Genomic DNA, 288,358 nt, shown 5'->3' with positions numbered 1-288,358 from the left:
AAGCAACGTACATTACAAAAAAAACAAACAAAAAAAAAAAGTTTACAAATGGTGATTAAGAGACTACAGATGCACAGGCGTGAGCTACGCTTCAACATACCTGCATGTTTCTGGTTAATACGGCTTGTAAGTGTTTTGATGGCCGCCTCGCCTCGGGGATTTCCCGTAGCCGCTCTGCTGATCTAGAGTTAGGAGCACAAAACACAAACAACGCAGACATCTACGGTTAAACGTGCTGGCACACGGGCGCTCGAGAAAGGCGGAAAACAAAACAACCTCAGCGTTTTGGGTTTTACAGCCAATTTCGTGACACATGCGAGATACTTACGTTAATTGTATTCAAACATTCTTTCAAAATACTGTATTTTTGACAACGAGGTGAGAGACACAGATCTGTGGCGTAAATGAATGTTTGAAAACTGTTTATTATTTGCTAAAAACGACCGCATGGCCTACAGATTTACACGTCCAATGGATTCAAAGGCACTTTGACAGATGTGTTTTGAAGCTAAGACATCCCTTTCTATATTTAGCACCATAGGTATTATAATACATATGTACAGTATAGCTTTGTGCAAGCAAGCCTTCCCTGTAAGACAAAAAGCAACTGCAGCAATGTTCTAGAGATTTCTCTGGAAGCGTATGTATGATACAAGCATGTGCATTCTGCTCAGATAATTTAGTGCACAACTGTCATAGTCCGGGTCGAGTACCGACAATCCACGATACAATATATCCTTAGTTTTTTCATCTGTGCGTTCACAAACAGTATTACATACTGCTGTAGTCACCATATCCGTAGTAGTTGTTGTAACCCGAGTAATCATAGCCGCCGTATCCATCATAGCCTTGATTGTTGTAGCCATAGTTCCCGTAATTTCCATAACCTTGATTCCAGTAATTCCCGTATCCCTGGTTCCAATTCTGATTGGGACCTGCAACAGACGCCGAAGGCACATCACTGTTAACAACGGCTGAGGACGCTGCAAAAAAACACGTACAGTCGGCTAATCTAAGTGGACTGAGGTATCAAAACAAAAACATTTCATTCAGAATTTATGAACACAATTAAAATGCAGTAAATTTAAGGAAACTCCAACGGTTTATAAAGTAATTCCCAGAAATATTAATAATGCCAAGTACACAATTCTTAATTGTACTGAATTATTGTTCATTTTATGAATCGTATTAGAAGAGGGTGCACTAATTTAGTCCGTATATAACCATTTAAAAAGATGTTTTGATATTTCTAGAAATTAATCCTGAAGTTGTGTACATTCTGTGGTGCTCAACAGTAAACTTAATGGATGTGTTTACTGATCTTATTAGAAAAATATGGTTCAGATGATTATAAGTTTCTAATTACATACTAATAACATTATCAAACACATCAGAGTACAAGCAGTCTAAATTAATCATGCAAATGATCTGTTCGCTTAATTTGGAATTTCTCTGTAAATTCTTTTTTCACGTCAACATTCCAAATTCGTAACATTCTGTAGCGGCCCCAGTGCTGCCTGACGCACCTCCTCTGCCCCTGGCTCTGACGGCGTACCCTCCTCTTCCTCCCCACTGCTGCTGCTGATACTGCTCCTTGGACATGGCCACCTTGACCTCGCACTGCACACACAATGACAGCCTCACATTACTATCAGAAACACAACAACATTCACAGTCAGAGCCGGCAGGAGCATTTCACCTGACTACTGATTCTCAGTTCTCACGTCACAGAAAAAAAACATGCTAATAAAACAAAGTACTTTTTATTTAACTGCGTTATACAAAAATATGCATTTCCACATGGTAATTTAACCAAAAAGATTGCGATATGTACCATTAAAGTGATATAAAGCTGTGGCCTAAGAATGAGGGTAAATTGTAAATTGGGGTCATGTGCAGGTCTCCATAGGTTTTAATACAGTTGAACTCCTTTAACTGTCACCCCCCATTTTTTAAAATAGGCATTAAAGTGCACTATCCAAACTTAAATTGTTGTATTTTATGAACACTTTGGAATATAGACCTAAGGTTGGTCTCTTTTTAAAGAAGAAAATTAGCAGATTTTGGCAAAAGTGGAATTTTTTCAAGGAATTAAAGTATCAAAAAGTTTAAATGTACTGTAAATAAAATGCGCTATATTAATTTTATTGTATTTTATTTATTATAAATATTTTACATAACAGGTTTTTACTCTAAAATTGGTATAAAATTAAAGCCTTGTGTCTAAATAAGTTATGTTCCAAATTTGAAGTTGATATGAAAAAAATTGAGGTTCCTGTGAGATTTTATTTGGGGTGTCATTCCACAAACAGCCACCGGGAGCCATCAAAACTACTTTGAATAAAATTTTTCTCTAGATAACCACCAAATATGGAATACTGAGACTCAGACCTTTCCAATGATATGTTTGTTGCCAAGATTATAAAAAGTTTTAATTCTAAAAGACCGTAATGCATTTTGTAATATGACACTTGACTCCGCCCACTAAGGGGGAGGAGACCGCCGTAAGATTTTAAAGTACCATTTCCATGGAATGTCCGATTTCAAAATGGTTTTTACAGGATGACTCTTGGGCTTCTAAGCTTTCATTCTTTCAAATGATATATAATTTATGATGATTACTAAAAGATTTTATAGAGAAAAAGGACAACAAAAAAAAGAGTGCCAAGCGTTCCACAGGTGAGATGGTGACAGTTAAGGGGTTAATACAAAAAAGCAATTTCCTCACATTGTCTTCATGAGGTTTTATAAGTCTTTTTGTTTTGAAATAATGAAAGTATATAACATACGATATAATGCGATGTATCGCCTTCGATAATCAACGCGATATTGCGTTAGCTTCATTATCAGTGATCTACGGCTCTGTCTATTAAATGCCGCTCCATTTGAAAGCAGGTGATGGCGATTTAGCGCTAATCAGGGAACCGGCTTTACATACTACACACACATCAACATACCATTAAATAAATCACCAATCCCTAATAACATTTATGATTCGTGTCGAATGGCAGGATCATTTTAAGACTGTACCTTGCTTAAACCGATGTTGTGGTACTTCTTCTCCATTATTTTCTTTACTGGCTCCTCCTCTTTAAATGTTATAAAACAAAAACCTCGTCTTTTGTTTGTTTTATTCTCCATTGGCAGCTCAATGGATTCCACCTGAGGAAGTATAGAAGTGTAAGTCATGTGGGGTTTTGTCACGTATTACAGATCAGCTTTCCGCTTTCTCTATACCTCGCCGTAGGCGTCGAAGTACTCTCTGATCTTCTCCTCCGGAGTATCTGGGGAGAGACCTCCTACAAACACCTTCTTCACAGGCTCCTTGGACTTCATGGCCTTTGCTTTCTTAGGGTCGATGGCTTTTCCGTTCAGTTTGTGCTCCTTCTGTGAGATCACCTTTAACAAGGAACAGACACGCGTCGAGATTTGATTTAATCAGTCTGCCTCGCCAGCCTCAACACTCAAATGGCACAATTCTAACAAAAAACAAAACACCTTTTCCACGCTCTCAGCAGCTTTAAACAGAACAAATCCGAAGCCCCTGGACCGGCCCGTCAGAGGATCCAGCTTCAAGGTGCAGTCCACCACCTCTCCAAATTTAGAGAAGTAGTCTTTCAGGTCTTTCTTTGTTGTGTCCCAACTCAAGCCTCCGACGAACATTTTCCTAAAACCAAAAAGACTGATGTGAGAACAGATTGTGGGGTTAAGACTTTACAGTGATTTATATCAGGTCAAGTACTACAACACAAAAGACAAACCATAACAGGGCTTCTGCAAGGTTTATGATGGAAAATTATAAGACCACGTAAAGGAAATCTAGGGGAAATATTAAAGGGAATGCACCAATATGTTCTCTCAATGAAAATGTCAACAAGAACACAATGAGCACACTTTACAGCCAATCTCCATTACTTTTTAATTAATAATACCAAAACAAAAAGCTTAACTACTAGAATATGGAATATGTATTTTTGACATGCCTTTTAGTAAAAATATGTCTAAAAACAAAGACTGGTTTTCTGGGAGATTTATCAAAACGAAGAGAATTTATGATTTTAAAAAAAGGACAAAACCCTGCTATTAGGCTCAGTTAGTTAAAAGTGAAAGCAAGTTTTTATTCCCCAGTGACAGGTAGAGTATATCCTAAATTTGCATTTGAAGTAAACATACCTTGTTTTAACGATGTTTAAGTATTTGTTTTGCAAAACGACAAAAATCCTGACAAAGATGTTCATTTTTGCATTACATGGAACATTTAATTCCACGATTTTATGTATTTTGGATACAATTTAAAACCTATTAGGCCTTCGTTTAAAAAAAATTAAATCTTTTTCAGACCTACATTAAAGCCTGGGTTACAATCCTTATTTAATTTTAAAGGGTGATATTTCACACGACGCTTGTAGTCACTGATTTATGATGAACCTACACACCACCACGAGCTACTAAACACATTTAAGAGTTCCTCGCTGGAAAAAGACACAGCTGACATTTGACAAACGCGCATTTGAAAGGCAAATGTGTCTGGAAGCAGCCGCAGCCTTGTGAATATGCGCACGCGACTAATGAATATTCATGAGGTCCAGCGCGCGACTGACAGATTGACGTCATCGACAGTTCGGCCCTTAATTATGTGCTCCATAATGATAAACAGATACGGATTCACAGAAAACAAGTCGGTTTTTGTTTTATTTTCTTTAATCTGAGAGATATACGCGTTACACGAAGTCGAAAAGCCTCTGCAGACGGGGGATATTTGACCTAACTAGTACATGGAAACCGTATAATTTCTTGTTTATCAGCCGAGACTCACCCCTCATCTTCCTCGTTTTTACTGGCGTCTATCTTGGAGCCCTCCGCCTCTCCCGGGCCTCCTTCATCGGCCCCCAGGAGCTCCTCTTCATCCTCCTCCTCCATCTTCATCAGCGGCTCTTCGCCCTGGATCTGCTCCTCCGACATCCTCGATCGGTTCTCGGCGAAAACGCGGGCTACTGCAGGTGTTTTTCCTGAGGAAAGCGTCGGAGGTTAAAACGCGACTGAACCGGCGGTGCGTCGTGTTAAATTAGGCTCACGATCGCGTTTGTTTTAGTCAGCTTTCAGGATGTCGATGGCAACGGCGTCCATTCACAAAATGGCTGCGTAACGGAACTCGAACGTAATGACGTCACTACGCATTTTGGAACCAGCGACGTCGGTCGCGCTTTCCGAAATCATGGCTCTCTTCTGTACAGTGAGCAAATGCGTTGTTATATCACACGTATAACACACACGAATGAGAAAAGGAAAGAAACACAGCACACCAGCGTCATTTCTTTGCAACTTTTAATCCCTTTATGCAAAAACTTTCAGGAAAAGAACTAAAATACAAAATAAAGGACACTTTTTCTATTCAAGACTTAAGAACACATCAGCACAAAACCTACAGGAACAGAGCACGGGATGAGACAAACTTGGAAACAAAACGCCTCGCTATTTACAAGGTTCAGACACTGAATAATGTTTTTAATAGTTGTGTAAGGACAGGAATCCACAAGCTGCCTGCGAGGAGCAACGCCGAAGCCAGCCTGCCGACCTACAAGAGAAGATACGCAAGATGAACAACTCTGATTCAGACACGCTCAACAGAAAAACAACAACAGCACGTCCATGTTTCAGTGTTTAACTTCTCGAGCTGTCCACTTTAAACTAGGAAAACCATCATTAAAGATTAAAGATCATATGTTCGGCGTCTCAGATTGACAAAACAGTAAAAGCTTCAGCTCCGGGCGGCCGGTCGACCCATCGAGGAGCGAGCCAAACCTCTTCCCCTTAAACACGAAAACTGTCATTTGCATTTAGCCCATACGTGAGATCTGTCTAACACAGACTCGTCAGCGTTCAAAGGCTGACTTTACATATGATCTTTAAAGGCTACGCTTAAGAAAAAGCCTCGAGGTGAAGTTCTCTAAAGAAAAAGCAAGCATTATGAGAGAGTTTATGCAATTATGGAGGTGATTGAAACCGAAGAAATAAAAAGAACAAGTCACTGAAGCTCCACAACTGAAACACAAGAGCACTACAATCGAAAAAGAGAAGTTATGAATCACTTTTAGGTTACGTTAATAAACTCCTGGAAAAAACACATTTTGAACTGTTAACCAAAACCAACAACTTAAAGGAAAACGGGGGAATCTCCTTTGTGTTTGTTTTACGCTGGTACAGGAAGTTTGAAGAGACCATACCACAGGACAGCGCTTTCTCGTGCATGCCGTGCTCTCTGCCCGCTATGTGCGACGCCCAGAGAATGTCGTGGTCAGGTGACACACGGCCTGCAATGAAGTCCCCGCTGGCAGGTACAAACAAGGTACAATAATCAGAATTAGGGAAAGAAAGGAAAAATCAGGAGAGGCGCCCTTACTCTGTACCCCTTAGCTGTACTTTACCTGTTAGCAATGCTATCAAGTCTCTAAGTTATTCCATTATGATCACCTGTTAAAGCAGGAGGAGAAGGCAACCCTACAGAAAAACACTTACGTTTCTCTGACACGCTAAAAAGGCAAAATGGCTACACAAACGAGAGTGATTAAAGATCTATAGACAGGTGTTGTTCAACTCTGGTGCAGTGATACGTGTAGGCCTTAGCTTTGTTTAGATAGTGTCTATTGATCTTTAAGATTGAGCTCGGGTGCAGAACGCAGCAGAGATGTGACCTTACCATGAACATGAACGTGTTTAGCCGCTTTATCAATACGGCTGGTAGCTGTTCTGATGGGTGCCGCTTTCCCGAGACGCCTTGCCGTAACTGCTCTGTTGACCTACAAAAATTACAAACATATAAAGCCATTTGTACAGTGTCTTTGCTGCTCCTTGCTTTTCTACAGAACCACTGTAACCTGTACTGTAATGAAGCAGTGCAATTCTCTCTAAATACAGGGTAGCACTATCACAGCGTTCGGAGAAAGCACCTAAATATCACTAAATGTGGATGAAGCCTACACGAAACAGCAGGCTAGGTTGGGAACAAAGCACTGAAACACTTTTGTAAACTTTTTATTTGATTTTTCAATTTGTATTCGGAGCAGTTTCATCACTTTCACGTTTCAGATGTGGAGTATATATATATATATATATACACAGTACAGGTCAAAAGTTTGGAAACATTACTATTTTCAATGTTTTTGAAAGAAGTCTCTTCTGCTCATCAAGCCTGCATTTATTTGATCAAAATACAGAAAAAAACAGTAATATTGTGAAATATTATTACAACTTAAAATAATAGTTTTCTATTTGAATATACTTTAAAAAAAATAATTTATTCCTGTGATGCAAAGCTGAATTTTCAGCATCATTACTCCAGCCTTCAGTGTCACATGTAACATCCAGTCTATCACATGATCATTTAGAAATCATTCTAATATTCTGCTTTATTATGAGTGTTGGAAAACAGTTCTGGCTGTCTATTATATTTGATGAATAAAAGGTTAAAAAGAAACTGCATTTATTCAAAATAAAAAAAATTCTAATAATATATATTCTAATAATATATTTTCTTTACTATCACTTTTTATCAATTTAACACATCCTTGCCGAATAAAAGTATTGATTTTATTTAAAAAAAAAGAAAAAAAAATTACTGACCCCAAATTACTGACCAGTAGTGTATATTGTTATTACAAAATATTTATATTTTAAAAACATAGCTTCTTTTATTCATCACTTTTTTATCCTCAAAAAAAAAGTATCACTGTTCTGAAAAAATATTAAGCAGCAGAACTGTTTCAACTTTGATGATGAATCATCATATTAGAATGATTTCTAAAGGATCATGTGATAATGATCCTAAAAATTCAGCTTTTCATCACAGAAATAAATGATAATTTAAAGTATAAGAAATTTAAAAATAAATAATATTTCACATAATAATATTTCACAATATTACGTTTTTTTTCTGTATTTTTGATCAAATAAATGCAGGCTTGATGAGCAGAAGAAACTTCTTTCAAAAACATTAAAAATAGTAATGTTTCCAAACTTTTGACCTGTACTGTATGTATATATAGTGATATTAAAAATGAATACAAGGTTAAATAATAATTTAAGTACTTAACATTTTGTTATAACTGTGTTCTTACTGTTAATACATTTGTGTGCTTAATTGTACTGGTATCAAACAAAAACAAAAAAATAGTGGTGCAATTTTGCCAAATTATGCCCCAATTTTGTAAATTTTGCCTAAATTGAGTGGAAACAACAATACAGCATGAATATCAAGACGTGGGTCTCTGAAGGTTAAACGTTCAGTAAGAAACTGTGTGTAAAATTACCACTGTAATCATCATAGCCTTGTCCATAGCCATAGTTTGGATAGTTGTATCCTGAATAGTCATAGCCAGAATAGCCATTATAGCCCTGGCTGTATCCGTCGCCGTAGCCTCCGTAGTTCTGGCCGTAGTAGTTGTTGTATCCTTGATTATAGCCCTGGCTCTGTCCTGTTCACAAAGAGTCAGAGGCGCACGTTCAGTCCAGAACTACCGGAATTAAAGTTCGCCAAAGACAGCTGCAATCTCTAGATTTGCAAACCTCTTCCACGGCCCCTGAAGCCTCCTCGTCCTCCTCCGAAGCCTCGGTCCGCTCTGCCCTGCTGCTGTCTGTAAACTTCTTTCGGCTGCGCGACTTTGACTTCACACTGGCAACAAAGATTATCAGCGTTACTCACGTGTAGAGTTAGGCTAAGTATTGATTTACTCACAGTAATAAAAGTGACAGCATAAAACCACCTTTTTAACATAGCCATCAAATCATAGAAAAGAGTAAAGAAACCTTACTGAGTGTAAATATAAGATGCAATAGGACATACCTACTATGAGCCGTTCTATTAATACACACGTGTCTGTCAAACCTAATATCACGATAACATCAACATACCTTCCCTGATCCAATTTGATGGTATCTGTTCTCCAGCAGCTGCGTAACGGGATCCTCTAAAACGTACGTCACGAAGCAGAAACCCCGTCTTTCGTTTGTTTTGGTGTCCATGGGGAGCTCAATGTTTTCAATCTTTGGAGAGAAAAACACGCAGGTGAGTTTAGACGCACCGGTGGGGTACTACTTCCAAAAACTGAGGAGGTACTCACTTCCCCGTAAGCTCCGAAGTACTCGCGGATCTGCTCCTCAGACGTGTCTGGACTCAGGCCGCCGACGAACACCTTCTTGGGCGGCTCCTTGCCCTTCATGGCCTTGGCTCTCTTGGGATCGATCAGCTTCCCGTCCAGCTTGTGCTCCTTCAGCTCTAACACCTGGACACATCAGGAGCTGGCTATGAAATGATGTCATCACTAAACGTACAGACTGACGGGGACGCTCACCTTATCAACGCTCTCAGCGTCTCTGAAGAGCACGAAGCCGAAGCCCCTGGAGCGGCCCGTCATGGGGTCTGTTTTGATGGTGCAGTCAAGGACCTCTCCAAACTTGGACAGGTAGTCAGTGAGGTCTTTCTTGCTGGTGTCCCAACTGAGTCCACCGATGAACATTTTCCTGCACGAAAACAAACCATTCAATTCACTCCACTAAATAACTGATGCACTAACATGACATTATACACACATCTGCTGGTGATGCATGCGAGAAACGCAACAGAATACAATATAAAGCACTGTTTTTGGTAATTAAACCTCACTGGTAGATATTTCTGTTAATGCACGGACTAACTCTTAGCCAGTAGACGCTAATACGCGAGTAACAAACAGATTAACTAACGTTACTAGGTTTCGAGCATCTTGAGCTCGATGTTATGTTATATATTGTGCATGTTAATAACAGAAGCGTCTGGAGGCACATTAAAGCGTCTGATCGATAAGTAGATGTGTGTACATGAGCTGCTGTTGTTGTTGTTGTGTTGTCGCGCGGGCCTCGCGCCGGACTCACCCGTCATCCTGCTGATTTTTACTCGCGTTTATCTTGGAGCCTTCTGGAAACTCGTCGGTGCTGAAGTCGCCTTGCTCTTCGGCCTGCATTTTGGAGTGTATGTAGCTTGATCCGAGGCTTGATACGTAACTGAGTGTATTACTGTGGATTTAAAAGGTGTTATACTTCAACACGAATAAAGTGCCGCGTTGATTAAAATGGCGGACGGAGATCAGTGACGAAATCCGTCTGCACGAGGAGGGGGTGAGGGGCGGGGCTTATACTAATAGCCGCAAATAATACTCATCTACGGGATTATTTCCGAAGAAAAAACACACAAAGAGACATTCTAATCACAATGTGTTTGTTTATTTTTATTTTTTTTGCAATGACTCAGTTATCCTTAATAATAACATGTGCGTTCCTTTAAATAATTTCAATAAATGACACCATTATTAGATAGTGTACTAGCAAAAATAAAAATTCTAGCATTATTTACAGGACTGTTTTCTAGCCTCGGGGCGGGGCCTGATTCGGTTGAAAACAAAAAATCACAATGAGAACAATAAAGCCTGAAAAATTACTTTACTTCCATGAAGGTCAAGACTTATTAAAAAGGTGCATTATTCCTAAATTGATTACCCTGACTAGAAACAAACAATAACATCAACAACAACATTAATAATAACAATTAATAATAACAGCGACAACAACAATATAACAATTACAAATATATAAAAGAAGAAAATATTTAGCATGTCTCTTTAAGGAAATTAATTTCCTTCAATTCTTTATATGAACTGTATTTTCGTTATATAACCAGTTATGCACACACACAAAAACAAACAAACAAACAAAAAAACTATCAAATAAGTACACGAATGAATTAATTTCACACAATGGGTAAAAGTATTTTTATTTATACGCAGCCTTTACTCATCACATTTACTTCCTTACTGAACAGCCTTGCCCAACCGTGTTGCCAGATTTAAATAATAATAATAAATGCTTAAAGGTATACATACGGCTACACGCCTATTAAATTACTAAATAAATAATTTTCTGCACAAAATTTTTTCTTTATTAATTTTAACACCTCAAAAATTGTGTAGAACTAACAATCTAATATTTTATAAACTGTTATTATCGCCTTCTTTTGCCTATTACAATTATATTAATTATAAATGTAAAGCTTGTCCTTACATATTAAAAAAAAAAAAAAAAAAAAAAAAGAGGCAAATACATGAATGAAGTGTAGCAATGTAACGTTAGCATTAATTACACAATTAATTAATTACGCCGATGAAAGAGGGTGGGATTTAGTGCGCAGGATTTGGCAACCCGCAGCGCTCCATGTGTTAGCTCAGCACTAGCCTGCATGCTATTATTGAATCATTTGTCAGAAGCTGAGCTTCTCATCTCATATAATCAAACCAAACACAGGACTTTAACAATCATATATATCGTTTGCCATTGATCGAAATGGCAGCGATTGCGGTACCAGAAAACACCAGAGTCTTTCTCCTGGACATCGAAGGAACCACGACGCCCATCACGTTCGTCAAGGTAAGAGCTCACAGATAATAGAGATGAATTCATCATGAGCGAGGAAAACCAGTCCGATGGTTCATCGTGTTATCTCGTGCACGCAGGACATCTTATTCCCCTACATCAGAGAGAATCTGGAGGAGTATCTGTCTGCTCACTGGGAGGAGGACGAGTGCAAACAAGACGTGCATCTGCTCAAGAAACAGGTCAGCACCTTTCAAAACACACTTTAAACAGGTGCTTATGACACTGTTTCTAAACGTTATTTTCATTTGTACGAGAAAATGGGTGCATGTTTTTCTTATTATTCGCTTTACATTAAGGGAAGTATTATACAAAAGCTTCAAATCTATTTAGTCCGTCTCAAGATATATTGGCAATCTAATTAGGAGGCAGGCCTCAAAAGAATTCTTTTTCTGTAATTATTATAAATCAAACAAAACAGTCACATTTTCTTGTTTAAATAAAAACAAATTACACAATAAAATAATCTTGGTTAAATAAACATTACTTACATTATAAAAGAAAAAGGGTGAAAAAAAAAACAATTATATTTTATAATTTTACATTAACAATGTAATCAATATTCTATTTATACAGGCCATCTATAAATCTCGTCAAGTTTGTGTTTTTAAGCAATTTATATTTATTAAGATAATAACTCAGTGCAGTATAATTTAAACAGTGTATTTTATTTGTGAACTTATGTTCAGCTATTCTTTTTAATAAATACCTTTAAACTATTTTTGAGTTTTTCGGATCGTCAGACAACAAAGCTGGTCACAAACGCTGAGATTTATTTAAAATTTCACAAAGCTGATTACTCACTAAAATCACGTTTTCATGTCATTTTAAATCTTATTTTGACGTATCTATTTGTGTGAGTTGTTTACTTACTTTTTAAATTTCTCTTTCCTTTTAACGGCATTATAATGTTCATTCAGACCGATTCGCGAACATGCACGATAGGTCTGGGAGTCGATTCAGCTGTCCCGATTCGATTCGATTCGATTTGCAAGCCTGTAATTCGATCCAATTCGATTCTTCATTTTTTTTTTTTTTATTACATTAATGCTATTAATACTTCTAAAAAATGAACATTGAACATCAGTTTACAAATGGTGAATTAATAAAAAGAAATTAAGAGCCAATTGTATTTTAAACCTATTCTCTCTTTTTTTAAGGTTGTTTTTAGGTGCGTAGTTTTGTCAAAATATTTCATTATAAACCCGATAGTTCCGGTGCTTGATTCTGATTGGCTGAGCCGCGTTCGAAGCTGTTGTAAATTACTCTACAAACATACACCTTTGTTTACTTCTGTGTGTTGCTCGGCAACCACTTTGTTGGAACCACACCTGTTTCTGAGGAACTACATTGTTTGGTGGAAGAATACTGTTTTTATTAATATCATTACACTTTATTTGCTCTGTTTTATTTTGTGAAACCGTTTTATAAAAGCCGTGGTTTACAGTGAATTTATAACAGTTAAGGGGTTTTAATTTTTTTTTCTCATGCAATATTTTGCCTCCTCGGATGTAACTGCAGTATCCGTGTCCAGTCGTACAGTGTCTGGTGACTGATGACCAACGGAGAGCGCGGTGCAGTTACCGGGACGCAGTTGTTCGGACTGAACCCTGTGTGTGTTTCAGGCTGAAGAAGACCTGCGGCAGAATAAAGCGTGTCACGTTCATGCGGTGGACCAGACGGTGCACACGGACGAGGAGAAGGCCATCCGGGAGGTGGTGGAGGGCGTGCTGTGGCAGATGGCAGCGGACAGAAAGAGCACTGCGCTCAAACAGCTGCAGGGACACATGTGGAGAGCCGCGTACATGACGGGGAGAATCAGAGGCGAGTAAGTAACCGCAGTGTGTTTGAGCGTCTGACCTGGACGCTTCTTATTTATCAATAAATAATCTTTAAATACAGGCTATCAGATTAGGCTGTGGCTGCAGCTGTCAACATTCAGTAGAGAATATCATCTTACTTTTCAGACACATTTTGGGAGCTGCCACTTGAAACAGACCGTGCAGGAGGTTTACAAATATTGGGCAGCACAACTGTTTTCAACACTGATGATAATAAATGTTTCTTGAGCAGCAAATCGGTGTATTAGAGTGATTTCTGAAGATCATGTGACACTGAAGACTGCAGTAATGATGCTGGAAATTCAGCTTTGATTCGATGGAATAAATTAAATTTTTAACACATTCACATAGAAAACAGTTATTTTAAATTGTAATTATATTTCACAATATTTGTGTTTTCTTTATTTATTTTAATCAAATAAATGCAATCTCGGTGAGCAGAAGAGATCAAATCAGAAATGTAATAAATCTTACTGACCACAATCTTGTAATGTTAGTGTACATTTATATCCTGGGCAGCAGGCTCATTATATCACTGTAGGGACTCGATGCAGTAAAAGAGAGTTATGTTGTTGTTTTGCTGTGGTTTGGTGGCAGGGTGTACCAGGATGTGGTTCCAGCCATCAGACGGTGGAGAGGTGACGGTCTGAAGGTCTTCATCTACTCTTCAGGAAGTGTGGAGGCGCAGAAGCTGCTCTTTGGCTATTCAGTCGAAGGCGATCTCTTAGATGTAAGCACTCTCAGATGGGATTCGCTTTCTAAACAACAGGAAGCGGTTTGAGATTCAGATCTCTGTAGTCTCTACAGTCTGGATGTGGGCATTAAGAAGGGTCTTGTGCATCATTTATTAATGTGATTAATTATGTAAGCAGTCATTTCCTTTACTGTGTAAGGCGAGTCATTATTGGCACTATTCAGATGCTGTGTCACTCTGAAGTGGTTTGTTTTGGACTGATGTCCAGCTGATTGTACATTATTACAGTGGTTTTTCTGATTAGCAGAGTCTACTTATTAAATTAATTTCCTTTTTTTAATAAGATGCCAGCAGAAATATTATCTTATTAGTGGTGTTAGACTATTGTAGTATTTATTAATCATTTAAAATGTATATTATTTTTATATTTTTAGTTTTCATTTTAATTTTTAGGGTAAAATTCCAGTTTTCTTGTGGGTTGCATTTGGTATTTATTAATAATATTATAATAAAAAAATAAAAATAAAATGTATATTACAAAATAGTAAAATATTTGAAATACTATTATAGTATTAATATTTTAAATTAACTTTTAGTTCTATATCAGTTTTCATTTTAGAAAAGTATTATTAATATTATTATTATTATTATTATTATTATTTGTTATTAGCTGTAATGTATTTTTATTGCAGTTTTAGCAATTTTAGTGCTTCAACTTATTCATTTCAGTTATTTACCAAGCCTAAGTTTGTTTTTCCATCTAATATTTGTATTATATATATATATATATATATATATAAGATGACAACACTGGTGTGTTCTTTTTCCCATTAGTTTTATTTTTATCTTTTTATTTCTATTTTATATTTTTATTTCTATTTTTCTATATTAAATACTCTATAATAAAGGCTGTATTTCTAATGTTCTTTATTTTTTACATTTAATATTTATATATATTTTTAGTTTTATTTGAATTGATGTAAATGTTTTTTAATAGTTTTAGTTTTTGTAATCACTGGCCAGCAAGTTTTTCTTATCTTTATTTTTATTTTTTTATTATTTCACCAAGATAGTTGGCAAACATAAAAAAAAAATAGCTTTAGTTATGGTATTTCAGTAAAGATCAAAGTAAATAATGCAGAGTGATCCAGAAAGGATTATAAATGACGATCACATGTATGCCTACATGGATGGAATTAAAGCCAAGAAACAGTGATCTGTCCGCAGGGAAAATTAGAAATAAGTGTTTACTTGATACAGACTCACAAGTTTAAATGAGTTGATGTAGATTCCCAGGTTTTGAATTATTACATTTATTCTCTCAGCTGTTTGATGGTCACTTCGACACTAACATTGGTGCCAAAGTAGAAAGTAAGAGCTATGAGAACATCGCGGAGAGGATTGGATGCCAACCGGAGCAAATCATGTTCTTAACCGACGTCACACGAGGTGCGTACACGCATTTCGTTTTCATTACATGCTTGTGCCACAATCACGTGAGGGTTCAGTGTTAATTCAGCTTCATTAAATCTCCCTTACAGAGGCAAAGGCAGCAGAGGAAGCTGGGGTGAGCGTGATCCTGGTCGTTAGACCTGGAAACATGGAGTTAACCGAAGAGGAGAGGAGCCATTATAGAGTCATCACATCTTTCAGCCAGTTAGAACTGAGCGGGAACGTTTGACAGCACAGAACCGGGTGAAAACCAGCGGCTACTGTCTGTTTTATTCTGCTGGACTGAAACGCCAAGCCTCCCAGGTGCTTGTTTTTTACACTGAAACCCATCTATGAATTATCATACACTTACATTCTCTGGGAATGTTTTATGTGCGGTGTTAATGTGTAGCATATGACATACTCATGTCTTTATCCCCCACATGTGCAGTGAGATAGAATATGATCACCTGCCAGCTAGACACAGGTTTAGTGTGACTGTACCTCATGTCTTATAAACCTCAATCTTAAAAGTTGTTGTAAAATTTTATTCCAAGTGGACACATCGAACAAATCACATCTGCAACATTTGGATACACCAGCACCCGAGAACAGATGTCTGTTTAAGTGACAAAATACAGGTTTATGACTGATGTCAGAGATGTCTTACAATCCTTAACATCAAGTATGAAAAACTGCATAAGATTATGCAGGACAGGCTCAAAATTAAATGCGGTTACATGAATACAAAACATCTATGATTCAATTTCAAATGGAATTTCTTCTTGATATTAAAGGTATAGTTTACCCAAAAATTCAGATTGTCATTTACTCACCCTCAATTTGTTACAAACCTGTATGTTCTGTTGAACACAAAAGAAGATATTTTGAAGAATGTTAGTAAGCAAACAGTTGACGGTAGCCATTGACTTCCATTGTATTTATTTTTTTTTTTTTCATACTATGTTTGCTTACCAACATTCTTCAAAATATCTTTATTTATGTTTAACAAAAGAAAGAAACTACAGGTTTGGAACAACTAGAGGGTGAGTAGATGATGACAAAAGTTTTATTTTGGGGTGAACTGTCCCTTTAAATGAAGTTTCCAAAGCTGTATGCCGTGTGAAGAGTCTTCAGAAGCTCTTAGATCTTCCACAGAAGAAAAAAAACAGCATACGGATTAGAAGTGACCAAGAGGGTTAGTAAACAACAACAGAATATAAACAGAATGTTTCTTAATGGATTATCTTGCTAAAAACTGTTCCTGTATTCAGATGTTCTCCTTGGAAGTGTCCTTGTGCTTCGCTCATCTGACACACAAACATGAAACACGTCACAGTGAATCCTTGTGCATTTCATGAATTTGTTGCTTTTGCAAAAGAGTATAGACACGTTCAGTAGACGTACTCGTCCGAAGGTCTTCCTAGAGAGATCACATTCAGCTGACGTGCAGGGCTGGTCACTGGCGCACACTGGAAGATGTACGAGGGTCCACAGCTGTGAAGAGTGAGACTAGAGCTGGTCAGACTGGTACTCGGAGACCTCAGAGAGGCTGAGTGGAGGGTCCTGCTCGTCGCTGCAGACGATCTTGAAATGGTAGTGCCGGAACTCAATGGCGAACGTGGCCAGGTACGTCAGGAAGAACATGACCAGCGCCCACTGAGCGCGGGCCGCGTGCATGTGCAGCCGCTGAGCCATCAGAGCGAAGTCTGAGATCTGCCGTCAAGGCTGGAATATGGGAAAATGTGTAGAAGAAGATTTTGAACAAGTAGGGGATTAAAGGGTTAGCTCAACCAAAAAAATTCTGTCATTAATTTCTCCAAACCCATAAGACCTTCGTTCATCATCAGAACGAGAGCTCTCTGACCCTCCATAAAAACCAAGAGCTCTCTAAACCACCAAAGACAACAAACATCCTTGCATGATCAATTCAGAAACATAGCAAGGACATCGTTAAAATAATCCATGTGTCATCAGGGGTTCAACCCTAATTTTACAAAGCTATGAGAATACTTTTTGTGCACAAAGAAAACAATAATAACGACTTTATTCAACAATTCTTCTCACAGAGTTAACTTCTTCCACCATTTTCAAAAGTAGCCCAGAATGTAATCATTGTAATCAGCGCTGTTTACGTTCAGTAGAGAAGAACTGTTAAAGTCCCCCTAATTTGGGGAATGAGAGGTTTTGGGACATTCATGCAAGGTCAAAAACAGTTTCATCGTCTTACAATATGCATTTATTTTTATCTTACTTGCTCAACGACTTCCAAACGATTCGCTCAACGATTCATTTTTCCAAACCCCTTCTTTGCGTGACGCTAATCTGCGGTGACTGGTTTGATTGGATCATGCCTGTAACGTCTGATAAAGCAGCGTTTGTGAGCGCAGTGCTGCTTTGTGTACAGCGTTTAAAAAAAATATAGCATTTTCATTCAGACCAACGTGAAAAGACCAACAAGTGGGTGGGCATCATGCTAATGTTTCATGAAATGGCTTGGGATTCGTTTTTAAAATGACTCGTTTCAATGATTCAGAGTCGACTCTTTCGTTTGAGAGACAATGACTTTATACACGGTGCACTTTCAGATTTAAGAATTTGCAGGATGTTTTCATTCACTTAGAGCTGTGCTACACACTGCACGAAAGGTAACTTTCAAAAATCCATAATGGGGCACTTTAAATTATTATATTGTTTTCTTTGTGCACAAAAAGTATTCTCGTAGCTTTGTAAAATTACGGTTGAACCTCTGATGACACATGGATTATTTTAACGATGTCCTTGATACGTTTCTGAGCGTTGATCGTGTAAGGGTCCTTGCTGTCTATGGAGGGTCAGAGAGCCCTTGGATTTCATCAAAAATATCTTAATTTGTGTTCTGATGATGAACGGGGTTCTTACAGGTCTGGAACGACACGAGGGTGAGTAATTAATGACAGAATTTTCATTTTCATTACTGCATTGTTGTAAGGAGTAGATTTAGGGTTGGGGTAGGTGTAGACGTTGATAAAACACCATCTAATGGGTAGAAAAATACATTTCATTGTTAGTTTCCGGTGGAAGATGTATGTTAGTTTCCCAAGGTCCTTGAAATCCTTGAAAGTTTGTGAATCTGAAAAGAAAAAAATTCAAGGCCCTGTAAGGTTTTTGTTAAAATTAAACACATTGATACAGGTCCTCGAAAGTGCTTGAATTTATTTTGATGTTTTCTGGAAAAATTCCACATTATTCCCTCCGGTCCGCTAATGTGTCATTCCACCAACAATTCGTGGCCTATGCATACTAGCATGCTTGATTTACGTTAGTTACACGCATTTGCTCGTTACGTTAAGTGTTTCCCGCGTGAGGTTTTTGTGTTGTACGTTGCCATGACATTAGAGTGACCATACATCCTCTTTTTCCTGGACATGTCCTCTTTTTGGACCTTAAATTTATTTCATTTTGGACATTCTCCTGCTGAGAAATAGCTGATAAAAATCTAAGAAAAATTCGAGTGCTCGAAATTTTTCATTTCAGTCTTATTTGACATTCAGTACCTCAGGACAGAAATAAGGTAGGAGGAAAATTATTTTTGATGATGTTCCCCGGCATGTTAGCTGTATCTGTTTCCTTTTGTGGTGATAGCATAAAGTATCCAAAAGTTACAGTATTTTGTAACAAAACAAGCCTTTTTGTTTAGCTCTTGACTCATTGAAGGAATTTTAAAAACTGTTGTTTTCTGTGTGCCATACACAAAAATAACGACTCATAAGACCGTAGCAAGGAAAGTCAAAATCTTTGCATTTGAATATTCTCCTGCTGAGAAATAGGTGATAAAATGTAAGAACAATTATTTTGTCAAAGGGAAATTTTACATATTCTTATTTGATGTTCAACATCTAATTAAACAACATGTGTGCTGGAAAAATTCTTTCTTGGTGATGTTCCCAACATGTGTGCTGTATGTGTATTAAATTTTTGAGTGATATCATGAAGTAATCAATTGTGTGATTCAGCGATTCTTTTGTCATCACTTAGAAATGTTCACGGATATCTTTGCATGGCTTTTTTATATTAAATAAAAATTTTGCGTAAAGGTAAATATTGTATTTTCTTTCTTTGTATCGTTTTGCCTTTGTATGGAAGCTTGTTTCTGCCTCTGAATAAAAGTTAAAAAAAAAAGGTAATAGCAATGTTTTACTTGACAATTCTCACTTATTTTTTTCAAGGAATTTTGTGATGTAATCACGCAATTGTGAGTTATAAAGTCAGAATTGCATGATATAAATTTGCAGTTCTTTATTTCAATTCTTAGGTTCAATTCCTTTTTTACTTGGTGCTGGAAATGTTCTTGGTGAGAAACAAGTGCACTTAAGTTAGTTGCATGCAACATACATACATGAAAGTACACTTATTTTTTGCAAGGGGTGTGTGTATAAAATGGAAATATTTTTTTTTCATGCTGCTTTGTTCAAATGGTGAAACGCCTTTTTCTAAATTTGTGATGTGCGTACATGAGGTTACAGTGGAAGGAAAGAGGATACAAAGCAACATGCAGGAAGTTACAGCTCCGGACAACAGGAAGCGAGGGATTCCTGCTCGCCTGCCTTCATTCCTCAGGTTGACCTTTAGGGTCATGAAAGACTGGACCCAGCAGAACAGTGTTCCTAGACCAAAGGTCATGGACGTACCGATGTTGTGCAACTCCTCATCGTTGGACAGCTAGATCAGCAAAACAAACGAGGTGTTAAGGTGAAAATAATCACTTAAAAAGTAATGCAGTATTCTACAGTACATATTATGAAAAAAAATGTTTCGTTTTGGCATGAAAGAATATCTGTCTGTTAATCTGTTCCAAAAAAGAGCCAAAATAAGTGGTTCAATATTGCGTTTGCAAAAAATTAAAATAAATCGTACCTGGAAATTCCCAACTAAAGTCATACCAAAGCAGGCAAGAGACAAAGCCACCAGACTGCCGATGTTCAGCCAGGGTTTATGTACTCTCGGCTTCAGCTGCAGATATCGCAGCACTCCCAGAATGAAGCCTGGAGCCCAGGAGACCATGAACATTTATTTCAAACACTTCTAGATTCATTCCAAGATGTAGATGAGTTTGTTTCTTCATCAGATTTGGAGAAATGTAGCATTGCATCACTTGCTCACCAATGGATGCTCTGCAGTAAATGGGTGCCGTCAGAATGAGAGTCCAAACATCTGATAAAAACATCACAATAATCCACAAGTAATCCACACCACTCCAGTCCATCAATTAACATTTTGAGAAGAGAAAAGCTGTGTGTTTGTAAGAAACAAACCCATAATTAAGAAGTTTTTAACTTCAAACTGTTGCTTCCAGCTTAGATACAAGTCTTCTAATCATAATATTGCTTCCTCTAGTGAAAAAGTTGTTTGGTCTGAATCAAGAGAGACACCGAACAAACAAAGCACACAAAAAAAAAAAAAAAAAAACAAAAACAGCTCTAATATGTGGGTGGATTTTGATATGAGAGACAACAGTTGATGGACTTTTTCACTGGAGGAAGCGTTTTTATAGATTGTGACTTTTAGCCAGAAGCAACAGTTTAAAGTTTATGATTCTTGCATACAAACACACAGCTTTTCACTTATTGAGACATTAACTGATGGACTGGAGTGCTGTGTATTACTTGTGGATTATTGTGATGTTTTTATCAGCTGTTTGGACTCTCATTCTGACGGCACCCATTCACTGCAGAGCATCCACTGCTAAAACAGTGATGCAATGCTACATTTCTCCAAATCTGATGAAAAAAAAAACACATCATCATTTTGAATGGTCTAAGTAATGTTTGTTTTTTTGGTGAACTATTCCTTACTAAACAGATGTTAATATGATGTTGGTACAATTCAGTCCATATGAAATAATGATTATATTAGTCGTTAGCACTTAGCTCTTTCTGTTTATAAGACCAAGTCCTCTGATAGGATCTGAGCACCATTCATACCTACAAAGGCTGCCATGTTCATGACTTGACTGAACACACAGCTGGCAGGTGGAGCATTGCCTGCAATGCTGAACAGCACAGACGGTGCATAAGAACAGTTATCAACCTCTAAACAAATCATGCAATTCAGAATAAAATTCATATAGATTTACCTGATATATGGAGGAGATTTTGATTCTGACCTGCTATGAAAATCAGTTTGAAGGAGGCATAAATTTTGATATCTCAGATTTAACAATTGGCTTGCAATAAAGGGATATGTCCTTACTTGTACTCTGCACTGAGTGGGGTGATTTTCTCACCCTCCACAGCAATGAAATACCTGTTTAGAATGAAATGATATAACATTTATCTTAACAGCAACTTAAATCATTGACATGGAAACAGGCAAAGCAGGCGTCGGATACTCACACAACCCAGAGACCAGCAGCTGTGAAGAAAGAAAACATTACAGGCAGAAACATCCATGGGCTGCACTTCCTCATGTCTCCGTATGAACGTCAATAAAACAGCCCTGCAATAAAACCAACACCACATTCTAATATCCTACATTCATACTCTAACAAATAAATCACATTAAAAGTGTATAAAGTGCAACAGTGGCTGCCTCATGTTTATGTTTTTAGATATATTTATTTATTTATTTATTTATTTTAGCCCTTAATCCAGATTATTTACAAATGTTAGTCCATTACAGATTACATTATAAAAAATGTATTTAGCAATGTAATCTGGGTTACTCAACATTCTGACTACTTTTTAGATTAATTTTACATGACTTTTACCTAGAACTTGTTTTAAACAAAATAAAATGACCGCATTGATATTAAAAACACAAAGAAAGAAAATATATTTCATTCTTCGATAACATAAAATGCATTTAACATTAAGCTTTTCAAATCTAAACAGTACAACGCAGTATGATTTTTTTGTAAGAAAACTTTAAAAGAGACGAAAAAAAGAAGAATTAGGGAAAATCAGTAAATTATATGTAAATTGCTGCCATTGTGTGAATAATATGAAATCATGTAATCCATAAAAAGTAACTAATCTGATTATGAGTCTTTTAAATGCAATATAATCTAATTACAAGTACTCTAGATTACATGTAATCAGTTACTACTCAGCTCTAGTCATCCAATAATTTTCTTCACATGAATTTAAAAAACATTCTTCAATAAAAAGTTCTTTGCAACTTTAGAACATATGATTATTGACAAAAAATATTATTAAAATATCAACATAATACCAACAGAATACTAATTTTAAGTATGCTTAAGTGTATTTTTAACAAGGGATTTCCATTTCCACAGTAACATCTCTGATTGGTGGATCTCTCTTAAAGGATTATGGGTAGTGAGGTTCCTTATTAGTTAATCAGCCATTACACCACCCAAATTTGGAAAAATGAACAAACACAGAAGCATATATCATGGTTTAACAACTCTTGAGGTCGTAATGGGTAGGAGACTTTTACTTTCAGTGCCCTACTGTTGCACTTTATTGTGAATAAGACAGGAATCAAACCACTGACCAGCCTCGAGATTTCTTGGAGAATGTTTTATGTGTGGACAGGTTCAGTCTACAGAGACAAAAACAAAAAGCGTACTGCATCTGAAAGCGTCTATACAGCATGTATTGTTAACACGACAGCAGGTTTATGGATCAGTGAATGTCCATTCATCGGTTGGGTGCTTGTGGACAGCGCCTTAGTGCTGAAGTAGTGACAGTGACAGATCAGGAGCATCTGCCTGACTGCACGCTCACAGATCCAGCTGCAGAAACAGCAGGATAATAAATGCGCGAACTTAATTATCAACTTGATATGATGGGCTTTATTAGCCTATAGTATCAATGATAAAACTGTACTTCTTAAGACTCAAAATAATAAATTACACCTTAGTTCAGAGGACAAACCCAAATCATGACTATGTTCACTCTGAATCGAAATACACAGTGAGATAGCGCGTCGTTTAATAAAAGGTTTAAATCACTTTACTGTGAACGACGAGTTTAAAACCCATACCTTGTAGACAGCACACTCTTCTGTCGCGTATAAAGCCCGTGTGCTGCTCATCTCAGACACGGTTTGCACGGGGTTGTGTGAGAGAGCCGGTGCACGGGAGAGAAACGCGGTGTCAAGGCTTTACTGCACGGTTTGGGCCGACGGACTCGGTCTGGTACTTCAGACAGACACCGCGCGCCAGGGATCTTACCATAGACTGTATAAAAACAGGGATCTTACGAGTGGTCATGTCCGATTCGCAAGCGAGTCGTTCTTTTGAACCGGTTCTTTTTAAGGATTCATACGAACCGATTCGCAAAGCATTTGGACTTCACCGCGGATACAGCGCTACACCAGGCCACAGGTTAGAATAGAATAGAATAGAATATAATAGAATAGAATAGAATAGAATAGAATAGAATAGAATGGTTTTCTTCAATAAATGAAACCAACTTTATTTAAATACGTTTTACAAGAAAATAGAATTTAGTCTATATACTTAAACTTTCGCGTTTAATGTATTGTTGATTCTTTATAATTATTGGTCAGATTTAGGCTACTAACAATTTCTGAAAAAAGTGAATCCTAAATCTTTTTTTTTATGGTTTGTGAATAAAAACGTAATTATAGCTACATATGCAAAGTGAAACCATTATGAAAAGTAAAAGAACCTGTTTTGTTGCTGTTGTTGTTGTTAGGTTGTCTTATCTTTTGATCATTTAGGCTATTCCACCTTTGTCAAATACACATTTACAGATATCAAGGCTTTTACCATGATATTAAAACTAAAACTAAAACTAAATGCAAGCTTAAAGTAGGCTAACTTTCGAAAGATAAAATCGAAATCACTGATTTAAGCGAAGCTGAAATAAAAAAAAATAAAAAATAAAAAGCTGGTAAAAGTTTTTAATAACCCTGATCTGTTCCATACAGCAAAAAACTGATCAGTGACAGACATGATTTTAATACAATTAACACAAAACTCTGATTAAGAATCTACCATGTAAACAGAGATTTTTGATTACCTTAATCAAACAGAAATCGAATTAAGACGTAGAGTATTCCTATTTTAGTCGCATTATTAAAGTGCAGTATAGACATGTACACACCTTAATCACATTATTACCAGAGAATGTCTAGACGGGCTCTGTTATTACCGTCGTGTAGGACTTTTCACCGCATTTTGCGACAGGAAACACACGGCAGTGCTCAACCGTTTGACGGCAAACAAAAGAACTTCAACACCGCCATCGTCTGTATGCACGTACGAACTGCACCTGAAACGGTCATAAAATTAAAAATGAAACAATCAAAACTGCATGACATCATCAAGAACACGAACTATATGTTTATATGTGAAATTCTGGAGGTGACGTCAGATGGCGTCGCTTGGTGATGGTTTTACTGAGATTTCACCCTTCTTTTGTGACAGTTTGTTAAAGTTAACGTGTTGGTGTGCTTCATCTTGACAAACAATGTTCATTTACCATTAAACAGGAACTGGTCTGGGGCGCGGTTCCGTCATTGCCAATAGAGTTATAGTAGCTATCGAGGTCAGTATTGTCTTACAGCACTGCAGTGGGACCAGTTTAACCAGTGTCACTCAAATAAAGTCACTGTAAGTCTTAATAAAAGCCAAGGTGTCTCAAATGCCATTCTGTAATCTAAATATAGAATTAGGCTATTCAATAATAACTCCATTAATTACAATAGCTAAATATAAAATCCAGATTTTTCCTAGAGTGCATACAAATGTAGCTACAGCTTTAGCTGAAAACCATAGTTGTGTGGAATCACATTTTGGAAATGCAAATACGAGTAAATCAAAAATGTGATTGAGACAATACTGTTTTCTAGTGTGTGTGTGTGTGTGTGTGTGTGTGTGTGTGTGTGATACATGGCTAGAAGAGAGTCCTGTTAGATTACTTTCATGATATGATGGTAAACCCTGACATGCCTGTGATGTTGCTTTCTCTTGTACCCCAATATTACAGTCTCTGCACTGGCTACCTATTAAGTTCCGTATCAGTTACAAAATATTATTAATTACTTATAAGGCCCTTAATGGTTTAGCTCCTGCGTACCTAACTAGTCTTCTACCACGCTACAATCCATCACGCTCCCTAAGGTCACAAAACGCTGGACTTTTGATAGTACCTAGGATAGCAAAGTCCACTAAAGGAGGTAGAGCTTTTTCGCATTTGGCTCCCAAACTCTGGAATAGCCTTCCTGATAATGTTCGGGGTTCAGACACACTTTCTCTGTTTAAATCTAGATTAAAAACACACCTCTTTGGCCAAACATTCAAATAATGCATCTCATAATTTTGGACTGCAGTTATATCTGATCAAATGTGCAATATTATTCTTTAACTTGGGTTAAACTAATTAATTTTACTTAGCTGGAACAGCAGCTACGCTAATTATGTCTCTATTTGTTAGGATTTACACAAGCTCCAGTCTGGATCCAGAACATCTGAGAAGAGATAATGCCAATCCCTCAGAGGACCTCAGATGATGCTAACCCAGAGACAACATACAGAACTACCACATTTTGCTATTAGTTTGATTGCATAATTGCTGTGAATGGTGTTAATGTCTGTTTGTTTACGTCTTTTATTGATTTTCCCGAACATGTCTGCCATATGCAGATAAACTGACAGTCATCACTGATAAGCTAAATATTGTAGAAACTTAATTTTCTGTAAAGTTGATTTGCAATGATTGGTATCGTAAAAAGTGCTATACAAATAAACTTGAATTAAATTGAATAGTTAAATTTTAGTCCTGTGTACTCTCACAGAAAACAAAGTTGTCGATGTTCTCTGTAATTAAATATATCCTTCCCCTTTCGAAGTTTACTCGGTTAGTCAAAATGATCAATTAGACAACAGGCCTACCAACAAAACTCTGCAGCAGACATACACTCGTCTTGGACCAGTTTTTTTTTTTTTCTATATTTCTACTAGATGGCGCAGTTCATCCACAATACAACATGACCGAGACCCATGTAAAGAAAAGCCGTTTAAACACACCTCGACTGTAGCTTGTTTAATCTTACCATTTAACCATTGCAGGCATTCATAACCACGAGTACCAGCACTATATGAACAGACTCGTCTTACCCAGCTCGATTACACCTTCAGTTATCAGTGATATCAGTTACAATCCACATCGCATTAGTTCGGCACAGTGAGAGTACCATTAAGTATTTGTCTTATATTTTATTATATATATTTATTTTTGAGAATATGTTATTTTTAGCACATAATAACGTAATATTTGCCTACTGTTAAACACATTAAGAGAAAGAGTTAGCCTATTGTGTGATTAGACTATTATAACTTAAACCTGTTATAGCAACAATTAGCATATCGATATTATTACTCCAGAACACTTGCATGATGTAAAATAAATATACACGGATCCTCCACACTCACTTTATATGCCAATTTAAACAGATTAACAAATGAAATTTAAAATACTCCTATTTACAATGTAAGCTTCAGATTAATAATATTTTACTCTTGCTGTTGCTCACGTGTTTTCTGATCTAATAACGCTGCACTAAAACAATATATAGAAATAACAAACAGCCCGCTTGAGGTAGATCAAAGTTATGTTACTGTACCAAACAATATGGTTTTTCTTGTCGGATTCTTTCCCGCCATCGCTGTCGGTCATTAGCCCCGCCCTCTGACGTCAAGGCCGCTCTAGAGCCTCCTCTGGTTTAAACTTGTCCACAAACTCCGTCGAGAGGTTTGTTCAGAAGGATATGAGAGCTTCACCGGCCTACAATGACTGCTGGAGACAATCATGGGCGATAATCAGCTACAGACCAGTTTCTCTGTAACTCTGATCTTCCTGAACGAGAACGACTTGAAGAAAGATCTGCCGATTTCCAGTCAACATCAGCAGCTCAGGCTTGAGATCCACAGAGAGGCTGACGACATCTGCCTGACCGTTAATAACGGTAAACAACACAGAGACACACAGTTCATTTAATAGTGGTTTATATTTGTATATATATATATATATATATATATATATATATATATATGTGTGTGTATATATATATATTGAATATATAATTAAAAAGTATTGATATCTCAGACTTTAGTGAAAAAGTGAAGAAAAACAATGGCAGACTTTCGTATTTTGGCAAATATAAGCGATTTTTATTGACATTGTCATTGAGTTTTACAGTGTCATTGAGTTATGTTTATTATTATTATTATTGTTAATATCATTAGACACTTATTTAGGCATATTTTTAGAAATTGTTGAATCTGAATCTACGAGAAGACATAATGAGTTGGCGTTGTTACACTTTGCGTGTATTTCCTATAGTAATAATTATGCATAATTACCATTAAACCAAACACTAACCCTGAACATATCTTTAGTACATGGTGTTACTTAACATTTCACTTATTTGTGCATTTTAAAATGAAGTGTGAACGGAGAAACATCAGACAAGCGAGAGACTGAACTTAGTTGATTGTATTAGCTGAGATATTAATGAGATCTCATTAGTGATTTTTCTTTCCTGAGGATCATTATGCTCTTTTCGGTTACACTTTATTTTAAGGTGTCCTTGTTACAGTGTAATTATATATTTAATTTACTACATGTACTTATTATATGGGTTAGGATTAGTGTTGCTTGCATGTAATTATGTATAATTAATTGTTATTGTAATACATGTAATGTGTAACAAGGACACCTTAAAGTGTTACCCTTTTTCTTCATTTCATTTTTTTATTAAATTTTTTTGTAATTAATTAGTCATTAGTCAATATCATGTAATGCTCATTTTCAGTCTGAATAATCTGAAGCGTTCACACTGTAAATAACATCACATCATGCACATTTCTCCACTGGCTCTTTGTAGTGTCTTGTTTCCTGGTCGAAGGGCAAATGAAGACTCTTTATTCAGGTGTGCCACACATTTTCTGGAGTCTCATTGTGTGGTCTGGCCGCTCTTGACAGAAGGCCAGATTTACGGCTCCGCTGTTCATTCTCCGTGAGCAGCGAGGCTGTTCTGCTGCATCGCCTGCACCGGACTCTGTTTTCTTTGACACGGTACACTGGTCCTGGCCGCCAGCGCTTTCTGCCTCCTGGTGCACAAAATCAGATAGCACCGCTCTGGTGTTTTTCTGTGTCCCGTACCTCACATAGCAGGATACAGTCGTTTCTGATGCCAGCTCATGGCTGAAACACTGATCTGGAACCAACCTGTGATTTCTCTGTAGAGCACGAAAGGAGATGTCTAGCAAAATGTTCATGCTTCTGTTTCCTTTATTGAAAACACTTAGTGACCACAGGCTGCCACAGTCCTTATTCATTGAGAATCTGAATTGAATAATGTATTCATAATCTGAACAGATCTGGAGAAATGTAGCATTGCATCAGTGTCTCAGCAATGGATGCTCTGCAGTGAATGGGTGCCGTCAGAATGAGAGTCCAAACAGCTGATAAAACATCACAATAATCCACAGCACTCCAGTCCATCAGTTAACATCTGGAGAAGACACAAGCTGCATGTTTGTAAGAAACAAATCCATCCTTAAGATGTTTTTAACTTCAAACTGTTGCTTTTTATCAAAATATCCATAATGGCAAAGTAGATGTCCTGATTTCTCTCACATCAAAATCCACTCACAAAGTTATTTAGAGCTGTTTTGGCTTGTTCTGTGCAAATTTCTCTCTTGATTCAGACTTTTTCACTTAATAAAGCGATATGGTGGATTTATAACTTTTTATTTTTAGTTTTGAAGGTAATATATAATTTGCAATGTGATTTCAAAAGGGGAAGAACAGCATTTATTTGAAGCAGAAATCTTTTGTTAAATTATTAATGTCTGTCGCTTTTGATCAGTTTAATCCATCCTCGCTGAATAAAAATAAATTTCTTAAAAAAAAATTATGCCAAAAAAATTGGTTGCCACAAGTTTGAATATGCGGAAGTGCAGATGAGGTTTGAGAGTTGCAAAAGAAAGGATAGCGATGAAATTTTGGATAGTTTAATGAACTATATTTTCGTACTGTTTGGATCTTGTCAGTATAAATCACCATCCACTTTAGTTTTACATAAACATGCATGAACATTTTTCAAACCTTTTCCTTTTGTATTCTCTGTCTAAGGAATGACATGAGGGTGAGTGAATGATGACAGATGTAGGGTCACACAATCCTTTCATTGTTTTATCAGCATTCATATTCGTATGCTTCCAGATGCTGGCGTTTGTGTTTTCAAGTTCTCCATCACGAGGGACACAGAGTGTTGTCGGGTGGCCACCCGCTCATTCCTCATCACTCTGGGCTGTTTCAGTATCATCATGCGCTTCAGCACCCAGTCAGGTCAGTTATCTGCATTATCTAGACCTCTCATCACTCTATACCTCAAAAAAGTCTGATTTCTGCCTGATCGATCTTCCAAAAGGTACGGAATGTTTTGATCTCATTCGACAGTAATGCCCTTCAGCAGAAGCCATGTCAAACGCTCATCGAGACATGCAGTTGTTGCTTTTCAGTTTAATTTGGTTAATATTTTTCTAGTAATACTAATCCAAGATCAAAGTATGGAATATTTCACTCTTTTTCCTCTGAGAAGCATTAAGTTTTTCCAGCACATCTGTTGTACATCTGTATTTAACGGCTCAGGGAGATTTTGGATTCATCTACTGGTAACTGAATCAAACATGATAGAAAAAATCACTAATGGCAAACCCTGTGGAGACACGCTCAACATCACACTGTTTACACAGAAGAAATGACCTAATAGCTCTAAAAGTGTCCATGTTATTAAATATCTAATATTTAGAATGTTTCAATGTAACAAATGTATTTCAACTCGTGTTCTGTTTACATTCGGCAGTGCCACTGCTAAATACTGTTGATACACTGATACTGACAATAACAACTGTTGGTTTCTAGATATACATCTCCATTTTTAACATTTCAAGTTAAATCAGCATTAATATATGTTTTGATCCAACATGTAGTATATTTATAAATTAACATTAACCTTGATTAAACCTGTAAAGCAAGCCGGACAAAAGAAATGATATAAATTGTCTTTTTGAATTTAAACAGTTTATTGAATCTTTAGACAAAATGTACATGTTTTTTGTGGATGCATCAGACTTTTATGGCTCAGACTCAGAGTATGATATAGTGTGAATATGGAGCTCATACTCAAGGAAAAAAAACTATTTTAGTTTTATTAAAGAGGCCCAAACTAAGCAAACATATGGGGCAAATGCTGATTTTTATATGGCAAAAAGTAAAACTAAATTCTGCTTGTAATTAAAATCAATGAGAGTATAGCAGCCTACGAACATAAAATGATATTATTTCAATCGTCACTCTATATCTCTCAATAATGTCTTAGTAAGATGATGTGTAAATGCTTCATTTTATGATTAGGCCATAATATATAATGCAATGCAGTGCAATACAGTGATGATTGAGAGATGAACAAATAAACATCCCTCAAAAGCCTGATGGATAATATTTGATTATTTTAACTCATATTTGAACAGTAAATGTTCATACTGAAATATTACTAACAATATAAAAGTTATTCTCATGTTTCCTTTGTAAATTATTATTATTATTATTAAATATGATACAGTGGGCTTTATGACCATCCTCCATTACTGTGTATTGTCCTTGTATTGTTGATTTCTGCGCAGAGTTTGAGATCTTCCACAGAATGCTGTGCTCATGGCACGAGCTCAGGAGACCTCAGTCTGTGTTTCAGCAGAGGACAGACGATTCTTCTGCACTGCAGTACTTCCAGGTAAAGCGGAGAATTACCTCAGTTCCTGTGTGATGTATTATTAACCTCTGTAAGAAATGTGAGACATTTGTAGTTTCCTCTCAGTTCTATGGCTGTCTGTCCCAGCAGCAGAACATGCTTCAGGACTATCTCAGGACTGCAACCTACCAAAAAGCCATTTTGCTCAATGATGTTGACTTCAGAGATAAAGTATGTGTTTTTATATTTTACCTGGCTAGTTTATTTTGATATACCTGATAACATTACATTATCAAACACTGCAAACTCTATCCTGCTAGTTTTTAAGGGTGTACTCAATTTTTTATTTTTTATGTCTTGTCTGCCAATAGTGGTCTTATACTAACACCTGTCACTAGGGGTGGATGATATTACCAAAATTTCACAATATGAATAATTTTATTTTATGGTAGCAACATGTATATCACAATATAATTGTTATTTATTTGTGTATTTTACAATTGCTATACGACACATTTCTCAATACTTGGGTAATTTTTTTTCTCCTTGCCAATAGCAGTAAATTTCACATGCAGAATGAACTAAAACTACTAAAACACTTTATAGATGTTTTAAAATCAAGTCTTTTGTGACCGTGGACCACAAAACCTGTCATAAGGGTCAGTTTTTTGAAATTGAGATTTATATATCATCTGAAAGCTGAATAAATAAGCTATTAATAAACTATTTGGAAATCTGAGGGTGCAAAAAATCTAAATATTGAGAAAATTAAAGTTGTCTACATGAAGCTCTTAGCAATGCAAATTACTAATCAAAAATTAAGTTTTTGATATATTTATGTTAGAAAATTTACTAAATATTTTCATGGAACATGATCTTTACTTAACATCCTAATGATTTTTGGCATAAAAGAAAAATGGATAATTTTGACCCATACAGTGTATTGTTGTTTGTTGTTACAAATATACCCCAGAAACTTAAGACTGCTTTTGTGCTCCAGGGTCACATTTTTCTGTTACACTACAAAAGTAAAAAGCCTAGATTAAAGGCTTTGTCGAATAAATAAATGTAAAAAAGTTACTGAGTGCACCTTTAATATTTTTAGAAATGAAAGCTCCAGCTTATATAAATATATAATAACTGGTGTGTGTTTATTGTTTGTTTTCTTAATTTTCTTAACTTTCTTCTTATGGTATTTCATGTGTTTGTAGGTGGTTCTTGATGTGGGCTGTGGAACAGGGATATTGTCCTTCTTTGCCGTCCAGGCCGGGGCTAAGAAAGTGTATGCGGTGGAGGGCAGTTCTGTGGCCAGATATGCAGAAGTACACACAATTCTATTCATGACTCATATACTCACCCTTGTCAGTTCAAACACATATGAGTTTCTTGCTGGAACACAAAAGCTGCAGAATCTTTTCCATGCAATGTGTTAGAAGTATTATAAAGAATAATCTGTGTGGCTCATGCACTATAATAGTGCACGTCTTCTGAAGTCATACGATGTCTTTGTGTGTGGAACAGACTGAAATGTAATTCTTGTTTACTACTGTGGCTCTCAGATCTTATTTTCACTTCTGCATATTCACATGAGAGCCATTCGGCAGCATTGATGTGTGACAGATCGTCATGCAAATTTGAATAAACACAAATTAAAGTTAAATCTGAGTGTTTTCCGAGAATAAAGGTTTGGGTTTGGCTTAAATTGGTCTGTTCCTCACACAGTGTTGTTGTAAGCCTTTAGACAAGTTGGATCACACACAGACTACTTTTATGATTTCTTCATGTCTTTTTTTACCGCATTTTTTTCCCATACACTTTATTGTAAGAAAAAGAGTTGAATGAACATTTAGCAGAATGTCTCCTTTTTTGTTTTATGGAAGAATCAAAATCATATGGCTTGGATTGACATGGGGGGAATAAAGACCAGCTTCTATTTTTGGGTGAATTAACTAATTTATCATAATATTGGGAAATCTGATCATCAGAAAATTGCCAGTACCTTTACATTTTTATATGGATTTTTTTGTAGCAATTAAAGGAACAGTTCACCCAACATTTTGCTTAAGATTTATGCACCTGCAGACCATCCAAGATGTAGATGAATTTGTTCAGATCTGGAGAAATGTAGCATTGCATCACTTGCTCACCAGTGGATGCTCTGCAGTGAATGGGTGCCGTCAGAATGAGAGTCCAAACAGCTGATAAAAACATCACAATAATCCACAAGTAATCCACAGCACTCCAGTCCATCAGTTAATGTCTCAAGAAGTGAAAAGCGAAAACAAACCTATTATTAAGACATTTTTAACTGTCATTTTATACCAAAATATGAGTCCAAAATCCATAATAATGCTTCCTCCCGTGAAAAAGGCCATGCCCAAAATCTACCTGTTTGTTGCTGTTTTCACTTGTAAGTGGTGTTTGATCTGTGCAGATGTCTCTCCTGATTCAGACCAGACCACTTTTTTCAATGGAGAAAGCAATATCATGAATAAAGGACTTGAATTTTAGCCAAAAGCAACAACTTTTTAAAAATTAAAAAATTAAATAAATAATCTCTTTATAAAACACACATCTTTTCACATCACAAGACATTAACTGATGGACTGGAGTGCTGTGGATTATTGTGATGTTTTTATCAGTGTTTGGACTCTCATTCTGATGGCACCCATTCACTGCAGAGCATCCATTGGTGAGACAGTGATGTAATGCTACATTTCTCCAGATCTGATGAAGAAACAAACTCCATCTTGGATGATCAGAGGGTGAGGACAATTCTTCTTAGCAAGTTTTCGTGGGTGAACTATTCCTGTTAAATAAATCACAGATTTCCATGGGTAAATCTATTACAAAGAGCTTCCAGTGCACAGTGAGGACATACGTGTTTTTTGGCCAGCTGTTGGATGTGCTTGAATGATAAATCACTTATCACTATCTGTGCTGTCACACCCATTTGGCCTGAAGTTCAGGGCTATGGGTTTTGTGGAAAAATACCCAGGCCGAGACAACTTTTCTGGAACACTTTCACAGGGCAACACCTTCAAGAGTCCTTCAGAAGGATCTTTCCTGCGTGTCTGGAATGCATGACATTCTGGCTGCTAAATGACTTGAAGACAGATTTGGCCGGAAACTTGCGTAGTGGGCAAGGACACGTGTTTTCATGGATAAAGACTGCTTTCTTAACAGCGCTAATAGCGCTCTTTTTCTCATTTAGTGGAAAGCTCTTGTTACTCTTGTAGTATTTTGTAGACTACTTCCACATGTGTTTGAGTTTCTATTGCCACATCAGATTTGTACAACTAAAGTTCCACATATAACACACAAAACCTTTAAGTGATTTCCTTTGTTTAGAAAAGAGATTACAAATGAATTTTTTGTGTAAGTTTGCAAGGGTGATAATCAGACCCGTATTTTTAAACTCTTCCTCAGTGCTTGTAAGGAATTTTTTCATTTAAAGTTTAAAGTTAATGCTGCCTATTTTAAAATGGCAAAATTAAAATTGTGTAATTACAAATATATTTAAAAACATGGCAGTTTTTTAAAAATAGAAATGATTACATTAAAGTTTATTTTAGTTTACTTAGACTTTAGACTTTAAAAATATTTTAAATTTATTTATGAAAGAACATAAAATCATATATGACTTAAATATGTAAAAAAAAGTTCCCATTACTGCATTTTAAAAAGTATAATACATTTTCATTTAATTGCAATTAAGATGTACCTAAGTGCTCGAAAACATTATATTTAGTTCACACACTTTTATTCTTTTAAAGTATATTCTTTCAATAGTAAGTTCTCTAAAAATAAATAAATAAATCACGAGTATGCTAATTTTTTTGTTAGGCACTTAATTACTTTTTTTGTAAGCCATTTAAGTTGTCTTTTTATAGTCACTGCTTTTGTAGGCTGATTTGTAGACTGGCTTTGTGTTACTGACACAATTCCTGTAATCTTAAATGGCTTCTAATATTAAGTTTTGTTTTAACTAAGTTTACAATATAACTTTACACAGTTCATAGTGATGCACTGGTCTCATTAGCATATAATCTTGTGGTTCTACATAAAAAAAGAAGAAGTGTTTTTTGATGTTTATTCTGGTGCAAGATATTGCCCCATAGTATTCCATTATAAATGCATCAGTGTGAAAGAGATGCTGTTGATAAAGCTTAAGTTGTTTTGTCATTCTTGTCTCTTCAGATTCTAGTGAAAAGCAATAACTTGTCCAACAAAATCACAGTTTTGTCAGGAAAGATTGAGGAAGTTTGCTGCCCAGAGAAGGTGGATGTGATCATCTCAGAGCCCATTGGCTACATGCTCCTCAACGAGAGGATGTTAGAGAGCTATCTGCATGCCAAAAAATGGTTAAAACCCAAAGGTCTGTCAATCATCACATTTCCCTGTACACATATATGTTGTGTTCAAATGTTATGGGTTATTAGTTAGAGTACTTCTTCAGGTTTTCTATCACTGTCCAGGCATGATGTTCCCGACTCAGAGTGACATTCATCTGGCTCCTTTCACTGATGAGCAACTCTACATGGAGCATCACGCTCGCTCCCACTTCTGGTAAGAGCAACTCCTGCCTTTTATACTGTAGCAGTTCTCCAACCTGCAATTTTCATTCACAGAAAGAACATCTGGCATCTGGGAAATATAACATCTGCTTTTTAAGTTTTTTTTGCCTATGCATGGTTTGAAGAGAACTAACAGTGCCATATAGAATTGCCATCGAATAAAGATTTTTCTACGTCATTCATTTAATCCATTAGTGAACTAATTGTACATTTATATTAATGTAATAATTTAAACATGTACTAATGGATAAACTAAACCATAATGAGCCTTTTAATATATAGCCTATTCTGCACTCAAGTGCTCACATAAAGCTTGCCGCAAAGCACAGACAAAAGTAATGACTATGAATGTGCGTTGGAAAAAACAGTAAGATGTTTGAATTATTTATTAATAAAATAGTGTTGCAAAAAATGAAAACTTGGCCATCAGTTACTCACCTTTTTTTATGTCTTCCATGTAGGGCTGCAAAACGATTAGTCGCGATTAATCAATTCAAAATAGAAGTTTGTTTACATACTATCTGTGCGTATACTGTTTATATTTATTATGTATATATAAATACACACACACACACGTATATATTAAGGAACAATATGTTAATATGATTAATCGCAATTAATCGCATCCAAAATAAAAGCTTTTGTTTACATAATATATGTGTATATTTATATGTATTTAGATGTATTTACATGTCTATATTTATATTCATATAATTTATATTATAAATAAATATATTTAATATATAAAAGTAACATATTTCTGAAATATATACATGTATGTGTGCGTATTTATATATACATAATAAATATACACAGAAAACATACATATATTATGTAAACAAAAACTTTTATTTTGGATGCGATTAATCACGATTAATCGTTTGACACAACTAATTTATATATAATATAAATTATATACAAGTGTTTACATAAAGACATTAAATATGTATAAATATTTATAAAAATGTATACATAGATGTGTGTGTATTTATATATACAGTGCCTATAAAAAGTATTCATACCCCTTCATTTTTTTTCCCCATTTTACGTTGCAGCCTTAAAAAAAAAACTGCTCTGAATTACTTTTTTCCCACATCAGTCTACACTCCATACACTGTACTGACAAAGCAAAAACAGAATTGTCACAAAAAAACTGAAATGAGTACATTGCATAAGTATCCATACCCTTAACTCAGTACATAGCTGAAGCACCTTTACAGTCTCAAGTCTGATGAGACAAGCTTTGCTCATCAGCATTTGGCAATTATCTGTCATTCTTCTCCTCGCCTGTTCACCTCTCAAGCTCTGCCAGGTTGGATAGGGGCAGATGCACATTTTCAGGTTTCTCCAGAAACATTTGATTAGGTTCAAGCTCAGAGTTGTTTATAAGTAGGGTGACCATATGCGCCGTTCATACGGGACACGTCCCGGCCAGGATTTTAATATTGCCTACAACATCCAAAGCAGTTTGACTAATTACATGCAGGTATTATATATAATCGACCAATCGTGGGGCTGCGCGTGAGAAGATGAGATCTACAGGGAACAATCAAAGTGATGCAAATATGCGCACGTGTTTGTTCATTAGTTTGACTTGAAGCGTCGCTGCTAAAAAAAAAAAAAAGGCAGCAAAGTAGGTGCGAAAGCGATCCGAAAGCATAAGGAGCCGTCTGCTCTCTAGCTCTCATGAATGTCGCACAACGATCGACCTGCAAACAGCCAAAACCTGGATATTTTTTTGGCAATATTAAAATCCTGGCCGGGATGTGTCCCGTATGAACGGCGCATATGGTCACCCTATTTATAAGCTACTCTTGCTGTGTGTTTAGGGTCATTGTCCTGTTGGAAGATGAACCTTCTGCCAAATCTGAGGTTCTGAATGCTCTGGACTTGGTTTTCATTAAGGCTGTCTCTATATTTTGCTGCACTGAGCTTTCCTTCTACTCTGATGAGTCCCTAAGTCCCTGTCCCACAGCATGAGGCAGCTACCAGCACACTTTACTTTTGGGATGGTACTCTGCAGGTGAAGAGCAGAGCTGGTTTTTCTTCAAACATGATGCTTAGAATTGAGGTTCATCAGACCAGAGAATCTTGTTTTTTCAGAGTCTAAGGATCCTTTAGGTGCTTTTTTGCAAATTCCAAGTGTGTCTTCATGTCTTCACTGAAGAGAGGATTGAGTTTGGCCACACCGCCATAAAGACCAGATCGATGGAGTGTTGCAGTGATGTTTGCCCTTCTGTAGGTTTCTCCTATCTCCACATATGATCATGGAGCTCAACTAGAGTGACCATCAGGTTCTTGGTCACCACACTAACCAAAGCCCTTCTCCATCAGTTGCACAGTTTGGCCAGGAGGCCAAACTTCTTTCATTAAGGGTAACGAAGACTACATGTTTTCTGTGAACCTTCAATGCAGCAGAATTTTTTCTGAACTCTTCTACAGATGTGTGGCTTGACGTAAACCTGTTTCTGAGCTCTACAGGCAGTTCTTTTGACCTCAGTGCTTGGTTTTTGCTCTGATATGCATTATTAGCTGTTAGACCTTTTATTAAGACGTATGTGCCATCCCAAATCATGCCCATTGAGTTGAATTTGCCGCAGGTTAACTTCTCTTGAAGTGTAACATCTACAAGCAAAATGAACACTCCTGAGCTAAATTTCAAGTGTCCCAGATAAGGGTATGATCACTTATGCAATGGAATCATTAAAGTTTTTTATTTTTAATAAATTTGCAAAGATGTTAAAAACCTGTTTTTGCTTTGCCATTATGGTGTATGGAGTGTAGATTGATGTTGAAAAAAAGTAATTTAAAGCAGTTTAACATAAGGCAGCAACATAGCAAAATGTGGAAAAATGAAGGGGTATGAATACTTTTTATAGGCACTGTACATAATAAATATACACAGCACACACACATATAGTATGTAAACATAAACTTTTATTTATAATCGATTAATCACGACTAATCATTTTACAGCCCTACTTCCATGCAATTACAATATATGTGGACGATGAAAATAAATAGAAATGATTCATATGGCTCATGCACTAAATGCGATATTGAGAGTGAATCCCACATTAATATGCGGATGTCATTTCTGACACTTTGCAACATGGCCGTTGTTCCTCTTATCAGCTTATAAAATTAATCTTTTGTTCAAATTCGAATGGATTATACAGTATATAGAGCGCTCCCTTTATAATCACTAAAAGCTGTCACTCCACTTCATCACGATCTCACAAAGTTCCATTATAACTGATAAAGCTCTCTAAACTGCACAGTTTGCATCATATCTACACAATGAGAGGATTCGCACGAGTGCACAGAACTCAACATTCAACAAAAACTTTGAGTGGATTTTGACTTAAAAGCTTCTGGCCATTGCATTCAAGAAGTCAACAGATATGTCTGTGTTTCGCTGCATTGTTCAACATTGCAAAAACACGTTGTAAATAGAAACCTTTGACACTCTCCAGAAAGCAAACACAAATACGCATTAGAGCGTTTGACAAAAGTTACTCAAAGTAGCATATCTGCTGATATCTGTGAATCAGAGTCAAGGCAGATGCTTACTGCACACTGAAAAGAGGCCTCAATTACTATTTACGATCGCAACTGATAGATTCTTCTGCACTACTGTTCAAAAGTTTGGGGTCAGTATGTTTTTTAATGGAAATGAATGTTTATTCAGCAAAGATGTTCCTGGTCAAAAGTGACAGTAAAGACATTTCTATTCATCAAATTATTCTGAAAAGGTATTACATTTACACAAAAATATGAAGCAGAACAACAACACTACAACATCACGTGACACTGAAGACTGGAGTAACAATGCTGAAAATTCAGCTTTGTATAACAGGAATAAATTACATTTTACAATACATTCACATAGAAAACAGTTATTTTAAATTGTAACAATATTAAATAATATTACTGTTCTTACTGTATTCTTGATCAAATATATGCAGCCTTGGTGAGCAGTAGAGACTTCTTTCAAAAACATAATAATCTTGTAATCTTGTTGCCCCAAACTTTTGAACAGTGGTATACATTAGAAAAGAGCAAAAGCTTGATAAAATGCCAAAAGTGGCTAAAGGAGGATTAGTGGTGGGGCTTAGCAAAAAGCCTAAAATTTTATAACAAATAACCATGTTCATACAACTAAAAAAAAAAACATGATCTAATATTTACATACAGCATATACTGTACATTTACACATAGCATATAACTCTTTTGGTTTTACAGCTTCACAATAAACTAGATTTTACTGAATAATTAATTTGTTTCATAATTTTAAATGTTTTTAACAAAAGTATGAACTACACCTCTATGTTAGGCCTTCCCAAAAACTGGATCATCTACAAAATAAAACTTAAATAAAATAAAAATCTACGGGAATGGGTGTTTTTCCACTAATGGAACACATTTCTTTAATAATACACATGAACATGCTCAATGCATCACACTGAATGTTTACAGCCTTATCCATGATGGTTTATTTTACAATGGCCCACAGGGGTTGTGGTTTGCTAGCATGGAAAGACAGTAATGGTCCCACCGCCCACATGCCTGCACTGTACTTGCACCGTGCCGTGACCAAACTGAAGCCAAGCAGCTTCCCGCTTCTGTAAAACGCTGCGCTTCACTGGTAAACTCAAACGATTGAGGAGTTTATGATACCTTGTTCTACCCTACTAAACAACAAACAAATGAAAACATCACTATAACTACAAACACAGAAAATCATATAATGTTACCTGGTGTCATGTCAAGTTGAACTCCCAATATTTGTGTTAGAACAGAAAAGGCTCGTGCTTTGCAGTGGGTACATGATGAAATGTTCATCTGTAGAGCTTTGTAACTTTTGCAACTTTTGGCTTAAGTTGGAAAGAGTTTCTGGGAATGACATTAAGGTTTGGCTGGTTATACCAGAACTACACCAATATGTGGGGAAAAAAGATTATGTCTTGATAGCCATTGTATAATATATGGATAGTTGTAGTTTATTTGCATTTAACATTGTTCTTTCCTCCTGTCGAAACCCACTGGTTTCCACAGATAAAACCACTCCTCTAAAACAAGGGTGCTCAGCAAACTTCCAAAAGGGACTCAAGATTTAGAAATAAGACAAGACAAACATTTAAATGAGCTAGAACAACTAAAATATATATTTCTTATTTTAATTAACCCCTCAACAACTGTTTTTCATCTTTGAAGAACCAGGGTTCCTGCAGTCAAGTTCATAGCAGTTGCACTGAAATCTACACCAAAATATGTGGGCCATGATTGCCTGACAGAGGTGGTCTTAGCCCTGATGTGGAGAGAAAGTACTGCAACCCAACAGATCAATGAATCAAGCAGTATCAATTTATAATGGGAAATGTGTTACGTAAAACATAGAAGTGACAGATTCTGTGGGTGAGCACATTAATTATCGCAGTTGAAAACCACGACAGCTATAAAAATGCAAGAAGAATGCAATATTTTAACAATTAAAGTCACTGTTTCAGACCAAAGCAAACAATCTACAAGTCTGAAAACACTATTAATGTACAGAAATGAATTTGAATAATATTAAACACCAGTAAACAAATACTTCAAAAAGCCAATAACTTTAATTCTACACACACTTACTACTAATGGTGTGAACTTGAGTGGGCTTCATTCTTCTGCTGTGGATGAGTTCTTCAAACAGCCAATAGTTGTGAGTCTACATACACTGACTACTACAACATGTACAGCATCCATGAATCTGGTTCTCTGATTGCATCATAATGTTGTCAGAGAAGGTCTTCATGTCTTTGTGTTTCAGGACACATTCGATATGCAGGTTCTCATGGCCAGGTCTGTGAAATACACAATCAACTTTCTGGAGGCAAAAGAAGAAGATTTACACCGGTAATGACAGTTCAAGAATATAGCAGCATGCAGAAATTACAAGCTCAAGTACACCAGTAGCATGCACACTTTTAGGAAAAGTCTATTAAGACATTCACCATTTTAATTTTCAGTAACATATATGTCAGTGCACATCACTGTAAATGTTTTTTTGTATTCTAAGCAGTGCCAAAAATAAGTGCACCTTTGTCAGTATCTAAAACTGCCAAAATACCCTGTGTTTTTAGCAACTTTTCTAGTAAATATGTTAAGATATTTCTGGAGAGTGCTGGTTGATTTCAGGTTAGAAAACTTATGGAATGACTGTTACTAAACTGGTCTTGTACTCTCAGGGAATTGTTACAATGCAAGTATACAGCCTCCCCGTTTGGAATCTTTACTATCAAAATGTTTGAATTTAAAATATATCAACTTTAATGTACGTGTTAACAGGTGAAGAGATGTTTCAGAAATCTTGTAATATTTTTTGACCAGTGTGATCTTAAGATGATTTGTGCCCAATTTAGGTATAATCTGTTACAAAGCCTGTAGGATGCATTAGAGCAGTGTCTTAATATCTGTAGTGGATGTATGTAATTCACAGGTTGGAGATTCCTTTTGTCTTCAAACTGCTGCAGTCAGGGCTGATTCATGGACTTGCTTTTTGGTTTGATGTGGCCTTTGTTGGCTCAAGGTGAGAATCACAATTATGAAAGGAAAGGTGCATGAAGTCAGCATGCTTGAAAGTATTAATGTTTTTTGTACAGGATGACAGTATGGCTGTCCACTGCTCCAAATGAGCCTTTGACGCACTGGTATCAGGTACGCTGTCTTCTACAGACCCCTCTGTTTGCCAAAATGGGACAGACATTATCTGGACGGGTTCACCTAATAGCCAACAAGAGGTACGACTAACTTGGTTCATGCATATGATGAAGGGTGCATAACATTTCTGGGTTTAGAACACAGAAGTAAAATGTAGCAGGGTAAACTACTGGAGATGTTCATGGGAAACCATAACAAATATGTTTTTTGCATTCCATTTTGCTTCAAAAGAATTTCAAGTATCTTAATATCAACTTATTTCTTGTACTCAAGCTGCCAAACAACACACAGACTGGTCTGGAACAGAATTAGGGAAGTTTTAAATAATTCACAAATGTCTTATATTGCAGCTTCTTCAAAGTATCTATCTTTTGAATTAGTTTACAAACTAATTTGAAGCATTAATCAACCTTTAGTCAGGACTATATACAGGTAGTAGTGTGCAACCTTGCTGCAATAACATTTTGTCTAACTGTAAATGTCTTTTACAGACAAAGCTATGACATTCACATCACTGCTGTGGTTGATCAGTCTGGATTTAAATCTGGGAACTCACTGGATTTGAAAAACCCTTTTTTTCGGTAAGCACCACAGGAAATCCAGTTATAAAAGATTATAAAGCCTAGAGTTGTATTCCACACAGTGTCCCACACAGAGAAAACAAGAAAGGCTATTTTTAGTCAAACCAATTAAATATAAATAGTTTGTTATGAGCGGGTCCAGATGGACTGTGCTTTCTTTTAATTCATCTGCAGTGAATTGGGGGAAAATCTGCAGCATTAGGCAGCACAGTGTAGTAGATACACAAAAGACTAAGCATGTGTGCAATGACAGGCTTTCCAATTCTTCAGTGTATTCTGTGGAAATCCCTGGCCTTCTTTACACCTGACAATGAGTAAGTATGAATAGTTCACCCAAAAATGAAAACTTGCTGAAAATGTACTCACCCTCGCACCATCCCAGATGTAGATGAGTTTGTTTCTTCTTAGAAAAAGCATTACATCACTTGCTCAACAATGGATCCTCTGAATGGTTGCCAATGAATGGGAGTCTAAACATCCACCCACCTATCTATTTTCTGCCGCTTATCCAGGACAGGGATCCCAAGGCCTTCCCATGCCAGCCAAGAGATATAGGCTAATCCCTCCAGTTTATACTGGGTCCCATTGTACCCGAATGTCATACTTTTGGTCATTACCTAGAGCTAATGACCATAGGTCAAATCGAGAGCTTATCTCTCTCTTCACCACGACAGTCCGGTACATCAACATTAGTATTTCTGCTGCCGTCGCACCATTCCTCTATTGATCCACCTGTTGATGCTCCAACCTACCTTCACTTGTGAACAAGATCCCGATGTGCTTGAACTCCTTTACTTGAGAAAGCAACTCACGCCCTACCCAATCCAGTCAATCCACCCTTTTCTGGCTAAGAACCATCGCCTCAGATTTGAAGGTGCTGACTGTCATTCCCGCTGCTTCACATTCAGACACAAATCGCCCAAGTAATTGCTGAAGGTCACAGTCTGATGAAGCCATCAGGACATCATCATCCACAAAAAGCAGGGATGCCTGAGACACCCGAACTGGACAAATACCACCCCTGGCTTCGCCTTGAGATCCCATCCATGAATATCACAAACAGGATCAGTGACAAGGAACAGCCCTTGCACTCATGGCTTTAGCCAGGGTTTGAAAATTAGTGAGGTTTCAAGATTCAAGATTTTTATTTGTCACATACATTGTTATATAGTGAATATTTGACCAGCAGTGAAATGTATTTTGTTCTACAGATCTGTGTACTAGATAAAAATGATAACGTTTCTAATAAATAATATAACATTTCTAATATATAATATCGTGATGTTTTTTGTGTTTGCCATAACAAATGTGGGGTCCTGTCAGAAATAACCTGTTCTTGGCTCTTTTGATTACTGGCAGTTTAATTGTTGATATTGCTATAAAAAATAAACCAAAATTATTTTAAATATTTTGCAAATAAGATAGGGATATCACTGACTAAACTGCAACTTCCCACTTTATTAACTTTCTGAAGTGTCAAATTAAGTGGAAAATACAAGTCCATAAACGCCTATAATAGCAGGATCTGGCAACACAGCGGAGGCTGCGCCCTCAAGCCTCGTTTACTCCACCAGCATCTCGCAGTGATCATTTTCATACCACGGACACTTAACATGCAAACTGTCTAAACTGAATTTTACATCCAGACACTCATATGAGGAGTTTTAATCTGCAAACTAGTCATTCAGAGAACAAATGTTTATTTTTGAACATAAAAAAAAATTAAACCTTGGCTGGCTACGGGCCTGCTTGCACTGTCCAGCACTCACTGGGAACAAGCTTGACTGTGCTGAGAACATGAACACAGCTTTTACACTAGTTGTGTAGAGATTGGATATCATGCATTAGTGACCCTGGCACCCCATATTACCGGAGTGTCCCCTAAAAGTGATCCTAGGGAACATGGACATAAACCTTCTCCAAATCCACAGAACACATATAGATTGGATAAACAGACTCCCCATGCCCCCTCCAGGGATTCTTGCCAAGGTAAAAAGCTGGTCCACTGGTCTGAGACAACCGGTCACATTCCCCTTTCCAGCACTATGACACAGGCTTTCCCTTGCAGGCTGAAGAGTGTGATCCCTCTATAACTGGAACACCCCCTGTAGTCCCCTTCTTTAAAAACTGAACCCACCACACCTGTCTGCTAATCACCAGGCACCGATTCCCATGCAATGCTGAACAGGTGTGTCAATCAAGAGAGTCCAAACAGCTGATAAAAACATCACAATAATCCACACCACTCCAGTCCATCAGTTAACATCTTGTCATTTTTTAAAATCTATGTCTTTAATAATTATTTATATTATTTTAAAGAATAATTAACAAATGGTTCACTTACCAAGATGTATTCAGTAAGGACACGTAAATTACAGGAAGGTAATTAACCAAGTAATTTTAGTTATTTTATGGTGGATTTCAGCATGATTTAACAAGTTGAAAAGCTGTGCTGAATATTAAAGTATGATCTATCTCTGTCTTTTACAGGTATGCCTAAATCATCGTTCTCATCATTTATCCGCTCAGCTTAAATGAAGACTGCAGGTCTATCACTCAGCATTGCAGATACAATCTATGAAGGTTCTGTGTGCATGTGATATAGCGATTTATGATATTTGTTAATAAAAGCAAGGTGACTGAATGAAACTGTTTTGTTTTCATAGCTATAATCTTTCATTAATTTGTTTTACTTTAAATTGTTGGTTCACCCAAAACCTTAATTTAGGCTTTAAATCACATATAACATCAACGCACATACATAAAGCACCTCAAATATGGTCAACGGAAGCTCAACCATACTTGCTTGAAGTGCAAGAACAAACCATATGAGATATGAGAACGCATGATACACGTCAGAACAAACCTCATTTGTTCTTGTGTATCAAGCAAGCACGTTTGAACTGTCATTTATCATGTTTGTTAAGCTTTATGTGTGTTATCCTGACATCTGTTGATTGTATGAACACGTCTAATCCAAATATGCTGATTATGGAAATGTGTGTAAATGTGTTTAACAAATAAAAAAAGGTGAAAAATAACTACTTTCTATACATGGTAGTTACCTCTAAATCCTGTAGGATTACAAAGAACATGTCCATAAACACTTTCAATTGAAAAACTGGGATTAAGTCAAATAATTTAGGAGAAAATTTGCGTAATATAATTCATTTTGGGTAAATCTAACAGGCCTGATAGTTTTTGTAACTATTCGTCTATTCCTGTGCTTTTTTCCTGTGGTGTGCCTCAGGGTTTTATTTTAAGTCCTATTTTTATTCTCATTGCATGTTGTATGAAAGAAAAAAAAAATCAGTCTTGTCTTCAGTCTTTTTAGTGGTGATTCTTCTGGGGGATTCTGAGGTCCTCCAGAAATACACACACACACACAAAAGCATTGTGTAAAAAAAGCATTGTCAGAATAGTCCATCTGTCATCAGTGATTCAACTGTAATGTTATGAAGCAACCACTGATGGCAGATGGAGTATTCTGATGATGCTTTTCATGCTTTCCTGGACCTTGACACTGTTATATATTTGGTAGTCTATGGGACAGTCACAAGCCTCCCAGTTTTCATCCAAAATATCTTAAATTGTGTTCTGAAGACGAACAAAGTTTTTATGGGTCTGGAACGACATGGGGGTAAGTGAATAATGACAACATTTTCATTTTGGGGTGAAGTATCCCTTTAAACTTCACACCTGTTCTCTTTCTTTGTTCTACTTTGTAAGATCTCAATTGACAAATTGACCTTTGTAAGTCATTGGTCCAAATGTAATCACTGATCTTGTCCAGATCTCAAGAGCAGGATGAAAATCCAGCTGGTGGCCCAACTGGTCCTCGGGTGCTCTTTTTTTCTAAATTAAACTCTTGAGGGAGGGCTTGAAGCAGCATTAGGTTCATGTCATGGCTGTCACAGAGCTTCCGGTCATTTAAATTATACTATTTTCTTTTTCTGGGATGACCATCATGCAATGGTCAGGCTCCTCCTGCCAGTCCAGAAGCTGGATGATCTCTGGAACCCTGGGGCATTGATTTTCTCAAATTAACAGAGCGACCTCCAGTGGAACGGGATTGGGATAACCGTCCTAGAAGAAAGATGGATAAAGGACCAAACTGTTGACAAGGATAGATTGTCTGTTGAAAAATAATTTATAGACTGTGATTAATGTTAATATGAGATTTGGAAAACAGTGACTAAGAGCAAGAGCAGAAACAGAGAGAACAAAGACTTCTTATGATGCTGACAGATTTTGTGTTCCTGCTGGAGCTGAATTTTCCTGCCACCTGATCATCAAAACAAATTGATTACTTGTGTAAGATTTACAATTCATTTGTGTGCAGAATTCATCTATATTCAATCATTAACTGTGAACATACATGTTCAGTGTTCATACATGTAATCAAAAATCTAAGCATGTTTTAACAAGTCTGACAGGTTAAATGCTCTAAACAGTTCATATATATAACCAAAAACCACAAAACCAGTAATATAAATAAGCTTTCCATTGATGCATAGTTTGTTAGATTAGGAATAATATTTGGCTGAAATACAACTATTTGAAAATCTGGAATCTGAGGAAGCAAAAAATTCAAAATGATTGAGAAAATCGCCTTTAAAGTTGTCCAAATTAAGTTCTTAGTGATGCATATTACTAATAAAAAAATAAATTTTGATATATTAACGGTAAAACATTTTCAAAATAAAACCATAGAACAAAACCTTAGCTGCTTCATCACAAGATTTTTGGCAAAAAAAAAAAAAATCAATCATACCCACAAATAATATTTATTGCTATCTATACAAACAAATATACCCGTGCTACTTATGACTGTTTTTGTGCTCCAGGGTCACAGGATACACTACGATGTTTGTAAATGAGAGCGTGAAACAAGTATAATACTAAAAATTATTAGCTAAAACTGGTTCCTGAAGGCCATCTTTCAAACAGGTCGCTGCATAAACGGTCCCAAAGCCTCCTCTACCCCACCTGAATGCAGAGTTCAATATCAAGCAGTAACCTAAAAATGAGATAAATAAGAAGAATTAACAAAAAAAAACAAACAAAGCAACAAAAAAAAAAATCATGTTACACTAATTGAGCTTTAGTGGTCATAAAAAAATTCAGTGTAAATTATACAGTTTCACCTTAAATTTAAAATCGTATTGAATGTTAAAAATATTTTTATATTATTTAACAACTACCATTAAACAAAGTGCATATTAAACACAGTTTAAAGCATAAACCATGCGTGTGTTTACCAATAATTTTTGTCTTCTTATCCTGCAGCTGGCTGGACTGAGATGAAACTCTGTCCTTTGTCTGACAGACTGCAGCTATAGGGACATCAACATTACAGTCGGGATCAGCACAGCATTCAAACCGTAGGGGCTTCATCACCAGCTTCATCCTCACCGTCCGGATCGGCACAGAATCTGGTCATTAAAACACCAAAGGGTATTTAGAAGTGTTATAATCGAGTTTCTGTGACCTAATCATCATATTGTCATTTGTTGAAGATCATACAAAATTATGCATATTGTCATATGTAGGCCTACATTAATAACAGTATTGTCATAGAAGTACTGTATTGCTGTTTTCACTGTCAAACATAGACTATAGCTTATCTGAATTTGTCCAGATGTATTGACAGACATGTACAGTAAAACAGCTGTAAAACTGTATTAGCAATGATGTAAGAATACATGCAATGTTAATATTAACATATTGTAAGTCATGCACAGGGTATTACAGGTATGAGAAAGGACATAGGGTGAAGTCAGCAAAAATGTCATCAGCTTAAGTGAGACTTATGCTTTTGGTGTTGTGCTCCTCTTTAATAAAAAAAAAAAAAAAAAATATATATATATATACTAGATATTATATAGATATATATATATATATATATATATATATATATATAGATATATAGATATAGATAATAATGGGTGGTCTTGAAATTTCAATTAAATTTGAATATCAACATTTGATTAGTCAAATGTAAATTATATGTGCATGGTTACTACTTAAATGCTGGAAGGTCTGAGGAATACAAGTTAAGTGCCTGTACATAGTTTAAGTCTATTAAAATGGTTAAGATTTAAATTCTAATATAAACCGTATTTCAACCAACAGTATAAATTTGTATTGCATGTGTTCATGTGACCATTTAATTTTATGCAAAGTTTTGCAAGTTTCTTTGTTCTATTTTTTTAATCAAGTTTTGTTACTGTCCCAATTTACCTGAACATGTTAGATAAATTGGGACAGTAGCATTCAGCTAAACTGGGACATCCTATAAATTAAAAGATAATACATTGCTTAACGTGACAAATTGTTTTGTTTTACAAAAATGTCGCAAACTGTAGGCAGAAGACAAGTACACTCATAAAAATAAAGGTGCTTCACGATGCCATAGAAGAACCTTTTTGTCTAAATGGTTCCATAAAGAACCTTTAACTAACATCTGAAGAACCTTTCTGTTTCAGAAAAGGTTCTTTGTGGTGAAAGAAGGTTCTTCAGATGATAAGAGATAGTTCGTTAAAGAACCTTTGACTGAATGGTTCTTTGTGGAACCAAAAATTCTTCTATGGCATCGATGGCACCTTTATTGTAAAGAAAAACAAGAATATAATAAAAATTTGTGAATTTTATGTTTTTTTGTGCATAAAAAGTGCCTGTAAACAAACACATGCCTACTTGATCACCCATATACATACAACATAAACACACATACAGGTGCATCTCAATAAATTAGAATGTCATGGAAAAGTTCATTTATTTCAGTAATTCATCTCAAATTGTGAAACTCGTGTATTAATTAAATTCAGTGCACACAGACTGAAGTAGTTTAAGTCTTTGGTTCTTTTAATTGTGATGATTTTGGCTCACATTTAACAAAAACCCACCAATTCACTATCTATCTATCTATCTATCTATCTATCTATCTATCGCATTTTCTCTCATTTTCCATGTGTTTTCCAGGACTGGAAAAGAGTTATCAATTTTCCAGTTTTCCCGGATGCGTGGGAACCCTGCCTCATTCACAGAAAATACAACAAGTCGTACTGAAACGAAAGTGAGCCTCCAGTCGAAGGATGAAGATGGTGACATTCTACTTTGATACAACAAAAAAAAAAAAAAAAGAAAAAAATAATATTATTTAAAAAAAAGAATTTTATTGACTTCTACACATTTTAATGTACACACACCAAAAATAGTTGTAATGAACACAACAAATGTATATTTAAAATATATATTTTATTTACTTATTTATGTCATATAACATATATATTTATGTTATATTATGGTTGGGGTAAAATGCCCCCCAGTCTGACAAAGCAATTTGCTTTAATCATTTACAGCTAAATCAGAGTACATGCAGTTTTAGCTTAATTTACAAATGGATTACAAAATTATAATAGCCTATTTGAAAAAAATTGTTAGCTGATGCTAACTGGCTAGCTAACTAGCTACTTGATGCTAACTAATTTTTAAATATATAGTCCAAATATTTTGACTCAACCGAGTTAGAATACATTTGATGGAAAAACAAAGGATTTGATGTTGAGAACAGAATAAGTACAGTAATTGCCCCTCACACCCTGGGGGCGGTTTACCCCACTGACTATGTTTGAGAAAAAAATTGTCATTCTGAAAATATAATTAATAACACATACTCCCTATCTACAGGCCCTACTGTTCTCATATCAAATATAACTGTGATGTTCTACAAAACAAGCTTTAAAACCTTTTTTTCTTACTGCTGAAAATGAGATGATTTGTTGTGAAATCATGAAAACTTCTACATCGCTCTGTAAACCAGGTTCCTCAATAGGTGGCCCTACTGAATAATGTTTGTCCCGGGCTAATTTCAAATCAAGTGTCATGAAAAATCAAACGCAGCATCAGAAAGTGACATTAACTTACATCGTGTCTACACCTTAGACTGTATAATAGATTTATTTATATATAGCCTAGGCCTAGGTCAGTGGCCCTGGGCTTGGTATCATTGGAATTCGGCCCCCGGCGAAAACTAATTGAGGAACCCTGGTTTACAGGGGAAAAAATAAAATAATAATAAATAAAAATAAAAAAGGTCTAATATTGGCGTGTATTATGTATTGGCGTGTAAATAAGTTGATGAGATTCAAGAATGAATTATCGCGCACTTTACTGATCGCGAGCGCCTTTAATAAGTGTATCTAAGAGCTTTTAATTAAAGGTTCGTTTAAGCTCTTTGTGTTATAATAGTGTTTCTGTGATCTAATGAGCATATCTAGCTTTATTCGTTGAAGATCATACAAAAACATTGTCATCTGTACATTAATGTCAGTAATAACAGTCAGAGATATTTTAAAGCAGTCTGTATTACCGTTTTCACTGTCAAACAGCACATATCTGAATGTGTCTAGATGTATTGAGAGAAAACAGATGTCAAATTGTATTAGCAATTGTGTGAGACTGCATGCACTGTTTATAACTGTATGAATAACAGATATAGAGTTGTAAAACATAAGTGTGTGTCTGTATACCAACCTAAGCATATATTAGGGGCATAATTGTACCCAGAAGTGGACTGCTTCTGAGAACATCCAGGGACGTCCTCGTTTGACAGGATATAAATGTTATAGTTTTCCTTCATTCATTCATTCATTCAAAGGGTGCAGAAAGTTTTCTGTTAGGGTTAGATTCTAGTATTTGTAATTAGCTTTATAAAAAAAAAAAACAGAAGTCTGTGCAGAGTTCAGTTTATATGAATATGAATATGTATTTGAAGTATATGAATTTAACAAATAAAATAAAGCATTTGTAAAAAGAAACAAACCAGCGGTCTCAATTTGTTTTTAATAAAACTGCAAAACATTCATCAGATTTACAGTACAATCTCAATTACTGAGACAGTACACAGATTGCATAAAAAACCCAACGATGTAGAGCAAGCCTCCAAACTTTTGTGCAGCCATATGCAAAATTGCTCAAAACAGACTTATTAACAGAACAATAGCTGGCTGAGACTGTGATCTGAAAAAAAAAAAAAATTAAAAAAAGATTAAAAAAAAAAAAAAACATTCCCTTTATTGTAGCCTAACCTTCTTTTTTTTTCTCCACACATCGGATCCTGTTTCTTTTGCCCCTTTGTTTCAGAAGTAAGATCTGAAAAGATGTCTAAAACATGTAGTGATGTACTATAAAGACAGGCAGCATTATTATGAAACAAACATAAATCAAGATTTAGTCATAAATTTCTAATTGTACGAATGCCAAATACTAAATCAAATAAACTGCTTAAATAAAAATTCATTTCAAATTCTATCATCATTTTACGAAGTTTCAACATCCGAACTTCATCTGCAGAAATGATGTCATAACGTGAATCAATGAAGATTCCCAGAAAACAAAATGAAATGCAGAGGAGCTGCGATAATCGTAAACGTCTTAAAAATCAAAATAATAATGCCAAATGAATAGCATAAATTAAGAATGACACACGGTGCACTGGAAACAATTAGCTTGCCGCTATTCTTCACTAAAGCATAAATCTCGCATTTCATTTTATGAAGCTAATTTACCATTAAAACTGGAGACATGAAAGGGGAAAGCCCTATTGCACTCTGCAATGCCATGATTACAAATATGTAATAATAGCAACAACATTAAAACACGTGACAGAAAACGAAGAATAAACAGATAAAACAACGCTGTAAACCAGATCGGTTAAGTATATGCACAACTGGTCCTGGAAAGATGGCTTGAGGGGTTGAGAATACTAGTTGGTTTGTGTGTGTTACAGACGGTGGACATCAAACACCCAGTTTGTTGGCTTGTGTCAGCACCACCTTCAGGATGGGCATGAAGGCAGACGTCTCGCTGAAGTTGCTGCTGCTCACGATGTGTGTGTGGATGTTGAGTCCGTCGGTGTAGCAGCGGCACTCGATGCTGCGGGCCATACTGTGCAGACCACCGACTATAGCTGGAGACAGCTGGAGAGGAGAGATTGTGTCGCACTCAAAACATAATATTTAAACACCAGAAGTATTTTAAAGCCTGTGGTTAGGGGTGGGTGATATGGCATAGATATTACCACAATTCTGTCACCTGTCTGCCAATTCTGTCATAGTGTTTTAATTTATGTTAATACAGGTTTGGGATAACATGTGAGTGAGTAAATAATGACAGAAATGTAATTTTAGGGTGAACAATCCCTTTAATGACAGTCGGCAGCATGTTCAGTTCTGTCTAGGGCTGTCAACGTTGCTACGTTGTTCATTCAATACATTGCAGAAAACGAGAGCATCAGTGTGGAGATGATGTTGTTTACGTCAAAACTGAAACCAAGCCGTTCACACAGAACACATATTTATCACATTTTCTAGAGGGACATCTATCACCGTTGCACTCGCGTCTCGGGATGTTTAGAAAGCCATGTGAAATTAATATAAGTTCAACTTTTAAAAAACATGTCAAGGCTTTATGGTGGTTTTTCCCCATCCAACTGTATCTCATGTTTTTAAATGAAAAAAGTAGCCTACTCTTTGTGTTTGGTTTTCGGTCCTTTGTATTAAACTATACATACATGCAGGGTGCTGTTTTTTTTCCTAATTGTTTAAGCAATTTTATTAATTATATATGGTTTATAAACATTATTTTAAACATTATGCACTTTTTTTTCCAAAGATAGTCATGTTATTTTATTACGCTTTGAAGAAACGTGCATTAGTAATATTTTGCGTGATGCGCCCTCTTTTGGCCTCAGGAGACAAGCCAAAACCTTTTTTCCCCCCTAACTGAAATTATGCCTTTTAAATTTGAATATAATTAGAATTTTGATAATATTTTAGAAAATTCGAATGTAGTTTTTCAGTCATTTTGACAGCCCTAGTACGGTCCCTTTAAGAGCTGCACGCATCTAATATACAAGCACAAGTCCGTTTTTCTCTCTTTACTTTCACGTTTACTTTCATTTTAGACAACCAACTAAGTCTATATGCAAACCTTGTGTGTTTTGACAGTATTAGCACAAAAGATAACTTAGTTCAGTAATCAGGTGCTGTTTGACAGGATTATTAGTGCGCACACTTCAGAAAAAGCGCACATCAGAACAACACGTGAATGAAACTTTAAAAGCACATGCAAATAATGTAGTTTTGTGACTGTGACAGTGAAGTGCAGTGTCCTGTGAGAGTAACTCTACCGCTGAATTAACACTGATGTGAATGTATGTGGCGTTGTACAGTATCTTGAGACTGAAGCGCCAGAACTGTAACTGATTGAACGTGTGCTCCACGATCAAAAAATCGTCATATCGCACACCCCTAGTTGTGTTTTAACCACTAGATTACAGTACAGTGAGTGTTCATTCACAGTAAAATACTCACTGTTTGCTCTCTCAGCTTGTCATAGAGATACTCCAGCCTCTTATGAGCATCATCCAGCTTCCTCTTGGTTTGCTGTTAGGATGAAGGGGAAAACTTGTTTACTTGGAATGCTGGGAAATTTGAAACCAGATACAGACAGAAGAACATGCAAACAAACATTTTTTGGTAGTAGTAGTAATAATTAGTATGGGTTGTAACTTGTATGCTGGTCAATATGCTTTTCAGAACGAGTTTGAATAAATACGATTATTTGCTAAAAATGAATCTCAGATGAAATGCATCTTTAGTCAATAGCTAATGTGACATATTTGTAAACAACATCACACATTGTTACATTTACCTCAGGAAAGCCATTCAATGTCCATAGCTTGTATGTTAGTTTAATAAAATATTACTCTAGAGACACATTTTGCTAAATATATGTACTTTATTAAAAAAAAAAATTACATTTAACTTAACCTGATATTTTAATGAATGTACACTTGAATAATTTTATCATGAAAATAAGTTTTTAATAGTTAATATTTAAATGTTTATATTATTATAATGAACTGGAGTAGAAATATTATATCATTAAGAAGTTGATTATTGTATCTTAAAATAAATAGAATTTTAATTTAATAATTCATACTGTTGTAAATTTTAACCTTTATTACAGTAATGTATCAACTGAAAGGATTGCCTGTACTGTTTCTGACAAGTATTGCACTGGATATATATCCAAATGAATCGCTGTAGATGTCAGATCATAATCGAATCAAGAGCTAGTCAATCTGAATTGATTTGTCATGCAGATTGCAATAAAACAAAGATCGACAAACATTATTATTACATTTAGTAGTAAAAATGAAAAAAAAAACAAAAAAAACACCATAAATAAAAGAAAGCAGCATCAAAAAAACACCACAGAAAATATACTGCTCAGAAACTTGGGATCGCCAAGACTTTTTTTTTGCTTTTTTAAAACAATGAATACTTCTATTCAGCAAGGACACTACAAATTTATAAAAAAATAAAATAAAAAAAAACATGTATATCTGATATTTAAAACACTTACTGGTGTGTTTTTAATAAACAGTACTCTCAATAAAGATTCTAAATACAGAGCTGAAGAATTTATTTGGTAAAACCAGGTATCACATCATTATAATATTCAAGGATAAAGCCTTGATCACACCAAGAATGATAACTATAAAGATAACGATATTAGCGTCCACACCAGCGAACGATATCGTCTGTAAGTGCACGCACCTCTGCTGCTTTAAATTCTCCAGCTCATTATAGCAGGATTGCGGATGGATTCGAGACGAGACGATTGGCTGTCAATGTTTTTACTATCATAAATCATCAGCTGGAAAAAAAAAGCTCGTTCTGAAAGTGATTCCAATGATATCGTTTTTTCGTTGAGCTAGCTTTATCGTTTACAGCTGTCTGCCTTTTATCTTATAATACTATTCGTTATTGGATCGCTTGGTGTGAAATGCACATCTATTTTTATTATTTTTTTTGCTTTGTGTTATCTGCTTTCAATACCCAATAATGATATCTCACATTCAAACAAATTATTAATATTTATCTTCCTTAAAAGCGATACCCCAAAAAAGATACCCTACAGTATAAACAAACCATTTCTGAATAATTTTTTTGCTTTGGAAGACCAAGAAATCATGAAACAAGCGATTGCTTTTAATAGTGTCGCTTCAGTGTAAACAAACCGGGTCTGAAGCAGCAGCCAAGCATTTCTGGATCAGTCCCTCAAAAGTGGTCTTCAGAACCAAGTGCTCCTCAGGGATCGGCTTCTTCGTGATCTTCTCAGTCGGTATGGACTGAAGTGGATGAGAAAAGAGTATAATATGGGTAAAACACCAAGTGTACGACCACTAATACGCTTCCGGGTTAGCATTATAGGTTTATTGTACATAAACCAATACCTTTATGACATCTCCAATTGGCGCTCCAGGCGCACCCTCCATGTTGCCCTGAGGCATGCTGGGGTTTCTGCCCGGGGGTCCCAGTGGCTGCTGCTGGATGGGGGTGAAGATGGCTGGGCCCACAGGCTGATCTGGACCCTGCTGTTGTGGTTGAAGGGTCTGCATGGTTTGGCCGGCAGGGACCTGAGGGTCTCCTAGAGGGGCCATGATGGGTGCTGTAATGGGGGCTGGTGGAGTGAAGTGTTCTGGCATCTAGAAACCAAAAGCACAAGATGTTTTTCTGAAAGTCCAATCCACGTAAGTTATGAGCAAGCAGATCTTCAAACTCACCTTCTTCTTTTTGGGAGCTCTGTTGAGTGCAGGAGGATCGTTCCAGCCGTTCTGAGGTCCTGCAGAGGGACAGGAGAGATCATTTCATTTTGGATTTCAATTGGTGGCAATGCATGGTCCAATCTGGGGCTAGTTTAACTCTCAGAATGGAGAGCATAGAGTTAGAATATTATATCATGCTGATTGGTTCTTAATCACAACTATTGCAGGACTCAACAGTTAAAGATTTGTTCTGCATGCACCACTGAACGCAAGAAAACAATCAATTATATTGGACAACTAACAAAATACACCATTTTACAGCCACAGTGACTTTTACCAAACTTACCGTGCAAATGCAGTGCAAAATGACTGCTTATGTCCTTGCATTTATTTACAGCCAATACTTGATTATAATATCATGATCATAAATGAGTGATTAATTCATTTTAGAATTACTTGAGAAAAACAAAAATCACTGTGAAAAATTTTAGTGAATCTTATTTATTAATAATAACCCAAGACGGACAATCACGGTCCTCTGTGTTAGATTGTTATAACTCTCTTTATAAATTCACCTTCCAAAGACCAGGCTGAGTCTTGATTTATTCCTCCTGCAAATACATAAGGTAGCTGACGCATGACATGTCCATCAACTTTTTTAACGCAACAGAGATTTTGGATTAAAACTGAAATAAACTAATGTAACTCATGTAATAAACATGTAATAAACATGTAATAAACAGCACCAGTTCACCACTGGTAATAATTTTCTAACTGTGAGTGTACAACTCGACTGAACACCACTTTTAATCACCTTTTTGTCTTTATTAGTTCAAAAATAGCCCTGATTAGTTTAAGTGAGTCTGCAATCCTACCTTTAACAACTGTGTTAAAGCTATAATGAACGAGAACTACTATCTAATATATATAAAGTCTGAAATAGTTAGGATTTTTTATGTTTTTGAAAGAAGCCTTTTCAAACTCACCAAGGCTATATTTATTTGATCAAAAAAACTACAATATTGTGAAATATCATTACAATTTATATTAACAGTTTTTTATGTGAATGCATGTTAAAATGTAATTTATTCCTGTGATCAAAGCTGAATTTCCAGCATCATTGCTCCAGTCTTCAGTGTCACATGATCCTTCAGGATTCTTTGAAATATATAATGTCTCTATTTCCAATAGATGTTTGTAACATTCATAATAAAACTACAACAAATTAAACAGAAACATAAAAACATAATAAAGTAATTTCTGAATAATCGAATAATGAGAATAAAAATTAAAATACAATCACATAGAAAACAGTTATTTTAAATTGTAATAACATTTCACAGAAGTATTGTTTTTACTGTTTTTTTGTTTGGTGAGCAGAAAAGGCTTTTGACTACAATATGTGTGAAACAGCTGATGATGTTCTTCAGTCACTGCATGTATGTGTTAGATCTGGTGCTGAGTGCAGACCTGTTCTCTGAGAGGCTGGAATCAGTGCGGGTTCAGACTGAGTACCTGGAAATCTGGAGACCGGAGGGGGAAGATAAGCCGTGGGCGACCCCGGCCCACCGTGCTGGAAAGACATGCCAGAAGAGAGAGGAGGAGGAGAGAAAGGCTGGCCCTGAGGAGGCCCGGAGATCACAGGAGGAGCTGAGACAGGGTGCATGAACTGTGGAGGATAGACAGCAGCGGCAGAGGAGGAGGAGGGTGGAGGAGGAAGAGGAGAGGCCATAGAGGAAGAGTACTGAAGAGGCTGATAGATGCCAGGAGTCCCGGCGGCAGGCGTGAACTGCTGAGGACAGTCTGAAGATCATGAGGAGAGGAGACAACAGGCATATGCAGTTAGTCATTCACAGAAATGAGCGTGCAAACATTAATAAACAGCTCTAGTCAAACGATCCTTAACTGTTAACATACATCTGAGTACATACTGAGCAAAAAGTTCATGCAAAGATTTTACAACAGCCAGCATCCGTACAAAACACCATGCATTGCTTAAGTTTACAATGCATCGTGTTGGTGAACTCATTTCTGCACTGTAATTAACCATGGTTTTACTACAAATAAAACAACAACAAAAACACTAAACTATGGTGACCACAAATAAACCATGGTTTCACTACACTAACTATAGTTTAACCATGTAATTGTGGTTATACAAATGGTAATCAATACGCCCAAAACCATGGTTAGGTTACTACACTTACACTATAATAAAACCATGGTTCATTTTCGTAAGGGAAAACCAGATTTTCAGTGAGTGTCACTTGCCTGTGGTTTATTATGAGGTGTTTTAATGGATATCCCAGGGTGATCTAGAACGATGCTTACTGAGACAGTCAAAACAATCCACCTCACAACAGTATTGCAATTTTAAAGTAAAACGAAAACTATTTTTAAAAAAAATTGAAAAGCATAATTATGAAGCGGATAGTTCCGGTGCTTGATTCTGATTGGTTGAGCCGTGTTCGAAGCTGTTGTACATTACTCTACAAACATATTCCTCTTGGTTTCTGCATCTGTGTGTTGCTCAGCAACCACTTTATTGCATCCACAACTGTTTCTGAGGAACTACATCGTTTGGCGGAAGAATAATATTTTTAATAAAATCATTATGTTTTATTCTGTGAAACCTTACTGTTTATATGGAATAACCGTTTTATAAAAGCAATAAGCCGCAAGAAGCCGTGGTTTATAACAGCTAAGGGGCTGGTCACATGATAAAGACACCATGGCAGATGTAGTATAGGAACAGAGTGTTGATTTCTGTGACAGTACACTTACTCTGGTACTGCTGGGAGAACATGAAGGGAGCGGAGGCGGGAACAGACGCACTCACTGGAGACTGAAGGCCGAAGCCTGGAGCGGAGGACTCCACCTGAGGACAGAAGAGACAGAAACCGGTTTAGACTGGTGAGCCTGCTGCCACCAACACGAGGGATGCACTAAACTACTTCTTTTTATACTACAATATCACTCAAACGTCTCTTCTGCTCACCAAGCCTGCATTTATTTGATTAAAAACACGGTAAAAACAGTAATATCGCAAAATATTATCACAATGTAAAATAGCTGGTTTCTGTGTGAATGTATTTACATTTGTGAGTCAAAGCTGAATTTTACATTCAGTGTCACATGATCCTTCAGAAATCATTCTAATATGCTGCTCAAGAAACATTTCTGATTATTATCAATGCTGAAAACAGTTTTTGTGGAAACGGTGATACAGTGGATTCTTTTTTAGGATTCCTTGATGGAAAATTTAAAAAAATAAATCTTTTGTAACATTATAAATGTTTTTACTTCCACTTCTGACAGTTTATTTCTGGCTGAATAACAATAGTAATTACTGACCCCAAACTTTTGAGCAGCAGTGTACATACAACATATTATTACAATATGTTATTATAAAAAACACCCTTTAAATTCCAGTGCATCTGCCAGCTAAATGTCACTTATCACCTATAGCATTTACATAAGGAACCCAAACTAGTGGCTTTTGTTATGAATTAAATGCATTTTTTATACTGTAAGTTGCTTCTGATACACAGATTTTAAACATGTCAGAAGACTAACGTTACGAGCCACCGAGTTAGTCAAAACCGTATACTCTGACATCTGACTACGACTTCATGAAGTACAAAACTAAAGAGCTACAGCACAAGCTTCAGCATTTCTACAATAATCATGTAAATAAATGTGAATGATTGTAATATAGTTGTCCTGGCTTGGGGGAAAACACTTGAGAAGCTGCCCATATCTGCTAATGAAATGCAGTGTACAGTTCAGGACAAAACACAAGCATGCAGGACAGTCTGGAGTTTAAAATGATAATATTTATATTTTTTTCATAGCTGTATTTGACTTTCCCTCACTCCATAACAAACCTTTAAACTTTAACCCTTTAACTGTCACCCCCATTTTTTAAAATAGGCATTAAAGTGCACTATCCAAACTTAAACTGTTGTAATTTATGAACACTTTGGAATATAGACCTAAGGTTGGTCTCTTTTTAAAGAAGAAAATTAGCAGATTTTGGTGAATTTTTTTTCGAAAAATTAAAGTATCAAAAAGTTATATAAGTTTAAATGTACTGTAAATAAAATGCGCTATATTAATTTTATTTTATTTATTATAAATATTTTACATAACAGGTTTTACTCTAAAATTGGTATAAAATTAAAGCCTTGTGTCTAAATAAGTTATGTTCCAAATTTGAAGTTGATATGAAAAAACTGAGGTTCCTGTGAGATTTTATTTAGGGCGTCATACCACAAACAGCCACCGGGAGCCATCAAAACTACTTTGAATTCTGTTTAATGAATTTTTCTCTAGATTTCTCTGTCAATTTTACTTCTATCTCAAAATAACCACCAAATATGGAATCCTGAGACTCAGACCTTTCCAGTGATATGTTTGTTGCCAAGATTATAAAAAGTTTTGATTCTAAAAGACTGTAATGCATTTTGTAACACTACACACAACTCCGCCCACTAAAGGGAGGAGACCGCCATAAGATATTAAAGTACCATTTCCATGGTAACGCAATGTCCGATTTCAAAATGGTTTTCACAGGATGAATCTTGGGCTTCTAAGCTTTCAAATGATAATTTATGATGATTACTAAAAGATTTTATAGAGAAAATGGACAACAAAAAAAGAGCGCCAAGCGTCCCACAGGTGAGACGCTGACAGTTAAAGGGTTCATTCAGAACAGAACAGGAAAGATATATTTTTACAGTGCTTATAATGTTTGTAGATGTTTACCAGTATTTCACACAATTTCTTAATGTAATAATAAAATGTGCTTTATACACTGATGCGACTTAAAAGCAAGTCTGTAAGTTTGGTGCGACTAATTTTCCACAAAATACGGTTGGTGAAAATATTAGATGTTATAACATAAAAACATGGGATATGAAAGAGATTGGTTATTTGTGAGACATTACAAACATCTGCATTAATGTATGAATGAATGAATCAGAAACCTCCACACCTGCAATCTCTGGACTGATGGAGCTCAATAATACAAATAATACTCATTAATACTCTTTAACTTCTTCAGTCAATTCTGATATTAGAATACAACTACATGTTTTCTTTTTAGAAAGTAACGTGGTTTGGAAACAATTCCAACTCTAAAGCATAGGACACCATGAGTTATTTGATTAAAAATACAGGGAAAAAGGCAATATTGTGAAATATTATTGCAATTAAAAATAATGGTTTTCTATTTTAATATATGTTAGAGTGTAGTTTATTCCTGTGATGCAGCACTGTATTTTCAGCATCATTACTCCAGTCTTCAGTGTCACATGGTCTTCAGAAATCATTCTAATATACTGATTTATTTCAGTGTTTAAACTGTTGTGCTGCCTAATATTTTTTTCTAACCTGTGATACTGTTTTCAGGATTTTTTGATGAATATAAAATGTAAAAAAAGAACAGCATTTATTTAAAACAGAAATCTTTTGTGACAATAAAATACACGTCTGTTCAAAAGTTTGGGGACAGTAAATACTTTTCTTATTTTTAATTTGAAAGAAATTAATAATTTTATTCAGCAAGGATGCATTAAATTTAAGTGATAGTAAAGACTTACATTGTTAGGAAAGATTTATATTTTGAATAAATGCTGAACTTTTTATTCATCAAATCCAACATGATTTGAGCACGATTTCAGAATGATTTCTGAAGAGTGAAGTAATGATGCTGAAATTTCAGGAATGAATCTTGTTTCTCAGTTTAGTGTCTAGAGTTAAACACACGTATAATGGAAGTCACTGGAGTAAACTAGAAAAGATACATTACTGTTCAGACCCAATACAGCTCTCATGGAGCAAAGCCCACTAAAGAGAGACGAAAGAAATCAAAAAGCCAAAGTACGGTATTAAATGAGCAGTTTAGAGACCCAGCAGGCTTTGCTGATGCGCTATGTGTCTGTCACAGCTCTGTGGGTCTGTACCTGCGGGTCAGAGGCAGGCACGAGTGGGCGAGGGACACTGGGCAGAGCTGTAGGGGTTTGGTTACTCCAGGACGTGACAGTAGTGGCGGATCTACCCTGAACACAACACAAACACAAGCACACGCTGGTTTCGGCCGCTGGCGGGTCAAACAATGCAGCCGCGTGCTCTACTCGGCGGGTGTGAGCGTGTGTCGTACCTGTGGGTGATACTGCGTGTGTGCGGCGGGCTGCGCGGGGACCTGTGGAGGTTGAGGTTGTGTGTACGTCTGCACTGGGACAGCGGCGGGGAGCGTCTGCCTCACTTCAGACTGCTGCTGCTGACCCAGAGCTCTGCTCAGACGATCACGCAACTGATGCACAGCAACCTACAGACAAACACAAACCATCTGCATTAAACCACTATACATTGCAGTCCCACTTTATATTAGGCAGCCTTAACTACTAAGTTTTTACATCAAAAAATAATACAATGTAGTTATTGTGTTCATATAGTATTGCAAAACACTTCTGCTGCTATTGAGGTGGGATGGGGTAAAGTTAGGGACAGGTTTGGTGGTCGGGTTTGTGGGTGGTTTTAAAGGGGGTTATATATAATATTCAAACTCAAAATGTCATTTACATAGCTAAAATACATATTTTACAGCCACTATTATGCAGACTGATCATAAACAAAGCTAAAATCAATTACAGAAATTAATTACAGATGTAATTATATGCAGGTATTTATTAATTTGCATGTATACACATAGTAGTTAAGTCCTCTTAATATAAAGTGGGACTAAAATTGCGAATAGCAACAGATTTGTGTAGTGTAGTGTTTGTGTAGTGCAAACAGTGCATGAGAGACTTTGTTTATGACACTCCTTTCAATGTTTGACTTAAATAGAACTTTCAGGAATTCTTATTATCATTGTTATTAAAATGAGCAAATTAACAGATGATTAGTAACATTAATATAGCAAAATGCATGCAGAGTACTCAAATCCCTTTGCAGCTGGCCTATTTTTAATTAACTAATTATTAATAATTAATAGCTAATTATTAATACTTGTTTAATGTTTTATTTAAAAAATAAATAAACTTAGGAAATGCACTTGTATTTGGAATTTACCATTTAAACACTTTCAGGCCCAAAATATTTACAAATCTCTCATAACTTGTAAGACAAACATCACAAAATTTACTCAGAAAAACTAATTCTTTAGGAAACTTAATAAACCTCATAAAAGTGCATTCACATCGTGTAAGATAGCTTAATTTTATATTTGTTAATAAAAACTTTGTAACAGATTTTGAATATTTAGTCAGTGCAGTGTTATTTTTGTAATATTGATATGCTATTGTAGTATTAATACTTGAAATTAGCTTTTATTTGTATATTTTAATTTAAATTTTAGTTGAAATTTTATATTTTTATTTCTACCTTTTTTTTTTTAGCTATATAGCTTTGATTTTTATTTTTACTTCAGTTTTAGCTTTTAGTACTTCAACTTCAACTTACTTTATTTCAGTTAATTACCAAGGCAGCACTTCATAAACATTATTCATCTAACATTTTTATATTTCAGCTTATTTAAATGAACAAAAAACTATTTTGTAATAATTCTAATAGTTTAGTAGTTTTAATTAACAATAACAACACTGACCCAAACCAGAAAATGAAAAAATCCTTTTATAAGATCATTCAATAAACACCATTAAAAAACCTTTTATTGATCCCCACCCACTATTATAATTTGATACAGAGCTCTATAGGAAATAATTCAACACATTATTTTTGCAAAAGCAGTATCAGTTCACCATGTGGTAAACTTTCTCTTGTGTGACCATCTACCAACTTAAGGCACGACTTCTGACGGTCACCTGTTGAGTGTTGGTGGGCAGGTAGGATATGGCCGTCTGTAAGCTGCCCTGTGAGGCCAGCAGACTGGCGTACTGATTCATCTTCTCTGCCATCAGTGCACCCATATCAGTAGAAACACCACCCTGAGCTCTCAGCACAGCTCTCTGCAGGACCACCACCTTCTCAACCAGCTCCTACAAACACCAACACAGTCACAAAGATCCATTAGTTCATACCTAAGTGCTCATATTGTGTTCACATACACATAAAATGATTAAAAAAATAAAAGCAGGTCTTGCTGGAGAACACGATGGACTTGGGCCCGTGGGTTTCTGGAGCCTCACCTGCAGTGACAGCGGGCTGCAGGAGTCCTGAGCTTTGGCCCAGTGGGCCACCAGCTGCTCTACTGTGCCTGCGCAGATGTAGCAGAGACAGGCCTGAGCCTGCAGTGCTGTGTCCTCAGCAGCCTCCAGCCTGGAGCCCAGCACACCTGCAGGAGACAACCAAACATTCATGCTAGGGCTGGACGAATTGTCAGATTTTATCAATGAATTTGAATTTCATGTTTTGCCACGATGGTATTTTTTAAAAATCGAGGAATTGCGATCTTGAATAGAAATATGACCAAACGTTAGAATTAGGCACTTTGGCAATATGCCAATCATAATAACAGTAAAGAGAAAAGAACGATCCAAACGCATGTCGCCGCACGTGATTAACCTCGCTCTGCACTTGATGCGCTCTGTGAAGGACCAGAAGTAGAACATATCGCTACGCCACTTACATAGAATGCGCTTTTGTGTTGAGAAAGATGCGACACGGCAGTGGAATCAGAAAAAAATGCAAGAAGATGGGAGTTGAACTTCTTTAAACTTGAGCACTGCGTTTTTAAAATGCTGTTTCATGCATGAGACGCTGCAAGAGACGTGAGCGCAACAGTCAAACACGTCCATGTTTATATAGAAAAACAATGGAAACGCAACGCAAGCGAACAAAAAACCTGTCCCTACTATTGTATGTCTGATATTTCATGTTTGCATCATGGTGACAGGCTGAAAGCTGCTGCTGTTTTACAGAACATTTATAGTGAATAATAGTCTACTGGTGTTATACCTTCAGGCATTCTGAATTTGAATTACCTTGACTTTTGAGATTTAGATTATTTCTGAACATAAAATATGTACAAGACAAGTTTGTATGAGATGTTAAATATCTTTGCAGAAAAGATGCATGAACTACAAGTGATCATGTTGACAACTTCATGTGTGCTGCACTTGGAATAGAGTTTTCTTTAACTAGAGGGTAAATAAAGAAAAAAAGTTACTTGAATCAAGGTGTAGTTACATTTTCAAGTTGACTAGTTAAAAATCATTAAAAAAAATTGAGAATCGGTCAAAAGTTCTGAAAAAAATCTAGATGTAATTTTTTTTGCCAAATCACCCAGCCCTAATTCATGCACATAACTACCTTTGAAAATATTGGAATGGAGTAATCGAAAACAGGGCTGGGCAATGCAGTGAGCAAATATATATTATAGGGGTGTAACAGTACAGGTTTTCGAACCGAAAATGTTTGATTCGATACATGTGTACTGAACAAATACAGCATTGTTTCAACCACTGCACGTGCTTAACTTAATGTAAAACGTAATGTAAATTTTATATATTGTTACTTTCTATAAGAAACGAAGCCTCATCTTTCAAACTGTATCCATTTTGTCAGGAAATTCAGATGATAAATGCCTTTTTGGCAAGTTTTTGATGTGGAGTGTTTCTCTTTACTACTAGTTATAGCATGAAATAAATGTGAATGAACATCTCATGCCTCAAGTAATCACTAAAAACGTCAGTAAAACAGTTTGCAAACGAAAAGTCACATTTCCCTCAGACAAGTCATCAGTGCCCACAGCTCGTTTGTTCGCTAGAGAAGAGCAATTTGCTAAATATCTCCACTACATTAGGTTACATATTCATTATATTATTCTTAAGCTGTTAGTGATGTTTTAATTACGTTTAAATTAATCTGTGACACTGACAGCCATTGTGTAAATGATTACATTTCAAAAACATACAGAAAATGATAAGATTTATAAGTTAACGTAAAAACTGCCTTATGTCCAATTTACACATTTGCATACAATTTTTACTTAAGTGTTGAGTATTATATCTAAATGAATAAAAACTACATTTAATAGTTTGGGCTCAGTTGTAACATTTAATATAACAGTAATCTGCATGAAACAGGGCTCTCTGTATAGGTTAGAGCATTAGCTGAGGTTGATTTTTAATCATAAGATCATTAATTATAACTGAATTCATTTAAAGGCAGAGCAACATTTTGTTCTGTAAACCACTGTTTACTAAAAAGACAAAAGAAGTTATTTTAATATAATAACTAATTTACTGACACGCATCTGATTTCTTTCTGAACTGGTCCCTGGCCATCAGGCAGTCCTTATTACTGAGAACATTAAAATATTCAGTTTCCCTCCAGTATTAATTAAGGTGTTAATACACTCGACTCACCACAGAGCGAGGAGAACTCCTCCGGCTTTGCGTAAGTCATTACTGCAGCCAGAGCTTCCTTCCAGTTCTGCAGGTCACATGTCTCCAAAATATCCAACCAGTCCTTCATCACCACAGCACTAATGAGCTAAAACACATTGAGATCTGACATCAGAGCTACTGGAGTAAACGCCAAGACATGCAATTCAACACAAGTTCTATGTCTTGGAAGTCTGCATATAAATATTTAATTATACCTATAACTATAAAAAAGCAAACTGGGTTGGTTCTTAGTCTTAAGCTAACGGCAACACATTAGAAGCATGTCTACTGTGGTACGACATGATCTCACCTTAGAGATTTTGCTTTGAGTTTTGCTGAAGTATTTCTTCTGAGTCTTTGCCAGAAGCTCGGGACCTCCAGCAATAGCCAGGATGATGCCATCAGCCATTCGGTTATCATGCAGACAGAGGTTAACAGCAGCTTCGTAATCCCCAGTCAGCAGTGCCTGGGTGATCAGCCAATCAATGTCTGAAAGATAAAGCAAGCATGAAGTCTTTAGTAAAAATTTTACTTCCTTAAGAAGAACTTGACCCCCAAATTATATTAGCTCCATCAACGTTCGTTATATCAGGTTATGTGTTGAGCATTCGAATGGAATGGAAACTTGCCCTGGCTAACTTTGAGGTTAACAGTGTCTGAAGTAGGAGCTGGAGTAATGTCTGTGTTGGACGTCTCCTCAGCAGCAGGTTCTTCATCCTCAAAAGGAATCTCGTCTAGGTCCGATGTCTCAGCGGCAGGCGGCTCTTCTTCTTCTTCTTCTACAGTGCTTTTCTTCTCAACCTTGATAAGAAAAATAGATACGTAAATGACAGTGAAAAACACGAGCATTGCTTCCTCTTCCTGGTTATTTTCAACCACTTGATATTCCACACAATTCAAAACATTTTGAATGTCATTTTAAAAGCAAAAAACAAAACAAACACTAAAAACAAAATGTTTTGAACAATGCAAGTTCAAATCCTAGTTGCAAACACTCACAAACAAGAAGTACACCAATAATCACAGTAAGAAAGCGAGTGATTCTTTTATTGTTTAACATTAATGAGACAGACGGCCTATATTAAGACACAGTGTAATGCACGGATCTAATATAATGTTTCACATCCAAACGTTCACTTAAGACTAGTGCTGGGCAACGATTACCATTTTTAATCACGATTAATCACATGATTGTCTGCGATTAATCGCATTTCTATGCACAAAACTAACAATGCATTCAAAAGTAGTGTATTGTCAACTTTTTTTCATTTAAAAGTACTGCTATATGAACAAAAGTGCAACAACATTTGGTTTGCAAACACTTTAAACAAATAAGGTGTTTTTTTACAGCAGTATTCCTTTTACATAGGAGCCTAGCAGTTAAAATATTTTTTGTAAATCTCAACTTATAACATTAATGTAATCAAATTACATATAAAACAAGCTATTTGCCACTGCAAGGACATTAACATTTTTATAGAAAATATTTTATAGTTTGTTATAGAAAAACAAAGTTATTTTCAGAGTCCAGAGCCTCGATCATAGCATTATTAACAGGCGCCTTCCGAGTAGAGACATTCACGATTGCGGGACCCAATGCAGCAGAGTGTAGCGCGGGACAACACTTGATGGGCGGGTAGAGAGTTGTGTGTGCAGGATGTGGAAGAATAAGGGTGTGCTCACATTAGGCAGTCTTAACCATGCCTGAGTGTGTTTGACACCCAAAGCCCAGTTCGTCTGACTAATGTGATCACTCCGTGCCACGTTCGGTCGGAAGAGGTGGGCCAGAGCGCGGTTCAGTTATATATAGATCAGTGAGTGTGAGCGATAACCGCGCCGGAGCACAGATCTTCTGGTACGTGCTGCATGATTGCGTGAACATTTCTGTGCGGCAAAAGCAGTAGATCTGTAAAGCAATAAATGTTGAGATGGCTGTGTGTTGCCAACGTCCCCAACGACTCAATTAACCACAAAGTTAACAAAACGATGCACTCCACTGTGCTCATCATATACAACCTCACTACTACCCCAAAGTGCTATCGGAAACTTCTTGTTTCCCACTTATGAAGCCATGATTATGAGCTCGTTGCATTCTTATCTGTTAAAAAAAAAAAACAGTGGACTGTGGTTTGTGAATGCTGATGGTTAACCTAAATAACACGATAACCCGTTTACTTAACCAGCCCTACTTAAGACATAACAGATTATGTTTGCGTGAATACCTAAATATATTTAGCCAACTGTAATATATATATGTGTATATGTGTATCAGGATAGAGCACTGTCGGTGTCTGTTGTCTTTATGTGTGCGCTTCGGATGAGAGGCAGCGCGAGAAGTGAGTGGAGAAAAGGTACTCCTCTCAGAAAATCTACAAATAAAGATAGTTTTAGATGTTTGATTACTATCTGGAGCACTGGGATCACTACATAAGGGCTTAACGAACTCATTTTAACCTCAAATTTGACCGATCGCTTTTTTTTGCCCGTAGCTCAAAATTATCCCATGCACATTTCGACTCATTTTGCCAGAATGGATCACATTTGTTAGTCAACTACCAGCTGTTTTGGTAAAATCCTGCTGGTTCTATGTTGCGTACACCACAGTTTCTAAGGTGGTAGAAAAAGTGCATGTATTTTACCGCAAGACTACACCTCAAGGCTTGGTTGAAGTTAGTTGCAACACTCAAAAATCTACCACAAAAAAAAGCTACCATTCCAGCATTCCTGTGTGAGATTTCAGAGAGTAGTTTATTTCTCCCTCTGCCTTGTCAAGTTTAATAAATTCAATTCCAATAATATTTTACACAGTTAAGAGGTAATTCTATCACACAGGGATGCAGCAACAGGAGGCTCTAGCAGGAGTAAGGTACCTCCTCCAGTGTTGCTGCCTCGTTTGCCCTGGATTTATTTGGGTCTCCACAACCAGAAACCTCTTCGACATGTAGCACAGGCCGGCAATCACTGGTACTCAGAAGATCAGTCTCAGAAACAGGATGCTGTGTCATCAAATCAAATGTTGGTGCAGGTGGTTGGGAGTCAACTGGAGTTTGCAAGCTCATGGCTTCTTGAGGCAAGATATCTGGAGAAAGGCCAAGAGCGCTACACGGTGGCGTCACATCAGATGCTGGCTGTTGTAAATCAACAGTAGGTTCTTGTAGAGACTCAAGAGGTTCAGCCAACAGCACTGGTCCAGAATGCACTGTGCCAGATGCTTGTTGATTGACTGGCACAGATTGCTGAAACTCAACTGTTTGTGCACATGAAGAAAGAGACTCCTGTGGCACCATCGCAGCAGCAGATTGAGGAGGTAACAGTAGAAGCTGAGATTCAAAGAGTGGCACAGACTGTGACTGCTCTTGAGGTGTGACCATCATTTGACCAAAAGAATCAACCTGTGATGTGGGTGTGGATACAGGTGTCTGGTCAAAGGAGAAGGTGAGATCTGCTGGTGGGGTGAGGTCCACTGAGGGCTGTGACTGAGGTTTCTGGGTTCTGGAACTGGGGACAGTTGTGGGCTCAAGCAAAGGTTCGTTCACAGACTCAACTCAAAGCTCAACTCAAGGATCACATCAATATTATTACTCTAGCTTAAGCTGAGCCTAAACAGAAACAGAAGTGGGTTCAGTTTTAAGGACTGGCTCATGCTTAGAAACAGGGTCAGGCACCGGGTTTGAGACGGGAACAGGAGCGGGATAATAGTGAGGTATGGATGAAGATATGAGTGAAAGCTTCACACACCACAGTCAGGATAAGGTGGAATGCAAGCGGTGAAAAATGAAGCGAACGAGATTATTACATTGAAGAAGTGATGCTAATATGAAAAGCCAATGAAGTCTGTGGCAACCTCTGCCACTGGTTTACAGATTCCTATATGAATGTTTCTGTCATATTAGGACCGTTGCATTGCCCATAGAAATTGTATGCTTAAACTCATCTGCTTGTGAGATGCAATTACTGTAAATTACTGCTTTTCTGAAGCAAGCCAGCCTCAATGATATATTCAGCCGACGAATGCAACCCCTGAAAATAGCAGCCTTCGAAATGAGACACAGCTACAGTGTTGTTAAAGGTGCATTCAGTAGTTCTACCAGTAGCTGAAGACGGCAGATCATTTCTGCTGTACATACTGATTCTCCCGTTGTCTCCACTGGTACATTAATAATTATTGCATAATTATCTAATTAAAAAACAACAACACTATCTACAGAGGCGGCAGCCAATGAGCGTGAGGATTCTCTTTTACGTTTACCAGGTCACATTATTTCAACATTTTCAAACACTTTTTAAAGAAAACTATAATGAGTACAGTCTTCATCTCATGTGAGTGAACACCATTCAGATGACTCTTGAATTTATTTATGAAGCTATTTACTAGCACCAAACTACTGAATGCTCCTTTGATGCTAGTTTTGACAGAACACCATGCAAGTATTTCCTATATTACACGTCATGAATAGTTCAGCCATGAAACTCTACTGGTGTTTAATTGGTTCATTCAATTCAATGTTCCCAGCCAATCAGATTCACATACTCATTACTGTTTACCTATATAACCAGGACATATTCAATGAACGTTATGTCTGCGCTCTATGCATGTCCTCATGTTAGCCCACTACCTCCCCAGCACCACCTGCCTAGATCTGCTCCATGCATGTTTCCTTTTCAATTTATGATCTGAGCATTTAGCAGAAGCAAGTCTACTTGCTCTGCAGCAGCAGCGTAGCAGATCTAGTCCGCCAAGGCCGAACCTATGCACATTCTATTTACATTAATAAAGATTTTATAATTTAATCCCGAAAGTTGTCATGACTGAATTAAGTTTATGTAATTCTTAGAGAGCATATAAAAATGGCAAGGGTCGGCTAAACATGACCAGTTCTGACTGGCTGGCTCCTAAGCAACTGCTAGGGGTCAGGGTGCAGGTTGCAAGCTTTTATCAGTTTGCCGAGTCACATAATGTTGTTCACAAGTTACTAGGCTTCTACAATGATTGTTTTTTTTTGCCAATTATGCACTAAAAGATTTCAGTTAAACAATTCAAGTGTTGATTTTGAGGTACAACTATTTTTTCCACTTTGTTTGGCTTATCAATTAGAAAAAGAATTGAGCTGCTGAAAGTTTTATGCAAGTATCTTCTCCTCGAAAAAAAAAAGTTTCTTTTCACTTCCTCTTTCTTAGAGGGAAGCACATGAGGAGGAGAAAAACAAAAATCTTTGTGTTGCCGTCTTGTTTTGTGTAATTAAAGCACAAGCATCTTTTTGCTTGGTCCTCAAAAAGTCAAATAGGCTCAAACTGAATGCAGAGGTTGCCTGAACGAGTCCAAAATAGAAAGGTTTAACCGTTAGCTAAAACACAATGACTGCTGCACTTACCACATCGGCCTCATCAGATTTGCAGTTCTGTTCTAATGCTGATGTAATCTGAAAACCACAAGCAGAACTAATCAAGACACAAAGAAGCAGATGCAGCTACTTACACTACAAACACTGTGAACACACAAAAATACCTTTAAAGCGAGCTCTTCCTTCTTGTATCCCAAAAGGTCCAAATATTTCCCTCGTGCATCTTCTTCAAAGTTCACCTGAGCACATACATCTATTGGTTACAACTTCGGTAATACAAGTACGACAGCTTATAAACTAATCTAGCGTCCCACCTTCAGAAAAGACCAGACGGTCTTCTCAAATTCACTCTGAGCAGCTTCAGTCTTGCTTTGGCAGTACTCAAGGAAATTTCCTGCAGTGAGCGTCGCCTGAAGTTGGTTCGATCGATCAAGGAAATCGGTTTCGGTCACAACCTGACTGATATGAACCACATGGGCGGCACTCTGCTGGGCCGCTGGCTTGATGTTGTCCAAAGTCACTAGTTTTCCACCAAACTGCTCACAAAAAGACAAAAGCTGATTAGAAACAAGCACACCATTTTTAAGGTGTCTATTAGATCTGTGGCCACTTACAGCGAAAGACGCTCCAACTGGTCTGCGGATCCATTTGGGGGGTTTCTTGAGAGGCGTGACGGTGCTCTGGGACGGGGCGGTCTGAGGCAGCTGTAAAGGAGGCAGCGTCTTGCCCGTACCAAAAGGATCCATATTTCCAAATGAACTACTTAACTGTTGAGACATAGAAACATCAAGAGCAACTGTGAGCAGATCAAGCTCATGAGAAAGTTGGCTTGTATTGAGAGTTCAGTCGCACCTGTTCAGCCTGTAAAGTAGTGGCGTGGTCATTGCTTCCTCCCATGATGGAGTAGATGCTGATATGGCCATCGAAGGCAGCAGCAGACAGCACAGCTGGGTTTCTGGGACACCACTGGATGTCAAAACACCACTGAGTACTGGTGGGCAGCTCATACAGGACCTGATTGAAAAGACATCACAGGTTACACCCCATTAACTTCTGGTGGCACCACAGTATTCATCACACGACTAAACTCTCACCTCGGCCGTGTTGGGGTTCCAGCACAGGATCCGGTTATCTTTCCCACAGCTCAGCAGCAGCTCTGGATCTGCTTCACTCCAGGCTATGGCCAAGACACCTCTGAAAGCACACACAGAGACCGATGAGGACACAGGAAGACTCAAGGAGGGGAAGAGTATCTGCTGATGAGTATATCTACCTTGTGTGGCTCTCCAGCACTTTGAGAGGAGAGGTGGCAAAGCGCAGGTCCCACATTTGGATGACGGGCATCCGGTCATCTTCAGACGCCAGAACCAGCTGAGTGGCCACCTCCGGGTTCCAGGCCAGACCAGAACAATGCATCTGAACCACAACACAAACACCATCAAAATCACATGCATCACGAACACTAACATCAGACAGTAACAACAACAAAATACTACTTCAATACACAAGCATATCTTAGCAGTACTATAGTAATAACTACGGCTGTCAAGCGATTAAAAGTTTTAATCTAATTAATTAGAAATGACCTATTATTGTGCTAAACGAGAAAAGCATCAATCAATCAAAGGCATTACAAAAAGTAGCTTTAGAGAGAAATATTTCATTTGATTCAACAAAGAATTAATCATTGCAAAAACTTTTAGGCAAGTTAGCCTTTATTTGAGAAATGTCATAGTATTTTTTTCCCCCATACAATAAAAGTCAGTGACAACCAACAGTTTGGTTACCAACGTTATTCATATTATCTGCTTTTATGTTTTGAAAAAGTCTGAAACAGCATGCTGGGGGGAACTATTGCTTTAATAGTTTATTAATATGAAACTATGATTTTTTTAAATAAAATCATACTCTAAATAAGAAATTAAAACTGCCAGTAGGTGGCGGTAAATGTCTTGATTAAATCGAGTCATTCGTTCAAACAGCTGATTCATTCAGGGATGAAGTAAAGGGCTCTCTGTATGAATGGGACACTGAATTATTGGATCAACCGATTCAATCAAAACACTGATCTGTTAAGAATTGAACCACCGCTGTGTGCTGCTCAGAATTGCATGACAGTTCTGCTGTGGCTTTATTGTTGAAAATTGAGCCAAATCAGACAATACTGAGCTACCAATCAATTGAATGAAATGTAAGATAACCTGCACAGGTCTGGGGCGGGAGCTTTACATGCATTAATCATTTTTTATGCATTATTTTTCATAACTAATTAATTAATTTTACACATTAATCGACAGCCCTAGTAATAACATGATACTATGTCATTAGTTAAATACACTAACTTTTTATGCATTATTAAAGTTATTATTAGCAAAAGATTAGTAAAATCAAGGCGAAAGGGAATCACTGCACAAACCCTGTTGCTGTGGTCGCTGACTTTGATGATCAGGTCGTTCTTTCTCAGATCCCAGACTGAAGCTTTTCCGCTGGGACTGGCCGAGGCCAGGATGTGCTGCACCTGTTTGTTCCACGCAACACAGCTGATGTCCTCGAGGGGCTAAAAGCAACAACAAAGTCAGCATTAGACAAGGTTGCTTACTGTCCCAGGACAGTCTCAAGTCAATCCCTCTCTAGATATATGGGCTCCTTTTTCAAGTCTGTGGGATTTTTGGGGCAGTTTTTCCATCCACCAGGCAAAAATCTGATTGCTTTAACGCAAAGCTGCTCTCAACCTTTTTCCATCGTATACAACAGTTCAAAGTCCCCCATGTACACTAACAGGATTCCCGTGGGACATCTGCTGTCATGTTTTGTCTTCCAAACTTTTTTCTTTGCTCTTTAATTTACAGAAACTAGTGTCCAGTGATTAAAATAAGTAACTAAATTAATTATAATTGAAAATAAAATAAGCTTCAGAATTCCAGAAGTTTTAAGAACTAAATGTTCTTCAGCGATCCCACTCTTTTTGAAGGATAAATCCACTTCCAGAATAAAACTTTCCTGATAATTTACTCACCCCCATGTCCTTCTTTTTTGAGGATAACCTTCCATATCTTATCTAGGGAAACTACATTTTGACGTTCAAAACCATTGAAGTCCACTATATGGAGAAAAGTCCTGGAATGTTTTCCTCAAAAAACTTAATTTGTTTGTGACTGAAAAAAGACATGAACATCTTGGATGACATGGGGGTGAGCTTGAGTAAAATCAGGAAATTTCTATTCTGGAAGTGAAAGGTGCCACAGGAATGCATTGATTTGCAAATATTTTTTAAATTGTTCTTCTGATATCTACATAGAAGGTATGTGACTTAGCTAACGGCTATTCTCCAGAAATGGTTTTACATGTCCATTACAACCCTAGAATGAAATGGTCTGTTATTACCTTATTTGGAAGGGTTATGAATAATAATGTTGTGCTCTGCTCTGATTGGCTGTTTCACAGCGCGGCTCATTTCAGTAGCTCAGACAGCAAACAGATCTCTGCTGTCTGGCGTGAAGCATGGAGAGATTAGGCATCCAACCTTAGATGTTTGAGCCTGTATCAGACGAAGATACAGATCCAGTGCGGACGCAGCCTCTGTGTTGCCAGATCCATCTATTATAAGTGTTTTTGGACTTGACTTTTTCACATTTTCTGACACTTTAGAAAGTTAATAAAGAAAGACATTGCAGTTTAGGATCAACGTTATCTTTATCTTATCTTAACTGCAAAAGATTTTAAATAATTTTGGTTTATTTCTATTTATTTATCGGTTTTTGTTTGTTTTAAGGGCAATATCTGGCAACACTGCAGATTCAGCTGTGCAGGTCCGGCTGGCCTAGAACATGGGCTGGGATACATGATGAGATGCAAATGTTGGGGGCGTAAACATGAATGATCCTGACTGTAACGTCACAGTCGTGTTATGTTGGGATTCGCCTCTTTTTCAGTGGTCTTTTGCATGCACAAGATTTACATAAGGACGAGGAAACAATGGTGTTTGAGGCTCACGGTATGCCATTTCCATATAAAAAACAAAACAAGAACCTCTTATTATTCAACAATGCCAAGGTAAATAAGGTTTTCCATTCTATGGCACCTTTAACCAATGAATTCATGTGACTTTTACAGTCGTTCATGATTCACTGGATAAGGATTTATGGAAATATTTTTTAGTAGCTTAAAGGTCTGAATTAAAATAAGAAATATCTTGATTTTTAGTGAAGTTTCAGCTTATTTTAAATGATTTTAATTAATCTTGTGCCCCGCTTGAGAGACGCTGCACAAACTACAAACAACAACATTTAATGACATTCATAAACACATTTATCAGAAATCAAGAACAAAACTAGAGCTCCTTCTTGAGTGCACATAAGGTCTGTACCTGTGTTTTGGGTCCTGGCGTCATTGGGGAGCTTAAGTTGTTCAAATCCCAAATGTAGATTTCTGACTCATTTCCCCCGGAGGCCACAAGGTTAGTCTAAAGAAGAAAAAGAGAGAGAGAGAGTCATGTACTGATGCACTTAACTGACATGGAGAAATAATAATTGTTGCACAGAATAAGAACTTGGTTTGGGTAATCACCTGAGACGAGTTGACGTCGAGAGCTCTTACTGGTCCCGTGTGTTTCTCGCTCTGGGAAATGATGACCTCACTGTCTCCAGCAATGATTTTGGAGGCGTCGTACAGGATGATGTTGCCATTCTCCCCTCCAGCGATGAGGACCCCCGATGGCAAACTCTGGTCGTCAATGCCATGTGGACCCCAGACTAGCTTGTGATATCTAGAGACAGAACAGAAAGGGGTTCAACATTAACACTTAAATACAAGATGAGAGCAAAATTGGCTTTGGTAATAGAAATTGCAACATTAAAATCATTAAATTGATTTCTTTCAAAATTAAAAAACTACATTATCATCATATAGCTATTGTAACAAAAAACTAAAGAAAAAAATTAGCACAACTGCTTTCATCATAACTCCAATGATTTCCACAAAAATAAAAAAAAAGAACGAACAACAAAAATTTATACCTATCCAGATAAAAGAACAAAACGGAAGCACTCATGCCCAAAGTGCAGTACCTGTGCGGAGAGGAGAAGGAGCCGCAGGACTTCATGGCTAAAGTGGGATCAGCCAGATCCAGTTCAAAGATCTCCAGAGACGCATTGGTGCTGAAGGTGGCATCGAGCTGCTGGGCCGACGTACCTGAACACACATAACACACATCAGACAAAACACACCTCAGGCAGGGTCACGCCATGTTCAATATCTGACCGTTAGTGCGAGTGAGTTCAGTGACTGAGAGCGGTTACCTGCGGCCAGATAGATGGGGTGCTGCTGCGCCGGGCTCCAGGCCTGGATAGCTGTTCGGTTTATTTCTTTCAGCTTCATCCTATGATTCAAAAAATTATATGCATTGACCATGCTATGATTACTCAGTAAATGTCTCATTGACAGTCAATGTGCAAACTGTTTCGGTAAGTCAAGGTAATAACGTTTTGTTCTGTTTAGTATATCTATAACTCAATAATAAGGTCTACAATTGCCACCTGAAGTTTATTTGAGAATATCTCCGAAATATAATGCAATTATACATGAATTATTCGGTAACACTTTATTTTAAGGTGTCCTTGTTACATGTACTTACTATTACAATAACAATAAATTATGCATAACTACATGCAAGTAGTCCTAAGCCCTAACCAAGTACATGTAGTTAATTAATATAACTCAGTACTTAACAACGACACCTTAAAATAAAGTGTAACCGATTATTCTCATGACAATAAAAACAGAACAGCTGCGACCTTCACTGCAAACAATAAATAATATCTCGCTGCTAAATAATTAATTACATAATACCTACAGATATACAGTTTTTGCAAGATATTGGACAATGAATGTGTAAGATACCTCGAATTAGAAATTCATAATAAAGCACTGTCATACATAAGAAGAGACGTGTTTTAGTGAATGAAAAGTGAACTCTGTACACGAGACGTGCATTTAAACAGACACTAGTGTAGCAGAGAGGCTAATGCAGCGACGCACAGAGGGACTGCGCTAGTTTTAAAGTGTTTACCTTCTCTCGCGGTCGCACACAGACTCATCCACGCGCACACGCGAGCGTTAGAGTGAATTAGCAGGATAACTGTATGAGCCCCGCGGGGTTGTGTGGGGTTTGCCTGCAGATGGACAGAGCTCCACGTCCCCACTGCTGTCCATCAACGTGGCACAACAAGCCCCGCCCATCGACGTGACGACTTCCGGTCGCGACCCCCCCCCCTAGGCGGCTAATTCCGGCGGAAGAGCCCTGTGTTGTCATGTAAGTGTGTGTTGTGGCTTTTGTGGCACCTGTGTATGTACAAATCTCAGTTCGTGATGTTTATCAGTGGATATCAGAACGATACTCGAGGTGCTTTATAGGTGGCATTACAGTACATGTCTGAACATATTTATTTATTTATTTTGTTGTTGCGCAATGCAGAAGTGACCGTATGCTAAGAACTAGCATGAAAAGCATGTGTGTGATGATAGTGAAATATTCTGTTGAACGATAAACGGAACGGGTTTGAATAAGTTGCTTTTGTTCTTCAGTGCCTTCAGAAAGACTCTTTCAAGAATGTTAAGCTTTAGATGTATATCTGAAGGAATAGTTCACCCAAAAATAAAAAGTTAATTGATGGACTGGATGCTCATTTTTTGACTTCAAGACAATATTCAAAGGCCCTCCCATCTAAAGCTCATATTAATTAACTCACAAATATTATGTTTATTGCTGTACAGCTTTCTATATCAAAAGAGAATGTGTTATATTAGGAGACATTCGTGATCAGTCTGTGAAATTGGACAGAATTGTTTATTGTTTCAGATTTCTCCTCGGTTGTGTACCATTTCTTTGTCGAGTACATATGACATATTATACCTTCAGAGACTAAAACAAAATCACTTCTTCTTTCAGAGCACAAGTCAGTTTATTCTCTGGTGATGAACAGAGAGCAGAGGCTGAGTCGAGGAAGATGAGCCGCAGGGTGAGTTCAGACACCTGTGCATCGAAGCATTGATTTGTCATGTGACCAAACGATCCGGAGGAACAGCACATCAAACCCACCTTAAATTAAATAAAAAAAAAAAAAAAAGAAGGAACATTTTATTCATATCATATTTAATTTAAAAAAATGAAATTTTTTTTTTTTTTCATGTCAAAGCAAAAGATTTTCAGCTCTAAAAACTTACAGTGCACTCCAGAAGTCCATAGTTTGAAAAAATGTTAAACAAAGGTTATGACTTAAAAATAATATATGAAGACAGTATTTTAATTTATGTAATAAAAATGTATTAAATAAGAAAAAATGCAAAATAGAAGCATTTTCTGTTAAAGGGATACTCCACCCCAAAATGAATATTTTGTCATTAATCACTTACCCCCATGCCTATACAGAAGAGCACACACAGCATACAGTGACACCGAGAGACACAGAGGAGACCGTTGACAAAGGAATTATTGAATGTTAACAAATCATTATTGAATAAAGTCGTTATTTTTGTTTTCTTTGCTTACAAAAAGTGTTCCCGACAGATTGCACGTCTGATGGCAGATGGAGTATTCTGATGATGTCTTTCATACCTTTTACGGACCTTGACACTGTTATTTTATATCCCTTTAAGATATTTTAATGAAGCCTCCAGGTTTTCATCCAAAATATCCAAAAATTTTCATTCTGGGGTGGAGTATCCCTTTAAGATATTTTAATGTTTTGATGCATAAGACTCTTCAAAAGATATACATATATATGTGACCCTTGGCCACAAAACCAGTAGCAATAGCAGCCAAAAATCATTAGGATATTAAGCAAATATCATGTTCCATGAAGGATATTAAGTGCCAAAAAATCATTAGGATATTAAGTGTTCCATGTTCATGTCCATCATGTTCCACGAAGATATTTTGTTAATGTCCTACCGTAAATTTATCAAAACTTAATTTGTGATTAGTAATGTGCATTGCTGAGAACTTCAATTGGACAACTTTAAAGGTGATTTTTTCACTAATTTTGATTTATTTATTTTTTTTGGCACCCTCAGATTCCAGATTTTCAGATAGTTGTATCTCAGACAAATATTGTCCCCCTAACAAACCATACATCAATGGAAAGATTATTTATTCAGATTATTTATTTATTTATTTGCTGTATAAAAATTTACCCTTATGACTGGTTTTGTGGTCCAGGGTCACGTGTGTGTATGTGTATGTGTGTGTGTGTGTGTGTGTGTGTGTGTGTGATTCTTCACAGCTTGTGCTGTTGTCAAACACCACAGGAAAGCGATCATGCCACGGAACTATATTCGTAAAACAGACTGGGGATCAGTGACCTATGAGGAGCTGGAGAAAGCGTTCGTTGAAGTGAAGTGCGGGAAATCCATCAGAACAGTGGCAAAAGAAAGAAAGATCGGCAGGTCCACCCTGCAGCGCTACATGAAGAAGGCAGAGGAAAAAAGAGAGAAAACGGTCGGCTACAGAGGAACGGCTGAAGCCAGGAGGATCTTATCTGAGGAGTTAGAGGAGGAGCTTGCAGAACACATCCGCATGCTGGCGGAAGGCGTGCACGGCCTCACGCCAAAGAAATGCAGAGAAATCGCTTTTGAATTTGCGCAGAAGAACAACATTCCTGTCCCCAACAACTGGGGAGAGCAGAGGTTAGCAGGTAGGTTTCGTTGGGACACTTTAATTGATTAACTCAGCTGACACTGTCGCTTACTTGATTTTTTTAATTCCTGTAGGTCGAGACTGGCTCAGCAGCTTCATAGCCCGCCACAATCTCTACAGCCACATAACTGAAGCTACATCTTTGGGAAGCTACGGACAGGTGACGGAGCTACTGAAGCGTGTTTGACTGAATCAGTAACTACTGACCTGATTATCAGTCAGAATCAGCTGTAATGGAAATGCACTGGGGGATTTAGAGCTGACATATTTACCTTTCTGCATTTTCTAGATCATCAGTTTCAGTCTCATCAACCAGGACGAAACCAAGAAAGAGGTCAAGGAGGAGCGTGATGTTCCTGTCCCCATTCATCAGACTTCAGAGGAGGACAGAGACCGAGACCTGTTAGATACTGACTTGTTTCTGACGTGATGTTATACGATGAAGCACAACGTAAACAAAAAGACATTTGATGCTTGTTTCCTGTTAGTTTAGGAATATCTTTCACAAAATAAGTACTGCAAACTGATTTAAACTGAGGTCACACATTATTAATCTAAATTCTGTTCATGCTGTTACTTATATAAATCATTCATAATCATGTTTATTTCTCAAGATAATGTTTCAGTTAAAATGTGTATCCGTATGTATTTATTTGTATATTAACTAGTAGAGCAGTGGTTCCCAATCCTGGTCCTGGAGAACCCCTAACACTGCACATTTGAGATGTCTATCTATTCAAACACACTTGATTCAACTCATTAGTGAAGACTCCAAGACCTCGGCTGCATCTGAAAACTTAGGCAGGTGACTTGCTGCCTCGCTGCCGTATCAGGCAATGACTCTTCAGGCAGCGTTTTTGCACGAAGGCACCTCATGGAACTGATTTTGGACAGGCTTCTGAGGCAGAGTAATGGTTTAATGATCTACAGCAAAATATAGAGAGCATTGGTGATATCTAAGTGGAGATTTCATTACTGCAGTATTCATTTCTTGATAGAAATGACAAAAAGTGGAAAAAGTTGATCAAAAACATACATTTACACACAAACTGACCACCGACCGCAACTTTCAGACGGCATCTTTATTTTTTGGCTTAACTGTCACAGAATGGAACGCACAGGATTGTGGGATATCAAAGGCAGCAAAGGATACATCTATGCTGCATTCAAAAATTGTCCTGATGAAGGCATCTCAGGAAACAGGAACTGAAACTAAAATTGAATTCAGACGTGCCTTGGAATGCGTCCTCCGAAGGCAGCGTTTTTCAGTTTTCGGATGCAGCCCTCAAATGTGTGTCAGATAAGAGAGACACCAGAAGCGTGCAGTGTTGGGGGTTCTCCAGGACCAGGACTGGGAACCACTGTTGTAGAGCATGGCACATGCAACGCCAAGGTTATGGAGAAACCTTCAACCCCAAAACAGCTGTCTCTGTTTCTTTAGATCTCTTTTATATCTAAAGGGGAAAACCTTTCAGAAATAATACTGTACATAAAATTGTGTTAGTAAATATTAAATATGGTACTTTCAGAAAGTATTCAGACCTCTTCATTTTATCACAATTTATATTTTTTTTCACGTAAATATACGCTTTTTACTCCTTAATGACGCATCAAAAACCAGGTTTATGATAACTTTTCAATTTATTAATACATTTAAGAGAGAGAGAGGAACTTCTATGCGCTGATCTAATTATGAAACTCATGCAATTATTACATATTCAACTATTTAAAACTACGTTTCACTAATTCAAAACAATGAAGTATTTTTTCAAACTTCTGTTTTGAATAATTTGTGCTGATTAGGAAGTCCAGTGTTTAATTGTTTGTTTATTGCTGGGGTCAGATTGCTCATATAACAGAATGGTGCCCAATTCGTGATAAACTGAGCTGAAGCTTCAATAACACTCCTACTGGAGTTTGAAGGAATTGTTTATTCTGAAAATGTCACCCGTAGGACATCCCAGAGAAATGTAGTATCACATCACTGTCCAAGTTTGGATGGTCTGGAGTGAATGGGTGCCATCAGAATGAGAGCCCAAACAGCTGATAAAAACATCACAATGATCCACACCACTCCAGTCCATCAGTTTACATCTGGAGAAGACAAAAGCTGCATGTTTGTAATAAATCCATCATTAAGACATTTTTAACTTTTAAACCAATGTTTCTGACTAAATATGAGTCCTCTGTCCATAATATTTATTTTTCTAGCGAAAAAGTCATCTCATCTGAATCAGGAGAGAAACCGATCCAAAACAGTTCTAAACAAATACATTGGTGAGTTTTGATATGAAAGCACAACAGGATTATGAATTATGGACTTGTATTTTGACCGGAAGCCACAGTCTAAAGTTAAAACGCCTCAATGGTGTATTCATTTAACATATAAGCAGCTTTTGTCTTCTCAAGACATTAACTGATGGACTGGAGTGCTGTGGATTACTTGTGGATTATTGTGATGTTTTTATGAGCTGTTTGGACTCTCATTCTGATGGCACCCATTCACATCCATTGCTGAGACAGTGATGAAATGCTACATTTCTCCAAATCTGATGAAGAAACAAGCTCATCAACATCTTAGATGAGCTGAGGCGAGTGAATTTTACTTTTTGGGTGAACTATTCCTTTAATGATTCAGTTAAATTTTGGGAAATAATGGATTAAATCCGAATTTACCATTATTAATTTTACTCCAGCACCATTGTGGTGGGCCTGGAGCATGAGGGCTGTATGATCATGTTGTATTGTCCTGTATTGACGCATAGGTGGCGCTGTGTCTTAGTTTTTTGTCCACACAGTGGGAGTGTTCCGCCTCATTCAAGGGGTTTCCTTTCCTTCTCCAGCGCTGCTGTCATTCACAACCAGAAGAGACACAAAGGCAGATCACAGGTGAAGGTGTAAAGCTGGTAGCTAAATGTGTGTTTATCCCGAGGGAGGCTCGTCTGATCTGATGTCTCGCGCAGGTGCATCATTCCCCGCATGATCAGCTGAGCCTCGCAAATCAGCAGCACACGGTAAGACTGCTCTTCATTTACATCATTCTCCTGAATACTGCTGCTCGCATTAATGAACTTCATCATGCGTCTCCGTAAACTCCAGTATTAGCCCAATCACTCCGAATAAGTAGAAACCACTTTTTCATGTAAATTTATTATTTTTATTTTATTTTGAATAATAGTAACTGGTTTCATAAGATGGTAATGCAGCAGATTTTTCAGAATCTTTGAAGGATTGGGGGTTTAATAGCTTACACTATCCTATATTACAAGGTGATATATAAAGACACAGGGTCAGTGTTTTGTCTGTAGTGGGCTGCACAGGCGAGTGCGGGGACATCGTGATCTATAGAGTCACAGTCACTGGTCTATATATGACTATATATATTCTGTGTTATAGATCAGTGGTCACAGTGCATTGTGGCTCAAGACTGAATGCTGTGCGAACTGTTGAATACCAGCACGTTTTAGGAAGTACTTTATATTCATTCCGTTTTGACTTGTCTTTATAAGCCAGGCAACATCAGATGAGTCGCTTATTGTCATGAAAATGTGAAAGTCTTGGCATTGCACTGCATATACTGTACGCGTGTGAAATAGAATTCATAAGATAGTAGTTCCGTTCTTTATTCTGATTTGATGAACCGGTTCGTAAAGCGCACAGTGTGAACGCGCATTTTGTCTTAGTGCGCAGAAGTGTTGTTGCTTGGCAACCATAAACAGCCAATAGTTGATATAGGACTTGGAAGAATTATTATTAATACTTATTTACTGATGTGTTACTATTCATTAATTAAATTATACATTGAACATTGGTGCTTTATATCATATTGCGATTTTTTTTCTTGTTTTCTTTTATTTGATTTTGTACCCAGCTTTGCATATTATTTATTTTACCCATCTTTTTGACCTCATGATTTTTATTCTCTCTGATAATTAATTCTGGACAATTACAAATAACTACTACAATTACAAATAACTATAGCCAAAACTAAAACCATTAAAAAAAAACTTACAAGAAACTAAATTGGGTACAAGAAACTAAATAAACATCTAATATAAAATAAAATATAAAATAATACACATTTTATTTCAGCTTGCTGCCAACATTTCTCGTTTTTGTTTAGATTAATTTGAAGTACTTAAATAATAAAAAACAAATAAACAAAAACAAATGAATAAAATGATATAAACATTTCTATTTTAAAAATAAAAATGACAAAAAAAACACATGACAAAATTACTAAAACTTAACTAAAATTAAAGTGAAAACTGATAATGAAAAAATAAAATCTAATTCAAAATATTAACAAAAACTATACAATAGTGCTGTCAAACGATTAATCGCGATTAATCACATCCAAAATAAAAGTTTTTGTTTATATAATATGTGTGTGTATACTGTGTATATTTATTATGTATATATAAATACACACACATGCATGTATATATTTAGAAAATATTTACATGTATTTACATGTTTATTTATATTCATACATTTACATTGTCATAAATGTAATTTCATATAATATAATATAATATATAATTTCATATAATTTATATGATATATAAACATATTTTCTTAAATATATATATTTTTTATATATATATTTTGTATGATATATAAACATATTTTCTTAAATATATATATTTTTTATATATATATATTTTGTTGATTTTATATACATTACAAATATACACAGTACACACAATTTTATTATGTAAACAAAAACGTTTATTTTAAACGTTTGACAGCACTACTATACAATGTGCTTTCCTCATGACACTGTAACTATATACACATCTGAATGCAAATACCATCTTTCTTCACTGATGGCTGTCCAAAAATGTCTGTGCATTGTGATAAAATATTTTTTTTGCATACATTTAAATATGATATAAATAGCAGTCAGAGACAGGATAGTTTGTGCACACTGCGGATGAAGATGTAGGTCAGGCCTGTCTGTCTGTGATGCAGTTTACAGAAGAGAGAACTGAACTGTACAAAATCAAAGTCATCTCCTGATCTCCTCTGAAGCGTGCACATATTCATGTTGATATTTCAGATTGCAGATCTGTGTACTAGGATTACTTTTTGAATAGACCTATTAATAATGAATAGCAATTTTACATTTCAGAACTGAGATTTTATAATCTCACAGGCTCAATTTAGACAGTAGAACCACATGATTAATAAATTAATGCAAAGTTATACACCGGTGGACTGCTAGTAAAAGTAGTAGTCTTGAATTATTAGTGAATGGAAGAATGAAAAAACATCACCTCCAATTTAAAGATCACTGCAGTTTTAAAGAGAGGTCTTATGATGACTTCACATGCTATCTTCTAACTCCCCACATCTGAAGTTGTAATTATGAGTTTGTCGTGTTCAAGTGCTTTGTTGTTGGAAAGAATAGACATCATAGTGGACAGTCTGTTCATTCTTGCCTGTTTCTTGGGGAAATTTTATTAAAGCCAAAAGGTATAGATTAGAAGCTATTTAGTCAAAATCCAACACGTTTTGAATAAAATTGGTAACAATATAAACATTCACAGCGCTATCTAGATATTCAGCCGGCTGACGTTTCCTAAATTTCAGTCAAATAAATGCTATTTTCACTGTGTTCAATGCATACAATCGTAATGTTTTCGTAGCTTGGCACAAAGCAAATGTTTCTAAGATGGAAGAATGCTGTTTTTTGTAACATGGGAATATGATTTTCAAAAGACAAGTTACTGTCTAATATAACACCCAGATTTTTGACTGTGGAGGAAGTAACAGTACATCCGTCTAATTGCAAATTGTAATCGACAAGATTCTGTGTAATGTTTTTGGTGCAAAGAGAAATATCTCTGTCTTATATGAATTTAATAGGATAAAATTATCGGTCATCCAATCTTTTACATTTTTAACACACTCTGTTAGCTTAGATAATTTAGAAGTTTCACCTGGTCTTGTGAGATCTATAGGTTGAGTATCATCAGCATAAATCAGTGGAAACTAACTAATCCGTATTTTCTAATGATATTACCCAAGGGGCAACATGTATATTGAAAATAGCAGAGGACCTAGGACAGATCCTTGTGGCACTCCATATTTTACTGGTGAGCCAAATGAGATGACTCCCCATTTAAAATAAACAACCTTAGTGGTAGCGATCGGACAGGTAGGATCTAAAACCATCTTAAAGCCTGCCCTTGGATACCTGTATAGTTTTATAATGTCTATCTATGATTATGTCGTGATCTTTGAGGATGGTGTCCTCTATGAACTATCTTTTTTCTTACCTCAGCAGCATTGGCAATGTTTCTAAGATGAATAGCTGTGTTGTAACAGGGGAAATAGATCAAGTAAAACTAGCAATGAGATGCAGCCTTGGTCTGAAGCAAGAAGCAAGTCATTTGTAATTTTAACAAGTGCAGTTTCTGTGCTATGGTGCTTGTTTCTTCTTCTTTTTCTGTTCTTTTCTTGTCTTTTTTTTTTTTAATGCAGAAAGGAGCACAATTGAGCAGGACACAAATATTTCTAAAATTTTAGACATAAACGGAAAGATTTGAAATGGGTCTGTAATTTGCCAGTTCACAAGGATCTAGTTGTGGTTTCTTGATAAAGAAACTACCAGCTTGAATGGTTTTGGGACGTGACCTAAAGGTAACGACGAGTTAATAATATTGAGAAGCGGTTTTTCCTGCTACAGGTAACAACTCTTTCAGTAATTTAGTGGGTACAGGATATAATAAACATGTTGTTGGTTTAGATGCAGTGATAAGTTTATTTAGCTCTTCCTGGTCCTATAGTTGTAAAGCACTGCAGTTTATCTTTGGGTGCGATTATGAGATAAAACTAAAGTATTAGACGCTGTAGAATCTACATTTGTTATTGTATTTCTGATGTTATCTATTTTTATCAGTGAAGAAATTCATAAAGTCATTACTATTTAACTGTGAGGGAATATTTAGATCGGGTGGCGTCTGGTTATTTGTTAATCTAGCCACTGTGCTAAATAAAAAAACCGTGGATTGTTTTTGGTTGTTTTCTATGAGTTTGTGGATATGCTCGGCCCTGGCCAGTTTTTAGAGCCTGTCTATAGCTGGACATACTGTTTTTCCACGCAGTTCTAAAAAACTTCCAAGTTAGTTTTTCTCCATTTGCGCTCAAGACTACGAGTTTCTTTCTTGAGAGCGTGGGTATTACTGTTGTACCCATGGCACAGCACGTTTTTCTCTAACCTTTTTCAATTTGATGTGGGCAACAGCTTCTAATGTATTAGAGAAGATAGTGCCCAATATTGCCAGTCATTTTGTCTAGTTCATGTGTATTTATAGGTACACCGAGCAGTTGAGATAAATCAGGCAGGTTATTTGTGAATCTGTCTTTGGTGGCTGGAACAATAGTTCTGCCCGGACGATAACGCGAAGCCATATAGTTATTATCATCAATACGCAGAATGCACGATACAAGGAAATGGTCAGTAACATCATCACTTTGAGGTACGATATCTATGTCAGTAAGATATAGATATAGATTCCATGCGATATCATTAAATCTAGCGTATGATTAAAACCATGAGTGGTCCTGGTGACATTTTGCTTTACTCCAAAACAGTATATTAAGTCAGTAAACGCAATTCCTAATGCATCATTTTTATTATCAATATGAATGTTAAAATCTCCGAAAATTAGCGCTTTATCAGCGGTAACCAACAGGTCTGAGAGGAAATCTCCAAATTCTTTTAGGAATTCTGTATACGGCCCTGGTGGTCTATACACAGTAGCCAGAGAAAGAGATACCTTATAAAACAACACAAAGCAAAGAAAAACAAACAAAAACATAAAACAACAAACAAAATGTAAGACAAACAAAAAGCAACAAAATGTAACAAACATTTAAATGATTGGTTTTGTTGGGTTGATTCAGCAAAATAAATAAATAAATAAATAAATCATCACAACAAATTTTCATTTTCAGGTAAAACAAAATAGTTTGCTCATATATATCATTTTTAAAAATGTATTTATTTTGTTTTATTTGTGTACTGCTGATAATTTTCTCATTTTGTAGAAGAATGTGACTAAATAGGTTTTAACTGAGAACTGGCATGGTATGTGTTTTTATGTGTGGCATGCCTCATCCAAAAATTATCCAGACTACATTAAAAAAAAAAAAAAATTCACTTGCATTCTGTTGAATCAAGAAGTTTAATTTTTTTTTTAAAAAGTGTAAAAAAAAAAAAAACTGGAAAGTGCTTTTAAAGAACAGGACTCCTGGACTGTTGTACATCTACCAGTCAGTCAGATAACAGTAGCTTCAGGCTTGTTTGATGGCTGCTGCATTTGCATTCGTTCCTTTAAGTGCTTATTGTCAGATCAGCAGATCAGAATATAAAGTCACCATGTTTTTGTAATTTGTAATCATCCCTTTGGTAACAGTGCAGCGGGGGAGGCAGTATCGTCTTGCCCTGCGGCGTGACATGCGAGACACGCAGTCAGGAAAGTAGTTTAGTCAGCAGACACTCATATCACAGCTGGGCAGAAAGAAAGGAAACCACCTTCATCTAAACACCTCTGCAAAACTAAACCCCTAAAATACAAACATAAAAATTCATAAAATAAAGAACCATAAACAACAAAACCGACAAGATTAACTTGCAGGATTTATGTGAGGAGAGTATTTAAATGAAAGCTCTTGGTGATTGCGTTGGTCATTATGGAAATGATCTGCGTCTGTGTTCTTTAATTTGCTCATTGCCAGTAGATCAGCCACAGAACAACCGCTCTCATCAAGACCTTTATGGGATTGCGGTCACATGCTAATTTGCCCTATTTACTAAATCTGGCCCTAAGTCCATAATCATACTGTTCAGTCAATATTATAACTTTATTGACAGTATGTTTATACTGTATAGCCAGAGGAGAGCTGGACCCCTGATGGAGCCTAAGGTTGTTTTTCTTCATTATCCAACATCAAATAGAGTTTTTCATTGCTTGCCACATCCGCCTTTGGTTTGCACACTGGGGGACTAAAGATAAGTCATAAAGCATGATTTTCTATCAGCTTCTTGATGAAACTGCTTAGGGGTGTGTGATATGACCAAAACAGTGATACTCATCACTTAATAGTAATTCTGGCAGAACATGGGTTTGTCACAACACCAGAATATTTCTTAAGTCGACAACTATTACCGTTTTCAACATACTCACATAAAGCAATATATAAGCTACCTTAACTGTATTATCGCCGACTGTAGACTGTAGCCAGCTCTAAACTGCTAAATTGTGCACTATAAGACATTAAAGCACTATAGACCTTAACTTAATAATATTACTTTGTCTTCAAGTCTTCTAGAAACAAGGGTTCAAAGGTTTGGGGTCGGTAAGAAGTTTCTTATGCTCAGGCTGTAAAAACAGTCAACTGTTTTCTATACAAAAAAATATAAAATAACTGTTTTCTAAAATAAAATTAAATGCCATAGAAACAAATATAAATGCTTTCAGCCACAAAAGCCTAAATAATAATCATCAAAACTGTATAAGATTCGTCAAATGTTGTCCTTTTGTGTTCTAGAAAATCTGAGAATCCAGGTTGGTAGAATGGCATAAATAACTGCAAGCTTTTAAAAGAGCATCGTACTGTTTTGCAATCTAGTTCTACATCATATGATCCAACAGCAAAACAAATAGTCTTTATTTGGTGCTAAGCACAGAAATCTGGTCAAGTACCATTGAGTGAGTGATTGCGCCATTGTTATTCAGGACAAAACAAGAGTGCATTCTAGGAAAATGTTAATACCAAGACCTCTGTTTCCTCTCAAACCATTGTATTTTGGTGTGTTACAGCTCGAGTAGAGAATGCTCAGGAACGTCCTAATCTAATCTAGCCTCCATATGTTTCTCTTTAAGAGATCCTCCCGTGCTTTCGTCTGTGCGATGGTCAGAAATTCCTTGCGTAATTGTATCTTGGCACCTGTCCCTGTGTGTTTGTGGCATTGCAGCTTTAATTCACTTTTGGCCTTTGCAGAAGAACCAAACATACTTTAGTTCATTAAGTTATAGAGCAGGGATTGAATTGATGTAAATTATATTAAACAATGTGGAACATTCAGAGGTTGTTTTTCTAAGGTGAGCATCACTTATAGTTCTGTAAGTTTTAAACTTGCTACATGAAAAATGTGCCTCCACCTACATTTTTGCAAAAGTCTCTGCAGTTTCCAGGTGAGATGAACACTCGTGGCAGTAAAACACCAACAGCTTTTCCCTTTTCACACAAATTATGATTACAGAGGCAAATTATCAATTAATATAGATGTATTTTTGCATGGTTTCTTGCACAATGCTATGTTATGAACTCAAAACACTTTTATCACAGTGCATAATTTGTAAACGAATACAGTTTGATGTTTCCATCACATAACCAGCTCCATATGTATGGCTTATCTAAGAAACTAAAATTGCTCGGTAGCGCACCTGGTATGCCGTTGAGTTTGTGATGCAGGGCGTTTGGCTATGAGTCTCGTGAAACATGAGTTGCAATAAAAGAACTGAAATACTTGTAGAAGCAAGATACAATAGCATAGTTCTGTCAGGAAATCTGTTTGTCTCTAACGTTTGCCTTTGTTGTCAAAAATATGATAGAAACTGAGGGCCCTTTTAGTAAGGAAACAGATAGAAACAACTGCACAATAAACTTGCTGTGTGAAGATGCATCGAGCAGTGTCAAGATTTCAGATTTCATTTTTGTGGAATCCATAAGTGAATGTGAACTGTACCAGAAGCCTTTTTCCACATAATATGCCTTCTACAGCTGAGAAACTCTGTAAAGCATATCGCTGGAGTTATTTCAGCCACTTTCATGAAGTGCAGATATTTCCCCTCCTGTTCATAATGAACATATGATGTGTGTGTGTTTTGCATTAGCTCCAGAGAGAGTTTGTGGGCTCAAAGTGGTTCAGACACTCGCGTCTAGAGACCCTCACTCGTCCCTTTGGCAATTAAGAATTTGCAACTTGTCAATCAAATGACTTAAATGTTTACAGTACTTTGCTAATTTGGTCTGTATGCATTGCACTTGGAGTCCAGTGACGTTATTTTGAAGAAAAAGTCAAAATAGTAGTTCAAAGCTTATGCAAAACTCAAATAAAGAGTTTTAAAAAGGTTTGGAATGACATGAGATGAGGTAAATAAATAAATGTCAAATATAGAGTGTCACAAAGGCACTAAAGGCATCTGATCTGAGAATGCTTGTAACTTCCAAATTTAATTGAGTTTTTATTCATTTTTCAAAGCCTTTTAAATTTGCATAAAAGCCACACTAAAAGATGCCTGCTTTGAGATGCCAGCAGAAACAGGATAAGCAAGTACCCTCGTGTCAGAGGCAGCTCAGTGTATTTAGGCTGTATGTAGATGAATCAGAGCGACTGAAACCATGTCATTGTCAATCAGCGTGCATCCTGTTTTCAGTGGCTGTGCAGGAGAACGATCAACTGTCAAGCTTGGTTTCTTTAAGATGTTTTAAAATCAAGCTCATTCTTGGTTTTTGTTCTTGGCCTATTCATTTCTCTGAAGGCCTCTGCACCTCCATACTTTTCAACAACCAGAAAGATTAATAATGAATAAAAAATAGGTGCGAATACTAAAACTTTCTTTGTGGTCAGAGCTGTACCGGACAAAAGTAAGATAAACCTAAAATAGATACAGAAACAGACTGTCCAATTTAAATCTTTCTCACCAACTATTATAATCTCTTGTGGATTTGGCATAGTGTCAGTCACGAGCCAGTTATGATATTGTGATAATCTATTGAATTGCAACACGGCACTTTGTTATATCATATCATGAGATAGTTACTGATACCAAGCTGTGGTGTGGCTGTTAGCTCATCAGAGATCATTTAAGACATATGTGAACATCTTAAATATATACAGTAGTACACTAATAACAGCACTTTTCAGGACATTGCTAAAAAAATAAAAAAAGCTACTTCCCTGATCGGGTATAATGGGTATAATGGTTAGGAAGAATCTGAGAGATTTCTTCACAAGCCAAAAATGTCAAATTGGGCCTAACCAGACAGTGATGGCTTTATTAAGCAACTGGTCGGTCGTCAATAGTATCTGGGTCATTGCTTTAAGGAGAGATGAGACATTGATGTTGCCTTTGCCAGCTGGCTGTAATGGTAGTATAAGGCAGGCTTTGTTACCACTTTCTTTGCAAAGGGAAATGTACCCTCTACCACTGGTGCAGACATGCAAACATATCGTGCCAGACTTGGTGACATTTGTGGTCAAACACATCCTTTCTTGCATGCTGCAAGGTGTACCATTCTGCATCAGATATCTCAAGTCACATGGTTGCATTGAACAACATCTTCAGTTCTCTAGTATAACAAAAACAATGCTTTTAAGGAATATGTTCATCTCAATATGCGCTATATATGTCACTGCTGAGGTCATGCGTTCAAAGCCTAGGGAATGCATGCACTGAATGCAATGTAAATTGCTTTGCCCAATGCATAAATGTATTTATTAATTAACAGTATATTAATAGTAATTTATTTAATTAGTATAATCATGCCAATCTACTGCCAGACCTTTAAAGGCGAAGCACTGCTCTGTTATGCTGCATGAAGCAATGGAAAAATCATGGTCATGCAAATCTTAATGACTGGAAATCTCATAATGTCTGGCAGAATAAAGATAAGAAACCATATGTTTGTTTGAAAGGTTTTTGTGAAACTTAAAGAGGACCAGCTAAGGGGTCTTCAGAGGCCTGTGAGTTTGTGGTCTTGTGATCTGGATCACAAAAGAAGGACTTGTCTACTGGGTACTGAGGAGAAGCATGATGGCATCAGAATGTGCCCCTGGGACAGTGCAGAGAAACATCTGTAAATATTTCAACAAGTTTATTATGAGATCAGACCTGTGTCCTGGGTTCTTATGTGCAAATAAGGGAGGCATGCAAAATGTGCAGATCTGTGGATCCCCAGGACCAGAGTTGAGACTCATCCTCATTTTTCTAACCAAGATCTTCCTGGTGCTGGATAAAAGGATGTCCTCACCTCATATCATGCCTAAAAATAGGTATTTTGACATCTTTATCCATCAATTTGTAATCCCAGGGATCTCAGAAGGCATGATCAAGTGTGTTTTGATCTCAAATAAAAATAAATAAATTACACTTTCAATACAGTTTTCTGATAGTTGTTATCACGCTGATATATGTTCATTTGTTCGTTTTTATGAGAAGTTTGATTTTAGCTAGTAAAACGGGGCGTGTCGTTATGGTTGAATGGGTCTACAGGAGTTTGGCGGGAGATTGATACCGCGGCTCCACCTCATGACACTACTGCGTAGACTCTCGCTCCAAACGAATCTCTACTGCGCAGACTCTTGCTCCAAATGAATCTCTACTGCGCAGACTCCAAACGAATCTCTACTGCGCAGACACTCGTTTCAAACGAATCTCTACTGCGCAGACTCCAAACGAATCTCTACTGTGCAGACTCTTGCTACAAACGAATCTTCCTCACGACCCAACTGCACAGATTCTGGCTCCAAACGAATCTCTACTGCGCACAACTCGCTGCAAACGAATCTCTACTGGCAGACTCCAAAACGAATCTCTACTGCGCAGACACTCGCTTCAAACGAATCTCTACTGCGCAGACTACAAACGAATCTCTACTGTGCAGACTCTAAACGAATCTCTACTGTGCAGACTCTTGCTCCAAACCAATCTCTACTGCACAGGCTCTGGCCCCAAACCAATCTCTACTGTGCAGACTCTTGCTCCAAACGAATCTCTACTGTGCAGCAGACTCTGGCTCCAAACGAATCTATACTGCGCAGACTCTGGCCCCAAACCAATCTCTACTGTGCAGACTCTTGCTCCAAACGAATCTCTACTGTGCAGACTCTTGCTCCAAACGAATCTCTACTGCGCAGACTCCCTCTACTGGGCTTCCAAACCAATCACTACTGTTTCAAACGAATCTCTACTGCGCAGACTCCAAACGAATCTCTACTGTGCAGACTCTTGCTCCAAACCAATCTCTACTGCGCAGACTCCAAAACTGCGCAGACTCTCTCCCACTCTCTCTTTCAAACGAATCTCTACTGTGCAGACTCTTGCTCCAAAACGAATCTCTACTGTGCAGACTCTCTCTCCAAACGAATCTCTACTGCGCAGACTCCAAACGAATTTCTACTGCGCAGACTCTTCACGGAATCCACTGCGCAACTAAAAACGAATCTCTACTGTGCAGACTCTTGCTCCAAACCAATCTCTACTGTGCAGACTCCAAACGAATCTCTACTCCAACACTCGCTTCATCTCTACTGCGCAGACTCCAAACGAATCTCTACTGCACAGACTCTGGCCCAAACCAAACTGCGCAGACTCTCTACTGTGCAGACTCTTGCTCCAAACGAATCTCTACTGCGCAGATCGCCTGGCTTCAAACGAATCTCTACTGCGCAGACACTCTGGCTTCAAACCAATCTCTACTGCGCAGACTCTGCCCCAAACCAATCTCTACTGCGCAGACTCTGGCTCCAACTCCAAACCAATCTCTGCTCCCCTCTGCACAGACTCTGGCAAACGAATCTCTACTGCGCAGACACTCGCTTCAACCAAATCTCTATGGCGCAACTCTCTACTGCACGAACACAACTGTGCAGCACTCTGGCTCCAAACCAATCTCTAGCTCCAAACCAATCAGCACTGCACAGACTCTGGCTCCAAACCAATCTCTACTGCGCAGACAATCTCTACTGTGCAGATTCTGGCTCCAAACCAATCAACACTGCACAGACTCTGGCTCCAAACAAGTCACTACTACGCAGACTCTGGCTCCAAACCAATCTCTACTGCGCAGACTCTGGCCCCAAACCAATCTCTACTGCGCAGACTCTGGCTCCAAACCAATCTCTACTGCGCAGACTCTGGCCCCAAACCAATCTCTACTGCGCAGACTCTGGCCCCAAACCAATCTTACTACTGTGCAGACTCTGTGCTGGCTCCACCTCACTACACAACTGTGCAGACTCTGGCCCCAAAAACCAATCTCTACTGCGCAGACTCTGGCTCCACCTCACGACACAACTGTGCAGACTCTGGCTCCAAAGCAAACACTCGCTTGCAGACTCTGGCTCCTACCTCACGACACAATCTCTGTGCAGACTCTGGCTCCAAAAAATCCAATCTCAGACTCCTGGCTCCACTGCGCAGACTCTGTGCCCCAAAACCAATCCTCTACTGCGCAGACTCTGGCCCCAAAACCAATCTCTACTGCACAGACTCTGGCCCCAAACCAATCTCTACTGTGCAGACTCTGGCTCCACCTCACGACACAACTGTGCAGACTCTGGCTCCAAACCAATCTCTACTGTGCAGACTCTGGCCCCAAACCAATCTCTACTGCACAGACTCTGGCCCCAAACCAATCTCTACTGTGCAGACCAAATGACGTCATTTACTCAAGATGGTAAACACCACACACACAAATGCGCAGACTCTGGCTCCAAATGACGTCATTTACTCAAGATGGTAAATCTCATTTACTGATAATCTCTCATAAATTTTAAAAAAAGTAAAAGGAAATAGATACGCCTCCCACATCTTTTTACAGTACATTCTACTTACCTCACACACACCACCACAACAAAAAAAAATAATCATTTATAAAGTTTGAAAAGGTTGAAGCGAATAACAAGGATGTTCACAGTGGTTCTTCTATGGCATCGCTGTGAAGAACCTTTTAAGCACCTTTATTTTTAAGCGTGAACACAGTATTCTGTAGCTGTCTTAATACATTGATTAGCTTAGGTTCAGGTGTGTTTAATTAGGATTGAAGCTAAACTCTGAAGGTCTTGAGGGCCAGATTTGTCCATTCCTGGTTTTGAGGGTTCAAGATGACAGCAGAGAATGAAAAAAATTCAAGGATTCAAGATAAAGGTCATTTCGCTGACTAAAGAGATCAGTGTTGGGGGTAATACAAGTTAAATAATCAAATGACTTTTTCAAGTAACTGGTACAGTAACACATTACTTTTAAATTTACAATGAAATACCTGAAATGAGTAACACAAGTTTGTAACGGTTCAGAGGTACTTCCTTCAGCCAGAGGCTTATTTATTTCACTTTTGGGGTGAAAGGACCTTTACAGTTGGCAAAAATAGAACTTTTGGATTTTATGTTCATTTATAAAAAAGTAGGCCCAGTCCAGGTGACAGAGTAACACAAAAGTAACATAATGCACTATTTTCCTGGAAAGTGAAAGTGTGCATGTGATACTTCATGTGTCGCTACACTAGACAATAGACAGTGGATATTACAATAAAAAAAATCACAAAAAGTACATTTTATACAGAAAATGATAAACACACAATAAATTATGACAAGAAAAATCATGTGTAATGTACATTTTATACAGAAAATGAAAGATACACATAATGGCTAAAATTCAATTACATTTACAATACGCTATATCCCAAAATTTACTGGAAAAAAAACAGTTTATTATCCATTGAGATGGTTTTTCGTAGAGTTTGGAATTGAGTCTTCATGAAATTACCACTTTTGTTATGCAACCAATAAGAAATGAACACAGTGCCACGTTTCACTCTGAAACCAACAGTGCATATATTTCATTGCCAGCAAAGAGCCAAAATAAAAGATACAGGGATTAGCATGAAAAAATGAAGAAATTAAAACGTTAATATTAATATTGTAATTTTATAGTACTATAAAAATATATATTCTTTATTTTTATTAAATAATGCTTTTTTCCCAGATTATTTTATAGTACAGTAGTATTATTATTGCAATATATTTGATTTTAATAGTAATTACAAAGAAATTTAAATCATAATAAAATATTACTAATATTTCATAGTTATATTGAATGGGTCAAAATGATGCAAATGTATACTATGAAAACTAAAGTGGAAAGAGGCACTGCCTTTTAAATGTAAGATGTTTAAGTTAGTTAAAAAAAAAATAGAAAGTTTTTTCCAAATCGTTCAGTGCTCAAAGGGATTATTTGCACTCAAAGATTCTGGTTTTATTATATTATTTGTAATATTATAACAGTCCTACCCTGTATGGATACGCACTCTAACTGTGACACATTGTGTGTTTATGTATAAATGTAGACTGTGGATTTGGTCATACACACACACACACACACACACACACACACACAGTCCAATGATGGAGGAACTGAAAGCCAGTGTTCAACAACAAGCGAAGCAATTGTCCCGTGTCATGCATTGGTTAATGAGCTTTGAAAAGGGCAGGGGCTTCCCTCTCTGAAAAAACATTTATAATTCCACTTCTCCAATCAAGCCATTTTTGCTGAGTTGCATTTCCTCATGTTACATATCCATCTCATGTTCTGTTCCTGTATGCTGCACCTTCAGATTGGAACTCTCTTCACATTAAACTGCGGCTAAATCAGTTGGTGCTTTCCGTAATTTAAAAAAACTTATGCCAGCAATAGAAAATGATCTAATGAATTCCAAATGCTTTTAATTCTGTACTTTGCACAAAACCAAACACAAATATCACATATATAACCCTGAACAATAAAAAACAATACACAAAAAACAAAAATATATCAAAAACAATAACCAACAATACACTGTATGGGTCAAAATTATCCTTTTTTTTTGTCAAAAATCATTAGGATATTAAGTAAAGAACATGTTTAATAAAGGTATTTTGTACATCTTCTATTGTGAATATATCAAAACGTAATTTCTGATTAGTAATATGCATTGCTAAGAACTTCATTTGGACAACTTTAAATGCGATTTTCTCAATATTTAGATTTTTTTGCATTCTCAGATTACAGTTGTATCTCGGCCATATCGTCCTATCCTAACAAACCATACATCAATGGAAAGCTTATTTAATCAGCTTTCAGATGATGTAAAACCCTTATGACTGGTCACATATGTGTATTTGTATAACTGGGCCGCATATCTTGGCCAGGACACTCCTGTAAAAGAGATTTTTAATCTCAGTGAGGTTCTTTCCTGGTTAAATAAATGCTTAAAAAAAAATCAATAATTAATGCCAGTGTAATGTAATCGAGCACATGAAGACAAGTCCTAATGCTCTTGATGTGGTACAGTGAACAGGATTACGGAGTGTTGTGGTTTTCGTCAATGGTTTTCTTGTAAGCCAGCACATTGCGAGTGTTTCTTCACCCCAGCATTACTTACGTAAGCCGCATTCAGTGGGAGGATGGTGCTTACATAAAAGCCTCCACGGCGGTGGGATGGAGGGGGCGGGGCTTATGCTCAAGAGCGTGCACGAGCCCTGGCCGGTCAGTGATGCAGTGAATGAATGCCACTCGCCCGCTGATCCGTAACTGAGTGCGGGACAAAGGCCTCCTGGAGAGCCCACAGCTCCTCGGCCCGGGATAAACGCTCAGGCTCCTCTCACTTCATCACTGCGGCCGGTCAGCATGGTGAGTAAGATTGTGAACCAGTCGTTTCTTTGGGAGTTGTTGCATTGGTGTATGATTTATACGTTTGGTGGGGCCAGTCTTGATGAGGTCTTGATGATGGTTCTCTGATGAGTTATAATATGCATGCACTTGCATCAATGTAAATAAAGGAAGGCGGTGTGATGAGAATGTTATATTGGCCGGTATTAATTATTTTATATCATAGTAAACTGTGTATACAAAAGTTTGAGGTCGGTAAGATTGTTAAATATTTTTCAGAACTATATACTTTATATATCAGAACTATAGTGAAAACAGTAAACCTGTGCAAATATCATTATTATTATTGAAAACGGTTGTGCTGCTCAGTATTTCTGTGGAAACTGTGATACATTTCAGGATTCTAAAAGAACAAAACTTATTTGAAATCAAAATCTTTTGTAACATAAATGTCTTAACTGTCACTTTTGATCAATCGAATGCTGAATAAAAGTATCAATTTCTTTAAAAAATAAAAATAAGATAAAAATAAAGAAAGAAATCTTGACCACAAAATGTAAATATTTGAATATTTTATTAGACCAGAAATTCAATAGAAATGGTTTATTTATCAAATAAACACACTGAAACACACTCTATTACTAATAAATTTCACAAATAAGTAGAAATATTCAGCAAGTAACACTTTGAATTAAACAACAAATTACTAAGTCAAAAAAATTTTCAATCAAAAAATACATCTATTAATACTTACATATACAAATTAAATAAAAAAAATTAAACTCGATAACTAAAGAAAAACAAGTAAATAAAACAAATTAATCATATTTCTTTATTTTCTCTTTTATTTTAAACTCGATGGCTGCAAACCAAAACATGCGTAACAGTCTAACATCAGTGTAAAAACAGCTTAGTGTTACGTTACGTAACACTAGAGTTCTGAACAAAAGATTGCTATTAATATTATATAATAGACAGTTGGGACTCTAAATTCTGATTGAAGGAGCTACCTTTAAACCTGGTGTAAAATAGCTGTGTAAATAACTCATAGCAGTCCTATTAAACAGCTGTATAGTATGACATGATCTCTCCCATCTGTCATTACGTGGCAGATTCCCTGGGAACAGGTCTTCCTCTGACCCCCCACACAGACACACATACTCCTTCCGACAGCCTACATTCTCCTCACCGCTAACCGCTAATTTAGTGATTCTGTGTGTCATCCTGCCCGGGAACATGGGATTCTTCCCTAGAAAACTCCCTTCTTTTCCTACAGGAGCAAATGGAGATGAGCTTGCTGTAGTTCCTAATAACGTGAAGCATCTTTAAGAATTAAAGTTCCCATTTTCAAGGATTTCTTGGCTGCTTGGTTGAGCTCAAAGTGTCTTTTTCCTAAGAAAGAGCCAATCAGAATTGGACTTATCTGTTTGCTTAGAGGTAATCTACACCCAGGAGTTGACTAAATCAACTATGCTTTAACCACAGCACGTATACAGGTTTAAAATGTAATCATCTTGTGGCGGATAGAGCTCAGTCTGAAATGATCTCATATCCTGTCAACTTTTAGATCTTAACTAAGGCCCCATTTACACTGCATGGTTTCAAGTGACCCAATTCCGATTTTTCACCTCTCAATGTGGCACAGATCGGATATGACCGTGAACCGTGGGTAACAGGAAAAAACCGCCATGGATTCCGATTTTCTCAAGATCGGATTCAGGCCTCATTCCATATGTGGTAATAAATCGAGATATGAATCGGATACGTGCATTTGCGTGTGCCAGTAAGCAGACAAATCGGATATTCCCCCCTAAATGCGAGTCGTTACGTCATTAAAAAAGTGACGTTACTCTAGGTGGACACCACCAACTGAGATCACATGACTTATTATAGCGCGGCGATGGAGGACGAAGGATACCCAACAGTGGAGCAACCTGCCAAGGTTTCATGTCTTTTAAGTCTTTGGGGCGAAGAGAGACAGTGCAGGCAAAAATGCAGGGTTGTTACAGAAATAAATCCGTGTTTAAAGACATTTCACGATATATGGGAGAGGCACGGTTTACAGCGCTTTTTTTCTTTTCTCTCTTCCGCCGCCGTACGAGACCAAAGTTTTTGTTGATTTTTTTGTTGACTTTTCAAAATATTGTGGAAAGCCAAAACACTGTATATATTATTTGCATATGCATCCATTGTATTTCGTGCTGTTTTACTTCCTTTTTTTCCCGCGTCACAGAACGTCTACGTTTGGTAGTTTCACAGTGTATAGTGTAAATGCCAAAATCGGATACGGGTCCCACTTTTAAAAAGATGATGTAAGCGGTATCGTCAAAAAAATCGGAACTAGTCAGAAAACGGATTTGGGCATCAAGACCTGAAATGATCTCATATCCTGTCAACTTTTAGATCTTAGCTTGATGAATCCAGGATGAGTAGAGACTGTGGAGAAACTAGACACTGTGACTTTAAAGGAATCAAAGCGTATTGAAATGCACAGATAATTTTAGCAGCGGAAGACGCTGCACAGAGACCAGCTCTGTTCCCATGTTTATTTCCATAGACATGTGGCCTCATATATTTGTGTTCTCAGCACAGTATGCACCAGCATGGTGTCCACCACCTTGCTACATCATATATACTTCATATGCACATTTTTAGTCAAAGCGCATCCAAGCATGCAGTTACCACAGATTAAAAGCGTAAGACAAGGCTGTGTGAACAAAATTTTAAAAAATTTAACCTGAATTGTTTTAAAACTTTTGTTTAACCTTTGTTTTAACAAATAAAATAACCTTAATAAAAAAAAACAACCTAAAGACCAATCAACTGTTTGGGTACCAGCATTCTTCAAAATATCCTTCTTTTTTGTGTGTAACAGAAGATGGACGCTCCCCCCCCCCAAATGACAGGTTTTGGAACAAGTAAATGATGTACAGTATTTTCATTTGGAAAAAAATCCATTTAATTTGGTAAAAGACAGCAATGTTCAACGCAAACATTTGTTATTAATAATAATTACACATAGATATAACCACAGAGCTTAACAATATAGCCAAAATGTTAGATATTTATATAGATATATTTTATATATATTATATATATAATATATTATATATATCGCATATATATATATATATATATATATATAATATATATATATATATATATTCTTTTAGGATTCATGTTATCATGACGAGATTTCACGGGGGATTATTGCTATATTATACTATATTATCACGGTATACTTATTTTTAAATGGAAACTCATATATGACTTATATTTTAATAAACATGTAGTTTTTGCCTGTTTTAGTAACCATATATAGAAATGTAAACCATATAGAAATGTTTGCTGCCCCCGTTCTCTGGCTGGTCTAGTTTTCTATCCTCTGAAAGCAGTGCTCAACCCGTTTGATGGCCGGTCCGATTTTCACTCTGTTTTCCGTCTTTCCCGCTCCTCTAAACAGCTCGTGCCCCACCGTCCCCGATGCCCCGTCTATTAATATTATGCACCGGTCTGCAAAAGCAAAGTGATTTTTGTGGAACATTTGTAACCCTTCGGGCTCTAACGCAGTCACTCATTGCAATAGAATTCCTTGTCATAGAACAGAGGTTACCTGTCAAATTCTTGCTCACTCGCAGCTGCCTCCCCCGTCTCACTTCTTAAGGAATTAGAATCCGTTTGTGATCACCGCAATCTTGCCCTCCAAACTGTGACTATCGTGAATATTTCTTCGACCATACCGTACAGGTTAGAAATGGTTTACTTTGACAAATAAACACACTGAAAACCACACTCTATTACTAATACATTTCACAAATTAAGTAGAAATTATTCCAGGATCTTTTGAATTAAACATGAAATTTCGAAGTAGAAAGTATTTTCTTGCAAAACATACTATTTTTATTTTATTTACAACTTACTGTAAGAAAATGTTTGTCCACAATATAGAAAACCCAGTAAATAAAACAAATTAATCATATTTTTTTTATTTTCTCTTTTATTTTAAACTCGATGGCTGCAAAACCAAAAACATCGGAACAGTCTAACCTCAGTGTAAAACAGCTTTATGTGTTACTTTGACGTAAACTTGAGTTGCTGAACAAAGATTGCTATTAATATATATAATAGACAGTTGGGACTCTAAAAACTAACTAAATTAAAAACCGTTAAAAAATATCTAAAATAAATAGTCAAATACTCGTAATCAGTCCTATTAAACGCTGTATAGTATGACATGATCTCTCCCATCTGTCATTACGTGGCAGATTCCCTGGGAACAGGTCTTCCTCTGACCCCCCACACAGAGGCCTTTCTTGTGCTGACAGTCTCTTTGTGGCTCACCGCTAATGGAGTGATTTCTGTGTGTCATCCTGCCCGGGAACATGGGATTCTTCCCTAGAAAACTCCCTTCTTCTTTTCCTAGGAGCAAAAGGCAAATGGAGATGAGCTTGCTGTAGTTCCTAATAACGTGAAGCATCTTTAAGAATTAAAGTTCCCATTTGTCAAGGATTTCTTGGCTGCTTGGTTGAGCTCAAAGTGTCTTTTTTTCCTAAGAAAGAGCCAAAGTCAGATATTGGACTTATCTGTTTGCTTAGAGGTAATCTACACCCAGGAGTTGACTAAATCAACTATGCTTTAACCACAGCACGTATACAGGTTTAAAATGTAATCATCTTCTTCCGAGACCGAAGCGTTTATGTTGTGCCGCATTTCTAGTTTGTCTTTTGAGGTGCTTTCAGGCCCCATTTAACTGCATGTTCAAGTGAACCCATTCCGATTTTTTTTCTCTCATTGTGTGCACAGATCGGATAATGACCGGATGAGTGTGTAAGCAGGAAAAAACCGCATGGATTCCGATTTTCTCAGATCGGATTCAGGCCTCATTCATATGTGGTAATAAAGCGGATATAATCGGATACGTGCCATTTGCGTGTGCCATGTAAGCAGACAAATCGGATATTCCCCAGTAAATGCGAGTCGTACGTCATAAAAAAGGTGACGTTAACTCAGGTGGACACCACCCAACTGAGATCACATGAACTTATTGATAGGCGCGATGGAGGACTAAGGATACACACAGTGGAGCAATGCCGCAAGTTTCATGTCTTTTTAAGTCTTTGGGGCGAAGAGACAGTGCAGGCAAACATAATGCAGGGTTGTTACAGAAATAAATCCTGTTTTAACGACATGTTCACGAGATATGGGGAGGCAAACGTTTAAGCGCTTTTTTCTCCGCCCGCGCCGTACGAGACCAAAGTTTTGCTGATTTTTTTATGTTGACTTTTCAAAATATTGTCGAAGCAAAACACTGTATAATATTATTTGCATATGCAGTCCCATGTATTTCGTGCTGTTTTACTTACCTTTTTCCGCGTCAGAGACGTCTACGTTTTGGTACGTTTCAGCAGTGTATAGTGTAAATGCAAAAACTCGGATACGGGTCACTTTTAAAAGATGATGTAAGCGGGTCGTTTCGTCAAAAAAATCGGATATAGTCAGAAAAACGGATTTGGGCATCAATGATCTCATATCCTGTCAACTTTTAGATCTATCTAAATCTTAACTTGATGAATCCAGGGATGAGTAGAGACTGTGGAGAAACTAGACACTGTGACTTTACAGGAATCAAAGCGTATTGAAATGCACAGATAATTTTAGCAGCGGAAGACGCTGCACAGAGACCAGCTCTGTTCCCAGGTTTATTTCCATAGACATGTGGCTCATATATTTGTGTTCTCAGCACAGGATGCACCAGCATGTGTCCACCACCTTGCCTACAATCATATTATTCATATGCACATTTTCAGTCAAAAATATCAAGCATACATTACCAGCATTTTAGTGCTCTGTCCTAATAACTGATTTTTACATCAGAAGCTGATTGGTTTGAGACTGTTGGTTTACCGTTGGTTTTACTAATGAAATGATCGTTAGTAAATAAAACGATCTTAAAAGTTCTTCATGGTATCAACTGTTTGGGTACCAGCATTCTTCAAAATATCTTCTTTTGTGTTTAACAGAAGAATGAAGCTCATACAGGTTTGGAACAAGTAAATGATGACAGTATTTTCATTTTTTGGGGGAAAAAAATCAATTTAATTTGGTAAAAGACAGCAATGTTAAACATTTGTTATTAATAATAATTACACATGATCCAAAAACACATAATTCTTGCAGTATTCTGACCACAGAGCTTAACAATATAGCCAAAATGTTAGATATTTATATAGATATATATATATTGCTTTAGGAGTCATTTTATCATGACAGATGTCACAGGGATTATTGCTATATTATACTATATTATCACGGTCTTTAGGAGTCATTTTATCATGACAGATGTCACAGTGATTATTGCTATATTATACTATATTATCACGGTATACTTATTTTTAAACATACACAAATAAAATTACAAAAAACAAAAAAAACATGCATTTTTTACCAACCATATAAAAATGTTTGTGCCTAGACGCCTGTTGATAATTCAGTTTTAATTGAAAGGCATTTTCACTCATTTTTTGTCTTTTTATTTAAACCTTGATGGAAAAGATGAGATTATTAATAACTGACCTGCAAAAACAAAAGTGAGTTTTATGAACATTTCTAACCTCAGGCACACAGTCACTTGTTTAGAATTCATTAACATTAGAACGAGGTTAAGAACAAACTCTTACGCAGCTGTTGTGAATCTTAGGAAAGAATGTCTGTGATAAATTCTCCTGTGTGTATACGTATGAATAATACATTTGATTATTACTGAATGGCACACAGTAGTATAATATAATACTCACAAACTAATATTATAATTCATCTGTGAATTCTGTTTTCACTGCACTGCATTTCAGCAGATCTATTGTCTCTCTCACTTGGACAAGCTTTAGTGCTTAAGTAACTTAAAAGTTAGGAGCTGATTTGATTTTTTATGTAGAGTTTCTGACCCTGTGTGTCCCTCGTCAAACAAAACACAACATAACAAAAGCTTTAAATGGGATCAAAAAATGCAAAATTCACTTTTACTCAACATCAAGTCGTTTGATTTGAAATGTGTGTTGGCAGTGTGTGTACACAACCACCCTATAATGATAAAAATCCAAATATTTTTGTGTGCTTGCCTTAATAAAATAAAGCAAGAGGTGCTGATTTGAAAGAATGACAGAACATGGTGCACCTGCACGGTGCATAATACTTCACAAAGAGAAGTTTGTTCACAATCACAAAACAATAGATACAGTGTGAAAATGAAAAGAAAAGGAACTACAGCTGTGGTTATTCTACTTCAGTGCTTCACTAAAATCACCATCACGACCGCTGATTAAGAGTGATTGCAAAAATGTCTCAGAAGTACAGAAAACTCATTTGGTTTGAAATTTGACATTCTGACAATTAGTTTTAAATGATCTTAGTATCCAAATACTTTTTGAGAGCAGTGGGTCTGTCTGTAAACAACTATTTTAAAGATTATCCAGCAACAGAGAACAGCCTTCTTGCCTAAAAGTGCATATTAGTGTAATTACAGGCTAATAGACATCAATGCTAATTCATTTCTCACCAGCAACATTGAATCATAATTAATGTGTAATTATAGTTTAGTGTATGATGACAAGTATAGCAAACACTAATTTGCTAGCAGACTATCTTGTTATATACACAGATGACACATCTAATCTAATCTATCCATCCATCCATCCATCCATCCATATATATATATGGCTGGAGAACTTGGCAAAAAAAATTATATTGTTATTGTGATTTGAACCAACGAACACAGAAGTTACTGTATAAATATTGATGTTTTAAATTAAAATGTTACAGAATTTAAATGTAACATGTCAGATCCTGAAGCTGTTATTTTGGTGGAATATTGGTGAAATGCTGTAAACGTCTTTCCACAAAAATGTTGGAAATTATATGATTGTGAATGTAAAACACGCAGCAGAGCTGAATATATAATTCACCTTTATCTTGATATTGTGATATCATGATATATCGCTATTTTGATTTTATTTCAATTACTTGTGCAGCCCCATTTGTTCCCCGTGAGGCAAGTGCTGGTGTAAATGATCTGACAGCGTCTTCTTGTGTCCTGCAGGTCTGAGTGTTTGCTGAGTGGACTGAGCCATAAACAGGCTTCCCATCTGGATCTCTGCCATTGCTCTCTTCCTGCTCTCCGTTCCCTGGATCCTCAGGCTGAAGAACACCATCGTCCCCGATCAGACCTTGAGCCCCGTCCAGAAGCGCCAGAGCCCCTCAGGGCCCACGGGCACAGCGGCACTTTAGGACTGTCTGCGAGTCATGAGTGAATTCTGGTTGTGCTTCAACTGCTGTATCGCCGAGCAGCCACAGCCGGTAAGATTATCATCACCTCCAGCCTCCAAACCACAGAAACCAGGAAGAAATCACTTTCATTAAACCAATTACCGGTCCCTATCATAGTCCTCTACCACACCCCCAGCCCGTCTTACAATGCAGTTATGGTCTGCAGACAGTACATGTTGTTCTGCAGAATTCTTGCCAGATTTACATTATTTTAATTTTATTTAACTACAATTAATATACATTAAAAAAATAAAAATAAGCAACAACAAAAATTTTGACCAGTTTTATGTTATGTGTCTTTAAGTACTATGCATGTACAGTATAGAATTAAGCATTTGCAACAATGCAGTTATGGTCTGCAGACAGTACATGTTGTTCTGCAGAATTCTTGCCAGATTTACATTTGTTGCTATTGAGGTTGTGATATGGATAGGGTTTGATGTGTTTTTCGGTCGGTCAAGTATCGAAAGGTACATTAACCCTGTGAAGCCTTACATATAAAATAATAGTCTTGTTTTTATGCAACAGTTTATAAAACCTTTAGACAAATGTAAAAAAAAAAAAAAGAGTTGGTAACGCTTTAGTTTAGAAACCAATTCTAACTATTAACTAGTTGCATATTAGCTTGAATATTACTAATATATTGACTGTTTATTAGTACTTATAAAGCAATTATAATCCTTAATCATAACTCATACCTAAACTTAACAACTGCCTTGCTAACTATTAATAGGCAGCAAATTAGGAGTCTATTCAGGCAAAAACCATAGTTAATTGTTAGTTAATAGTCAGAATTGGTGCTCAAGCTAAAGTGAAACCAAAAATTTTGTATAGATGTTTTTTCTTGTCTCATATTTGATACTTTAGAATTAGAATTAGCTCATATAGTATGATATAGTGAGAATATGGAATTCATAAAAAAAAAAAATATTAATAATAATACATTTAATTTATTTATTTGTATATCGGTAACACTTTATTTTAGGGTCTCTTAACTAGTTGCTTATTAGCATGCATATTACTAGAATATTAGCCATTTATTAGTACTAATTAAACATATATTAATGCCTTATTCTACATCCCCAATCCAATACCTAAACTTAACAACTACCTTACTAACTATTAATAAGCAACAAATAAGGAATTTATTAAAGGGGACATTTGTATGTAATAGTGAATAAGTGTTCCCTATTCTAAAGTGTTACCTGTATATCTTTACATAACTTTTGAGCAGTTGATATATATGGCCAGAAAGTAAGGTGGAATGTGATAGCTTCTAATGTAAATTAATGAGATCTTTATGACAAGTAAAGCTAAGCTGCTTCAGTACAGTATGAAATATTGAAATATTAAAACAATATCAAAGTATATGTTTTATGTGTCTTTCAGAGCAAAAAGACACATGATGTCTTGAGCTGAAGGTGGACGTTTGCACAATTATACTAAAAGACCTTTTACTTGCTAAAAAGGCTAAACTACCAATCAGATGACAGAAGGCATGGAGTAGATTGTTTGTAACAGGTTTATCAGCACAAGTTTAATCATGTTGATCATTTTAGAAATTTGCATATCAAATATGAAACAGCAAGTTTGATGGAAAGTACAATGTAATGACGTACAGTATGTACACAATAAGTATACTGTATCAAATTTTCTATGCAAGTTAGTAGTAAGGACACCTAATACAAAGTGGGTCCTTCCCCTATTTATTTATAATACATTTATGTCTGTATGGATGTGATGTGGCTAACATTTTTTAATAGTTATAGTTCTGAGGCGAAGGTTTGGCTAGCTAGCATGGTCCAGTTAGCTGCTGCTGGTGGAGTCAAGTCAAGTCACCGCGAGGTGCTAAACTATTCAGGACCTTATAGGTAATTGGTAAGATTTTAAAATCTATATGATGTTTGATAGGGAGCCAGTGCAGTGTTGACAGAACCAGTGTTGATATGGTCATACTTCCTGGTTCTAGTAAGAACTCTAGCTGCTGCATTTTGGACCAGCTGGAGTTTGTTTATTAAGTGTGCAGAACAACCACCTAATAAAGCATTACAATAATCTAACCTTGAGGTCATGAATGCATGAATTAACATTTCTGCATTTGACATTGAGAGCATATGTCACAATTTAGATATATTTTTGAAATGGAAAAGTGCATTTTTACAAATGCCAGAAACGCAAATGCTTCAAAGGAAAGATTACTATCAAATAGCACACCTAGGTTCCTAACTGATGACGAAGAATTGACAGAGCAGCCATCAAGTCTTGGACAGTGTTCTAGGTTATTACATGCAGAGTTTTTTGGTCCTATAATTAACACCTCTGTTGGTATCATCAGCATAACAGTGAAAGCTAACATTCATCCAGTTTTTTACATCAACTATGCATTCCATTATTTTTGTAAATTGGTATGTTTTGTTGGGCCGCGAAGAAATATAGAGCTGGGTATCATCAGCATAACAGTGAAAGCTAACATGTTTCCTAATAATATCTCTCAAGGGTAACATGTAAAGCATGAAAAGTAATGGTCCTAGTGCTGAGCCTTGAGGTACTCCATACTGCACTTGTGATTGATATGATACCTCTTCATTCATTGCCACGAACTGATGGCAGTCAAGTTAAGTACAATCAAAAATTTTGCATAGATGTTTTTTCTTGTCTCATATTTGATACTTTAGGATTTTATGGCTCATATAGAGTGATATAGTGAGAATATGCAGTTCATAAAAATAAAAAAACACATCTGACCTGATGGCAGTCAGATAAGTAAGATTTGAACCATGCCAATGCACTTCCTCTAGAGCTGTCTTTGCTGTTTAGTTTCAGTAGATCATGGTACACAGGGAAGTTAGTTTTGCATTTTGAACATGAAATGTCCTCTTTAACAATAATAAGTCCTTCGCTGAATCTGCACCTGCAGATCTCTGTAAAAAGCTCAGTTAATTTCAGTGAAATCAGTAAGCAAAAGACAAAAAACGATAAGTAACAGTAGTAGTGTGTTTGCATCGTGGTAACAGCACATATTTTAGCACACATCTGATTTATGCTCATCTACAAGCATGTGTGTTTGATGGGTCTGATATCCTTGGCTCTGTGTGGATGTGAATAACTTTGCTCTTTTTGCCCCAGCCATTTTAATCATCACACATTCTGCGAGATGTCGGCTGTCACAACAAATTATGCCAGAATGTGTCTCTGCTCAGTTAACAATGCTGAAGAGATTTATAATAACAAAATCCTTCAGCCCTAACAGGCATACCACGACTTCATTTAACCAAAAAATGATTTACTGATAAGACGGGTGTGAGGAAATCTATTTTGAGACTGTTTGCCAAGTTTAACCTGAGTACATTTTGTATTCAGGGTTTGCAAATGTCTTAACATTTAGGACTATTAGATAAATTCTTGACTTAGGCTTGTTAGTAACAGTTGTGCAGTCTGTTATTTGAAGATCTGGACTAGTAAGCAAAAGGTAACATTATGGTAGTAGCCTATATCAATTGATTTGTTTTCTTGATACAAACATAAAGAAATGGTGGGTTTTTGTTAAATGTGAGCCAAAATCATCACAATTAAAAGAACCAAAGACTTAAACTACTTCAGTCTGTGTGCATTGAATTTATTTAATACACGAGTTTCACAATTTGAGTTGAATTACTGAAATAAATGAACTTTTCCACAACATTCTAATTTTTTGAGATGCACCTGTTTTTGAAAAAGCAACTCAGATAGTTTCGTGTAAATTAAAAAGTAATGCATTACTTTACTAGTTACTTGAAAAAGTAATCTGATTATATAACTCATGTTACTTGTAGTGTGTTACCCCCAACACTGATAGTCAGTAATCGAACAGTTACCCAGGTCTCGGCTCAGGATCAGCTCTAATGATGTTGTGTGAAATAAGCAAATTCCACTGGCAGGGAAAAATAACAGAATCTCTCTCAAAACTGATTTATCAACATGTCCAGTGATATGCATACCAACACTACAAACTTTATTAAGGATTCAAGCCAATGTTAATCATTCAGAGATGTCCCTCTTTGACAAAACACTAATAGCTGGTGTTAAAGAATGTGTGGATGTTGTTATTCAAAGGCGTTTATTGATGCACGACAGAGACTAAAGGCTGACCAGCATGAAATGCAGTGAGGAGGGAAGATTCGTTCGATGAAAGTCAGTGAGGATCTTCTAAAGAGCATGGAACAGCCTGAGGAGGATTTTGTTAAATTGAAATTTTATGTTTTGGTCACATTTTCTCTAAACTTGAAAACTGCTGATAAGTTTAATTGGGTTTGGTTTGACTGAAGCTGTATAAGTTGAGAGATTTGCCACCTTTGGCCTTTCAAAGCTAAAGCACACAAGGAATTTCTGAGACTTGTGATATTACAGGCACTTATGAAATTTACCTGACTGGTGTTTGAAATGTGTGCACACATTGTACACCATAAAAAAAAATCACTGATTGTACAAGTCATTTCAATAAATAATTTTAAGTAATTTCAAGTGTTTTAAACTTGACATTGTACTGAAACTAAAGTAGCTATAGTTATTTTGTTCTGTATGGTGGCATACATCTGAGTAAAACGGATTATCAGAAATGAAAAAAACTGCTGGGTGGAGACGTGGTTCTGTGCATGGCTTGCTGGTTGGATGTTGAGATGTGGGCGTGGCACTCAAAAGTGAAGGTGTATGAACAAGAGCTTACAGGGTCGGGGTTAATGTGGACTAAATGATTGGAGTCCTGCATACATCATTTACACAGGAAGATCTAAATATTACATTCTGATTAAACATTATGAGATCAAAACAATTTGAAAAAATTAAACCTATGAACATATTAACTTCTCATCTGTAACATTATATTGATTAATTTTTCGTTATGAAAACCAATAAAATATTTGTATTTTTTTTTTTTTACATACAATGCAACCACAGATGACTCTATAATTCAGTATTAGATCAAAATATCAAAAGCAGATTTAGAGAAGAATTAGATGCCTAAACAGACCCAGTCCAACAATTGAATTTGGCTAAAATAAAATGTGACCGACTTAATTTTTCAGACACTTGATGGAGCCACTCTCTGTATTTTGCTGTTTTGTGAGTCTAATAGAGTTATTGTCAGTGTTCGCTTTACACAAATGACTAATAACATTAGTGCAAAAGTTTTCTGCAGAACTTGGGAAGTTGCAATAAGGGCGGCTGATCTTAAATCAGTGTGTAATTTAAGAAGATGGGTGCTTATTAAATTAGGTCACACTTTCCCTGGAGCAAAGAGACTGTGTCCTAATTATGAGCTGTCATCTATCCTGTGACGAGTGCTGAAACCTTCCTCCTCTGTGAGGAAAGAGGATCTATAAACACCTCCTGATCAAACAGCACCAACAGCATCACACAAACAGCGCTTCTCACTGGAAACACATAGAGACTCAACACACAGTTTTCACTAGATACTTTTCTTGAATTGCTATTGAATGAATACTATATATACTTTACCATTCAAAAGTTTGGAGTTGTACAGTTTTTTTTTTTTTTAAGAAGTCACACAGAAAACAGCTGTCATATGGCTTCAAACTAAGTTCTCTTTCGTGTCTTATTGCACTTAAACTGTCAAATACACACAAGTTTATTTTAAAAACACAGAGGAGTTACAAAAACGGGTGGAAACTGTGGGTGGAAACATGCAGATTAAGGTCTCCTTTCTACATCACGGGGGGAGTGAAATCTGACACGCTCGTTTTTTTCACAAGCTTGCAGAAAGAGGCTTACCAAAATATTACTGGGTTAATCTTTTTCACATTTTCTGAGTTGGTAGATGCACCAGGGACCTGGTTATAGCACTTAAACACAGGGAAAAAAAGTGAGATTTTCATGATATCTCACCTTTAACAAGAAAATCTGCTCGTAAAGACACATCATGACACACTATTCATGTCTTATGGCATGATGGAGCTCATACTGGGTGAGAAACGCTGTGCCCCAACAACTTCCAGTTTGCATACATCCACAGAAAACAATGTGCTCCGATGCATCCAGATTCTCACCTGCTTTAGAGTCATAGAGTCATTTGGCCTAAAGAAGGTATTTCGGAAAGCCTTCTGCTTTTGGTGCATGTCTATGATGTTTTCAAATGCTGCCTAAGTTGGCAGATCACACTTAATGTGTAGTCTTCATTGTATTTATAAATTAAAAATGTGTCATAAAAAGGGAAGGTGCTTAATCGTTGACCTTCTCTGCTGTGCGTTTCCTCACAGCTCACTGGCCGTTTGGAGCGGTGTTGAAAAATTGCAGTAATAAGAGGTTTTGTCCATTATATTGATTTCTGCTGACAGATCCTGAGGGCCACATGCTGCGCTCCCAACAACTCTCATGATCCCAAAACTATTAGGACAGTAAATACAACCACACACAGATTAACAGTTAATCGAAGACTTGAAAGCCAGGGATTTAGAGTTTTGAACATGTAACAATATAATAAAGGCCACCTGATGTTTTATTTTGAAATATTAAAAATGAGAAATTGTTTCACAGCAAACATGCATGGTTGTTACAGTAACTTTACATTTTACTTTGGAGTCAACTGAATGTTCAGTTCTTGAGTTATTTCAGATAATATCTTGCTACTTTTTGTCAGTCACTGAAGGAAAGTTGCAAAAAAGCCTTCAAAGCCTTTCAATTATATATTATTTTAATATTCAGTGATGGCTGAGGGTGAAAACTGGCCTAGTATTGATAAGACTTTTATAATTAATAAATCTACTGTGGCATGTTATCATTTATTTTCCTGGTATTTAATATCAAAATTCTTCTTTTGAAAAAAAAAAAAAAAGGATTTCATGAGAATATTTAGCTAGCACAGGAAACTGTGCTTTTCTGTGTATTCCTTTTAATATTTACTTGAGAGTAGCATAAACGTGCGTGGAGTATGTTGATGTAAAACAGCTGCAGCTCTACAGGTTTGATGAACGCAGGAGCGGTGAGCTGTGAAAAGCCATCTCCTCTGTCAGTGTCCAGTTGTCATAGCAACTGCAGTCTGTCACGTCTGACTCGATACTGAGAAACAGAAGAGTGAAGGTTTCTGTCGATGTCTGGCACATTAAGAGCATTCATTGACTTCTAATCTGTTTAGTGAATGAGCCACAGCCAAGCAAGGATTCCCCATCAACTTTGTATTGACTGAGAGGTATTTAAACACACAGTTGTGCTCATAAATGTACATGCCCCTTGCAGAATATGCAAAATGTTAATAATTTAATCAAAATAAAAGGGATCATGAAAATGGCATGTTATTAACAGTATTGCTTTGGCGTGGTGTATGATGGATTTATGAAGTGTCCTCAGCTGGGTTTGAGCTTTTTTTAGTCTTAACTCATTTTCTATTTCGTTTTCATTAAAGTTTATGGATTAAACATTGATCATTTTAAGGAATAGGGCTGAAAATGATGTGCTAAAACCAAAAAGATTGCTCTTCCTGAGGCCTTGAAACTAATGGCATAGTACTGGTTTCTTAAAGATTTCTAACGAAATTTGAGAGGTTTCTGTCGCTCCATTGAAAGTCCAGGTAACCAAAACTTTCAAGACATTATAAACCCAATTCATAAGAATCTAACACTTTATTCCAAGTGTTCTGAAGAGATTTAATTTTATGTGTTGATAAAAACTGCTTGTTTGATGCTTAAAATAAAACCAATGAGGTGTTGGTGGAATGAACTTTCATTGGAAAGTCAGAAATCTCTTTATTTGTGTTTCAAAGATGAACGAAAGTCATGGAACGATGTGTGTGAGTAAATGATAACAGTTTTATTTTTGTCTAAACGAACTCTTTAATGTAAAGCTATGAGGGGTAAAGGAACATTGCTGTTGAAATATGTTTAGATATGTATTCATCTATGTTTGTTTCTTATTCTGCAGAAGAGGCGGAGACGTATAGATCGGAGTATGATCGGCGAGCCGACTAATTTTGTCCACACGGCTCACGTAGGCTCTGGAGATATCTTCAGTGGCATGAACTCTGTGAGTACAGCTAATGTTCAGCAGGGTTGGGAATCGAAAAGTAATTCCAGTTCCAGAATCGGATACTTTAGGTCATGAATCGAATACTTGTTGTAAAATTAAACTTTCGATTCCACCCATCAATTCCTGTGTGCACATCTTTTTTTTTTTAAGGAGGCGAAAAGGGGCTGTTAAAAATGTATTTGTCTTTGAATCATTCATTCAAGAGATTCATTCAAAATCACTGATTCTTCCACTAATGAAACATGTAAATCTTGAGTGAGTCATTGAATCGTTACATTAATACTTTTTATTTAGTTGGATAATATTTCTTTCTAATATAGAACTACAACCTCCATTTAAAAAAACAAAAAAGGTCTAAATGTATCCAGAATCGTGCAGCTCTATTTTGCACACAAACAGCTCTTAATCGAGTCCAGTTTTTATGTAACCGGCTGATTTTTGTTCATAGTGTTCAGCAGCAATTAAATGTTTTGAAAAAAGAGACACAGAATAAATATGTTTGATATCTAAATGTTTAACTTCATTTTTAACTGCGTTGGGAATCAATAAGATTCGGAATCGATAAGCAGAATCAGAATCGGACTTGATCAAATTCAAACGATTCATGTTCAGTCATCTCGTTGGATTCACACGTGAAGTCGTCTTTACACTTACAATGCGATTCTGCAGAAAAGTCTCTACAACATCCAGGCTTTAACCCACTTTATGCTCTAGTATTAGAGAAAGGTTTAGTGCAGCTTTGATCTGTAAAACCAGAAACACCGAACAACTCAAGCTCAGAACAAACAAAGAAAGTAAGAAAAGTAGTCCATACAACTCGTGCACTATTCTTCTGAAGCCATGTGCCAGGGGTGTTTAATTTGATAATGTGACTGCGGTTCCCCCACTGAGTGACAAAAGACTGGTTTTCAGCGTGAATGCTGTGACAGAACACACAAAACACATCTAAAATGAGAAAGAGCTTTGTGTTTGACTGCACAAAGAGATCTGACAAGAAATCTGAGGTATGTTTTTACAGACTGTGGAAAGCTACAGAAAAGAGAAGCAAATGGATTGCTACAATTTCAAAGACACAAATTGACTCCAGGCAGCGAAACATGGATTTGCAGTTATCATTTTGTGTTAATATGTTGAATTTTGTGGTAAAATCATACCTTATATGTTGTATTGTTATATGTCGTATAGACAACTCATCGCTGAAATATAAACTGGATGTTTTTAAATAAACACTGACAAGTTTTTGGGCTGGACATATAACAAAAAATAATTAACAATTAAAAAAATTAACAAACAAAATTAAAACCAACCTATTTTGTATTTACAAAATGCGTTCACAGGCATATTTGCTTTATATATTTCCCGGCGTCCAAATCATGCACATATAAACGACTCCTGGATGCATATGGACCACTGGATCTTTAGTAAGTTGTAATGAACACTATATCAAGCCCAACAACCTTTAGCTTAAGCTGATTATAGTTTGTTTTACTGGTGTTTCAGCTTCCCTATTAAATCCAGGCATGCAGCAGCTTTTCTGCGGGGTGTGCTCTTGCAGGAAAGTGACGATAGATTTCAAACTCCGTTTGGGTTGATATTGTGTTAATCCTATGTCCAGGTGAACTCAGTTCAGAACCAGATGCAGTCTAAAGGAGGCTATGGAGGAGAGGCCATGTCTGTTAATGTACAGATGCAGCTGGTGGATACAAAAGCAGGATAGTTTGTGTCGTTGGAAGGGGTGAGTAAACCACTCTTTAGTTTCTACTGTTTGTGGGCTGGAATAACATCATATCTGCTACAATGTAATGCAATTATTGTGTGGTTTAGTGCTTAAGATCTGAACTGGAAGCTAAAAGCTTGTAGGTTTAACCCCTGCATGAATTGATTCATGATCTATGGTATAATCATGACCTTAAGACACTTAAGCTTTCTGTGTCAACTTTTAAATGCATTAATGTCCATTGTTATGAAACATTTGTTTTTTTGAATGTGTTTTTGTTTAAATGCCTGAAATAAGATATTTTTCAAGATATTTTCATGTTAATACCCCACAAGTTAAGCTTTATAGCAATTATGCAAATAAATGAAAGAGAGAACAACTGTATTACAGTAAATGGTGGTTTTGTGCATTTAAGGGATTTTACAGAACTGTTTGCATTAACTGAAGCTCTCGTTTATATGAAAAAGGTCCACAGAAATCAGTGACTCATTCACTAAAGACTTTCATTCAGTTAAGATCACTGGCAAATTATGAGTAATACAAATTTGAGTACAATCAGGTCATTCATACCCATAAATATAAATCATTTTACAAAAGAACAACCCAACTGTTCAGACTCTCAGTCCTAACATCATTGTAAAATAAAACACATATAATCATTAACATCTTTTTGAATGGTAAAAAATATGCACAAACCACTGTCTCCATTAACACTAGGTGCTGCTTTTGGAGCGGTAAAAATATCTGTTTCCCACGAAACGCTGTACAAAAAACAGCACTGCGCTCACAAACGCTGCATGATGAAATTGGTTTCCTTCAGATATACACTAATATAAAAACACTAGTGCCGCGCTTTGATTTTGAAACAGTGCTTATGTTTATTCAACGAAGTCAAATCCTTTTGGAAAATCTATTTGTGGCGGTCAGTTCTGATATTCGTGAAACTTATACGTTTTGTCCTGGAAGATAATCTTCACAAAATACTAAAGATAAAGATATAACTTTTATTAATTTTGAAGCCTAAATACAAGTGCAAGTGTTCAGTGAAAAGGATTTACTCTGTGGGTGAATTTTAATTTCACATTTCATGAACCTTTTCATGGAATAAATACAAAACTACAGCCAAACTAAAACATTAATAATAAATAGTAGGACTAAGTAGTGAATAAATTAAAAAATAAAAACTAAAGCACATATGAAAGCATGTATTTCTGTATATTTCGAAATAAGTCAATACGTCCTTGATTAATATGAATATTTTAATTAAAACTGTGTCTCCGCATAGTATTCAATACAATTTTAGTGTATTTAATCTATTAAATAACAGCAGAGTGAGTGAGTTTTTGGATATGGTGAGATTAAATGTATTTTAGTGAATAAAGTAGCACATTTCGGCCAGGGTGGATACACAAAATGTTATTTTATCCTTGCTTGTAGAAAGTCCTCAATCTAACAGCTTCATGTGGCCATAATCATTTAATTTTAACGTGGCTTTAAGCACCATGCATTGTTAAAGTTTCACCTTCACCGTGACTAAGACGGTAAATGTGGTGTTTACATGCAGTATTTGTTAACCTTATGGTCCGAACCCGAGTCTCTGCTGGGATACATCTGTGGGAAAGTGATAAAACGAGCATCTTCCATCCGAAGACTTGTTGCATTTCGGGGCAAAGCAAAAAAAACATTGTCAAACAACAATATAAAATGCGGGAAACTAATAATTGGTTATTCTACATTTAATTGTTCTACAAATCATACCACAGTTGGAAAATACTGTAAATTGATAAACTGATGACGTTATATCTCTCCGACAGCGCCTGTAGTCACATTTAGCAACTTGTTAGCAATCGTCTTTTTTAAGAAATGTAACAGTTTTAAAAAAATCACAAGTGGGGTGTAACTGGTGTGTTTTATATCGTAGAATAAAATGTGAAAGTATCGTGAGCTTGTGTGAACCACGGACCTTATTTTAGGGGATTTAACCAAAAACCCCATTGACTCTGAGACGATGCAATATTGTGAAGTGCTAAAATGCTATGAATGAAATTCGGGGCGTACTACATCCACCAATTTATTACTGTCACATGACCTGCCATCATCAGTTGTGTCACTGGCATTCATTAATCCTCTCCCGAGGCCTCATGGGATAGTAAAGTGTCCATCGACTGCACACTTCAGAATCCGGGTGGTAGTACTTTTTGGCTACTGTTTTTTGAATACTATGAATTCTGACTTACTACTTGCCTCACATAGTTTATCATATACTATATAGTAGGGAACTATGCGATTTTGGATGTAGCTAACCAGTTTCCTATCTTGCTGATACTGCCTCAGCTCATATCACACACAGACAGCATAACTAGCACCCCCTGGTGGTGGGGGAGAAAATCAGCACAACATTAAAAAGTTGAACAGACACTGTTAAAGGGATAGTTCACCCAAAAATTAAAATTCTGTCATTAATACTCACCTTCATGTCGTTCCAAACCCGTAAGACCTTCATCTTCGGAACACAAATTAAAATATGAAGGGGTCATTTGCAAAAACAGATAACTCTGTTTTTAACAGTTTTCAAAAATCATTTTTTTTCGTTGTGCGCGCAGTGGGTTATTTATTTGATTAGGTAAAAAACACCTAGAAACACAGCTAACTAACACAATAAAGCACAATAAAAACATGATAACATAATAGAAAACATGATTTAAAAAAAAATAATAAATAAAGTTAAAGTTATGTTTTTGCTAATAAAACTCTTCAATATTTGGATGAAATCTGACAGCTTTCTGACCCTCCATAGAGAGCAACTCAACTACTACATACAAAGCTCTGGTGCATAAAGAAGATCTGTGAAGTTGCAAAGACTGAAGTCTGAAATCCAAAGAGTATATATCTTTATAAAACGTTGAACTCGTCCACGCCCCTCTGAACTGGCTCGTTCTAACACGCCCCCACATCTCTAAATAGGGAAGATTTACATAACGCCGCCAAGATGTTCACAAAGAAAGAAGGTGTACCTTTTATTCTCATTGTAGTACTGTTGTTTGCCGCCACTGCCATGTCCGTATAGACGCTGTGTGTTTCACTGTGAAAGCGAAACTACTTTGTTTGGCCTTCAAAAAGAAAACACGACTACAAATCATGTTTATATCACGGTTTAAATGGGTTTTATGTTTCATGTCTCGTCGCTCCGGCTGGACAAGGCATCACAGTATGTTGAGAGGTGTATCATTTCCATCACACGCTTGAGGTTCACAACACACTGGATAGCTGGCCAATCAAAGCACACCTCGCTTTTCAGACTGATGAGCCTTGTGTAAAAATCAACACGTTTCAGGAAGGCTGGACATAGAGGAGAAACAATAATGTTATGTGAAAAACTAATGTGTGTTTTTCAACCTTAAACTGCAATGAACACATTTCATTACACCAAATACACAAAATAATGTTCTTTTTTAGCAGCACCATATGACCCCTTTATGTACCCATTTGGTTACATGAGTACAGATACAAAAATAATATGTTCCAGCACATTGAATGTTTAACCTTTTTTGTATTTTGGCCCAGTTTCACTCTTGTGTAGCTGTTAAAATAGTTGCCTGCTGAAATTGAAAATATATAAAACATCTTCATGACTAGACATGTCTGGCGGTGTACGTGGTCCCCGCCAAATCATTAAACCATATGGCACAAATCCTCCAATAAGATAATTTTAACTTTGATAAAAATAGTTGCGTGCCATTGAACCATATATAAACAGTTCATGACTAGAGTTTTGTCTTTAGGTACCGACATTCTAGTCACTCAAGCGGCAATCCTGTCGATCGTCAATCCTTTGACTGTGAGCGTGTACTGGTCGGCCCAATCTGAAAAGCATTGATGTTTATCACACAAATTAGTGATACATTGATCATTGATTGAATGAATCAATTTATCAGGATTAAAAATTAGTCACACAGAAATAAAGCAGTATGCACCATTATGATCAAACCCCCGGAAGTTATAGAACAACAGTGTCCATATAAACCCTCCTATTATGTGGCCACACTACTGTGTGCTCAGAACACTGTGTAAGCATGGTTTAAAACACTCAGTGTGATAGATAAATCAAAACCAAAGATGTTTTTTAGCAGAGTATTTGAGGAACGAGCTGTAAAGTCACATAATCTGGAAAAGCAGAGCAGCAGCTTGTTAGCAACCGTGTTTCTGCTTCCACTCAAAATAGGCATTTTCAAGAATGATTTGTGGAGTATTTTGAGCTGAAACTTCACAGACAACATAACAGTTTATTAAAAAAAAATATCACAAAGTGGGGTGTTAATGTCTGGTGTGTTTTTTCGTCTATGCATGTCATCTTCATAACAGTGGCTAAAACGTGAAAGTATCTTGAGCTTGTGTGATTAATCACAAAACTTACATCATCATGTCATCTTCATAACAATTACCCCTAAAAAGAGCCCAAAAATCACCACAAAATTTGTCATGTCAACTAAACATCATCCCACCGAACAGGAAAACTCATCACTAATCACGCTTCGATACCAATACACAGCATACGGTGCTAATGAGAAGACAACCGAGGAGACCTGTTGACAGGGTCATTAACATCATCACAGCGCCCTCATCTGCATGTCCGAACAGTGAAAACTCAGATCACATAAACATCATCACGCACTTCACGCTTCTGCAAGCTATTCGAAACTTGAACGTTCCCGCTTGTGGATTTAAACACTGTAAGCTCTGGAAGCTTTACAGCAGTGGTCAACCTCTTTGCATGAAGCTAATCAGTGTGATATTTTCTGCAGGGTCCCGTGATGAGCTTTTTCTGCTCTCTGGTTCCCCTCCAGCAGCTCTCCACGTGCCCCGGCGGCAACTTCTCACCTCATTCTTACCCAGCAAGCACATGGACAGATGTGCAAAGAGGCAGGATCCCACAGTGCTTCAGTGTTGTTTCATCGCATGCCCCTCCAACCTAGAAGTGCAAAGTGTGTCCCTGCTTTCTGTAAACTGTTGCTTTTCATCACACACACCTGTGGGTCTGGAACCAATGCGAACAGTCGTTTTGGGTTGGTTCTCTTTTGTTTGCTCATGAAAAGACTGCTTTTATTTTTGATTCAGTGATCAGCGTGGAGTGGACAACAGTGTTTGTATGAGAAAGTGGCTGCTCACAGTCATGCGGTGCCAGTCTGCTCAGTGCAACGGAAGGACAGGAAGTACTTTGTCTTTAAACATGAGCACATCAAATGACATTTTGAAGGAAATGTGATTGTTACTTTGCTATTTACTTTTTGCATTTCTTGTTTTTTTCTTCTGTTTTCATTGTAGTGATTTTTCAGATTAGCATAATCACTGATGCTGAAAGGCGTGAGTGGTGTTTCTTCTTCTGCTGTCTGCTCTGTCAATGTACATCTGTAACTTGATGTAAAGCAACTGAAGCTATAGATAGTGTACAGAAAAAATTATTTTGATTAGTTCTAGTGCTCTTTATCGTTGTAGCTACGATTACAAGGGCGTTTCATTAAATAAGGTAATGAGAACTGTGAGTAAATTTACTCAGGTAACTTGGCCACAAAACAGCGCCACCTATTGGCCACAGATGACTGGACTCACAATAAGATCATTTTCTGTGTGTAAAAGTATGGAGCTCCTAAGAGGACGTAGTCTTGGAAAGCATAAGATAGGAGGAAAATAATGATCTCATTTGCTTGCAGAAGTTTTGCATTCTCCTAAAAAAAACTTGAATGCATTGAATGCACAGCTGGAAATAATATGAGATTGAAGAAAACTACTTTATTTCAGTGCTTTTTTTGGAAAATGCAATACTTTTGCAAGCAAATGTAAAAGTTTATTGGGAGAGTACAAATGTTTTGTAAAGTGAATGAAACTTTTTGGGGGGGAATGCAGTACTTTTGCGAGCTAATGTTAATTTTCTTTGGGAATGCAAAAGTTTTTCCCTCATCTTGTTACATTACCATGTTCCCTCAGGGGCTCCTTAGTAAAAGACACAACGCCAGCTGAAATGTATTGCTTGCTTGTAGAGGTGTCCACCTGATCCAGCCAAAATATTATGGAAATATAAAATAGGTACCTTATTTACTGAAAGGCCTTTATATTATAAGGTCACAGACTGATTTCTGGGGTCTTTCTGCTCTCTCTTGCCTACTGCTGTAGTTTTATTCAAATATAGTTCTACCACAAATATGTGGTGTTGAATCTCATGAAACCTGTCAAGAACAAGTCCTGATTATATTTACATCCCGAAAAAGAAGAAAAAGCTAAATATTTTGCATATAATAAACAAGCCCATTTTTAAGACCATTAATATTATTGCATTGTGATGTTATGTTCATAATTTAATAGCCTCCGCACACTTCACTTCTCATTACCATAATGCAAAAATATCTTATTTGAATAAAATAATAATAATAAGTGATTGATATTGATATATTGTTAATTACTGTGTGTGTGTGTGTGTGTGTGTGTGTGTGTGTGTGTGTGTGTGTGTGTGTGTGTGTGTTTATATATATATAAAATTTTATATTTTTATGCACGCTTAAGCACATTTTTTTTTGTAATTGAAATCATATATATATATAATTTTGAGGGCAAGTGAACTTGGCCTGGACATGTTTTTGTGGGATTCATCTCTTGACTGTCTTCAAGATTAAGAAGACAGTTTAATTCGATTTTCTGCTTATTTCAGCCGGCTGTGGGTTATTATACAGTGAACGCTCCTATTCTTCACTCAGGTCAAGATGAAAATGCTTCTGAAACCTCTTTAAATCCTGTGTTGCCAATGCTATGACAAAATCCACCTTTTAAATGGTATTTAAATTACAATTACAAAATGTAATTATTTTACAGTATTGTCACACAAACAGTTTAAAACTGTATATTTGGGTATATTAGTTCCCTTAATGTGGTGAAGCTTATGAATTATCATAAAGGTTAAAATCCTTTTAGCTGCTTGGTATTTTCTGTGCTGTTTTAAAAAGGCCTGTTGTGTCATATAGTGAATATTTGCCAGAAGAAAATGTAGAATCTTCAAATATTGGCTTTGAGAAAGTCAAAAGATGCAAGTATATTCCCGTGTCGGTATTAACATGAATGCTAAATGTTTCTGTGCACGTGTCCCTGATAACTGTAGTCTCTTCTCAAGTGCTTTTACTGTATCTGCTCTCTGTCTGCCACAGTACCCCCTTAAATTATTTCCCGTTCTGCTCCTGCTGTGTTTTGTTCTTTGTTTTGCTGGCATGTGGTCAGAGATCTCTGTCAGTGCATTTTTCAGATGTATGGATGTAGAAATGAAATCAGAAGGTATGCAAATGTGACCCGCGTCACATGACCCAATGTTTTAACGTTTGCTGCAGCTCTGTCTTAAATTGACTGTAATTCTGCTTGGTTTTAAACTGAGCCGAGTCTGTTTCACTCTGAGGTCTCTCTGGTGTGTAACCCTAAGCCATCAGCCATTTTGGCATTTTTTAAAGCCATTTAAAGGGACAGTTCATTTACTCACCCTCATGTTGTTCAAACCTGTATGTGTTTCTTCTGCTGAACACAAACGCAGATATACTGAAGAACGTGTGTAACTAAACAGTTGCTGGTCCTCATTGACTTCCAGAGTCAGTGGAGACCAGTAACAGTTTGGTTACATACAGTACATTCTTCAAAATATCTTCTTTTGTGTTCAGCAGAAGGACGAAACAGAATTTTAATTTTTTGGGGTGAACTGTCCCTTTAAGGCCTTGTTCCTGAAAGAAAAGCATAACTGAACTTCTCATGTAAACTGTTCATGTCGTGTGCTGGATTGAAACCCAGCAGAAATCAGAGCGTTAATTAATTTTATTTTAATGCAGTATTACGTAATGTGTGGCCAAAGTGTTGTCAACCAGCCTGAAATACATGACAATAAGCCTTTGTTTTACTACGGATGGATTTCAGCATCAGGGAAACAAGCTCAGCTTTGTTGATGTCATACTCATTGATATTTTACATTGTGTCGGCTGGTCGATTACCCAATGTGTTCTGTCGAAAATAAATATTTTTTACATGTATTATTGCTTGAATGAATTTTTTCTCATTTTTACTAAATATTTGAGAAGCGTGATTAGTTTAGATTGCTGGGAGCCCAAGCCGAGGATGTGATGATGCCTTCACTGAGCTGAGATCATGAACTCATGACAAACATAGCAGTAATAATGACATTAGTCCATGTGTTTACAGCAGGACAAGCTCAGCGCTCACGAGCAGACTGTCATCTGACACAGTTACCTCCTCATTTATTCTGCATCACTTGCTGAAATAAAAGATGGGTGTGAAATATGAATACTGGACATCTTTTTTAGTTGCACTGTGAATGTGTTTGCTTATAAAATGACACATAATGTCCATGCCGTATACTACACATCTAGCTCAGCTTGTGACACTTCAAATGTGAGCCTGGAGCACAGAAGCAGTCATAAGTAGCATGAGTATATTTGTAGCAATAGCCAACAATACACTGTATGGGTCAAAATTATCCATTTCTTTTATGCCAAAAATCATTAGGATATTAAGTAAAGATCATGTCCAATGAAGATATTTTGTACATTTCCTGCTGTAAATATATCGAAACTTAATTTTTGATTAGTAATATGCATTGCTAAGAACTTCATTTGGACAACTTTAAATGTGATTTTCTCAATATTTAGATTTTTTTTTTTTGCACCCTCAGATTCCAGATTTTCATAATAGTTGTATCTCAGCCAAATATTATCTGATCCTAACAAACCATACATCATGGGGAAGATTATTTATTCAGATGATAAGGAAATCTCAATTTTAAAGAATTGCCCCATGACTGGTTTTGTGGTCAGTGTTAGTGTACACTCACAGATAATAAAAAGTCCTCTAGGTGTCAGACTCACACAGAAAGTGACCAGAAAATTTGCTTCGTTTTGTGAAATTGAACGAAGGTATTTTCAAGTGCCAATATTTATTTATTTAAACACATTTATTAATTTGTTAAAAGCTTGCACTGACGCAGACCTTCCACGCGATGGCGCCTCGCTCTAATCCGCGAGACGCGCGCGGTCACGTGACTCAGTGAACATGGCGTCGGGGCAGCAGTGGGTGTTGGTAGAGATGGTGCAAGCTTTTTACGAGGTAACAACAACTTTCCTCTTTTGTTTTTGTAATTTTTCAGTCAGTAGAAATATCGACAGGCTCTGTCAAGTTTATTCGTTTAAACAGCACCGGGCAGTGTGAGTGTATTTGGCTCTGCTTCTCATATAATCTCCTGCTGTAGCTCCAGGAAGTGCACTGTGTTAAACACACAGGTGAGACTCACGCGCATCAGTTCACACTACTGATATTGTGAAGTCGTGATGATTATAAGAGTTCTGCTTTAAAAATCTTCGCTCTTCCCTTCTCTGGCTGATTCCAAGTCCTTGTAGTAACAGCTGTAACAGTATTGTGGTGTAAATGGGTGAGCTGTGTGCTGTTTATTCTTAATGTGTGTTAGGATGGTTGATTAAACTCTCAACAAACCTGTATGATGTATTTTTCCCTTTGAAATGCATATATTTAGAAATAAATCAATAAGCCACGACAAACTTTCCTTCACCATTATAAGACAAGACACTAATGTCAATTAATAGTCAACTTTACTAATTAAACAGAATAAACAATTGTCTCGCGGCAGATCCATGCACACTTTTTAAAGGTATTTAACCCTTTAACTGTCACCCCCCATTTTTTAAAATAGGCATTAAAGTGCACTATCCAAACTTAAATTGTTGTAATTTATGAACACTTTGGAATATAGAACTAAGGTTGGTCTCTTTTTAAAGAAGAAAATTAGCAGATTTTGGCAAAAGTGGAATTAAAAAATAAAAATTAAAGTATAAAAAAATTATAGAAGTTTAAATGTACTGTAAATAAAATGCGCTATATTAATTTTATTTTATTTTATTTATTATAAATATTTTACATAACAGGTTTTACTCTAAAATTGGTATAAAATTAAAGTCTTGTGTCTAAATAAGCTATGTTCCAAATTTGAAGTTGATATGAAAAAAATTGAGGTTCCTGTGAGATTGTATTTAGGGTGTCATACCACAAACAGCCACTGGGAGCATCAAAACTCCTTTGAATTTTGTTTAATGATTTTTTTCTCTAGATTTCTCTGTCAATTTTACTTCTATCTCAAAATAACCACCAAATATGGAATCCTGAGACTCAGACCTTTCCAATGATATGTTTGTTGCCAAGATTGTAAAAAGTTTGGATTCTAAAAGACCGTAATACATTGTGTAATATGACACCTGAATCCACCCACTAAGGGGGAGGAGACCGCCAAAAGATTGTGAAGTATAATTTCTATGTTAACGCAATGTCCGGTTTCAAAATGGTTTTCACAGGATGAATCTTGGGCTTCTAAGCTTTCAAATGATATATAATTCATGATAATTACTAAAAGATTTTATAGAGAAAAAGGACAACAAAAAAAGAGCGCCAAGCGTCCCACAGGTGAGACAGTGACAGTTAAGGGGTTAAATGGTACAGTTTGTCAGCGTTGTATCTACATCTCACGCAATACATCCTCCAGTTATGAACATTGACAGAGAATCAAGTGAATCAGAAGTGTTTATTGAACTGTTTCAGTTTGTGTTTTAATCGTCTTGTAGGCTCCAGCATATCATTTGATTTTAGAAGGGATCCTCATTTTGTGGATTATCAGACTGCTGTTTTCTAAAACATATAAACTTCAGGAGAGATCAGACCTCACAGAAAAGGTAAGAGGCCCATTATGCACATTGCATATCACTTATTAATAATCTAGTTAATTTTTTATAATGTGTGTGTGTTTGGTGATTCAAGCAAGCTTATCGTACAAGTTTGGGGGTCGGTATAATTGTGTAATGTTTTTGAAAGTCTCTTCTGCTCAGCAAGCCTCCTTTTATCTGTTAAGAAGTATAGCAAAACCGTAATATTGTGGAATATTATTACAATTCCCAATAACTGTTTTCCGTTGTTATATATACACTACTGGTCAAAAGTTTGGGATCAGTAAGACTTATAATGTCATTTAAAGAAGTCTCTTCTGCTCATCAAGGCTGCATTTATTTGATCAAAAATACAGGAAAAAAAACAGTAATCTTGTAAAATGTTATTAGAATATAAAAGATTGGCTTCTATTTTAATATCCTTTAAAATGTAATTTATTTCTGTGATGCAAAGCTGAATTTCCATCAGCCATTACTCCAGTATAAAGTGTCACATGATCCTTAAGAAATCATTCTAATATGATGATTTATTATTAGAATTATCAATGTTGACAACAGTTGTACTGCCAGATATTTTTTTGGAAACTGTGATACTTTTTTCAGGATTCTTTGATGAATAAAAAGTTAAAAAGAACAGCATTTATTCAAAATAGAAGTCTTTTCTAACAATATAAATATTTTCTATCACTTCTTAACAATTTAGCACATTGTTGCTGAATAAAAGAAAGAATAAAAATTTACTGACCCCCAAACTTTTGAACGGTAGTGTATATTGTTAGAAAAGATTTCTATTTTAAATAAATGCTCTTCTTTTATTTATCACTCAACTTTTAATTCATCAAAGAATCCTGTAAAAAAGGATCATAGGTTTAAAAAAAAAAAAAAAATATATATATATATATATCTGAAGGATCATGTGACACTGAAGTAATGATGCTGAAAATACAGCTTTGTGTCACAGAAATAAATTAGATTTTAGTGCATATTAAAATAGAAAAACGTTATTTTACGTCATAATAATATTTCACAATATAAATATTTTTCCTGTATTTCTGATCAAATAAATGTAGCACTGACAAGCATATGAAACTTTAAAAAAAACATTAAAAAATTGTTCTTATCTCAAACTTTTGACCAGTAATGTATATTGAAATGTAGATTATTCCTGTGATTTTTGCTGCTCAAGAAACATTTAATTATTATTATTATTATTATTATCAGTGCTCAAAGTGCTATTTTTGTGGAAACGAGGATGCATATTTTTAAGGATTCTTTTTTTAATTAATAAAAAGTTTCAAAGAACAGCGTTTATTTGAAATAGAAATCTTTTGTAGCAGTGCAAATATATCTACTCTCACTTTTAATCAATTCAATCCATCCTTTCTAAATAAACATATTAATTTCTTATTCTTACTGACCTCAGACACTTGAATGTTTAAATATTTGTGTCATATTCTGCACATTTTGTATCCAAGTAAAGCAATAAACGGTCAAGATCTACGCAGCTGTTTTCATTCTCATTAATAAAATGCTGCACATTTATCTTTAAATATGAATGTGCTGTTTGTTAGTTGTTTACCACAGAACTGTAATTGATAATTATTCAGTTAGTTACAATTAACCAAACTTAAATCTGCACAAGACCAATACAAAAAAATAAAAATAATGTATACCTAACAACAATTTAGAAATTTGTAAAAGTAAATCACAATATGATTCCAGAAATCATGGATTGATTGATAAACCCATCATAAATACTGTTTTCAGTGATGCTTCACAGCATAAGGTCCCATTAGTAAACGCCAGTTAATGCATTAACTAAAAGCAATACATTTGTTACAGTATTTATTATTTATTTAATTTTCATAAAGTAATAAAAAATACTGATTAAATAAAATCAACATTAGAAAACAACTATACAATAAAATAAACAATAATATACATCAAAAATAATGCATCAGTAGATGTTGAAATCCTCACTTAATAAGACTAATAAGTGCTTTACAGGTATTTTTCATTGCTCGTTCATGTTCAGCATCTAATCAAGTGTTCTTCGTGTCCTCTGTTGCTGTGTATCTCAGGAGAAAGAGGAGTTGATTGAGGAGTGGCAGCCCGAGCCGCTGGTGCCCCTCGTATCTAAAGACCATCCTTCCCTCAACTATGATGTGGTCACGGGGTACGTCTCTGCTGTTTCTGGACACATTTCTGAAGAAATGAATCTGCGTGTCTCCATCACGTATGGTATGATAATAATGATGATGCTGACTGAAGGCCGTGTTTTTCTTTTACAGGCCTCCAAGCCACAAAATCATTGTAAATGGGAAAGAGTGCGTTAACTTTGCCTCTTTTAACTTCCTGGGGCTGCTGGAGAGTGAGCGCGTAAAGGTTTGTAGCATTATGAGCGCTTTTCCATTCCTCACATTCACACACAGCTGCTGCTTTAACCCCTTAACTGTCACCGTCTCACCTGTGGGACGCTTGGCGCTCTTTTTTGTTGTTGTCCTTTTTCTCTATAAAATCTATTAGTAAACATCATAAATTATATATTATTTGAAAGCTTAGAAGCTTAGAAGCCCAAGATTCATCCTGTGAAAACCATTTTGAAATCGGACATTGCGTTACCAAGGAAATGGTACTTTAAAATATTTTGGCGGTCTCCTCCCCCTTAGTGGGCGGAGTCAAGTGTCATATTACAAAATGCATTACGGTCTTTTAGAATCAAAAACTTTTTATAATCTTGGCAACAAACATATCATTGGAAAGGTCTGAGTCTCAGGATTCCATATTTGGTGGTTATTTTAAGAGAGAAGTAAAATTGACAGAGAACAAAATCATTAAACAAAATTCGAAGTAGTTTTGATGGCTCCCAGTGGCTGTTTGTGGTATGACGCCCTAAATAAAATCTCACAGAAATCTTAATTTTTTTCATATCAACTTCAGATTTGGAACATAACTTATTTAGACATTTTATACCAATTTTAGAGTAAAACCTGTTATGTAAAATATTTATAAAAAATAAAATAAAATTAATATAGCGCATTTTATTTACAGTACATTTAAACTTCTATAACTTCTTGATACTTTAATAACTTTTGCCAAAATCTGCAAATTTTCTTCTTTAAAAAGAGACCAACCTTAGGTCTATATTCCAAAGTGTTCATAAAATACAACAATTTAAATTTGGATAGTGCACTTTAATGCCTATTTTAAAAAATGGGGGGGTGACAGTTAAGGGGTTAAAGCTAAATACAGCTTGATGAATACAAATATCAGTGGTGGATTTGATTTGGAGTTTAAATGGCACTTACACTTACCAGCTGTAAGAGTTTTTATTGTTTTTAAATATTTGCCAGGGCTGCATTAATGTGATTAAAAACAGTAGTATTGTGAAATATTGTTACAATTAAAAAATAACTTTTTTTATTTAAATCTTTGTTATAGTGTAATTTATTCCTGTGATGCAGTGCTGTATTTTCAGCATCATTACTCCAGTCTTCAGTGTCACATGATCTTCAGAAATCACTCTTATATGATGAATTGCTGCTCAAGAAATTTCTAATTATTATAATTGTCTGAATTTACAGTCTTTAGTTACAGTTCAAATGCTTGTACTGTCACTTTTGATCAGTTGAATGCATCTTTGCTTAAAGTAAAATCTTTTTAACTATGAATGGCAGATAAATAAATAAATGTTTTATTTTAAAGCTTTCATCTAATATAACGCAGAAACAAATGAATTATTTCTTCTGTTGAATTAAAAAACAATAACGAAAGGTACAAATGATTGACATCAACTCAGACTTCTCAAGTTAACATTAACTCTAATTTGTCTTTATTTTTTAAAATATAATTCTGACATAGGGATGTAACGATAAACTATGAGCCGGTTGAAAATCAATTAAAATATATGACGATTCAAATTGGTTAGGATGCTAAACAAATCATGATTCATTTAGGGGCAGGAGTTTATATGAATGCATGTCCGAGAGGAACTTACTGTCTTCAGAAAAGTTTAGATGGTATTTTTTCTTTTCATCTTGCCTCTATATAAAGCATATTAAAGTTCATAAGTGCAGCGCTGCTTCGTTTACAGCAGAAACCAAGGAAAAGCTTTAAGCTCCACCTGCTGGCAGAGAGTGAATCTGCGTCTCGTTCAGCTCGTCTGCTGTTTCGGTTTCATGCAGATATTTTTATGTGTAGTTTCACAAAACTGAAGTCAAAACATTCTGTTTTTGCTTCAAAATTTAAAAGTTATACAATCTAATTTAGATTAAAAAAAACTGCTCATGTTGCATGTATTCAACATCTTTGTTTGGATCATGATTAAAATGCAGTGGCTGCCTCTAATTTAAATGGAAAGATGACAGACAAAGCCTTATTTTGTTTATATGAAGAGATTTATTTTATTTGTGTTACTTATTTATTTGATGTGGGGCTTGTTTTAAAATTTCAAAATGTAAAATTTTTAGTTTTGTTATTTGTATTTACATGATATTTGAATTTTATTTACCAGACGCTTTTATCCAAAGCGACTTACAAATGATGACAATAGACGCAATCAAAACCAATAAAAGAATAATAATATGCAAGTGCTACATTATTATATTATTATAGTGTTATATTTCAATTTCACAAAGTAACATGCAGCATTTGTCCCAGCAATAATAAAAGGACACATTTAATTCATAATTTGTCTTAAATCTCATTTTCCAAATCAGCTTAATGTTTTAGTTAGTGCTACTAAACATGGCTCAAGCAATGCCAAGGTTGTGGGTTCAGTTCACAGAGAGTGTATCAACTGTATGCCTTTCGATAAAAGCCTTTGCCAGACAAATGCATAAATATAAATATATAAACTCAGCTCTGCTGTAGAGCACATATACCAGATTCCTTTAAAACAACATCAAAGGCCGTTCACAGTAGTTTTCCCTATTTTACTGCTGTGTTGTGACGTTATTAACATTAAAAACACACGTTTTTATTGGAAGAGTCATGAACATTGTGGTGTGGAACATGTATTAAACAAAGTAAATGATGACAATTGTGATTAACTCGAGGCATGTCAAAGGTGATTAAAGTTCATTATGAAATTCTCTTCCGTATGTTAACAGAAGCATTAATCCACAGAGCCTTACAGTGTTATTCATTTGTTTTCAGCTGAAGGCGTTGTCGTCGCTAAAGAAATACGGCGTGGGAACGTGTGGACCGAGAGGCTTCTATGGGACCTTCGGTCGGTAGATTCATCATCTCAGGTATTTGTCTGCCTCGTGTTGCTCGTCAGTTCACAGCATTGAAATGTTTCACAGATGTTCATCTGGAGTTAGAGGAGCGATTGGCCAAGTTCATGAGAACAGAGGAGGCCATTATCTACTCGTATGGCTTCGCCACCATCGCCAGTGCTATCCCAGCGTACTCCAAGAGAGGAGACATCATCTTTGTGTAAGATCCTGCTGCACCCCGCAGCCTCTCCACAGAGGACGGCCTCCTTTACCCGGGACGTCCTGAGATGAGAATATCATGAGAATGTCTCTGTTGTTTTCTCAGCGACGAGGCGGCGTGTTTCTCCATTCAGAAAGGCCTGCAGGCTTCACGCAGCTTCATCAAATACTTCAAACACAACGATATGGAGGACCTGGAGCGCCTTCTGAAGGAGCAGGAGATCGAAGATCAGAAGGTGAGGACGGAGATGATCAGCTGACACTGAAGAGAAAACAAAACACAAAATTAACCCATACCACATTACCAAACAAAAGCAAGTGGAAGGCCAAATTAGTCAAAATTAAATAAATGTTGAAAAATATAAATTAATCTTTAAACACATAATTAAATAAAAACATAAAGAAATGAATAAATACATATTCATTCATTAATTTATATATTGATTTATTGAATTATTCATTTTTATTTATTTATTTATACATTTATTTATTTCCTCCACATTGCATTTTTTTTTAATGTCGGCATGTCATGAATGAATGTGGAGTGAAATAAATAAATATTTATTTATTTATTCATTTGATTAGCGATTGATATATTTCAACATTTTTTTAATGATTTAATTTTGAGTAATTTGGTCTTCCATAGAAACATAGTGTGCAGTATATAAATATTAAAGTTAATGATACCGAATTAATTTTAAGGTAGCACTTAATTTTACAGTGTCCTTCTTAAATGTTAAATTTACTTACTTTAGTAAATTAAATTATGCATAATTGCAAACAACAAACACTGATCCTAACCCTGTATTTAGTATATTGTGTTAATTAGTATTACTCAGTACTTATTTGTGTACACTGCAACAACAGCACATTATAATAAAGCGTCACCAATGTTAACAATTGGGATTTGACTACAGTGAAAAGTGACTATATCGGGAATGTTTTTATAAGTAGAGAAAATTGTTTATTTTTGATGCAAGATTACAAAAACAGACTTTACTTCTTTAGTAAAGCATGCTGAATAAAGTGCAGTAAGATTTACATTTACATGATCTATCCACACTAACATCCACTCAAATGACTTTAGCAACGTCTAGCATTTGATGTTTGATGTTTCACTATACACTTATACACGCTTGTTCATTCATTCTTATTATTTCTGTGTTTTTCTTTAGAATCCACGCAAGGCCAAAGTAATCCGGCGGTTCATTGTCATTGAGGGACTCTATATCAACACTGCAGATCTCTGTCCACTACCTGAACTGGTAAGACAGCTCTTTAAAAAATGTTTCCTTTTTAATAAATTTAATAAGTTATAATGTGTAAAATAGCTATTTAGGAGTCTTAGATCTTTCCAGTGATATATAGTGTGTCATGATTAGATTAGGATTTATTTGCATAATAGTGAAGTAAACTTAGGCGTCCCACTTTGTGGGTGACAGTTCATAAAGATCATGTTCCATGAAGACATTTTGTAAATTTCCTACCGTAAATATATCAACACTTCATTTCTGATTAGTAATATGCATTGGTAAGAACTTCATTTGGACAACTTTAAAGGTGATTTTCTCAATATTTAGATTCCATATTTTCAAATATTGTCCTATCCTAAAAAACCATGGAATGCAAAACAATGGAAAGCGTATTTATTCCGTTTCATCTAAATTACAAAAATTGGCCCTTATGACTGGTTTTGTGGTCCAGGGTCACATGTGATATGGTGTATAAGCTAAAACAACAAAATGTAAAAAAAAATAAAAAATAAAATCAACTTTCTGAAAGCACTGCTTGTGTCATCTGACTCTGTGGTGTTTGCTAAGGAAAGCATCACTAATACTATACAAAAAAAGAAAATGGTGTTGGATTTACTTTGAAACAAGATTCACTCACAAATTGTGAGTACATTTAAAAAAAAACATCAAAAAAAAACATATAGTTCACCCGAAAAATCAAAAAAAAATGTCGTTCCAAACCCGTTATACTTTTGTTCATCTTTGAAACACAAATGAAGATTTTTTTTTTTCATGAAATCCGAGAGATTTCGGTTCCTCCGTTAGAAATCTATTCACCCAAAACTCTGACGCTTCAGAACATTTGTTAAGAGATTTAAATAAATCCATGTGAATTGAGCTGTTGTCCATGTCCTCTGAGGAGACACATTCACTTTGAATGATGAACAGATTTAATATATGCTTTTATTCACATGTAAATGAGAGTCAAAAGATGAACGAAAGTTGGAATGACATAAGGATGAGTAAACAGTAACAGAATTTTCATTTTTGGGTGAATTGTTCCTTTAAAAGTAAAAAGAGAAAGTAGAAAGTAGATGGTAGAATGGTATTTTCTTGTAAAACAAGAAAAGCTCCAATTATAATTTTTTTTTTTCAATACTGACTTTGAAAAAAAATCTTTTTACAGAGTATTGTTTGTAAGTTTTATGGGATTTGAACAAACGACTAACCCTAAATATAACATCTCATCACAATACTACTACATAATACTTTTCTAAAGGATATAATTTACATCTTTTTGAGAATTGAAACTCAGGCCTCCATTACACTTCATTTCTTTATAACCATCCATTTGCACTTACCTACAATTATAAACAATACCCAAAGTCCATTTGCACGTTCCTTCAATTGTGACCAATATCTGATTCATGTGTTTACACTTGCCATACCTCCTCCGTGTTTCCTGCGTTGTTGTTAGGGATTCTGAGAAAGAGGACTCAAATGCAGAAATTTTGGCAATTTTAATGACGTACAGAATGCAGTGCCTCAGAAAATCTGATCTGCCTGTTTACATGACAGTTGCATCATATCAAATTTATATCTGATTTATTTCCACACATGAATGAGGCATGAAACCGATCTCGAATATCCAAATGCAACAGTTTTTTCCTGTTTACACATCTGATCTGTGTCACATATGAGCAAAAAAAAATCACATTTAACTGACAGTGTAAATGAGGCCTTACATAAGCTATGTTTCCATCCAAAGATTAGAATTAAAGTTATGCGCAAAACTGAAATATCGCATAAACTTTTGCAAATAAAGCACCGTTTCCATCCAACAAGTCAAAGAAAACAAAATCGTCACTTTGTGGTAAACTGGCAATAAATATCACTAAGAAAACTAGAAGAAGCCACTGAATATAATAATTTTCATATATGATAAAAAATGTTGCGCCTCAGAGCGAGCAGACGAAACACAATAAATGCTGTCATTGTTTTCGGAGGTGGATGCTGCTGTTTGTGAGCGCAGTTAAGTAAGACAATTATACAGAAATAATTTAATGACAGACTTTGCTCAGGCTTTCCAGAATGACCAAAACAACATATAGATGCTGTGAACGAGATCGGTCCGCTGCTAGTCAAGTTATCCCGTCTCATAGCGCAGTCACATGACTTTTTCGATGCGCATGGAGGAATTTATTCGGTACATGTGTTTCCATCATAGTTTATGCACATTTTTTCTTATCTGATAAAAAGTTTATCCTACTCATATGTGTGCATACGTTTTTTATGTGCGTTTTTAGAATTTATGCACATCTTGGCATTTCAATCCAGCAATTTTTTTATGCAATATTCCAAAATGCGCATAAAAACAGGTGGATGGAAACTAGAGCCTGACCGATATATCGTTTTGCCGATATGTCGCAGATATATCATATCGGTGAATATGCCACCAATATGAATTATATTTTTTTTTTACACAACATAAAACGCAGATAAAGAGCCCTTCAGCTCGAGGAACCCTCTCGAACACTGAATCGACAATACATCCCTGGGGTTCAGGAGTTACGGGCGGTTAAATTGCGGTCAGGCGCCGACCAATCTGGTGATCCAGGCGCATTCGCGAGTGACACCAGCCAGTACTTTCACTTTAGTAAGGAGGGCTCTTGTTCAGGCAGCAGCATTCAAGCACTGTAAGTGTTCTGCGAAGTGGACTTCACGTGATATTCCACCATGATGCCAAGGGAACGTACACGTTACATTCAAAGGCATTAAAGTGTGCGAGGTGTGAATTTTAAATTTTATTTATTTACAGAGGTATATTATGTCACACGTTCTCTAGTAATTTTTTCGTCTGTGGTGAAGACAGTAGCGCAAATCCGTGAATGGCATGTCCCAAGAAAATAAACTTCAAGCAATTGAATGGAATTTTATTGAATTAAACTGTCAACTTCCTATTCAATTACACTGATGTCATTTTTGCCTTTGTTAAATTCCCTGCCTTCCATTAAAGTATCTCTGTCACGTCATGAAAAGTGTTCGATCACGTCATTTGAGTGATCATTGCACTGTTGATGTATATATAATCGTTTATGTGCCGATATTCTATATACAGTACTAGTCCTAAAGTTTTGCTCACACGAATGTAAAGTGTCCTAACTTTTCCCTGGTGCTGCTAACAAGTTCCTTCTCAAAACCAATTAGCATATTTGAAAAAGTTCATTATTTTTTTGTATGATTTGTTAACTTTCATAAACCTTTTGATATCATTGCACACCAACTGGAAATATTTCAGGTCTTTTATTGTTTTAAATACAGATGATTTTGGCATACAGCTCATGAAACCCCAAAATCCTATCTCAAAAATTAGCATTCATGAACAGGAACCCAATCATCTGAATCAACTAATTAACTCTTAACACCTGCAAAAGATTCCTGGGCTACGAAAACAATTCCCAGCCTGGTTCGAACCGCAATCATCAGGTAAGACTGCCGCTCTCACGTTGACGCGACGAGGGTAAGACACAGAAAGACATTTCTGAACGAATAGGCTGTTCCCCAGAGTGCGTTCAAGGAGCACCTCAGTGGGAAGTCAGTGGGAAGGAAAAAACCGTGGCAAAAAACGCTGCACAACGAGAAGAGGTGACCGGAACCCTGAGGAAGATTGTGGAGAAGGGGACCGATTCCAGACCTTGGGGGACCTGCGGAAGCAGTGGACTGAGTCTGGAGTAGAAACATCCAGACCCACCGGTGCACAGGCGTGTGCTTTTGAACCAGAAACAGCGGCAGAAGCGCCTGACCTGGGCTACCATGGACTGTTGCTCAGTTTCCAAAGTAACTTTTTTTTCGTATAAAGCAATTTTGCATGTCATTCGGAAATCAAAGGTGCCAGAGTTGGAGGAAGACTGAGAGAGAAGGAAATGCCAAAATGCCTGAAGTCCAGTGTCAAGTACCCACAGTCAGTGATGGTCTGGGGTGCCATGTCAAGGGTGGTGTTGGTCCACTGTTTTTATCAAGGGCAGGGTAATGGCAGCTTATCAGGAGATTTTGGAGCACTTCAATCTGATCCAGCCTGAAAAGTTTTGCATGAGGATGAAGATTTCGTTTTTCAGCACGACCTGGCACCTGCTCACAGTGCCAAATCCACTGATATAACATGGTTTTACTGACCATGGTGTACTGTGCTCTCAATTGGCCTGCCAACTCTCCTGACCTGTAACCCCATTTGAGAATCTGTGGGGATATTTGTGAAGCTTCAATAATCTGGAGAAAGTTGAGAGACACAAGACCCAACACTCTGGATGAGCTTAAGGCTGCTATCGAAGCATCCTGGGCCTCCATAACACCTCAGCAGTGCCACAGGCTGATTGCCTCCATGCCACGCCGCATTGAAGCAGGTCATTCTGCAAAAGGATTCCAGACCAAGTATTGAGTGCATAACTGAACATAATTATTTGAAGGTTGACTTTTTTTGCATTAAAAACACTTTTCTTTTATTGGTCGGATAAAATTGTAATTTTTTTGAGATAGGAATTTTGGGTTTTCATGAGCTGTATGCCAAAATCAATCAGTATTAAAACAATAAAAGACCTGAAATATTTCAGTTGGTGTGCAATGAATCTAAAATATATGAAAAGTTTAATTTTTATCATTACATTAATGGGAAAATAATGAACTTTTTCACAATATCGCTATATTTTTGAGAAGGACCTGTATGCTATAATATACACAAAGAATATCGGCCGATATATTGAGATCAGCCTTATTTTACTCCCTAATATCGGTATCGGCCCTTAAAAAACCCATATCGGTCGGGCTGTAATGTAAACAAAGCTCAAGACCTACATCACAACCACCAAGAACACATTTAAAAACAGTCAGAGCACTGTATAATTTATATTTACATTTGAAGTACTGCTATTGCTATATTTCACTGGTTACATTTTCCACATGGACTGATGTTTTTGCTCATGCATCTTCTTTTCCAGGTGAAACTGAAGTACAAATATAAAGTGCGAATCTTCCTGGAGGAGAGCATGTCTTTCGGAGTGCTTGGAGAACACGGAAGAGGAGTCACAGAGCATTTTGGGGTCAACGTACGTAACATAAACTTCTCTACTGTTTCAGGAACTCGGGTGTAAGATAACGATTCAGATTCAACGATTTTAATTTCAGATTGATGATATTGACCTCATCAGTGCCAACATGGAGAATGCGCTGGCGTCCATCGGAGGGTTCTGCTGTGGACGATCCTTCGTTATTGATCATCAGGTATGACTACAAAACAGCAATAACTGATCTGCACCATACTTTCTAAAATGACAATCCATTAAAGGTATATTCAGCAAAATATCTACTATAACGTTGCATTAGAAAGACTGCGAAGCTAAAGTCAGTGTTCTGTCTTTATACGTTATCTTCAACTTTATGGTCTAAAGTCAGAGATATTGCATAGGAATATCCTACATCTGACGTTGAATGGAAGCCAGAAAGCAGAAATCCTAGCTTTAGCATAATTTTTATTTACATCATCTGTGGCTCTCTGTGTTCATTTTTCCACAGACAATCATTTTGACTGATTTTGAATAGGGGATGTGTTTACAGCAAATACTGGCAGCCGAAAATAACCTGAAACATTCTTTTATCGTAATAATGTGATGTTGGGTCTATCTTTGTATTCAGTAAGCGAAGGATTTTATTAGTCAGGGTGTATTTTAAGGTATGGCTTTCTGGTTATTGTTTAAATGTTCAAAAGAAGTTTCCTTTGATGTATATCCTTTGATGGTTTCTATATTCTGAAGATAAAACTGTAATTATATACGTATGTGTTTTTAAATCTGGACATAAGAGCTTAATTATCCTCATGCAGTCACTGAAATGTGATCCAGATCCCTAGAAAAGCAGAAGCTCTTGCATCAGTAATCCTGTCTGTTAAATAACACAGACTATCTAGGGGTTTGTAATCGACAGGAATCCTCTGATATGACACATTATGCATTATGCAATCCTCTTTACATATGAATTTTGATACACCAAGTACTGTCATAAGTGATTTATTCTTTTCCTTGCCTATTTGACTTTCATATAACTTCACTTGCGAACCGCACGGATCATATCAGATCCATTCTTCCCTTCCACACGCTCTATTTAAATGTATATGGAGCGTCAATAATCTGAGCAGCTTGTGCAGCGTTTGCAGATTTTCATACAGTCGCTTTTCACTGATGAGAAAACGGTTGCTCTAGAAAACTTACGAATATCAAGTCTTGAAATACATTATAATGATTAGCATAGCAGCAGGCTACAGCAATAACAAGTCCAACTTCAGTTGAATATCAAAGACTTCATATAAATATAACATTAAAATAAAAACTTTTAAATTCCTTATAACATTGTGAAGAAATATTTTTAATATGCCAGTGGATTAATGGCCTTGTTTCTTGTTTGGCATTGACACATAGTCAATTTTACAATAACTTACTGTGATAACTTGTGAGAAGATTTGTACTAAATTGTTTCCCCCCAAAGACGCTTAAATAAGTTTCAAAGTGTTACAAAGATCCAGTAGTTTATGATCTTATTCAGATGGATATTGATGATATTGCTGACCTTAATAAATGTGGTATTGTTGCACTCTGCATGGAAAGTTATAAGCATATTTATAATTTATCACTTTATATCACTTTATATATATATATTTTTTTTTATGGAAGCCTGTCTCCACCACTGAATAAATGTTTTTATTAAAAAGGTAATTGCGACTTTTTATCTAAAAATATAAAAATTCAGATTTTTTTTCTCACAATAGCAAGTTTATATCTTGCAATTCCAAAAAAAGTCAGAGTTGTGAGATTAAAAGTCGCGGCTACCTTGTTGATTTTTTTTATTCAGTGGCTTGCATGGTTTTTCCACCAGCTACCACTGTCTCTAAACTTCTCATGTCTGAATCATTGTGGCTCACCAAGCTTTGGTTAAAAACGTTTTGTATAGCTTTTGTGAGAATCACAAATCCAGAAGGATCCTTCACTTGCTTGCCTTCTGAAGAAGATTTTCTGCTTCCCATCATTATTATACTCAGAAATGAACATGAATATCTTACGTTGTGAGTTGGTGATTGAGTATGAATGTGTTTTCTGGTGTTGTCAGCGTCTGTCGGGTCAGGGTTACTGTTTCTCAGCGTCTCTTCCACCCATGCTGGCTGCTGCTGCTATTGAAGCCCTCAACATCATGGAGCAAGATCCAGGTAACAACACTGACAGTAACAAAACAAATGCATTTCATTTTCTCTAGGTATTTAGTATAGTACAGGTCAAAAGTTTGGAAACATTACTATTTTTAATGTTTTTGAAAGAAGTTTCTTCTGCTCATCAAGCCTGCATTTATTTGATCAAAAATACAGAAAAAACAGTAATATTGTGAAATATTATTACAACTTAAAATAATAGTTTTCTATTTGAATATACTTTAAAAAAAATAATTTATTCCTGTGATGGAAAAGCTGAATTTTCAGCATCATATTTCCAGCCTTCAGTGTCACATGTAACATCCAGTCTATCACATGATCCTTTAGAAATCATTCTAATATTCTGATTTATTATGAGTGTTGGAAACAGTTCTGCTGTCTAATATATTTGATGAATAAAAGGTTAAAAAGAACTGCATTTATTCCATCAAAAATAAAAAAAATTCTAATAATATATATTCTAATAATATATTTTCTTTACTATCACTTTTTATCAATTTTAAAGCACATCCTTGCTGAATAAAAGTATTGATTTATTTAAGAAAATAAAGAAAAAAAATTACCTTGAAACCCAAATTACTGACCAGTAGTGTATATTGTTATTACAAAATATTTATTTTTTCATAAAACATAGCTTCTTTTTTTTTTTTTTGGTTTTTTTTATTCATCAAAGTATCCTAAAAAAGTATCACATGTCTGAAAAAATATTAAGCACAGAACTGTTTCAACTTTGATAATGAATCATCATATTAGAATGATTTCTAAGAGGATCATGTGATAATGATCCTAAAAATTCAGCTTTGCATCACAGAAATAAATGATCATTTAAAGTATAAGACATTTAAAAAAAATTATTTTAAAGTTGTAATAATATATCACAATATTACATTTTTTTCTGTATTTTTTGTTGTTTTCTTTGCAGAATGAACATTTAATTTATATGGAAGTCTGTTCCTGCCACAAAAAAAGTGATTTTACCAAACAATTCACCCTTACTAAACATTGTTAAGTTTTTCATTTGCTAAATCTGCCTCCTCATATATACACGTGGAATATGAGTATTTTTCCTCCTGACCGAGCGTTTCTTTTCTTCTTTTTAACTGTATTGGCTGGACTTTAAAGAGACGCTCAAACATACTTTCATATAGAACTCATTTTTAACTGTGTTTGCTAGGCCAGCATAACTATTATTATTAGTCACATTTAGTTAAGACATTTGAATAAAACCTATTAGTCCACCATTTAGTTAAGGTCAAGGTCGAATAAAACCCGAAGTAAAAAAATACCTTTTGCTGCTGGCTAACCAACGTTAAAGGAGGAACAAAAATCAGCACCATTTAGGCATAGACACACGCAAACTACCTATTTCTGAATCGAACAATGGGACACAATATCCTTCACTATTTTTGACTTGGGTCAAAAGAAACCATATAGAAACAACTCAGTGCACTTTGGCGACTAGGGACAGAAATTTAATGAGTCTTAAAGGATGGATATTTCTGTAGCGAATATACATGTTTCTAGTTGTGCTCAGCTCAAAAAAACCACAAAAAACTTTGTTTATTACTAATAACAAGCAATGATAATACTAGTAGAATACCCCTTGTTCATCACCAAAAAAATTGTTCACAATAATAAACTAAATGTCATTAAATTTCCTCCTCGCAGGCCTTTTCAGGGTGTTAAGGGATAAGTGCAAACACGTCCACAAAGCACTCTCGGCCTTTGGGCCTTTTCAGGGTGTTGTCAGTTATAAGTGCAAACACGTCCACAAAGGCACTACAAGGGCAAGTCCCATAATACCTCCTGTGTGTAATGAAATGAAATTTAATATACAAAATTCACTGTTTATAAAAGTTATTAGTGAAATAAATCAATCTACAATGCCGATATATCTTATTAGTAGACCGCACCTGACCTCAGATGTTTTCTTGTTGGCAATTAGCATCAGAAAGCTCCACAGATGCTTGGTGTGTTTTCTGCAGAAATCCGGGGCTAAAGGGAGAAAAAGAACAGCCAGCTATCTCCTGCTCTAAAAAGAAGAAAGCGAATGAATTAAACTCCGATCGAACCTAAAGTACAATAACACATATTAATAATGCAATGCTAATTGATATAATCGACATTATTTCAAAAACCCGACTGATGTTATAAAGTGAAAATAATGCAATGCTAATTGATATAATCGACATTATTTCAAACACCCGACTGATGTTATAAAGTGAATCTGGAGTAGAAGTATGTCAGTAAATCTCTTTGTTGGACAACAGGTTTGTAAACAGGCTCATACACATGCCAAACGTGCTTCTGTAGTAACAGTGCATTTATTCATTGCACTGTACAGCCCTGACCAGACCAGTTCCAGACTGTAGAAGAAGCTCCTCGTTTAGCAATATATTCCTCATCAGTTTCACCTCCGCCTTCCACGATGTCGCTCTGCACTGTTGCACACAGAAATAGGTCAACAACTAGGTTTTATTGTTATCATCGTGGGGAGAATTTTTATCGCAAACAATAAGATATCGCCCATCCCTGACCTGGATCATGAAAAGTGAACATTAGAGACCAAAATAAAGCTACACTACCATACAAAAGTTTGGGTTCAGTAAGATTTTAATTTTATTTAAAAAAAAAAAAAATTCAAGAAAGTAATACTTTTATTCAACAAGGATGCATCACATGAAATGATATTTCACAATATTGCTGTTTTTACAGTATTTATGTGTTTCTGTCTACAGAGCGTTGTCGCCACTATGCATCAAACGAAATGCACACAATATTTAAATTCTAGAAAGCATTGCTACACAAAAGTTACTCCAAATTAATTTTTTAAAAATCTGGCGATGTGATTTTCTCAACATATCAGTCAGTTAATCAGTCTGCTCAGTATAGTTGAGAAGCACAGTGCAGTGTTGAATTTAATAAAACAGCAATGACTTCAATAAATAATTAAAATAAATAATAAAAATAACTATAATAAAAATATATAGAACAAAAAGTTATATCATCAAGCTTCATATGTATGCAACTTAACTATTCACAAAATAAAAATTCAGTAAATAATGTGCTATCAGCAAACATGGCTCATCCAATCACAGTTTAGAGTTGGAATTGGCAGTTTTATAACATTAATTAACCCTTGGCTATATAACCAGAAAAAGAAAGTCATTTCAGAGGCAGAGAAAGTTTGAAGAGAAAACATTTTAATTGCTTTAAAAGTTATGAAAACAGATTTTTTTTCGGTAGAGAAATGTATCACAGAAATGTTTTAAAGGAAATAAAAGGTACATTGTGAATTCCTGTATAGTATAGTAAATGTGGTGTAAATAATCTCTTGTTTGTGGTCATTTCTGTAGAGTTTGGACAGACAGATCGCACTCACTTTGGCTCGATACCTGGACAAAGAAGAGCGTTTTCTTCCACCGCCGAGGTGATTAGCTGTGAGCTACGAGTGAAACCTCTCTGAACTCATGTTTTGCTGTGAAACTGATGTGTGTGAGCATGTGTGTCCTCAGCATCAGAGTCGTGGTGACTGTTGAGCAGACGCAGGAGGAGATCGAGAGAGCAGCGCAGTGCATTCAGGAAGCAGCCGAGAAGATCCTGAAATGACGAGAGTTCAGTGAGAGCCATGATGGTTCGGTGACCTTTGACCCTGGAGACCTCGAATGGATGAATACACTGATTGTATTATATAAATCTTCTCCAAAGATAATGTAGAATATAATATTGATCATTTCACACTTAAATAAAAATTGAAATAAATTCACCGCTGGTTTGCACCATCAAACCCACCATCAAACCTATTTATCTCTTGAAAAATGATGGGAGGTTTTGATTAATCAACAATACATATGCCATAAAGAATAATTGTTTTATATATATAAAGTAATTTTTTATATACACTAATATATACATTGCTTTGTTACCTTTGACTAAAGAGTTGCTTCTTTACACATGAAAATCATTTCAGTGTTTATGCACTGCGTGCGAGTTGTTTCTGAATAACGTGGTTATTCTTCTTTAGACTCTTGGTAATGAATGCATTGAGTGCACTCATACGAGAGCGTACGTTTGCTCACACTAGTAGAGATACCACATCTGATCTGGGTTTGAATCTGTCATTTTGTCAAAATGCAACGTTGTTTTCAAATACATTTCAAGAGTAAAACAGATTTCAGCCTTTAAATAGTATTGTTGCATTAGTTTTTATAATCTTTTTCCATCTCCTGTAATAAATTGCCTGCTGAATCATCTTTGAAACCTGCCATGCCGTCAGTCCTCACTGGACTTTTAGTGTAACTGTACAAAGCTCCACCTTCAGCTTAAGCTTCATGTGTGTTTTTGCAGTAAAATCTGATTTTTCTAAAGTAATTATGTGAATATCTTTTATATCGTTGGTAATATTTTAAGATGAACACGTACTGGAATGAAACAGCTTAGCTTTACTTGATTATCCAGACATTATTATTATAAAAAAAGAAAATCATGTTAAACTATCAAATATCAAGCTTTATGTTTTAAGTATTTCAATCAATCAGTCCATTTCATCAGTCAGTCATCCCTGTGACAAATTGTTTATATGCATCTTATGTAAGTATCCACTATATTATTTTAGTTGTGTCAATGGCTATTTTTGATAATTTTAGGCCTCTGAATATCCTCCATAAAATCCTGATATGAAATATGATATTCATCAAAACACTTATTTATTTTAGTTTCAGTGTCAAAATAATGTGTATACTGTGTGTATTTGTTTATATAAATACAAACACATGCATGTATATATTCATGAAAAATGTTGTTTATATGATAAATATATTTATATATAAGAATATAAATATATGCATGTAAATAAATGTAAATATTTTCTAAATATTACTGTATGAGTGTGTATGTATATATACATAATAAACACAGTACACATACATATATTATGAAAACAAAAACTAAATTAAATTAATCGTTTTATAGCACTTATATATTTATTTACTTATTGTCTAAACTAAAGGTTCACTAAACTGTTCAAATAATAATCAAAAAATAGATTTTTCTTTATTTTTATGCTAGGCTTCACAGGGATAATATGCTGATTTGCTGCTCAATAAACTTTTTTTTATTTTTTATTTGAATAAATATGATTTGTTTGCTCATTTTAGAATGTGTATGCATTGTAATGTGCATAATAATGGCAAGGAAACGTTGTGCTTTATTTATACACAAACCTTTACCTAGCCCTCTATTATACGTTATTAAATTCTGTCAGCTATGAAAGTATGATCCTTCCACACAACTGACAATCTCACATACAGAGATCCAGATACTCAAACCTGTTCCTAGCCCTCTATTATACAGTCATTAAACTGTATAGAAATTACACGCAAACTGCACAATTCTTTATATTTGTGAAATCTTTACATGTGAATTTGAAATGACAGATGTCTGGTCAGGGTTTAAATGTTGAAAACAAACAATGAACCTCTTCTCTTTTTTTTGAGGAATGGGATTTTAGCGATTTTAATTGATTTTACTGATTATTGATTATCGATTTATTTTTATTATCATTGTTAAAAACACTTGCACTGCTTAAGGTTTTGCAAAGACTGGTCATCTTTTCTGGGTTCTTTAATAAAAAGTTGAAAGGAACATCATTTGTTTGAAATATAAATCTTTTGTAACGAAGTAAACGTCTTGACTGTAAACTCTGATTAAATTAACACGTCCTTTCAAAAATTTCAAACTTCTAATCCAACACCCGGTGTCGTGTTTTTTCAAGGTTTTCAAACTTCTAATCCCATTTCCACTTCACTAATCCTACTATGGCGAGACATTCCTGGTAACCCTCTTGGAGCGTCTTGTCACGTGACCTATTTAATATTCATTAGCCAATCAACGTGTTTCAGCAAATCAAGCGGGCCTGCTGATCGAGGGTAATGAATATTAATGAGCTGCGCCTCTGCCGTAGTAGGATTCGCAAATTCGCTCCCCTCCCTCGCGATGGATCCGTCCTACGTCCAGAGGAGCTGGAGCTACTCCTTCACTCTTACAACACTATACGACACTTAAACTTGAACAGCATCAGCCGACGAACACCTTTGGGCTTAGCCTGATCAAAATGAAACGCGTCATTCTCTTGCAGACGAACCATCAAAAAGAGTTTAATTCACTGCACACTTGAGACAGAACGCGCTTTGTTCGCACGCACTAACTCACTCACACTTGTGGAGCGATCTGGAAGTTTGAACGCACTGATTCCCAAATCCAGCTCCAGAGGAAGGATGTACACACTGAGGATTACACGCAGAGCTCATCTGTGGCTCATATCAGTCCTCCTCACAACACTCACACACGCAGGTGAGACTTTCACACGTTTATTTATGTGCTTGGAGAAATAACATTGTAAGAACGGAACTATTTATTTATTTGAAGAGTCTATGCAGGAGTAAAAAGTGTTTTTGCTGTTCAGCACGCTTTTCATGAAGTTTAAAGCTCAAGTTTATTCACACCATCCATCCACAGAACTGTTTCATTAAAGCTGAAGTCTTAAAAAGCATGCCAGTTCCGTATTTTTGAAAATGTGAGATGATTTATCATCATATGAATATGCGTTCGGTCATATTTCTGCTAAATTTTTGAATGCATTCTGAGCAGATCCAGATCATTTTATGTAATGCAAGTGTGATATAATTAAGCAGTGTTTCTGGTTGTAACGCTTGAAAAAATGAAGTTCAATCAGTGTTATGCCGAAGCCATCGGGTTTGTTTGTTGAAACTGGCTGTTGATAATCAGATGCATATTTTGGGAGTGATTTCTTGTTAATTAATTTCCCTCCCTGCAGGGAGGAGGTGACAGATGTTGAGATTTCCTGTTGTGAATTTACGCTCTCTTTTTGGCCATTTGGCTGGGGTTTAAAGGGGGATGGGACGTGTCTCCTACCAGCTTTCTCTCCCTGTGCTCCAGCTTCGAGACTGTGGAAGAGTTGAGCTCAGTGTTGATGAGGCGTTCCTTGCTGCAATCCAAACACCACTCAACCTATACACACTGGATTCACTCACTACACGCACTTCACGCGTTTATACCACTGATCTATAATATAGATATATAGTCATATATAGATCAGTGGTTTATACACGCGAGAAGTAGGACAGTGGAATAAAAACCAAGAGCTATACAGATGCTTTTTAAAAAATTAATGTATTTATTAAAGCAACGGGGTCAGAAACGCATTCAGTGTGAACTGCTCAGAATGGGAACATTTGAAAAGTTCTTGTTTTTATTTAAAAATTGTTTGTAAACATTGACAAATAGATAAAAAAAAAAAACTAAAAGTGAAAACATAGAAACAAAGAAAGTTGGCCAAAGCAAAACAATATTTTACAATATCAACATTTCTCAAGTTTCACATTTTACCGAACTTAATCTAGTTTTAGGTATTATTAAACTTCTGCTTCCAAAACTGTCTGTTCTTGTAATGCACATTGTTTCATCATGACATTTAATGTTTATTATTTCTTAATAGGGTATTACAGTCAACTAAAATTAAAACTATAAAGGTTACTGAAAATATAAATAATAATAAAAAAAAATTCTTTGTATGTTTGTTTCTCAAAACTTAACAAAATTACTAAGACTTTGAAATGAAAATGAAAACATAAAACAAATATTCAGAATATTAATAAAAATCTAGTAAGTCAGTGGATTGTATGGGTCAAAATCATCGATTTTTCTTTTATGCCAAAAAAAAAAAGGATATTAAGTAAAGATCATGTTCCATCAAGATATTTTGTAAATGTCCTCAATAAATATATCAAAACTTAACTTTTATTAGTAATATGCATTGCTAAGAACTTCATTTGGACAACTTTAAAGGTGATTTTCTCAATATTTAGATTTTTTATTTTATTTTATTTTATTTTTTGCACTCTCAGATTCCAGATTTTCAAATAGTTGTATCTCGGCCAAATATTGTCCTGTCCTCACAAACCATACATCAGTGGAAAGCTTATTTATTCAGCTTTCAGAGGTATCAGTTTTAATAAAATGTGACCCTTATGACTGGTTTGGGGGTCCAGGGTCACATGTATGTACAACTTTATAATAAACAGCAGTGCAATAATACAGGTTACATTTTGCGATGATATTATAAACAATCAGTGTCCAATTTAAAAATGTGCACGTTTTTTTTTTTTAAAATGAATACATTTTTAAAAAATTGGCTCAAAGCAGCTGGTTGACTGGTTTAAGCTGGAAGGATCTGGTTTAAGCTGGTCTCCCAGTCTAAACCACTAAAGAAGTGGTCAGAACCCCTTTAAAGCAGCCTGCAGACCAGCTCTGCTCAGCTAAACAGTCTGTTACGCTCAGTTGAGTCTTGATGGGGGTGGCTGTGTTTCTGCTGTCTGCAGGAGGTTCAGCTCCTCTGACTCACACTTTCAACCATCAGAAAGGTGTGGGAGATCTTTAACAAGCCCATTGACGTGCTAATTGATTCACTTGCTAATAAGAGCCCCTGAAGCCCCAGACAACTGAATCAGCTTCAAACAATGCAGAGGCTTGACTGAGTATGGGCTTGTGTTTTCAGATGGTCAAGTCTTTATTTGCAGATCCTTCGCTGTAATGCCTTCTCCTTTGAGCTTAATGCCTGCTCCTTGCAGCCGTTTGCATATTTACACTCTTGAGTTTTTGGAAGTTAATGCTGAATGGATGTGTTGATCATTAAAAAACAAAAAGGGTTGGTGGAAGCCAGGGGTCCTAAACTATTTCCAAACCCCCTCCAGAAATCACGACCCCCTTTAGAAAGAACCCTTTTCTAAAATATAAAGAGGAGAAATTTATAGAAAGGCAACAAAGGTACAAACTATTTTTGATGCTTTCCGTGATTTTTAATTTATTTTTTAAATCAAGGAGAAATTAACACGCATAAATACAATTTTATTGTTTTGTTTTAAAATTTATTTATTTATTTATTTTAATTTAAAGTTTTAATTGCATAAATCATTTTAATGAAGTTTTTAACTTTCTACTGAAATTTTCCACAGACCTCACAGTTCCCTAAGGGATCCCTAACATTTAATATTAATTGTAGGAAGTGTTGTTTTAGTGTCACTGAGATTGCAGCTTAGTTTTTTATTTTATTAGCTTTCATTTTTGTATTTTTCCATTTTCATTTTCATTTTATTTAAAGTTTTAGTGGTTTGTATTTTTTATTTTATTTATTTATAAATGTTTTTTTTTTGTGTGTGTATTTATACATTTTTTTTTTTTTTTAATATTGTTTTAAACTAACTATATTTGTTATTATAGTTTTTATCAATATTTATTTCTATTTAAGTTATTTTATTACAAAATGTTAAATGAAAACGAGAAATTTTGACTAGTTTCAATAAAAATAAGCTCAAATTTAGCATTTTATTTTAAAACTTTTATAAGGACTTTAAGATTTCTGGCATCGTGGCAAAGTGAGTATCTAGTGACTCTTTAAGGGAATTACAAATAATAAAATTACATTAAAAAAGTGCAGATGCATTATGATAACAAAAAATCAGGAATAGTGCAACTGTTAGAAAACAAACAAAAACAACTCAAATCAAACATTTCTTTTTTTCTATTTTTTATTTTTTAATATGATATATTATATATGACCTGAACTTGTTTTTAAGGAGATCAGAAAGAAAGCAGGTTGTCCAGCAGAGATAGCGTCTTGCTTTGATGTTTGAAACAGAAGCGTGGTGGGTCGTCCTGTGTTATGGCTGTTGAGCTGTGAATGAGCTGGACGTGCTTGTAGAGTTACCCAGAGTTCAGTCAGTTAATCCAGAGTTGACCAGGGCAAGAGGAAAATCTTCAAAGCACCCGTCATGAAGAAAAAAAAGAGCACAGAAAGGCAGCTGATCCTTTAATACTTTTGGAAAGAGCAAGTTTATCCATGGGAAAGACCTCTTCAGTTAGTGTGAGAAAAATACCCACGCCTTGATGTTAGTCTTTCTGGATCTGCAGTACCTCTGAAACCTTTATTAAACGTACATACCTCTTCTGTGATATTAAGGAGGTATTTAAATTAAATTAAAAAGGGTTTACCATAAACAAAGTTTGGGGTTTGTAAATGTTTTTTTTTTTTTTTTTTTTTTTTTTTTTTTTCATGTTTTAAAGAAGTCTCTTCTGCCTACCAAGGCTGCATTTATTTGCGCAAAAATACAGTAAAAATGTTAATATTGTGAAAAATTATTACAATTTAAAAGAACTGTTTTCTAGGTGAATGTTAAAATATAATTGATTCCTGTGTTTCATCAGCATCATTACTCCAGTCTTCACTGTCACATGATCCTTCAGAAATCTTCAGTTTGTGTTGTTTATTATTTTTGTGGAAACTGAAGTTTTTTTTTTTTTTTTTTTTTTTTTTCATGAATAGAAAGTTCAAAAGAACAGCATTTATTTGAAATACTTTTTGTTACATTGTAAAAGTATCACCTTTGATCAGTTTAATGCGTCCTTGCTGAATAAAAGTATTAAAGGGGTCATATGATGCTGCTAAAAAGAACATTATTTTGTGAATTTGGTGTAATGAAATGTGTTTATGAGCTGCTTGTTCTTGTAAATATTTCCAAGTATACTTTTATTTCTAAATAAAATGCATTGTAGTAATCGCTGATATGCTTTGGTTAGGATTCATACCATGCACTTGGAGGCTTTATTCTGTATATAATTATATAACTGACCAGTAAAAACAGACAGATCAAGACTAGTATTAAAAATGCCATTTCATGGTAATTGCAAGATGGAAACAAATGTGGAAAACTGAAATGGAAATGAGTTTTGGTGGACTGATGAATGCAAAGCAGAGATGATTCAGTGCAGCATCGGCCACAGATGAAAACGCTTTCGCTGCTGTCCAGAGACAGAGACATCAGAAAGAGGAAATCTGTCCCTGATTGCCAAGCCAGTTAAGAGCACTGCGGTCCGCGGTCGTGCTTGTGGAATGGAAATGTTTTTGTAACATTATTGAACCCTCGCATCCCTAATCCAAAGCATCTCTAATCAAAACATAGCAACAGAGATCAGCACCAGCGGGTCCTTCCTAAAGAAGGAGAGGTGTTTGAGGAAAACCTTATTGCAAACAAGTTAATAGCTTTGTATAAAGTAAAGAAACATTATGCAATAGCAAAGTGATTAATTTTTTATTTATTTATTTTTTTGCTGATTCATACCATAAAATATATTACTCTGGGCAACTGTTTTGTGATGTGATGACAGATTTCTCTTGCATGCTATATTGCTGTTTTATGCATTAGTACATAAAGAGCGTGACTTCACGTTGGTCCTTTTAGCAGCATGAAAACAAAACTGTGTTTCATATTTTGATTCAGGTCAATGACTAACACGAACAAGACGTTTATGGTTTTTCCTGAGTAATCTTTAACATATTACTGCACTCCTCATACGTGCTCAGTCTAAAATAGCTTGCATTCTTAAGCATTAACCTGATTTAAATGGAAAAAGAATCGCCCGTGAGCCATTGATTTGATACTGATTATTTAACCACATTAAATCAAAGGTTTTTTTTTTTTTTTGTGCTACTTTCATACATTTTGATTCAGTGTGTAAGGAAATTTGACTAAGCAGCAGTTTGTTGTTCTCCTAATTCTGCTGAGTCAGATTTTTGGCATAAAATGAACCAGACATTTTGTAGCCTGTAAGTGCGTACCTAGACAAGAAGCGGCTGTCTGTAGGTTAGAACATGAGAAAATAAAAGTGAAATATGTTTGAAGTCAGTGCTGCAATGATAATGCATTACTGCAATATGTATACAATTTTTTTTGCAAGATGTAAACTCAGAATTGCTTTACAAAAAAAAATACGAAAATCACAATAAACAAAGTTCTGACAACATCTGAATTATGAGATAAAAAGTCTCAATTACTTTTCCTGGCTAAAACAGGCTTCCATAGATAATGGCCTCACTGTCAAGTTATTGAAAAAATAAAATAAAAAAATTATAAAAGCTAGGTTCGGTTCTATAAATTTTCTGTATTTTTGTTCCATTGCTTTATTTTTGTGGCCATCAGTGGACTATATATCTGCTCATATTTGACGTCAGCGGTGTGATAAACATGTCCTGGGATTGTTCTTTCCAAGTCGGTTGAATCTGTGACTCCCGCACCTATGATTTTCTTTGACCGCTTAAGGACCCCGATTCGTCCAAACACCACATTAAACCAACAAGGTGACATTTTTCCAGAGGCCACCCAGAGTTAGATCAGAAATAAACTTAACGTTGAGCAGAGCCTCAGTACTTCAGCACTAATCTCTTCTTGGAGGAGAAGGACATTAATGTGGTTGCCTTCTGTTGGAAAATTGGCCTGCGTCTCTGTCTCTGGTGCCACTCTGCTGCTTATGTCGGAGTTATTTTTTTTTTTTTCCACTTTGCATGACCGATAAAAATAGACTATCAGACAAAAAGCAAAATGCTTTTTTCATGCTTATGTTGTATTCATATGAGCTGTGTTTTTCATTCACGATATTAGCTCAGCCGGATGCTTTAGAGAAGACTGGAGCTGAAGAAGCTCACATACTCTGATTGAGCAATGCTGGAGAATTGAATTTCATGCTGTCAAATTTCAACTTACAAACAAACAGGTGTGGGGGAAAAAAATCGACTGAACTTTGATCATAAATGTAGCTTTTACAGTAAAATACATTTTTGGAAGATAAAAAGTGAAAACTTGTATGCATTTAATGTAAGTATTCAGTTATGCTGTTATGAAGATTTCATTTGATTTGCATTACAAGCTATCAGAATCTTACTTTTTGCCATATAAATATCATTATCTGCACTAAACTTGTTTTTTGCTCGGTTTGGGTCTCATACTGGAGCAGGAAAATTATTCAGTGTTCTCACTATATCATACTATATGAGCCATAACTGCTTGATATATCAAATGAGACTAAAAAACACATGCAATTTAAATTTTTAAATATTTTGTCTTAAGATTCCGTAAACTGTTTAATAAAAATAATAATAATAATTTCTGTCTGTTATTTCATATGTCAGGCTTCACATGGTTAAACACCACTGAGTTGCCATTGGTCCTTAATGAAATGTTGTAAGTGTGATCTTCAAGTTTAGTTGTTCAGATAAAGCATTGAAATGTTCATAAACATTATTTCTCAGCTGTTGAGCTTCTCCGAGTGTATCAGAGCCTTGTTCGGTTCCTTTGGAGCTCTAAGCTGCTTCGCTCAGTAACCGTGCAAGTGCAAGTTCTGGCAGGAACTTCTGTCAATGCATTGGACATTTGAGTCTGAGGAATGACACTGTACCTGAAAAACATCAGCACGTTTTATTTAGTCCAAATTTAAATGTAATAAACACATTTCATGAGGTGTGAGTCCTGCTGGGCAAAGCACAGGGAAAAGTTTGATGTGTTTAGATGAGGAAATGGCCGATCCTCTAGCTGATGTGTTTTCAGAAACTGTAAGAAACTGCCTTTAATCTAGTGCCTTGTAAGATGTTAATCAACAGTACTTGTTTGTGCATGAGCATTGCTGTGTGTGTGTGTGTGTGTGTGCAAGCGAGCATGCCTGCAGGAAATGTTGTCAGTCTTTCCTAAAGAGAAAGAGGGTCAGAAAGCTGTGCGCTCAAAAGGGAGGGTTGTGGGTGTAACTCGCAAATAATGATAAAAGGAATATTGTAGAATAAAGATGACTTTCAAGATATGAACAAACATCCACTGAACTAGATGTTCAAATCAAGACATGTAAAAAAAAAAAGCAGGTGTTGCTGCTATCGCAGATATTTTGTGGAGTCCCACTACGGCAGCATATCTTTTTTAACATTTATGGAAAGCATATCTGCATTTCTTTAAGATTTATCGAAAGCGTTTCTAAAGCCAACCTGAATCTTTGTTCGTTACAGTCATGAACTGTAGGCATGTGTGTGTGTCCTAATCAGGCACAACATATTAATAGCCCCGATAAACTCATGGTGAAGTTTATTTTATTTATTTACTATTTTCTTCCCTCCATTTTCATTTTCCAGGAGTAGAAAGAAATTTGAAATTGCTGTGAGGTGGTACCCTGTTTTTGACACTTCAGTGTAATGTTTTTTTTATTATTTGTCTAACTTCATGATATGAAGTAAAGAACCAAAAAATAGTTCCATGTTAAAGAAGGTAGAACAAGACCATCTATAACATGAACTAATGGTGGTTTGATTGTTTTTAAAGCAATAGTTCACCTAAAAATGAAAAATAATTGAAAGATTACTTGCCCTCAGCTCATCCAAGATTAACAGATTTGGGAACAGATTTGTAGAAATGTAGCATTGCATCACTTGCTCTGCAGTGAATGGGTGCCGTCAGAATGAGAGTCCAGCAGCTGATAAAAACATCACAATAATCCACAGCACTCCAGTCCACAGCCACATCAGTTAATGTCTTGAGAAGAGAAAAGCTGCATGTTTGAAAGAAACAAATCCATCATTAAGATTTTAAGTTTTAAGTCCTCACTTGTAGGCAAAATATGAGTCCATAATAACACTTCCTCCAGTAAAAATCTCCTGTTGTCTCTCACATCAAAATCCACCAACATATTTGTTTAGAGCTGTTTCAGACTTGCTTGATCTGTGCAGATTTCTCTCCTGATTTTCATTGGAGAAAGCATTATTATGGATTATGGACTCATCTTTTAGCTGGAAGGAACAGTTTGAAGTTAAAAACACTATAATGATGGATTTTTTTCTTGCAAACACACAGCTTTCCAATTCTCCAGACATTAACTGATGGACTGGAGTGCTGTGGATTACTTGTGGATTATTGCGATGGTTTTTATCAGCTGTTTGGACTCTCATTCTGACGGCACCCATTCACTGCAGAGCATCCATTGATGAGCAAGTAATGCAGCTATACATTTCCCCAAATCTGATGAAGAAACAAACTCCTCTACATCTGGGATGGTCTGAGAGTGAGTTATTTTTTTCATTTCTGGGTGAACTATTCTTTTTTTCCAGAAGTTTTGAACCACTGAGTCAAACTCCAAAGCACCGTTGTTTTTCACCAGATTTAGCCTGAAGTGTATCGAGTCCTTGGCTAATGCACTCAGTAGCCCTGTCAGGTGAAATCTCATTTTACCCATAATCCTGATTCATTATATCATTAACCATCATATTTTTTTTTTTAATGGTTGCATAAAAACAGAACAATGACTTGCATATAACCGAAACAATAAAAAACGCAATAGGTCAAAAAAAAATTTAGCGTGCATTTTTACAGTTTCATAGTGAAAAAAAACAACATTTTTTTTTATGAATGGCACTTAAATAAGACATTTGTAATTCCAGTAGATCTTACATACTAACAGGAATTTACGAAACGTCCTTCCCTCGACTTCTCCCACAGAAAAAGAAACAAACGTCTAGCTCGCCTGTCCAGATAAAGTTTGTGATCCTTACGCCTTCATGAATCAAGGCTGTGTAGAGAAGCTTGCGTCGAGGCTGCTGGAGAAATGAGATGTGTTCTGGCCGTCAGCCAGCGATAGATCTGTGTGTTCATCACCCATCCGTCAGCGTGAGGCCTGATTCATGTGTGCGGCGGCAGGTGTTCTCCGCGGATCACTGCACTCCTTCAGGTGACGGAGCCCACAGATACTGATCCTCAGAGCCTCTCAGTGAGATAAGCCAAGAAACTAATAACCCAAAGGCATGTTCTGTTGGCTTCATAATCCGCACTGACAGGAGACGCTGAAATATTCTAGCCCAAGCGGTCATGGTGGTGGATATACGGAGTGGTTAATTTATTTGTATCCATCAAAAAAAAAAAAAATCACAAACAAAAAAAACAAAACTAAACACAAATATAAAAACCCAAACCAACACAATTACAACCAACCAAAAAAGAAAAAAAATTCCAAAAATTAATAAATTTTTTTTTTAAAAAGTAATTGTGACTTGCAATTCTCACTTTATTTCTTGGAATTGACTTTATTAAAGAAAAAAGTCAAAATTGTGAGAAAAAATAAACAAGCGTATCCTGCTTGTGTTCAGCTCATATTCTCAAAAATGGTGCTACGCTGATTTGGAGAGACACAGAGGAGAGGAATTGTTAAATAAAGTCGTTATTTTTGTTTTCTTTGTGTACAAAAAGTATTCTCGTCGCTTCATAACGTTACGGTTGAATAACTGATGGCAGATGGAGTATTGCCAACGATGCTTTTCATACTTTCCTGGACCTTGACACTGTTATTTATTTGGCAGTCTATGGACAGTCACAAGCCTCCCGGTTTTCATCCAAAATATCTTAAATTGTGTTCTGAATAAAAACCAATAAATTACTATACATAAGTGATTAATGACAATTTTCATATTGGGGTGGAGTACCCCTTTAAATAAATGTAAATGATAGATATTTTGTTTGAAGTTTTAAAATTTTGGAATGTCAAATTCTGTAAATTAGTAGACATTGTACACTGATTGGCTGCAAATTCTACAAATCAAAGAAATATTCATTTCAGTGTAGTTTAGATTCTTTCAGAGACATTATAGCTGTTTTTTCCAATTAATGAAACTGATATAAACCTGTTTCTCGTGTAAGTTTGAGGAAGAGTGTGTGTGTGTGTGTGTGTGTGTGTGTGGCTTTTATATGTGGCACAGTGATGTGATTGGTCTTTCCACCTTCTCTCCCTGCAGTTGTCTGAAAGCAGTATTGTGCCATTGATCTTGATTTAATACCTGCTCTGATAAAGATGGAAGTGTGTTTTCAGCAAACTGCTGTTTCATGTGGAGCTGCTGAGATGCTGGGCTCTTTAATGATACGCTAGGAAACGCTCTGAAATCTGTTTTTAATTTGCCTCATAAACAGTCACAGGACATTGCCTCATGTTTAATACCGCATACTTCCACAAGTATGTAACGGTCTACCATCGCCTGCCTCTTTTGGATTGAGATGTATGTTTTCTTCTTGGACCCTGGGCTCATTTTATCTTCTCTTTAACATAAACCTGTGCAATTCAACCTCACATTGTTGTGATTGTCGTTTGTCTTAAAAAATGGCTGTAGAAAATAAAAACCGCTTGACACTCGTTTTCCTTTGAGCTATTTTTGCTCAAACTCTTAATAGAATTGTTGTTTCAAATGAACTGCACAACAAAAGAGTTTCATACGAACAGACCAAGATTTTCTTACATAAGCTTTGAACGTTAGCTCTGTTCCAAAACCTTAGACCGTTATCCCTCATGTTTGGGCCGTAGGACATGTTTGTTTTCAATATTCAGAAGAGAAGGAGCTTTCAAAATAATAACCGTAAAGGGAACATGTTGTGATAGTTCAGCAATATTATCTTATTAGGTGAGAAACAATTGGTAACAGTTACACCTATTACATTAAGAACATTTTTGTGCTTTGTTTCTTTTTTAATGTAGTAAAACCTTAATATGTCATGACTGGGTTGTGAAAAGAGAGAATAAAGCCGGGTGGGATCAAATGTTTGAGGGATTGGTGCTGAAAAGGAAAGTCGGTTTAGAGGTTATTGCATTTTGATGAAAGATAAATCTTTTTATTTTTTTTATTTTTTTTTACATTTTGGAATAAAGTGCACAAATGAATCTCTCTCTCTCTCTCTCTCTCTCTCTCTCTCTCTCACTCACTCACTCACTCACTCACACACTCACTCACACTCACTCACACACACAGAGAACATGCAGTAAGTTTTGATTTAATGCTGACCTGGTTTTGTTAACCCAGCCCTTGGGATAAAATTAGCATCTGTGAGATACCTTGATGATAAGGTTGATGCTTTAGCTGTCTGTTGATAGCATCTGAGTTTGCATTTGGAGGAACATACCTGCAGTGTGCAGACAAGTCAGTATTATCTGATGAAACCTTTCAGTGTTGCTGTGCCGTTGGTTCTTTGTGTGTTTGCTTACTGAATTAACTCAAAGTCTGATTGATCTTAATTTCTTTAACATATATATTTGGTAAAGAAATTCATACTTTTATTTAGAAAATATGTTAAATTGATCAAAAGTGACAGTAAAGATATTTATAATTGTACATTTCTATTTCAAACTTCATATTCATCATCATCAAAAAAATAAATAAATTTTTTTTAATTTTTTATTGAAGACTTTTAAAACTTTGATCCAAACCAACATGACATTTGAAGCAAAATATTTAATGAAAATTGGAAATGTCAAGAAAAATGTTATTTAATAATTTTTTTTTATTAAATAAACTACAGGAAGCAGTATGGATGATTTGATAAAATAAAATGAATGACATGCATTAATTTCTTTTTTTTTTTTTTTGTTTTTATTTTTTTTTATTTTTATTTTTTTTGCAAAATCTTGAAACCTAAATATATTTTTATACATAAATTGTTTATACACTACAGGTTTTTTTCAGCAAGGACAAAAATAGATAGATTAAAATTGACAGTAAAGATATAATACTACCGAAGATTTCGATTTCAAATAAATGCTGTTCTTTTGAACCTTTTGTTAATCAAAACATCTTGTAAAAATGTATCAGTGTTTGTCTGTTTCCAGTAAAATATTAAGCAGCACAACAGTTTTCAACATTTATAGTAAATGCAAATCATCATATTAGAGTGATTTCTGAAGGATCATGTGACACTGAAGACTGGAGTAAAGATACTGAAAATTCAGCTTTGATCACAGCAATCTTACAATATTTAAATATAAAATTTGAAATTAAACATGTCACAATATTACAATTTATACTGTATAAGAGACTTAAAACACTTAAGAACATTTTAAAAATATTCCTGACCCCAGACTTTTTAAAGGTATGTAATAAGGTATTTTTTTTTTTTTTTTTTTTTTTTTTTTTTTTTGAAGCCTTCAGTTTCTGCCAGGAAAAAAATCATAAGTCTGATCACATACAAGAGCAATAGCACTAATCTCAACCAGTTGTATATTTTGAGGTATCATTCATGTCTGTAACACAAACAGTGCAAAATATACAAGTTAGAGGTCAATGTTGGTTCAAATCTTGTGCGTTTGCACTAGCACCAATAATGAGAACCTTCTAGAAAACCAAGCGTTGCTGGTCATTTTATCAAAAAGATGGCCTCAAACATTTGGACCTTAATGGAACCCAGACAGTGAAACTAGATGTGCCTCTATTTATTGAAAGTGTACACAATGACATCTGCGTTTCATTTCTCGGCCGGTGCAATCATTCGTGGCTTATGTTATGAGCTCTCTCTCTCTCTCTCTCTCTCTCTCTCTCTCTCTCTCTCTCTCTCTCTCGTGTGTTTGATGTCGTGATGTTTACAGTCCCCTTCTCTCTGATTGAAATCAGCACAAACACACACAAATGCACCAATCTCCCCTCGAACGTTCCCAGGGTGGAGTTTAAACCTGAAGATCGGTGGTCAGGCAGTTGTAAATGGATCTTTTTGTCCGGTCTAGACACATAAGACGCCTCACACCGTGTTCTTTGAGCACAGTTGGAGGCTTTACCGTAGTAATAAAGACCAGATGATGCCGGCCCAAGTTCAACTGTAGTGACTCATGTTAGACGTTTAAAGAAATATATCAACCAAAAAATTAGGAACATCATCCTTGGCATTCTGTCTCTAATATTATTTTTCTTTATTCAATAAAATCTGAGTGTCCGAGCTGTTATTTTCCATTAAGCAAAAGTGGCTGGTGATTTTATACTGCCAAGCTCTGCAAAGGAGGAAGAAACCTTTCTTTCTTCTTTTGAACACAAAAGACCATATTTTGACGAATTCTGGTAACCAGACTTGATGTATCATGGAAGTCAATGGGGACCAGAAATGCTTTGGTTAGTAACATTCTTCTAGACATCTCATTTTGTGTTCAACACAAGAAAGAAACTCATACAGGTTTAGAGCATCTTGAGGTTGAGTAAACGATGACACGGTTTTCTTTTTTATTTTTTTTTTTTTTTTGGTGGGGTTCTCTATTTTAATATATTTATCTCATGGCATGTCTGAATACTGGATTCTGATTGGCTGGCAGGTATGCAGTAAAACTGTTTAATGCACAGGTAGTTTCAAGTCAGTTTATTCACTGTTTTATATTAATGAATCTTACGAGCAGTAATTGAAGAAAATAACGGTTATTTTTACCCTTCTGGTCAAATATTGCACTGAAAACATCATTAAAGGGATACTCCACCCCAAAATGTTTTTTTTTTTTTTTTTTTTTTTTTTTTTTTTTAATATATTCATTAATCACTTACCCCCATGTCGTTCCAAACCTGTAAAAGCTTCGTTCGTCTTCAGAACACAGTTTAAGATATTTTGGATGAAAACCTGGAGACTTGAGACTGTCCCATAGACTGCCAAGTAAATACCAGTGTTAAGGTCCAGAAAAAGGTATGAAAGTCGTCATCGGAATAGTCCATCTGCCATAATACAACAACCCTTGCGTTCAGCTCATGTTCTTCAAAATGGTGCTCTGGTGATGCGGACATAAACAAACAATACAACTGCTCTGTGTCTCTCCGCATCACCAGAGCACCATTTTGGAGAATATGAGCTGAACGCAAGCAGTGTACACTCTTCTGTGTCAGTCGCGACACACGGATACGCTGTTTTCGTTCAAATCAAAGCGCAGATACACGCAGAAAACATCATCAAAAAAAAACATCAAAATGGTGCTCTGGTGATGCGGAGAGACACAGAGCAGACAAATTGTTGAATAAAGTCTTTATTTTTGTTTTCTTTGTGTACAAAAAGTATTTTCATCGCTTCATAACGTTATGGTTGAACCACTGATGGCAGATGGAGTATTCTGATGACGTCTTTCATACCTTTTCTGGGCCTTGACACTGTTATTTACTTGGCAGTCTATGGGACAGCCTCCAGGTTTTCATCCAAAATATCTTAAATTCAGTTCTGAAGATGAACTGAGCTTTTACGGGTTTGGAACGACATTGGGGGTAAGTGATTAATGACACAATTTTCATTTTGGGATGGAGTATCCCTTTAACAGCATTAAGTTGTCAGTGCTGGCAAAAGACTGTGGTATAAGCAGCATAAGGCACAGCTAGCAGTGCATTATCCCTTACATATATCATTACTCCAGTCTTCAGGGTCACATGATCCTTCAGAAATCATTTTAATTTGCTAAATTGCTGCTAACAAAGCATTTCTCATTATTATCAGTATTGAAATGTATAATACTGATCAATATTTTTGTTTACAGGATTCTTTAATGAATCAAAAGTTCAAAAGAGCAGCATTTATTTGGAAAAAAAGAGAAATCTTTTTAAAACTTTATAAGCTAAAAATATGAATTTCTTTCTTTAAAATCTTTTGAATGATGTATTTTAAAGATTCGACCCAGTGAACCTTAGATTTCCTCCAAAAATAAACTTAATTTCTAAATGAATTTTAATTAATTAAAAACTAAATTAATGTTACTGTCCCAAACTTTAAAAAGCACAAATCACCATCCCCTTTTGTTAAATGGAAAACAGAAGCTTTGAAATTCTGTGTAACGTCGTCTTTTGCGTTCTACAGATTTATTCTCTTGTTTTTCCTTTCATTCAACTATGTTTAGATTATTCTTTTCAAATGCTTGAGTTCAAAAATTGTATACCATGTTAGTTCAGCGTTCTGGTTCTGTTAATGTCCCGATGTCATGATCTTATCAGGGCTTTGACCGCAAGCAGAGCAGCTTATATGAATGCTCTTAAGTGGAAAGCCCTCATCTGATCAGGATCATGATACAGGATTGTGTACAAGCAGGGATGACAAGCCACGTCAAACTGAGAGGTCTTTGCCTCTCTCCAAGTAAGGTAAGAAGAGGCTTCAAGCCTTTACAAGTAACCCTCTTTAGTATCATTATCAGACCATCATACCGGACGGTGGCAATAAAAGTGGAGTCTGGTTCTGTTTGCGTCTGGCTAATTACAGGCTGGTCTTTGTGCAGATCTGCATCTCAGAGATGCTGTGTTAAAGCATTAGTGTACAGTAATGGTGACTCAGATACTGAGGAGCCTCATTATTCCCCCTCCTCACTTCCTGCGCCAGTGTTTCACCTCGCTTTTGCTCTTTAAGCACTCTGTGTGTGTGTCATAAGGGGCTCCTATAGAACTGTTTTAAACCTTGCTCTGAAGTACAAGCTAATTTAGTTCCTCCAAACGGAGTTCCTAGAACTAAAACCGTGCCAGTTCCTGCGCTGCGAACACGCCAGAAAGTGGATAGTTACACAATTAGTTAGGGATGCATCGATCCGATACTCAGGATCGATATCGGCTCCGATACTGGCTTTTTTTTTTTGCCGGAAAAAGTTACGTACTACAGCTTTAAGTCGTTAAATTCAAGTTGACGTAAACTCTTCTCTGCTGCGGCTGTCTGTCTTCCTCTGTTCAGCATTTAAACTGCATGCCGTGTTCGGTTAGGACAGTCAAGATGATAAAACTCCAAGAGCGCACAGTAACTGGAATTTAAAACTGTTAAAAGTAAAGGCTCTATAAACTATCGCACAGATTTAATAAACTATGCATCAATATCTCTTTCATTTGTGCTTTGAACTTCTCTATGCGGAGAGCAGCACACTGTGACTCTGTGATGCTTCAAGTGCTTCATTCTGTACTCGGGATGAGTAAATATGTTTATATAAAAATATAAACCATAAAATTAAAAAGACATTGCTTTTAAATGTATAATACAGTAATGAAGACAGCAACATATGATAGATAGAACTCCTATCTAAAAAAAAAAAAAAAAAAAAAAAAAAAACTCTAAGTGACTCACACACAATGTAAATTTATGCATTTGGCACGAAGTTTTATCCAAAGCAACTTAAAATGCATCCAAGGTACCTGATTTATCGGTTTATTTATTCCCTGTGAATTGATATACCTATAACCTGTTTGAGCAGAAAAATTTGTTTCAAAATGTCCTGTAATATGAAAAGGGTTGTACAAAAACAGTCAAAATTGTGCACAATACATGCAGTCTTGTACAGAAATGTTTGAGCTGACTTCCATCTTTCTCTTGCAAAAACAGCTGAACCACTTTAATGTGGTATTTTAACACCAATAAATGCATTTCTTAGGGATTGTGAGTGTAAAGGGTGGAATGGCAGATGAGACACGGTTTAGTCTTGCAACAGAAATCTTCAAGTTCAGAGCAAATCGTGGCCCTCTCAAGCAGCATCACACTCTCCAAGACACTTGGAGGTGAATATAACGTGCACTTGGAGGTGCACATTTCTTTACCGACGGAACAGGAATAAGAGGTTCATGGGTCTTTGAATGATTTGTCCAGGCTCTGTTAGTTTTGTGCTCATGTCTGCTGGTTTAATCGTTCAGGGTGTTGACGGAGAGCTGCACTTCACACATGATAAATTGAGCTGCTCTTTTGGAGAGCACGGGTCCAAAGAGACTCCCTGGCTCTCGATGTTCTCCATTTCCGACTCCATTTTTATACGGCGGCCCACAACTATCTTGACTCCTTGCACTTTCTGTGCCCCTTCTTCCTAAAATAACGCATTTGGAGTCTCTCGCTTCACCTCACACGATTGTTTTTGTTCCAAAATTATTTTTTGCACTACCCAATATTTTGTCTGCTCATGCACTTTTAACATTTCCCAAAATAAACCCGTTATTATGGAGGGATTTTGGAATAGTTGACTGTGCAGATCTATGGACTGCTCACTCACACAGAGAGGTTTGACTTGGATTTAAAATTCTGGTCTCTGCAGTTTTTTCCTCACTTTTTCTCCTTGGTTTTACACAATTGCTGGTTGTCAGAGATTGATAGTTTTTATCAGTATGCCTGGAAAATGTTTTATATTTTATATTCAAGAATCCTGGAAAAAAGTGACACAAAAATCTGATTTTTTTTTTTAAAGGAATTATTACTATAAATGTGTATTACATCTCATAAATTAAAGTAATTGTTAAAATGCCCTAGGAACCCGTTAAATTCTTGGAGGCAGCCAAGCTGGATTCAGTGCTCAGTGCTTTATATGCATATCATTTTGCCAGCTTTTAACTGGTCATAAAGCATATTGGGAGTTTCACAGAAGCAGGACGGATTCACACACAGACAGTCTACAATCTAGTTTGTTTCTTCTAGCACAAGTGGTGTGTTGTTTCCTTACAGTCCTCATGAGTTTGGAGCTGTGTGCGTGTAATGAGACACAGATCAGAGCAGATGTTGACGAGGGTTTCTGAGCAGCTCCTCGCAGACAGAGCTCTTGTCCTGAGGGCCGCTGGTCTGTCTACATGCACTTTGACATCTTGACAAAATATGTTTCCTCCTCATGAAAGATCTTTCAGTTCTGTTACTGAACCATGAAATCGGTTTTCTTTTGCTATGCTAGACTTTATGGTGCATTAAAATAAACTAATGTTGTGTGTTAAAGACATGGAGCTTTGTATCTAGAATCATCTGAATACTAGGCTAAATTATTTATTTTTTAAGAATTGTCAGATGATAAAATGTGAAAATCTATCCCGTTCCGATCCTGTCCACACCTGTGGCAATTATTATAATCTGATGCAGGTGTGAGGCATAAGCCAATATTTTATTCCTCCCACTTTGTTTCCTGAGTGCAGTGATTGGCTGCCTCTGCTGTGAAGTAACACAAGGCAGCTGTGCTCTTTGTTCAACTTGCCAGCCTGCAAACAATTTGAAGTCTGTGACTGCCGGGAGTCTTCGCTCAGAGCGTGTAGAAGTTAAGCTGCTAGGAGCTCGGCAAACCCAGGGAATCGGTCTGAATCCCCTCAAGAAAACACACGAGCATGCTGAATATCCTGTTCAGTCAAAAAGGAGGTGCTGTGGAAGATGAAGACCAGTTTTTGGAGGTGCATTTTTTTTGCTGCATGTATGGTTATGGTTTTCTTGCTGTATGGTTTCATAATTAAAATCTTTTAAAAAGACAGAATAAGTTCTGCCGTATGATTTCTGTGAAATATGAAAAGTAGAAGAGTGGTACTAGTGGCCTAGTGGGTAGAGAGTTTGACTCCTAACCCTAAGGTTGTGGGTTCGAGTCTCGGGCCGGCAATACCACGACTGAGGTGCCCTTGAGCAAAGCACCGAACCCCCAACGCGCTCCCCATGCACCGCAGGATAAATGATGCCCACTGCTCCGGGTGTGTGTTCATGGTGTGTGTGTGCACTTTGGCTGGTTAAATGCAGAGCACCAATTCTGAGTATGGGTCACCATACTTGGCTTTAAGTCACACCACAATAGATGACATCAGTGATTCTTGGGAGGAGGGGCCTCTGACAGTGGATGTTTGCTTGTGGGTGTGGTTTATGGTAGGCACACTATAATGACAAAAAGACAATGACAAAAATCATTGTCAATTATTCCCTTGAAATTGTAATTGTGATTTATTAATTACAATTATCACAAAATAAACAATTATCACAAATAAACAAGCTGAAAACACTCTAACTGAAAGACTTCAGAGTGTGTGCGCACAACAGGAAGTAAGTACACAAGACTGACCCAGGTCTTAAAAACACCATGCAGTGCCCTTAACGCACACTAAATCCACGCTCCGGAGCACTATTCGAGGCTAAGTGTATCCCATCATGCATCATGTTTTGGATACATCATAAGATTTTTGCCGAGATCTCATGAGAGATGTAAGTTAAATATTAATGTAACAATTAGATAGGGTCCGTTATTTCAAATAATTCGGTAGGAAAACAAATGTTTTTTACAGAAGCACGTTTTACTAGTTGCAAAGATGAGTAGGGGGCGTGTTTAGGGGTGTACCCATACATGTATTTGTACTGAACCATCACGGTACAGACATCTCGGTTCGGTGCATGAGGCCTTACAATGAACGCCCGCAGTAATGCAATGCTGTTCGATAACCTGCCCTGTTGTATCAGTATCATATCGAACCGTGACGCCTGAACCGAGGTATGTACCGAACCGTGACTTCTGTGTACTGTTACACCCCTAGTGGTGATATTTATTTTGTACAACATTTGCAACTGCTTTTTTGTCACTTGATTAGAAGCACTAGAAATTAAATTGTCATGTTATAGGGGCTACTGAGCAGACATTTAGAAGCTGACTTATGAAGTGCAAAGTAATTAAAATAATTTTAAAAAGCCATGTAAAGCCATATTTACAACATAAGTGTGTCCCACTGTTGTGGGTCTGGTCTGTTGTGAGTGGTTAGTAGTGACTGTGGTTTATTTCACCTTTTTTTTTTTTTTTTTTTTTCTTTGTGGGATGCTGTGTAGTGGGTGTGGTATGTGATGTGTGGTGGGCGTGGTTTATGGATGTTTAGCGTGGTTTATGGGTGTGTAGTGGGTATGGTTTACATGGATGTTTGGGTGTGGTTTGTGATGGGTGTGGTTTACAGGGGTGTATGGGCGTGGTTTGTGATGGGTGTGGCTTTGTGGCAGGTGTGATTTGTGATGGTGGGCGTGATTTATGAGGGTGTGGTTTGTAGTACTGCAGGACATGGTCAGATACAGTTGGCCTGGGCTTCTCGCTTAGAAAAAATGACTTACCCTGATTAAAAAAAAAAAGTGCAGGAGGAATCAGATTGGAATCTTGTTGCACAGAAATGAGTGTTTATGTGTTCCCTGGGTCACTATTACTCTCTGTGTAACCTGAAGGCCTCGGTTGTGTGGCGCATGGTTTGTTTATTTTGCAGGTATGTAGAAAGTATGTCTCACGGGTGGAGTCGAGCAGCTGTAAGTTCTGGCAGCCCTTGCGGAGTTCACACCCGGTAAAAAGGCCACAGTAAATCAGATGGGCCCCAGTGCACCATATTGTAGGTCTCCGTGCAGATTTATTCTGATCCCTTATTTCCTACAGAATGTCATGGTTTCTCCATTTGAAGTTGTTATTGGACAGACGCACCTGGGCTGTTAGAGAGATAAGGACAAGACATCAGTTACAGATATAACTAAAGACATAAATTAATACATATTATCAAACCATTCATAAAAGATATCATTTCATGGTTATTTTTTAATATTAATTTAATCGTTCAGATTATTTGGACAGTCAGAATCTGTGAAGAATCCAAATTCTGAAAAATAAATAAAACCGAAGGCAAAAAAAGAGCTGTTTAGAGCTGTAATAATAACTAATCAATCAAATTGATCGTAATCAATAATGAAAATAATTGGAAACATTCTTGGAGTCACGTCATTTTAGAGCAGTAAATAATGCATTTCTGAGTATAAAATGAATATGGAAATCAGTGGAGGTGCTACTGTGGGAAATGTACACAAAACAAGTTGTCCTAAACGTGAGAATGCCTCATATTACGTGCTTAAGTCTGTAACTTGCATTTTATGGTTATATCCTCATCTATAATTGACTTCGTTTACATGGACATCAGTAATCTAATTATTTACCTTATTCTGAACAAGACAATTAGGCATATTGTGATTAAAGTGTTTACATGAGTTGCTTTTAAAATATTCCTGTCATGTTTCTGTTTTACATGTTATAGTACATAGATCGATTATAATGGCACGTCATTACGTCACCTCCAGAATTTCACATATAAACATATAGTTTGTGTTCGTTATGATGCCATGTACAGTTTTGGGTGTTTCATTTTTAATTTACTGAAAGCTTCAAGTGCAGTTAATTATTTGTCATGCTGTGCAAACAGATGACGACGTTGTTGAAGCCACGCTCTTTTGTTTCGGTTGACCACCCACTGAAAGGAGTTTCTCAGAGAAAAATTGCAAAGAGTTTGAAGTTATCAAGGGGTGGCCACAGGCCCTGGCCACCCCTTGATAACTTCAAACTCTTTGCAATTTTTCTTTGAGAAACTCCTTTCTCAACCGTTTAATTTTAATCTATTAATTTAGATCTATATAATTTATATATCATTTAATATAGTTACTATCACACGAAAAGTGACGTTTTTCTCCAGAAGTCTGCATAATTGCAAATGTGACATTGATTTCATACAACAGTTAAATAAACAAGAAGTTAATATCAAGAGTTTTTACGTTTTAGACAACATATTCACTTTTTGCCCTCTATTTCTAAAAACAAAAATCATTCCAAACACAGCCACTGTTTTGCGTCTCTGAGCAACATGATAGTGTTTCGTTCCTGAATGAATCAACCGTTTAAATGATTCGGTTCAATCGCAATGACTCACTTATTAACAGTGACTCGCTGCCACCTACTGGCGGTTTTAATTTCACATTGAAGGTACCATTTCATTTTTTAAACAATTTCAAACATCAGTTTTCAATGTTTTATGTTTAAAATATCAAAACATTATTTATTAATTTGTAACTCCAGGTTAAAGTATTCCATGTCCCTCAGAGCTAAATGCAAGTGTCTGACTTAAAAGATGGTGCACACTTTTAGAAAAAAATGGCATAAATGTTAAAAAAAAAAAAAAAGCCTCAGCTGTCAGCACACTTAGAAATAAGATATCAGCACAATAACACACACAGCAAAATATTGTCTAATTTTCGTTATCGATGAAATCACAGATATCTTTTTTTTTTTTTTTTCGGAAAACCATACTGGATGCCCGTTACTCGGGCCCTTAGACGGCACTGCATCACATACAGGAATGCTACTGTAATGGAAATCACAACATGGGCTCAGGAATACTTCCAGAAAACATTGTCGGTGAACACAGTCCACCGTGCCATTCGCCGTTGCTGGCAAAAACTCTATAGGTCAAAAAAGAAGCCATATCTAAACATGATCCAGAAGTGCAGGCATTTTCTCTGGGACAAGGCTCATTTAAAATGGACTGTGGCAAATTGGAAAACTGTTCTGTGGTCAGACGAATCAAAATTTGAAGTTCTTTTTGGAAAAACTGGGACGCCATGTCATCCGGACTAAAGAGGACAAGGACAACCCAAGTTGTTATCAGCACTCAGTTCAGAAAGCCTGCATCTCTGATGGTATGGGGTTGCATGAGTGCGTGTGGCATGGGCAGCTACACATCTGGAAAGGCACCATCAATGCTGAAAGGTATATCCAAGTTCTAGAACAACATATGCTCCCATCCAGACGTCGTCTCTTTCAGGGAAGACCTTACATTTTCCAACATGACAATGCCAGACCACATACTGCATCAATTACAACATCATGGCTGCCGTAGAAGAATGATCCGGGTACTGAGATGGCCAGCCTGCAGTCCAGATCTTTCACCCAGAGAAAACATTTGGTGCGACAAAGAAGACCTAAGACAGTTGAGCAACTAGAAGCCTGTATTAGACAAGAATGGGACAACATTCCTATTCCTAAACTTGAGCAACTTGTCTCCTCAGTCCCCAGACGTTTCCAGACTGTTATAAAAAGAAGAGGGGATGCCACACAGTGGTAAACATGGCCTTGTCCCAACTTTTTTGAGATGCCATGAAATTTAAAATCAACTTAATTTTCCCTTAAAATGATACATTTTCTCAGTTTAAACATTTGATATGTCATCTATGTTGTATTCTGAATAAAATATTGAAATTTGAAACTTCCCCATCACTGCGTTCTGTTTTTATTCACAATCTGTACAGTGTCCCAACTTTTTTGGAATCGGGTTTGTATTTGAGTTGACAGGTTATCTCTCTTTAAAATAAGACATCTAATAGCTTAACACGGTACTGGCCACATTAGTTAGTTTTGAGCCTTTCTTACCTGATAGCTTGATTGCAAACAAGTGTTAGCCTAATCCCATAAACACCTTGTTTAATGACCCTTAGAATGGCGTGTTGGACAACTGATTAATGCTGTGATTTAATGCAGTTTTTATATTTTTAAGTGTGAAATGGTGTCCAGATGTCTAGCGGAGAAGAACCAGAAGCTTGTGTTGCATTTGAGTGTGCACCCATAAATGATCAATGGAACCAGATTTAGTCCACAGGAAGTTACGGTTCATTTATCTGCAAGCCTGAACGTTCACCCTATTTTTTACTTGATTAATGCACATTTCTGTTCTTATAGGGCATGACCAATCTGTGCATGCTATTTCAAGTAAATACAATCTCTGTTTTCAGAATATAATTAAAATGTAATAACCTTCCGGATCTCTGAAACAACTTTTCGTCAGATGTCACAAATCCCTCTTACACTTTTTCTCTCTAAACACCTGGCTCTATTCTGGAATGTAACACCCACTTTTCTAAACATTGAAAGTATGAAGCTGACCATTTTCTGCATCAAGATTATCAACAAAACAAACAACCAAAATTGCTTCCGAAAAAGATACATCACTGCTGTATGATATTTCAGATAAGGGTTATTGCAAGAGTCTGAAATGTATTTACATCACTGCTGTATGATATTTCAGATAAGGGTTATTGCAAGAGTCTGAAATGTATTTAGCTTTAAAAAGTTGACATGTTTGTTTTTTGCATCAAGTATTTGGACCTAAAGCTAAATTGTGTGTTTTTTCTGTTATTATTGTTTAAATGTTAATAATATATTACCATTTTATGAGTTTTAATTGATTAGACGGAAAACACAGAATTTAGAAAATAAATAAAATAGAATTTAAGAAATTCGTAGGGCTCTAATCATGTTTGAAAATCATTTCTAATTGAATGGGAGTGTTTGCTTTTGCAGTATATGACATATGAAAAGAAACTCCCAGTAATCCTCCTAAAATTCTCTACTTTGTAAATGCAACTGTATTCATTACCTCTTTTTTTTTTTTTTTTTTTTTTTTTTTTTTTTTTTTTTCCAAAATCTTCAAATTTTGATTTTAAAGTTTGTTTTATGAATGGAAGCTTCTGTGATGATGCTCTATCCACACAAACAAATTACTTTAGAATATGCTGAACCACAAAATCACACCATTGGTTAAGATAGAAAGTGACGTGCTCGGTTGAGTGGGTCACTCAGAAACAGTGTTGGGGTTGATGCATTACAAGTTACTTGAGTTACATAATCAGATTACTTTTTTTCATCTTTTTTTCCAAGTAACTAATAAAGTAATGCATTACTTTTAAATTTAGAAGAAATATCTGAGTTGCCTTTTCAAATAAATAAGTGCAGTTTTCCCATTTATTGACTAACCGCTCCCCTGAGAAATCGGTAGTGAATCGCTGTGTGAACTTATTACTTTTAATTCCAGACTAAACGTGAACATGCATTTACTCACTTGTACAAAAACAGATTTAGTATTCCTCAAAATGAATAAAAACAAGCATTACTTTCCATAGAAATTAACTAATGCAATTAGTAGGGGTGTAAGAAAATATCGATATACGTGAGTATCGCAATATTTTGTTTGGCGATACTGTATCGATTCTCAGTCTAGTTTTGAGTTTATATACCGACCACTAGACAGCACTGGTCTTACCTTTGAACTTGAACAATGACGTCTGTGTGTTCCCCTCCTGCAAGGTTTGTCAGTCCCGCCCGCTCCCACAAACATTCTAATATTGCAAATATTTTTCATGCATATCAGGGAGCTGCTATCAGTGGGGAATATTTCAATCTCATTTGAATGAGCGCTTTTGCTGTTCACCTTCGATTTCGCGATCACGCTCGCTCTTTAAGGGTTTTGTGAATGAGCTCCGGATCTGTTGAGTAGCAAATCCTCCACCATGGTCTTGTAGGTCACCCCTCCTTTTGACCCATGATCAGTCAAATCTGTCTTCTGCAAGAACTTAATTGTTCCCTTTTTACTCATACTGCACAAAAAGTGATTTGATAGCATTAAATGTTACAGGGACAGATTAATGCAAATGCAGATCCCACTGTGTTCTGGTTAAGATAGATTGTATCACCAGATTCTTGCCGATACACAGCCCTAGCAATTAGGGAGTAACACAATATTGTTATGCATTATTTTTCAAAAGTATCTTTCCCAAAAACATCAAAAAGAACTAAAGCATAAAATTGCTTTAATGTTGTTAGAATAATTAGGATCCAGCCCCGGACTCCAGATCCCGTCAGAAAAAAATCAGTTTGTCCAGTAACAGAACAACTAGTCAGCAGCGCTGTTAATACCCAAACCCTGTTAACAGCAAGTCTTGTCTGGTATCCAGAAATACCCAAACCAGTCTTCTGTCAGTCAAGAAGTTGACAGAGGAAAGCCAGGGAAGAGCAGAAGCAGGAGGCGAAGTGATGATGGTAAAAAAAAAAAAAATTACAGCGTTTATTGAACAATCTTAGTTGTGTATGTCACAATGTTCAAACTTCGTCTGACCAGCACAAATTCAACATGTACTGTTTTATCAAAACTGCTTCACAGCAACATCCCATAAACCTTGGTTTTCCATAAACATTCTCTCTTATCTGTCTCTATTCATACAGACAAAACAGTTCATGAAACCCCACAAGCATGTGATTGAACAACAATGAAATGCATAAGCTGGGGAAAATTAATAAGAAATATAATACACAGAGATATAATAAATGAATAAACATCATCCATCTAAGGATCCTTCAATGTGAAGAGTCCTAGTGTTCATCAAAACCATAGTCTTGAACACAGAGTCCCAACATAAGATACTTTCCCAATCTCATTCCTCCCTCTCTTCTCCACTCCATAAAATTCCCAATTCAAAACAAGCACTCTAAAAAAAACAAAAAAACTAATAATCAACAAGTTCTTTTGTTTCCCAGATTTCCACTTTACAGCAAACACTAACATTCATAGATGTTCTAACGAAGCATGATGCAATAGGTTTCTAGTGACAAACAATTTGTCTGTACACTGAGTGGAGTTTTTGCACAATAATAGACAATCACCGATTTCATATATAAAATCTAGTTATATGTGGCAGGATTTTGAACCAGTGGGTTTTCACAATGGATGTGAATTCCAAGTACAAGGCTGCAGAGACTTTGTCTGCATAGGCCAAAAACTTGAGAGATCTTATCTCTGTCATGCCTTCAATTGCAAACACTTGTTTTTTGATCATTCTGTCACTATCAGTCTAAAAAGGTTATTTCATGGTGTATCCTTTGCTAAAAAGTGATGGTCTTGGCATATTTCTGCTGGCTAATCTGTAATATTGTAAGGCAGAAACGGCAGCAGCCGTTGGCACGTCTAGGCGGGTGAGATTGGCTCTTAATCTCGAGCACACTGATCCGTTTGGGCTGTTTATGTAGAGAAACTGTAAACTTTGCGTGAGGTGCTCAAATATGCACCGTTGAAGCCCTGTAAGCTGGGAGAGGCATGCTTTATGAAAACAACAGGGCGAAGAAGAAAACCCAAGCACTGGCTGACCACAGAGCTCTGCGTATATGGAAACTCAAGTCATGATGATGTTATACGTGGAGAATAACGAGGGCCCCAGGACGGTTTATTCCAGTTCTGGGTGTTATCATCAAAGTCCTGTGAGGCAGTACAGGACGCACATCAGCAGTGATGGATTTATCACAATAGTGTGTGTGTGGTCTGCTCTGAACAAGAGTTTACTGGGTCACGTCTTATGTCCATATTTGGGAACCGCTTTAAAAAAACTACTTCTGGGGGGTTGCATCCCAATAATAGGCTAATGGACAAAGAGTTGCTGAAAATAAATTCTGTTCTCTGCAGCAAGTTTATTTTCAAAAGAATCAAAAATTTAGAAGTTAAAATTCTGTTTTTATTTAGCTTGTTAAGTAATAATTTTACAGGTTGTGCATGTACGGTAGGGCTGAACATCAAAAATAAATAAAATCAAATAAATCAAAATAAAACTGAAATTGTCATATAGTGTGATTTATTAGATTGTGTTTTCAGAGTGAAGCACAGCACTGTGTTCTTTTACATGTGAGCAGTTCATGATTCAGTGTTTTTTTTTTTTTTGTAGTAAATGCTGCTCCACACGAAATCATCTCTGAATCCACTACAATTACAATTACATTTACAATTTTTGGAGCATTGGAGCATTTGGAGCGCAATATGTGCCGACATTTTCCCAAACTTGCCAAACCTGTAATGAGAAGCATTTACAAGTTTGGGAAGATATTGGAGAAATTAATACATAAATAGTAGGAGTTTTAGTTAAATTTTAAAATGAAATGAAATTGCTTGTAGGAATTTTAGTTGATTAGTAATATTACAACCAATAAATTTCAAATTACAATAAAATATTAAAATAACAATATTAAAATTTTAAAATGTAACACAAAATCAGTCATAAGTAGTGGTCGACCAATATATTGCCAAGGTCGATACGTTTTTCTATTTTCCATTTTTCAAATATTGGCATCGGCCGATAAGTCTTTCTTCTTGGCGATGTTGTTCGAGGTGGGACATGTATTTTGGCAGTGCCGAGAAAGGCAGCGCCTGAGGGCACTGCTCACATTCTCCCTCTTAAACCGTTCTGTATAATACGGATAGAAGTCTGTCTAATAATCAGATAGAATGTTTAATGTATACAAAAAGTATTAAAATTATTGCTCATGATTTCAAATTATGATGCGCTTTATGCATTTACAGCACACTGCCATATTCATGTCATTTTCACTGTGTGCTGTATGTAAAATGAGTGCTACCCTGGCTTTATTGGTGATTCCCAATGCACACAGACTTCCAAGAATACTGAGTGCCCTGTTGCTTACAGTGTTTACTACTCCTTTTTAATTATATTTTTATTAAATATTTATTTATTTGTGAAAATTTCTTTTTGTCATCTAAAGTATAAGTATTTTTATTTTACAATTTATTTATTTTTAATCCATTGTCAAATGATTTCAAATTTCTAAAAATAAATTAAAATAAAAAAAACAAATTTATATCAGCTGTTGGCCACCCTGCTTATCAAGATATCGGCATCGGCTGTCAAAAAAAAAAAAAAAATATATATATATCCGTGTATAAGTGTAAAGTTTTTTTTTTTTTTTTTTAATTGAGATTTATACATCATCTGAAAGCTGGATAAATTATATTTCCTTTGATGTATTGGTTTGTTAGGACAATATTTAGCCAAGGTACAACTATTATGAAAATCTGAATCTGAGGGGTGCAAAAAAATCTAAATATTGAGAAAATCACCTTTAAAGTTGTCCAAATGAAGTTCTTAGCAATGCATATTAATAATCAAAAATTAAGTTTTTATATATTTATGGTAGGAAATTTGCAAAATATCTTCATGGAACATGGGATAATTTTGATCCATACAAGGTTTTTTTTTTTGTTTTTTTTTGGCTATTGCTAAAAATATACCCCAGTGACTTAAGACTGGTTTTGTGCTCCACGGTTACAAATAAGAAATTAATTATAGTCATATGTAGGTCTAGAACCACAATATTTTTGGCCTTTTTGTTTAAACTTCCAAACAAGCTCATTTTAAATCTCATTTTTAATTTCTTATCAAAAAAAATCGCAATTAGTATTTCCCCCCAAATCATGCAGCCCTAATATTCAGTTTACATTTTACTCAGTGAAAGGACATTTTTGTTTACTTTTGTTAAATAAACACTTTTGGTCCTGTGAATCACCACTTGATGTTCGTATAAATCACGGTCCTGAGAAGCAGTGGTTTATATCCTGCACCAACAATTTATTTGCCTAAGCCGGGGCGTTATTTAGGCCAAAAGGCTCTCATTGTGACTAAAAGTAAATGGTGCTTTGTTAAGGGTCGTTAACAGTGCTTTGACGTGAAGGAAGGTGAGGGCTGACAAACAACAAAGAGACATACAGAGAAGGAAAGAGGGGGAGATCCAGAGAGGAAACAGCTTGCGCGAGGAGAAGAATGGCAGTAGATGGGCCGGTCAGATGCCGTCAGTCTCAAAAGGCTCTTTCATGACCACGGTCAGTGATCGCAGGAGCATTGCTCTTGTAAACTCATGCCTACCTTTCTATTCAAAGAGTTCATATAGACAAAGAACATTTTTATTTATCTGCTAGAGCAATACTAGAAAACTGCACAGGTTTAAGCCGGTGCAAAAAGACAGAGATTGGTACAGGTTTTACTGAATAGGGGTAAGCAGTATGCCCAAAACCTTGTGTATATGATTACTAATTTCTGAGTGCCCAAATCGTGCATACATTTTCATATGTAAATTTAAAACACTTGTTATCCCAGAAACTGTTTAACCACAATTTGCATGCATGCATTTGAAACCTGAATTAACAACACATAATTTGTGCATTGAATCCACAGGGAACTCTAGCACTTTTAGCAAATTTCTGAGAATGCTGAAAAATAAAATGTAGCACGGTTTCTACAACTTTTCCAACATTAATAATAAATGTTTCTTGAGCAGCAAATCAGCATATTAAAGTGATTTCTGAAGGATCATGTGACACTGAAGACTGGAGTAATGATGCTGGAAATTACAGCAATAAATTACGTTTTACAATGTATTCACATTGGTAACAGTTATTTCAAATTGAAATAATATTCGACAAGATTACCTTGGTTAGCGTACCAGACTTTTGAACAGTTGTATTTGTATATTATTGCTTTTAGCTGGAAATTCAAAAACAAAATGTTTTGCTATTCATATCACTTACATGTTTAAGTATTCTCTTTTATTTAGAACTTGGACACAAATCAAAAGATTTATGTAATTAAAAAGTGTCAAAATATATAACATACTCAGAGCATGGGAGCATTTGAAAATGAATGGAGCTGGTGCTCTTTATTACTGTTACTGCAAGTTGGTGGTGTTACATTTTAACACTCTCAGTATTGACTTGATACTTAGGAAAATTTACATACAACATAAAAACACACAACATACACACAATTCAAAATAAAAAAAAAAAAAAAAAACAAACCAAACTAACAAACAACACAACTTTCTATAAGCGATTATTAGCGTAGTGAATTATTTCATGTTTTTAAACAGTTTAATGTAGAATTAATTAAAGCATACATAAGGAGCTGTACTCTGTTTGTTTGAATGAGTGAGAATGACTGAATGAATGAATGTTGTTGACCTGTTGTTTGCTGGTTTGGGCTCTTTTTAGTTTAATTGCGGTTGTTCACAGACAGTAAAGACTTCCTCTAGTGGCTTCTAAACCATAAATGCTTCCTCTGAGCCAGTCCTGATTTTTATTTTTCATTCGTAATTCCGTAACTTTCGGTCAGAAATGTGGTCTGTGGAGTTCCAATGGAGTCAGGATAAAATCAAAGGAAATTGGACTTATCTGATCCTCGTCTGGGGGCCATTAAAAGGATATGAGAGAGAGGGATATGAAAAGAGCTGCAGCACACGCTGGGGGTTGGGAACCTTTATAACACAACGCATCTATACTGCTTGCTGAATATTCCTCCTGAAAATTTGCCCGAGTTTTTCGTTGCACGATGTAGTGTCATTTTCATTTGATGTTGACTTTGTGTAAATGGCACTAATCCGTAGCATTAAAGAGAAGAAACTCTCTCTCACTCAGACACGGTATGTGAAAGGTCAGGAAAAAGAGCAGCTCTGTCTGTGAGCCGTGCATCTGTTCACAAGAGGCTGTTTGTTTTGGGCTCTCTAAACCCTCCTGTGGTATGTGGAGTGCCCTGCTGGTGTGTCCACCCTCGTACGTCTACAAGCACTCACACCACTTTTATTCCCAGCCAAAAGCTGAAGCGACCGACCTGAAGTCAAGATGCAATTCTGTTTGCCCTTAAAGTTGATTCTAATTCGATTGAAGGTGGTATTTGGCCTAGAAGGTCACTAAGAAATTTGGAGAAAACTTGTCAACCTTGTATTTAACATAGTTCCTAAGTGGAGTTAAGTCATTTAAACAATCTAGGCTCATTGGAAAAATGTGACTCTACCTACATTTTCACAAAACTCCAAGAACATACATTAAACATTAAAACATCTTGTGAAATTGTGATTTTTTTTTTTTTTTTTTTTTTAGGGCCAAATTTTTTGGTATAGTAAACCTGCTCGGTAGCACACCCGGTCCAGCATAGCACTTGTGATGAAAAGGGCTCGGGTACGAATCCTGTAAAACACAAGTCATGTTAAAAGAGACTTGCAAGTGAGCTAAAAGGGCATGGTTGTCTCAGCAGCCATGTTTTTCTCTCATGTTAACACTATTGGTTACATTTACCGTAAGGTTTGTGCCATGTTATTTTCAAAAGCACTATCTTTGAGCATCACTCACCAGATATTTAATTGCCAAACTGACACATACAACTGCCAAGTGCCAACATAATAAAACCTTGCCTGAGTCACATTAATCTTTTTGGGATAAAACTGAACACACTCACTGGACTTTTTACTTGCAGAACATGCAAGAAGCAACGTAATGTCATTTTGCCAAAATACCACCACAGGCACATTTTTCTGGAACATTGGGTTGAATTTAAAGGAGAACATTTAGTTTAGTCTATCTAGTATCTACCATGAAATATATGAACTCTGATGGAGACTAGCGCTATATTTGGGACAAACCATTATCATTGATTTAAATCTGAGATGAAGGAAAACCAATTTCTGGAGTTGTGAGAGGAGCTTCCTGGCTTTGTGAAGCGGGGTCAGAGGTTTATTAATCAGCGTTGAGGTTGTATGCCGGAGATTGTCAAGCCACTATACAGAACATGTTTGAGTTACGAAAGGAAAGTCCTGGTATTCCCACATCTGCTGAGCACATGGCACTGACGCTGGAGAGAGAGAGAGATGTTAGATGAATGCATAATTCTCGCTGACTAATGTACCATGTTATGTGGCCATGTTTCATGATGTTGTTTTTCTTTTCTTTTTTGGTGCTTCATTTGCATACTGTCATAGTAAGGCTTCACAAAATGGTACTTTTGTGTCTGTTTTATGTAGTTTTGTATAGTTTTAAAGTTAAAGTTCCTTTCAATTTGTTGTTTTAAAGGGTTAAGTTTATTTTATTTATAAATTTTGCTGGCTCAAACATAAGGAAATTAAGTTGTAACACAGTGTCCAAGAATTGCATTGCTTTAGCTCAATTTAATTAAGTTCAAGAGGTAGAAAAATCATTTTTTGAGCGTTGTCCAGGGATCATATTGAATCAGACCAAATGTTGGGCTGCTTCAGGTCTGTTTGCAGGTGTTTTTACTCATGAGAATAAACTCCATATCAGATCCGTATGCAGTATACATAGAGCATTTGTTCTGGTCTTTATTGTCTCTTCATTTGTTTTCTAGAAGTAAAATGATACTTATGTCTAAAGCGCCAAGAAGAACTAAAAGACCAAAATATTTAAATCTCAGTGCCTCTGAGAGCTGATTTGCCCATTTCACAAGCCAGAATATTAATGGTTGTTTAGAAATGACTTGTAGCCATTAACCAATGAAATGTTGGCTCGTAACCACTGGAGTAACCCTAAAATATGAGAACCGAAGCTCTGACTTGGAAAAGCCTTCATGAAGCACATAAAAGTTCATGGAGGTCTGGAATTATTTGCTGAATCAAAACACTGCAGCATTTGATTTGAAGCAAAACTGAAAATGGGGGAAAAAGAGACCGAGGTACTTGGGGAAATGAACTACTCATGCCATGAAGTATTGGTGTAGTTTATTAAACGCATCAGCAACACTGGTAAAATATACAAATGGTGATTGGAAGCGATAATTTGTAAGCATGTGAAAATGCTCTTTTTGTGACGCAATAATGCTTCTAAACCATTGTAATGCACTGATAACCACCAACAACTGGTGGTGATGATAGTCACATGATGAACCTAAGCTTGAATCTTGAATCTTGATGAACCAAAGCTCATCACAAACAGCTTTTCTACGAGCTGAAGTGGGCAATACTTGTATATAGAAGGTGCACCGTGTCATTCACACAAACACTAAACCCCATCATGGTGACACACGATACTGAAATAATGCAATAAACATTAATTTAAGAACAATTAAATGTAAGATTAAACCCTAATGTACACAACTGAAAAGAAAAAAACTAAGAAGAAACAAATTATACAGTGACTTTTGCGCTTCCAAAAACAGTGTTTTTTTCATTTTATTTTATCAGTATTTTACTGTAAAATAACAATAAATGTAATTACATTTATTCACCCAATATAGTATGGAAACTCACTGTTAACCAGTTAACAGGTTTTTACTGTAGCATTTTTACAGTCTTTTACTGTTAAAATCACAAGTATTTTTTAGTGTAAAAGTATTGAAATATTTAATATAAAATGAAATGAAATGAAACAAATCGCAGGTAAATGGTCCATTGTAATAAAGAGTGAAATCTTTCATGTGTAACTAAAAAACAATTTTACACTAGTACAATGGTGCAATGCACCTTTAAGCTGCTCTGCCAATATAATTGCATTTTTACAGGTTTCTGTAAAGTTTATTGATTGTATTTCCTTGAATATTTTGACGTATTTAGGGAAAATTTATTTAGAGAGTCAGACCATCTTCAGTTAATTTATATATGCAGTGGTTTTAAGACCCTTAAACAATCAATAATTAAATCCGCAATGATGCTTTTGAATTTGATACAATTGAATTGTTACAATAGATCCCTAATGGGGGATCATTTTGATTCAACTCATTTTGATTCATATGTTGAGCAGCGGACAATATACATAGTCTGCACGAGAAAAAATGCTTTGGTCTGTGCCACCTAGCGGGCAGGCGTGAATTAGCAGAAGGCGATCAGTCGTTTCGCGCTCGGTGTGAAAGCGATGTTCATTGGCCATTCGCCTCACTATTTCACATCGCGTTCAGTGTGAAATGGCCTTTAGACATTCAAAACAAAGCTCAGATTAAATTGCCTTTTTATCACCGGACTGTTGTCGGCTACTCAATAGAAATTGTTTTTATAGTGAAAATCTTGTTGCTGCTGAAAATTTGGTGTGAAAAGGCCTTTAGCCACAATTTAAGGCAGAGCTCGACCAGCGAAGCACCAGTGCAGTTATGACTAAACTTATTTGGCCAGATTTCCTCTCACTTGAAGCCGAGTTGATTATCTCATTACAGGCCAAATGTAAGAAATCCACAGCGGTTTACACTTAAACCACAGAAAACAAACCCTAAATTAAGAGAGAAGAACAATGCGCAGTAATAGCATGAATCGGGGGATTTCGCAGATTGATGAGGTGAATGATGAACATGTTCCACAGCTTTTTGTTGGCTTTAAAGGCGAGTTAATACAAGAATAAAAATTATTCACAAATCCAGTTTCTAGTTGAAAAGTTTAATACATGAAACCTGTCAGGGGTTTTTGAATTAATGTTGTGTTTTGAATCTTGTAATCTGTATTGTTTATGACGCCACCTTTTTTGTACTTTTGTTCATGATCTTTATAGTTCTATTTCAGTTACCTTGTCCTAATTGTGTTTAGGTGTTCGTCATTTTCCCGTGCTCGCTTATGTTTTTAGACTTGTGTTTGGCATTGTCCTTGGTGAATTATTATCAGAAAGTCAGATTGTGAGTGGCAGATGGATGATTTTGTCAACAATTTGCAAATTTGAACGTTTCAGTGCATTTTTCCTCTTTTCCATTGGAAATCCCTGTCCCACTTTATATTAAGTGGCCTTAACTACTATGTACTTGCATCAAAAAATAAGTACAATGTACTTATTGTGTTCATACTGTATTGCAAAACACTTTTGCTGCTATTGAGGTGGAATATGGGTAAGGTTAGGGACAGGTTTGGTGGTATGGGTAGGTTTAAGGGTGGGTTAAGGTGTAAGGGATGGGTCAACAGTGTAATTATAAATGTCATTACAGAAATGAATTACAGATGTAATTTACATGCAGGTATTTTTAAAATATAAGTACAATGTAAAAAACATGTATGTACACAATAAGTACATTGTACCAAATGATTAATTAAAATGTAAGTACATAGTAGTTAAGGCCACTTAATATAAAGTGGGACCGAAATCCCTTAGTTTTCTGTGCATCAGTGCATGTCTAGGTCATTTAAGACCATTCTCAGACTGTTATAGACTGTCTTGTGCAAATCTATGCCTCTGCTTCGATGTTCTGTTATAGTTTAAATGAGAAAAGTGAGTTTTGTGAATCAGTTTAATTTGTATTGGTACTGACGCCAGTCACTAATTTACTTTGTAGACATTTGTGTATTTAACAACAACAACAAAGCTAGTCTGTTTTAATGCAAAAGCTAGACATTATGCAACGGTCCATTAATCCATTTCTGTCAATCTTCACCTGTGAATATACATTGCAAAATTATGAATTATAACATTGTTGCTGATTATAACAGTTTTGCCCCAGTAGTAAAATGCATGAAAATAATTTTAAAAAGTATAATAAAACATCACACATAATATTTTAATGTAATTTCCAAGCTGTAATATTGTCAAAGTATCCAAAATGTTCATAAATATTATTTATCTGTGTGTAGATTTTAAATATCCATTGCATCTAGCAACTGTACAGTTTCATGTCTCCTAAAGACAGGGCGTCTTTACTCCGCTAACGTGGTGAAAAAACTGCTTTAGAAGCAGCATAAATACCATGGAAAGCTGTGTTTATACCATTGTTTCCTACGGAGCACTGATTTTGCAACAAGGCAGCCATAATTGGTCCTAACTAAATGAAAGTGTATATTTAAATACACATCGTCTCATAAACATCCAGTGAATCTTTTTGGCCAGTTCATTTAATGAATGGACTCGTAAGAGTTGTTTGGGAATCTGGTTACACTGAACATGCTTTTTGTTTACAGAACAAATGTGATATTCTGTCCACGTTTACAGAAGAACAGTTTACAGATTTTTACAATATGTAATATAAGTCTCAGGTGTCCCCAGAATGCGTCTGTGAAGTTTTTTCGCAAGCTTGAAGAGAAAGGCTTACAAAAAAAAGTAATGGGTTTTTTGGGTTGGTAGATGCACCAGGGCCCCAATAATAGCTCTTAAACATGGAAAAGGTCAGATTTTCATTATATGTCTGCATTAAAAAAAGAAAAAAGAAAAAAAAAGATTGAAATATAGGCTACTTTGGGTCTAAGAAGTGATTCTTAATTCCCAATTCATTAACAGACGCTGTAAATTGCTATGTCTGCTTTCTATAGAGCGTTTAAGAGCCTCCATGTTAGTTGGACTTCCCTGGCGACACTTTGAAATTTTGTCTTACATGTAGTTAATCATGCAAAGCAGACATACACAAGCTTGCACAGTCTTTCCTTTTGGGATATTCTGGTTTCACAGCAAGTTCTGAAAGGTGTACTCAAAGCATAACCAACAACAAAAACTCTGAACAAAAGGTTTATTAGCACGGTTGGATGCACATGATAAAGGAAGGTTTTGAAACTGGTTTCTGCATCTGTTGGAGCGCTTGTGTAGTTTGCTATTGACAGGCTGGAGGTGATGAAAACCAGAAGATGTATCAATAAAGGCCCAGTGCTTTTTAGACCTGCTTGAGCAAGTCCAGCAATGCACGACCAAACATAACATCCTCCCATTTATCCTTCACTGCTGTTAATGAACAGGTGGCATTCATCTCTTTATGAGCTCTAAAGAGTTTTTATTTTTTATACAATAAGGCATCTGTATGTCTTGGATATGTTCTACAGCACCTCCTCAGTTATATGTAAACTATATGACCAAAAGTATGTGGACCCCCCTTCGAATTATTGAATTGCAGCTTCCTATTCCAATATTTTCTTTAAGGGCACATCTTAAATATATATTTCACCCAAAAATTAAATTTGTCATCATCTAACTTCATGTCATTGCAAATGCAGAAAACTTGTTTATTTTCGGTATAACATACTCTCATCTTTTTTCTCCATCCAATGAAAGTCCACACTACCAAAAATTTCAAGCTTCAAAAAGTTCAAAAAGACATCATAAAAGTAATTCATGTGATTTAAACAGTTCAAGTCGTATGGTAAGAAATGATGAACAGATTTAATTTAGGCATTTATTCACGTATAAACACTGAGAAATGCACATAATAAGAGCACGTGGATCACTTAAGGATTACATGGATTACTATTTGAATCATGAAAAATTTGTCACTACACAATGAAAAAAAAAAAACAAAAACAAAAAAAAAAAAATATATAAAATAAATATTTTTCTTTTAACAACAAAGGACAGTGATGTCATTGAATAGTGCAGCATTTTATTTTATGGAACATATGATAAAATAAAACAAAACTTAACAAAAACAAAAGAATTCTATAACAACATTTTTTAAATAAATTATTTTTTTTAAATGTCAATAAATATTCTTTGGCATCTGCTATATTTTGAAAGGTTACATCTTTTTAAGACCAACAATAAGAACTGCTTTCAAAAGTAAAGGTCCTTTATGGGCACCTGCGGTTCCATAAACAACCTTTAACATCCACGCAGTCTTTCCATTGCAGTTTATAGTGGAAAAAGGTTCTTAAACTGATCTCCACATTCTGTTAAGATCTCTTCATTGAAAGGATGGTTCTTCTGTGGCATCTCTGTGAAAACCCACTCTTGGAGAGCTGAGTGTTTTTCTGTGAGGATGGCACACAGAACAGTGCGACTCAATGGCCACCTCATGTGAATGGAATTTATTGCTTTGCTCTAATAACAGGAGGGTTTCTAAAATAAACTATTATGTTGGCAGACGGTCCCCAAATCTGGTCTGTAACATGTCAGACGAAGCACTCTGTAAGTTCTCTTGCTGGCCTCTCTGCAGAATATTGCCCTCTGCCCCATTTTGGGCGATTTTGCCAACGTCATAAGTCATATGAGCTCTAGACTTTGGAGATGGCTCTCAGGGGTGGAAAGTTGAAGTTATCTTTGTGTCAGCGGATGTAAATTGCAGCATGTCTGACACGAGCTAGTGAGGTGGGCTGTAACTGCCTGATGTTTTGTTAATGTGAGTTTTGTCAGCTTTCCAGCTGGAGCGTTACACACTAGACACACTAGTCATTCCTGAATGTGAGAGCGCCTGGTATAGTCAGCTTGACACAGTGTTATGTTTACATTACCATGTAAAGCTCAGCTTTACTTACAAACCTGAACACGTCTACTTTAAGTGAATTTTTCTGCCAGCCAGCAATTTTAGCACAATTTTAGATTTTATTTTATTTATTACTCTACGTGACAAGTAAATATTTCTGCTAACAAATGATATTTTATTTTTTATTTTATTTTGTTATTTAAAGGATAAGTCCACTTCCTGAATAAAAATTTCCTGATAATTTACTCGCCCCCATATCATCCGAGATGTTTGTGTCTTTCTTTCTTCAGTCACAAATAAATAAATTTTCTCCAAATAAACAACCCCAAATTTGGCCAGCGATATCAATATCCAAAAAATCCAAAATACAGTTTCAATACAGCTTCAAAGCACTCTACACGATCACACCACACGAACAAAGCCCATAAATAATGAAACAATCAGTCATATTCTGAAAAAATCTTATTTATATACTTTTTAACAATTCCTGGAATGCTTTCCTCAAAAAAACTTAATTTCTTTGCATCATGGGGGTGAGTAAATTATCAGGAAATGTTTATTCTGGAAGTGAACTTATCCTTTAATTAATTTTAATTAATTTTTTTTATTACGCTAAGTGACAAGTGAAATTTTCTGCCAACCAACAATTTTATTTTTTTGGCTTATTTAGTTATTTATGGCATGAACTCAAAATCGGTTGTCGGTAAGAAATCGAAATCGATCCCATTTTTTTGACTGAGTAAAGTTGTTTGAACTTTGGCAGCCTCTTCAGTAATGCTTTGACTGCAGTGTTATTCTATAGAGTTGCATGCATTGGGCAGTGCTGTTGTCTGCATTACATGATCACTTTTACTCTATGCTCCTGATTTTAAGTGATGACCTATTACACTTTATATATTTAGTCTTGTTATGACTACCAGCATTCCTGCAGATAAACACAGTGCCCAGAGGGAGTTTATGTCTGTGGAGAGAGCTGTTATTATCCCATCATTTGTGTGGAAGATCTGAGCAAAGCTCGTACGCTGCCATGTAATTACACTTTTGCCCTGAAAAATCCACTGCTCTGATGGAATCACATCTCTCCTGACTGAGTTTGTAGTGTGAAAGACTGTTTCATGTTCTGCACTTCCCTTCTCTATTTCCTGTCTCAGCACTAGTCCAGGCTGGACTTAAGACATTTCACATGCATCACACTGGCTATTCTTTGCAGTAGGTAGGCGGATGAATGGAAACATATCTCCTAGAATGACATATTTTTGGCACCTTATTAAATTGTTATCCTCCTGTTGAATTGATTTAAAGATCAGAATTGTCTTTGTCAGAGCAGCATTACATTTATGTCAGATCTGGATTTTGTACATCTGGCAGGGTCTCCTCAGATTCTCTGAATGCTGCAGGCCTTGGAGGATTTGAACTACAAACAAATGTTTGCTCTTACCGTCTCTTTTGAAGTCTGTTTCCAATGGCCTGTCCAACATTGAGTTTACTGCGAGGGTGGTCCTCAGATTCTTGGATTTAAAAAACAGATTTGATTGATTTTCTATGTAAGAAGCCCTTGTGAACACTTCTGTGTTATTGTGAAACTGACTAACTAAAATTGTTTTGGAAATTTCTTTTTTTTTTTTTTTTTGATGCTACTAGGGCTGGGCGATTATATAAAAAAGGATATTTTGATATTGTCAAAATTTTTACGGTATTCTATAGCCTATATATCTCGATATGTTTGCATTTGCTTTTAAATAATAAAAAAAAAAACATGATTTTCTTTTGCCCATTAAAAAAAAAAAAACAAAAAAAATGTGTCATTTATTTTTGGAAGGTGGAACAGCTATTGTTACAAATGTTTAGTGCAAATTAAAAGCAGTTAAAAAAAAATCTAGACCAACTGTATCACTTACTGCTTTTTATTAAATGAACACACATGTATATGGTAACTGAAGTAGTGCAAAACCAGTACAGAAAGTGCATTCCGTCAACTTTTTTAGTGCATGCAATTCACAATTTACACTACCACCGAGGGAAATAATTAAACTGGGATAAGTATGTTTTAAAGTTTTTAGCTAAGAGCACAAGTCTATCAACTGTCTCTGGTTTAAGAGAAAGCTTGTTTGTGTGTTGGCGTTTTCAGATCATCATCAGCGGCGCTTCCGCAATGAGGAGCATGCATTTGCGTTCGCATGGTTGCCAGATTGCTTAAAATAAGCAAAACATCAGGCAGAAAATGTATCCTTGTGACAGTGAAGATCTGATTCAGGATTTGAACTCTTGATATCTGGCAACTGTACTTATGAAAGCTTGCATAGAAGAGGCGTGTAAAGCAGTCTGCAATAACATTGTTGTCTCCTCCTTTGGACGTTCGATGCATTCTTTTGGGAAAGTATGCTTGAATTTGAAATATTTGATATTCACAATATTTTCTAATTTTACATTGTCGTCAAAATTTGATCGAAATTATCGTAATATTCAATATATTGCCCAGCTCTAAGAGCTTACTGGAAGGATGATGATCAGTTAAAACGTTGCTGGATGGTCTCTTTTAGGCATTGTCCGAGGGAATGCAATCCTGGTCACGCTCCGATTCTGGGAGGAACGATCCGATTCCCAAAACGATTCTTAATTAATTATCCTGCTGTGCAAAAAAATACTCTAAACTTTATATTTTCACCAAAATTGAGTTACTATGCTTTTTGTATATAGTTAGAATATCTGTTTGACAGTATTGCCAAATTAAAAAGGGATTATGAATATTTCTTTTTCAATACTTTTAATTTATTAACAAAAAGGTATTTTCAGGATTAACAAACTCTGAATGAATGGTAAGCCATACAATTGCAATGAACAATCATTAAGAATAAACAGTTCTCAATTTGTATGACAATTTATGTGACAAAAAAAAAATTTTGTGTGATCAATACACACACTGTGTAATCAATTAAAAAAGGGATATCTTGATATTGTCAAAATTTTTAACGGTATTCTATAGCCTATATATCTATATGTTTGCATTTGCTTTTAAATAATAATAAAAAAAAACATGATTTTCTTTTGCCCATTAAAAAAATAACAAAAACAATTTCTTTGTTTTTGGAAGATGGAACAGCTATTGTTACAAATGTTTAGTGCAAATTAAAGCAGTTAAAAAAAAATCTAGACCAAGTGATCACTTATTGCTTTTTATTAAATGAACACATGTATATGTAACTGAAGTAGTGAAAAACAAGTACAGAAAGTGCATTCTGTCAACTTTTTTAGTGCATGCAATTCACAATTTACACTGTGCCACCAAGGGAAATAATTAAACTGGGATAAGTATTTTTCAAGTTTTTAGCTAAGAGCACAAGTCTATCAACTGTCTCTGGTTTAAGAGAAGCTTGTTTGTTGGTGTTTTCAGATCATTATCAGCGGCGCTTCCGCAATGAGGAGCAGGCGTTTGCGTTCGCATGGTTGCCAGATTGCTTAAAATAAGCAAAACATCAGGCAGAAAATGTATCCTTGTGACAGTGAAGATCTGATTCAGGGATTTGAACTCTTGATATCTGGCAACTGTACTCATGAAAGCTCGCGTAGAAGAGGCGTGTAAAGCAGTCCACAATAACATGTTGTCTCCTCCTTTGGACGTTCGATGCGTTCTTTTGGGAAAGTATGCTTGAATTTGAAATATTTGATATTCACAATATTTTCTAATTTTACATTGTCGTCAAAATTATTCTGATATTATCGCTAATATTCAAAATATCGCCCAGCTCTAATAGCTACTGAAGGACTGATCAATTAAAACAGTTGCTGGATGTTCTCTTTTAGGCATTGTCCAGGAATGCAATCCTGGTCACTCTTGTTAAATAATCAGCAAAAACTTTTCAATTATTTGTGCCGAGTTGTTTGAAAGATTGAGCGTTATTACATAGCACTATGGAGAAAAAATAAATCAAGTTAATCAAGGAGTTTTAAAGCAATAGTTGGTTATTGTCTGCTGTAGGGCTGTCACAATTCCTCAATTCAATTCGAGTACTCTATTAAAAAAAAAATCCTCTATTTGCATTTTGCCCGTGTCGAGTAACTGGCAAAATACTGGAAGTGGTGCATTCTACGGACGAGAATCCATGAAATGAGTTATTAGACCCATTTCCAAGGTTGCTTGATATGTTAAACCCATTTAAAAATCACAATAAAGCATAATGCTATTGTGAAATCACATATGCTACGATTCAATTAAATAAATATATGCGATGCAGGTTTAATATGTAATTTAATTACAGTAGTCAACATTTGAAGTGGATCAAAAAAGTTCATCAGTTGTCTAGACAAGAACTCATTTCGGTTACAACACAAAAATGAAATGAACCAATCCAAATAAAAAATAGACTATTTAAATTAAATTAATGTAGGTTACATATGTGTGTGTCAGAGTAGCTCTGCTCACAGTAAATGCTGCTCCACACAAACTGTTATCATTTACATGTGTGTAGAATCTCAGTCTGCATATTGTTGTGAGTTTGGGTTTATTAACATTCATCTGGGGACGCAGCATGTGCCATTTCATCAAGGTAAATAATTGATATACCTACGTAAATATAGGAGAATACTTCAATATGATAAAAGCTCAAACTCTTGCAGTGAGTTCATAAGTAAAACCATTTGATTACTTGCTTTTGATACTTTATTTTGATCCAATTATTATTGCCTCAAAAAACTATTATACATGTATGTATCAATTTTATGATTACTCGATTAATCGACAGAAAAAGCTATTGTTCGCTTAGGTCTTTTTTTTGACATAACAAAAAAAAGATTACCAAATTTATGATTACTCGATTAATCGACAGAATAATCAACTGATTACTCGATTGCCAGAATAATCGTTAGCGACAGCCCTAGTCTACTGGTGTATACAGATACTGCATCCAAATACAGGACACGTGGATTGATGGATGGATGCATTTGATGTGGTCAGGAACTGCAGCACTTGATTTCATGTTATCACATGATATTGTGAGATTGGATGATGTCATTGGATGATGAGCTTTAACGAATTGACGGCATAGGTGACTGTTCCATATTAGATGCCAGTTTAGAACAATGCCGTCTTTGATGCACATCTCAGAAGTTCTTTAATGCTATTGGAACAAGTACAAGTACATTTCAAACTAATGAGCCACTGCTGGCCTCACTAACCATATCAACCAGCTGTTCTGAACCGGATCTAAGGAAACTTGTTTTGGGGTTTTCCATTTTCTGACATCGTCATAAAGGAAACAAACTGTTCTGGAATGCTGTAATGCTGTGCCTGTCAGGAACCACCACGAGCTGTTTTCCATGCTTGTCACCTCATGCTAAGTACATCTGCAGATGTGCTGGTGAACAAGGTCTGGAAGTTGATCATCTTGGTGTCTTTTTGCAGATCCATGATTGCAGGCCAGAACTGACAATTGAGTGAATTAACGAATAAAGTAAAGCCAGGAATGTGCCCAGTCAGACCTGAAACACAAAACATACTGATCCCTCTTTCAAAGCTAACACAGTTGCTCATATATGGTCAGGGCCAGAGCTGGGTAGTAACTGATTACATGTAATCTGGATTACGTAATCAGATTCCAAAAAGTTAGTACTTGTTATTCGGTTATGAGTATTTTAAAATGTAATGTAATTAGACTACAGTTACTTTTTTTATTGATTGCATGATTACATTTCATTCTTACAATAGCTATAATTATTCATAATTTGATTTTATTTTTCATCTTTTCAAATTTTCCTTTCTAAAACAGCCGACTGCTTGTATACATTCAGAAAGTCTTCCAGTTTTGTGGATATTCACACACAGACCAGTCACTAGTCAGATGACTATAATTACACAGAAAATTGAGAGGCCACACTCAATTTGAGATCTGGATTTACAAAAATAATTTAATACTCTTCATGATGTTAATAATAACAAATAAACATTTTCTTCATCTTTGTATTTTTATATCAGTACGGTACAAGATTATCCTTTTTAAATCAATGTGATAAATGAGTTGGGTCAGAAGTAATCTAAAAGTAATCAAAAAGTAGTCTGATCATATTACCTAAAATGTGTAGCCTAATGTATTGGATTATGTTACTAACTACAATTTTTGTCATGTAATTTGGAATCAGTAATCTACCCAGCTCTGGTCAGAGCATAAATAAAACATCTCATCCGTGGAAGAGAATGCAATGTTCTTCTCAATTTACTTCATGGGAAGCTACAATTACCTAAATGGGTTTTTAGCGGTGTTGTTTTTCCCAACCAGTTCAGCTCTTCCAAAGTTTCTCCCCTTTATCCCTCTCCTTTTTTTATGAATCTGGCAACCAGTTCCGGACTAAACGGTTCTCCAGAGGACGAGATGGAGTGTTAACAAGCTTCTACATTCTCAGTCTGGCCGAGGGTGTGCTGCCCCCATCCTGGAGCCGGACTCTCCCACGGGGGGCGGCTCGGCGTACTGCAGCCATCACCTCTTTATGAGCGCTCTGAGTGGCCTGCTTGCCGACAGTTGCCAGGCGAGTAACTCGCTGAAAAAGGAGAATCCGCTGTGAAAGGTGGTGATTCAGAGGCTTGAGTGCTCGCAGGCACCCTGAGCCAAAATAATTAGATCAGCGTATTTTCCCAGGTCTCCACACTGGCCCTTTTGTTGGCCTCGCTCCAGTGTGGTGGCAGCAGCCTGCTGATTACTGCTGTGGGCCGATAACACCAGGGATGAAGGTTCAATCCTAAGTAGAGCTGACTTGGGAACTGATAAGATGCATGATCATAGACGTTACAAGAAATTACAGAAGAAAAAAAATGCATTTAAGAACATGACTCAGAGTGCTGAACTCCGGTGAAGATGATTCTTTTTTTATTTATTAATCCATTCTTTTTATATAGGCAGTGTTATGAAGGTTAAAGATTACAAGTTACCTTGTTATAATATATTACTTTATTAAAGTACTGTAACTGATTACATTTACTTTTTAATTACTTAAAAGTTAACCTTAAAACAATACAAATCACTTATCACTTTAAGAATTTCAAAATCAAATCACACCCAAAACAAATAATACTAAAGCACATCCACTTAAGCACCTCTTCTTACTTTGAGGTCATTCTGAGGATAAATACTGGTTTAAAATCATAACAAGAAACTGTTTAATAGCTATGATGCTGTTTTTGAAATCAAATCTTTGCATAGCTATGACAGAAAACACTGACCATGCAATTCGGGAAAGAAATCAATCAAATCTTTGTGTGTGTGAAAATATTCAGATGTAACCCCCTTTGTAATCGTTAACATTTTCATAAGTAACTAATTTAATTGCACACTTTTTCTTTTAGTAACTGTAATGGATTACAGCTACATTTATTTTATAATTAAATGATGTAATTCTGTTGAATATCCTCAACACTAAATATAGGAGATGTCTCGGAGACGTTCAAAATGTGTGTTGTTGAGGCCTCCAGGAACAGCTGAGTTGAGAACCGCTGTTATAATTTGCATATTAAGCCGAGATTGGAGAAAGTAGCTAGTTTAACAAAAAGATTAGTAGCACGATTGTTGTAGTGTGTGCAGAGCTAATTCAAGCGAGCTCAGAACCAGTTTCAGAAAGTGTGTGAACAGTATTTGTCAGTCAGTGTGTATGTAAATGTCCTTGTTTTCCAGACAAACAACATATGCCTTTTCATCTCTGGTTTGCTTTCACAAATCATTGCCAAAGTCAGCCTACTTATTCACTTTGTTTTGCCTTTGGCTTTTCCTTTTGCCCATGATTTGAGACTGGAAACACCTGTTCATGGCTCAGAGGTGCTTAACTACATGTGTTTTTAATTTGTTTTTTGTTAAAATTAAACACAACCATAATTGTGGTGCTGCAGAACTGGCAGATGGGCCTTAGCTTTCCACATAATCTGACTCAATTTTTACATTTGCTACACAAATCTGCTTTATTTATATTGACTTAATGACTTAAGACTCATTAACGGCAAGAAAATTAACTATATTAGAGTCCATAACATTCTTTTCGTTTAGAAGCATGCACTGCATTTATCGTCTGCCGGTTTAATAAACCTTTCAGTAAACAGTTATTTAAAGAACCATTTTTTTTTCTTTGTGTGAAGACCATTTAATAATCCGAAGAACCTTTTTTCACTATAAAAGCATCTTTTGTGCAATGGAAAGATTTCTTGGATGTTAAAGAATTAAAGGAACCACAGAATCCAATAACGAACCTTCATGTTTGATAGTGTGGAGTTTCTCATTTATGCAGAGACATGGAGTGACCATCTGGTTTAATATTTGGAAATCTATCAATAAATTTAGAAAAGAATTTAACATCTAAACGTTTTGAAGTTCACATCTGTAGAGCAGGAATTATGTTCTTTTGCAACTTTCCGATTCTGCTGCGCTGATTCCATTAGGATGCCATTAATAATCCACAAATGGATTCACGTAAAATGTGTACGTTCAAAAGCATCCTCTGCTTTTCTGTGTGACTCATGTCTTTGGATTGTGCATTAGTTTCAGCCACTGGAATGTTTGAGATATTTCATATGCGAATTAAAAGGGAAATGTGTCTGTAACCCTAGTGTGTGTGGGTTCTGCCATGGCCTCGCCGGCTCTGAAAGACACCATCTGTGTGTGTTATGGCAGATAATCATTCAGCAGGCTGCGAGGCGGCATTAAATAAACCTACAGAACCAATGTTTGATTAGCGGATCACCAACTTCATCAAGATCCTCCTAATCTTTGCAGTTCTTTGTTTCAGCACAGATGAATAATGTATATTTTGCGTAAATAGTTGGCTGACTTGTCTTTGGAGAGCCAGTCTGATTTGTGTTATACAATAATGATTTATATATACATTTAATCTTTCAAATGTGAAGTTGTGGTAGTACTGTAATGGTTTTATTAAAAACAAAACATCAGGACAGGATCATTTTCATTACCGTATTTCAGTACGTATGGGGTAAAATTAGCCATGTGGTGTGTTTGTTAGGACTGTGTGGATGAGTCCTAATCACTCGCGAATGCTTCAGCTGGCAGCGTGTTATGGATTATTACTTGAATACAGCACTGTAATTATGTGAAGAACTGGACCAGCTGTTTATAGCACGTCAAATGTGGTTTGCGACATGCACATTCCCAGCTTACTTCTATTTAAAGATAATTTGCCTAAAAACAATTTAATTTATTGGAACAGATGAAACGAAGAAATAATTGCAACAACATATTAAGCAAGCATAATTTATGCGCCATATGTAATGGTTCTCACGCTGTTTTCAGTCTCAGAAGGGAATCACTCCACACTGTTAAACAAGGATGTAATTTGCCTTTAACTGCATACAGTGAGCTTGTTAAACACCGGCCCAGTTACCATCTGATGATTATATGAAAACTCCACTTGTGTTGTCCGTGTGATCAACTCAATTTAAGGCACTCATGGAGCACCTCAGAAATCACACTGTCAGCAGTAATGTGTTTTATGATAAATGAGATGCTCTTTTTGGAGCAGATGAAGGACAAACTTAACGCCGTTTCAGATCAAACACTCGCCCGAAGCTGCTTTACTCCTTGCATCACAATTAATGGTCATTTTCCAGTGAAGAGAGCTCTTAGTCGTAGTCTGATGTTTTCTTTATTATTTTGCTGCTGGTGCAAAATAATATGATCCAAGAAGAATTCTTAAGAAAAATGACATAATCTAGCTTTAATAATGCACATGTATCTCATTTTGGCAATTTTCAGCCATTTTATTTTAATTTAAAAATAATCATAATTATCATTATTCAAAAAACAAAATACTTTTTTTTTTTTTTTTGTAAATATATTTTTGTTGAGTTGTATAATACCGATTCCCCACAGAAATTAATATTCACTGTTCACAGTAGAATATGTATATTCAAGTCAATTTATGAATTGCATGTTTGTGTATTTCTATAAATGACCTGTTGGTAACACTTAAAAAATGGGAAATTGATTTTTTTCCTCAATAAACTCCTAATTTGCTATTTATTAATAGTAGTGGAAAGTTTATTTTAGTAGTGAATAGTAGTGAAAATTAAACTTACCGGATATTTTCCACCCCTTTGCAACCCTAGTAAGGTGGCTGTTAAGTTTAGGTATGAGGTGGATTAAGGGATCTAGAATAAATGCAGAATAAAGCATTAATGTGTGCTTTATAAGTATATATGCTAGTAATATTCATGCTAAAAAGCAGTGAGAATCGATCATTAAAATAAAGTGTTACAGACCTGTTTAACCTGTCTCTGAATTTTAATATGGGTTTACAGCTGCTGCTGCTGCTGTTGTTGCATATTTGTTGTGTATACTCTAGAACAGATGCTAAGGTTCAGTTATTTCATTATAATAATTTGACGAGAGCGCATCTTGCCTGTTAGTCCTTGTTTATTTGAGCACAGGTCTTGACTGATGGCGTACTAACAGTCTCCTGTCTGTTCTGCAGGGGCTGACGTGAACCGGTCCGAGTCTGGAGAGATCGAGGCTGTAGCTGAGGCCCAGAGCCGAGGACTGCCAACAGCTGAAGGTACAGGAACACAAGGCCTGCTTAAACTCTATCCAGAAAGCCTCGTCCCAACACTGTGTATTCATATGACCTTATATCCTGCAGTTTAATTTTAGGCCAGAGCTGGGTAGTAACTGAATACATGTAATCTGTATTACGTAATCAGATTCAAAAGAGCCAGTACTTGTTATTCGATTGAGTATTCTTTCTGCATCCCACTGCATCTCATGTTTTTAAATGAAAAAAGTGCTCTTTTGTTTTTGGTCCTTAGCATTAAACTATACATACATACATACATACATACATGATGCTTTTTGTTTCTAATTGTTTAAGCAACGTAATTAACCCTTGTGTGACCTTTTGGATATTTTTGTCAGTTTTATTATTTTTTTAACTGCTATTTTTAATTGCAGTGCCATTTAACTAAAATAATGCACTTTTTGTTAATAGGCTTTCATTGGGTTGGCAAGACTTCAAAATTATATATATATTTTTTTTACTAGTTTTTACCAGATGGTGCCATTTTTTCAGGTTTGGCCTATAAGGCAAATACTCGCTTTATTCCTGTTTTCTGCATCTGCATATTACAGAGCCAATTGGATAAATAATGCAGCTATAATGGTGTGGGTGTGTTGGTATGAATGTCAGAGTGTGGTTTGCAGTGGCGGCTCATGGGTTATAAAATAAAGGAGGCACACTAATTGTATTGGACTGGAATCCCTGTCGATTATTATTATTATTTGCTTAACCGCTTTAAAATGGCTTTTTGGTTGCTTTTAGTCAGAAAACGTAAAGAAAACAACACGCATACAACAATATAATTTCACTTACCTGTTTTATCACCTGAAGCAAACATCCATCCCTTCTTAAAAGTATGTGTTAAAAGCGAGCTGCCTGTTAAGCTGACTGCTGTATTCTATGTCCAGCTTAGACGTGTTTTCCTTTTTTTAATTTGTATATATACTGTTTGAATGACAGCTTGGTAAATCTGTTGGCGATCAAATAATCAATATCGCTGCTCATCATAAGTAATTAGTGCATTATAAGTGCAGCGCGAGACGTTCAAATTAATATCACGTATTTTACATTTACGTGTCTGTGATTGGTTATTATCAGAAGGGAGGCTTGCCTCCTCTGCGAGGTTTCTTTTCTCAACACTCATCAGCGCTGAAAGTGAACACTCAATGCTGATTGGCTAATTTTTTTTTTAACCAACGGAGGCACGAGAGCTCAGCTACCCCCGGCCCCCTTCTCTATCACCTAGCAGTTGTAATTACATCAGCAGATTCGGCACATTCGCGATAGAAATGCAGCGCTTTCCAACTTCAGAAACATTTTATGGTTTTACAACTGTGAAATTACAAACAAAAAAATACACATTCTGAGATATGAACTGAAATTAATTGTGAATTTTATTAACATTATGTGCCCCCCCTCCCATCCCCACACAAAAATCCACTTCAAACAATGAACAACCTACAGAGCCGCCACTGGTGGTTTGTATGTGTGTCATAAAAAAAATTCTGTGTGTGCTTGTAATATTTGAGAGAGAAAAACTCTACTGCAAATCACAAATCCAACCACTGTGTGCACCAGTTTAAAAATCATCAAATCGCCAAAAACAAAATACTTCAAAAACAAATTTTTTAACACAAATCAACATCAATGGCTTTGATTTTCTAGTAGGTTTCGTTAACTTAACTCTGTGCTCCCAAGCTTCAAATTTTTGATAGTTTCGTTTTAGATTATATCAAATATATATATATATAGACCATATATATAACATTTTTGTCCCCTTTGGACCTATGTGTAGATAGTGGTGTTATTTTATTGCTTTGAAGAAACGGCGTTTAAAAGTCATCCTAAGTTTAAAAACACCTCTGCGTTTAAAAGTCATCCTAAGTTTAAAAACACTTGTTGATATCACGTTCGAGTTCATGAGTTTGCCTACCAATGTATGAGAGGAACACAGCTTTCACTCTCAACCAAACTAATATTACTAGCCAATCAGATGTTTTTGCTCTTATAAACACAAGACGTGCATTAGCTGATGAATGGAAAAGAAGCCTGGGTCTCGAGCGCGACACATTAAAAAAGGTGCGAGGCGCAATGGTCAAAGATTGTTATCTAGCGCCATATTTACATAGAAAGCTATTAAAAAAGCAGCAAAGCTTTGTAAACAGCTCAGAATCATATATTCATGAAAAAAAAAATCAGTTTGAATAAGGAAAGTGATAACTTTGCCATAGTATCCTTTTTAAATGTTAAAGTTGCCTCATTCCATTCATTTCATGCACTTCACTTTAACCATACCATTTATTTTTATATTTTAATATATTATAATTTAAAAGATAATAACAATATTGACTGATAAGTGAGATCTGAATTTAGTCCTTGAAAACCAAAAAAGTAGGTCAAGTCCTGGAAGTTTCTGTACAAACCCTGTTTAAGTGACCAGTTCTTGGATCATTTTAATGGGGTTGTTGTTGTTAATTGAACTGAACTGTAGTTTTCTGTAGTAAACTTTGTATATTTCCTATTTTAATTTACTATTATTTCTTTTGAACAAAACAATCTCAGACATTTCATGTTTTAGATTTGTAGGTCATCTTGTATCCTGTCAAGGACAAAGCTAACCAGCAAAATTTGATATCAAAAGCATCCTAAATGTTTGCATCATATTGTAGTGAGTAACCTTTCTTGTTATTGCTGTTTCAAATAATTCTCCATAATCTGTAGTCTGAGCCTGTCAAGAGCTAATGGTAATGGCAGATACGTTACTAGTTAGTTTCAAGGAAAATCATTTTCTTTTTTTGTTTGCCAAATAACCCTGTGAATGTGTCCACCCCCGCAACACCCAACCCCTGGAAAAAAGTTCAGGCTCAGGATTTTTTTTTTTTTTTTTTTTTTTGCTTTAACCCCTGATGACCATATTTTAGATCTCATAATACGAGACCATACCTAAACTTAACAACTACCTAACTTACTATTAATAAGCAGAGAATTAGGTTAATGGTTTGTTAATAGCGAGAATTGGACCTTAAAATAAAATGTGACCAAAAATCAGTGAATAACTGCATGATAGGTGTTCGCGATAAGGTTTGGATCGTGAAATGCGACCTGCTATGTCTGTCAGGAGTGCGTCTGTGTTTCTGCTTTCAGTGTGCATAAATCAAGAGTTTGAGGAAAAGCCACCACTTTGCTCTGGCAGGCCTGTTTAATAGCAGCTCCGAGTATGAGCGCTGCAGAGACTATTTGTGTTGGCCGCGGGACCAAGGGGTCTGGGGACGAGAGGAAGCCGTAATAGTTTTCAGGAGAGTGAATGAACGTATGAAGGGCAGTGTTTCTAAACCATGCATTACCAGTATGAACTTGAAACAAGAGAAAAGCTCACAGAGGCTGTGAAACACGTTAGCAAGTGAAATGTAGAAGAAACAGTCAGAAGTGAATTCTTTTGTCTGACCAGGTGCATGATTAAGTGTCATTCAGTAAACAATGTCTCCATATTCAAAACCGGTTGTGACAGTCAATAACGGTGTTCTGCATCAAGACATTTTAATAGAATTTTGGTTTCTGTTTTATGGCTTTAGGCTAATTGGCTTCACCCACAGAAACCTTCAGTTGTTTTACACTAAAGAGCATCAAAACATTTATTTTTTTGGAGTTTTGTGATTTTAAAATTGGCAAAATTTGAAAGCTGAGACTTTTCTCAAAAACAAGAAAACAAAAAATGTTGCAATGTTTTGCAATGTTGGTCAGCAAATTAATACATCAACTGTTAACTTTGGATCTTCTTGTAAAAAAAAAAAGTGTGCTTAATTGTATTGAATGTGTATTATACTTCAAATCTTAAAAGGATATATTAAAAAAAGTACTTGCAGATAGTAATGAAAAAAGGCCACTTAAAAGTACTTTTTAAACTTAAGTTAACTTAACTTAACTTTCATGACTGTTTTGTAACATTTAAATAGACTTCAAAAATGCACTTTGTAATTTACTTCAAAGTGCATTTTAAGTCATTGTTCAAAACTTTTGTGAAGTGTTTGAACAATTAAATATGTTGGTATGTTTGACCAGCAATAACTTTGCCAGATCTGCTACAAACTAATAGATTATTGTTAAAATGATGATTGTGAAGCATTGTAAAATCATTATTTTTATCCACCTATCTTGAAATCTACTTTAAAAGTTTTTTTAGCATTTAGTGTTGCGTTTGAAGGCCAGAGGTTGGTTATATGGCTTGTCAGCAGTGCTCGTGTTGTTTATCGTTCCAATCATGGCCGCCCACAAGTAGTCAAACCCACTTAACCTCGCCTGCCAGCTGCACTCACCAATCCTGGGCTACAGAGAGATCTCTCTGAGTGTTTTCTTCTTTCTTTTTTTTCTTTTTCTTTCTTTTTTTTCTTTTTTTTTTTTTGCATAAGTGGCTGCCTGATGGTCCATTCCAACTATGATCGTGAGTCTTCTTCGTTGTTGATTTCATCATCTTTTTTATCTGCAATATTCTTCTAAATTCTGAATCATAGACCTAATCTCTAGCTAATTTGGCTCTATCTAATTCTTCTTTTTTTCGTTAAGTAGTTAATGCATTACTTTGTGCTTCTGAAGTATGTTGTGCTTTAGTAAAGTGAAGTGACGAGTACAGCTTGGCATGCTGGAGTGGGTGCAGCGTTATACTTTGTCTTGTTTGCTCTTTCGGTTGCGCTGGCATCTATGCATGAGTAATAATGGATTAGTGTAATATTAATTTCACATTCTGCCTGTTCTAGCACGCAGACTTTACCTGACTGTAAGTCTAGCCGCACATAGTGGTTCTCAGTGTCGGTGCTGTGGTTCACTGATGTTGAACACGTTCCTGTACAGTAGTGGCTGTCTCATTATGTCACGTCTTCAGAGTGTCAACTGAGCGTGATCACAGCACCCTCGCTCATGTTTACAGATAGCGGAGGGCCTGTAACAGCTTGCCTTTACCACAGTGAGGGTGTATGGACTCATGTGTTTTCACGGCTTCACTTTCTCAGTCATTCACAGTTTGGCTTTGCAACACAATTGGTCCTTTCATGCATTGGTTTCTACACAAATCTTCTGTGATGTGATGCAGATCTTGTCAATGCTGCCTTGGTTTGATGGTGGTCGTTTTTCTGTCTTTTCCTGTCATCTTTTGTTGACTGTTGAATTATCTGCTGCTAGGGATTATTACTGTTTCATGTTGTTTCTAACTGAACAATGTGTTTCAGTTGCATTAAACCCAAGAGTTTACTTTAGTTTTACGCATACTCTGTGGTATACATATAGAGTGTGTGACATAAATTTAGCCCTTAGCACAGTACACGTGTAATGTATGCATGCATCCCTAATTTTCTAACCATGCTTATTCTATACGCATGTTTTTTTTTTCATTGCAGTATTTAGTTGATCCACATAGAGCTGGCAATAAACAATATCATATCAAGATCACAATAAAATATGTTGATGATAATAAGCTTTGGATATCTAACAGTCTATCATGTGGAAGAAATAAATGTGGCAGCAGCAGTCAGTGATTGTGTCTAACAAGTCTGCATGAGTGGTGTAGTTTTGTCTGATACACAAACTCAGACGTGTTATGCTGAATATATGAGGACATGAACACATCTACTTCAGAGCTGTTCTGTGAGTCACTCCAGCTTTACACGGTTTCATTTGAGAAAAAATACCGACATATACACACTTGAATTCATGATCTTCAACCAAAAAAAACGCCAAAAAAAAAAAGTTTGGTTTAACTTGGAGAAATTATGATAGAAATATATTACTATCGTATACTAAAATGTACTTCTGAAAGTAGTAGTAATAATATTATTATTAAGGAATATCATACAACCAAGATATTTTTATCCATGTCTGTTGTGCAGCATCTTATTTGAAAAAAAAAAAAAAAAAAAAAAAAAAAAAAAAAAATATATTTTATGTGGGATGTATTATGTTGGTGAAATTGTTAAAGTTTATTTAATTTCATTATGCACCATTCATGATTATAAATTTGTATCAAAAAGTTTATTTAATTTCATTATGCACCATTCATGATTATAAATTTGTATCAAATCATAAAACACAGAATTTGGGGAAAATAAAACTAAATTAAATTAAAAGATATCATACTCTGTGGGCTTTAGTTGTGAACAAAGAAAGTTATCTTTACATTCATTCTCAAGGTCTAAAACACAAGGAAAACATTTCCTTACACATGTTAATGGTAAAGGAGTATTGTGATTAATATGGAATGATATGAGAAAAATACATATTGTGGTAAAATTTTTGGCCATATGTCCCGACGTGCTGTTTCAAGTCAAAAACTGATAAATGAGATAAATGCAACTCTAGTTCAAGTGTACAACAGCATCTTTACGCCAGTTTTACTAAACAGGGCAAACTAGCACAAGAGCGCAATTTCAAAAGAGCGCCGATGGGTGTGGAAATTTCTGCAAGTGATTTACTAACAACACACAAATTAAAGAACACAGACGCAACATCTCATTTACATAACGGCCAACGCAATATACCAAGCACAGCGCAAATTAGAGCAGTCAAAAATAAAGAATAATGAAGCCACAGTACATTGAAAAGAACCAGAGGCCAAAAAATACTAGAAGTTGCAAGAAGTTTTGATTGAGCTGGTATTGCATGACTCCTAGTTGAGGGTTCCAAGTCATCTTTTATTTCCTGAAGCAAATTAAAAAATAACATGGCTTGGCAAACAATATGTTCGTGTTCTTCTTGCATTCCAAATAAATTACTCTTCCTTCTACCACGCACTCTCTCATCTCTGCCGTGCCTCCTCCTAGCAACAAACTGCAGCAAATTGCTTTTTTGGGGGGGTTAAATAATGGCGCAAATGCCAGTTATTTAACGAATGCAAGCGTTAGTAAAACGCGTTGCGTGATTCATTTGAATACTCTCCTCCCATAAACTTTTGCATCTGAAAGGAAAACTCCTACAAATACATATTCTATAAAGTCAGGCACAAAAATAAACGTGTCCATGCCTTTTCGGCCCTAATTGGTCACTGTGCGTCTTAAGTACTATTGTAATGCTAAAAGACTGGCTCTTTATCAATCGTTAACTTCAGGAGAGAAATAGCGCAGACACAGCCAAAGATGAAACTGCATTTCGAGCGCGTTCACACACGTTATCAAATAAATAGAGCGTCCATTGAGAGGCTACATGTTTGGCTGTGCTTGTTTGCCAAGCATTTGTGTTAAAAATCTAAGTATACTCTGCAAATGCTAGTCTGTGGCAAAAAGCTGCTTGTAGCCAACTAACACATTTCACACTAGTTTGAAACTGATGTAAGCGACCAGCATTTAGGGGTTTTGGGATTGTTGCTACAGACAGGAGGAGAATGATCTTGTAATATACACCTAGTTTGTATTTAGTTGTGTAAAATGGTCACCAGCACAACAGAAAACAATAAACTGTGAGGTTTAAATGTGCACAAGGGGCGTCTTTCTGCCTTGCATGCGCCTGGACTCAGCTCTTGTAATCATTCAAGCGTAGGTTGGACAACTTGGCAACTGCGTGTCAACCCATTTAAGGCTACATACCACCCTTATGATGGCTGTGGGTTGTGGAGATATGATCTCAGATCAGGTTGGAGAGCGCCGGGGATTTCATGTCTGCTCGATAAGGCTGAGGCCTGTATGGCTGTGTTTATTTGAGCTCCGTCTGGCTCTCTACTTACTATGAGCTCACACTTCTCAGGCTGAGCTTAGCCAGCTTCTCTTTGCACTCTTGCTGTGACTTTCTCTGTTTTCCCATCATGCAGTCCTGTTGCATTTCTCACCTCTGCAGCATCGCGTGAATAGTGGAGACCTCGGACTAAACACACTGGGGCCACACTGGGAACAATCCTCTATGGACACATTGGCCGCTATGGGTCTGGAGTTTGGGAAGCTTTGCTCTGCCTAATGAATACAAGTTTTTTTGTTTTTTTTTTTCCTTGGTTTGCTTTGCTACATTGCAGAGGTCTACAAATCATAGGTTTGCCAAAACAAACAAATCCCCTCCTGAGACGTTTCTTTCATCCGCAGTTGTCAGGATGGGACCACTCGACGGAAGATGTTTGTTTTGATCTGAAGCTCGAGTTACTTAATCCAGATGTGCTTTCCCAGAGTTGAGTAATTCTCCCGTCAAACGCAGGGGTCAGTGCTGTGGCAGTTTGACCTTGACCAGTCAGCTCGTGTTTATCTTGTCCCATCTGAAAAGGAGACAAAAAGTTAAGCTAAAACAAAAAATGTTTGCAAATGCAACAAAATGAGAATTCGTGCTGGAACCAAACTTTCTGAAGCAGCTTCAAACATGGCTCATGCATTGATTTTTGATGTTAATAAAGCAATATCACATGAGCCAGTGTTTTAGAATACTTTATAGAACAAGTATGTAAAGAGGACAAGTATTTAAATAAGAAAAGATGAAGATCCTCTTGTGTGTGGGAATGACTGTCTTGCGCCACAGATTCAGGATCTGCCAACTAGCTTCAAGAGTATCCCAGTTTCTTTTACCAAATTAAAAAAAGGCACATTAACAAGGGTTTTTAAGGAGTAACAAAGAGCAGCTTTACTGCAGACTGAGACCCAAAAACACTGTTATCCTGAGCTGTTCCCTTGTAAATCAACACTTTGCCACGCTTCCCTCTGAAATGCATTGCAAATGTATTTGTTTTATTTTATTTATAGCAGCTTTTCAATTTGATAATTGCATTGTCATAATGATTACATTTTCTTGATTGTTCAGCCCTTGTTTTAATCCATTCTAAAAAAGCTTTAGTATGTGAATGTATGATGTAAAATGGATATCTAATTTGTTTCCATTCGCAGTGGGTTGTATTTTTTTTTCTTTGCGATTTTGAGTCCTGATGTCTGTAGAAACCTTACATCAGTCAAACCTTTAAATGGTTTCAGTGTCTCAAGCTGCTAGTATCCACCACATTCATCTCAGCGAGGATGGGGGTTGATTTCTTCTCAAGCCTGCACTGATGCTCAGGGTCTTCACCTTTGACCCCTCTAACAGCCTTCCTTGCCCTTTTCCCTCAGGTTATTTCCTGGAGTTTGTGGAACCGCCAAACAATATGACTATAGTGCAGGGCCAGACGGTCACTTTACACTGCAAAGTGGCGGGCCACCCGTGGCCCAGCATCCGCTGGCTTAAGAACGACGCCCCGGTGGTGCAGGAGCAGGGCCGAATCTCCATCCGCAAGACAGAGGCTGGATCCAAGCTCCGCATTCAAGACCTGGACACCACCGACACCGGATACTACCAGTGTGTGGCTTCAAACTCCATCAAAGTCATTTCGGCTACTGGAGTGCTCTATGTGCGGCTGGGGAGTGGAGGTAAATGATTGCTTTTTAATCTCATTTTAATTATTTAAGACTTTTAAACTCCAAGCCAACATTACATTTAAAGCTAAATAATATATTAACATTGGAAAGAAGGTCAGGACAAGATTGTATGGTAACACTTTAGCTTAGGGACCAATTCTCATTATTAACTAGTTGCTTATTAGCGTGCCTATTATTAACATATTATTTCAAATTAATGCTGTTTTTTGAAATTTTTATTCATCACAAAATATAGAAAAATGCATCACGTTTTACACCGAACTTAAGCAGCACAACACTGACAAAAGAAAATGTTTCTTGAGCAGCAAATCAGCATATTAGAGTGATTTCTGAAGGATCATGTGACACTGAAGACTGGAGAAATGATGCTGACAATTCAGCGCTGCATCAGGAATAAATTTAACTTTATAATATACTGAAATAGAAAACTTTTTTTTCTAAATTGTACAATATATGGTCTTTCTGATTGGTTGAGCTGTCTTCAGAATTATGGGTAGTGTAGTTCTTCAGGAATTCTTCAGAAAAATTCTATTAAAATCCCATTGACTTACAAGCTTGAGCATATTTCATTCTTCGACTTTCTAGTTCTCTCTTTAAAGCTTTATACTGTACACTGTCATTAAAAATCAATTTCTGTATGGGTAAAAACGATTGGGATTTTTACTTCCAGTACCCTGCTGTTGCACTCCATGGGAAGACGGCACACATTTCCATTCATTTCTGTCAGGCCAGAGATTTGTTGGCCAAGTTTGTGCATTTAATGCATAGTTATTTTTGGAAATGATTGCCGTTACATGAAACCCAGCTCAATTAAATATACCTGTGTGGCATCCCAATATAAACTCCTCTCAGACTTTAAGTTGCTCACATCGGGGACTACAATCAATGCGTTCTCGTTCTGTCATAGCTCTAGTGTTTTCTTTCCTGTTCACCTATTTCGGCTTATTTTGGAAGTCTGTTGATTTACAGACAGCAGTGTTTTACAACCATATGCGCCAAATCTCACCCTGGCATCCCTGTATATTTATAGGAAAGCAGCGGCATAAATCTCAGTGTCCCTGCATTAGGACTCTACTTAAGAAACAACTTCCCAATGTTTCCTTCTGGGGGAAAAAAAATCTCTTTTATGTGCATACGGTAAATTCTCCACAAGGAGTGTGTCCGATGTGAAATACATTATGCTTTTGACAGGTTTAGGAGCTTGCTTGCACCGTGCCTCCTGCTTCTCTGAAAAGTCATCTTGGCTTAATAACATTGCAGCTTCCCTTGAACTGAAACGGCAAATTAGGGTTTGTGAAAACAGCTGCTCCCGAAGGGAAGATCATGTTAAGATGCTCGTCTGTAATTCCTCCTATCTGTGTTTTACAGGACAGTCGCCAGCTCATGGAGGAGAAGACTCGTAAGTACTGCTTTTGTCAGTTTGTCTTTGTGTGCATTCGCAGTTTTCTGCTGTTTGTGTTTCTGTAAATAAATGTTTCATCATTTCCACACAGTAAATTGTTTATTCCAACCCGCTGACCGCAAAAATACACACTCACCATTGGCCTAAGGTCTGATGAATTTTAAGAATTCTTTTTGAAAAGAGTCAGATGTTGGCCGAGTCACACACACACACCACATTTCTGCTTAAAATGCCCAGATGGTGTGTGAACTGTAGCTTTAGAAGATTATCTGATTGATTTGATCAATTTGGTTTCGTGCAAAGCACTTTCCCGACTGTCTTCTTATAATATGTTAAGATAGTCTACATATTCATACTCTTTCTCGCACACTCTTTCTATTTGCTCTGTTGCTACGTCATATATAACCTGATTTGTGGAAATATAGCAGGACCTGGTTTTCTAAAAAAAGAACAAAAACACAGACCTGTATCCTGGCTTGAAGCAGTATATCTGACTTAACTTCCTTAAGAGAGGGCTGGCAGACACCTCCGGTTGGGGAAGTTTAGTGGCAGGTCCTAATGTTTCCTTTTCCAGGTTAAATAAATGGTAGTGTAATGTCTGTGGGGATGTTTTTAGGGCAGTGCTCATAGGAGTCATTCCTGCATACTGACATACTGTAGAGCAGTGTTATAACAGTGTGGTCACATTTCTGTTGTACGGCAAAGTTTTGTGGCCAGATCCAGTCATTTCAACAAGAAATGACAAAATCCGGAAATATGTGCGAGGGTGAAAAAGCACTGACCGACAGAAAGCTGTTTGGTTTAATAATGAATTCTGTGTGAGCTGTGCTTCATTTATCGCTGGACTTTTAACAGTGAACTTTTTCCCTGTGAAGTTTGGCAAAAATCTTGCGAATGGGACAGCATCTAAAGTGAAGTTCAGTAACTGGATCTGGACATTGATGAAGTCTTCAGAAAGAACAGGAGTAAATGAATATTGAATGCATAGTGTACAAGTCAAATGGACCAGGTTTTTGGTGCTTTTGTATTTAAATGTAAGGAGAACATACCATGTTGTGCTAGAAAGTTTCTTTGAAGTTATATTGTCTTAGAGCTCTCTGCATGAATGAAGGTCCCAGACTGCATTTGTTCTGAGGGAAGCCGAGGATCATTTGTGGCTAGAGTCATTAAAGAAAACTGTTATTCAAGTAGAAGAGCATTGAGAAGCTCTAAGACCACATGTACACATATTTGATAAAGGCAGAGTATTGTTTTCTCTGCATAAATGGTTACAGATGAGCACGAGAAACACAAATCTCCAGTCGTGTTGCTTACAGCTTGACAGCCTCATTGTCTTTTACACTGATGTATGTTCAAAATGTTGTTCAAGCTTTTATTAAAGGGCAAACTTTTATGCAAAACTAATATTCAGTTCCTGTAAACTCTGCACTGCTTGCAGCCATCAGGGAAAGAATGTTTTGCATTTATTTAATGCAATATTTTCAACAAAAAATAGGAAGTAAATCTGAATCTTGTTAGGCTCAAGTCCTCAAACATTAGCTTGAGAGAAAATTCCTTGCTCAATCCAAACTGCGGTGAAATTGTAACCATATGTGATATTGAGGAGCGGCGTAGCAGAAGTTTAGGGCATCGATGGTTTGGTTACGCTGGCAAAATGCCTGGTTTGGCAACATTAGCAGCTTCACAACATATATTCACACAGTTAGGAGGGATCAAAATCAAACATTTTCGTAAGATATGCATATATAATTTGCTGCAGGCTCTGGACAGACATGTTTCTGATCATGATACACATGGCTGAGGGTAGGACATTTTCGTAAGATATGCATATATATGAAAGAAAATGTTTTTTACTGTTTTTCTGGATTGGTAACAGATCAGCTCTGTTTGCAGTGGATCAGTCTCACAAGCAAGCAAAGTGATGCAGTCTAAACACCTTGTTTTTAACTCAAGTGCAGCTCTTTTATCTTAAATTTGCAAGGCTTGTGGTGTCATTTGCTTCCAGTTATTTTTACCTGTACCTATTATTGCACATTTTTATTTATCATATTAATTTATTATCATAATCTTAAACTCATTGGTTTGTAGCATAAATATTTTTCCAGTTTACTGCACTTAATTATTCTAGTTATTTATCAATAATAAATTAAGAGTCTAACACATTCACTGAGAAGAGCTGATTTGAGCTGCTATAATTGTTCCAAAACCTCTTTTAAACATTCAAAGGTAACATCAAGGCATCAGACATGCTCTCAACACAAAAGAGTTACACTGTCTTCTGGTCAAATTCAAACATAGCTTTTATTAGGGGTGTAAAAGTTGCACAGGAAATTTTTGTATGGGTCTTTCGGTTCTGTGCGCATGTGTACCGAACAAATACAGCACTGGTTTAACCACTGCTCGAGTAAAACTTAGTTTTCTATATTGTTATTTTTGATAAGAAACAAACACTCATCTTTCAGATTGTCTTTTTTTTCAGGAAATTCAAACAATAAATCAGATCATCGCTTCCTCTTTACTGCTATAGTTTTAACATGAAATAAACATGAATGAACATCTCATGCCTCATGTAATCGCTCGATCGGTGTTTCAACTAAGGAAAGACATCAAAACTAAATGTTGCATAGCATTTCATATACTTTGGGCATGTCATCAGTGTCCACAGCTCATTGGTTCGCTAGAGAAATTAAGTCTACACATGCCTACTGAACCGAAAGACCAGAACCAAAAATTTTTGCTAGAAATAAGTGTATCGTTACACCCCTAGCTTTTATGTATCCTTCACACATTTCATTGAGCTTGTGAGAAAAGATGTATTGAAAATTATTGATTATACATACTAAAACATTCAAAGAGTTTGTGGAGAGTAGCACTTTTTTCTTTCTTTCTTTTTTTTTTAAGACACTTATCCAACACGGATGCATTAAACCGATAAAGACTGACTGTAAGGACTTCTACATTGCACATTTACATACATAATTCAATAATCATAAAACTTTCTATTCATCAATGAATCCTGAAAAAAAAGTAATGATGCTGAAAATTCAGCTTTGATCACAGAAAAAAAACGAACATAGAAAATGTAACAGCAGCTCTGGTGAACATAAGCAACTTCATTCAAATACATTAGAAAAACTTTTGAACAGTGGGTGGTACTTACAACTCATTTCATATACAGTTATAGAGAGTAAAGCGTCTGCTAAATGATTAAATGTAAATGTAATGGAATATTTTGGCCAGTATTTGTGTGTACTGTGTATTTCCATGTTCAGAGTATCTTGCTAACCTCTTGTTCTTCGTTTTAACCACCAGAGTTTGCGTTTGTTCCAAATCCATCACTTACAAGGTTTGATTTCGGTTGGGATGCTGCCTTAGAAGGGAGACAGGAGACTCTGTTTGGATCAGAGCCTGACCCTGTATCGTATTTTAGTTCTGGAAATCTCTGCTGTTGTGGGTTGAGACTACAACAAATGTGTCTGTTGTGGAGACCAAAAAACTTCAAGGCATCAAGTTCAGAAGCTTTCAGAATCCGACTCCAGCCAGCTCCTGAGTCATCACATAAAGCTATTTGTGTTTGGCCAGAATAGACCACTTTTATCCAGTTGGTAACGGCATGAACGGCAGAGATGGATATCCTGAGCTGGTGATTTTGGTCACTTCACGTTCAGATTATGATGAGAGAAACAGCAAAGCCCAAAAGTAGCATAATAAACAACCATCGAAACCTCTTCAGAAGTGCTCCAATCATAACACGCCGTGAATACACTTCTGAAACACATTGGCTCAGTGTGAGCGCCTAGATTTCATGACTCTGTGATGAAAATGGAGACGCCCTTGACGTTCATTAATGTGGTCGGTCTCTTTGCTTGAAGCCAGCAGGATATTCTTTTAACATCAGCAATCGAAAGCTTCATATTGGCCTGTGTAGATACACTAGATCCTACACAACTCACATACTTAAGAAACGATTAAGTTCAAATTATGACATGCACTTAATCTAAATAATAATACGAAATTAGCGGTGAAAGGTCATAAACACATTGTGATATACAATGTGCTGTTTGATGTTAGAAATTCAAATTGTTGTCCTTCGTGGGCCTGACTGTACGGTGTACCGCTTCAGGAAAGTTGACTCGCTTGATATCAGCTCTGTGTGTCTTTCAGGAAAGTTATCATCTTGTTCGTCACTGTCTGTCATTTTCTTTTCTCAGAAGGCACGAGAAGGGCTTCTGCCAGCCGTACCGCGGCATCGCGTGCGCTCGCTTCATAGGGAACAGGAGTATCTACGTGGAGTCTCTGCAGATGCAGGGAGAAAGTGAAAACCGCATCACTGGTGAGCACAAGCTACACACTACAGGTCAAAAGTGTGGAATAAGTTGTATTTTCAAAGCCTATTAAATGTTAAAAAAAATGGCTTTCAATTATATTGTAATGATGAATAACTGTAATTAATGGCTGAAACTTGAGTCAAAACTGCATTTAATAGATGTTCGTTTCTACATTAATTTGCAGATTCAGTGTGAAATTATGACAATATCAATGTATTAATATGTTATTAATCACGGTTAATTACAGAAAAATATGTGATTATTTATTTAATCGATTGACAGCACTAAAAAGAATTGTTTTGTATTTTAATATATTTTAAAATGTAATTTATTCCTTTGATGGTAAGGCTGAATTTTAAGCAGCAATGATTCGAGTCTTCAGTGTCACATGATACCTCAGAAATCATTCATCATAATCATAGCAGTATTTATAATGGTTCTTACCATTATCAGTGTTGAAAACAGTTTTTTGCTGCTTAAGATTTTTATTCAGGATTCTTTAATTAATAGAAAGTTCAAAAGAATACATTTAAAATGTCTTTACTGTTACTTTTGATCAATTTAATGCATTCTTGCTGAACAAATGTATTCATTTATTTAGTTTGTTTTTAGCAACAACAAAAAAAAAGATGCAGCAAAAACTATTTTCAGTATATGTTATAATATTAAAAACACCAAATCAGTATATTAGAATGATTTCTGAAGATCATGTGACACTGAAGACTGGAGTAATGATGCTGAAAATACAGCGCTGCATCACAGGAATAAATAATATTTTTTAATATTTTAACATTAAAAACAGTTCTTTTACATTGTAAAAATATATTACAATATTACTTTTTCGCTGTTGTTTTTTTCAAGTAAATACAGCCTTGGTGAGTTCAATAGACTTCTTTCAAAAACATTTAAAACATTTGATTCCAAAAAAAGGGAATTATGCAATAGTGATGCAATAGAAGAACCATTTTGGATTCCCCAAACAACCCTTTAGTGAACAGGTCTTAAAATAGAAATTATAGTGTGAAAAACATTTAAAAAATAATCAAAAGAACCATTTTTCCACTGTAAAGAACTTTTGTGCATTGACAAGTTTCCGTGAATGTTAAAGGTTCTTCATGGAACCATCGATGCCTGTAAAGAACCTTTCATTTAACGTGTAGTGTATAATGTTCATAGACACACCTGACATTCTGCTGTTATTCTTATTTGTCATTGTGTTGTTCTCCAGCGGCCTTCACGATGATCGGCACCTCGACCCAGCTGTCAGACCAGTGCTCTGAATTTGCCATCCCGTCCTTCTGCTATTACGTCTTCCCGTTGTGTGAGGAGGGCACCAGAGGTCCACGGCGGCGCCAGCTCTGCCGCGACGAGTGCGAGGCTCTGGAGAACGACTTGTGCCATGCAGAGTACACCATCGCACGCTCCAACCCTCTCATCCTCATGCAGCTGGAGCTGCCCGCGTGCAACCTGCTTCCCCACCCCGGCTCGCCAGATGCTGCCAGCTGCATTCGCATCGGCCTGCCACCGCAATGTAGGTTAACTTGACTGAATCTGAAACCATAAAATGGGGTTTAGAGCCAAGGAGGGCTCAAGGGAGGGTTTAACAAGCATGAAATCCAAAGTAATTGGCTCCGAAACACCCTCAATGAGCAATTAATGCGAGAGGGCCCTCTTGTGGTGTATCTAAAATTTCTTGATGCTGCATTACTATAAATGATTGTCTGTAACTCATACACACAAATGAATATTTCAGTTACTTCTCTCATGTTTTAAGAGAAAACACCTTCTAATTTTCAATCCTTGTTAAAGATTCACCCCCAAATCACAGCTGTTACAACGGAAGTGGTGCCAACTACAAAGGCACGGTCAGTGTCACGAAATCAGGCTACCAGTGTCAGCCGTGGAGCACACAGTATCCACACAGTCATCATCTGACGCCTGTTGAGTACCCTGAGCTCAGAGGAGGACACAATTTCTGCAGGAACCCCGGAGGGCAAATGGAGAGCCCCTGGTGTTACACTTTAGACCCTAATGTTAGAGTGGACGTCTGTGACATTCAGCCCTGCAGTGAGTAGATTATCTTTATGACCATCATGATGGGCAGAAAAATAACTCATTTGGATTTTTCTTGGTCTAAATTTAAAAAAATATATATATATCTTTTTTCTTTTTTTCCCCAGTGCCTCCAGAGAAAGTGAAAAAGGAGATCCTGTACATCTTAATCCCCAGTATAGCCACCCCTCTTGTTATTGCCTGCTTATTCTTCTTGATCTGCATGTGTCGCAACAAACAGAAGGAGTCTGCTGACAGTCCTACTCGCCGGCAACTCACTGCCTCGCCGAGTCAAGAAATGGAGCTGCCTCTACTTAACCAGCACAAGCATCAGGTAATCCTCCAGCACTTCAGCTGCTGAATTTCATTTGAAGTTGCATTCAAAAGCTGCAATTTTTGCATTCACAACTCAGTTTGGACCCAACTGAACATAAGATTATAAATTAGTTATAACTAAAAAAAATAAAAAAATTCAACTAATATTTTGCACCTGATCAGTAAATTCCCAAAAAGGTCAAAGATCTGTATATTAGTGTTATTACCATGTTATTACTACATTTATTACCATGTTATTACAACATTATCCTTTTTTTAGTAATGAAAACATTGAGAATTTTTTTGAAATTGTGACGCAAGAAAAAATTGAATTATTTTATGAAATTTATGAGAATATGTAATCTTTGCAGAGAGCTTGCAGTATTCCGTGAATTAAAAAAATGTGATGTATTAATTTAAGAAATAATTTAAATCATTTGTAATTACAAGTTATGACCATTCAAAATTAGTCCAAATGTATACATTTTCTAACACCACAACATTAATATTACTCTTAAATGTTTTCAAAGAATTTATGTTCATTGTATTCATTTAATCTTCATAAACTCACGTTTAGATGGAAAAAAAAATCTTTCTGCAGTGGTTCATCAATAGGTGTGCACATTCATGTTTATCAACAAAATCCAGTCCCAAACATGTGTAAGATATTGGTATGAAGCTAAATTCTTTTTATTAAACCGTTTTTGACACAAATGCAAAAAAAGAAAAAAAGACTGCATAACATCACGTGTAAAACCTCAATTCCAGATGCACTCAAACACAAAAGGTGCACATTTTATTAAATGTTGTATCTCTTGAAAACATTTTTAAAAAATGTTGTGTGATACTTTAAATACTTGTGGCTCATCTGCAATGTTTGGTTTCCTTACGAACAGCTATGCATTTTTAGAAGTCATTAATCTCTTCCAGGTTAAAATGAACCTTGATGTATCATTATGATTAGTGAGCCAGTGCCAGTTAAGTTTTGTCATTATATCAGATCTGTAACTGCACATTTAGCCTCTTCAGTTGAGCACAAGCAGACTTGATGATTTCTTGTCGTCTTTAATTCCTAGGCTAAGCTACGAGAACTCAACCTGTCTGCAGTTCGGTTCATGGAAGAGCTTGGAGAGGACCGTTTCGGAAAAGTCTATAAAGGTCACCTCTACGGTACGGCTCCAGGTGAGCAGACCCAGGTGGTGGCTATAAAGACGGTCAAAGACAAGGACGAGGGTCCTCTACGGGAAGAATTCCGCCACGAGGCCATGCTCCGGTCCCGTCTACAGCACCCCAACATCGTCTGCCTTTTGGGTGTGATAACGAAAGAACAGCCCATGAGCATGATCTTCAGCTATTCGGGCCACGGTGACCTCCACGAGTTCCTGGTCATGAGATCTCCTCACTCGGACGTCGGCAGCTCTGATGACGACAAAACGGTCAAATCCACTCTGGAACAGGCAGACTTCCTACACATCGTCACACAGATAGCAGCCGGAATGGAGTATCTTTCCAGCCACCACGTGGTACACAAGGATCTGGCTGCTCGTAACATCCTAGTTTGCGATAAGCTCAACGTGAAGATCCTGGACCTTGGGTTGTTCAGAGAGGTCTACTCCGCCGACTACTACAAGCTAATGGGAACCAGTCCCTTACCAATCCGTTGGATGTCCCCTGAAGCCATACTGTACGGGAAGTTCTCCACCGATTCAGACATCTGGGCCTACGGCGTGGTGCTCTGGGAGATATTCAGCTATGGCCTCCAGCCGTACTGTGGCTATTCTAACCAGGATGTGATTGAGATGGTGCGCAACAGACAAGTCCTTTCCTGCCCAGATGACTGTCCAGCCTGGATTTACACACTGATGCTCGAGTGTTGGAATGAGTTCCCCACAAGAAGACCACGATTCAAAGACATTCATGCCCGGTTGCGCACCTGGGAGAGCTTATCCAACTACAACAGCTCGGCGCAGACCTCAGGAGCGAGCAACACCACTCAAACCAGCTCCCTCAGCACGAGCCCCATCAGCAACATCAGCAATGCTCGCTACGTCAGTCCCAAAAAGTCTTCCCCGTTTCCTCAGCCTCAGTTTGTGTCCATGAAGGGCCAGATGCGCCCAATGGTGCCACCCCAGCTCTACATCCCAGTCAACGGCTACCAGCCAATGCCTGCTTATCCGTACATGCAGAACTTCTACTCCATGCAGATCCCCATGCAGATGCCTCCACAGCAGCTGCACCCACAGATGGTGGCCAAGGCTGGATCGCACCACAGCGGCAGCGGCTCCACCAGCACCGGCTATGTGACCACAGCACCCTCCAACGGATCTGGCACGGAGAAAGCGGCCCTTATGAATGACGACCTGAAGACGACAGACGAGGATTTCGCTGACGGAGCCTCTCAAAGCGGCCTGCACAACGAGGACCTTTCTGTTCCAGAGACAGAGCTCCTGGGGGACAATGACAGCCCGCAGACCAAGGACAATGACATCAACATGGAAGCGTAGATGATCTTTTTAGATCGTTTAGATGAGAAGAATCATTTTCTGAAGTTTTTCTCAGTTGTACAGGTTTAAGAAGTGAAGGGAAACCAGTGAATGACACATGGACGTAGTGTTATTTATGGGTTTTTTGTTTTATCCGCAGCCACTGATTGATGAACGCATCATGCTGCTGGAGATATTTTTATAAGAAATGTCAGCTTCACCCATGAGCTGCGGTTTTTGTAGTCTATGATGAAGAATCGAGCTTTCAGCCCTTCTGCTTTGGGGTCGGTAGCAGATGATCTTGTTGGTTTGGTTGTTTTTTTATCAAATTGTTGCAAAGCTATTCAGAAGAATGCATGTTCTTACTGTTGCTGTGCAACATGAAACATCACTTCAAGCATGTTGTGGGTACCATTCATTAATGTAACCTCTTCTCAGTTGGTGGTGTCATTGAGAACAAGTCATTAATCGAGCCTTTCGGCTCCACAGGATTAAATGTATTTCTTGCTTGAAGGCTTTGGTAAATGATACGCATGATGAAACCTCATCATAATCCACGACCGTGATAAAATCATGATATTGGACAATAAACGATGTGGATGTGCAGAGACATGGATGCTGACCCCAAGACATTTGTGTCCTTTTTTTTTTTTTTTAGAAGTTGCTTTTATAAAAGTCCTGTTGTAAAGATTTGTAATTTATGCCATTGATTCTCTTGAAGATTTGTAACTGGTGTGTAATGTTCTTTGTCTTATTTTGTTTAGCCTCTAGTATTACTTTAAAGTCATACCAACCGGTCACTTGCTTTCTACCCAGATGCTATTAACCAACATTAACCATATATTTTGTTCATCCAGGCACGTAGAGAATCCAATAAAGTAATACATATTATACTACTTGTGGGGTTTCCTCAACTTGTATACAGTCAAAGCTACAATCTAGACATTGGAAAAGCATTTTGCTATGATAATGTAATTAAAATGGCACAATCATGTATTTTATATGACTTATTATGTACTAAGTGAAAGATTGAGTGAGTGAGTGAGTGATGTGTGCTGGTTCATGTTAACCAATGACTGTAAAGTAGGTGTTCTTCTCTCCCAAGAAAGGCGGGACCAAAGTAATAACTGATATATTCTCCACTTTTGGCAGACAAACTGCAAATAATTTACCCTTGCATACAGAACTGATACTTATGCAGTAGTACACGCTTGCCTGCTGAGATGTCAACAGGTGCTTGCTGCTCCGCGCAGGATGAACTGGCGCGCGTCAGCAGTGTACGGAGCGCGTGCCAGTTTCACGCGGTGCCAAGCCTCCGTGCAAACAGCGGGACGCGACGGAAAAGACAGTTTACGCCTGATGAGCAGAAAGACGGTAATTACTGGCTCAAGCGGACTCGTAATAACGAAGCTGCGAAGAGGTCTCGCCAGCGCAAGAGGATGGAGGAGCATCTTTTGGAGTCGCGCGCCGTCGAGCTTCAACGAGAGAATGACAAATTAAAAGCTGCGCTCTCTGCAGTCCATCGCCACAGCGCTGCTCCGAGTAACCCGACGCATGCTGCTTTTGGGTTCCCTCTTGGACTGCCAAATGAGGGTTATCCGCGCAGTTTTGCCGTTCCTACAGCTGTGTTACCACTGCGCAGTCTGCCTCATTGCAGATTTTCTGGTTGTTGCGGAACAATATGTCCTGAAACAAATCTCTTTCGCTCGGTTTTCGATTTGGCATCATACCCTTTGCTGAAAAACACGAAATCCCCGCGCATCAGTTTATTGGACGGTTATCATCCAATGGGCAGGTACAGTCATGGAACCAATGCATGCACCAGCGGAGAGTATGTGAGGGATAGAGTTTTCGCGAATGGAAATGACTCGGCTCAAACGATGCACGAGCTGCAGGAGGACAGGAACGCATTGGCCAACCTGTCGCGCTGTTATATTACCAAAACCTCGTCTTCTGACACGGCGCAGAATTACGCGCGGCAGCCTGGACGGATCGGGAGGGAAACGCAAACTAACGCAGAGGAACGAACCGTTCTGCTGCCGCACAAACTGCGCTACAAAGCTGGTATCGCAAGGTTTGCGTCCACGAACTTTCCATCTTGATGGAAACCACGAAAGACAGACGAGGCGTTCATGCTGGGTTTTCCCCCTCGTTACAGATGTGTCACTGGCTGTCATGAAAAGATTGTCATTTTTATTGCATTTGTTTAATTGCTCACATTTAAGTAAAAAAATCACTTACCTTGCACTGTGAATCTGTAGGTGTAATACCTCTTAAATAAAAGGTATTGTGTCTGCACACGTGAGTTCTTTGTATGTGTTATGCATTGAACGTTTTTCTTGACTGCATGATCATCTTTGAAACGTATCCATCTTACTTTCAAAACGCATATGAAATGTTCTAAGGGAAAACCCGATGCTTCTTAGTATATTATTGTGTTCGGTTGTTTCTAAATGTGCACTTGAACGAATGCCGGTGCAATTGGAACATGTTTGTTTTTCCACTGGATGGCGCACTCACACACGTCTTTTTTAATGTAGGTCATGTCGGGCGCCACGTTGTGCAACTCCTTTAGTTTTAGGTTACATCACATCCACACCTGTTATATCATATCGACCATTTGACAGCTATAAATTGTTACATGTTGACAGTTTCATAACACAAGCATATTCAAACTAGTTTTAGTTGTTGGAGAAAAGCTTGATGATGCTGAGAAAATCACAAACTGGAACTGATGCTTCTCTAGTGGGATTGTGTCCTTTAAACGAGGAAATGATGCAGGACGCCAGTGATGTAAGTCTTTGAAAGGGAGCCCTTCTGCTGTAAACTTTTCCCTGTTTCTTTGAATACCACTAGGTGGCTTAATTTCTTTCAAACAGAAGATGTGTCTGTTGATATTTTGGTAACGGCTGCATACATGTCATCCAAATTTGAAGTAATTAAAATTAGACGGGTAAGTTATTAGTTAGAATAATCGCTATATAATTGGGCTTTATACATTGCTATATTATCATTATGGCAGGTTTTTTTTTTTTGTTTTATTAATAATATTAGTTCTGCTGCTACTGAAACAAAGCCTGGTAATAATAATAATAATGAACACTGTATAGTCATGGTTAATCATATTAATATAATTTTTGACGTATACATTTCTGGAAATTCTAGATGTTGTGGTCATACGAAACGCATTTAGAAAGGTTCTCTGTAAGCATTTTTAGTAGGCTATAAAAATACACTTTTTATAGGTAGCAGACCAGGTTTTCTTCAACTGAACTATAGGACTCCACACTATGTATAAGCTACTGTTCATTCTCACGGAGTCGTTATTGCTTATGTGAAACAGACTGCTATTAATGAGGAGCGTTTGATTGGCTCAAATCGGAAGATGCTGTATTTTGATTGGTCGAGAGATGTGTCAGTCAATGCACACTGCCAATACTCTTCTGTAGTGACCTACTAACACAGATCCATGAGGCAGCAGCACTGACTCCGGCAGGAAAACGCGCAGGAGCAACACAAGTATCATTTCCAGATGGGATGTTATTACTGCTGATGAAACACTTCTGGTCGCTTTGAATGGTTTTATATGCATTATTTATCCCTTACATCCATCCGTTTGGACCTTTGCTTATAAGAGGTAAATGCTTCCTTCTTTTACCGTGAGGGTTACATGAACCGGACAGGGCTCGTTGGGGGTGTTTCAGCCGGTAGCCGGTATATGGGCTATAACAGATTAACACAGTAAAGCAACTTTCAACGTGGTCTATTTTCAATATGTGCGTCATACTTATTCAGACATGTTTAAGTGTTTAACCTAAACGCTTATGGATTATTGTTACTTATACAGTGGCATATTTTTGTACAGCACATTAACGTGCTATGATATTATTGAAGCTCAAAACATAATAGGGGCATTGGGAGACAGGGGTGGCACAGTGACCCACTATTCGTTGTAGGTGGGTGTATCAGACTCTCGGGTCAATGCATATTAAATTTAGACCGTATGCCATTTAATATAATTTAACATTACATTAGATTCTATTATATAGCTAGATCTGTGGTTTTAACGTGTTACATTCGTACTGAATTTCGCAGTTGCTTTAATAGTAGGCTGAATGTCACGCACAAGGATTTCAGTTTGTCTCCGTTCTGAAACGAACGCTTGTTTGCGTTTATTGTGTAACAGTGACTGATCATCTTACAGTCCTTGCACAATAACGGAAGCTGGGACACTTCTGACAAAGAGACTGCAACGGCACGACATCAAAAACGAGTTGTTGTTCAATGCCCAGCGATAGCTGCTATTTATTCTGGCCATCTGTAAAAACCGATATCTTTCATTTATCGCTAAGGTGAATGTTTCACGCGCACAGATCAGACTGTCCTGAGTGTCTGTGTCGGGATGGGGTGAATGCATTATTAAAGGCCTGTCAAATAACAACACAGCTGGGGTATGGTGTGTACGCCTTTGCGCTGGAAGTAGCATTTTAAACCCGATTTAAGTGTAAAATTGTCACTTCAAGACAGCCAACTTTATTGTAGCCATCTTTTTATTATTCCTTGGAGTCGCAGCCATGGTTGAATCCCAAAAGCATGACACTCACGCATGTAGCCTCTGTTTCACTTTAAAAAAATAATGTGTTGCCATGAACCATTATAGCAGAAATAATACAAGCCCTTTCCTTGTTTGTCGAGTCGCGAGATGTTTCAGTCGCATTTTTCTAGCGCCCTTTTATTGATTGGTTTGTCTCCACTCAGCCACGTGTGATGCTGGCTGCTCGCATTCCTTTGTTCCCTAAGCTCTAGTCTGCGCCTGAAGTCTGGACTGGAGCCTAAGTCCAAGCCTGGCTGTGTTTACACTCTGTTAATAGTGTTATGATCGAGCGCATTGTTAAGTTACTGCGGAAACCTTAAGTTTATGGCCACAGCCAGGTTTAGATGAGGTAATTACAGCTGTTTGATCCGCACATTAAAGGTCATTGTCAGGTCTTCAGATTTGTCTCCTGCTATGTTGTGAACTAATATCCGACTTCTTCGAAAGGGTTGTCAGATTTTAATGTAATCATGACCAAATTATATTACATTATGCGTTTGAAAGCGTGAGCTGTTGCATTACTTTGAGCATGCGACCCGCCTCAAAAATGGTGACATAATGAGGCAGAGCAGATTACTTTACGTTTTAATAGTCACGTTTCGACTTGCGTGACATCACAATGTAAAACTTTTTATATTTCCTGTCCGTCTTTTTAAACATAGAAACACTGTGCACACTGTTACTTATCTTTCTCTTGGCTAAAAAATAATTTCCCCCGATGATAGTATTTCAGGCTTTTCAGCAATCACGTCCAGTGTGTTTTCTATCAGCTGTTTATGATCAGAACTACAGATGCCAGACAGCGAATGAATCACTGATCTAATCGGTCAAACGGGTTTGCAAAAACATCTGAAATTGTTGGCGATTCATTCTGACATGTTTGCAGCACTTTCTCACACAGTAATGGGATACATTATAAGCCAGAAAACAAAAAGATTGCTGGATAAGTTGGATATTTACATACAACCCATTGTAGGAAACAAAACTTGCAAATGTCTTCTATCCTTTGTGAGCGATAAAGCAGGCCCTATGGTTATATCCATAACCGTATTAAAATATGGGGACATTTATTTGATTGGGGTGTCTAATGTGTCTCTGTTTTTATCTCACCAGATCCATTACAAAATTCTCTGGAACTGACTTCACAAAAGAGGACTCATGACTTCTATTGCACTCTGACTCTTACAACCAGAGTCAACTAATGAGCTTATGCAGTCTTGATGAACACATTGTGTAATATGCAAGCCATTAAGAAGGAGCCCTCATGCACTGGGCCCTACGGTGGAGAGGATGCCTTGGTGCTGGCGGTGGCTTTGCAAGGGACAGACAGAGATCTGATTAACCACAAGCTGTCCACCCTGCCCTTTAAGACCAAGTCCACCAACTGTCGCAGAAAACGCGAGTTCATACCGGACGAGAAGAAGGACAACCTATATTGGGAAAGACGGCGCAAGAACAACGAAGCAGCCAAACGTTCACGAGAAAAGCGCAGACTCAACGATATGGTTCTGGAGAACAAGCTCATGGCCCTCGGGGAAGAGAACGCATCGCTGAAAGCCGAGCTTCTGTCGCTTAAACTCAGGTTTGGCTTAGTGAGCTCAGCAGCTTACGCTCAGGAGGTGCAGAAAATTTCCAGTTCCACTGCTGCACTCTACCAGGACTTTATCCAACCCAGTGCCGCCAAGGGTTCCTACCCAAGTGAGCTCGAGCCAGCGCGTTTAACCAGCAGCCACATATCCGTCATCAAGCACTCACCTCACAGCGCCTTGTCCGATGGATCCGACTCAAGTATGGTCACCCAGGGGAGCCCACTTATAAATATATCCCGAAATCCTGACAGCATCAAACAAGAACCCCTGGAAACCGGCAGATACGCCAAAGACAGGGTTAGTCCATATGAACTGTACAGGAACTACCTTAGTAGCCCTTTCCCTGGGAGCTACTCCCAGCCATCGCCGTACTTGCAAATCACCAGATCGTCCAGCAATTCGCCTCGAACATCGGACGGTGACGACGGGGCCGTAAGCAAGTCCTCAGATGGAGAGGACGAACAGCAGGTCCCGAAGGGTCCGGTTCCACCCAGGGCCGATTCACAGAGTGTGATTGTGTCGACCCTCAAAGTGCCAGATGCCAGTGCCTCAGCTTTGCCCCACAAGTTGAGGATCAAAGCCCGGGCCATCCAGATCAAAGTGGAGGCTATTGATCCCGACTATGAATCATCTGGCAAGTCCTCCTTTCCCATTGACATGTCTGCGAGTCGATGCTACCAAATGAGTCAGTACGTCACACCCGAGTACATTCAGTCATCTCTTAGCCCGATGTCCTTCCAGATGACCGACGTTCAGGACTGGAGTCAGAAGCCGAAGGAATGGCACAAAGATCACCAGGAGGATCACCAGCACTGTCCAGACTCACCGAGAGCTATGCCTAACAAACTCATCGCCGGCCTTAAAAACGACTCGTATGCTAGCTCCGAATCTGAGAACTTGTACTTGAAACAGGGCATTGCTGATCTGTCGGCAGAAGTGGCCTCCTTGAAAAGACTGATTACAAAACAGCAGGGGTCTGTTATTGAGTCCACGAAAAGCACTACTGAAATTGACTCATTATGAAAAGGATGTTTCTGAAACTGAATTCCCTCTATTTGCACAACGCCTGTTTTCCACTGTGTTCGCTACTGCACTGTGCGGTTGTTATGGTGTCAAAGAGCTGCACTTCATTGAGAAGAATGGTGTTTTGTGCACTTACTGTTGTAGTTTGGCGTGTCTTCTTGATGACTCCATTTGTAGCCCAAAAATTGGGCTACTGTTAATGTTAACTTCTCAAAATTTATTGTACATTGTATGTTCTCTTTTGTTTACAATAAATGCAAGCACTGAAATACTTGAGTTCTTCCTTATCTTCCTTATTTAACAAAGTACATATCAATTTTATCCAAACTTTTACAAGAATATTAACTCTTTAATATTACATATTCTGAGGAAATAAAAAGTTACGAACACGGAGCCTTCTTTTAAACATCCAAATGGCTTTGTAATGTCATAATATTTATGTGGTCTTTGTCTGCCTTCATTTAAACAGAAACAGAATATATCACGAATGGGTTATATTGCACATTTGCTGTATTTATTGTAATATCAACTCAGTTATATTGCACTGTTTCAGATGTTAAATGCTAGCATGAGTTAAACTACCACACAGTAAAAATCTGAACAACCTGTTAAGATTTAGTAAAACAATATGCAGATCTTTACCAATGTCAAGATATGAGCCTTATAATACATTATAACTTTTATACATTATGCATATATTTTAATGTGTTAAGAATATCCTTATAATGCATTACAGATACAGGCTTCATAGAAAGTACCTAAATGTTTTCGGTGTATGATGTCATTTTGTTGTTAAAACATTAATAGCAATTTGAAACAATGTGTGACTTTCTGTTAGGACAATATTAGGGAGATTAGGTCATCAGTTAGAGGTGACTGTTTGACTAAGTTTAAGAAAACTGTGTCTTTGGACAATCAAATTTTTTCAGGTAGAACAGCAGGAAAGATGGGACTTCATTACCTGTTTATATTAGAGACTAGAGAGTGTACTTTTAAAACTACAGTTAAAGTATGGCTTAAGGAAAACCAAATATGTGATCAGTAAGTATGACATGATATCCCACCCATCCTAAAAATACATATAAAACCATCCAAAACTGGGACTGCAGATGTAAATTAGCTTTATAGCTAACTTTGGCACAATACTTGTGTTGTGCATGGTCCCTCCCTGCTGAAAAATACATCGAAAACCAGCCTAAACTGGTTGGCTGGTCTTAGCTGGTTTAAGCTAGATCAAGCTGGTTTTAGCTGGTCTCCCAGCCTGGCCAGGCTGGTCAAGCTGGTTTTAGCTGGTTGTTGTGGCCAAAACCCTCTAAAAACAGAATGCTGACCAGCTAAGACCAGGCTGGATGACCAGCTAAAACCAGCAAATCAGCTTAAGCTGGTTTTAGCTGTTTTTTTTTTCAGCAGGGCTGTTAAATAAATGAAATAAACTAAAAAAAGAAAACCAAAAAACTGGACAATTAAATATGTTTTTCACCTTTTCTGTGTGTAAAAACACCAAGGGAAGCAAGTTATGGAGATCACGTGAAGATGCCAGATAGTAAATCTATTAATAATGTCACTAATTAAACCCACTGCATGTCACTCAATAAAAGAATCACATTGCTGCGTGTTTTTGAAAGTTTTGATTTTGTTTGGTTTAATAATTAACATCACCTTTGCTAGTGTGACTCTCATCCTGTGAATTAGCAGAACTTGAACAGAGATTAGCCTACAATGCTCAACATGAATAACGCTCAATGTGGCTTAATGAACCTGGACAAAATTGTAAAGCATAGTATGTGCAGATACGCATATGAGCCCAAAATGGGAACGAAATGTGTTTATTTACACGTCAAGCGTTTTCCTCTTATATAAAAGAAAACGCTAATTCACTGAGACTTTGATATTAAAAGACCACATTCTGTGCATATCTTCCTAATAAAGCATACTATGTGCAGGAAAGCAGATGAGCCCAAATATGAACTTTAAATGTAACTGTCTGTTCAATGCATAAGCCATGTTAAGAATTTTGTTTTATGGTTTTATAAAGGAGAAGACGATTAACTTGTAATTAAACATGTTGCATTCATATTCTGGTCTCATCAGCATGTCTTTTAATATCACTGTCTTAGTACATCAAGCCAGCATTTTAAAGTGCTACAAAACTGTTAACAAGCTCTCAGTGATTTGGTTTTGGTTGTCATTTCTTGAAATAAATATAAAAAAATACAGCGTGTTCATCTCTGTCCGCTGAATGTGACCCACAATCTCTGATTCTCCTCCTTGGACACAGAAAAATCAATATTTACAATGACAACAATTATACTTCTTCACTGAAACGTTTCCAACAAAGAAATAGATGGACTTCTGTCAGCTTGTTGAACACACACTTTTACTTGGATATTCTACCATATGATGGCCCGAGCAGCAGCGAACTAAATTACTAACGTTAGACTAGTAACGTTACTAAAAGCAGTTAACTCATTATTTTGCAATCAAAGCTTATGATTATTTATGTAACCTAGTGTGAACTTGACTTGGTTGTGCATTAAAGGGCAGGGACGGATTTAGTGATTTGGGGGCCCCAGGCAAAATATAGGAATGGGGCCCTATATATTTGCACACATTTACCTAGATCAGCCTTGAGGTTCCTTTTTTGCTTGCTGCTGCACAATGGTGCCCCACGGTTGTGTCCAATGTGTCTACATTTTTTATGTACGTTATAATGTCTTTCTTTCATGCTGTGTAGACCAAGAAATAGCAACTGATTTTACTTTTTTTTAAGAAAAGAGATGAGTCGGAAGTATAAATTATGATATTAATTTAAAACTGGATTTTCGCATTGGTCTGAACGAATACTGCAGACGGGATTATTGGAAATACACATTGATTCCCTGCCAGCAGGAAGCGCTTTTGGAACATCAGAAATACAGCGGTTTCCCTGGTAACGTCTGTAAACAAAGCAGTGCTGCTCACATAAACGCTACTTTATCAGATCAAATGAAAATGTCACCGAAACCTTTCTGAAGACAGTCGGTATCCTTCAGAGAGTCATTCATATAAAAACTTGAATTAGTGAGAATGAGAAAAATATAGCCTAAATTGAGGAGGAAAGTCCACTGATGAGTTACCAGTGTAAGCCTGTGTGCCAACGCTGTCTAATTCTAAACATTGAAACTCTAAAATTGTAAACTTTACTGCCGACTTCTTATGTAATATCCTATACTAGAGCTAGTGAATTAAATATTAATTTCATATCTGAAAGTACCGAACAAATAAATGTTTTTCTCAGCAACAATGCAATTCTACAGACTTGACAGGTTTTCCTGAGACTTTTTCCTCAAATAGTGTGGCAAATAAAAGCGAAAACTCATGGTATTGATACGCAAAAATGGACTTTGGTGTGCATATGATACGAAAGTTTTCGCATGCATATTATACAAAATTTGTTGGCGTGCATATGATACGCAGGTTTTGTGTACCCCACAACCCCAAACCTACCCATTGCATAGCATATATCCTATATCCTTTTTATAGGATATAAAGTAAATTTTTGCGTATCAATACCATGAGTTTTCATTTTTATTTGGCGTACTATTTATACGCACTTTCATGAGATCGGGTTAGTCTGGCTGTGGATGTACAGTAGTTTGTTTATCAAGTTATACACAGCACAGCAGATTTATACTGGGGCATGTGCCCCGTAAAAGGGGTCCAGCAACGCCCCTGCTTATGCCTACTACCCCTTCTGGGACCGCTGACAAGGGATCTCCAAGAGTCTCTGTCCTGGGCTCTCTTCTCTAGTTGGTTCCAGATCATATTCATGATCTTAATATCTGCCTCCAGTTCTCGGCACAATGTGTTTCTTGGTCTGCCTCTTTTCCGCTTGCCCTGCGGGTTCCATGTTAAGGCTTGTCTGGTCATGTTATTTGCTGACTTACGTAAGGTGTGCCCTATCCATCTCCAATGCCATTTCTTGATTTTGTCCTTTGCTGTTACTCTGATGGTCTCTGGCCAATGGATATGTAAGATATTGCATAGGCAGTTGTTGATGAAAACCAGTACTTTCTTGGTGAGGGCAGCTGTAGTCCTCCAGGTTTCGGCTCCGTACAAATAACTGCCTTGACGTTGGTATTGAAGATCCTGACTTTGGTTTTGACTGACAGCTCCTTGGATCTCTAGATGTTCCACAGTTGTATAAATGCCAACTACTTGTTCTTCCTCTCCTGAATCTTGGCCAGAGTGTCTACAGAGTTCCACTCTTTGTGTTGGTGCTTCTTGGAGCCAAGCACTTCCTGGCATGTCAATGTAACTGCTTCCTTAATCCCTTTCCACTTGCTTTCAAGAGTACCCTCCTCCTCTTCCAGCAGGTCCTGTATGGCTCAAAACTTGTTATCGAGGGTTATCCTAAACCCTAGCAGCCTGCTAGTAATCTCTATGGAAGGCGGTGTTGTACTTCCTTTTGCTCCATGTGCGTTGCTCCATCCAGTTCTTCTTTAGCTTCAGTTTTAGTCTGGCCACTTACTAGGTGGTGGTCCGAAGCCACGTCCACTCCTCTTTTCGCTCTCACATCTTGCATAGACCTTCTGAATTTCTTACTAATGCAGATGTGGTCAATCTGGTTCTTTGTCGTGTGATCTGGAGAAACCCATGTGGCTTTGTGGATGTCCTTGCAAATTCTGGCATCATTTACTCAACCTCATGCCGTTCCAAACCTATATGAACTTCTTTTAAGTAAAGGGCACAAAAGGTCATACTTGGCAAAATGTTCAATAAGCCATGTTAAGAATTTTGTTTTATGGTTTTATAAAGGAGAAAACGATTAACTTGTAATTAAAAACATGTTGCGTTTCATATTCTGGTCCTCATCAGCATGTCTTTTAATATCACTGTCTTAGTACATCAAGCCCAGAATTTTAAAGTGCTACAAAACTGTTTAACAAGCTCTCAGTGATTTGGTTTTGGTTGTCATTTGTTGAAATAAATATTAAAAAATTCAGCGTGTTTCATCTCTCTGTCCGCTGAATGTGACCCCACAATCTCTGATTCTCCTCCTTGGGACACAGAAAAAATCTATATTTACAATGACAACAATTATACTTCTTCACTGAAACGTTTCCAACAAAGAAATAGATGGACTTCTGTCAGCTTTGTTGAACACACACTTTTACTTGGATATTCTACCATATGATGGCCCGAGCAGCAGCGAACCTAAATTACTAACGTTAGACTAGTAAAGCCTAACGTTACTAAAAGCAGTTAACTCATTATTTTGCAATCAAAGCTTATGATTATTTATGTACCTAGTGTGAACTTGACTTGGTTGTGCATTATAGAGCAGGGACGGATTTAGTGATTTGGGGGGCCCCAGGCAAAATATAGGAATGGGACCCTATATATTTGCACACACATTTACCTAGATCAGGCCTTGAGGTTCCTTTTTTTGCTTGCTGCTGCACAATGGTGCCCCCACGGTTGTGTCCAATGTGTCTACATTTTTTATGTACATGTTATAATGTCTTTCTTTCATGCTGTGTAGACCAAGAAATAGCAACTGATTTTACATTTTTTTAAGAAAAGAGATGAGTCGGAAGTATAAATTATGATATTAATTTAAAACTGGATTTTCGCATTGGTCTGAACGAAATACTGCAGACGGGATTATTGGAAATTACCACATTGATTCCCTGCCAGCAGGAAAGCGCTTTTGGAACATCAGAAATACGCGGTTTCCCTGGTAACGGCTGTAAACAAAGCAGTGCCGCTCACATAAATGCTACTTTTTATCAGATCAAATGAAAATGTCACCGAAACCTTTCTGAAGACAGTCGGTATCCTTCAGAGAGTCATTCATATAAAAAACTTGAATTAGTGAGAATGAGAAAAATATAGCCTAAATTGAGGAGGAAAGTCCACTGATGAGTTACCAGTGTAAGCCTGTGTGCCAAAGGCTGTCTAATTCTAAACTTTGAAACTCTAAAATTCTAAACTTTTCATATCTGAAAGTACCGAACAAATATATACTAGAGCTAGTGAATTAAATATTAATTTCATATCTGAAAGTACCGAACAAATAAATGTTTTTTTTTCTCAGCAACAATGCAATTCTCCCTACTACAGACTTGACAGGTTTTCCCCTGAGACTTTTTCCTCAAATAGTATATGGCAAATAAAAGCGAAAACTCATGGTATTGATACGCAAAAAAAAAATGGACTTTGGTGTGCATATGATACGAAAGTTTTCGCATGCATATTATACAAAAATTGTTGGCGTGCATATGATACGCAGGGTTTTGTGTACCCCACAACCCTAAACCTACCCATTTGCATAGCATATTATCCTATATATCCTTTTTTTTTATAGGATATAAAGTAAATTTTTGCGTATCAATACCATGAGTTTTCATTTTTATTTGGTGTACTATTTATACGCACTTTCATGAGATCGGGTTAGTCTGGCTGTGGATGTACAGTAGTTTGTTTATCAAGTTATACACAGCACAGCAGATTTATACTGGGGGCATGTGCCCCTGTAAAAGGGGTCCAGCAGCGCCCCTGCTTATGCCTACTACCCCTTCTGGGGCCGCTGACAAGGGATCTCCAAGAGTCTCTGTCCTGGGCTCTCTTCTCTAGTTGGTTCCAGATCATATTCATGATCTTAATATCTGGCCTCCAGTTCTCGGCACAATGTGTTTCTTGGTCTGCCTCTTTTTCCGCTTGCCCTGCGGGTTCCATGTTAAGGCTTGTCTGGTCATGTTATTTGCTGACCTTACGTAAGGTGTGCCCTATCCATCTCCAATGCCATTTCTTGATTTCGTCCTCTGCCGGCAGCTGGTTTGTTTTCTGCCAGAGTTTGCTGTTACTCTGATGGTCTCTGGCCAATGGATATGTAAGATATTGCATAGGCAGTTGTTGATAAAAAACAGTACTTTCTTGGTGAGGGCAGCTGTAGTCCTCCAGGTTTCGGCTCCGTACAAAATAACTGCCTTGACGTTGGTATTGAAGATCCTGACTTTGGTTTTGACTGACAGCTCCTTGGATCTCCAGATGTTCCACAGTTGTATAAATATGGTCCGTGCTTTCCCTATCCGTGCCTTGACATCTGCATCTGAGCCCCCTTGTTTATCGATGACGCTACCCAAGTAAGTAAAGGCATCCACCTCCTCCAGAGCGTCCCTGTCACGCATGATTGGGTATGTTCTGGCTGTGTTAGTCTTGAGGATCTTACTCTTGCCCTTATGGATGTTGAGGCCTACTTGTGCGGCGGCAGATGCTACACTGGTCATCATCTCCTGCATCTGCTGCTGGGTGTGTGATAGTAGTGCCAAGTCATCTGCAAAGTCAAGGTCAATTAGCCGTGTCCAAGGTGTCCACTGGATTCCGTGCCTACTCTGAGTTATGGAGGTCTTCATCATCCAGTTGATCGCCAGAAGAAAGAGAAATGGCGAGAATGTCCGATGCCGGTCCTCACTTGGAATGCCTCAGTGAGCTGCCCTCCATGTACCACTTTGCAATTTAGTCCCTCGTATGAGTTCCTGATAATGGTGACGATTTTGTCAGGTATCCCATAGTGCCGGAGCAGTTTCTTCAAGTTCTCTCTATCCATGCTGTCAAATGCTTTCTCGTAGTCCGGGAAGTTAATGTACAGGGGTGAGTTCCACTCTAATGACTGCTCAACTATGATTCGCATCATCACAATCTGGTCAATACAAGATCGGTCCTTGCGAAAACCAGCTTGTTGGTCTCTTGTTGAGCGTCGACAAGGTCTTTCATTCTATTCTTGGTGATATTGTAAAGTTCTTTCATGTTGACCTCTCTTACTGCTTGCTCTGGTCATCCATATACTTCTGCTTATCGGCTCTGATGCTCTTCTTCGCTCGATTATTTGCATCTGTGGGCTTTGCTTGTGCCTTGGCTTTCTCTGCTCTTGTTCAACTGTTGTTAATAGCCAACTACTTGTTCTTCCTCTCCTGAATCTTGGCCAGAGTGTCTACAGAGTTCCACTCTTTGTGTTGGTGCTTCTTGGAGCCAAGCACTTCCTGGCATGTCAATGTAACTGCTTCCTTAATCCCTTTCCACTTGATTTAAAGAGTACCCTCCTCCTCTTCCAGCAGGTCCTGTATGGCTCAAAACTTGTTATCGAGGGTTATCCTAAACTCTAGCAGCCTGCTAGTATCTCTATGGAAGGCGGTGTTGTACTTCCTTTGCTCCATGTGCGTTGCCATCCAGTTCTTCTTTAGCTTTAGTTTTAATCTGGCCACCACGTGGTGGTGGTCCGAAGCCACGTCCACTCCTCTTTTCGCTCTCACATCTTGCATAGACCTTCTGAATTTCTTACTAATGCAGATGTGGTCAATCTGGTTCTTTGTCGTGTGATCTGGAGAAACCCATGTGGCTTTGTGGATGTCCTTGCAAATTCTGGCATCATTTACTCAACCTCATGCCGTTCCAAACCTATATGACTTATTTAAGTAAAGCACAAAAGGAAATACTTGGCAAAATGTTCACGCTTTTCCATTGCTCATTAAATGATAAACAAATCGGGAATGGGGCCATCAATCTCAACAACAGACGTAATTGTGTGAGAACATTTATCTTAACCACTTATTTTGGCTGAAATTTCAGTTGTCAGTTGTCAGAAATTTCAAAGTGCCTAGGATCATGGTCTTAGATCTTGTTTACCACTTGTATTTTCCCTCTTTTGAGTCTTGTTATATGTTTGTCTAATTTTCCTTTTCTAGCTGTTGATGTTGGGCACAAAGATATGGTGGAGCTTCTGGTGGAAAATGGGGCAGAAGTCAAAGGGACTGTCAGGCTGGTCTTATCTCCATCAAGCTGTTTACAAGATCATAAATCTAAAACACAAATAAATAATAAACAAAGAATCTATGTTTTAGATACATTGACATTTGCTCAAACATCAGTCAGATGCCGGTCTTGATCTAGTAATAAAGAAAAAAACAATATTTAAGCAAATAAAATTATCCAAAGGAAAACTTTATTTAGTTTGGTTGCTTTGCTGCTTATTAATATTTAAAAACGGTCAGCTAAAGTAAAATCATGCCAAATTATTTATATTGTGAAGACCCCTGCAGACCCTTGCGACTCAATTTCAATAAAATTTTTCAATTAAGGTGAGCTTTATTGGCATGACAAAAACTGTACATTTTTATTGCCAAAGCAGTTGCAGCTGGGCTGCTTACAAATAGTGCACATATGTATTAACAGAAAGAAAAAGAATATTTACAGAGTATTAGATTTACAGAGGCAAAATATACATCTAAGTAATATAATAGAGTAATATAGCATAATATAATCTACATGTGCTGGAAACATCAGATAAGGCAGGATGAGTGTTTTCTCTTCTATGGTGACAGACAGACACATATTGAGCAGCAAACACACAGCAGTGTCTCTTTGACAAAGTGAATAAGTCTCTTAATTTTTTTTTTTTTTAGCAAGTTTAGTTTTTGTAAAATGTTATGTGCTGTGGTATTTTTGAGAAATTCATTTTCTTATGGACATTATTTGTGATTTACCTTATATGCATAAATGGATATTAATTAAATGAACAAAGGAACTTCTATTTTTCAGAAGATTAAGGACAAAGCAGACTATATCAGATCACTCCATCTCCTCCTGCTTCTGCAGCTCCTTCACAAGGTGCTCTAAAGAGAACAGGTGATCATCTAAGTCTTCAGGTATCAGTTGCCTGATGGCATCGGCGAGCTCAAAGAGGTAGTCTGTATTCTTGCCACTAGGGCCTACAGACTTCACAATCTGCTGAGCGATTGTCTCCAAAGGTGCTGGGCCAAGGTAATTTGGGTTGTCACAGGAGCCGATGTAGAGCAATGTGTCCCGCATTGGTTGGTGTCCTTCATCTTTGGGATGAAATGTAACTGTGATCACCCCGTAACCGCCTTTCTCTCTGTAGTCCAGATACTCTTTCACTTCCTTTTCTTGACCTGATGGCAACTTATAAGCAACGCCCCCCACAAAGCTCTACAGGCAGATAGTGAATGAACAGGAAGAAAAAATGTCTGGATTACTCTCATTTGTAAATGAAATTTATGTATGTAAATCTTATATGCTATTATTAAATGATACATCACAAATATAATATATGGCACTTTCCATTAATATTGTTAAAAACAGGGTCTGAAACTCTTTAAAAATATTTATTATTAAATTAACAGTCAGTGAAAGTGTTTATGTTGAACCTTAGAATGTATTTTTAAAAAGTAAAAAAATTGTTAAATAATACATTTTTTATTTATTATAATTAAAAATATTAAAGTTAAGTGAAAATATTTAAGTAGAAGAATTAAAATGTTAGATAAGTTTATTAAAACATTAATGGGAAAAAAAACCATTAATAAAATATTTTAAAAGTGCATTAAAGGGATAGTTCACCCAAAAATGAAAATTCTGCCATTACTCACCCTCATGTTGTTCCAAACCCGTAAGTTCTTCGTTTATCTTCAGAACACAAATTAAGATATTTTTGATGAAATGTGAGAGCTCTCAGACCCTGCATGGACAGCAACGCAACTGTTATGTTCCCAGGTCCAGAAACGTAGTAAATACATCTGTAAAACAGTTCATGTTACATCAGTGCCTCAACTTCAGTTTTGTGAAGCTACAAGAATACTTTTTGAGCGCAAAGAAAACAAAAATAACTATTTATTCAATGATTCTTCTCCCCATAACAACGCATACTCACACTTTACACAAATATCAAAATACACACACAACCCATACCAGCAGATTACGTTCATGCGCGCACTTTCTCCCCTGAACGTAAACAACACTGATTACGTCGATTACGCTCTTGGATACTCTCCAAAATGGTGGAAGACATAACTTGGGGGATAAGAATTGTTAAATAAATTGTTATTTTTGTTTTCTTTGTGCTCAAAAAGTATTCCCGTAGCTTCACAAAACTACGAGCTATGCAAAGTTGAGCCACTGATGTCACATGGACAGATTTACCAATGTCCTAACTACGTTTCTGGGACTGGGAACATTACAGTTATGTTGCTGTCTATGGAAGGTCAGAGAGCTCTCAGATTTCATTAAAAAAAAATCTTAATTCGTGTTCCGAAGTTGAACAAAGGTCTAACGGGTTTGAAACAACATGAGAGTGAATAATTAATGACATAATTTTAAACTTGGGACACATTGTATAAAAATACTGCATCACCATTATAAGGCAGATTCAGACATGTTATGTGTTTAAAACTATTTAAATTTCATGTGAGGTTAATGATATAATATTAGATATTAGATAAACCATTTTCAGAATAAAAAAACTATAATTGTGAATTATAAAAAATAAATTGACACTATAAAAATACTACATATTTACCATTTTCAGGTTGGATACAGAAATGTGATTTTTAAAACTAGCTACATTTCATTCAAGGTTATATTGTCAGTATTATGGACCTGTGTTTTCCCTCCCCATGTGCTTCTCCAGACCTAGTTTCTCCCGTGTGTCATGCCCTTATTTGGTCCTTCTTGTTCCTGTTTGTATTGGTTCCCATTTGATTCAGCTGTGTTTCCCCAATTATCTCATTTGGTTCTTAGAATTTAAGCCCTGTGTTTGCGGTCCGGTATTGTGAATGTCTTCTTGGATGTGATCGTCTCATGCTACGTGTGCTCCTGTCTGCCCTATGTAACCTGTGTTTGTTGGATTAAAGACTGTGTTTATGGTAAATTCTCCTGTGTCTCCACGTCTCGTTTGCTCCTCGTTCCCTCACAGCAGCTGATCATGACAGAATACTGGACCTACAACTGTAAAACAAAGACCATTTCTGCATTTTATTCAGTGTTTTTTTGTTTCCATTGTTCCCCTATGGATTCCCTTACCCACCCGGAATACCTCCTCTTCCTACTGGAGCAGGGGTAAAAATCGCTCGAGGACCATACCAGACTGTTTCTGGCCCTTGCCCATCTTACCAGCTACCCAGACGACACGCTCTGCGCGTTCTATGAGCTTGAACACCACGTGCAGAGTGGCACCATCTGAAGATGGTCCTCGAGCAGATTTTGCCACCTTTGTAGAGTGGATACTGGCGAGAAACAGATCCTCGTTAACCGTCGGTTCCAAGAAGGTTCCACTCTCGACCCAGAGCCCAGCACACCATATCCTCCCTGTGCGGAGCCCAAGCCTGAGCCCACCAAGGACGGACAGCCAGTTCCCGCAGCAATCAACAAGCCAGCGCAGTATTGAGTGACTGAGCGGAGGATCACCCTGGAGGCATAGCCCAACCGTTAGACCAGGTGCGAGAGCCAGCGACAGTGCCTGCCCTGAGGGAGCAAGTGATGGACAGTGAGAGCGCGGAGTGGAGCTCCACCCACTGCACTGCAGCTGAGGGTGAGCTAATAATGCATTTGGGAGTTGCTGGACTTAGAGGGGGACCTAATAGACTGTAGGCCGACTTGTCCCCTCTCCTCCCTCCTTCATCCCCGCTGGTCCCGTCCAGCCCTCCTTTATCTCCTGTCCCCACATCCAGCCCAGAGTGGGCTCCCGTTTCCCAGTCCAGCTGAGGGACAGACTCTGCCCCTGAGTCCAGCCAGAAGTGGGCTTCGATCCCGGAGGGCAGCCCTGACAGTCCAGAAGCTCACCTCTGTCTCCAGCCTCCGAGGCCCGGACTCCGCCACGGTCCATAGACCCAGCGGCTCCACCTTGGCTCCTAGCTCCCTTTCCTCCACCGTCACCCGTCATTCCACCAGCTCCACCAGGCTCCCTCATCCCTACGGCTCCGCCTTGATTGGGTGTTGACCCACCATCACCTCAGGACTCCGCTCCTCTGGTTTCACCTCATTGCTCTGTCCCACCATCGGCTCTGTTGGGCTCCTCCCTCCCGCCACCTTGGTCCTCAGTCGTTCCAGCTCCGCCACGGATCTCTGGATACCCCTGGCTGGTTGGCTCTCCGCCTTGGGCTCCTCCACCACCTGCTCTGCTGCCGTCAGACATTTTGGCTATGGTAGGGTCCTTGGCTCCTCCTGCTTCAAGTCCCTCCTGTCATCTCCCTGGCTCCCTGGACTGCCTGCTCCACCATGGTCCGCTTAACTGCCTGATCTGCCCTAGAGGCCTTCCATGTCTCTAGCCTGCACCAGCCTCCAGGGTGCCCCCCAGGAGTGATGTCAGTATTATGGACCTGTTGTGTTGTGTTTCCCATGTGCTTCCCCTGACCTAGTTTCTCCCGTGTGTCATGCCCTTATTTGGTCCTTCCTGTTCCTGTTCATATTGGATTCAGCTGTGTTTCCCTAATTATCTCATTTGGTTCTTAGTATTTAAGGCCTGTGTTTGCCTGTGTTCGCAGTCCTGATGTGATCGGCTCATGCTACGTGGACTCCTGTCTGCCCTATGTACCCTGTGTTTGCTGGATTAAAGACTGTGTTTATGGTGAATTCTCCTGCGTCTAGTTTGCTCTGTGCTCCCTCACAGTAGCTGATCGTGACAAATATATATAAGTAACAGTTTATTTAAAAAAATATTTTTTATATTATAAAATAAGATAATATATTGTTTTATAATTATAATTTATATTAATTCCATGCTAGGCAAGTACAAATGTAATAGAATTGATATTAGATAAAAGTCTCCAAAAAAGAAGTGCCTTCCATGCTTTAGAAAAAAAAAAATTAATGGGACAAAAATGTATACCGCATTTGTGGTATGTAATGTGCCATATTTCAGCATTGTAAGCAGTATTTAATAGGTTGACAGTCATTACCTCAGGGTCCTCTATTAATGTTACCACTCGGCCAGGCTGAAACAGAATCAATAAAGTAAAAGTGTTAATCATACTGTGTAAAGTGCTCTGTCATTCTGAAAGGTCACTACGACTGGACGCCTGCTGTTCATAAACTCATAAACTGGTCCATACCTTTCCAGGCACCCCTCGATGATTCGTACATCCCTGCCAGAATCTGCGACTGAAACCTTTGATGAAACCCACTCGTTTCTCCTCATATGGAAAGTCAACTTTCCAAATCAAAGATCCGTAACCAAAAACCCACATGCTTTCTGCTGACAGCTCACTGTGTGTCTGAAAACATAAAGTCACATATCGAAGGACGGGTTTATTTAAGGGGCCCGAGTGCCACTGACGAGTCTGGTTAGGTATGTTCACATGGTTTGCATAGGTGTGGAGACATCACAGTAATTAATATGCTAAAAATTACAAAAGAATGTCATACTTGCCAAGGGCAAAAACAGATCTGCCATGAAGACTCACATCAGTTGGCAAGTTACCATAAACACTGCGTGTTATTGTTTATATATAAATATATATTCTTTCTATAAATTTATATTTACATTTTTATGGATAACATTATATTAAAAAGCTGTATGGCATTAGTTGAATGTACTGAATGAACAAGGTAATTGTAGAGATTATTTTTCAAAATAAATGCCAGTTTACCACCGGGTTTAAAAATAAACCCTTACCAAAAAACAAAAACAAAAAAATCTACCGTCATAGCTAGAATATCCACCATTATATTTAATACAGTACTGTAGTAATTTACAGGATATTTACAGTTATAACAACTGTAGTAGCAATGGCATTCTGATGAAACCTATGGGTATATGTGGTGGTTAAAAAAAATAATAAATAAATGTGTAAAACTAAGTAAAAATAATAAATAAATTATATTAGAGTAACACTGAACATAAAACAAGTAAATATATTTTTCGAATACACTTTATATTGTATTATCTGTGACGATTAATGTTCCCTGCTCAGCCTTGAAGGATCCACTGATTGCTTGATTGTTTTTTCTTGGGAAGTGTTCACCTGTTTGGGGGAGGGGGCGTGCTGCTTAGAAAATAAAGAGACTCTGATGGTGAAGCAGCAGCTCTGTGTCCTGTGTTTCATTAAAGGGGTCATATGACATTGCTAGAAAGAACATTATCACTAATCTGCATTTTGGCTAAGATCAAGTGTAGATTTTCAAAAGAAAATCTGTTCTTATCAATTTAATATCTGATACGTCTCCCATCCGGGGACTACATATTAAATAGGGGGAAGTTGTGGCCTAGTGGTTAGAGAGTTTGACTCCTAACCCTAAGGCTGTGGGTTTGAGTCTCAGGCTGGCAATACCATGACTGAGGTGCCCTTGAGCAAGGCACCGAACCCCCAACTACTCCCCATGCGCCGCAGCATAAATGGCTGCCCACTGCTCCGGGTGTGTGTTCACGGTGTGTGTGTGTGCACTTTGGATGGGTTAAATGCAGAGCACGAATTCTGAATATGGTTCACCATACTTGGCTGTATGTCACTTTCACTTTTTTTTCACTTTCATTATTTTGTTTATTTGGTGTAATGCAATGTGTTTATGTAATGATTGAGCAGGTTGCCAACAGGAACAGATTGACCCAGCCACACAGTAGTGAGATGTTGGTGACAGCCATCCCCAACTTGGAAGGAAATAAGATAAGAGCATTCATTGAGAGAGTCCAGGCAGAAACGTCATGTGAGTACATTCTCAAAACCACAAAAGAAAGAGTCTATGTGCCTAAACAGACCTCTGTTCAAGTTGAATGTAGAGTACTGACATCAGCACCAAAGGAAGAAAGGGTGCTACTCTATGAGCCTGATGTGAATCCTACCTGGCCTGAAGGATTGGAGTTCTGTGAAATCCTTGTGAAGTTGCGATGACAGATCTTACCACATGTCATTGTCACTTTGTAAACACGGCAGCCATAAGAGCCCTGAAAGAGAAAAGACCCAACACTGTGGGACAGTTGAGAACCGTACTTGGCCCATTGAGTTATTACAGGCAGTTTATTCAAGACTTCTACAAGATTGCTGGGTCTCTCTATGACTTGCCAAAAGGAGCAGCTAAGACTTAGGAAGAGGGACATACTGGAGCTGCCCGGAAGTGTATGAAGAGCAAAATAAGAGGAGTACCTTCTCAGAAGCCCATTCTATGGTTGGAACATCATCAGCAGAGGCTGAAGAAATGAAGGGGGTTTTGGGGGCCTGGAGAAATTTTGACATGCCCTGACTTTTGTGCTTTTTTTAGTTGCTTATAAACATATTCATGGCTAAAGTCTGAAAACACTGTATTCAGTACAAACTGGGCTACAATAATATGTAAATAGCATGAACGTACATGATTGTGTTTTTGAGAAAACAACGTTTATGCTATTTCTAAATGATGTGTAAATCATCTTGTTTACTCACTAACAGAAAACAATAGATTGATTTAAATTTTCTAAGACACTTTTTGTTTCGAAAGGGCATATGCCCGTCAGTAGGCGTCAACTATCATGAATATTTGTGTGATTCACACCTGAGAAGACAAAGGCCCACATAATGAGCTGCATAATGAGCCTTTCAGCCAGTTGTGTGCCTGAGAGAGAAAAGTTACAAGAAAGAATGTGAGGACAAAATAAATGTATATATTTTTATGTTTGTAGTTTATTTAGAATATATTTAATTATCCCACAAAATAATTTGAGATTCACTTGCAAGTGCAGTTAAACAGTTTATTGGAGTAAGACTGGAGTAATGATGCTGAAAATTTAGATTTGATCACAGGAATAAATTAAATGTAAAATATATTCAAATAGAAAGCAGTTGTTTTAAATATTAAAAATATTTCACAATATTACTGCTTTGGCAAACTGGTATTGACTGGTATTGTGTAATGTTAAAATATATAAATGAACATCACATAACTAGCATTTCCAAAGTGTCTATTGTTTATGTGCTCTCAAATAAACTAAATGATAAACCACATTATTAACATTATTGTTATGGTCACTGATACTAGTAGCACAGTAGAACATTTAGATGATGTGAATGAAACTTCATTATGTTTCACTTGATTATACATTTAGTCAGGAATTATATGTGGCACCTCCCCCTAATTAAACAACTGACTACGCCACCCCTTGATCTTAGCTAGTTGTCAGAGCAAGGGGAACTCTGCCCCAATAAAATGTACAAACACAGGTACATATACAAAGAAAAATAATACAATACAATCTCAAAAAAAAAAAAAAAAATAATTTAATGTTTTGCTTTGGCTTGAGGAAAAAAAAAAAAAAAAGCCAGCAGTAAATTGCCACGGTCACAGGCAACAGTGCAGGCAATAGAAGTGCAATATCTGACCATGTCATGGACAGCCTTGACCTCACTTCATAACCCGACAGAGTAAGCAGAGTCAAGTGAGACCTATTCTACTGATGAGATACGACAAGCACAGAGAGATGATGCCCACATCGGACCAGTGGTACAATGTAAGTTGACTGGTGAAAAACCCTTCAGACACGCACTGAAGACCTTACACAGAGTAAAAGCTTGCTACGCCACTGGGAAAAGCTTTCCTTAGGTGAGGATGGAATCCTTCGCAGAAAGACAGCTACCTGAACTCAGCTTGTGCTGCCAGAAAGATACAAACGTGTCTTGCAGGAGTTACATAGTAAAATGGGGCATCAAGGAGTGGAAATGACCATGTCCTTGATTGGAGACAGGTTCTTCTGGCCAAAAATGCAGGGTGAAATTGAATATTTTGTGACCAAGTGTTGTAACTGTTTGAAACAGAAGAAAACAAACCAAATAAATAAAATCACAACACAATACATAAAAATATATTGTCCCCGCCCACCCATTTGAACTTGTTTCCATTGACTTTTTGCACCTTGAAGAGTGCAAAGGAGGGTATGAATATATCTTGGTGATAGTTGATCACTTCACAAGGTTTGCACAAGCTTATGCCATCACATCAAAATCTGCCAAAACCGTTGCTGAAAGAATCTTAAACAACTATGCACTGAAATTTGGATTTCCCGAAAGGATTCATCCTGACCAAGGAGCAGAGTTCAAAAATCAGTTGCTTTCTCAGTTAAAGAAGAATTATGGAATTGCAGGATAGTGAACAACACCATACCTCCTGCAATGAAATATGGAGGTGGGACGTTTCAATCGGAGGGTGCTCCAGATGTTAAAGACCTTGACAGAAACACAGAAGTCCAACTGGAAGGAATTTTTTTTACAAACGTACCTTTGTCTACAACAGTACACAATGTGAAGTAACTGGATTTTCACCATACTATCTTCTGTTTGGGAATTCGCCAAGACTGCCGGCAGACTTGCTTTTTGGATTGACAGAGGGAGGGGCTGAGGACCACAAGGAATATGTAAAGAGATGGAGTCAATGATGCAGGAAGCATATGAGATTGCCAAAGAAAACAGCAAAAAGGTGGCAGAGAGAAACAAAAGGAACTATGAAGGAAAAGTAAAGAGCTCGGTGTTGCACCCAGGAGATCATGTTCTGGTTAGAAACCTCACACCTAGAGAAGGCACAGGGAAGCTGCAGAATCATTGGAGCTTTGCCAAGAGCAAAGAGGAAAACATGGGGACCAACCTCCATGGAAAGGCATGATCCTAGCTCAGAGGAAAAGATGAAGAATGTGGCTACTATTAATTACCTGTATTCCACCATCAGCAACCTGTGGGAGGAAACAATGAATTGGAAAATGAAAACTTACCTGTAGTCCAGCATCAGCAACCTGCAGGAGGAAACGAATTAGAAAATGAAAACTTACCTGTCATTCAGCATCAGCAACCTGTGGGTAGAAATAAAGAACTAGAGGAAACAAGCGTACCACTTGTCCAGCCCAGGGAAGTTGAGAAGGAAAGAAATGAGAGAGAAGGTGTGAGGGTGGAGAAACAACCTGCAGTTGATGTTGTAGCAGATGGACATGTAGCCCTGAGTGAAGTTAATGATGAAGGAGAACAGGGGTGCAGATGGCTTAGGAGAGAGGGGAGACTACCAAATATGTGTGATTACCTTGGTACTCCGGCATGCTATGGGGTAGAGCATTTAAACCCAGAAACGTTTCAGCCCATTCAATATGGGATGCAGAACTTGACCCGATGGGCTCCCCCAGTACCACCGTATCAGCCAGTATACTTGTACACATACAAAGACATATGCATACTGAAGAGAATGAATTAAAAGGTGAAAAGGAAGTGCCTATAAGGAAGACAAGAGACTATGCAATCCCAAAACAGACCTTTATTGATGGATTGTAGATACATCACACACAGTACATACACAACTTAGAACATATGGATAACACAACATCGACTGTGAAAAAAAAGGAAGGGTGTAACGTTGGGATGTCATTTACTTTCGAAGGGGAGAGTGTGGTGGTTCAAAACAATTTATAAATAAATGTGTAAAACTAAGAAAAAAATAGTAAATAATTTAGATTAGAGTAACACTGAACTTAAAACAAGTGTTCACCTGTTTTGGGGAAGGCGCGCGCTGCTTAGAAAATACAGAGACTCTGATGGTGAAGCAGCAGCTCCGTGTCCTGGGTTTCATTAACTGTTCACATCTCCACTCATCAGGCGGTGAGGGCACTACATTTAATTTTTTTTTTATTTTTTTTTTTTTATTATTATTTAACGTTAAAGAAAGTTACATCTGTATAGAGAATGTGAAGCTGACGTCACGCCACGTTGAGTTCTGGGAAACTTTGTTTATCTGCCATACTGGGAGGATCGCGCTGCCAATACGCTATTGAGTTTAGTGCAGTGGTTTGATTTTTTTGTCGTGATTGTGAAAAATGTCACCATTAAAAGACCATATTCTGGGCACATCTTACTAATAAAGCATACTATGAGCAGGAAAACAGATGAGCCCAAAATATGAACTTTAAATGTAACTGTCTGTTCAATGCATAAACCATGTTAAGTGTTTTGTTTTATTGTTTTATAAAGGGAGAAAACGCTTAATGTGTAATTAAACGTGTTACGTTCATATTCTGGGCTCATCTGCATGTCTTTTAATATCACTGTCTTAGTACATCAAGCCAGCATTTTAAAGTGCTACAAAACTGTTAACAAGCTCCCAGGGAATTGGTTTTGGTTGTCATCTGTTGAAATAGATATAAAAAATACAGTGTGTTCATCTCTGTCCGCTGAATAGGAACCTCAATCTCTGAATCTCCTACATGGACGCGGAAAAATCAATATTCACAATGACAACAATTATACTTTGTCACTGAAAAGTTTCCAACAAAGAAATGGATGTACTTCTGTCAGCTTATTGAACACACACTTTTATTTGAATATTCTACCATATAACGGCCCGAGCAGCAGTGAGCATCTAGCGTGAGACTCTGTTTTGACGCTAATCAAATAAACATGTAAACGAAATTCTACAAAACCTAAGTGAAAAAAATATATTATCTTGCAAAGCGATAAAATGGTTTCTCTTCCCTGCAGACAATACAATGAAGAATGTGAATATTTAACTTCAAGGCAAAAACATAACAAAAAATAAACAGGTATCCGTATTAATTTCAGCATTTGTAGCACAGGGCGATCCTCCCAGAATGGCGCCAGCGCCCCAGCATGCAACGCAGCGTGACGTATCTTCACGTTCTCTATAGCAGTGGTCACCAACCTTTTTGAACCCAAGATCCCTGACCTTGGCCTTCATGAAAGATGAGATCTACCTATTTGAAGAATCGATAGGAATAGACATCCCAGATTGTACTTCCAATTTGAGGCCTTTTATTTAGTATTTTTAGTGGTGATGCACCAATCATGGCTAATTCAGAATCACTCTTTTTTTAAATTAGGAAATTGGTTGCTGATTTTTTTTTTTTTATTTATTGGCTATTTGCTTTATAACAAGCAAACTGGTCTTAAACAAAAATATCTGTAGGCATTTGAAATTAGAGGCAACTACTGCTTCTTAATCACGCTCCAAACAAAGATGCCACACACATTGCATGAGGCATGAGCAGTTATTTTTCAGTTTATAATTTCAGGATTTAAAGCAAAAACAGAATGGCCTGACTTTATCCCTTTCCTGTTTTTTTTTTTTTTTTTTTTTTTTTTTTTGGCTACATAAAACATCTGCATGAAACAAAAACAGCAGGGGGTCTGAATGAGATGCAAATTCACTCTCATGTTACACTAGCAGTTGTTTTTGGTTTGAATACAATTTCAGGGTTTAAAACAAAAACAGAATGGTCTGACATTATTCTTTTTTTTTTTTGCTACATAAACACATTTGCATGAAACAAAAACAGCAGGTCTGAATGAGATGCAAATTCACTCTCTGCCAGCAGGTGGCGCTTATGAACCAGCCGCAATATAGCATTTCCTTGGTTACCGCTGTAAACAAAGCAGAGCTGTGCTTTATCAAAGACTATCCACCTTTTTCCTCAACGCGTAAGTAAGCCTATGGGTGAGACTTCTGTTTCATTAGCCGCTGTAGGGAAATAACGAGGAGAATAACAACATGCAGTAAACTGTAAAACTGTTTGCAGTACAAACCAGTTTGTTCTTAATTAAGATAACAGATTAAAATAATATGATAGGACACATCAATTGTCAATATCAAGCAGCAAAACAAACTGTTTTGTACATCTAAAAATAGCTGGACGCAAATGAGACCGGAAGCTACACCCATAGAATTTACAATTTATACGGTGAAGAAAATGCTATTATAGCCATCAAAACATTTCCATAAAGTGCCTGTAAAGTTGCAAAGCGTAAAGTCTCAAACTCAAAAAGATATTCTTTATAAAATTTAAGACTTCCACGCTGCCCTCCTAAAACGGCTTGTTTAAACGGCGACATCTCTAACAGTGTGGGATGATTTGCATAGCCATGTTCACGCAAAAAGAAGGAGTAACATTTATTCTCACTGTATAGTTTCTTTCAGTGAGATATTAAAGGGGTGAAAGCGAAAATGATGCGATTTCAAAAGAGGACGATATCCTTCGTCTCTTCCGGAGTGTCGCTGAGGAAATACATCAACTTCACTCTCACTGGTGGCTTTCACATAAAGAAGAAGTCTAATAAAGTTGCAAAGGACTAAAGTCTCAAACTCAAAAAGGATATTCACAGTTTATAAAGGCGTAACATTTCCGTCCACGCTTGAGGCATCCTAATCAACGGCTTGTGAATAAACACGCCAATCCCATACACCTCACTACGTCACAGTGAGCTTTGTAAAAATCCAAATGCGTGGCAGGGCATGGAGGAGAAACAATAATGTACAGTATGTGGAAAATAATGTTTTTTTCTTAAACCGCATAAACACATTCCATTACACCAAATACACAACATAATGTTCTTCTTAGCAACGTCATATGACCCCTTTAATATAACCCCATACCCCCAATTCAATATTGTCTTCATATATTTCGACCATCGTGAACACACTGAGCTGTTGTTCTCTGCCTGCTACAGTATTTTCTCCTCTCTGGCCTCTGTTCCCCGCCCTAGTAGTGAAGTACACTGTGCTGTAGTAATACACTACAAAGAACGGAGAAATGGAATGCAGTTTTGTACTGGTATTTTCGGGATATACTGGGACAGTGATAAAGATCTCGATCGTTGATATGCTGTATTAGTTTACCTAAAGATCATGACGTCTGGTCAAAGCTCTCTCATTAAAACCCCGCCTCCGCAGAGTAACCGCGGGCACGTGACCTGAAACAAACACGTCACTCGCAGTTCAGAGTTGAAAGTCAAGGAAAGCAGAAGCATGGCTGCTTTAGTGAAGTGCAGAGCGCTGCTTCTGCCTTTCCGATCTCAAATAAGCGTTATCAGCGGCGTCTGCAGATCGGACAGTGTTTTGCGCGCGTTTCTAACCAAGAGAGCGCCTCACTGTGTGCGACTGTCCAGCTCCGACGTTAAGTCTGGAGATGACCTTATCGTTAGATACTTGGACGGTGATGACTCAGGTAGAGCACGAGACAGTGAATGATTGATCCCAGAGTTTGTGTCGCAGGTTCATGTGCAATGCAGACACGTACTCTGCAGCTTCTCACATAATGCCCCATTATTTAACCGTTTCAGTGCCCTGCTACTGCAACAAACTGTCATTAGTCTTTAATAAATGAGTTTAGAATTGAGTTTCCAAATCTGCACAATACTCTCAATATTATTAAATGTTCATATAATATTACACTTTCTTGTCACTTCAAGGGTCTGTTTTGTCATGATTTTTCATACGTTTTCTTGCAATTTGTTAACTGTTTATTGTAGTATAACTGTTCTTGTGTTTTAGGGATTGTTGTTTTGGGGATTAATCGCCCGCAATCTAAAAATGCCATCAGCAAAAACCTTGTTACAATGGTGAGTATTTTTACAATGTTACTTGTCAAAATGTAATAGTTAATCACTCTTGGCCACCACTACGTGACTACTTAATACTTAAAAAAAAAAAAAAAAAATGCCGAGGAAGGTTTTTTTTCTTAGATGTACTTTAGAATTACCTGTACTCTCTAAAAACAAATGTTTTGATGCAAAAAATAAAAATGCAACAGTATGAAACAGTCCAACCGATAAACAACTATCATAAGGAACTAAACTAGGACATACATAATATCGTTAAATAAAATGCATTAGAAGGAACTAAAAATACTAGGAACAACTATCAGCGTTTACATATGGTGCCTGGAATATTCTGCGATAATATCCCCCTTTTTATGGTTTGTTTTGTTTTTGCTAGATGTCAGAAGCTCTCGAGTCATTGAAGAAGGACAACAAAGTGCGTACTGTAGTTTTGTGCAGTATGGTGCCTGGAATATTCTGCGCAGGTATTTAGCCAGCGAAGTGTTTAATGCAAATTGTATACCACTTTACAAGGTATGACTGGATTGTGTGGGTTACACTAACATTCAGCTGTATTGTTGGAATGACATTAGTGGTTGCACACATTTTTGATAAGTCAAAAGAAGTTGGGAATCATACATAATTAAGATGTCGTGACACTGAACTTCATGCCGTTTATACAAATGTTAATGCAAAATTTCATCTGCTGCATACGACAGTTTGGTGAACATTGACTTGAATCCAGTTTGCATAACAAAAATGCATTTTGAACACATAAAAAAAAGAGCATGCAAATGTAGAATCAAACTTAAAATAGTTTTACATTCTGATTAAACCATGCTTTGATAAATATATACTTATCTGAAGTAAAAATGCCTTGAAATCTGACAACCAATTCCCATCTCCTCACAATTTCAATAATACAAACATACTAACAAAAAAACTAAAATCTTCAAATTCTTTCACAACAACAAAAATAACAAAACTGCCCATCAAAACATGTTTGTCTGAACAGGCGCAGACTTAAAAGAAAGAGCGAAGATGCAGCAGAGTGAAGTAGGACCATTCGTTACTAAAGCAAGAACACTAATAACAGAACTTGGTAAGTTAAACCACTGAGGTGTTCCTCAAATGTATTTGATATTGCCAGTTATTTAACCAAACAGCTAATATTTATAAGTTAGCACCATTAGAGAATTCCATACAGTCACATTATGCTTAAGGTCATTGTAAATACCAGTTGCAGAGATAAATAATGTTTTGAAGAGTTCATTTAATTATTAATAAATGGGTAATGTATTTTACATTTTATTAGCTGTCATTGCTTGTTATTACAGCTTCATTATTTCAGCCAATGGAAACCCTGCTCTCTAGAGATCAGCTCAGCCGTTAAAAACAAACAACAGTTGACTGCAAATTAGAAAGATGTTGACATGAGAACTTCACTATTCATTTAATGGTTAATCCAGTTTCAGGCATTTTGTTGAACTGTTTTAGGTACTCTTCCCATGCCGACGATTGCAGCCATTGATGGGGCGGCTCTTGGAGGAGGTCTTGAAATGGCTCTGGCCTGTGACATCAGAGTGGCAGGTAGAACGTGTGCTTCATCTCATGACTTTATATGAACACAAGCTGTATCATTCACACAGCTCAAAAGGAATGATTTTTTATTAAATACAGAAAATTATTATGGGCACATGCTTCGAGTGTAAATCCATATTAGAGGTACTCAAGCTGGTTATACTGTAGTTCAGCTCCACTGGAAATCAGGACAAGTGTGGGATTTTTTTTTTTTATTTTAATATGTTCCTTGAGGTTTACTTATAATGTAAGTTTTTTGCACAAAAAAAAAAGAAAAACAAATGTGGAAAAAGTCAATATAATTATATGTCAGCCATAAGCCACTGAATGCCAGTGGGTGGGGCCTATGGTGAGACGAAGACTATTGGTCGATGTCTTGCTCTGGAGGCGGTGTTTATGCAAATGACTGGTGACATCACCCTGCACCTCAGATCCAAAACTAGCCGTTTTCGGGGCTTGATTAAATAAATGCTTTGTTTAAAACGAGGAGAACATTTTAAGCTATGAAACCTGCAGAATGTTTTAATCGTACAAAGACCTCTTATATGCCAGATTTGATTTCTCCTGTCATGACCCCTTTAATGGTTTTTTAAGTGTATCTTGGCTCACTCAGAGTTTTGAATTAACATTTCTTCATTACGCTGTCAGATAGCAGATGGCTTCTTTCGTGCGTTCTCCTCTCACACCCAGATTTAGATTTAATCTGTGCATGATGCTGTAACAGGTCTCCTGCACTTCTTCGAGTGCATCACACACCTTATGCTTTCACACAAATTATTTAGTGTTCTTTTCAGATGCCTCTGAAATTGTTTTCATGGTTTCAAACTGTGAAAGAAACTGTCTGCCGTTGAGTATTTCGACAGGTGTGGGAACTAAACATAACGGTTCGTATTTAATGCACAGAAAAAAAAAACTTGTTTGTGAAATTGAATTTTTACATTTATGCATGTGGAAGTTTTTTAATCCAAAGCAAATTAAACTGCTTTCACTTGTTGATCAGTTTATTTATCAGTATGTGCTGTTCAGTGTCACAAGAAAGTAACTAATTATCTCTAAAGTATTAATTATTGATAAAATAAAATGTCTTTTAATTGGAGCACAGTCAGGATGAGTATTGTGTTATTTATTGTATTGTATGCATCACACCTGATCATTTTATCGCTGTTTACCTGATTTAAAATGTGTGATTTCTGAAGGCATTCATATTTTTCAGGGTCTTCTGAGATTTATCAAATAGTCTAACGGATTCTCCACACTTTGACCTCTTTTACAGCCAGCTCTGCTAAGATGGGACTAGTTGAGACTAAATTAGCCATCATCCCAGGCGCTGGTAAGTGCCTTTCTCTGTATTTGTATTTACTTCTGAAACTCTTAAGAATTGTGTGATCAGTTGTCTTCTTTATTTTTGTGTTTCTTCTTTATCTTCTTCTTTTTATGTTTTGGCACTGGTTTAAACCAAAGCTGATATTCACATACTAAACAGCCATAAAAAGTGTACAGTGAGCAAGAACAGTGCTATGATCTCGCTGCAAATGATTGAATGAATTCAGATTCACCCATTCAGAGATTCTCAGTTAGTATGCTGCCTTACAGGCAAGTGTCAATGTAGACAGCAAGTCATTTAGGCAATAAAATTAATTTAGTTTGTGTCAAGTGTTTCAGTGAAGTTTAATTAGAAACTTTTTGCATCGCTTTTTACTGAATCATATCATGAGACTTGTGTATCATATCAAAAAAAATGTGCTTACTAAGTTTTGGAGCCCAGCTTGTATCTCATAATAACAAACTGGGCCAAATACTTCCAACTGCCAGGAAAAGGAAATCAGAACACAATAAAATGATTATTCAAAGACACGTTTTCTTTAAAACTTCTCTGCATCATTTCCCGGAGTTGCTGTTTTGTTTCAGATGTAGCTTTTTTATCTAAAGTTAGAATAGAAGCAGAACTAAATATTTCTGACGTGCCTCTAAGTGATTTTCACAGATTTTCAAACTGTTGTAGTACCTCACAGTGCAAGATTTGTGCTCCAAATTCAAGAGTATATTATAATTATGTACTATTAAAAAATCTAGAGTAAGAATGTGGATGCTTTGTGGTTGTCTTAATGTAACATACCTCTGGTTACACCTGTTTGAACTTGAGGGCGACTGAGTTCATCAGTTCACTAAAATCATCTTGACATTGCCAAAATGCAAAGAAAATGGATGTGATTTTTCGAGAGAATGTCGTTGTGTGTTTGCAGATGTCGCTGCATTAGATAACAAAATCATTTAGAAATGCTCAAGTGTCGAAATACTTTTGGGACGTCTGTAGCTCATAAGATACCGGACTATTCTGCAGCAGACAGATTTGTTGTGGTTGTGATTTGTTGGGTGAAGGCTAAACCTGTGGCATGTTTTCCAGTTCCCTATCTTGGTACATGTGGTTGAGTTGGAAAGTATGTGAGTTTCAGTATGTAGTGTTGGTCCAGACAGCCATTGAGGTTATCACTCAAGGCTTGACCTGCAGCCAAAGGGGGTTTTGTCTTCAGGATGAAAATAGGTCACCAGAGCTTTGGCATCCGCCACAACAGTCAGAGCTGTATAAGGCTGAGAAACCCTGGAAAAACAGTTAAAATTATTTTATTAATTTCAAATTTAATTTCTCATGTCATGACCCCATTAAGGTTCTTTTATTGTGTTTTGTGTGTATAGGTTTTGGAGACCTATTATTGTGTGGAATAAGGGCCATTGACCATATGATGTCAGAACTGTGATTTCTGGTTGAATTACAGTACTTCAGACCTGCGGTGGTTTTCCTCTGCTTTATGGAGTCAGGGCATGTTCCTTTTAGAGCTCTGTTGATAATATGTAATGCTTGCTTGCTGCTCCAAAGATAATTATTTAATTGGCTCCCTGATTACCAAAGCGTGCTTGATTGGTAGCATTTGGAAAATTGCAAAACAGCACAGGATATTGCTATTTTTCACATAAAGTCTTGAGTTGTTTGAGTAGTGTTTGATAATTCAACATGTCCAGTTATGGGTACTGAATTAAAGAGTATAAGGGAGCATAGCCTGTGGCTGACTTAATCATGCCAGCCTCTTCACAGCATGAAGCTCATTTCCAGTGACTCAGCACATAGTGGGGTCAGAATAGCAAGGAATATGCACACCCGGACTGACAAATCACATGGCCACGTGCCTTTAGCACACATCAGTATGCCAATGGGGAAAAGCAATGTTGGGTAACCAGCAGTCTTCAAATTATCCTTCTTTGGGGGTTTAGCAGGAGAAAGAAACTCATACAGGTTTGGAACAAATTGAGGGTGAGTGAATGATGACAGAATTTAGATGAACTGTCCCTTTAAGTAGTTCCAGGCACTCGTGAGTGTATCTAACAGCACTAAAGAAATATCAAAATCTCCTTACTGATTAACTCTACAGTAAGAAAAGTCATCCCTTATAATAAACAAGTATGAGTGAGTTAATGACAGATCCACTGACCCACTTTTCAGTACCTCAGTATGCTTTAGTTAGCCTGGCCCAGATTCTTCAGAAGGACTGTTGCACAGATCAGATTAAACCGTCTCTGTTTATCACTGGTCCACACAATATCACAACAAATATGAAATCACATGGAGGTTAAAACAGGACACCTCTGAGGGTAGCTGTAATATGTGACCCTGGACTACAAAACTAGTCTTAAGTGTAAATTTTTCGAAATTGAAATTTATACATAATCTGAAAGCTGAATAAATAAGCTTTCCATTGATGTATTTGTTAGGATAGGATGATATTTGGCTATATGAACTATATCAACTATATGAAAATCTGATGTTGCTAAAAAAATCTAAATATTGAGAAAATCATCTTTAAAGTTGTCCAAATGAAGTTCTTAGCAATGCATATTAATAAACAAAAATTAGGTTTTTATATATTTACAGTAGGAAATTTACAAAATATCTTCATGGACATGATCTTTACTTAATATCCTAATGATTTTTGGCATAAAAGAAAAATCGATCATTTTAAACCATACAATGTATTGTTGGCTATTGCTACAAATATACAGCAAGAGACTTAAGACTGCTTTTGTGCTCCAGGGTCACATATGTCTTTAGAAGTGAAAACAATTATCTTCAATCTTGATTCACCTTCTTTATTTTTTACAATAAGGTCCTATTACTTAACGTTAGTTAATGCATCAACATACAATTTGAATTTTTAGATGAGCTTTCTTGAAGTCATAATTCACTAAATCCATTGGCTGCCTTACTGTGGGAAGATCAGTTCAATGGTTTGTTTTCATAGTTCTTCATGCTTCCTGTCCTGTGCTGGGAATGAGTGCGTTACGTGTGCAATGCGCAGGAACACAAGGTCAGTTCAGGCCGGTAGTACAGTATATAGGCCTTGTGTATCAGGAGAGACATGTGAGGCGTGTGTTTTTGTTTGTGAACCATATGACATCCCTGACACACCTTTTAAATTGTGCGAAATGCAGTGATACCAGATAAATGGGGTGGAGTGTTAGATGTTTGTTTGTGCTTGTTCATGTTTTATTTTCCCGTGGTGTTGAAAGACACACTTGAATCATATCTTTACCTTTAAATGTGCTTGTGATAGTGCTGTCAAACGATTAATCGTGATTAATCGCATCCAAAATAAAAGATTTTGTTTATATAATATATGTGTGTGTGCTGTGTGTGTATGTGTGTGTATATGTGTCTGTGTATATATGTGTGTGTGTGTAAGTATATATATATATATATATATATATATACACACACATGCATGTATATATTTCAGAAAAATATGTTATGTTTGTATATTAAATATATATTTAGATATAATAAAAATTATATGAATATATACATGTAAATATTTTCAAAATATATACTTTATGTATTTGTATTTATATATACATAATAAATATACACAGTACACACACATATATGACCCTGGAGCACAAAACCAGTCTTAAGTCTCTGGGGTATATTTGTAGCAATAGCCAAAAATACATAGTATGGTTTAAAATGATCCATTTTTCTTTTATGCCAAAAATCATTAGGTTATTAAGTAAAGATCAAGTTCCATGAAGATATTTAGTAAATTTCCTACTGCAAATATATCAAAACTTTATTTTTGATTAGTAATATGCATTGCTAAGAACTTCATTTGGACAACTTTAAAGGTGATTTTCTCAATATTTAGATTTTTTTGCTCACTCAGATTCCAGATTTTCTCAGAATCCTGGCCAAATATTGTCCTAACAAACCATACATCAATAGGAAGCTTATTTATTCAGCTTTCAGATGATGTATAAATCTCAATTTTGAAAAATTGACCCTTATGACTGGTTTTGTTGTCTAGGGTCACATATATTATTTAAACAAAACTTTTATTTTGGATGTGATTAATCGTTTGATTGCACTAGTTTGTGAGACATTGCACAATTACAGTAGTTAAGAATGTGTGCATACTGTGAGTCAAAATGTATATACTGTGTAACCACATTTTTTAAAATATATACAGTTAATTATTTGCTTGCAAACATTGGGCCTCATTCATTAAACACAAGCAGAATGATTTCTATGTAAACAGTTGCTTTTTGTTTTGTAAATTGTGACGAACTAAACGTAGCAATTTATATAAGAACAAGAACACAGTTATGTTAGTTGAGTTTTATGAATGAGATCCATAATTTGAATGTAGAAAGAAATTAGTTCCTTTTCAGAATTTAGGCCATTATTATGGGCTCAAAAAAGCCCAAAGTAAAGCAAAAACCATAAGGTTCAATCATAACATTTACATGTTATTTGAAAGTAGAAGAACGATCACAGTCTTATGATCCATGCATGTTGAGTCTGTAAGTCCTGTCAAATAGCACAAGATTAGATTAAAGGCTGTAAGGATTGTGTAGCCCTTCCAAGAAGAACTGCAGCACATGTTTGACTGTGACGCTGTTTCTTGATGGCCGCTCTGGTTTCTTGGAATGCAATGTGTAACACTTACCGATTGCAAAACAACCCTGAGCTAACCTCTGTCACACTCTCTGCCCTCCGTCTTTCTTCAGCGTGTTGACTCTGTTTCTGGTAATCTTCTTTTTTGTTGTTGTTGTAAATGTGCTGTATAAAGGCAAAGGCCACTTTCTCACTAGCCAGGACTGATGTGATGCAAGAACTTCCCTGAATTTCTTGCGAAACCTCTGCCGCATAACAGTGTTGTTTGTTACCGGCTCAAGTCATTGAGTTTAGTCGTAGCAAATCCACTCGTATTGGGAACAGCGTTTAATCTACAACATGTATATTTGATCTACTACTGTATTTCTCTAACATCAGGGATTATCATAATATTTAATAAACCATTGAAAAGCCACAGATACACATTTGTTTGTTAAAAACAGTTGATGGCTAATGAAATGAGATTGCAGTAAAATTAGATCTGTCTTATTGTTCTCGGCAGTATTTGCATATTGTGTTGTTTATGGTAAGTAGGAGTTGTGCAATAGAGTCAAAAGATGGGTTGATTAAAATTCATGTGAAAGGAACCTGTCCTTGTTGCAATAACGTGCCAAAACAGCAAATTTCTAACGAAAAGAGTCACGATTCAAAGATAAGCACTCAAAATGCTTTTTTCCCCCTCCTTTTTCTTCTTCTTCCTGAGTTCCAAATGGAATTGCAAAAAACACAAAAAAAAATCATACAGGTTTTCAAAAGCTCTACAATGTTTCAGGAAATCAACCTGCTTTGCTTTGTTTTCTGAGAATTGATAGTTCACGTTGATGGCTAATGAAATGGGAATATAATTAGATCGGTCTCATCATTGCTCATGTTTGTATTTATATATTGTGGTCATCTGAATGAACAGAAGTATAGTCAAACTGGAAAGACAGTCAGTCGGTGTGGCTGTGCCCTAGATGCATAAACACTTTGATTTATTCTTGTTTTTTTTTTTTTTGCTACTGTGAGTTGGCAGTTGCCCATGGAGGGCTGGGAACTGCTTTATTAGTGAGCACTTATGCAACACGTCCCTGCGCTTTCACGTGTAAACATATTTCACACAAGAGCTTGAGTAAGAGTTGTGCAACGGAGTCAAAAGATGGCCTGATTATGTGAATTCATGTCAGAGAACTCAGAAGTTGCAGTAACATGCCAAAACAGCACATTTCCAAAGAAAGTTTCATGATTCAACGATTATAATTGGAGATAGATATAAATGGAGGCTTCAAAGTGTAATTTTTTCTTTTTCTTTTTTTTTTGAGTTAAAGGTGGCTTGATTTCAATAGTGGCACGGCACCAAGTGGATTTGCAGAAAGCCCTAGTGTGTTTACACTCTTCAGGAGATCAACCTACAAATGACTTCTAATCAGGGTGCACTTAAGTTTTTCAGACATGAGAGAGCACCTGGAGATTTGGTTTGGTGATCGCACGGCATCTAGTGTGACCCATTATAGTATTGCATTTTACCTGTTTTTTTATATATAAAATAATAAACAAAATAATAAATATTATACATGTATATTAATAACACTATTGTATTATATTGTACTATTTTTCATAATTATTTTGGTCGTGCATGTGCACCTGCACACCACTTATGTGCATCCCTGACTCATTAAAGAAATTCACACAAATTAAAATTTAATCGCCCTCATGTTTATCCAAACCTTTATGTTGTGGTGTTTTCTTTCATATTCAATCTTCAAACAGCTATTTTCCATACAACAATAATTAGTGTCTGTGAAAACGCAATAAATAAAAACACACCATAGAAAGAACCATAAAGTTGGTCCATTTAAATTGTTCTCTGCTCTTCTTCTGAAGCCAGACGATAATATGAGGAACAGACTTAAATTTGAATCATTCACTGATAATCCTCCCATCCACAGAAACTTTCTCCATTTTAGGCTACATACAGTATCTCCTACTGTATCTCTCACTCTCTGTCCCATGCAACTGCATTCAGTTATGCCACGTGAGGAAACCAGTTTGAACCAGTGGCATTTTTTAATTGGAATGCAGACGTGATTATCATTATTTGTTTGAAGAACAGACTGAATTTATGTAACTAAAACTTTAATGGATCAAATTTTCCTTCTAAATACTCGTCATGCCTAGAGTAGCTAAACCGGTAAAATGTTTAACATACTTCATATGAATACTTCCAGTGCAGTTCATTTCCTGGTGTTGAATAGATAGGATTGTAGCTATTGTTTAAAAACATCACAGCCAGTCATGCTTATCGGGTTGGGCAGGTTCAGATTTTCATCGACACACACTCTCCTTGTGCCTTCATTTGTCTGTTGACAAATCGGAAATAAATGAAAGCTCCTAGGAACATGGGTGCAGCCAATAAACTGTGCCAATCATTTGTAAGACCCAGTTTAAAGACTTATCATAAAACAATTAGCTTTGTTTGGTAGTTTTCTGAGACAGGTGTTTCTAACGCTCAGCCTCTTCTGTGAGTCAGTATCATGAGAGATTGTCTTGCAACGGTGAAAGACCAACACCTTTCAATGTGTGCAACAAGCACTGATCACATGAGAGTTTCTGGGTATTTGGAGAGGTGGACTTAAGCACCGTTGAGATGCAGTCTTTTGTTGCAACTGTGAATTAAACATGCATTTCTCAGATGATTAATGTGGCTGATCAGACAGTTCTTGTGTCAGAACTGACCTGAAATCAAAATATTATATCTGACCCAAAATAAAAAAGAAATATTATTTTTTTTTTTTATTTTTTATTTTTTTATCAGAAAATTGACAAAATGCAGCCTTAGAAATATGCCTTCTATTCCATTTCAAACAAATGCTTTGTTTATCAAACAATCCTGAAATATTGTATCACGGTTACCATAAAAATATTAAGCAACATAACTGTTTTCAACATTAATAAGAAATGTTTCAAATCAGCGTATTAGAATGATTTCTGAAGGATCATGTGAGATGCTGATGATGCTGAAAATTCAGTTAATTACATTTTAAAATATAGAAAAAAATAGAAAACAGTTCTTTTTAAATGTAATAATTTTTCACAATATTACTGTTTTCATTATTTACTTAATTTTGTAATGATTCACTCAAGTCACAATGCAATACGATTCATGATACTGATTTTACAGTGCAATTTTCTCACAAATTGTTTTTTGTTTAACCAAAATGATATTTAAGATAAAATATAAATGGAAAGGTGATCTTTTATTATTTCTCAGTCAAAATGCTGCACATTTCTTTGTGAAAATGGAAATATGTGAAATAGCAACACTAAATTACAAATTTTAAACAAATCCCAAATAAAATAATAAATAATACATATAAAAGAAATCTCTTCATATAAACAAACTGTGCTCTTTCCATTTAATAATCGAGTCGCACGGAGCGGATCATATGCACGAGTCGGCATATATTAAAAACTTTTATGACTAAACAGCCTCAGCATGATTGTGACCACTATTTAGTTTTACTAAGAGTTTCATATTGAATCTAGGGGCTAATCTATTAGACTGTGGCTGTCAAATGCAGCTTTACCGAGCTCACCAGCTCTGGCCCGGGCAGATATAAAAAAAACGCTATTGGCTGTTTTAAAAAGGGGGCGGGGCTGCTCGATATGTCCCACCCTCTCTTCCTGTTTCAGTTGAAATTACCAGTCCCTCCAGGATTTCAAGGGATTTTTGCGGCCTAAAATGACAGATTTTGCTGCGGCTTTTTACAAAATTTGCGGCATTTCTTATTGTTTTGCAGGAAAAATATATTATGACAAAATCTATTATAAATTATGACAAAAATCATAATTATCGATTATTCCCTTGAAATTGTAATTACGATTATTAATAAAGATTATCACAATTTACATTGAATGATGTTTATACCATTGTTTGATGCAACTGCATGCTGTATTTTTATATGAAAATAAACAAACTGAAAACACACTAACTGAAAAACTTTAAGTGCTTTTTTTGTAGTATTATGCCTCAAATTTCAACTATACATCGGATTGGTTTCTTCTTTAAATTATAAAAAAGTAAAAATATGAATGGTATTATAATGTTATACTAAAACTAAAATTAAAATAATGGGAAAACCCTTTAAGATACCATGTAGAAAGAAAGAAACGCATCTTAAGCACACAGAATAACATAAGTAGACTTTGAACGATTGATGTAATTGTGGCATCCATAATTGTAATTGCGATTAGAAATTTGATTAATTGTGCAGCCCTACTTTACCCTAAAATAATCATTCATAAAATTCAAAAAGGTTTACATTAATCTAGCATCATAAAAGCATTCTGAGCCGAGGTGAAATTACAGACTCAGCCGCACGCACAAGCGCTCTTCAGCTCTCTTCTTCATCAGCATTTGAGTGTGCGGATAAAAACTAGAGAAGAGTGCAATCCGCTGTTAAAATCTAAGCTCAGAATCAATTCCAGAGAGAATCGCGATGCATTCGGAAGATCTCAGAAACGATCCACGAACAGATTCTGCATCAATTTATCATTGCAGCCCTTGCAGTAATAGAATATGTTTGCATTCATAATGATAAAAGTAGTGCACACAAAATAGTAGCTGCTCCGTGCTCGGGCACGGTTAGCGCTCACACTACATGTGTACCATGCCTGATCTCAACTGAACCATGCTCTGGCCAAACCTCTTCCAACCGGTTGGGCCAAAGCTCGGCTGGGCGTTTGACAGTTCAAAACGCCTAGTGCGAGTACATACTAAGTGTAGACGTCCTTAAAAACATTTAAGAATCTTTCAAACCCCAAACTTTTACACCGTTATGTATGTATTTAATCAGACTTGCTCAGAGTGTGATTCCCAGTCACAGATTTTAATAACATGTCTAGTAGAATAACTGGCTCTTTGAATCACATTTGTCATGTTCTGGCTGCAGGGGGAACGCAGCGTCTGCCACGAACTGTAGGAGTGTCTGTAGCTAAAGAGCTGATATTTGCGGCGCGGGTGCTGAGCGGGGATGAAGCCAAGAGTCTTGGCCTGGTGAATCACGCTGTGGAGCAGAATAAGACTGGAGATGCGGCGTATCTGCGAGCTCTGGATCTGGCTCGTGAATTCATCCCTCAGGTATAAACACTTGTGCTGCTCCATTCAGAGGGTTTCTTAGTGCACACTGTTCTAATGAAGCTTTGATGGTTGTTCTCTTGCAGGGGCCAATTGCAATTCGAATTAAAAATAAACCAAACAACCATCAAAAACATTAAATACTCCACTTGAAAAAATATTTTAATATTAAAAATTTAAATCTAACCGCCATTGGTATCACAAACATTATCTCCTCTATTTGAAAAGATATGTTTATTTTTATATTGTGTTGTCTGTAAGCAAACCTATCAGAACAGATATACTATGATGCATACGATAAACCGCTGTGCTGTTCTCTCATTTCTCATCATGTATAAGCTTACCATTAAAAGTGTGTTTGTATGTGAAGTCATGGGCAGCTGTCATCCTAGATACCAAAGAGAGAGTCTGCTTCACGACATTACCTTGACCCCAGAGGCCGGCCTGTCAACACCGCAGGTCCCTCAGGCCCCAGGTCCCTTAGGAAGTGACCTAACAGAGCAGATACCTCCTCAGCTTTTCTGTTGAAGTCATTAAAAGAGGAATAGCCAAGATAAGGGCATTGGAAAAATACAATTCACTTCCATTTCCAGCTAAAATGAACATTAGTGCCAGTAAAGCACCAACAGATTTTATTCTTTTATCACACAAGTTATGATTACATAGGCAGGTTATTAAACAAAGACTTATTTTCGTACAGTTCCTTGCACGGGTTTATGTCCTCAAGACCCTTTTATCATAGTGCACGATTTGTGAAACCATGCATTTTGCTGTTTCCCTCACATAACCAGCTCTGTATGAATCGCTTCTCTAAAAAAGTAAAATTGCTCAGTAGCGCACCTGGTAAAGCATTGTACTTGTGATGTGAAGTGCTTAAATACGAGTCCTGTGAAATACGAACAAGTTAAAGAGCTCAAAGACTTGTAGAAGCAGTCTAAAACAGCATGGTTGCCTCAGCAAATTCACTTTTATCTCACATTTGCTTTTGTTAACACTATCGTTTAGGTTTAGTGTAGCGATACACCATACACCAGATTAACATTTATCACCAATTACCGGACATTTTGTTTCAGAAGTGCCATGATGTGTACTGTAATAAAACTCTGCCAGATTTATAGTATTCTGTCTTGCATAAAACTGAACGTGCTTTAAGCACCACTCACCTGATGTTTCACTTTGAAGGAGTAGTGAAACCTGCAAGTAGCAATGTAAAATTATTTTGCACTAATGCTGCCACATACAGTTATTTCCAATGAGCCTGGGTTGAAAAAAACAATTCTTCACTAAGACGCAAAATAGCTTCTTTGTGTCTGACCTTTTTTTTTTTAGTAGTTACATACAGAAAGAGCTCTATTGAGCTGCTAATGCCAAAGGGCATTTTCTTAAAATTCAGTTCTTTTTCTAATGAAGGCTTCATATGTTTATGTTTTTTACAAAAGTAGGTCTCTTTGTTGTCATGAGGAGCTCTTGCACGTTTTTGGTTTGTTCCTACAGCTACAAGGAGAAAAGAAAGTGTGTTGTGTGCGCATTTAGCGTCATTTCAGACTTTCTCTATCAGGTTAATACAGGAATTTGTGGTTCATATAAACAGTCTGCGAATGTCAGCTGATGACGCAAGACTGGTGAATGATGTTGTTGATTTGTTCCAGGTGGATTTGAAGACCGGATTAGCTATTGAAGAGGCATGTTATGCTCAGGTTTGTTTACACAATCAACCTTTCCATGAATCTTGAGAATCAAACTACAATTTTGATCTTATATTGTTGGGATGGGTTCCAGAAATAAAAACCCCATTTGTTTTCAACATTGAGTCATTTATTTTAACAATGATGATTAAACGTTACAAGAGTCATTTCCATGTGGGCGGCAGTCTGACAAATTTACTGGAGTTCAAGTCCCAGCTTGAGGTCTTTTCCCAATTCTGTTTCCCCTCCCTTTCCTGTTTCTCCTGCCAAAATGTCCAAGAATTAAGTATGTCAAAAGAATGCATGCAGTTCTTTAGTTTTATATAATAAGTCTATGCATCAGCCATTTCAAGTGTTAACAAAACACACTTCATGAAGAGAGCAGACGCTGGCCTAGATCACTCAGGAAGCCACTATATTTAGCTCTTAAGAAGCACAGCTTCAGCGTTCCTCTGATATCTGCGACTCTGTTGTCTCCTAGGTGATCCCAACCAAAGACAGGCTGGAAGGTTTACAAGCGTTCAAAGAGAAACGTCCTCCTCGCTATCAGGGCGAGTAACTGCGGCCTAAACAACCCAGTTACAAGCTGCTGCCTTCTGAATCGTCTGCCACTGTTGGCGAGTCTCGTGAAGAGTGTTGCATATGTTTAGAGCGCTGATGATAGTAAAACCTGTGGGGATTTGAGCTGAAATGTTTGAAAGATGAAAGCTATTCCAACTTCTTTTTGCATTGTATGTCCTTTTGTTGTGAACTTTCTAACTATTCCTTGTGTAATGTAAAGAGTCTTTGACTGTTCATTCTCATCTGATAAAATAAAATTGGGTGCATTTCAAATGAACACAAAACGGTAACTTTTACAATGTACATTACTCTATTGACGACGTGTCCGCTCTGAGGAGCATGTAACCCATACTAAATCTGGTTGGGTAGGTGCATCAAAGCTGCTTTCACTTTAAACATGTGCATGTAAGCATTCCAGTCAACATCCACACAGATTTTGCCCTAAGGGTAATGTTTTTAGAAAAAATGTTGTTAGGAATATTTGTAATTTATGCAATAAAGCCTTAAGACGTATACATACTCTGTGTCATTCAACAACAAATCCATTCAAAATGGAAAAAGCTCCAAGATAATGCTGATAAGTACTGAAATATAACCTTTATCTCACTTCCTCCAAGTGAGTATTGCATTAAGGTGTTTACTCATGTTATCTTACAGCTACATCCTGTTCTTTATAGGTTTAATATCAGGCAGTAAAACGTGTATATATGTCATCACTGGCATAAAAAACAGCTTTATTCATGCTAATGGTCAAAACAAGGAAACGTATGACAAGAACAAGAATGTAAGTGGGTGTGTGTGTTTATTTTTGTGTAACTTTATCTAACTATCAAAAAGCAGAAATAAAATTGTGTTCTGCATTTCGCTTAGTCATACAAAATTGTTTTGCCTTGTCAGTAATCCAAGAATCACTTGATAAATCAAAAACTTGAACACACACACACACACACACACACACACACACACACACACACACACACACACACACACACACACACATATAATATATATACATATAAAAAATATATATATATATATATATAGTTGTCAACATTTGAAGTGGAGCAAAAAAGTTCATCAAAGTTGTCCTAAGACAAAAACGGGTATTGATTTGGTTTTAGGACAACTTTGATGAAAGGTTTTGATCCACTTCAAATGTTGACAACTGTGTGTGTGTGTGTGTATATATATATATATATATGTATATATATATATATATATATATATATATATATATATATATGTGTGTATGTATGTATGTTTATTTATTTTAAGGGATTTGCATGTCAAAAACACTGACCACAGTTATCATGCTTCTGAAGGACCCAGAAACACTACAGATACATGATGCAATAGATGTCACTTTGGTTAGACACATTTAAGCAGTGTGTAAATTTTATTAACACTTATATTTCACAATTATTCTGTAACATTGGCACAGAGGGTCACACCTAAGAGGAGCTCCATTCCCAGAAGCTCTGCAATCATTTCACTGATGCCAATAGCTACGAGAAGTGCTGAAGCTGTTAAAACCTCTTAAAATCACTTTAGCAGAAACAAGCCTTATTTAGCTTCAGGGCTTTTTTTAGCGCTCAAAAATGTTAACTGCCACCCTAATAGAATATTACAGCTGTGGGTGGAGGTTTACAGTCTTTGTTATTTGAGCTTCAGCTGCAAAAGAGGAAAAAACCCAGACTGTTGCAAGAGCTGCTGTGTCAGCCGACAGGAACGCTACCCCAGGGGCTGATGGGGGATTGTTTCACCCACACCATACTGCTGCTGCATTCTGAGAACTGATGTAATGATGTAATGCTTATCTAATGTACACACAGCAGGAATGCACATGACTGCCGCTGTATGTCTCACCCCAGATTATATGTTCAGCTTTGGCTCATGTCCACTTTAATGCTGATGTCACTTGGACTGTTTTATATTCCATACCATTTTTGTAGAATGATGTGTGTGTGTGTGTGTGTATATATACAAAATGCATATGTAAGAAGTTTCAGTCATAAAAATATGACTTTGTTTTTACAAATTAGTTTTTTAGGGTATACATTTTTTCACTTGTGTTTTTACACTCAGATGTTAAGCAATCTAGAATAACTTGATAAATCAACAATTTAAACACGTGAATAGGATCCTGAAAGATTAGACATTGCAATTATTAGTCATGGAATTAATAGTATTAGTAGTGCAGAGATGATTTCTGAAGTATTGAGCAGGAAATGTCATGCTTTCTTGTGTGTTCAAAGGCTTTTGGGAGGTTTGTCTCAAAGCCTTCATTTCTAGAGTTCCTTCTTCCAGCCTGTTTTTTCTTTGATGACAGCACTGCAAAATGTGGTGGCGGCTCAGGAATTTGAACCACATCCACATCGTAGACAGCTTCAGCCCACATTCCTGTGCTCAATGGAGCCTTTATTCCAATGGTTTAACGTGTAGCATGTCTTCACATGTGCTCCAGCTATCAATTCCTCATTATAATCACCCCCTGAAAAGGTCGGCAGCACCACACCTGTGTCGGCCGCAAGAATGTGCTCACCCTTGATGACAGATCTCAGATCATTCGACTTAACAGCCAACAACTGCCTTTGTCAAGCGTCTTTCAGTAAAGACTGGGCGCCCTTCACAATTGGACTTGGAATGCTTTTTAAATTCCTGTTTAGTTCCTGGTAGCAGTCAGGATCCAAATGTGTCATTCAAATTTAAATTTAAGAATATTAATAAAAAAAAATTTGAACAACACAAAAAAACCATAAACATCACACAAAAAACGCAAAAAAGTTTTTCAGAAACATTATATGCCACACAATTATTATATTATCAATTATATCAATTTTAATATCAGTGGTATAACAAATCACAGCAGGGTGTGATATTGACAATTGAAATGAAATGATTATTTCAAACCTCATGTAAAGGTGTCTTGCTGTATACAGCAATGTTTGGTCTGTTCTAGTGTCCCAGATTTGCTCTTAAATGTAGGACTATTTGTGCAATATGTAGTTGACCCATTTTTCTGTAATGACTGAGTGTTTGGTAAGTGTAATGTGACGGCTGTATTTATTAGTCTCAGTTGTCAATTGAAAACTGCCAGTTAATTAGAGCACACGTTTATAAAAATCTCATCTCAGACATACGTGCATAAGATGCAGTATTCACGATGTCCTCATTACATCAGCTTATGTAAATCCGCTTTGAAAATTGATAGCCTCCTTTTAAAAGCGTCACATATACATCAGCAAATATATTTTTATATCACATTTACATTTGCCAGATGCTTTTATCCAAAGTGACTAACAGTTGAGGAATACAACAAGTGATTTATAAAATGGCAATAAACATGAGAAGTGCCTGTTATAAAAGGTTTCAGTCATTATTAACATTATCAGGTAAGTTTAGGGTTGGGTTTGATGTGGGTGTGTCGTTTTAGCGACACGCCCCAGATATTTAAACGTCACTGGACATTTCACTTTGAAACTGCCTATTTGCATATTGATTACCATTTGTATAACCACAGTTTTACTACAAATACCATGTGTAATCTATAGTAAGTGTAGCAAAACCATGGTTAATTTGTAGTTACCACGGTTTAACTGTAGTATCCATGATTTCAGGTGTGTTTAGATGTGGTATGTCACCCCTATAATATATATGTGACCCTGGACCACAAAACCAGTCATGAGGGTTAATATTTTGAAAGAAATTTATACATCATCTGAAAGATGGATAAATAATCTTTCCATTGATGTATGGTTAGTGAGAACAGGCAAATTTTTGGCTGAGATACAACTATTTGAAAATCTGGAATCTGAGGGTGCAAAAAAAAAAAAAAAATCTAAATACTGAGAACATCACCTTTAAAGTTGTCCAAATGAAGTTCTTAACAATGCATATTACTGATCAAAAAGTAAGTTTTGATATATTTATGGTAGGAAATTTACACAGTATCTTTATGGAATATGATCTTTACTTAATATCCTAATGATTTCTGGCGTAAAAGAAAAAGAAAATGATAATTTTGACCCTTACAATATATTGTTGGCTATTGCTACTAATATACTCATGCTACTTTTGACTGCTTTTGTGCTCCAGGGTCACACATATATTTTTTAATGCAAACCTTGGCTTGTATATTTGTAGGCCATGTATGGTGGCTTTGTTTTACAATAAATACATTTTCCATCACCTTCCCTGTAATGTGTGGTAAACTGTTTTGAAATGAACGTTTGTCGCATTTTTTTATTTTATTTTTTTTACTATTGAGGCTTCCTCAACAAATTTTTCTCAGAGCTTTTATGTGCCGCCCTTCCATTATCTGAAGTGCACTGGGAACTCTTGGCTTGGTTTTGTATGGTAAAACAATCATTGGAAGTTGTTAGGGGAAGCCCAGAGCTGCCTCACACACACGGGTGGTTTGCGGAGACGAGGGAAAGGCGTTTTTAAGGCCCAAGCCTACGTGCTAAACCTCCCCTCCACGCTGACAACATGGCTCACATTCCTTCCTGGATATAAACAGACCTATAAACGTTTGCTTGTTTCCACACATCGGTGGCCAGCGTGAGCATTCATTTCTACACACTGATAAGAAAAGTGTTTTGCATAACATCCAAACGGCGGTGCATGTTTTCAGAAATACACCACTGAAAGCAACCGTTAAAATTACCAAAATCTGACTGAAGGTTGTCCATTTGTTCCCGTGTGTGTTCAGGAGATGGTATCTCCAAAACTCATGAAGTCTGGACCCCCAGCTGTTGCACGGAGAGATGCTCGGAGCCTTGCATCATGTGTTTGCTTGCTTCTCCTCTCGTTTAAGCATGTGGCCAGCAGTTCATTCCATGGTCACGGGCACAGCAACCGAAGCAGAGCTCATATGTGGAAAGGGGCCTTCCTTCACTTTCCAAAACCTGTGTGACCAAACCTGACACTGTTTCGCGGTGGTAAAAGCTGGTCACATAATAAAAAGCATTTGACCAAATCAACTTAGTATGAAACTGTGTGCGTTAATGGAGTGTAAAGAAGCAGATGTGAGATGTCTGTGTGTCACTTCTCATCATACAGCTCAACTTGTTCCATGATTCATCTTAGCTTTTGAAAACGTTCCAGAAAGAAAACGGATCTCCCTGAGAGAAATAGCTTTTAGTTCCTGGAACGCCACATGTATTTCCACAGAGACCAAATTAAACTATTTAGGATATTTAAGTCTATTTCCATTCTTAATCAAAACCAATGCACAGTATGCTTTAACACAGATTTCATACAAACTGATCACACAATGTATATCTTGAAGGTATGACTGGAAATCTATTGTGTTGAACTAAATAAATGTGACAACACATACCCTACTGTCTGGGGTCAGTCAGTTTTTATTTATTGATTTTTTTTTAAATACTGTTCTATTCATAACCAAAGATTTCTTTAAAAATATGAAAAAAAGAAACTGTGTGAAACAAATAAAACTGTATTCAACATTGATAATAATCAGAAATGTTTCTTGAGCAGCAAATCAGTATATTAGAAATAAATCATAAAAAAAATTATAAAATGAAGACTGGAGTAATGATGCTGAAAATACAGCTGCACATCACAGCAATAAATTACATTTTAACATGCATTCACATAGAAAAGAGTTATTTAAAATTGAAATAATATTTCACAATATTACTGTTTTTTGTGTAAATATATACAGCCTTAGTGTCCTGAAAACATTTAAAAAAATATTAAAGTCCCCAAACTTTTAAACATGAGTGTATCTTAGGATCCATCTTCCAAATCCTACTGAGCTGATCATGTTGAGGCATAATTTGTGTGCTACAGACGCATAATTATGCTGCCTTATAACTTATGTAACATTCTTTTAGCCACATTTTAAGACATGGTTCCTTTGTGGTGAAGGCAATCCCAAGGATTTCCATAAGCTCAGTAAGATAAAAAAAAAAAAAAAATGTATCCAAGATGAGAGACAAAGCACAAAGCAATTCAAGCGTTGATTCTAAATATCATTTAATCCAATAAAAATGCCCTGTGTGTTATTTACAGTGTTGCTGACAATTAAGCGCATTCTAAATCAGTCACTTATGAGCTTCCATTTCAGGCAGGAATCTGCTTTAGAAGGCGACTGCCAGTGTATACAGGCATTAGACACCAAGGCAGCTCACTAGGTTTTGGGACAGAGTCCGAGTGTTTAGACGGCCGACTCTGAGAAAGCTCGTTCTGTGAATGGGGAATCTGCGCCGGCCGAATCCAGCTCTCCCTCTCCTCCAGTACAGCTGCTCCAGACTCACGTGTTGCTATTCCTAGCCGCACCCAGGAGCTATAAATAGCTGTCTTTCTTTGCAGACCGCTGGAACACGTGCCGTCAGCCTTCGAGGCAAGAGGAGCCAATCAGTGGAGAAACTGGAACCATGTGATTTTATTGTTTTTAGATGGAAGTTATGGTCATATCTGTGTTTGTGGAGATAAAATGACTGTCCTTCACAGAAGAGCTCTATTGAAGAATGTTATGTTTGCCTTTGAATAGATGGATAAGTCAAAGAATACAACAAAAGCGGAAGACGTTTTATCAGATATACAGGAGCCACAAGTATTTGTACACTTCAGTCTCACTTAAACATATCTGAATGTCATAGCATTTAGAAAACAATACTCTATATCCAAATAAGGAGGCATTTATTTGAAGGAAAGACATAGGTTTACTAAGATAAAACAACAGAATGTCAATAGATGTTTTGATGAACTACTTCTGCTGACTTCATTCACTAAAATTCACCAGGATTAGTTCACCCAAAAATGAAAATGTACAGGAAATGTACTCACCCTCAGCTCATCCAAGATGTTGATGAGTTTGTTTCTTCATCAGATTTGGAGAAATGTAGCATTGCATCACTGTCTCAGCAATGGATCCTCTGCAGTGAATGGGTGCCGTCAGAATGAGAGTACAAACAGCTGATAAAAAGTGGTCTGGCCTGAATCAGGAGAGAAATCTGCACAGATCAAGCACCGTTTACAAGACAAACAGACCAAGACAGCTCTAAACAAATATGTGGGTGGATTTTGATGTGAGAGACAACAGGAGATGGAGCGTGATTATGGATTATGGACTTGGAAGTGACGGCTTAAAGGTAAAATGCCTTAACAGATTTGTTTTAGAATCTGAAGAAACAAACTCATCTACAGCCTAAATTGCCTGAGGGTGAGTAAATTTTTAAGCAAATTTAAATTTTTGGGTGAAATATTCCTTGACATAATTTCTCAATCTCAAGATCTTCATAACACGTCAACTAATGTTAATTTATACTACTTAAAATGTCTTTATTTAAAAATAAAGACATTTTAAGTAGTATAAATGAACATTAATTGACGTACTATGATTTTGTTTTAAATAAATGCATTTTCAGTAGTATAAATTAACATTAGTTGACGTATTGTGAAAAAATACTTTTAATAATTTTAACATATTAATTGTATCGTTTACTCAAATCTTTGTTATCTACTATCCCCCCCAGTTTTCTTCAGTCTTGATGATGCTTTGTTAATGGTTACTGACTGCAGTGATGTCATCCGAAGAGAAATCCTCTTCAGCTTAACTTGATGCGCACATGCAACGGATCTCAGTGAAGATGTGTTGCTCGGCAACTGTACGCAGAAGTGAGGAGTGGGAGTGGACTCTGACTGAGCCGAATGACGCAAAACAGCATTTATCACCAGCACACGTTCAATATTTCTGCTAACCTATTCAGGGCCTTTAAAGAAATAAACATATTTATTGCTGCACAAAGAATACACCCTATATGAATAAAATAACACATGTGAGTGTCGCCATAGCAACTTTTGGAAACTTAATCACATCTGTGATGATCTGTAATATCCTAAGTAAAAACTGAACCAGAGCAGAGTGGGGAGTTATTGTGCTTAGACTGTAAATCATCAAGTCCAAGCTTGTTGGAAACTCTGTGTTGTGAAATCTGGCATACAGAAGTAATTTACTCAGTGTTCAGTCGTCTCTGAAATCTTTAAGAATTTATCTCTCATTTTGCTGCTATTGTCCTTAAATGATCTTTAGCGATAGGGTATTGGGCATTGGGTAAAAGAATCATTAATCTCAAATAATACAGAGCAACATCTGAACAGATCTCTCTTGGAAAGACTATAGGACACGTAACTGATTACACAGCTGCAGCCCAGAAGGCTATTGACACCGACAGAAGAAGAGTTTCTTATATACATTTTAGGGGTGTAAACTGGACGATTCTCATACCCAGCGATAAGATATTTGTAGATACCTCACAAAAATGATGATACTATTTCGATACGATTCGATTCAGGAGTATATAGATCGATTTATTGGTATTATGATATTATATACCTAATTGCAACTAAAATATATAACATGAAGATTTATCTGAAATTTGCACATCCTGCCTCAATTGGGGCATTCACAAAAAATAAAAAAAAATAAAAAATAAAAAATAATAATAATAATAATAATAATAATAATAATAATAATTGGAAAAAAATCAGGTCACATGAGATCAGTAATCTTATGACAAGACAATAGTCAAGAAAGTCTTTCAGTCTGTAAAATTTGCAAAGTGAAAAATATAATGTAAATCCTCATTAGGAAACAACACGGTACTTGAAGAAAAATATCAAAGTAGAAAAAGAATTTTTTTGTTGTTTATTTTTTTATTTTTGGCTATGATACATTGCAGTCTGGGTCTCATGCAGACAGGCAGGGCTCAGTGTTTAGAATCTTTTCCCAATTACAAGCAATAGCAGAAAATAAATACAAAGGCAGAAATTAAATAAACAGTGCTTTTCAGGTAGATCCAAAATAAGTTTTCAGGTAGCCTATGTACAGAAAGTTTAATAAAGTAATCAAATGTAAAATAGTCTCCATGGTCTTCACTGTATAAATTAAAGATTAATCGTTATTAAAGTTACAAACGTTATTCAGTGTGGAGCAGCTTTAGGCTTATTATTAGTCTGCTTTCACTTTAAGATGAATGCACGGACCTAGAATTATGATACGCATGCGTTATCTTTCTCATCTGTTCACGTTAAGATATAACCATCTGTGTTTAGTAGGATATTCACCAAGATGCGCATTTTGATGTAATTTAGTGTGGATTTGTTCATCCAAGCACAAAAAGAAGCAAAAGAGAACTCAATTCAGTATTCGGTAATGCATAGACGAATATTGCATGAAAATGTGGACAGTGCCAAAATAAAGGTGCCTATTTATACTACAAGTATTGATTATTCATGTGCTGCATCGATACATTGAAGCGAGATGAACAAAATTAAGCGAGATGAACAAACTCAGAGTTGCAGAGTAAGGTTGGAATTGACAAAACCCGAAAAAGCCAACCTGGTTAAGATCAAGTTCACTGGGCTCACAAAGCTCGATATAAACATTCTCTGACAACTCAGAGTTTAAATAATCACAAATAACACTCAAACCCACACACCTGAAATTGTAACAACTTCCTCAAAAAACCAATCACAAAAAACACTTCTGCTGCAGAAAAAGATTCAAATCTCGCGAGAGTCAGCACAATTCACTTTTCTGCTGAAGATTAAGAGATGTCAATAAAAAAAATATAATAAAATTAAAAGCAATCAAAATAACATAATATAATAAACACTTCTGCTGCAGCAAAAGCTTGGAAGCAGAAAGAAAATATATGACTATGCAAAGGAATCAACTTAATTTAATTATTTATATATAGTTTCACACAGAGCTTAAAAGGAAAACATAAGTTTAGTCATTAAAAGTTTGATATATTAAAGCTTATCTATCTATCTATCTATCTACCTATCTATCTATCTATCTATCTATCTATATAAAATTTAAATACGTAGCTTAAAATTAATTGACACTTCATATAATAATTATATGTATATATTTTATGAATTATAAACAATTACAATTAATATAATGTAAATATAATAATGTAGCTGCAAAAGTCAGGCTATTTTGTCTTTAAAATTCTTAGAGTGAAAACTGCTTTAATTTGGAGCAAGAGATATGTCACTTTGCTCACACCTGATTGGTCCAGTTTGGGTTTGCGATCTCTAACCCAGAATAAAACCTGCTCCAGAGCAGTGTAGCCGTGTAGCATAAGTTACCATGGTGACGAAACCCACTCAAAACCAACCCATCTTGTTGGTTTTAGTTTTCTCAAACTAAACGTGAACTTATCTGGGTAAAAACTGAAACCAGCTTTGTGCTACAGGCCACAGGTTGAAAGATTGAGTTGTTTTTGTGCCCACAGCTGCTGGCCTAATTTTAGCTGTGGGTCTGTGGCTGAGCTCTGGCCTCTCTGATGTAAGATTGAGCCATCACATTAGTTGCCTATTGTGCTGAATGCAGCTGGAATCGAATGGTGATCCTCTGGCCGACTTCCAAGTGCCAACACCTAATCCAGTCGGCACTTTGCCTGCATGTATCTGCTCGCTCACGTGGAGCCTATTGTAGGCCTGCTTATACAGCCATGAGAGGCCATGAGGTTCATTCATGCACCGATAGCCTCGGATTCTGTGTCCCTGACAGATTCTTACACTCATATTGCTTGCGGCAGCTGCTCTGCCATCAAATCCTATAGTTCCCTTCTGTCCTGATATAGCAACTAGGACTTCTAGTAAGGATGTTGTACAAATAAAGGTACTGGTTTCATAACATTGGCCTATTTTACTTTGAAAAAATTATTGTACTAAAATTTTATCAGGCAAATTTGGCCTGTATTTTTTACAGGTGGGCAGGGAACAAATGTTAACAAAAGCTAAAAAAATTAAACAAATAAAATTTTTTAAAATTGCTTCTAAACCATTCAAAAACACAGAAAACTCCATTTTATCATAACATGAATATAAAAACATTTAAAAATTACAAAAATGTCTCGAGGTTACATACATAACCATGGTTTCACAAAGAGAACAAGATGCTATCGAATGCTTTGTGAACGCCCCCAGCAAGACCCCGTACTGAAGCATGTGTGAAATCAGTCCAATAGAGAAGCAAGACGTCACGAGCGGGGTGACGTGAGCAAGCAGGAAGCATAAAGGCACATCCGGCAAATGCACATGTTAGCTTCTGCAGAAGCGAGTGTCTGCAGGGATGCAGGGAGTATGGCAGGGAGATGCAGCATCTCTTTCCCTTCGGGGAACCATGGTTACATATGTAACCTCGAGACTTCCCCTTCAGGAACTCGAGCTGCGTCGAATGCTTTGGGAATGAGAATACCCACAGCGCCATACGAGCAAGTCCCTGTCTGATGTGTGTCTGACGAGCACGTAAAGTCACCTTTATTTATATAGTGCTTTTAACAATAAAGATTGTGTCAAAGCAACTGTACAGCATTAATTATGAAAATAGTGTGTCAATAATGCAAAATGACAATAGTAAACACTAATTTTTCAGTTAAAGGCAGTTCCTCATTTAATTCAGTGATGTCATCATCCAGCAGAGTTCAGTTTAAATAGTTTCTGTGCGATCAAGTCAACGATATCGCTGGAAATGAAGTGTCCCCAACTAAGCAAGCCAGAGGTGACAGCGGCAAGGAACCAAAAGTCCATCAGTGACAGAATGGAGAAAAAAAACATTGGGAGAAACCAGGCTCAGTCGGGGGACCAGTTATCCTCTGACCAGACGAAACCAGCAGTTCAATTCCAGGCTGCAGCAAAGTCACATTGTGCAGAGGACTCAACTGGTTCCTGTGGTCTTGTTCCGGTGGCTGTCTAGGAGACAAGGTCTTTACAGGGAATCTGGGGCTCATCTAGTTGTCCTGGTCTCCGCTAAGGTACTGATCCACCATCTAAAAATCAAGACGAGAGAACTTGGGGTCAAGTCATCAAAACGTAAAAAACATACAAAACCCCGGGGTTGGTGTCAAGTCCAAATAGTAAAACCAGACAAAAGCACACCAAAACCACTACCAGCAGGCTGCAGCACAATAATCCTGGAGGGCCAAACCCACTGATAAGGCCTTTGAGGCCACCCTACTCCGGGTCGAGTGCGCTCTGACCCCGATGGGTGACTGGAGACCAGAGGACTTGTAGGCCAGTGTGATGGTCTCAACCTCCCACCAACTCATGGTTTGCTTGGTCGCTGGAACCCCTTTCTTCAGCGGACCGAAGCAAATGAATAACTGATCTGCCTTACGCCACTGGGCAGCTCTGTGGACGTAAGCGTCTAGTGCTCACACTGGACAGAGCAGATTGAGTCTTTCCTGACCTGCTTCCTTGAAGGGGGAGGACAGAAGGCTTGTAGTACTGTTGGACCCGGTGAAGAGGGGGGCATACCCAGGTCTCAGGTAAAGAAACACCCTAACCATGCCCGGAGTTAACTCCAGGCATGACACTGATAGCTCCTAAAAATCCTATCCTCAACTTGCCGAATGGAGGAAGGCTTCCTTCAGCGTGTGGAGCTTGTCAGAGACATCTTCAATGGATTCGAAAGGAGCATTGCACAAAGCCTCCAGAACCACCGGCAGATCCCACAAGGGCACCTTGGTGTGCTGTACTGGCCTGCGAGTGCCATGGAGGAAAAGTGTAACTAATGAGTGCTTCCCCAATGATTGACCACCAGAAGGGTGTTGGTAAGCAGCTATGGCTGCCATGTAAACCCTTCAGAGTGGAGGGGGATATCCTGCAGAAAAACGCCCCCGAACTGTACCAACTGGCTAGTTGATTGGGTCTTGCAGTGGGGGGAGCTCTAGACTAGAGTATGGGCTCAACAACCTCAGTTGAGAGAGACCGAATGCTACGAGCTGTGCCCCCTCAGGGGCCACACCCACAGATTCCATAACTCCGGGCAGGGGGCTGAAGGATGGTCCCCATATAGTGCTGCTCCCCAGCCGTGAGGGAGGAGGCGTCCGTCGTTAGCATTACACGACGACAAGGAGCCCCTAGTGACGGGCCTGAGGCAGGAACCAGGGTTTCTTCGACATGTCTAAGGCACATAAGCATTGCCGCTTGTCCTTGATAATGCAAAACAGGTTCCCCCTTTGGGAAAACCCCTTGGTTCTGAGCCACCACTGCAAGGGTCTCATGTACAGCAGGCCAAAAAGTATCACGTTGAATGCATGCTCTGCCATCAGACCCTCCCCTCAACAGTATCTGAAACTGTTTTACAGTGAGTAACTGGCCTTCTCTCACTCCTCTTACGGCCGTGAGAATCACTTCAGTACGGGAGGGAAGACAACTGTGCCATGCATTGTTCTCGAATCCCACACCACGCCCAGATAAGTGGTTTTCGTGTAGTGGAGAAGAGCACACTATTCTTGATGTTTAGCCGTAACCCCAGCTCTTTCATATGGGCGAGGATCACCATCTGCTCTGACTGAGAGCTAATATCAACCAATTGTCAATGTTATTCAGTATGCAGAAGCCCTGGAGTCGTAACGTAGCCAGGTCAGCATCCACACTCTTCGTGAAAGTGTTGGCTGAGAGTGACAGGCCAAAATGGAAGAACCCGATACTGGTATGCTTTCGCCCGCTAAAAGCAAACCTCAGGAAATTCCTGTGTTGAGGAAGGATGGATACATGGAAGTATGCGTCCATGAAATCTATCATGATTTTGAGACACGAATCTGTTTGATAGTAAACCATCTTGGACCTAAATTTGTTTTATAGCGCAGTTCAGTAGACACAGATCTATGATCGGACACAACCACCATCCCATCCTTTCGGAACGATGATGTAACGGATGTAGAAACCCTGATTCTCTCTCGAGAGAGAGGAGGAACACGTTCTATGGCCTCCATTATTAAAGAGAGTTTCTAATTCTGTTCCAATACCTCCTGTTCATTGGCCCCACTAATGTAGGAATAACCCCATTGAAAGTGAGGTGGATGAGAACCGAACTGGATTCTGTAACTCTTCTCTCTACAGTGTGCAGGACCATTTGTGAGGACATTGTCCTGAAAGTGGATGGTCAAGGCAGGGAACGACCGACCTGACTGCTCTAGTGCCCTCATCTGACAAGCTTTTCCCGTGCCGTACGGTCGCGCGGGTGGCAGCTGGGAAATTCGCTCATCGGAGCTCACTGAGCCCTGAAACACTGTGGGTGCCTGGGTATCAGTGAAGCCCCCTTAGGGGACTGAGGCGGATTAGGCATGTTGTACTGAGGTTTGTTACTCTCCCTCCCAGGGGAGGTTTCCCTCAAGGTCCTTTATGATGATATTGTCAGGGCCACTGGCCGACAGTCCTCTTAGACATAATGGTTCTGCAGGTCCGTCCCTTCGAGGAACCCAGACTGAGAGCACAGCAACCCCCTGGTCTTCTCTGTGGTGACGCTCTGTTTCTGGGTCTGGCGAAATGAGGAGCTGGACGGATGGGGACTGCTCCTGCTCGGCAGTCCCATCAAGACCTGGGAACCAGTGAGGGAGGAAGTGTGCTAGAATGCCGCCGTCTGCTTCTCTGCCTCTTGAAATCCCTCAACAACCAGGACTACTGCTCCGCCCGAAGAGGCCAGAAGGCGATAACAGGGATCCAGCAGGAAGATCTGTCATTGTACTGCAATCAGACAGATTCAAACCACAGGTGTCGCTCGTAGCAACGAGAGCAGGCTGCAATGGGAAGGGCCGATGGCTCTGGCGTTCTTGGGTGCCAAAGCAACAGGTCTGTGGCCCACCAATTCAGCGAGATACCTCTTTCCCCCTATCATCCAGTTCTTTTAGCAGTGCCTGGTCCGCCTGCAGACGCTGGACGCACTGGCCTGAGGCAAGCTTTTCCAACCAGGCTCGTCAGGACCTAATGGGACTCGACTGTGGCGATCTGCGTTTAGGGCGCCAGGGGCAGCCTCATACCAACTGGGGGTATTCGTGTCCGCCGTGGAGGTCGCATGAAGGATGGAGGACCCATAGATGACGCCCCAGCCCGTGTGAGGGAGTAGAGGCGGTCCAGGCAAGGTCAACATTCATTGAGTACTGTGAGTGCCACAGGAAGAGTGGGGCTACCTCAGAGACATCTTCAATGGATTCGAAAGGAGCATTGCACAAAGCCTCCAGAACCACCGGCAGATCCCACAAGGGCACCTTGGTGTGCTGTACTGGCCTCAGCCTGCGAGTGCCATGGAGGAAAAGTGTAACTAATGAGTGCTTCCCCAATGATTGACCACCCAGAAGGGTGTGGTAAGCAGCTATGGCTGCCATGTAAGCCTTCAGCGTGGAGGGGGATATCCCTGCAGAAAAACGCCCCAGAACTGTACCAACTGGCCAGTTGATTGGGTCTTGCAGTGGCGGGAGCTCTAGACTAGAGTATGGGCTCAACAACCTCAGTTGAGAGACCGAATGCTATGAGCTGTGCCCCCTCAGGGGCCACACCCACAACTTCCATAACTCCGGGCAGGGGTGAAGGATGGTCCCCATAGTGCCGCTCCCCAGCCCGTGAAGGAGGCGTCCGTCGTTAGCATTACACGATGACAAGGAGCCCCTAGTGACGGGCCTTGAGGCAGGAACCAGGGTTTCTTCGACATGTCTAAGGCACATAAGCATTGCCGCTTGTCCTTGATCATGCGAAACAGGTTCCCCCTTTGGGAAAACCCCTTGGTTCTGAGCCACCACTGCAAGGGTCTCATGTACAGCAGGCCAAAAAGAATCACGTTGAATGCAGCTGCCATCAGACCCAACAGTATCTGAAACTGTTTTACAGTGAGTAACTGGCCTTCTCTCACTCCCCTTACGGCTGTGAGAATCACTTCAGTACGAGGAGAAGACAACTGTGCCTGCATTGTTCTCAAATCCCACACCACGCCCAGATAAGTGGTTTTCTGTAGTGGAGAAAGCACACTATTCTTGATGTTTAGCCGTAACCCAGCTCTTTCATATGGGCGAGGATCACCATCTGCTCTGACTGAGCTAATATCAACCAATTGTCGATGTTATTCAGTATGCAGAAGCCCTGGAGTCGTAACGTAGCCAGGTCAGCATCCACACTCTTCGTGAAAGTGTGGGCTGAGAGTGACAGGCCAAACGGAAGAACCCGATACTGGTATGCTTCGCCCGCTAAAGCAAACCTCGGGAAATTCCTGTGTTGAGGAAGGATGGATACATGGAAGTATGCGTCCATGAAATCTATCATGATTTGAGACACGATCTGTTTGATAGTAAACATCTTGGACCTAAATTGTTTTATAGCGCAGTTCAGTAGACACAGATCTATGATCGGACACAACCCCCCATCCTTCTTCGGAACGATGATGTAATGGATGTAGAATCCTGATTCTCTCGAGAGAGGAGGAACAGGTTCTATGGCCTCCATTATCAAGAGAGTTTCTAATTCTTGTTCCAATACCTCCTGTTCAGGGCCCACTAATGTAGGAATAACCCCATTGAAGTGAGGTGGATGAGAACCGAACTGGATTCTGTAACCTCTCTCTACAGTGTGCAGGACCCATTGTGAGACATTTGCCCTGAAGTGGATGGTCGGCAGGGAACGACCGACCTGACTGCTCTAGTGCCCTCATCTGACAAGCTTTCCCGTGCCGTACTGTCGCCGGGTGGCAGCTGGGAAATTCGCTCGTCGGAGCTCACTGAGCCCTGAAACACTGTGGGTGGCCTGGGTATCAGTGAAGCCCCCTTAGGGCACTGAGGAGGATTAGGCATGTTGTACTGAGGTGTGTACCTCTCCTCCCCAGGGGAGGTTTCCCTCAAGGTCCTTATGATGATATTGTCAGGGCCACTTGGCCGAGGTCCTCTTAGACATAATGGTCTGCAGGTCCGTTTTCTGCTTCGAGGACCCCGACTGAGAGCACAGCCCCACCCCCTGGTCTTTCTGTGGTGACGCTCTGTTTCTGGGTCTGGCGAAATGAGGAGCTGGACGGATGGGACTGCTCCTGCTCGGCAGTCCCAAAGACCTGGGAACAGTGAGGGAGGAAGTGCTAGAATGCCGCCGTCTGCTTCTCTGCCTCCTGAAATCCCTCAACAACAGTGACTACTGCTCCGCCGAAGAGGCCAGAAGGCGAAAACAGGGCATCCAGCAGGAAGAATCTGTCCTTGTCTTGAAATTCAGACAGATTCAACCACAGGTGTCGCTCCGTAGCAACGAGAGCTGCCATGGAAAGGTCGATAGCTCTGGCCGTTTTCTTGGTGGCCCAAAGCAACAGGTCTGTGGCCCAACGCAATTCAGCGACTATGTCAGATACCTCTTTCCCCCTATCATCCAGTTCTTTTAGCAGGTTGGCCTGGTACGCCTGCAACAGCGCCGTCGTGTGCAGACACGCACTGGCCTGACCTGCCGCCATATAAGCTTTTCCAACCAGGCTGGATGTCATTTTTACTGGCCTGGTGGGAAGCTTCAGGGCTGTTTCTTGGCTGGCCAATCAATGTTTAGCTTGGCTACAGTGTGAGTTACAACCTCCACTAGCTCCTCATACACGAGGGACTGCGGTGGTGAGTCTGCAGTGTCCTCCGTGTCGACACTCATCACATCAATCTCCTCGGAGGAAGATAGATGAAGCGCCTGGCTCTCTTCCAGGGGGAAGAACCTTGGGGGGGTCTTCTGATCACTCAGAGATCCCCCGTATCAAACCCCTTGTTAAATCCACTTGCGATCGACACGATAACAGTTGCCACCGTGCTTCAGCAACAGTGGGGTCGGACCCAGAAGGAACACGAATCTGGAAACTTTCATCGAAGACAGCCAGGCGGGAGTGAAGCACATGTGCATGCTCCGCTCCCAAACAGACGACGCAGAAATTGTGTATCCCCAACTCAGAGATAGCATGGCCAGGGAGGAACACACGACTTGAAACCCCGTCCGCACGCCACATCAGATTTTGTTTTACACATTTGCTTTCTAACAGAGAAATACTGACTGACTGAAGTGCTTATGCAACACACACACATATACAGATGTACTCGCTGAAGAGCAGAAGCTAACATGTAAGTTTGCCAGTTGCGCCTTTATGCTTCCTGCTAGCTCACGTCACCCTGCTCGTGACGTCTCACTTCTCTATTGGACTGATTTCAAACATGCTTCAGTACGGGGTCTCGCCAGAGGCGTTCCCAAAGCATTCGACGCAGCTTGAGTTCCTGAAGGGGAAGTATTTGTTACCATGTATACTAAGAACTTTATTTTTTACTCAAAATGTAATTTTATTTTAATTTTTATTTTAAGAATGTTATAAATTTTCTTTTCATAATTAGAATGTTATTTAAAGGTTACAAAAAAGGCCATAAAAAAGTATCCTAAAGACATTCTGAGAATTTTGTTCTGAGAACGTTCTGAGAATGTTCATCAAGTAAAAATAACATCGTGAGAACATTACAACGTTTTTCTAAGAATGTTTTCTCTTGGTATTATGAGAACATATATAAAATAATAAAGTTACAGGAACATTCAATGAACATTAAGCACGTTTTGTTTTAACATTCATATAACATTGTGAGAATGTTCTGTTAGCTGGGGACACAGTGTAAACGTTTTTGCATGTGAAATTGCATTATCCCAGACATTTACTGGTATTAAAATGAAGAATGCATATTTTCCACTTCCCTATCTATTAACCGGAGTTTAAAGAGGATCTTGTTGTGAAAAAAAGAAAAAAAAATCACAAATCAAACAGGTCAGTATAATAGTGCTATCAGTCTTCTATGTGTGTTTTTTTTTAGATTCAAGCTTTATAAAAACAAGTAGCAATAAAAAAAAAGTCAAGACAAGTCACCTTTATTTATATAGCGCTGTATACAAGTTTATACAAGTATACCAGTGTATTTGACACAGATTGCGTCAAAGCAGCTTTACAGTGTCAAACAGGAAAATAATATAGTAATAATATTTATATAGTTATCAATAATGCAAGAGGACAATAACAAAGAATATTTTTTTTCCAGTTAAAGTCAATTTATTGATGATTCAGTGATGTCACCACCTACAAAACACTGATATTATTTAAATGTGTATGAACTGCAGAAAGAAATTTGAATTTCAAACAGCAAACTGACCACAGTTGTTGATCAAATCTTTCTTGTTCATAAAGGTCAACTGAGGTAAAACTTTTTTTTCTTAAAGCACACATAGAGAATATTGTGTAAGTGTTATAGTAATCAAGAAAAGTGTTATATGACAGACTGAACAGTGCAATGTCAATCAGACAACGAGGGTCTGGCAAGTCATTCTAGTATAAATCAGTACTCTTATATTACTTAATAAAAGTCAAACACTAAAACATTATCTATTGAAAAACATATCTGTAGGCTATCTATCAGAAAAGTGGGGCTCTCAGAAGAAGGTCACTGCATTAGAGAGAAACTTGAGCAGAAGGACCCAGCTGGTTTTTTCTGTTCGTCTGCCCCCTTGTGCTACAGAATGGTATTGAAGTTTTAGATTTTGAAACGAAGCTTCACTGTAGATGACACTTTTTTAAAAATCGGATCCGTAAATAAATCAAAGATTACTGGAGTACGGTTCAAAAGAAAAGAAAATGATAGTTTTTCTACGTCACGATAATTCAGCGTTACTTGCTGTTTCTTTGTAATTCTTTGGGAAATTTACTAGCAGTTTCTGAGTGAAAATTGTTTTGAAGTCTTTTTCCTCTGAGGGTACAAAACAAGACAAGCATTTGTAGTGCATGAGTGCACACATATATATTCAGAATTTCATAATGTTTTATAATTTTAAAGATAATTTATGGATAAATAAAAGATTCCATGACAGTTCTTTTGTTAAATTCATGAGCACAGAAGGTTCTAAATACTTAAAACAAAAAAAAAACAAAAACCATCTTAAATACCAATTTTTTTTTTTTGATTGATTGATTTACAGTAGTTTATTAATGAAGATGTTTAGTAGCATTTCATCTTTTTTATAGCACGTAAAGAGCTCTAAATGGAAAACATGAGCATACCACCTTGGCTTTAAATCTAAAATGCTCTCTATAACCTCTACACATGCATCAGGACCTACAAAAATCCAAGTTATTTGTTATCAGACAACACTTCGCCCGATGCCAGCTGCTGAGATTGATGAATGTTTATGGACTAGCGTTTGAATTTCAGCTGCTCATAGAAGTAGCCTAGGTGTGCTCGTCTGTTCTACAGTGAAGCCCACAACATTTTTTTGCCCACAACAAATGAAGCATATGCTGTCCTAGACTGAGTGGTGGCCTTTGTGTTTTGACCGCAGGGCGACCACATAGGGCTTAGGGAAGATTGAATAGACTTCCAGCGGATATCCAGTGGTTTTGAACAGGCAGCTGAATTGGCATCCACTGCATAATAAATTAAACATCGAACCACACACCTTACAGCTCCCCGCCTGCTGCTGTCAACAGCCTGATTTTCATCCTGGCTCACAGTGTGTCATTTTAATAGTAATCTCACTGCTTCTGTTATATTCATCTGAATGGCCTGGATTTCAAGAGATGGTTAATGAAAACAAGTAATTTAGTGCGCTAACAGTTGCACTGAATACGCAAAACACCTTGTTTACCGAAAAATACCATGCTAGATTTTAATTTTAAAGTATTTTTTTGGAGCATCAGTTCATCTGGGCCTATGAAAAATTCAAACCTGCCAACTGAAGCTTCAGTTCTTTGGGTCACTGATTTCCTATAAAGCATGGTTTGAGGATTTGAGAGTGACTGTTGAAGCACCTGACGTGGAAAGAAGCATTTGGTACTGCAGCGACGCAGCTGGAGCGTCCTCACGTATGTCACAAGCCGAGACGCAACAGAAATAGGCTCTGGTTTACCGTCTCTGCGGTGTCTGTCTGCAGCACAGGTTCCGATGGCTGCTATCAGACGCCTGCAGGCGATCTGCCTTGACCAGGAACCCTGAGCTGTGGCTTCAGTCCCAGAGCTGCAGGGGCCTGTGTCAGGCAACGCACATCCCACTGTGGGTGACCTGCTTCCGGCAGATGTCCCAGTTGCAGGGCCGAGGACGATTCCACCACAGAAAGCGCGAGGAGGAAGAGGTGGAGGCTGTGGGGGTTGCGTAAAGGCAGTTCTCCTCTGGCTCTGAGGTGTGAGGCCGATGCATCCGTTTGGCCAGAGCTCCAGCAGCAGCAGATGAGAAGAAGAGAGCTTGCGTTTGTCTCTCAGCTCTCTCCAGCGGCTGGGGTGGACGTGTTAGCATGCATACTCTGTGTTGAGTACTGGTTCATTTCTGGGGTTCGAGTATAGAAGCTGGAACCCCATTAATCACGGCTAGCTCCATTAATCAAGTTCTTTGAAAATCAGACTCAACCAGTTATGTGCAATGTAGTCTGGCTGTAGATGGAAAATGAAACTGTGTGGGTGTGATAGTGTTGCAGGTTTGATCATTGGTTGATCTTGAAAATTGCATAAAAAAATCTCATATTCAATGAACGGTCAAGATCTTATGGTGCTCTGGTAATGGAAAGACATTCTGTGTTGAAATTTGTTGGTCAAATAATTAGCAACAAATCACCATGTCAAATATAACAAACCTGTAGTGAATATACTTCTTTTTATTGTAATTTATTTCAATTTCTTTCTTTCTTTTTTTTTTTGACTGGCCAATTAAGAGTCAAATCTCTGTCAGATGTTTTTAAGTGAAAAAAAAAACTTATGAAAAAGCATACTTTTGAAAAGAAAAAAAAGTGTACTTAGTAGAAAAATAATATAGGCTACTTAAAGTGCAAACTGAATTTATTGCTTTTGGACACTTGCATGCATGTTAATTTCAATTAAATTAAATGCATTATAATTTAAATTTATGTTAAATGCAGTTAGCTGAACTTTTGAGTGATTTTCGACCCACTTACAGAAGTATGACTTTATAACATTTCATAACATAATAACATTGTCTTTCAAATATGGTTAAAGTGTACTGGCTAATGTACCGACGACTAAAATACATGTTAATGTCATTTCTATTGAAACTTGTATCTTGTGTATTTAAAAATATTTGTACTTACACATTTGTAATGATAAAGTTGCATTTTAGAACATTTAAAATATATTAACTTGTAATGAAGTAGGCCTACTGAATAATACACTACAATTAAAATTATCATCAACTAGGCTACTTTATATTTGTTAGTCCATTAGTTTGTTAGTCAACACAATAAGTGCATCAATGATTTAAAAACTACTTTGAACTAAAACTTTTAATTTGACATTACAAACTGTACATTTTAAAAGTGTTAACAGCCATGAAAGTGCACAGTATTAACTTAAGTGCCATTTTATGTAATTAATATATTTAATATATTTATATAAATATAGATTTAAAGTATACTTTTAATATTTGAAGCACACTAAAAGTGCACATTCAGTACTATTAAGTGCACTATTCAAAGGGATATAATGAAAGAGGCTAACTTCTCTCGTTTTGAGTAGGTGATGCAATATGTCCACATTTTTTTCCTCAAGTCTTTCGGTTTACATTTATATGAATATTTATTTTTTAGGTGCTGATGCTTGTCATGTTCTTCAACATTTTGAACATTTTTGCCTTCCCAAATTGCATTTTAAATGGCCCTGTCATTTAGTCCAAGTATAAATATTGCACATAGTGTATTAGTTAATATGGTTTTCAAAACCACAGAACTCTATTCAACTTTATTCAATTAGTAATGTTAAAATAATTATCAAAATGCTGTTTGAAATTATTTTAAATGGAGTAATAGCATGACACAGTGCAGGATGTCAGTTACCTTAGACTTATGTGTGTGTGTGCAAGGGCATTGATGGAAAGTCTATGGCGAGTGTATGCATGTGGCTGGATGCGTGTTGTTCTCTGTGGCTCTGTCCTGTAGGTCTCACTGGTGTGTGTGTGTCACTACTGAATATATGTAAGGCTTCTGTTTGGCCTGCATCCAAATGTAATGAAACTCTAGAGCACACAAGAAATATCAGAGGGTGCCGCAAGCTCATAGTGTCCATCATTTAAGCATGACTAACGTTAAATACAACCATTATGGCAGATTGTGAGGTGTGAGCAGTATGTCACATGTTTAGGGAATGTTCTGGGTTTCGTAAATTTTAGGTTTGTCGATTACAACAGGAAATAATTTCAACCTGTCCCTCAATTTGTAAAAATAAACAATAGTTGCCAAGTAACATGCTAGCTTACCATCGAAATCCAAAGGGCCCTGTACATTTTGAGTGGGGGAAAAAACAGTATGTTTGTGGTGGGTTTTATAATGTTGAGATAAATCAAATTCGGCATCCAGTATCATCTCTGTGTGTCCAGTTACTCACATTTGTTTGGAATGAGACTGACACTTTGTTTGGTTAATACTGTAAAGGTGCTTTGACACAATGTGTATTGTAAAAAGCATTATATTAATAATCGTGACTTGACTTGACGTGACTCTATAAAGCATCCAGTTTCTGCAGTGCCTTTCAAAATGCAACATGAAAATAAGAATTAAAATAACAATAAAATAGAAAAAATATGTATACAACACATTTTACTGTATAATATACAATTATAAAACAAATTTACTGTATAATATGCTATTTTTACATAATGTTATGAAATCTGTATTTAGTAAGTATTTAATAAAAGCAGTGAACTGGTAATCATGAACAACTGGAAATGCAATAGAAAATCACTGTGCAAAAGGCATAGAATTGATGCAGTTTTTATATTTTCAACAACATCATTACCAAAACCCTCCAGCTTATTGCCTTCAGTTCATTTATGTTTTTAAGCATTTATTAACTTTTTTCTTCTTTCTCTCATTTTTGTTTTTATAATGTTGTTTCTTTATGTTGTTTAAAATGCGTTGAAAACAGAATATCCAAATGTGTATTCAGTTATTATGCCCTAAAATGTTTATAATTGTAAATATTTTCATTTAAAAATGTAAATAATCCAATAACGAACACTAATTATATCATTTTAATTAGTGGACTGTCACTGCAATAAATAAATAATGGAATGGAAAAACCTATTATTGTATTATTGTAAGTCAGTAAACATCTATAGTTCTCATATTCATGGTTATTATTGGTTGCATTGTTTAAATGATAAGATACAACAGATTCACCAAAGCGTCAGGAAAGGTTTGTCTGAACTGTATTTCTTGACTGCAGGTCATGACACAGTCATGTTGTAATATGGATGGCCAGCGCCATCTAGTGGCAATACAACAAATAAGTAAACAGCTCCATTACTGCACAGTCCACATGTGCACACAGAATGCTGATGGTGACCAGTAAACCTGATGAGATCGGACATGTTTTCAGAGCTGGATCATTTGGAGTATTTGTTTCGGAGCAAACCAAAACAATCAGTCTGACATCACCTGAAACTAGCACTCTTTATTGTGTGATACTGATTGTCCCACGTTATATTAAATTGTAATTTCAGCCTTCCTAACAAAGATTCAGCTTTGTGTATGTAAGAGACGAAAAATGTTCCCATTTGCTTTATTATTGGAAATATATACTTTGTTCTGCTTTATTATAAATCAAATGGGAACAGCTATTCTGTAAGTACGTTTACTTTTTCTCAGTAGAAATTATTATTATATACTGATTGCAGCTCATTTAAAATATGATTTATTTAATATTTAGGTTATTGAAGATTAAGCTTTATATAATCAGAGTTTTTCACACTGTTGCCTCAAGTAGAGAAAGAAAACTGCAGAACTGGAGCATCATACACACACACACACACACACACACACACACACACACACACACACACACACACACACACACACACACACACACTCTTCCGGAACGCCTCCTCCACGAGTGGAATGCAGCTGCTGTTATGAATGAAAAATCACATTCTATTCTTTGGCGTCACCATCTGAGTGTGATTAGAATCATAATTAATGTCCTTATTATACACGTGAGTGATTTTTAAAGAGCATTATGACGTGGAGGTCGTGAGATATGTGAGTTCATCAGAGGAATCAGTGTGTAGACATGGACTTACCTCTGCAAAGCAACTGTCCCTCATGATGTCCTGCAGGGTTCCCATGGTGACAGGCTTCATGATAAACATGAATGAAATGAGAATATATGTGAAGCATATCAAGATCATAACAGGTTTAGCCTCGACACTGAGACCTGACACTTCATGAAATTACAATAACATCCTACAGAACCAAACAGAACTGAAAGTACAGAAGAATGTAAACATTTCAATTAAACATAAACAAGTGTAGAATAAAAAAGAACACAGGAATGTAAAAATTAGGATGGGACACATTATAAATATAGAATAGAATAGAATAGAATAGAATAGAACAGAACACAAGAATGTACTGTAGAATAAAAACTAACACAGGAATGTAAAAATTAGGATGGGACATATAAATATAGAATAGAATAGAATAGAATAAGGATAGAACAGAAAAGAATAGAACACAATAATGTACTGTAGAATAAAAAGAACACAGGAATGTAAAAATTAGGATGGGACATAATGAAAGAATTTAGAATAGAACAGAACAGGGGGAAAAAGAATGTAAAAATTAGGATAAGAAATATAAAATAGAATAGAATAGAATGGTGTAAAAATTGTGATAAGACATAAGAATAGAATAGAATGGACAAGAACAAAACAGAATAGAACAGAAGAATGTAAAAATTAGGAGGAGACATAATATAGAATGTAGAATAGAATAATGTAAATAACTATGATAGGACATATAATAATAGAATAGAACAGTGTAGGATGTGACATGTAATAATATAGAAGAAAACTGAATATAATTAACAAGAACAAAACAGAATAGAACAGTATTCTATTCTAATATTAAAAAAATATTTTGGGACATAATGAAAGAATATAGAATAGAACAGAACAGAAAAGAAAAGAAGAATGTAAATATTAGGATAAGATATTGTAAATATAGAATAGAATAGAATAGAATAGAATAGA

General features: G+C 37.0%; 13 protein-coding genes and 2 pseudogenes across 42 annotated transcripts in view; 9 read left to right on the top strand and 6 right to left on the bottom strand.

Annotated features, from left to right (window-relative positions):
• LOC109084441 (heterogeneous nuclear ribonucleoprotein D0-like) overlaps window positions 1–5,218 on the bottom strand; it is a 6,820-nt gene extending 1,602 nt beyond the window's left edge. For 3 of the 8 annotated variants that reach the window (XR_002016769.2, XM_019099115.2, XM_019099116.2), the window contains exons 1-7: window positions 4,817–5,218; window positions 3,499–3,667; window positions 3,238–3,399; window positions 3,031–3,162; window positions 1,527–1,620; window positions 780–935; window positions 101–182 (exon numbers count right to left, since the gene is read on the bottom strand). Coding sequence is in view for 6 of the 8 variants with exons in the window: in XM_019099115.2 (XP_018954660.1) it covers window positions 115–182; window positions 780–935; window positions 1,527–1,620; window positions 3,031–3,162; window positions 3,238–3,399; window positions 3,499–3,667; window positions 4,817–4,962 (927 nt within the window). In the remaining 2 variants the exon portion in view is untranslated. Of the gene's footprint in view, window positions 183–779; window positions 936–1,526; window positions 1,621–3,030; window positions 3,163–3,237; window positions 3,400–3,498; window positions 3,668–4,816 lie in introns of all 8 variants that reach the window. The other 5 variants (XR_006155715.1, XM_042732148.1, XM_019099117.2 and 2 more) reach the window with 3 other exon arrangements.
• A 90-nt stretch (window positions 5,219–5,308) lies between these two features.
• On the bottom strand, window positions 5,309–10,141 carry LOC122138647 (heterogeneous nuclear ribonucleoprotein D-like). 2 transcript variants are annotated; one of them, XM_042732145.1, is made up of 8 exons: window positions 9,907–10,141; window positions 9,348–9,516; window positions 9,117–9,278; window positions 8,908–9,039; window positions 8,563–8,668; window positions 8,307–8,471; window positions 6,698–6,797; window positions 5,309–5,575 (listed from the first exon to the last, which is right to left on the bottom strand). In XM_042732145.1, exons 1-7 carry the CDS (start codon window positions 9,993–9,995, stop codon window positions 6,727–6,729), a joined length of 894 nt encoding a protein of 297 aa, XP_042588079.1. In that variant the 5' UTR covers window positions 9,996–10,141; the 3' UTR covers window positions 5,309–5,575; window positions 6,698–6,726. The 2 variants fall into 2 exon arrangements, with proteins under 2 accessions (XP_042588079.1, XP_042588078.1); XM_042732144.1 differs by having other exon boundaries at window positions 5,309–6,797.
• Window positions 5,574–16,175, top strand: LOC109091886 (enolase-phosphatase E1). Of its 2 annotated transcripts, none has more exons than XM_042732147.1 (6): window positions 5,574–6,346; window positions 11,538–11,639; window positions 13,083–13,285; window positions 13,896–14,028; window positions 15,318–15,441; window positions 15,534–16,175. In XM_042732147.1, the coding sequence occupies exons 1-6, from the start codon at window positions 6,248–6,250 to the stop codon at window positions 15,671–15,673; spliced, it is 801 nt and encodes a 266-aa protein (XP_042588081.1). In that variant the 5' UTR covers window positions 5,574–6,247; the 3' UTR covers window positions 15,674–16,175. The 2 variants fall into 2 exon arrangements, with proteins under 2 accessions (XP_042588081.1, XP_042588080.1); XM_042732146.1 differs by lacking the exon at window positions 5,574–6,346 and adding an exon at window positions 11,131–11,451.
• Window positions 16,176–16,673: 498 nt separating this feature from the next.
• On the bottom strand, window positions 16,674–27,151 carry LOC109084446 (transmembrane protein 150C-like). 11 transcript variants are annotated; one of them, XM_042732139.1, is made up of 9 exons: window positions 27,022–27,137; window positions 22,921–22,968; window positions 21,798–21,900; window positions 21,655–21,708; window positions 21,539–21,571; window positions 21,387–21,454; window positions 20,320–20,447; window positions 19,947–20,124; window positions 16,674–17,132 (listed from the first exon to the last, which is right to left on the bottom strand). In XM_042732139.1, exons 3-9 carry the CDS (start codon window positions 21,869–21,871, stop codon window positions 16,936–16,938), a joined length of 732 nt encoding a protein of 243 aa, XP_042588073.1. In that variant the 5' UTR covers window positions 21,872–21,900; window positions 22,921–22,968; window positions 27,022–27,137; the 3' UTR covers window positions 16,674–16,935. The 11 variants fall into 11 exon arrangements, with proteins under 11 accessions (XP_042588073.1, XP_042588068.1, XP_042588072.1 ...); XM_042732134.1 differs by lacking the exon at window positions 27,022–27,137 and adding an exon at window positions 24,501–24,600; XM_042732138.1 differs by lacking the exon at window positions 27,022–27,137 and adding an exon at window positions 24,417–24,566.
• Window positions 27,152–27,206: 55 nt separating this feature from the next.
• Window positions 27,207–43,019, top strand: carm1l (coactivator-associated arginine methyltransferase 1, like). The gene is given in 12 exon segments (XM_042732143.1): window positions 27,207–27,363; window positions 29,628–29,753; window positions 31,091–31,197; window positions 31,282–31,386; window positions 32,367–32,477; window positions 35,356–35,533; window positions 35,634–35,741; window positions 41,372–41,436; window positions 41,545–41,630; window positions 42,214–42,303; window positions 42,377–42,514; window positions 42,926–43,019. Coding segments are annotated over 12 exon segments (1,365 nt in total).
• Window positions 43,020–51,843: 8,824 nt separating this feature from the next.
• LOC109084442 (protein transport protein Sec31A) lies at window positions 51,844–78,589 on the bottom strand. Of its 7 annotated transcripts, none has more exons than XM_019099119.2 (28): window positions 78,401–78,589; window positions 77,631–77,710; window positions 77,400–77,523; window positions 76,900–77,098; window positions 76,700–76,795; window positions 74,750–74,890; window positions 73,607–73,749; window positions 73,428–73,527; window positions 73,186–73,347; window positions 72,948–73,100; window positions 72,648–72,869; window positions 72,498–72,572; window positions 72,364–72,411; window positions 67,621–67,792; window positions 67,302–67,480; window positions 66,971–67,097; window positions 64,790–64,935; window positions 64,466–64,639; window positions 62,800–62,967; window positions 62,603–62,698; window positions 59,421–59,514; window positions 58,107–58,439; window positions 57,212–57,247; window positions 56,655–56,713; window positions 56,325–56,576; window positions 56,109–56,219; window positions 54,394–54,465; window positions 51,844–52,998 (listed from the first exon to the last, which is right to left on the bottom strand). In XM_019099119.2, exons 2-28 carry the CDS (start codon window positions 77,707–77,709, stop codon window positions 52,819–52,821), a joined length of 3,741 nt encoding a protein of 1,246 aa, XP_018954664.2. In that variant the 5' UTR covers window position 77,710; window positions 78,401–78,589; the 3' UTR covers window positions 51,844–52,818. The 7 variants fall into 7 exon arrangements, with proteins under 7 accessions (XP_018954664.2, XP_018954666.2, XP_018954665.2 ...); XM_019099121.2 differs by having other exon boundaries at window positions 58,152–58,439; XM_019099120.2 differs by lacking the exon at window positions 57,212–57,247.
• Window positions 78,590–79,279: 690 nt separating this feature from the next.
• On the top strand, window positions 79,280–81,626 carry zgc:113274 (uncharacterized protein LOC552925 homolog). Of its 3 annotated transcripts, none has more exons than XM_042732140.1 (4): window positions 79,280–79,349; window positions 80,638–81,023; window positions 81,100–81,185; window positions 81,315–81,626. In XM_042732140.1, the coding sequence occupies exons 2-4, from the start codon at window positions 80,648–80,650 to the stop codon at window positions 81,453–81,455; spliced, it is 603 nt and encodes a 200-aa protein (XP_042588074.1). In that variant the 5' UTR covers window positions 79,280–79,349; window positions 80,638–80,647; the 3' UTR covers window positions 81,456–81,626. The 3 variants fall into 3 exon arrangements, with proteins under 3 accessions (XP_042588074.1, XP_042588076.1, XP_042588075.1); XM_042732142.1 differs by having other exon boundaries at window positions 81,100–81,220; window positions 81,315–81,456; XM_042732141.1 differs by having other exon boundaries at window positions 79,295–79,349; window positions 80,613–81,023.
• A 2,181-nt stretch (window positions 81,627–83,807) lies between these two features.
• Window positions 83,808–122,910, top strand: cdc42se2 (CDC42 small effector 2). 2 transcript variants are annotated; one of them, XM_042732132.1, is made up of 5 exons: window positions 83,808–84,039; window positions 107,564–107,820; window positions 115,699–115,800; window positions 117,419–117,538; window positions 122,323–122,910. In XM_042732132.1, the coding sequence occupies exons 2-4, from the start codon at window positions 107,767–107,769 to the stop codon at window positions 117,518–117,520; spliced, it is 258 nt and encodes an 85-aa protein (XP_042588066.1). In that variant the 5' UTR covers window positions 83,808–84,039; window positions 107,564–107,766; the 3' UTR covers window positions 117,521–117,538; window positions 122,323–122,910. The 2 variants fall into 2 exon arrangements, with proteins under 2 accessions (XP_042588066.1, XP_018954684.1); XM_019099139.2 differs by lacking the exon at window positions 83,808–84,039 and adding an exon at window positions 99,309–99,492.
• A 3,609-nt stretch (window positions 122,911–126,519) lies between these two features.
• On the top strand, window positions 126,520–145,901 carry sptlc1 (serine palmitoyltransferase, long chain base subunit 1). Its single transcript, XM_042731973.1, has 14 exons — window positions 126,520–126,661; window positions 128,185–128,292; window positions 130,365–130,459; window positions 130,575–130,668; window positions 133,441–133,513; window positions 133,590–133,722; window positions 133,828–133,957; window positions 134,897–134,986; window positions 139,945–140,052; window positions 140,132–140,227; window positions 142,103–142,199; window positions 143,868–143,986; window positions 145,556–145,629; window positions 145,715–145,901. The coding sequence occupies exons 1-14, from the start codon at window positions 126,608–126,610 to the stop codon at window positions 145,806–145,808; spliced, it is 1,365 nt and encodes a 454-aa protein (XP_042587907.1). The 5' UTR covers window positions 126,520–126,607; the 3' UTR covers window positions 145,809–145,901.
• Window positions 145,902–148,308: 2,407 nt separating this feature from the next.
• Window positions 148,309–218,247, top strand: LOC109100375 (tyrosine-protein kinase transmembrane receptor ROR2-like). 2 transcript variants are annotated; one of them, XM_042732131.1, is made up of 9 exons: window positions 148,309–148,550; window positions 197,339–197,419; window positions 206,470–206,766; window positions 208,144–208,174; window positions 212,389–212,510; window positions 213,734–214,036; window positions 214,315–214,572; window positions 214,686–214,891; window positions 215,949–218,247. In XM_042732131.1, the coding sequence occupies exons 1-9, from the start codon at window positions 148,475–148,477 to the stop codon at window positions 217,374–217,376; spliced, it is 2,802 nt and encodes a 933-aa protein (XP_042588065.1). In that variant the 5' UTR covers window positions 148,309–148,474; the 3' UTR covers window positions 217,377–218,247. The 2 variants fall into 2 exon arrangements, with proteins under 2 accessions (XP_042588065.1, XP_042588064.1); XM_042732130.1 differs by lacking the exons at window positions 148,309–148,550; window positions 197,339–197,419; window positions 206,470–206,766 and having other exon boundaries at window positions 207,475–208,174; window positions 212,392–212,510.
• A 2,549-nt stretch (window positions 218,248–220,796) lies between these two features.
• LOC109104646 (nuclear factor interleukin-3-regulated protein) lies at window positions 220,797–224,832 on the top strand. Its single transcript, XM_042732129.1, has 2 exons — window positions 220,797–220,992; window positions 223,063–224,832. The coding sequence occupies exon 2, from the start codon at window positions 223,170–223,172 to the stop codon at window positions 224,559–224,561; it is 1,392 nt and encodes a 463-aa protein (XP_042588063.1). The 5' UTR covers window positions 220,797–220,992; window positions 223,063–223,169; the 3' UTR covers window positions 224,562–224,832.
• Window positions 224,833–228,754: 3,922 nt separating this feature from the next.
• LOC109089548 lies at window positions 228,755–233,064 on the bottom strand (annotated as a pseudogene).
• A 925-nt stretch (window positions 233,065–233,989) lies between these two features.
• Window positions 233,990–238,980, bottom strand: LOC109089549 (putative glutathione-specific gamma-glutamylcyclotransferase 2). Its single transcript, XM_042732128.1, has 3 exons — window positions 238,445–238,980; window positions 238,292–238,327; window positions 233,990–234,548 (listed from the first exon to the last, which is right to left on the bottom strand). The coding sequence occupies exons 1-3, from the start codon at window positions 238,577–238,579 to the stop codon at window positions 234,171–234,173; spliced, it is 549 nt and encodes a 182-aa protein (XP_042588062.1). The 5' UTR covers window positions 238,580–238,980; the 3' UTR covers window positions 233,990–234,170.
• A 492-nt stretch (window positions 238,981–239,472) lies between these two features.
• LOC122138778 lies at window positions 239,473–239,623 on the top strand (annotated as a pseudogene).
• A 7,406-nt stretch (window positions 239,624–247,029) lies between these two features.
• LOC109104632 (methylglutaconyl-CoA hydratase, mitochondrial-like) lies at window positions 247,030–263,059 on the top strand. Its single transcript, XM_042731972.1, has 10 exons — window positions 247,030–247,287; window positions 247,614–247,681; window positions 248,058–248,145; window positions 248,676–248,762; window positions 249,158–249,250; window positions 250,515–250,571; window positions 260,114–260,301; window positions 260,385–260,420; window positions 261,759–261,995; window positions 262,465–263,059. The coding sequence occupies exons 1-10, from the start codon at window positions 247,089–247,091 to the stop codon at window positions 262,540–262,542; spliced, it is 1,131 nt and encodes a 376-aa protein (XP_042587906.1). The 5' UTR covers window positions 247,030–247,088; the 3' UTR covers window positions 262,543–263,059.
• The last annotated feature ends 25,299 nt before the right edge of the window (window positions 263,060–288,358 follow it).

This window comes from Cyprinus carpio, chromosome B10, assembly GCF_018340385.1.
Source record: "Cyprinus carpio isolate SPL01 chromosome B10, ASM1834038v1, whole genome shotgun sequence".
Lineage (NCBI taxonomy): Eukaryota > Metazoa > Chordata > Actinopteri > Cypriniformes > Cyprinidae > Cyprinus > Cyprinus carpio.
This window is presented reverse-complemented; position numbering and strand designations above follow the sequence as displayed.

Bases quoted from the DNA above. Each gene is read 5' to 3' on its own strand.
- LOC109091886 (XM_042732147.1), top strand. From the start codon at position 6,248: ATGCCGTGCTCTCTGCCCGCTATGTGCGACGCCCAGAGAATGTCGTGG. The intron at 14,029-15,317 runs GTAAGCACTCTC...TTATTCTCTCAG, and splicing joins TCGAAGGCGATCTCTTAGAT to CTGTTTGATGGTCACTTCGA. The intron at 15,442-15,533 runs GTGCGTACACGC...TCTCCCTTACAG, and splicing joins CTTAACCGACGTCACACGAG to AGGCAAAGGCAGCAGAGGAA.
- LOC122138647 (XM_042732144.1), bottom strand. From the start codon at position 9,995: ATGCAGGCCGAAGAGCAAGGCGACTTCAGCACCGACGAGTTTCCAGAA. The intron at 9,040-9,116 runs GTGAGTACCTCC...TTCTCTCCAAAG, and splicing joins ACTTCGGAGCTTACGGGGAA to ATTGAAAACATTGAGCTCCC. The intron at 6,798-8,306 runs GTAATTTTACAC...TAATTTTTGTAG, and splicing joins AGGCTATGATGATTACAGTG to GTCAACAGAGCAGTTACGGC.
- LOC109084446 (XM_019099129.2), bottom strand. From the start codon at position 21,871: ATGAGGAAGTGCAGCCCATGGATGTTTCTGCCTGTAATGTTTTCTTTC. The intron at 21,572-21,654 runs GTAAGGACATAT...TGATTTTCATAG, and splicing joins CCACTCAGTGCAGAGTACAA to CAGGTCAGAATCAAAATCTC. The intron at 20,125-20,319 runs GTACGATTTATT...TTGCTGATCTAG, and splicing joins CTTTAGTTGGGAATTTCCAG to CTGTCCAACGATGAGGAGTT.
- LOC109084442 (XM_019099119.2), bottom strand. From the start codon at position 77,709: ATGAAGCTGAAAGAAATAAACCGAACAGCTATCCAGGCCTGGAGCCCG. The intron at 67,098-67,301 runs GTGAGATCATGT...AATGTGTTTTAG, and splicing joins CTCAAAGCAAAATCTCTAAG to CTCATTAGTGCTGTGGTGAT. The intron at 64,936-66,970 runs GTGAGTCGAGTG...TGTCTCCTGCAG, and splicing joins GGAGTTCTCCTCGCTCTGTG to GTGTGCTGGGCTCCAGGCTG.
- zgc:113274 (XM_042732140.1), top strand. From the start codon at position 80,648: ATGCCACGGAACTATATTCGTAAAACAGACTGGGGATCAGTGACCTAT. The intron at 81,024-81,099 runs GTAGGTTTCGTT...TAATTCCTGTAG, and splicing joins GGGAGAGCAGAGGTTAGCAG to GTCGAGACTGGCTCAGCAGC. The intron at 81,186-81,314 runs GTGACGGAGCTA...TGCATTTTCTAG, and splicing joins CTTTGGGAAGCTACGGACAG to ATCATCAGTTTCAGTCTCAT.
- cdc42se2 (XM_042732132.1), top strand. From the start codon at position 107,767: ATGAGTGAATTCTGGTTGTGCTTCAACTGCTGTATCGCCGAGCAGCCA. The intron at 107,821-115,698 runs GTAAGATTATCA...CTTATTCTGCAG, and splicing joins TCGCCGAGCAGCCACAGCCG to AAGAGGCGGAGACGTATAGA. The intron at 115,801-117,418 runs GTGAGTACAGCT...TCCTATGTCCAG, and splicing joins TCTTCAGTGGCATGAACTCT to GTGAACTCAGTTCAGAACCA.
- sptlc1 (XM_042731973.1), top strand. From the start codon at position 126,608: ATGGCGTCGGGGCAGCAGTGGGTGTTGGTAGAGATGGTGCAAGCTTTT. The intron at 130,460-130,574 runs GTACGTCTCTGC...TTTCTTTTACAG, and splicing joins AACTATGATGTGGTCACGGG to GCCTCCAAGCCACAAAATCA. The intron at 134,987-139,944 runs GTAAGACAGCTC...CTTCTTTTCCAG, and splicing joins TCTGTCCACTACCTGAACTG to GTGAAACTGAAGTACAAATA.
- LOC109100375 (XM_042732131.1), top strand. From the start codon at position 148,475: ATGTACACACTGAGGATTACACGCAGAGCTCATCTGTGGCTCATATCA. The intron at 148,551-197,338 runs GTGAGACTTTCA...TCTGTTCTGCAG, and splicing joins CACAACACTCACACACGCAG to GGGCTGACGTGAACCGGTCC. The intron at 214,037-214,314 runs GTAGGTTAACTT...TCCTTGTTAAAG, and splicing joins CATCGGCCTGCCACCGCAAT to ATTCACCCCCAAATCACAGC.
- LOC109104646 (XM_042732129.1), top strand. From the start codon at position 223,170: ATGAACACATTGTGTAATATGCAAGCCATTAAGAAGGAGCCCTCATGC.
- LOC109089549 (XM_042732128.1), bottom strand. From the start codon at position 238,579: ATGTGGGTTTTTGGTTACGGATCTTTGATTTGGAAAGTTGACTTTCCA. The intron at 238,328-238,444 runs GTATGGACCAGT...ATTCTGTTTCAG, and splicing joins ATCGAGGGGTGCCTGGAAAG to CCTGGCCGAGTGGTAACATT. The intron at 234,549-238,291 runs GTAATGACTGTC...ATCTGCCTGTAG, and splicing joins CATTAATAGAGGACCCTGAG to AGCTTTGTGGGGGGCGTTGC.
- LOC109104632 (XM_042731972.1), top strand. From the start codon at position 247,089: ATGGCTGCTTTAGTGAAGTGCAGAGCGCTGCTTCTGCCTTTCCGATCT. The intron at 248,146-248,675 runs GTATTTAGCCAG...TTGTCTGAACAG, and splicing joins GCCTGGAATATTCTGCGCAG to GCGCAGACTTAAAAGAAAGA. The intron at 250,572-260,113 runs GTAAGTGCCTTT...TTCTGGCTGCAG, and splicing joins AGCCATCATCCCAGGCGCTG to GGGGAACGCAGCGTCTGCCA.